The sequence below is a fragment of the Vanacampus margaritifer genome, chromosome 9 (assembly GCF_051991255.1).
Source record: "Vanacampus margaritifer isolate UIUO_Vmar chromosome 9, RoL_Vmar_1.0, whole genome shotgun sequence".
In the NCBI taxonomy this organism is placed as follows: Eukaryota; Metazoa; Chordata; class Actinopteri; order Syngnathiformes; family Syngnathidae; genus Vanacampus; species Vanacampus margaritifer.
The window spans coordinates 26,123,626-26,367,418 of NC_135440.1; the positions used below are offsets into that span (position 1 = coordinate 26,123,626).

General features: G+C 42.8%; 6 protein-coding genes across 19 annotated transcripts; 5 read left to right on the forward strand and 1 right to left on the reverse strand.

Annotated features, from left to right (window-relative positions):
* Positions 1–11,814: 11,814 nt before the first annotated feature.
* On the forward strand, positions 11,815–75,095 carry pou2f2b (POU class 2 homeobox 2b). 3 transcript variants are annotated; one of them, XM_077576563.1, is made up of 16 exons: positions 11,815–12,795; positions 59,111–59,176; positions 60,637–60,671; positions 62,114–62,170; positions 63,209–63,328; positions 64,277–64,600; positions 65,529–65,637; positions 65,713–65,804; positions 66,754–66,888; positions 66,961–67,102; positions 67,178–67,326; positions 68,523–68,720; positions 68,881–69,122; positions 69,733–69,801; positions 70,326–70,399; positions 71,998–75,095. In XM_077576563.1, exons 1-16 carry the CDS (start codon positions 12,696–12,698, stop codon positions 72,318–72,320), a joined length of 2,235 nt encoding a protein of 744 aa, XP_077432689.1. In that variant the 5' UTR covers positions 11,815–12,695; the 3' UTR covers positions 72,321–75,095. The 3 variants fall into 3 exon arrangements, with proteins under 3 accessions (XP_077432689.1, XP_077432691.1, XP_077432690.1); XM_077576564.1 differs by lacking the exon at positions 11,815–12,795 and adding an exon at positions 53,644–53,743; XM_077576565.1 differs by lacking the exon at positions 70,326–70,399 and having other exon boundaries at positions 71,998–72,176.
* A 19,946-nt stretch (positions 75,096–95,041) lies between these two features.
* erfl3 (Ets2 repressor factor like 3) lies at positions 95,042–149,700 on the forward strand. Its single transcript, XM_077574552.1, has 5 exons — positions 95,042–95,602; positions 134,206–134,440; positions 144,705–144,820; positions 144,957–146,098; positions 146,776–149,700. Exons 1-5 carry the CDS (start codon positions 95,581–95,583, stop codon positions 147,421–147,423), a joined length of 2,163 nt encoding a protein of 720 aa, XP_077430678.1. The 5' UTR covers positions 95,042–95,580; the 3' UTR covers positions 147,424–149,700.
* Positions 149,701–154,589: 4,889 nt separating this feature from the next.
* On the forward strand, positions 154,590–193,566 carry cicb (capicua transcriptional repressor b). 7 transcript variants are annotated; one of them, XM_077574545.1, is made up of 21 exons: positions 154,590–154,633; positions 163,008–166,804; positions 180,695–180,844; positions 181,166–181,328; positions 182,154–182,265; positions 182,785–182,967; positions 183,395–183,527; positions 183,608–183,792; positions 184,074–184,212; positions 184,832–184,929; positions 185,082–185,952; positions 186,578–186,717; positions 186,817–186,980; positions 187,706–187,923; positions 188,662–189,099; positions 189,761–190,056; positions 190,389–190,546; positions 190,634–190,794; positions 191,386–191,520; positions 191,671–191,805; positions 192,173–193,566. In XM_077574545.1, exons 2-21 carry the CDS (start codon positions 163,093–163,095, stop codon positions 192,430–192,432), a joined length of 7,851 nt encoding a protein of 2,616 aa, XP_077430671.1. In that variant the 5' UTR covers positions 154,590–154,633; positions 163,008–163,092; the 3' UTR covers positions 192,433–193,566. The 7 variants fall into 7 exon arrangements, with proteins under 7 accessions (XP_077430671.1, XP_077430673.1, XP_077430672.1 ...); XM_077574547.1 differs by lacking the exon at positions 154,590–154,633 and adding an exon at positions 154,842–155,261 and having other exon boundaries at positions 190,643–190,794; XM_077574546.1 differs by lacking the exon at positions 154,590–154,633 and adding an exon at positions 154,842–155,261 and having other exon boundaries at positions 189,764–190,056.
* Positions 193,567–193,578: 12 nt separating this feature from the next.
* znf526 (zinc finger protein 526) lies at positions 193,579–201,385 on the reverse strand. Of its 2 annotated transcripts, none has more exons than XM_077574550.1 (8): positions 201,245–201,385; positions 199,681–200,016; positions 198,931–199,085; positions 198,760–198,855; positions 197,159–197,889; positions 196,912–197,074; positions 194,922–196,334; positions 193,579–194,130 (listed from the first exon to the last, which is right to left on the reverse strand). In XM_077574550.1, the coding sequence occupies exons 2-8, from the start codon at positions 199,958–199,960 to the stop codon at positions 193,984–193,986; spliced, it is 2,985 nt and encodes a 994-aa protein (XP_077430676.1). In that variant the 5' UTR covers positions 199,961–200,016; positions 201,245–201,385; the 3' UTR covers positions 193,579–193,983. The 2 variants fall into 2 exon arrangements, with proteins under 2 accessions (XP_077430676.1, XP_077430675.1); XM_077574549.1 differs by having other exon boundaries at positions 198,760–198,861.
* On the forward strand, positions 201,386–214,207 carry gsk3ab (glycogen synthase kinase 3 alpha b). 2 transcript variants are annotated; one of them, XM_077574553.1, is made up of 12 exons: positions 201,386–201,533; positions 202,046–202,184; positions 202,290–202,475; positions 205,701–205,888; positions 206,021–206,104; positions 206,740–206,850; positions 208,454–208,584; positions 209,848–210,052; positions 210,146–210,241; positions 211,354–211,540; positions 211,623–211,700; positions 212,569–214,207. In XM_077574553.1, exons 3-12 carry the CDS (start codon positions 202,301–202,303, stop codon positions 212,634–212,636), a joined length of 1,323 nt encoding a protein of 440 aa, XP_077430679.1. In that variant the 5' UTR covers positions 201,386–201,533; positions 202,046–202,184; positions 202,290–202,300; the 3' UTR covers positions 212,637–214,207. The 2 variants fall into 2 exon arrangements, with proteins under 2 accessions (XP_077430679.1, XP_077430680.1); XM_077574554.1 differs by lacking the exons at positions 201,386–201,533; positions 202,046–202,184 and having other exon boundaries at positions 202,191–202,475.
* A 7,122-nt stretch (positions 214,208–221,329) lies between these two features.
* On the forward strand, positions 221,330–243,318 carry znf574 (zinc finger protein 574). Of its 4 annotated transcripts, none has more exons than XM_077575744.1 (10): positions 221,330–221,412; positions 223,580–223,741; positions 228,632–229,754; positions 231,751–231,965; positions 232,045–232,224; positions 233,654–233,745; positions 235,654–235,748; positions 237,670–237,818; positions 238,879–239,166; positions 241,122–243,318. In XM_077575744.1, the coding sequence occupies exons 2-10, from the start codon at positions 223,586–223,588 to the stop codon at positions 241,722–241,724; spliced, it is 2,901 nt and encodes a 966-aa protein (XP_077431870.1). In that variant the 5' UTR covers positions 221,330–221,412; positions 223,580–223,585; the 3' UTR covers positions 241,725–243,318. The 4 variants fall into 4 exon arrangements, with proteins under 4 accessions (XP_077431870.1, XP_077431872.1, XP_077431871.1 ...); XM_077575746.1 differs by lacking the exon at positions 221,330–221,412 and adding an exon at positions 221,536–221,558; XM_077575745.1 differs by lacking the exon at positions 221,330–221,412 and adding an exon at positions 221,609–221,672.
* The last annotated feature ends 475 nt before the right edge of the window (positions 243,319–243,793 follow it).

Sequence of the window (243,793 nt, forward strand, 5' to 3'; positions counted from 1 at the left end):
TCCTGCAATGAGTCGCTTGATGGCTGAAGTCGGCTTTATGAAGGATGGACAGATATTGGAAATGTCAGAGATGGAATGCGCTGTTTTGTCTCTGCCTTGTTATTTCGCATGCTGTGTGTGTGTGTGTGTGCGTGTGCGTGTGCGTATGTGTGTGTGTGTGTTATTTCTGCCTTATGACTGTGTTAGGTATTGGAGACCCGCTGGACTGCAAGTCTTCCATGCCCACTGGTGTTTCTCTGAAGGTTGTGGGCCTAATTGGATGTATCCTCCTGTGTGTGTGTGTGTGTGTGTGTGTGTGTGTGTGTGTGTGTGTTTTCATGCATGCATGAGCATTGTTGCCGTGCGAGCTAAACTATTGTAACATATATACAGTACAGAATACTATACGGCGTATTAGGTCAAATAAGCGTCGGCCCTTTAATACGGTAATTGCCAACGGCTGTTCCAAGAGTCGTCAGGTGTGTTGTGGGAAATAATCCAATTTCCAATCCAATCCAATCATCTTTGCCCATTGAAATGAATAGAAAAGACATTAGCTCAAGCTTCCCCCCCCCCCCAAAAAAAAAAGACAAAAAGGAAAAAGAGCTCTCTCTAATTGTGCGTTATAAAAATATCAATAACATCATTCAATAAAATGTAAATAAATGAACCATTTGTGCGTCATGATTTAATGCTGCAACCCGATTCTTTGTGCTTCTCTGCTTCTGGTGTGCCTGCCTTGACCACCAGGAGGCAGTATAATACAGTCGTGCAAGAATAAATGAACTGATGTGACTCAGTAAGATGCAATGATAGTCGTCATTTGTCACGGAGGATAAAGAATGTATGCCTGTGAGAATAATACAATACAACAATATAATAAATACCACCGTTTGTGTTCGACTAGTGATGCTAACGGTTAGCATGTCAATGGCATATTTGTTGGCGTTAATATAGCAGTCCATTTTAACGTTTTTCTTTTTTATTTCCTTTTCTATTTTTTTATTTTATTTAGTTTTTTTTTTTTTTAATTTTCTTACAATATTTTGTGAGATTTTTTTGTTTTTTTTTAGGGGGTGAATGGGGTGCCAACGCCTTCTTGTTGGTCATACATACTATTCAAGATTATTTTGGGGTGAAAAAAAAAATTATTAAAAAGAATTAAAAGAATGAAAACATTTTTTAAAAAGTGTTTTTAATAATTAAATTAATTTTACAGCATATGAGAAGCACACAATTCTAAAATGTATTTATTTGGGCTTTCTTTATCGGAAATTTTCCCCTATGTGATGAACATGCACGCTAAAAATAACCCAACTATGGGTCAAAAATGGACCCATCCCCTACTTGGGTCAATTTGACCCAACTTTGAGTCAAAAAATGTGTCTTTTAGTGTAAAACAACTCAGAAATATTGGTCAGATCCTTTACTTGGGTCATTTTGTATCAAACAACCCAGAAAGTTGGATCGGTCCATTTTTGCTCCGTAATTGGGTTACTTTTGAGCCAACTGTTTTTCGAGCGCGTGCACCACCATCAACCATCTTATATACTATACAATTCTTCTATTCAATGCCATTGGATTGCACTGACGTCCCTAATAATCCGTCCAGCAAGTACAACACATTCCGTTCAAATGTTTCTATATATGTAACGATGTGCCACAAGTGCGTGCGTGCGTGCGTGCGTATGCGTCGGCGAGACCTTTCTTTACGCGGCAAGCCGCGCATTTTCATCCCGTGCGCTTATTTTCCTCCCGCGCTGACCAAATTGCGCTAACCTTTTCCCCGCGTCATTTGCCGGCCGCCGTTGTGAGGCCGTTGTGCAGCCGAGCGGCCCGTGCGCCACAAATGGACCGTGCGTGGAGTGTCCGTGCGCCGCCATTACAATATATACTCTTCTGTGAACAGCCACTTAAGATGAGTGCTTTTAAATGGCCCCGGAGATGAGAAGAAGAAGGAGGGAGGACAAACAACAAACTCGTTGGCCTTGCATTGCCTCCTCCTCCTTCATTTTCAAACAGTTGCCGAGACGCACGAGCTGATCTTAGCTCCCGCCCGTGTGGGCTGACATCTTTAGCATCACGGTGATACTGAATACGGTTGACCCCACCCGGGCTATTCGTGGGGGTTAGGGTCTAAACAATTGTTCAAAAAAAGAGACTTCAAGTTGTATCATGCCACTCCCAGTTGAACTTTACTAGCAATAAACGAACTCAACTAAATATAAACCAAAAGGAAATGACACGTTATGTATTTAAATCAACGCAACTTTGCCTTCCACTAGCTAACACACAATGCAAACTAGCATAGACAAGCTAACAAATAGCAATACGGTGTCATAACTCTTCAAGAAACAAATATTTGAACATAAACACTGCATGCATCAACATATCTAGAAAGACAAAGGCGTATTTTCTTTATCCTCTGCAAAGAATGTTGACTGAGTCACTTACAGTTGTTGTGAAAGTCTTCTTCGCACGTGTCTTGGTGACTGCTTCATAGTGTGTTCTGGTGCTCATGTCACATTTGTGTCTGCTTTTGCTGGGCTGGAACGGATTAATTGCGTAGCCTCTCATTTAAACTGGAAAAGAGGATTTGAGATACGAGTCTTTTGAGTGACGTGAGCAATTTTTGCCATGTGTGTTCTCCGCTTGAATGGATTTGAAAGAACTGTACTCACAAACACATCCCTGTTAACTCACACACATACACAACATCCATACATTGTCCTTGTGATCATCCACTTTGGTCCAAACGTAACCACGACCCCCCCTCACATCCTCTCAGCTTCATTCATTCGTCAATTAAAAAACGTTGAGGAGCGTCTCCCTCAATTAAAGGTTCACTTGTTGGTCAGCTGCAGTCGCGATTCGAGCGTCGGCAGCCGCCGTGTGATCAATTTCTCTGTCAAAGATAAATTCGAAATAAATCTTTCTCCTCGGACTCCCAGCGTGTGTCGCACTCTGATAATTTCCACAATATCCTCTGCAACCCCCCTGAGGGCAAATGTTTATTTTTTTTTATTTCCTCAACTCCCACCGCCCCCTTTTCCTTTTCTCCACATCTCTGTCTCTTATTCCTCTCTCCATCCTGTTTGTTTCCATCCTTGTAAAATGCTGCTTGCTTTGCTGAAATACTGCAGTGCTTTATCAGCCCACTTTTTTTTTTTTTTTTTTTTTTTTAGCCCTTCTCCTGGACAAGCACCCCCCCCACCCCCCACCCCCCACTCCTCTTTTTTATTTTATTTTAGTTGTTGTGTAGAACGCTTGCGTGTTGGAGGGGGGTAAAGGGTGAGGCACGGAGGGAGGGGTCGCTAGCAGACGTGGGTGCGACATGTAACGGTGGCGCAGGAGAGGAAATCAATACGTGAAAGGATGAGGAGCACTGGGGTGGATTACCGTCTGGAGGGAGATAGAGGGGGGCGTGGGGGGTGGGGGTAGATGAGGCCCGGGGTGGGGGGGGTTGCCATGCATGAGTGTGTGTGTATGTGGAGGGCAAGCGCATTGTCCAGTCCTGCCCCCCCCCCCCAACAACACACACTGACTTGAATCTTGACCCCCCCCCCCCCTCTCCCTCCTTTCAGCTTCCACACACACATAAACACACATTAACAGGCACAAATGGAGTGAATCCGTGGCCGCTTATGGCCGCCGTGTGCTGATAACCTGCACTACCCGTACGGGCGAATAATGGCCTGATATTACCAGTGTAAATTAAAGAGCCCCGCTGAGACTGTGTGTATGCGTGTGCGTGTGTGTTTATGTGCATCTGCCACGGAGCCAGATAATAAATATCTATCATAAATATCATTATTATTGGGACACCCCCCGCAGCCCATCCCCCCCACAATAAGGCAGCCACTGTGAAAGATGGCATGGGGGACTTAGGTGGATATTGGCAATATATCAGCATTGATTATTGAGAGCGGTGACAGAAGAGAGGCAAAGTTAATAAAAAACTAATAAAATCAAATCAAAGAAAAGCAGACGAGGAGTACAGAAAGAAGACGGGCTTTAGCAGGATCAAATGCTTGTAAAGGGGCGAGAGGGCGCATGTATGATGTATCAGCATTATTTGTTAGGGACGCGCGCGCGTCCCCCGGCAAGCGGCTCAATTGTGATCTTGACAAACAGACTCACATTAAGGATTTCCTTTCGCATACAGATGACGACGTTCGAGCTACGCGACGTATCAATACTCGCGACGGATATCCATACAGGTATCGGCCCACGCCGTTTTTCGGGCAGGAACTGTCAGAAAGACTGGGGGGGGGGGGGGGGCGACGAAAGTTTAGTTCCGTCTTGTTCGTTTCCTGTGCGTCTTATAAGGTAGCACGCCATTTCTGTGTGCGCGACTGACAATAAGTAAGTATTCTTACTTAACTTACGTAACTTCCTGTGTTTAATTGCCTCCTTTACCTTTGCCACGCTCTTAATTGCCTCGTTAACGTCAGTGCTAAAAATAGAATGGTGCGTTATGACCCCCCCCCCCCACCTAGATGCTAATTATAGCTCTTATACACGCTACATTATATTTGTGATGCAGCTTTTTTGTTTCCCTTTGGGTTTTATGTATACTAATTCCTATACAGAGCAGCCTTCCAAATTAAAAGCATGGATTTCAAAACAAGATATAATTACACTTGAAGAATTTTTAACATGATAGATATTACTAAATTACTTGAATTTAATTATTTGCACTTCAAAGAAGTTGCACAACCACACATTTTGATTGGGACTTTTTTTTTCTGGCCACTGGATTATTTGTTTAATCTTATTCATAGAGATTTTTTTAAAATAATTAATTTAGTTATCTGCTCTACGCAAAACGACTTTTATGAATACATTGAAAAATATATTAGCCATTAATTTCATTAAATTTTAGGGAAATTTGCTATGGTTGGAACATATATGTAATTTTTAGAAAATATCTGTCATTGATTTTGGGAAATTTTATGTATCATAAGTACTAATGGTATCGGCACTTGGTATTGGTATTGGTGAGTACTGAAGATTTGAGTATCGGTGTCGGTCTAAAAAAAAGTGTTATTGAACATCCCTATTAAATATTCTTCAAAATGAAAAAAAAAACAATCACAAAGTTTAGCCTTTAAACTGCTAGATTAAGGCTAATGCTAATATATGCAATAATTAGCGTCTATGTGGCTCTGTTAAAAATATTGGTTCACAACCATATTTTTCTTTTTTTTGCTAGGTCAACACTTTAGTTGTTATACTTTGCGGTTGATCTCTGACGCCGTCCTAGCAAGAAGGGAGTTTGCAAACTTGGGCGCAGGACTGGAGAGAAAAACACTCCCAGGTTAGCTCAGGCTAGCTAGCTGGTACGACGGAACATGGATGGATTTAAAACTTTACCAGAAGCGAAAAATCACACTGAACTCTGTTATTGGTCAGTGTAGAGCGAGAGATCCTGGAGGTGAAAGTAAGTTATTTTAAACTAAAAAGGGAAATCTTTACATAGGTTGATGCGGATGTGTTAGCGCGTTGGTGTATACATATGCTGATGTTTTCAAGGAAGTGAATACATGGCTTGCTAAAGTGCTTTGGACAACATATGGTGTAGATAAGATTAACATCAAATTGGATTTGTCTTTTTTTTTTGGGGACTATATGAGAAGTATTTTTGGGCAAAAGTACCATTGAGACTCGCTGGTAAAACGGTAAAAAAAAAAATATTGTTGAATAATGTGTATTACTTAGTAAAAAGCATTTTCCACGAAAATGGTGGATGAATAGTTGAGTCAGAGCGAATAGGCCACGAATAGGCAAGCGCTCAACTCAAGTTGTTAAAAGGTCATGCATCATATACGTATCATCTTGACAAATGTATACATCATGTATACATCATGTCACGACGTGTCTTCATGTGAATATTGCATCGCGCCATGTTGTTGTACTTTGTCGGCTGTGGGCAGGATACGCAGCAGTCGAGGGGTGGGGGGGGGGGGGGTTGCGTGGTCAGGGGGAACGTTGGGGGTGTTGTCCATTGTAATGGGGCCCCTCGTTAGGCCGCCGAGGCAGCCTGCGACGCCACCGCCGCCCCCCCCCCCCCCCCCCGCTATCGATTGACAAGCGGCGGCGTTATTGATGAGTACGAATTTAATTCAGTCGCCTCGTTTGTCACCGCGACACGACCGTTTAACGGCGGTGACGTGACGTGAGCGAGCCGGGGTGAGCACGCCACTGACCCGTCATGATGATGATGATGATGATGATGATGATGATTTTCGAGTTCGAACAGCTTTCTCGCGCAGTCAATGCACGCAGGGCCGGAGAGCACCCCGCCATGTGACTTTAATGCAAGGACCTGTTTATGACTAATGTATGGCCCGAGGACACTTCAGCGTCCTTCTGATTGGATAAATATTTCATGCCACTCTCTGACCTGCAGCACATGCGGCGCAAACGCCATGCGAGGCGCTCAGCAAATTGCCCTCCATGAATACATTTGTGTTTTTTTTTTTTTCTGGTCGTATAACATACAAAAAGCGATGAATAACAAGCCATTGTTTACCAGAAGAGCTCGAGAACAAACCCAACTGTACATGTGGAGAAAGAAGTAACTTTTATATTAACTTCCAGAGTCTGACTGGAAAACAGGAACATATACAGTAAACTGAAGTTGCTAATCAGATATAGGAAAAATGTTCTCAATTTCAAGAAAGAACAAAAAAACAACATATACATACCATGTCAGCCAAGGAAATATAATAATAATAGTATAATAATAGTTTAGGTAACCATAGAACCGAGTAACCAATCCTCCATCATTGACAATCAAAAAAGTACAGAAAAATAAACGTCTTTTTAAATCCAAAAAGAAAAACAAACCATTACCAAATAGTACATAAACCACTAAAAGAAACTCCCTAATAATCTGATACTTTCATCATCATCATGAGTCTATCATCATTAGTACGAGTAGCGTTTAGATATAGCTACAATATTATAATAGAAACAATCATTATTGCATTACTCTATTAGTATATTTGAACAATAATAATAATCATTTCATGGTAGTCATTATCATTACAAATGACATACAATAAAAATGTAATTTAAATATCCTTACATTATCATTATATAGATATGTAAAAAAAAAAAATGTTGAGCAAAAATATGTATATTATTTTTACATTGCATCTAATTTTCCAATAACAAAATATTGGTCTATCATATTAATACAGTATTTTTATACTGTATATTTGTAATTTTTTAAAGTTTTTAAAAAGACTGTAGTGTAAAATATAATTTTTTTGGGGGGGAGTTATGTTTATCAATGAGCAATGTGAATGTCCAGCATTTGCTCATATCATGGCAACATTTAGCCAGAAATGTCCACCCTGTTGTTGTCCACCCTGTCGTCAAACTCACAGATACACTCTTTGCAGGTACATTGTGTGCTTGAAATGATTTTATTTATTTTTTTATGCGGGAGCTTGACAGATAGGAATTTCTAACAACATTTACTTTAATAGTAAAAACGTCTCAACCGCACCTTATGGTGATCTTGACTCAAATGAATCCTTCATGCAGAGTTGAACATTTTCACTGAACAACAAACACAATCCTTTCTGTTGACTGAAATCGTTCATTTTGTGTGAAGTGCTCAAGCGTATAAAAGATGAGTCAGTGCTTTGGAACCATCATGCCCGTGATTACGCATCGTGTATGCTTCCATCTCATTTTACAGTCATCATCCATAATCGCCGAATGCCATCATTACATCCATTACTGTACACTATATGAAAGATCTGCTGGTATAATTGCAGCATTTGGAGTCGTGCTTGCATGGTGTTAAGATGGATACTTGGGGATGGGGGGGGGGGGGGCGTAGTTTGGTCCCCCATGACAGCGGCCCAGCAGGTGTTATTGGTCTGTTTCTCTGTCCTCGGGCCCTTTGGGTCTTCCGTGTTCCCCGGGGAGCAGAAACCTCTGTTGGGGCAAGAAAAGCTGCGGGGGCCCTATTGGCAGCTAGAACCAATCGGACCAATTTTGCTGGACAACATCAAAGCGGTTCCTCAAATAGTGGTCCCAACTATAATAGATGCTTCATTGGGCGGGTTCTCAAATACACACGGGTCCATGCGGTCGTATTTTAACAACCACGTAAAACATTTCAAGCGGGAGAATTTCTTCTTTATTATTATTATTTTTTTTTTTTAACGTCCTCAGCTTCCAGACTACTCATATCCAATGGATACACTGACATGGAAAAATAAATAAATACATAAGCCAGGTTTACATGGAAAGTCAAGGAGGGGAAGCTCATTTTTGTTCAAGATTCTTTTAGAATACTACTAATAATACAGTACCCCCCCCCCCCCCCAAAAAAAAGAAAAACACCTCCACTGTATATTTTACTATCCTGAACAGGATATAGAAAATGGAAGAATGCTTTATATGGCAAGAATAAAGCCTTTTTATTCAAACCTGAAGGGGGTCCTCACAATGACCCACTAGACCACCATCCATCCACCTGTGCCCCCCCCCCCTCCATTTATTTACATTCACAATAAGTCAAATGTATCAAAATGTTCTTCCTCAAAAGCGGCGAAGGTGTGGGTGGATGCTGTAAAGGTGTACCCCCCCCCCCCACATCTGGCGCACCCTCCATCCCTCCCTCCGTTGCTGCCTCACACACACACGCACAAGCGCACTACATTCTCCAAGAAATAATTGCTTTTGTCTGGAAGGAGTGCACGAGGGAGGGTAGGAGGGAAAGGGGGCGCGCGCACTCCCCCTGTGGAGGAAAAAGGGGGTCTTTGAAGGACAACCAGTCACTTCTGCCTCCCTCTTCCTCCCCCCCCCTCCCCCCTCCTCCTCCTCGCCCTCATTGGATGTCATCTGTCATACATGACGCTTGGGGAGAGCCGCCATCAAGCCTGCTTGTCCACTGCGGGACATTTTTCTTCATTAAGGCCGCTTTAGCTCGCAGCACATCCGCAGCGGCCCTGATGATGAAATCCGGCCAGCGCTCCCGCCCTTTCTCCTTTTTATACCGTCCTCAGCGATAATTCTGTGAAAAGCGTCCGATAATCGCCCCGCGGCGTTGAAGGTAGAAATGGGAGGCCTGTAGGAAGGACAGGACAGGACCGGACTGGACGGGGGGGACTTGCAGGCGGGCGGGCGGGCGGCAGCACACGCTGGCTCATTCCTATTGATTCGCCCCATATTGACTGCCATGTTTAAAGTATAGATTTTTCTATTTAAAAATCTATATGGACAATAATCTGGCGTGTAAGCACCTGGCGTTGACTGATGCCGGCCAGTAATTGACGGCGTGTAAGGTGGCTGGCGAGGAAAATGGGAAGGGAAGATGATTTGGGTGGTGACCTCCACCAAGGAAGAGCTCTTCTAAATGTTTTTTTCGGCCTTTTTTAAAAACAAAAAAGGGGGGGTGCGGTGCGATGCCCGGGAGGGTACGTGCGACCTATGTGAACATACATGCAACATACGGACTAGAACAAAGTGTAATTGCACATCCGCTACAGTAGGTGGCACTCTCCAGAGGTGGGCACGTCAGTAAATTTTGAGCGTCCGTCATTCGGCAACCGTCAACAGTCGGGACACCCTTCCGTCATCGTCAATATTTCAAGCTGAACCGTCAATCCGTCATTTGTGAATTGCTCGGCAAAATTAGCATCCGTCAATGTTGCGTCAACCTGTCACCAAAATGGGACATCTGTTTTAATTTATTGATAGATTGACGATTACATTGATGGACGAGAACCAATTTCCGTCAATGTCAAAATCGTACATTTTTTTCGAAGTTTCCCGTTAATCGTCAACAAAATGGGCATCCATCATTGATGGATTGACGGCCCTTACGTCAATTTTGATGGAATGCCCACCTCTGGCACACAGTTAGGTTTCCATCCACCCATTTTTATTCGAATTTTCAAGAAATGCGAAAACTGAATGGGAATGCTAGAAATAAAGAAAAAATGCCCAAAATTCGCAAAAAACGTTTTTACGCTTACGCGGTTTTAAAGCGTATTGAAAAAAGGAAAATGTGAATTTTGGCTATGGAAACAGTTTTGCGAGAGCACAAGACCGATACACGTCGCGCGTTTTGACAGGATATGGCGGAGGATAAAATAAGGTATGTTTGGGTGTACGACGAAACAGAAATCTTTTTGGAATCAAAAAAGCGAATATAAATGCTATTTTAGATGGAAAACGGCAAAGAAACGGTTTATAAAGAATTAAAAAAGCAAACTCATACGACGTCGTCGCATGGTCTTCTTCTTTTAAATGACTGGTGGATCACATCTCTTAATGATGTATACCGCCACCTACAGCGGCGGAGTCCCCTCTCAATATTCGTAAAAGAACAACAGATGGAAATGGGCATAAGTCGCATGTCTGTTTCGCTTAAAAAATTCGAAACAGTTGGATGGAAACATGACTATTTTTTCAAAGTTTCAATTGTCAACAAAATGGGCGTTCGTCATTGATGGATTGACGGACTTTCCGTCAATATTGAAGGGATGCCCACCTCTGGCGCTCTCATTGTCAGAGAGTACACAAGGAGTGCTCGTTTTCGTTATTAAAAACGGTGAGAATGAAAAAAAAGATGAAGTCTGCAAGTGTGTTTTTAATCAGTGATGGCAGCGAGGAAAAAAAATGTGATTGCAGTGAGTTGAATGAGTAATGAGCATTGAACAGGGAAAAAAATACGTCATAGAAAAACTATTTGGCTAAGGCAATACCTATAAAATGCCACTAGGTGACAGTGTCGCTCTGCAAACACCGATTTAGCGTCTTAAGTAGTTTTGCTTTAAAAACAAACGTAAATAGACTGCTTTTTATAATAACGATTTGTTGCATTTAGCTTTCTTCTGCAGTCATTTTTATGTGAAGGGCAAAAACACTACACATACAAATAAATATTGTACAGCGGTGACATGTATATACAATTTAGCTTTTAAAAAAACTAATCTAAAATCCAGTTGTGTAAAGCTACATTAAATCATTTAAAATGTTTATTTGTTAAAATGTATGTTAACGTTCATAAAAAAACATTTGCCATGATTTGAGCATTTTTTTTTTAATTCAACCCAAAAACATTATATATACATAATTCTGGTGTTTAAATATGTATTGTACATATAAAAAAAATTATGCGTTAATTATCTAACACTTTCTCTTTTAATGATTCAAATGTTTGTATATGTTTTAACAATGACATAATAATGCATTTGAATTTAAAATGCATATATTGGCAGTCACAATTCAGTTCCAATCTTTATGATCACATGATGCATTTTCGCAGTAATTTCGCAAACAGATAATGTGTGTAACCTCACGCAGGGTTAGCAAACCTACGGCTTGCGGTCCATTTACCTTGCCATCACCTAAATGCTCCAAACACATAATAGCCTAATAATAATTATAACAGATGTGAACGGCGCATCCTCTGACACAACGTGTCCAAGCCTCTCTGGAGGCTTATTAACAGCGGCAGCGATGAGATAAGTTAATTGTGTTGCATGCTGGGGTTTTAGCCGTTAAGCATCACCATGGATTCCCTTATCGGGGCCGCCCCCCACCCTTCCAAATGCACTGATCACGGCTGGCATCATTATAGCCTGTATTATTAAGAGTGGTATAGTTGGGGCGGGAGGGGTGCAAAAATCGATACAGGATACCTTTTGCAGCGCTAGTGAAAACGAGGGAGATGGAGGGGAGGGGGGTGGTGGATGGTGGGTGAGTGGAGGGGGGTGAGGAGGGGGGGTTGGTGGGTGGTGATGTGTGAGTAGTAGCGGCTCCTGAGCTGCCTCAATGTTGCAGGCAGCCTGGTGTGGCAGATCGCTACAATCGTGCAAGGGAGGCGGGTCGAGTGAGCTGGCTGCTGCAGACCGGGGGGGGGGGGCTTCCCAAAAAAGAAAAAAGAAAAAAACAAAACAAAACAAATAAGACTAAAAAGAGACATACACACAGGCGGATGGACGAAGTGTAAGTTGTTTTTCCCTCGGGCCGATCTCCCCGTTGTTTGCCGTTTGTTTATCTATCGATTGATTGCGTTTTAATTACAGGGAAAGAGGGGCGGAGATTCGGGACCGAGCGCGCGGCTGTGTGCGTACGTGCGCGCTCTCGTGTGTGTGCGCGCGCCTTTTAATTAACCGGTGCGTTTCTCTACGTTGATATTGTTTTAAATAAGCTAGCTAAAACCGAATGTATTTCGAAGCAAATGTACGCCAAATAAATAGCTCCAAACCAAATATAACCACACAATAAGACTTTTTTTTTTAAGTGTAATTATTATCATCCTCTCGAATGCTGTTTTCGTGCCGTCTTTTGTCTTTATTGAAGCTAATAACCAAAGCTAATCCCCTTAGCACGCTAGCGACTGTTTTGACGCCTTTTTGTTATATTAGCGTCAAGGTGTTCACCTCCAGGGGCCTCCATGTTGGCTTATTTAGTCCAAAAAAAGAGAGCACTCCTCGTCGTCGTCTTCTTGATCCAACTTTTCCTCTCGTCTATCCGTCTGTGTCGCGTCGTAACAGGTTCTATGCACATTCACGCCGGGTTAAGTCAATAAAAGTGCCGAGGGGGAGCTTCATGTGTACGCACCAAGCGGCGAGCCGTCCACGCCGAACCGCCTCCCGAAGAAGCCGGACCGAGAGCGCTCCGGCTCCTCCTTACTCAAGCCCGAACCCAAAGAAAGAAGCCGAAGCCGGAGGAAGATCATGTTTGTCCCCTTGCCGGTGCCGTTCGTCTTTCAGAGAGCTGCCCCTGACCTCAGCGCCTGGCGTCTCAAGTCTCCCCTGGCTCTGCGCTCCAACTCCGGTAAGACGTCTTGACTTCTTCCCCCCCTCTACCCTCCCCGCGGTTGTGATACCTCCGCCCCGCCTCGGTGCTTCGGTCGCTTCCTTCCTTCCTTCCTTTCTGATCCTTCTTTCCTTACCCGGGCGTCGCTTCCATTCGCCTATCCCGGAGAAGCGTGTCCGTCCTTTCCCTCTCCCCCACTGCCTCAGCCTCCGTGTCTCTCCCCGACTAGACTCTCGGCAGGCAGGGAATATTCATGCCAACTTATCGATCCTCGCGGAGATCGATTCCTCGGGCCGCTGGAAGCAAGCGAGGGGGAGATAGTAGAATGGGAGCTCGGAGGAGCAAGGGAGAGGAGCCTCTTCCTCCTCACCTCTTTTTATATGTTTAATGTAGCTTTTCACAGGTGATTTTGTTCAGTTGTGTGCAAGCTGTGGTGGACTTTTTGGCTTGATGGGTAATCACATCCTCGTTCTCGGTACTCGCGGTGCTCCTCGGATGCTACGCCAGGGATGAGAGCCCTGGAGCGGCTGCAGTCAGGCAGCAGGTGGTGCTGGTAGTAGGCTGGAGCGCCATAAAAGCCTCGCATGGGGGGGAGAAGTTACCGAAGATGTCCCTCTGTGTCCCCCTGAACTGGATGCTTTAATGCAATTCTTTTTACATTTTTAAAAATCTGTTTTTACTAGTATATATTATGATAATTTTTGCCTATAGGTCAGCGGCAGTCTCTAAATTATCCATAGGCATGATTAAGATTGGTCATTTTGTAGGGATGCACGATAATGCTATTTTCAACCGATACCGATAAACCAGTAATTTAGAAAGTGCAGATGTTGATAACCGATAAGTAAGCCGATAATTATTTGCAAAATTAACTTGCACCATGAAGCTGAATTTTATTGATATCTCTGCTTCAAAGACAACCAGTAACTAATTTTGAGATTGCCATGTTTAAAAAATAAAACAAAAAACTGCGATGGTAACATTTTGGGGAGACACAGTAAAGAAAGCCCACACTGGCGACTACCCTGTCGCCATGATACATCTTCTGTGAACACGAGGTCGCGCGCATTATGACATCACAAATATGCGACACAAGCATAGCAGAGGGGAAGGGTTGAGGAGTTGGGCACAACTTGAGCCACAAAAACAACAGGTGGACCAATGTGGCATGTCTATTATAATCGGCGGATTTTTTTTTAAATATCTGGTTTATCTGTATGTTGTCAAATTGTTTGATAATTGCCGAAAATTATCGTCAGATTATCTGTTTTATCTGTTTGACGTCAAATTGGTCGAAAAATGCCGATAATTATCGGTCACTGATATTATCGTGCATCCCTAGTCATTTGTCTATATGTGCCCTGTAATTGGCTGGCTACTAGTCCAGGATGTGCCCCCCCCAGAATGAGGATGTTAATTTTTCGTTTTTGTTTTAAAAATTGCATGGCAGCCTGTATCCAGTGGCCGTGTATGGCCCACACACCGTAGGTTGCGCACCCTTTACAACAGCGGTAGCATTACAGGAGTCCTCCCTCAGTTTACGGCGGTCCCCACATAAAACATTTCGAGTTTACGAAGGGTGTTAGAATATGTCGTCATGTGGCACTCCAAGGCATGCTTGGTGACTGCTGTTCTCGCTGCTTTCCAGCTGATGGTTTTATATTCATGGCCTTGATGGGTTTTTCTTCAAAATACACTTTTTACTGTAATTAAAGGTGACGAACAACGCAGATGTGTAACAATACGTGGTCACATGGCAGAAGGTATGCTCAGTTATACACATACTTGCTGTTTTTTGCATGTTTGTGTCCCAGAAGAGTATTTCAGACAAATGTTTTTTGTAGTCATGACAATTTGAGGTTATGAACAGTTTGCACAGCAGCGTAATATTTTGTGACGTGGCACAAGATCAATTATCGTGATGTAACAAGAAAACCTCAGTAACCGCTGTACTTGCTGTTTTTCATGTGTTGTTTTATAATGATTGTTTTAAGGGTTATTTTCATACAGAAATGATGGTGTAATTGACATTTCGAGGTTAGCTCACTAAGGACTAGTTAGCGCGGTGGCGTAAGCATATGTCATCAAGTGTCACAAGAAAGCCCGCTCATTTACCACCAAATTCAGTTATATACATTTGTGGCATTGAAGTGCTTCTTATGTGAATAATTATTGCAATTCAGGCTTTTCTACTGCGTTAACATGCTCCCTGACCCCCGTGTACAGGTGCAACATACACTTTTACAGTATCAGTGATGGTGAATAAATGCTAGCCAGAGAGGCTGGGCTCTTAAAGAGCCAGGCACCCCGTGTCCCCCGCCCCACGGCGTGACGGCTCACCTCTCATTTCCAAATCACTTCAAGCATATTTGATTCGGAGCGCACCGGGCATCGCCGCCGTTCCTGCACACACTCAGTCAGCAGTGCACGGCGTGTGACAGTGATGAGATAGGTGGGGGTGGGATGATGGTGGGGGCCATATCTCTAAGAGGAGAGGACTAGGGGGGGATGGAGCCAGAATGAGGCGAAAGGAGCAAGAACCAGGGAAGGAGGAGGAGTTTTGGCGCTGAAAAATTGCGAATGTCAGAAGGAGATAAAAAAAAAAAATGCAGGCAGAGCGAGAGAGAGAGGAGCGGGTGAAAGTAAGAGCAGATGACAAGGTGAAAAACGAGGCGGGGATGGAAAACCCAGTTTGAGCTGGAGAGGTGAGAGGAAAGCGCCGGATGAGCCATTACGTTGCCCCGGCCCGCATTGGGCCCCGTATTGGAATAAGCAGGAAAAGTGACGGCATGTAGATGACGGGATAACAGTGATTCACTATGCTATGCTAACGTACAACACGTGGCTAGACTTTGTAACTTCAAATTGGCAGAAAAACAGAGTTCAAGTGTCTGTTTCTCATTGGGACGAGAAACGTTGTCGTACTAACAACAAACCTTCCCATTCTAACGCGAAAGTTTTCTCGTTCTAACGAGTTCTCTTGTTTGAACGAGAAACTTTCTCGTTAGGATGCGAAAAGCCTTAAAGTGCGAGCGCTAGCTCATTCAGCAGACTACAAGACCAGACGTTTTAAAAGTCTCACCAAGGCTGCTTGATTATGAAGAAAATATTAACTCATTTGCTCCCAAATACGTATAAATACTTTATATTTTAAACCGTACCATGGTCCCAAAGACGTATTTATACGTTTTTATATGTGTTTAAAAAATATGCTAGCGCATACAGGCTTTGATGCAGCCTCTGAACTGAATAAAACGCTTGAAGCAATAGTAGTTATTACAAAAAAAATGTCCAGCAAGTGGCAGCAGAGTATTAGAGATCAACCAGGGCCATGTTGTAAAAAGCTGTTTTCCCCACATTTTTAAACAGATTTGTGAACAATGATGAAACAAAGCTGTACTCTAATGCTAATTGCTACAAAACAGAAACAGATAAAAATATACTTTTTTTTCCCGCTTTTCTGAAAGAAGAGACTCTAATCTTTCTTTATTTTTTATGTCAATACATCACAATATTTTGTGGGCCTTGCAAAATCAGTCAAAATCCAGTAACAGCCGGGTGCGAAGGGGGTTGCTTCAGTGAAAATGGCTGTGGCTGAATGAGTTAATCGCGATTAATTTGGTTATAAGTGAAATCACGATTAAGACAATCATTTTTGTTTTTTGGTACAAAATAGGAAAATGTTTAAACATACATTTCTTTGAAACACTATAATTACGCAAGTTCCTTTTGGACCAAACAAGATTTATTAAATTAGTCATTTTAAAATGATAAAGATGCAAATATATAAATTTAAACAATTCGATATTTAATTTTTTTATTTTTGTTTAGGATTATGCTGATTTTGTAATTGTGGAGTGTAATCTTTAAAATTCTAATTTAATTCTGATTAATTGCACAGCCCTATGTCTCACAGACACAAATGGTGACGACTTGCAAGTAAAGCAGCAATGTCCTTATAATAAAGTCCCAGGTGAGAATATAACCAAATTAGGTCCTTCACTGTCATTTTCACCCAGAAATGCAAACTGAAATGTAGTTTTCGTGTCTCCCATTCTAGCATGCAATTTTCATCCGAACGAGAAACGTTCTCATCTTATTAATGAGTTTCTTGCTAGCGCGCAAACTTTTTCTTGTCCTAATGAGAAAAATGTCAATTATTTTCCACCATGTCAATTTTAGGGGCTCCGTACCAAACATGGCAATAGCTATTGTTATTCTAATTATTTTTTCTGACGCCATTTTTAGAGGAAACTGGCATGTCATAAGTGGCCCTTTGTCCTGTCTCTAGCTGGGGCTCTTGACTCAAGCGTCCACTTTACTGATTTCTTTTACTGGTAGTGGCTCCTTGACTCATTTGACTCTGAGCTCTGCCGGTTCAGAGGTCACACCAGAGAGCGCTTGACTCGGCCCCACCAGATTCTTCTCCTCCCCCGCAACGCGCCACTTGTGTTTTGGCCCTCTTTCATTTCAGAACGGGCCTTTAGCCTGGCGGGGGTCTCATGAAAGAGACGGACCGTCGTATGACATCAAAACACGCATGTTGGGCTCTTTTCCACCCGGGCAGCTTGAACTGATCCAGCCCTTTTGTTGAGTGCTTTGCGGAGCCATCAGCATTAACCGACATATGAAAATTTAATGGGACACGCTGGAGAAACAGCGGGTTTCCCCACACGGTGCCGGAATCGAGATGATGGGACGTCACAGACTTGAGATCAGTTCATTTCAGCTACGCACCTTCTGTCACACACCATTAAGCACCATTTTGTGCCGTCCACTTTTCAATGGCATTGTACTGTACATACATGCTAACATTTATGGGTCATTCAGGGCTTGCTACTGAAAACAGGCTGTAGAATCCCCTTTTTTCATCCTCAATATGATCAAACTTTGATACCATTCCTCGGCCAAATTAAACAGCTTAGGCTAAAAACATTCACAATATCGAGTCATGACTCCGACTGGAGTTTGCTTGTGGGAATTCAGCAAAATACAAGCCTTGGAATTCATGTAAAAAGGCTGACCTTCGGGAGACTTTTTCTTGTCTGTTGGTGAGACTGTTGGGGCTGCTTTTTTAAAATATTTTTTTTAACCTTCCAGAAGGCACTACGTAATGATTTGGAGCAGCTACGTTAGATGATGATTTACACAAAAAAACTTCAATATAGTCACTGATCTGTCTTGGATACGCGTTTCTGATATTATCTCCCCAATTTTGTGTCAGCCTGATTTATGAGAATTTCGTGTTTTATGGTAAGTCGTCAAACTTTACTGCCGTGCTCCGTACACATGCAATAATAAATAAAAATTAAATTCATGTCCATCGTTGCTGTCCAAATTTTATAGCTTGAAGTTGTACAATACGCCACAATACACAAAATAATATGCCATTTTATTTATTTATTTTTTAATTATTTTTCTCCCCCCTTGAAACCTGCTGCCCCTCCCTTCTTGAGGAGGAGACAACACAGACTTCTGTTTGGACCTCTTAATTTCTCATTTTTGTTTTCTAAAATGAATTATTATCCTTAGCATCGATCACTCGTCCATGATGACGCGGAAGAAGAGATGTTGCCATTTTTCTAGCCTTGACATCTACATGGCGCCCACCACGTTCTCATTTTTTGAAAAATTGACATTGAAAAATAATGTGGTTTTCGTGACGCTTGGATTATTCAGCTCAACAATGACTATATTTGGTTCAAATTTAGTATGATTTTGACAAAATCTTGAAAACTTTGATAGACCACTGGCCAAATTCTCCTAAAATGTCCACTTTGAACCAACGTGGCACACTTCCTGGGTCTTTCCAATCAGGTTTTTGTGAGTTGAAAGTTTTTCAATCCAATTTTGTTCAAATGGGGGAAATTTTGTGTGTTGTGTATCTGTATAAGCCCTTAAAGTAACGACTTATATTTGGGTTGAGGAGAACCCGTTTTAAAAAGTCCCAAAAACATTTCACCCACAGATGCTCATAGTCCACTCCAGCCCTGAAAGGACTTTGAAAAAAAAAAAAAAAAAGCTTCCCTTCCCCAGTTTTCGACATAGGATCAATTCCATTTCCATGTACACACACATCCATCCTCGGTGGTGCGTCGCATGCACTCGTGCCCACTCTGTGTGTATTTGTGTACGCGCGATGGCCTACGTGGCGAGCGGAGGAGCGTGCGGCGCAGGCACGGATCGGCCCGTTGGAAGGGGGGAGCGTGCGAGTCGCAGTGTTAACATGATTGCAAATGACAAAATGTCAACCTGGGTTTGTTAGCGACATAATGGGGAATCAATAGACGCGAGAAAGATGTCAATACTACATGCTTTATTGCATTAAGCTACCTTTCTCCTTCTCCATAGACCCCCCCCCCCCCCCCACACACACACCCCCGCCTCCTCTCGCCCTGGCTCACTCCCCGTCTCGCTCTCTGTCACAATACCATTCTCTCCCTGCTCGAATTAGATTGCCGAATATGACTACGGGAGCAGACTGATGGCGGAATGCTCCTGTGGCTAATGAGCTTTTGGTTCTGCTCTTTGCGTACATTACGAAGGTATATAGATGCACTCCCCCCGCACTGCTTGAGGCCTGACTTGCTGATGTAGACTTGCATCCATCTTCCATTTTAAGCAAGATATACCGTATAATGCAGTTTTGTCACAAGTTATGAGTTGAAACATTTTTTTTTTAGATTCGTCGAGAGATTCATCGACTAATCTAATTCATTTCAATTTTGCATTTAATAGTATTACAAAAGTATTTTTTTCTCTAATTACTGTGCGTAAGCCAGTGATTGGTGTTTATTTCATACTTTTTTTTTTTTTAAATCACTATATGAATACGAAGTACGAAACAAACCGCAATCACTGGTTAATCAGTGGTAAAATACACTTAAATGCAAAATTAAAATTAATCTGATTAGTCGATTAATCGATTGAATAATTGCGAGATTAATCGATTCTAAAAATATTTGATAGTGACAGCACTACTGGCATCTAGACTCCGCCCATTGCTTAAATTGGGTGTGCTGGCCATTTGCTTCTGTGCACATCGTACCACTGAACATGCTTTTGGAATCCCTTTTAAAAGGAACCCCAACTGTCTTGACAAGTTTGCTCTATATTATTTATTTGGTTGTTACTAACATAATAATTAGGAGATTCACTTTTCAAAAAATCATTTTCCAGTTTAATACGTTTTGTAGAAACTTTATTTGGCCGCACGCCGCCATTGTTATTTACGTCTTGACGCATTCAGCGCGAAGTGACGTAGAATGGAGCAATGTGAAATGCCTATAAAGAAAGCCTCCGTCGCGTTCCAAAAGGGACGATCAATACTCTTGAATGTGTCTGGTGAATGACGAGAGCACGGCGTGGGGGAGGGTGACTCTCCCGATCGCATGTTGTTTCCTTAGGAACGCTACGAGGCTTAATTTGCTTTCTTTATCGTCGTTTCACGTTGCTCGGCAGAAAGCCTGCCGCCATTCACTGCGCACGGAATGCTTTGCGACGTAAATAACAATCTACGTCCAAAGAAAGTTTCTGCAAAATATATTAAACTGTGTTCATGATTTTTGAACAATGAATCTCATAGTTATGTTAGGAACAACCAACTAAATAATATTGAGCAAACTTGTCATGACAGTCGGCGTTCCTTTTAATGCTGTCAGTATTTACCTCTTTAACGGACGTGCACAGGTGCCCAATGGCTAGCCAAAATGTCTGGGAGGTAATGTTTGCGCCGCCAGGTGTGGCTAATGTAGTATTAATGCTAAAGAGGTCCCACAGCTCATTAGCAGCAGCAGCAGCCGTTATTGAGTTTCTCCAGACCACACGCGCGCACGCATCAACCACTAGCATATTAATAACCATTACCAAGCAGTGACCTTTAGCGCAAATACTTCACTGGCAAAGAGAGACGCGCGGCATCTGAATTGTGCAAACTCGCAGCGTTTCCCCTCCCGTGGTTGCATTAGTACGCGCGCAAGCAATAATTTTGGTTAGCCGCGTCCAGTGAAATACAGCTCAGCATTAGTCCTAATCACAGGCCGGGTGAGCAGGCCACTTAATCAGACCTATCACCTGGAGAGCACACGCACAGGACCGTAAATGGTGTGTGTGCGTAGTTGCAGGCAGTTAATCAACACATCAGCAGGAATCAACACATTCAAAGCGCCGGGCTCCATTCCGGGTATTGATTTATAGCTTTTCTTTCCGTCGTCGTCTCTCGCCTTCACTCGCATCCAGATGACGTATACGGACGGAGAACTGGAGCGTACTTGACCTCTACGGGGGGGGGGGGGGGGGCATCCTGTTATATTGTGTGTATGCGTGGGTGTGTGTGGACGCCTGGTCGGCGGTGACCCGGCCTGATCAGGACCTTGAGTGGACTTCGCCACACGCTAGCAATCACAGGCTGGAAAAACAGGTTGTGAGCACCTGCTGGTTATTGACCACTCGCTTAGTTGATTTTGCCGCTTATTGCCGACACCGCAGGAACGCTTTGTTTGACGGTTAGCATGATTGCAATACAGCACATTTTTACGCTACTTTGATGAGCGAAAGCCAAGGACCTGGGGCAGAATATATATATTTTTAATATATATATACTGTACCTTCCTTGTAGCATTTCAGTCCGTCTCACTTTTCAAGATTTTCCCAACATTTACGATTGACATGACAAAATGCAAGCTTTTTCTAATAAATCATCATCATACCTTTTTTGATGAACAATAAAACGAGTGCCGATGGGGTTGAAACTCCAGCTCAAATTTTTTAAAATATATTTATTGAGCAACTTTTAGGGTTTGTAGAATATTGGAATTAAAAAAAAAATCTTAGTCAACAGATATCTTGGTTTTAAAAATCTAACAAAAAGTTCAGGCATCTCCCTGGGGCAGTAGCATGTCTTCAATAGTTCAATAAAAACGTAAGTAAATAGCTCCCTATTGTTTTCTACAGTGGCTAAATAAAGTTTTCCAAAATTTCAAAATATCTCAAGTGATACATTTTACTTATCTTAGTTTTAATTTCAAACAAAAACGGAAAGTGCAGAGAGTTCCCAGGGTCAACAGCACCTCTGAAAATTTCAATAGTTCCCTGAAGTTAACACTTTTTTAAAAATGGATCTATTTTTGGCCAAATGATTCTTCAAAATGGCCGATGTCAATATTCGTCAAAATGCTGAATATCTGTGCTGATAATCAGCCCATCCCTAGGACAGAAACGAGAAAAAAATGTACAATATTAAAATGTCAAAGAACATGAATAAAAAGACATGAAACTTACTATGCTGAATATGTAAATGAGCCAACCAGCAAACTAAAATCTAAGTCAACTCTTGCAGCATCCTGTCATGTGTGTGTCCACCAAATTTTGTCGATGAATGGTGTCACGTTTTGGAACAATGTTCACCAGGATACGTCATACGTTTACCAATTTTGGTGAAGTAGTCGGGTTCAAGTCTGATGTAGTCAAAGCTTTAGTAAGTTCCACATTCTCCCTTTCGGAGGAACTTCATTCGTTTCTTCATAACAAAAGCTGAAGGTCCGAACGGTCGGTTTGCCGACAGTGCGCTCATAAACGTGCCAACAATCAGTTTTACAGGCCTCATGTCTTCTTTTTTTTTTTGGGGGGGGGGGGGGGGGGGGGGTTGTTGATTGCTGCAGGCTGTCACCTCTGGCACCTCGCTCATGTGCAAGTACATTTAGCTAATAAAAAAGACCAATAAAACCCAGAGGTTTGATTGGGTGTCTCCCCTTAGCCCGGCAGAGCGGACGGCTAAATCAAGGGTCCTTCTACGCGCCCCCCCCGCACCCGCCCCATTTCATTTAGCTGATAAGATTTATGGTAATGAAGGCGTCCTATTAACCTCTGGGTTTCCACCGCTGTCCTTCACGGTGAGGGTGGATGAGAGTCGCGCTCGCTGATGGTAGCGAAGGCAGCGAACACGTCCTCCCTTGAGACGCGCGACGCACAAATAACCGGCAAAAGCAGCTCAGGCCTTTTGAGAGGGTTGAATGCATGTTTAATCTCCCTCCACTCGTCATTCTTCTGTTTCTTTATTCCCTCGATCCTTCCTGCTCTCCGTCCTCCTTTTCGGCAGGAGGCCTCTGTTGTGAAATTAATCTGCTGTACTCGACCACCTTCTCGCCCGCTAATTCTCTTGTTCAGGCTCTCGCGTCCGGGTGTGCTTTTGTTGGCTGTTGCTGCCCACGACTTAAGCGGGGTGCACACCGGAACGTTTTGAAGATCTTAACGGCATATGATAACAAAATGTGTTTGCATTTTTCTCGTAGTGATGTACTTGGAAATGATTACATCAGGGATGTGATTTTTCCGCTAATTCGCGGAATTCCGCTTTTTTTTATCTCCCCCCCCCCCAAAAAAAAATTTCCGATTTTTTATTTTTATTTTTTTAGTAGTTCATTGTGTATGCACATGACTCCGACAGATAACATCTTCTGCTATAACAAAGACATTTGTGGTATGCTCTAATATGAGTTACTTTTCATTTGGTCATGATACAATTATTTGTTCATCAAATTTGAACTCTTCAACATTATTTATGTGTTAACTTAGTAATCACATTAGTTAGATATGATGATATTCTCAGTGATAGTTTTTAAAAGCAAAGGCAGTCCAATGTTTTTGAATGTGACTGATTTTGAGTTGACTAAAACTGCCATTTTATATGGGATAGTTCAATATACATTGAAAATTTATGCTGTTGTTTTGTCTATTTCTTTGTCATGTGAGTGCATTGAAAGTACTTAAAAACACAGAAAACCCTGGACCTAGCTGGGTGCCAGCGGCCCCCAGACCCCCGGCTAAATTTTCAGATAATTTCACTTTGGTCAAATCACATGCCTGTTACATGCAAAATCGTTTTTATACTGTTTCGTACTCAAAATCAGAAGACATGATTTGACAAAGTACATGGGTTGGTTGACATGTGAGATGCAGCAGTGGCACCCAAATTGTCGGGAAATCAAAAGAAGCTATGCTAGCTATTAGTTTATCTTTATCGTTTATTTACATGACAATTGATTGTTTTGTGAATTTTGTGGAAATGTTAATGTTGTTTTAGTTTAAACGCTAGACAAAAATGGAAGTTTCCATTCTTGGTATTCACAAGTACGTCCCACTAAACAATACTGGCGGGATGCAGTTGTTGGTCGGTTGTGTGAAATATATCTAAGGTCAAATTTGTTCCTTGGCAATTACATAAACGCCTGGTGATACAGTAAAGAATAAGCGTCGGGCAGTGACGTCTGATACTATCTATGAATGTGGAAAATTGTTGCTTTGACAGACAATGCGACGCAGACAAAAGGTGGAATAATTCTATGTATTACTGACAGTATGAAAGTAGTTATAGAAGATTTTGTCCATTGGTACCAACTGCTTGTTGGCAATAGTCAGGTTTCCATCCAAATGTTTCAAACTTTTTAAGTGAATTTACTGAAAATGTGCGAATACGGACATGCGACTTATGTCCGTTTCCATCTGTTCTTTTGCGAATATTGAGAGGGGACTCCGCCGCTGTAGGTGGCGGTATACACCATATAGATGTGATCCACCAGTAATTTAAAAGAAGAAGAAGAAGACCAGGAAGTGACCGCGCCGTGTGATGACGTCGTATGAGTTTGCTTTTGTAATTCTTGATAAACCGTACCGATTTTTTTTTGGGGTTGCTGTTTTCCATCTAAAATAGCATTAATATTCACTTCTTTAATTAATTCCAAAAATATTTCAGTTTCACCGTCCCCCCAAACATATCTTACTTTATTGCTTTGGGACTTCAAACGTACATTCCTGCCGACATCCATCAAATTACTTAATAACCGACATTAACTAAGTGGTGCAATATATATATATATATATATATAGGAGTGTGTGTGTATTATTTATTTTTTATATATTTATTTATTTTATTTATTATTTATTTATTTTAATTATCTCTCTATTCTGTTGTTTTTCTTACTGTAAACTACTGCTGCACTTCTTATTTAATTTTGATTTGATCTCTTTCTATTCTGTGGTTTTTTCCTTACTGTAAACTGCAGCTGGACGGAGTCCAGGAAAAAGTTCCCCACGGGGAAAATAAAAGTATATCGTATCGTATCGTACGTGGGACGTAATGTCCCGTCCAAACGTGCGACCTGTATCCGGTCTTGTCAGCGTTTATTTGCAAAACTTGTTTCCATAACCAAAATTTGCATTTTCCTTTTTTCGGTACGCTTTAAAATCTACTCCCTCTAAGCGTATAAACTTTTTCGAATTTCTAGCATTTCCATTTATTTTTTGCATTTCTTGAAAATTTGAATAAAAATGTGTGGATGGAAACCAAAATACTGTCGATTGATGTTTCCAATTGACAAAACGATTACAGTGTTTTTTTTTGTTTTTTTTTTAACAAATCTGTCTTAGCAGGGCTTGTTTTGACAATTACAATGTTTTTTTGTTTTTGTTTTGTTTTAACAAATCTGTCTCAGCAGCTTTGGCAAACCTTGATTGTCGGCATGTGAAACCTGAAACAAGAAATGTTTGCAGGGGATTCTGTGTTTACGGCAGTCCAGAAATAAGCAGATTTGAGGTTGCGTGGTAAGAATATGTGGAAACTCAAAACAAGAAACATACTCAGTTACTGCCATATTTGGTTTTTTATTTGTTTTGTATTTATGGCCTAGAAGTGTTTTCCATGAAAATATTTCTCGCACTAATGACTTTACTACTTCGTAAGTGGCGATTGGGCTACGCTATAGCTGTCGTAGAAATGGAATTTGACTGCATTGTTGCGTAGTAATGTTTTTTCTTTTCTCCGCGGTGCTTTGCTTGTGTTGTTCACTGTTTCACCCACCTCCACCTAAACCATATTGACACTCTATAGGGTTAGATGTATGTATGAAAAAAACAGGGAGGGGGTGTGGGCGTACATCTCTCCTGCTTCTGTACAAGGGCTGCACCCCTCTGTCCCTTTGTGTGCTTGCAAAGAGGGGACAAGAGAAGGAGGCGCAGTCGGTGGGGGTCCGTCGAAGAAATGACTAAGTGACCTCTCTCTCTCTCCTCCCATGTTCTGTCCATTTCGCCGTGGCCCCTCCCCTGCCTCCTCCTCTTCCTCCCGCTTTCATCCTATTTCGTTCCCCCTTTTTTTCAGCCTGGTTAAGTCGCCATGGCTGTTGGCCTCACATGTCCTGTCCTCTCCCTTCCCTCCTCCGCAGCCTCTCGCGTCCTCCACAGTGGCCGTCTGCTTGCCAAAGTGTCTGTAAGACGCATTAAGGCCCATAAAAGCCTAGTTTGTGGTGGCACCAGTCAGAGGTAGTGTACAAAAGTGACTTTAAATGAGCCGGTGATTACCCCGGAACATGAGAGAGAGACGAGCAAGTGGCCAGGAGAGTGTGAGACAAGGCCACAGCAGCTTCTTGTGGCGGTCTCTTAAAAGAAAATGGATGAGAAAACTAATATTTGTTTGTCTCTCACTCCCTAAGAGCTAAAAAGCCTACCTGAGTGCAGGCGTGGTGACACAAAGTTGCAAACCCAAATTTCCTCTCGCGCACACCCACCTTCCCCTTGCTGTCACCCCTGCGCCTAATTGGCCACATGCTGCCTTGAGTGACAAGTGTAATCATCAGTCAAATTATAAAGGGGGGAGAAAAAGGGGGAACAGCAGAAGGTAGTGTTGGGGGGGGGGGGGGGTAAAAGGAAGTGCTTTGATCAAACATAAAGATGGAGGGGTGGGAGTCCAAACAGACGGAGCTACATGGAAACCTGCTGTCCACACACCTGCTGCTTCACAGAGCAGCAACATTAGCAGCACGTCACTGACCGGCCGCATTCACTGCTAATGGCACAAAGTGTATTGATTGCCTTTCTCATGTAAATGGCATTGAACTTGGCCTTGGAGCTTTTTCACTGTGGCTCCACAATGCCAACGAGCACAACCATGGGAACAAAATCTAATATGAAGCGTCTCCTCATTTTACCAATTTGCTGGAGTTCTTTGGGACTGCGAAATTAGACAATCTTTAAATGGCACAGGTTAACGGACCTTTTGATACGTCATTTGTGGGGTGCGAGTAGCAACTCACCGTATGTTACTGTGATATTTGACAACAATGACGCTAATATCCCAATACAGCGATTAAGCAACAATCGGCGAGGGAGGAAAGTCATCTACGATGCTTCACGATAGTTCTGTAACATGACATCAAAGTACAGCACATCGTACACACGCCAAACAGGTTTTTAGGTCGAACAATTACAATCTTTTTTTCTTTTCTTTTTTCAAAATTTTATTTACCGGTAGTTATGTATTTATTTTTGGTCACGCTTACACATATTCACAATGAGAAATTCGTTCATGGGTATGTCACTTGTCATAGACCAACAATACTGACATTCATATTGACATTAGCCACCAAATGACTGAATCGAATCAAATGGGTCACTCGATGCACTTTTGCTGAAAAACTCAGCGTATCATCACACGGAAAGGTTTAACTTTATTCGTTTAAAACAACCTAACTTCCTAGATCCTGCACTGCACCGTGGCCATTGGCAGAACAAAGGATGTTTTTTTCCTCTTTGGTCCCATTTTAAATCCATCTAAGATGTTACTAGCCTCATCCTAACTAGCGCTAATGTCGTTTGGCTCTCTGGTCCGTCATTCAAGTTTGCAAATTCCCTTTTGTTTGTTGCTAGCATGGCGCGAGTTGTTAGCCGGACAAATACGGCTTTAGCTGAGAGATGTTAGCTGTAGCCAACAGCAAAGAAAATATACATCAAAGTGTTTTCTAACCAAGTGACCACCACCACAGGCTGCATTCTTTGTGAGAAACAGAAGTAAGGTAGCGGCCAGTAGCGTAGCAGGAACATCATGAGAACCACAGCATAACAAATCATCCAAACACAGCCCGTTTCTAAAATGTCCTCACTGCCTTTTGTTCGCCTCCCGTTTCTATCTTTCTGTGACACCTGCTCGTTTTCATCTCCTGCTGCAACACGCCTCTCCGTTTCACCAACTTCAAATGATTTCCTCCTTTTGTGACTTTTAGAAAATCAACTTTAATGTGTCCCACCTATCAGTATTGTAGCATGAAATTAGTCCACTAATCTAGACAATATAGAGACATTGATTTTACATTGTAGATTTGGACATACTGTCGCGAGAGCGTTTACCTATTTAACAAACTAACAAAACTAGATAGCCTACAGGTGGTCCTTTTGTTTACGGCAGTACTGACATACCAGGAATCGAGGTTTCCTCTTTACGCACTGTTTTTCAGTGGATTGTTTTATATTCATGTCCTACAGGCATTTTCTATACAAAAAGTTGCTGTAACGATGACTTTATTACTGCAGCAGTGTAGGTTACTGAATGCACAAGTTTGGCTTATGGAAAAAAACAGCCGCCTGGATTTTGGATAAGCAAAAAAATTAATAGTTAATTGAGAAATTACGTATGATTTCCATTATGCTACTTTGCGTCTCTTCTTCTTTTTTTTTTTTTACAAAGAATAGAACTAACAGAAACTTTGGTTTGATAAACAGTTTGTGCTTTTTCCCGCGTTATCGTTGGTAAAACATCAGCCAAAATAGCTACATACCTAAAATAGCTTCTCTGCAATAAACCACGCCTAGGCTCGCCGTTACATTTCTATGTGGACACACTTTGTTAGCGAGAGCAGACGGTATAGCTTTGCCGGCGCTAACGAGGTTTACAGTAATTAGGAGTGCTGATGAAGCGCTTTGATTCCCGGGCTGTGGCGGCGCGCTCATTAGCGGCCAGCTAGCCGCAGCCCCAGTCACATCCTATTAGGCGGCTCAGTGTACACTCTGAATCAGGAGCGGGAGATTAAGCTGAGATGTAAACGCGCACACACGCACACACACGCACACACACACACACACACACACTAGTAAATTGGGTAAGGTCTACAATGCTCGCACTACGATAATAAAGTTTATAGATGAAAACTCCTCCTTCAACTACAGCTTTGAAAAATATACTAATTAGTGTGTTACATGGAGCGTGAAGTTTCTTCTCAGAAAAGTCGTGATTTAAAAGTCACTTTTAAGAACAGTAAAACATAAGAAGACTACGATACGTAGTATTTTCTATATTTTGTGCTTGCAATTTCTTGTTTGTGTACAAAATGCATTTAGAGTTTGGTTGAAAAGTTTGTTTTATTCAGTTTAAGTGTGTAGCTTAGATTAAAAGGTATTTTGAAAAAGCTTAATATTTTTGTTTACTCTTTGGTTACTTTGTTTTCTACTTGTTTTGTGACATGAAAGCCGGTTGTTGTGCAACGTCTCCAGTCTCGCTCTCTCTCTCTCGCCACCTTTTGTGTGATGGAGTGATTATTGAGGACGCGGCTCCCGTGTTTAACGCCGCTTGATGAAGTCCGCCTTTGTCCGTCTGCGCTAACCTGTCGCAACCGGGACAGCGCTTATAGCAAAATCAATACGCACAAGTCGAAGAGCCAGCCAGCCAGCCAGCGAGAGGCCGGGACGAGAAGAGTGTGTGTGTGAGTGTTGTGTGGTGTGTGTGCAGGTAGATAAAGCAGGAAGAAGAGGAAGTAGGTGCGGGAGTGACCCGGAAGGGAATTTGAACACTTGACCCCCCCTGCTGCTGCTTGAGTGTTACGGCTTTGGTGTAAATCGGCACATTTATATGTATGCTCGCTCTGGCCGAGGGGAACTCGGATTGCTTGTGTTTCTGAGTGTTCATGCCATGTGTGTGTGATTAAGCCAGTGATGCCGAACAAGTGTTTCGCTACTTTTTTTGTACCCAATTGTACAAATTAATGATATATTTTCTAGAAATAATCTAGTTTTATCTAGTGATTGGCAGAATAATTAAATACTCTTCCACTAGATGTAAAATAATCTGTCGATCCACTTGGTGTAAAATTTTAATCTGGTATGTTGTGAGATTTTTTTACCCAACATTAAAGTCCCTATAAATTGGGAACCTCGGGCTTGACCAATAAAAAATAAAAAATAAAAAAAATCTCTCACGTATTTAGCAGATTTTTTCTCCATATTAACTCATTACAACATAGGACAAAGATAATGACATTCAAACATACACCCAAAAATAAAAATCTGTAAAACAGAAAAAAAATCTGCCAATTTTTACAAATTTTTCTCTGTTAAGTTAAGAAAATACTCAAGGTCAATGTCATGTCAAACCGTCCTTTATTTCATACCTTGTAAGCTTTAAGGGACCAAGAAAAAAAAAAAGCAATTTTATTCATTATATATATTTTTCAAATTGAGCGGTCGATTAATCGGTTATTGGAATTTTATTCTACCAAATATCGGAATTGGCATCTGCTTCCCAAAAAATCCATATCGGTCAGCCCGTAGCTCCAACTTCACACTACAGAGAAGTGTGTTGTTCACAAAACGATGACGAGAAATTAAAACGATGCTTTAAAACTGAACAATCAAGCCGTTGTCTTTGCTCTCCGTTTCTACTGAATGCACTGACACCATCCGCTACTCAGCTATCAACTATCAATCGCAGTACCTCAACTACGACCTGGAAAAAATGGATACCACGTTAACTGCATGTTTGAACCACGAAAAGGCTTTTCCATGCTGGGACAATGAGGCGCTCTAAAGCCAACACCCAACCACTCCCTCTAGTTTTTATTTTATTTTTTTTGCTTTTTCTCCTCTCTGTGACGTGTACACTCTCAAGGCACTAAAAAAGTCACCCGAGTTAATTTTTGGATAGTAAGATGCATTTTCGGGGTGTTAGCATGGCTAGTTAGCTAATTGCACATCGGAATTGTGACGGATAACCTATGCCAAATAAACTGGCTCAAGTTGTTGGTGGGGGAATGTCTGGGACAAAATATCAGGAAAACTGAAATGTTGGAAAACGCTTTATCGTCACAGTTGAATACTGTATGACGTATTTCTCACTCTTATCACATTTCAGCCATTATCTTCCAATGTGCAATGTATTTAGAAGAGAAATCTCACACAGGGTCTTTAAAAACGTGTCTTGGTGAGTGCGAAGATGACCGGCGGGAGAAAGAGTGACACGGGAAGGACGGGGAAGGAGTAGAGTAGTCGAAGTAGGGGGGTTGTGTGAGAGAAGCACAGCTGGGAAATGAGAAATGAACCCCCCCCCGCAATCCATCCTTCTATCCATCCTTGCACCTTACCCACACACACACACACACACACACACACACACATAGGATCCCCATCTCTTTATCCTCCCCTCAGGAAAAAAGGGGTGGCGGTGGGATAGGAAGAGTCGAAGAAGGGGACAGATAGTCGCATTAAAATTCATGCTTCCAACCCCCCTCCCTCCCTGACTTTTTATTTTTTTATTTTTCCCTGCTGAAAATCAATAGTGTTTACTATGAATGAGTGCAAGAGTGGACAACAGTGGTGCCAGGGGGACAGAGAGACAGACGGAAGAAGAGGAGGCAGAGGAGGAGGAGGAGGAGGAGGAGGATGGCTGACTTTATTGCAACGGGCAGAAGCACCAGAGGCCAAGGTTAAAGACCAGCTGGGGCAGTGAGACAGAACAAGAGACGCACTAAGTAAATTCAGCTGTCTTGTAAAACAGACATAGTGCCCCTGTAAATGCATATCACGCCGGCGGGCTATCATAATAACGGAATATCAATCACAGTCCAAGCCGGCTTGTAATTACCCGCGCCGTTAATAGCCCAACTTTTCCGCATGCTTGAGAGACTTTTTTGAAATAACGGCAACGGGCAAACAGCGCTCGCACACAAACGCACAACAGAGCGGCTTCGTGAGGCAACAATGGAACTGACTACTGCTTGCGCTTACTGCTTGCTCACTAGTTCCAATTTTAACTGATGTCATTCAGATCGGGAGATCAGATTTTGATCTTCCATTTCTCCCCCCCAAAATTAAAAAAAAAATTGGTATTGTCTGTATTTGTAAAATTTTGTGTGGGAAATGTAACATTTAGTTCTTAAATTGTTTTCCTTCAAATTTGACAACTTAAAAAATGCATGCATGAATTCATTATTTGCATAAAATTAGAATTAGAATTTTACATGGATTTTTTTTCACATAATATATTTTGTAACTGGCTTCAGCAGGGTATAAATAGTCATTTATGATCATTTATTACAAATTCATAATTTGTCAACAATTTTATTGTAGAAAAAAAACAAGTGAATCACTTTTAAAAAGTAAATAAATACACTTAAATGACACAGGTTTGAACCTGCCTTGGATTCAATTGATGAAGAGCTTTTCTTTGCAAAAGTCAAATGTATATTTTAATACACCATTTTATTTTTAGTTTGCAATCACTTTGCTTAATTATTTTTGAAGAATCATCCACTGCCAACATTTCGCGTTCACGGTTGAAATTTTTTGCATTGGTATTATTCCATCGGCGAAATGCATGCCCAGTCCTGAATTTCATTTCAATGGGGAAAGTTTTGAGCCTGGTGAGTTTTGAACATGGTCACGGACGGAATTAAACTCATAAGTCAAGGTACCGCTGGACAGGAATTTAAACCTCGGAAGACTAGATCATAATCATAAACTTCCGGATTGATATCTGAAAAACTTGTCAAAAGTTGCGGACATAAAAAAAAAAACTTGGGGTGTTTGTATGTGTGTTTTGTTTTCCTCACATAAGTGTCAGCAAGTCTTTTTTTTGGGGGGGGGGGGGGTCTCCCTACTTGTCTTTCGTTTGCCGTCACACTCTCATTGAGCGTAATGTAATGTACGTAGCGCCTATACGCGGCCCTTGTCCTTGCGCATGGCGAGTCTTGCGCGGCCGGGGGTGAGGAGGGGAGAGGGAGTGCGGCCGATGCGGTATATATTCAGGCATCTCATGCATTATGGAGAGTGCAGGTGAGCGAGAGCGAGCGGCCGCTACGTGCCGAGAGTTCAGGGCCAATCTGGGCCGCAGCCCTTTTGTTATTAGCATAGCATCTCCATTTCAAATCGGCCTGTCAAAAGCCCGACAGCATGTTTTATTCAGCGACCGATATTGATCACGTTATGCATACATACAAATCCATAGTGCATACCCCGAGCCGGACCTTTGATATGCTAATGAGGCCGCTCGCTTGCATAACCACAGCCGAGCTGGTTTATGAAGTGTCTGGATGCAAAAATATTTCCACATGTACTAAAGTGTTTTTAGAAATGAATTTCATCTTTCGGCTTAACATTCACAGGCTGTCAAGTGTTATGTAGAAGCGACCAGCGGCGCTATGAACTCCAATGGTGACATTTTAACTGGGACTGTGCACTTCATCCAAATGTAATCATGATAATCGAAATACTCGCAAAATGGCCACTTTATAAAGTCCAGAAAAAAAAAGGTGTTAATTTGCGACTTTAAGTGGCAAATTTGCGAGAGAAAAACTCAGAAACTTACAAGAAATACACGTAACATAGCTATAGTCTAACGTGAGGTATCGTTGGTAGTTAATGTGACACTATTTATAAATTGAAAAGGCAGGATGGTGACTAGGTCATTCTTCATTTAAACTTTACTCGTCATACACGGCAGCTAGAGCGACAACACTTCCTGATCCCCTATTAGCTGACTAAACACTAACCAATCAGAAGCTAGCATACTTTAGGTAAATGCAAGTGAATGACAGAGAGCAGCAGATTTGACATATCAACTTAACTACTTGTACAAAAAAATGACAAAATGTATGAATGTGTAAATAATAATTCTGGAAATGTAAATGTACAAGTGAATATTTATTTGAACAAATGAACTTAATTGCTTGATCCTCAGGTTGCGTACGCGTTGCTGGCAATACCCAACGCTTCAACGTGCGAATGCTTAACATGTGGTTAAAGCCATTACTATCTCCTCATTTGAAAACCCGACCAAAAAGTATTGGCACAAATATCCAAGTAGTGAGCTACGTGTATTTTTTTCGTAAGTTTCTGAGTTTTTTTTCTCACAAATCTGCCACTTTATAAAGTCACAAATTTGCGAGTTTAAAAATATAATAATAATAAATAAATAAAATAAATAAATATATATATATATATATATATATATATATATATATATATATATATATATATTTATACGTGGCCCTAATACGCCATCGTAGCCATGACTCAGCAGGGTGTGCTAGCTTATTTAGTTAGCTTAATGAAAGCGTAACGATTTGTCAACCAAGCCCTTGGTGGTTGGCTAACCACTGGTTGAGAAAATAGATATGCAGCAGAAGCCGTGTTAAATATGTTAAACTCGCCAGGTTATAATTGTGGCATCCGAAATCGTGATCATGATTGAAATTCGATTAATTGTGCAGCCCTACATTTCCATCCCAAAAATGCTACGACAGTTGAGGTTCTACCGAACAAAATTTTAGACACACGGTTGATATTTGTTCAGATGCTTTGATGTCGTCGTCTTCTAATCGTTGTCGAGGGCGAGCCGCGGCTGCCGATTCTCCCCAAATCTCCTCTCCGAGCGACTTGTCCATAGACGACTTCCGTCCGCCTACGCCCATTAAGAGCCGACGCGTCACTTTAAGAGCTTTTCTTTGTCCGTCAACATGTTTCCCCTGTCAATATTGCTCTCTGTCCTAACTCAGTCGAGGCCAACGCCGCTTATCATTTGTTGTTGTTGTTAACCGTAGCCGCTATGCTAAATCTTCAGCAGTCCTTGAGAGGTCACAGTATATATGTGGGGGGAGGACGGCAATGTATAGCCATGATGAAGCGTGCTTTTTCACCCCGTGTTTCCCCAATGGGACACGAGGAAGGTAAACAACTTGTCCTTCCTATTTAGGTTTCGATCAGCCCTTCATTAACCGTCTTAAAGCTTAAAAAAAAAAATTGCCGCTCCCATTCAACTGTCTTGTCCCGCCATCTCCCTCTGGAGCTGTTCCCTTAGCGACCGTTTCCACGGTGCACAAGGGTCCAGTGATGTCACGCATGCATAACTCCACACCTGTAATTCATGGCTCCCCCTCCTGTGTCCAAAAATACCCAAAGCCCATTTTGAAAATTGATTCCCCAAAACCTCTTTCGCTTCGCCGCAAGAAATTTGGTAGGCGTGTCAATCATGAGTAGAACCACAAAAAAGTCTCAAGAAGCCATTCCTGAAAAGACACTGGATGTCGTCTACTTTGCTTGAAAGCGGCCATTTTAGGGTAATTTTGGCCATTTCCTGGCAGGGAGTCTTAAAAAAGCAAACATGCCTGAGTGATTTTGTCAGATTGCTGCCAAACTCACTATTGAACTATAACAGAGAGGACAAAAGGTGATACTCAACTTGTAGTCAGAGCATCGGAGCAAATTTAGTATGAAATGGAAAATCTTAATGCTGTAGCTTAGCTCCACAATGTCAACGCTTGACCAAAAGTCAATAATGTTGGAAATTTTGTTGGGTTTACTTGACAACTTCAAATTTGGTAGACGTATTAATCATGATTAGATCCACAAAAAAGTCACAAAAAGCCATGCCTGAAAAGACACCGGAGGCATTTTTGTAGAACGTGACCGCTTCCCAATTTTTTGTCCTTTTGCTGCAAACTTTACAATTTGATACACTGTAGACCAGACAAAGATTGTTATGAAGAATTTTAATCATTACATTTGGCTGGACCATTCGCTCAAAGTTTGATGACTTGTCGAAAACAAAAATCTTCATTACAATGCGGTATATCTGGTTTTATTTATTTTTTTTAAATATATATTTTTTTATAGATTTTCTTGAAAACTTCTTGGGTGGTGGCCCATCTAAATATTAACATGGTGTGGGAAACGCATCTTTTGTGAGTGGACTCAGAAAGAAGTTGAAACCGTCTTTCAAAAGAGGAATTTGTCTGAAAGATTTTGTCTAATTGCTTTCCAAATTTCAACCAAGGTGTGCACAAGATGACTTGAGAGACGAGCTATAGGCAGTGTGAGGTATTTGAGTTTTTGTTTGTGCCTGTGGGCGGAGCTTGTCACTGATGCTTCCTGACCCGCCGAAAAATACAAAACTTGTAATAACTCCGTTTTACAAGGTCATAGCGTCACCCAAAGTCTACTGGAATTTTCTGAAAATTTAACTTTTGATGTCATTTTTAGAGGTAGATGTCTCTAGAGTGGAGGAAGTCTCCCATTTTGGTTGGAAGCCCCTTTTTTCGGGTCATGTCGGCCATTTCCAGATGTTCTTCAAAGACCAAGTAGTCCTACAGATTGAGTCCGATCACTGTCAAGTTTGCACCACGTATTGGACGTTAGAGCAAAGAAAATTGTAAGGATTTGTAGTTTGCGTTATTGCGTGTGGGCTCCTGACGCGCTGATTTCCTCCAAACCCTCATCAAAGTTCATTTTGTTTTGGATTTTTTTTCCTCATCATGGAGCTTCTTCTTCTCCTCTCCGTGGCAGTGTAACCTCGCTGTGTCCACAGTGTACATGACGCTCTACATCTGCTCCATGTTTAAAAGGTCATTTGTCAAATCTGACATTTTCTGCCCTTACCAAAGGTTTCCTCAATACCCCCCTCCTTTCCCCATCTCCCCTAAATCAGAATTTATGTTTCTCATCTGTTTGTTTGGCTTTTGTATAAACCCTCCCTGACACTACATCTTGCTTCAGTGCCACAACATATCAGGAGAAATGTAGGTGGCTGAATTCTATCATTGTGTGACGTCCAATACGCGACAATATGACAGATGTGCTCCCCAGTGTGCCTTTGTGTGTGTGTGTGTGTGTGTGTGTGTGTGTGTGTGTGTGTGTTTAGGTTGCCTGGGTAGTGGAGTCGAGGATTTCTAGAAATGTCAGTTGGAACTGGGAGATTCGCCACACGCACGCACGCACGCACACACAATGAAGTCCGACTTTGGTAATAATGCATGTGTTTGTGCAGTTTCTGTTTGTAGGTAGTAGAGAAAAAAAATCTAGATGGTCGATGGATTCTGTATGGATAAAAAAGAAACACATTCACATTTTATTTTTTTTATTTATTTTTCTTATTCTATTTATAGTCCATCCAAATAGAGGAAGCGTGTCTTTGATTTATGAATGCAAGAAATTTCTAACCAGTCTAATCTAATAAATAAATGGCCCTTTCAACTGTATGAGTGACAGTGTAATATATATTATTAAAGCTGGTTGAAAATAGATGTAGCAAAGTATAGTTTTGTGCTTGCAGTCGACATTTCTCACCGCTGTGGTGACGGGTGAGATGGGTTTGGGGGGGGGGGCTTTTGAATGACTGCGCGCTCCTGTAGACAAATCAATGGTAAAGAGTGACGTTATTTCCAATTTATTGCGTCTTGTTGTGCTTTCTTTCCGTTTGTGTTTTCACTTACATTTTATTGCACCTTCTCCAACTTTGCTTTAGCAAAGTCAACCTTTTCCGTTTCTTTGTTTGTGGTAATACGCGTCTTTTATCTCTGTCACCGCTTTCTCCCCATTGGTCTGTCTATCCTCGAACGCCCCCCCTCCTTCCTTTCCCCCGCTATTGATCCAGTCATAGTTTTCTCAGTCTTCACAGCGCAGGGCCGCTCTAATCAATACAGATAATTGTCTGCTCTCTCCCCATGCCAAACATCCAATCCCCGTCTCCCCTCGCCTTCCCGTTTTATCAATGAACCCCAGTCTTTTCCTCCTCCGCCCCGCCCTTGCGGACGGGAATTCCCCCTCCCCTAATGACGGGAGATAACCTGCTTTCTTTACCGATTTTCTCCCCCCCTCCACACGACCTCCCTTCCCTCCCTCGTTCATCGATTACCGTGAGAGTCTGGGACCGGCCCGACCGCCCTACTGATGTAAACACGCTCGCTGCTCGTGTCGCGGTTTAGTCGCGGTTTGGCCACTGCCAATTCCCCCGCCCACACCCGCTGCCGCCGCCCACATCTCAGCCATCGCCATCCACTTAAGACAAATAAACGCCTCCCTTAAATAGTGATGATCCCGTGAAAAGGGTGTTGACCGCTGAACGTGTTGCTCGTGAATATTCTCATTCATCCCTGCTCGTTTCACTCTCAGGGCATTCGATCGATTGCGAGATGACTGTTGTGGTTGTCTTGGAATATATTTGGCCTCTCATCTGAGCAGGCTTCATCCGTTCATGCGGCAAGGTTTGGTTAGGACTACACCCACAAACTCTCAACTGCTAGTCAGACGTGATAACCGCGACGTTATTGTCACATTATCAAATGTTTTAACCTCTAAACTTGAGTTTGAGTAGACAAAGGCAACTTTTGGCTCTACTGGAGGAAATCACAAATTTCAAAAGAGTACATCATGTTAAAGGGATACTTGACTCATTGAGCCATTTTCAGCAGAAAAAAAAGTTAGTATTTTGTCCAGAATGGATTTGATGACGACATTATTTTTTTGTATCCAATTAATACCTTTAAAAACTAATTTTTCCACTTTCTGTCGACTGAAGATGACGTCACCTGCGCTGAGGAAGTAGGTAACGACTGATCATGGCTCACCTGTTTTCTGGGTTTGGTCAGCAAACTGAGCCATGATTGGTCGTTACCTACATCGTCAGCGCAGGTGAGGTCATCTTCAGTCGACAGAAAGTGGAAAAATTAGTTTTTAAAGGTATTAATTCTACATGAGAAATAATGAAGTCCATCCAGCCATTCATTTTCTGAGCCGTGATTGGTCGTTACCTACTTGGTCAGCGCAGGTGAGGTCATCTTCAGTCGACAGCAAGTAGAAAAATTTGTTTTTAAAGGTATTAATTCTACATGAGAAATAATGAAGTCCATCCAGCCATTCATTTTCTGAGCCACGATTGGTCGTTACCTACTTGGTCAGCGCAGGTGAGGTCATCTTCAGTCGACAGCAAGTGGAAAAATTTGTTTTTAAAGGTATTAATTGCGCATAAAAAATAATGAAGTTATCACTTTTTTAACTTTTCACTGCTGGAAATAGCTCGATAAGTCAAATATCCCTTTAATCATGTTGGTTTGGAACATGATTAAAGGTTTTTCTTTTATTTTTAGACATATGGAGAATGTAGTATCCCTTTAATGTTATTCCAACAAAGTTAAGAGTGTTCGCCCCCATTCTATTACAAATGAATAATTGCTCCAAATATCTGTTATCAGCCTCTTTGATTACTAAATTATTGATATCTTATTATCTACCTAAAAAAACAACAACATATTTATTGGTCTATCAGTATTTAAAACAAAAAAATTCAAAGCTGCAGTTAAGTCGAAGTAAATGAAAGAGTTTCAAGTGGAGACTCAAGAAAACACTACTGTACACCCGATTACACTGTGAAGCCATATTGTGTCTGTACATGTGTAATCCTGTGTGTTTAATAATGCAACCAGCCCACAAGGGCCTGCAGGTATTGTGTGTGTGTGTGTGTGTGTGTGTGTGTGTGTGTGTTGGTATCTGATGTATGCTCTATCACTGAAGCCAATCTGGAGCTGCAAGTTAAACCGCGCAAGCAATATCAATATCAATATATATATATTTATATATATATATATAAGAAAAAGAGCCTATACTCGCGTGTGTGTATATGTCCTGTGTTTACACAAATATCTCATATCCATTCACATCTGCTGCAAGTGATGGGCTTCTGTGTTTGGTCTTTTCCGCAAGGGGAGAAAGTGAGATGGAAACAGCCAAGCACTTATCAGCCACGATGTCGCTCACAATGGAATGATTTGCTCTCGTATGAGAAAACGGGAGGGAGGGCAACTGCCAATCATTTGTGTTTGAACTCAAAAGGGTTTTTTTTTTTTTTTTTTTTGGGTCATGCTAGCCTCTTTCACACCGAGACCTTGCAAAATTGGCAATTGGTAATAGAAGACCTAGCGTTATCCACTCGTGCCTTTTTTTACAGTTACGGATTGGTACGTCTCGCCCAAGGTGGAAAATTGCCCATGGTCGACTTTGTCCCTCACGTTTCTTATTGGCGCCGTTTGCACAGAACACCAACGTGGCGAAAAAATAAGTGCAAAGTGTGTCATTTGTAGCCTCTTCCATCCACGCAGGATAATCGGCAAAATTGCCGTAACGAAACATACAGCATTTATGTCTTTGCCTTTTTCACCACAACCGTTTTCACGCAGACGGCGTATCTTGCAATCCATCTTGTAAAGAAGCCAGATAACAAACAAAACCTTTACAATCCCCCCCATTTTTCACCTGTTGGTGCCATTTACTGATACACAGAACAGTGAAAGATGAAAAGTGGAGTAAGTTGACCTGGCGATTTTCCGCCTTATAAGGTGATATCAGAGCCATAACTGGGGGCAGATACTATAAATGTGTATCTGTGTTAAAGGCGCAGGTGGATAGATGCTGGATCTTCTGTTACGGCTCTGCCAGGGCTGGGCGATTATGGCGTAAAATTCATATCATAATAAAAATGTAATCGCTTCACGGTAAAGGTATGCATCATGATAAAAACTTGTCAGAATTGTGGAAGTTATATTGTAGAATACAACAAAAAAACGTATAGTAGTATAGTTTAATAGTGTAAACAAACACACATTTCGTTGCCTAACTTAAATCATTTAACTTTAAAACATTTCACGCTAGCTTAGCAGTTAGCATGGCTTCTCTGTTTTCTCCTGTTATCCTTTCTTGCTCAATGTTTTGCACGCAACTGCCACTCGTCTTCATTCAATAACGATACTTGTACATCTCATTTGTCGCCATGTGGGTGAGGACTCGTGACAGAGGAGCAGTGGTAAGATGCTATTTAGCCACCAGAGCTAGCCCGCCACGTACATTAGAATCAAGTGTGTGTGACCTTGTAGTGACTGGAGCAAGTTAGCTTAGTTCCCAAACAACGGGGAAAGCAGTGAGGATGGGGGACTATTTATTCCACATGGATGTTTTATTTTGTAATTATTTTTTATTTTTTTTAACTGGGCAGACTTGCCTGAGTCAGTTTGCACACTGAATGAGATACAATTTCATCAACATGCGTTATTGGGACTGGTCAGTAGAGTCCATATCTATACAATAGACCATACTTATATTGTCTACCGCTTTTACCATACTGTATACACCGCATGCCACGATGTGGAAGAAATTGTGGCTTTCACAGGGCAATATAAAAGGTGCTTCTGGTCTGTTGATGACAGTGTGTTGTTATCTGGAGACTTTTTCAAACAGAAATCCTGCAAAATTGCAGTAACGGATGATATTGAATTGATCCGTCTTTTATCCAGCAAAGCCGAGAATACGTAAAGAGACCACAGATAACAAACATTATCCCCTTTTAACACAGCTAAAGCCAACATTTCTCTGCTGTTTACCTTCTCTGGACACTTTATACCAAAACGCAAAAGAGAAGAAAAGTGTGGTGAAGTCCACCCAGCCATATTCCACCTTCTGAGGTAGTAAATTGGCCTTTTAAGGGCATTAATAAGATCCAGATTTTTTTATTCCTACCTTTTGACTTTTATACAGGATATTGCAATACAACAGTGCAAACTGTGCCATGGCATATTCATATTTGGACAAGAATTTAAGAATTCAGGCTGTATTTAAACTCTGATTGGTCAAAGGAATGAGCCCATTGCTAATACAGATCAAGTTCCGTTAGCCACCGCAAATTGGAGGCCTTTGGCAGATTAGATTGACATGGCAACACTGAGGCTAAAATCTGATTGGGCAAAAAGTCTAAGCAGTGCAGTCAAGACAATTTTTACAGAATATATAGAAATGACGGTTGTGAATAAATTACTTCAATGTGGTTGAATACAATTTAGGCCATAAATGTCGATCAGCGCTTCTGAGCAGAGAATGCCTGACTGCTCACCGCTGACCATTTCGCACCCGCCTCCGTTACTCCGTCACTACTTCTGAGGCAGAAAATTGCCATTCGGAAAAAATTGCCAGTCGACTTGGAAGTAAGGTGGAAAATACCGACTTGTCCGTGCCGTCGTGTGTTTGTCGGCGATAGCGTGTTATCTGTGTGATTGCCTGCATCGCACGTACATGTTTGTTTAAGGAACGAAGGTTTACACACGGACTTGAAGGGGCCGGCAGCAGGATGGACAGTGGGGGGGGTGATGGGTGGGGGTGGCTGGGGTGTAATGTCGTTCTAGTCCACTGGGAGGTTTGGGAGGGGTCAGAAGGGAGACAGCAGGGATCCTCTTCCCTCCCCCTCCATCCCTCTTGGGAGTTGAACCGTCAACCCCCTAACCTTCCTCTAGCCCTCTGGTCATGGACTTGAACCCTGTCACCCCCCCCTTCTCTTTCCTCCTGATGGACAATCTGTTCTCCTCCCTGGCTGCAGCACTGTGCATGCTATTAACGGATAAACAGCCCCAGTTTGTGCGCGTGTGTGCGTCCACGCATGAGTCAAGTGTTTGGTCAGTTGGCTTTGGCGTGGGGTCGTGGCCCCGCCCCCCCTGTTTATGAAACGCTCATCAAACGGCAACCGAAGCTCTTCAAATTGCTGAGTTTCCAGATTTTTTTCATTTATTGTTTTAGGGGTTGGCGCATTTAGGATAAGCCGCCATCTATCCGCAAGTAGGAATAAAATGAATGGAAACCGTTTCAGCTAAAAATCGTAATATATTTCGTATATCTGCCAGCAAAGTCAACTAAATGCTTGGTGACTTTGGTGATATATGTACAGCTACATGTAACCAAACACATAAAAAAAACACACACACACACACCCAATATGAAGCTATGAAAAGGACAGACAGTTAAATATGGATTGAATATGGTAAATTCGATTTATTTTATTTTTTTGTCCATAATTAGATGGCAAAATACTGTAAGTATTACACGGTAGCCTGTAGAGAAATATGAAAGTTATTTATTTCAACTCTTTTTCTTTTGTACGCATTGTTTACGTCTGTGTTGCCCACTGTTGACACTTTTGGAGTTATTTGTGTATTTTGGTTGTTTTGTATTTTGCGATTTTAGTTTAAGCTGTCGGTGGTGCACTTCTTGAAATACATTGTACAATAAAACTAGACTGCCAAAACATCCTTTTTTTTTTTCTATAGTACTTGTCCTCATTGATCTGCTCTGGATCTTGTCCCAGCTGACATTGGATGATGAGAAGTAGAGAACATTCCACACGAGTGAGCAGGTCACGTACAGATAAACACGCATTCACACCTATGGATGATTTTGTCATCAATGCACCTAAAACCTAACGTGGCCGTTTTTGGAATGTGGGAGGAAATTGCCACACAGGAGGGCTTGAACCTGGAACCTCTCGACTGCGAGACCCCACTGTGCTTCTCGCGATTGGGCACTTTGGATCTGAGGTGTTAATCCATCTGGAAATCTGTTTTTGGGCCAACGTACGTCGTCCAGAGTACAGATTGTCCGCCATTTTGATTTGAAGGCACCATTTTTTTCCCCAAGAATTCCCTTCTTGGGAATACTAGAACGGCCACCAACGTTAAAGCGATTTTCCTCGTCACATGTGACATTAAATTGCTGCGATTGTGTTTTCATTGCGTGGCGCGTGCGCACATTTGTAACCTTGAGTGTGAGACGGGAGTTTATTCACCCTCCAGGTTCAACTGGGAGGCGCTTAAAAGGCATCTTTTTCCCTCTTTATTCCTCTCGTCGCTTGTTTGTGTGTTGTGGCTTATCAGATCCCAGCTCCTCACTCGGAGCGAGAATCCAGACAGCCTCCTCTCTCACTTCTTCTCTCTTTCTTTCTCCTAACCTTTGAGAATAAGAGCAATGAATTAGAATTTCTGAGCGAGCTCGCGAGTGAGAGGAGGAACGGGAGGGGAGGAGTGCGCGCGTGTGCGCGGAAGGGGGTGGGCTTGGCTTTTGTTGCGAGGCTTGCCGTCGCTGAGAAAGGGCCCGTTCAGCGCGTCTGCCGGCCTCCCCCCTCCGAGGGGCCCCGATCGATACAAACTCGGAGCAATAAAGCTTTCCCCCTGTCATCTCTGCAGAATACAAAGCAGAATAGAGGGGGAGAGAGAAGGAGGGAGAGAAAGAGAGAGAGAGAGAGAGAGAGAGGTGAAAAGCTGTTCCGCTAGCCAGACCAATTTCCTAACCCTCCTCCTCCTCCTCTTCCTCCACCACAATCACCAGCAGACCTCCATCACCCCCTTTCTCACCTCTTTCTTGCACCTCTCCCCCCCTCCCAAAAATAAAAATAAAATCCTGCACTGTATAGCTGCATGACTTCTATTTTTCCATAATAAATGCAGCATGAATAAAGTATACATTCCCTGGTGCCCCAACTATGTGAGAAGGAAAAGTAGCGCGTGAGAGGGAGGAGGAAAGTATGAAAAGGAGGTCCAGTGGGGGTGGGAGTGCACCAGGAGCAAGATGGATGTGACGTTACAGGTGCGGGAATATTGACGAGGACGAGGTGAGCGGGTCAAAGCCAAATCCCAGGAATTGAGAGCCAATTACTGTAGTTGTAATCTGGATTCACAGCCGCCGCCGCCGCCGCCGCCGCCGCCGCCGCCGCCGCCGCCTTTTGTGTGCGGCCCGGCCGTGTGTGCGTGCACGCGTGTCGCTCGACATGCTGCGTTGATTGCGCCGGCCGTGAATTTGCGAGTTCCATTCTTCAGCGCTTGAATGGCAGCACGGGAGTCCGCCTGCCAATCAACTATTGTGCTCTTGTCAATTTCATAATATTGCTGAGCGCCCACTCCAGCCATGTCTTCATATATATCTATATGTATGTGTGTGTTCCTATATATTTCCCCGACTTTCTATCTCTCACCGCAGCCCCCCCGCCGTCCTAGTCTTTCATTGGCTCCTTTATAAGAAGTCGGCAAATCCTTTATTATTTTGCTTGTAGCTTAGGCGCCGCATTCAACAGACATAAGGCATCGTTTTTCAGGCATCAATTACACCTGCACCGTCTCATGAGAGTAAATAAGCTCAGTTTAGAGACCCATTTTGATGAGAGATGTTCAATAAACCGATACCAGTACATTTATCCATGAGTACTCACGAATATGGAGTACCGATACCGTGAGTACTTTTGAAATACTGTATAACATTTCATTTAAATACAATATGTCAAACTGCTGCATTATAGTGCTAACTGCTGATGAGGACTTAGTCAATGTCAGATATTTTTGCCTTAATTATTGGGGGCTGGTACCGGCAGCCTCCATGAGTACCCAATATCCTAAAAAAAAGGCTGGTATTGTTGAGATAATGAGTCCTGGTATCGGTATTCACCCATCCTTAGTTTTGATCGATAGGTTGTGCTGGGTTCTCTAATATATAGGACCAGTTAACCAATGTTAAAATACAGTATTCACCTTTTCACACTGCACTGGGACCTTGACTTATAAATGCAGCAACTTTTCAGAGTTTCAGATCCACCGTGGCGATGTGGCGGCAGCGAAAACGACATCTGCTCAGTGTCCCGCGCCACTCACAATTTGAGATGCAACGAAAGGGAAGCTCAGCCACACCACGAGTTAACCCATCAGCAGGGCTGATCGATTACGTAATCGAAAATCGGGATCGCGATATATTTCAGCCCGATTACGGTGATCAGCTGCGAACATATTCCCTCGATCACACGTGGTGAAAATGTTATGATAGCCAATCAGAGTAGACATTTTCCTACTCTGCTTTCGTTTGCGAGTTGAAGTAAAACTGTAAGAAATAGTCAAAAGTAAACGATGACCGAATGTGCAGCTGAACACGTTTGGAAATAGATGTCAGCCATGATTCGGGGCATTGTCCTCTAAAGATGAGGCTATTTTGACAAATGATGTGACTCCTCACTGTTGGTATCTCCAAAGCGAGCGAAGTGGAAAATGGTCAAGGCAACAAACCTGTTGAATAACTTGAACAAGTACAATCACACGAGCATGAAATATGTTTTACTCTTTAACAAGTGGTGACCTTTAACTTTCTTTTTAAGAAATCTTGCTTATCTATAAGGCTCTCTAAAAAATAATAATTTGCAACTTTTTTTAACACTAGATGCTTAGTGGATCATATTTTCCGTTAATATTGTGTTATTTAATCCAACATTATTCACAGTACAGGTTTCTCATGAGTTGCAACATGCCCGAATCAATAACTGTTTAACGCATGTCCAGGCCATGAATTATATTCCTATATATATTCCTGTACTAAGTATGGTGCTAATTGAGCATGAATTCATTTTTCGTGACGTCTTTGTCTTCTTACGCTCCCCACCAAGGTGTGTCAGAAAAGTTCCAGGATTGTTGTCACAAAGGTAACTTATTTCCAACCCAAAGTACAAACCACAACTTTTCTTCTTCACTGTGGGCCCATTTAGAAGATGTAGATGACACCAAGATGGCCGTGACTCCCGAGAGGAGTTGGTGAAGGTGTGGCGCCCGTCTTGGAATATTTCTGACACAGTCCACAGTTCATTTCACGCCGTTTGTAATGTCGTCTGTGGGTTACCATATTTTGTTTGCCGATTGCCTCCGTGAAGTTCCCGTATAAATCCTTGTTATGTAGTTCCTTTGCGTCCTTCCCACTCTCGTCTCACCTCTCCTCCCTCCATTTGTCTCCCGCGTCCCCTTTTTTTTCCCGGGCCGAGTCGTCCCGTCTCACTTTCAACATTGTCCCCTCTTGCTTTTTCATCATCGTAGGCTCATTTTGTCAACTCGGTGTCTCCCTCTCATCCCTCACCCTTCCTCCCTGCCTCCCCTCGCTCCCACCCAGCCTCCACCCTGCCGGCTCCCCGGGGAGGTCAGTAATAATGGTAGTGATGGAGTGAGAGAGGGAGGTGCGATTATTGTCTTGTCGGGAGTCAGAGGAATCGATCGGCCCAGAAATATGAGGCGCGAGAAAGAGCCGCTGTGTCAGATACAATAACCACCCACTCCCGGGGGCTTACACACACACACACACACACACACACACACACACACACGCACACACAATGAGAACACGTTTATTTGTGGAGACGTTGCAGACAGACATTCGTTTGATTCTTCTTTCTTTCTTTTTTTTCTTTTTTTTATTAACGAGACGCACTCTGATCCCTCTTCTTCTTCTGTGGTACGGGCAGCCAATCATCTGCATGCTTAGATTGGCGATCTTCGGTCGGGATGTGCTCCGATCATTCCTCATGCACAGATAAAGGGCAAGGCGTGGAAAATGGCTCGCGCACCTTTCACTGGCTGTAAACACACACGCGCACACAGCAGAAGCGTGCACGCTCACACTGAGACCTTTCACTGCTGTTGCCTGGCAACGTGGCCGAATGTCCAATCGGAGGCGAGAAGAGTGGCCGCTGATGTCACAGCTGCTGCTGACCAACACGACCGAGAGACCAAGACGGAGCCAGGAGAAGGAAAGTTTGAATGAGAGGAAGAAAAGGGCAAGGTCACGCACAAAAAAAAAAAAAAAAAAAAGTACGGCGATGATGATGATGTCGGCAGGCAAGGTGAAAGATGAGGCGCTTGGCCCAAAAAACACAGCAACTCCCAGAAGCCCAATTTTCAGACTTTTTACATCTTCCTATCGGGAGCCATTTTAGGTCATGTCCACACATACGTGGTCTGTTTGGAATCATTCGCTCATTGTCTGCTGGTTGTAAAGGAATTTTTGTATTTAGTGAAACGTCCACTAAAAGTCCTGATCTAGTGATTAGAGAGAAGGAAACGAGTCAATCATTCCTTCTTTTTTTTTTTACAGCGGACTTTGTAGTTTACGCATCAATCAAAAAAAAAAAAAGTGTCAAACGCTACGATCATATTTTTGCTTTGAGAAGGGAGGACTTGAAACAATCATGACAGATTGAGCATTTTGATTAAACATGAGTTCAAACTATAATAATAATAATTGCTTTAAATAAGAGAGGAAAAAAAATGATTCCAAATGGTTTGAACTACAAAAAGACGAGCTCAGATTTTTTTTCACATTTAATTCCTCTCGAAAACCTTCGATAATTTAGTAATACTCTCAATTACAGTAACTATTTGTGCAAAAAAAAAAATCTTCAAAGCCATAAATACGACATCATCACAATGACCAACGCTGAGCGTGCCTCGAAATGCCACACACAAGGACCTTTTGACACGAGCCCTTTCTGTGTTATTTACAATTATTAATCTTGCTTGAGAGTTTCTCTTATGTCATCGTTTTTCCAATTTCATCATTGTGGTTTCTACGCACTAATTTCAAACAATCCATAATTAGTAAGTATGCCGTTAACGGAGGATACCTTCCTTCCTGTGTTGCGTGACCTTCTCTTGCGCCGTTCGAAACCTTCAAATGTATGTCGGGGCCGTTTTAAGCATCTGTATTATTAATCATACTGTTAATAGTTCCCTTTTATAACCAATGTTTTACTTTTTCATCGTCAGTTTTTCTCTTTAACCGATTAACAGGAAATTGTGTGAATGTGTCTGTCATGGGGCGGGGTGGGGGGGGGGGGGTTATAAATTTCAAGGAGTCGTGCCTAAAATTGAACAGGAAGTTGCTAGCGTTGCAAAATGTCCATCAAATTTTACGACGGTGTTTCCATTTCCATGGGAAGTTTATTATTATTATATAATATTTTAGCAAATATTGCAAATTCCATAGGATTTAGCTGCGAACTGATTGGAAAGGTAGCACAAGCATAAATATGAACATTTTGGTTTGTCGTGACCAATGATGGTCCAGGGTGCCATCGGTCTTTGAGGTTTGAAGCAGCCATGTTGGGCCTATTTTGGCCAAACTCTAGCAAACGTTTCCAATTGAGCCCCCCATTCGGAAGCAGGCGTCAAAAGTGGAGTACGGTGGCAAAGTGTGATCGCCATTTTGAAGACGTCCGAAAGCTAATGGCTGAGAGTGTAAGTGGACCGCAAGGCCGCTTGTCTCTCGCCTTTTTCCTCCCCAGAAACAATTTCAGCCTCAACCTTGGCGCATCCCGTCGTGGGAAGACGGCGCAGGGTCGGTATGGCCCGTCTCCCCAGAACAGAAGAGGTGCGTCCGGCGCGCATAGGCCAGATGTTTACGTTTCCCGTCCGACAAGCCCAACTCCTTTCCTAACCCCGCCGCAAAAACACCGGGACCGCATTTTTAATCTCTCACCTTGCAGTCCTGCGACTCGGACCATGTAGAGGACTTGGCGGGTCCATCAGCGGGTCGCCGTAAGAGCGGGAACGTGATGGATTAGATGAATTAGAGGCGGTGTGTGTGCGTGTGTGCGCAAGTGGGGAAGGCGAGAGGGCCGCCGGACCGCTTTCAAGAGCTCGCAACAGGCCCCGACAATGAGCCGTTCCGCACACATCTTCCCTCACCTTCCTTTTCTTCCTCTGTCCATCGTCACCTTGGCTTCCATCACTCGTTCACCTCCCCTCCTTCTCTTACTATTCTGTCGCTCTTTGTAACCCCCCACTCCTTTACGCCGCTCCTCCCTGTGACAGTGTCGTGATTGATGGCGCTCTCGAGGCCTCCGCCTCCCCCATCCTCCTCCCTGGGGTCGCACTATCGTATTGTGCGACCCACCGTGTGTGTGTGTGTGTGTGTGTGTGTGTGTGCGCGCAATGTCATATCAACACAACTTTCAGTGATCACTAGATCACATCTTAATAGTGTTGGGGGAAGAAAACAATTAGGGTGATCCAAATGGAGGTTGGCTGTTTATCGCGTTATTCTTGATGTGAATGCTGGAATCCTACATTCAAAATGTGCAGCACATTCAATTAACGTTTTAACTATTGGCAATGTTCAGAGTTCCCACATTACAACAATTCCACATTTTCCCCACAATAAAATTGCTACATTTAGATCTATTTTACATGACTCGATCCTTCAACATTCCTTCTCTGCTTCAGACCATTCCACTCATAAAATATTTTCCTCATTCTAAAAAAAAAACAGAAATCCACATTTTCACAGCAAAATTCCTACATTTAAGATGTATTTTACATAATTCCTTCAAAATGGTGTCATTAAATCCATATCATTCTGTGTCATTTAATATTGCACATCATTCCACACAAATTCCTCATCATTTGATTTCAAATTCAGCATTTTGGCATTCACACCACGCAATTTCTTGAGAAATACCGAAGCAGGTCTGGTCTTTTCATATTTTTATTATCCCAATATTTTTTTCCATATATCCCTACTTCCACATTTCTCAACAGATTAAAACCATCCTGACATCCAACATAAATAAAGAAAATCCCCACATTGATGTAGACTTTTAACCGTTTCACAAGCAATTTAAACTGTTCACCTCATTCAGGACATTTTAGGAACTGTTTGTTACTATTCCAGATTTCTGCAATGAATGTCGAGCATCCTCCCTGGTAAAATCCATAAAAATGAATTTACATTCAACAACATTTTTTTTATCTTTCCATATATGTATTTCAACTGATTCAAACCAGCGTCCAATTGTTGACTTTAATTGGGCAAAACAAGCAAAAATTACTCCAAATAAATACAGGCTATCTTCTAAGAGCCCCAAAAATGTATGAAAACCTAATCATGTTTATAATACGTTAAACATCGAGATTTTCCCCCTCACAATCCCACAACTCCTTTTCCTTAAGAAACAGACAATCACCTCATATTAAATGTTTATCCAAGCAACTCAAATCAATGAAAAAAAACACATTTTCCATATAAAATGGTCCCAATTTATACATTTGATTGATTTATCACTTGTCAAACCATTTGAACTGGTTCAGCATAAATCAAATAAGTATTATTATTTTTTATCTCTCTCCTATAATTAACCCCCCCCCCCACCATTTTTCATTTTATCTTCAAGTCTCACATTGTACATTGCCTACATCATTTCTAATTCATTCTCCAGCATTTCAGTTCCTCTTCAAATCTCCAGCATTCACGCACGACATCGACACAAATGGCCTTTTCTCGTGATCGTACATCCTGAACATTTTTCCAATGTTTCCATCGTGCTTGCTGAGCTGTAGCTTATTGTCTTCCTGCTCCCAGAGCCCCGTTTGACCATGCGTCAATTGAGACCAGTGTCATCTAAGTGGCTTGGCCGTGGTGTTGCTAGGTCTGGTCTCCATGGTAACCAAGGCTGAGACCTCCCCCGGGGGGGCAGGAAGCCCCTCCGTGGCCGTGAACTGTACACACAAGGCAGAGCAGACGTCGATTTGCTAGTACTTTTGTTTTTTTTGTTTTTTACTGGAGCGATACCTGTGCCAATATGCGCGCGCACACACACACACACAATTTGCTTGTTATGAGGATAGATTGGACTCTGGACAAAGGTCACGGCCAAAGCCAGGGCTGCCCAGACAACCTCTGACCCCAAGATGCTCCCCCACACCCGTCTGTCAGTGTCCTCACGCACACACACACACACACACACATGCACAGGTCACGTACAATCACACGACCGCATCTGCTGCCCGATAGGTGGAGGCGTTAGCATGGAAATCACAGTTGACATTAATCTTTAGCATGTTGACAAAAGTGATGGAAATCGATGAGGACGAAATGTTATGGTGTCATTTTGGTAATTGGCTCTGTTGCTAACCAAAGCAGCAGCACTTATTGAGGAGCGTCTGAATGTTGATGATGATTGTGCCGGCAGACTGGTCACCATCGGCCTCGTTTTGTTGCATTTTTTTTTTTAACCTTACTTACATTGTTATTTATATTACAGGTACGTTTAATATGATGCTACATTTGATGAGTTGAATTCCCGTTTGTTTAAATGTCCGCCCCCTTTTGTTGCATCATGTGTCAGTAGAAACATTTTCTCAATATATTGATGCTAAATTAAACAATACAGCATTCTAAAAGTGGCGTAAATAAACTATACATGAGAAAATGCGGTATCTTACAAGAAAATGTAGTAAACTGCGGCAATTGTGAATCCATCCATGATTTCTGCGCTTCTACTGGGACTTGTGGGAATCTTGTTGCTGTGTAGTGACCATAAGAGGTCATTGGCCACTGCCTTCAATTCATCATCGATTTGCGACTCAACAGTACCACCTTGTGGCCACTTCAACTTACTGTCACAGTGTAATGTCCGTCCATCCATTTTCTATAGCGCATTTCCCCCATTTAGGTTGCGGGTAAACTGGAACCAATCACAGCTGACCTTGGCTGCTGTCCAGTCAGTTGCAGGACAATTGATGGACAATTTACACTCTTCAATGAACTTAACAAGAATGCTTCTAGTATAAGGAAGGACCGATAAAATCATCCAAATGTGAAACTATGACGCCAAATCTTATCACCGCTAGTGTATTTAGCATAAGTGACAAAAGAGGTCCTCGCTTTTGGACTATCCCGACGTGCAAGATTAGGACATGCGCCCAATGAATCATGTAAGAATACCTGGTCGGTCACGCAGGATAAGAATTTACCACCATACTTTAATTTTCATGTGAGTGTTTGGTATGTAAAGCCTAAAAGTGTAGTTAAGAGTGCATAAAAGACAGGAAAGATCCCAAGTTTGGCATCATTTCACTCTCAAAGTGGGAAGTCAAATAAAAATAATAAAAAGTTATTTACAGTAATGTTTCATGTGCCCCAATAGTCTTAACCATGGCATTTTGATGATTATTGCGTTGGTTTGTGGAATTCGATTTAAGCGGCAAAATCCACCTATTTCTATTCATTTAAAGGGGCAGCCATTTTGCCACTTGCTGCCGACTGAAAATGACGTACGTCACAGTTGCTCAGGACTCATTTATGTTGTATGTTTATAAGGTTTATACAGTTTTAATGCTCGGAGTGCATTATTAGTGCGTTAGCAAGATTATATATATATATATTTTTTTTTGATAATTTGGGTGGTATGACTTCTTTTTCTCATTTTTTATATTTCTTGCATATACACTTATACATTTCCCTGCGTTCATTGAATGAAAATAGAATGGTATTTTTTAGTCATTAATGAGGTCTATTTTTTCCTCTTGAATGCATTATAGGCAACATAGCAATTTTACTTAAACAGAAAGCTATATATATATATATATATATATACTTGAATTAATTTAATGTTTTCTCATCATGAATATGTAATCATTATTTTTCAATATTGCCTTAAATACTTGCATTGTGACAAAATTACATTTTCAACTGTTGCCTATTTTCCAACTTCAGTGTCACGTGTAACAGTCAACAATTGCACTTTTAATATCCTGCACTTTGACACTTTTAACTCATTACAAAGGAATCGTATATTAGATTGAGTAGTTTGTGTTTTATTTTGATCTTAAATTCTATTTTGCAGGGTGATTGTTCTGCCTTTTGTCAGAAATGAGCAAATGCTCTTTCTTGAAATGTATCTGTCATTCATTGGCTTACTTGAAATTTCATGTATGAAAAAATACAAGTGGTATTGGTCACTTTATATCGATATCGGTGAGTACTTGAACTGGTTTTGGTCTGAAAAAAGTATCGGACATACCTAAAAAAACTATAGTCTAATTCCTGTCTCAGAATTTCACATATTGTAGTTGGCTTTCATCTTCTATTAATATTTCTGCTTGGAAGAAAAAAAAAAAAATCCTCCCCCAGCCTAGATCTGTTTTTAGCAGCAGTGGGTGTCGTGGATTTGCTCCCACCTGCAAACGCATGCTCATGAAATTTCCGCCACATGGTCTGGTTTATTGTACATCGGGTTGCACCTGTGGGACGGTCACTCGTGCATCCAAGCCATCCAGTGCACGCATACCAGTACAGTACGTTGTGACTCTTTCCTTCCAGTGTGTTCGCACTGGTGAGTGGCACTTTCCAGCTGCGCCGTCACTTTCCACTCCAGTCAGTCATCCACTTGACGTCTTTTGTCCCGCCCACCCTGTCGCACTCTCATCTTTTCTTTTCTTTCTTTCTTTCTTTCACTGCAATCCCGCCATCTTCCTTCCTCACCTTCGGGCCCACTTACCACTCTTTTGACCCTCACTTCCTGTCGCGGTGCAGGATGTGGTAGTGAAGGAGGCGTGGCTTAGTGAGTGAAAAAAAGAGAGAGAGTGACTGTCCTGTGTGTGTGTAACAGTGAGTTATTCTTTGCACATACACACACACGCATTGTCACACTGACTTTATGACTGAAGCAGCTCAATTGCATAAAGCAAGGACTTGTTCTTCGCCACTATGTGGTTGCCAGGTGAGTTTGCACTACTCCATTTGGCAACCAATTACCCGCGTGCACGAGCAGCAGGGCAATGTGTGTGCGTGCGCGTCTAATTAGCGAGCTAGGGGTTGCCTGTGGGCGGGGGAGTTAAGGTGGACAGGAAAGGTCAGCGATTATGTTGCCGGCGACGCCACCTTTTACTTTTTCAACTCGTGTCTTCATGATCAGTGAAGAGTGTTCAAGTTTGTCAATAATTTGGCTGATTGGCATCAGCGCCTCGTATCGCGCTTGGATTTTGTCAAATCGTTCTTGTGTCATCATGTGTAACGTTCAAGTTTGTTGATTGATGGTCGGTCGGAGGTCAAGAGAGCTCGTTAGTCCACTCGGCCAATTACTTCTCAAATGTCTCCTCCCTCCCTCAGTGATGTTTCTGAGATGTCTTTTCATGTTATTAATAATTCTCCATATGAGCTGGATAAATTGACGTGATGCGATGATGCCACAAATAGGGGTCACAAACTAGAAGTTTACCAGACTTAAAATGATCCAGATGACAAAATTGCTCCATTTTAAATGCAGACCAATTAAAAGCTGTTAGTTGTATTTGTTGTACAGGTGCATCTGTTTTTTTTTTATGCATGTTTTTTCATTATACAGGGATGTGATTTTTCCGCTAATTCGCGGAATTCCGCTTTTTTTATCTCCCCCCCCCCCCCAAAAAAATTCAGATTTTTTATTTTTATTTTATTTTATTTTTTATTTTTTTAAGTAGTTCATTGTGTATGCACATGACTCCGACAGATAACATCTTCTGCGATAACAAAGACATTTGTGGTATGCTCTAATATGAGTTACTTTTCATTTGGTCATGATACAATTATTTGTTCACGAAATTTGAACTCTTCAACATTATTTATGTGTTAACTTAGTAATCACATTAGTTAGATATGATGATATTCTCAGTGATAGTTTTTAAAAGCAAAGGCAGTCCAATGTTTTTGAATGTGACTGATTTTGAGTTGACTAAAACTGCCATTTTATATGGGATAGTTCAATATACATTGAAAATTTATGCTGTTGTTTTGTCTATTTCTTTGCCATGTGAGTGCATTGAAAGTACTTAAAAACACGGAAAACCCATGAGCTCTAACCCTAACCCTAACCCTAACCCTGGACCTAGCTGGGTGCCAGCGGCCCCCAGACCCCCGGCTAAATTTTCAGATAATTTCACTTTGGTCAAAACACATCCCTGATTATAACATTGCTGTTGTTTCTTCTGCTATTTGGTTGGGGAGGAATCACATGGTTCTACTGCTTTAATAGTTAACAAATGTAAAACATTTGATGGGGAAAAAGAGACGGTGCAATGAAGTTGATTAGATTTGGGCAATGTTCCTTCGAGCCACTTCATTGTCATTCTTGTTTGTCCTCAAAAGGTCCATACAATCTTGACGAAAGTAAAATGCAACAAATGTTATGTCATAGTTGGTTCCATTAAATACAATAAATAAATAAATGCAATTCCAAATTTGGATAGCAGTCCTTATTTGAATGCTCTTGTGGTGGCCCATGGGCCGTAGTTTGCCCACCACCGGGAAATTGTCATGATTTAAGTCTTAATTCAGCAACTTTAAGTGACATTTTCAATACTGTTTACAAGATGCTTCGTTTTTTATCAATTCCGTGGAATGCACAAAATCTGTTTGGGTCCTAAAATAGAATTAACGTGAAAGCCACAAATTGCACTAAAAAAGACAAGAAAAAAAACACAGGCCAACTAAAATCATAGTCAAACAATCATTGGCAGAAGTAAAAATAAGTTCGGCAGGTATTTCTTTCTTTTCTTCTTTTTTCTTTTTCTTTTTTTGTAATTGCATTGTGAGCTGCATTGAAATGCTCTGGCAGGTTGTCAGAAGTCCACCACTGAAATTGTAAATAAAATATGTAATTGAGTAGCTTCACCCTCCTGTTTTATTGCAGGTCAAAAATGTCCCACTTGAAAATCCAGAAGAACAATAAGATGAAACTTCTTCTGCTGGCTTTTTTTTCTTTTCCTTGAAAAAAAAAAAAAAACCTGAAATGTGCATTGTTTTATTTGTGATGATTACACATTGAGCAGGTAACATTGAACCTTGAAGATTGCTGGGGGAAAAAACTAACACAACAATTGGCTTTAACAAGCTAAGCTACCAAGCTAAAGAAATATTACCAAATTGATCTTAAAGTTGCGTTACAATGTGGAGTTTTGAGATGCTCGTAACTCAAAAGCTGTCTTTTGAGTTACGAGCGCTGTACGATGGCAGCGAACTCAACTCCAACTTGCTTGATGGCAAATATTTAACAATTGATTTAAATAGAAGCTTCAATTTCCATTAATTTCATAGTGGAAGAGGATTTGAAATTGGAGCGATTTGAGTCTCAGGCATGGCCACGGAACAAATTCAACTCGTATCTCAAGGGCAACACTGTGCAACGTTTTTTATTGTAAGAAAAATTCTGTTCTCATAAACTCCTTATATCATATATTTTTTTTACTGCCCACCAATTATGCTACAAAGAAAAACGGCACAAAATGAAACTAAAATTAAATAAATTCATAGTAATGCGTACACTGATAGAGGAGCGTTGCTAAAATAATATAATTTGTTATATGTACTTTTCATTGTTAGTAGTTCTCATATTAACATATTTTACAGAAATAATGAAATTTCTCCTGAATGTGGTCATAAGTTTCTTGAAGAACTTTGGCCAGAGGAAATTATTTGCAACTTTTAGTGTCTGCATTGCACCATATAAACATGACGCTGGATTATACAGCACAAAATGTTGCGCACAGCTGCTGAGATGCATGAGATAATAACGCATTCCGCGTTTGGTCACCGCCGGCCAAATAAGCACTCATTTACTCACGTTTTCTTGAAAATGACATAAATAAATAAAAAAAAAAAAGGATGTGTTTGTGCGAGTGGAATGTTTGAACATGTTAATGTTTCCAGTAAGTAACACACACTACTAAACTTATCATGGGGAAGTAAAGTGAGGAAGTGAGAGAACACCAAAGCATCTTGATGTACTGGTCCCGGCGCGCCGTTCAGCCGCTACGCTAACCGCCAACGTCGCGCACACTGTAAAAAAGAAAAAGGAAAAAAAAAGTAATATTTACCTGAAAAAACCTAGTAACTTTTTTCACTCAGGACTTCTAAGTAAAATTGACAAGGAGGCTTTTGAGTACATTTTACTAGTGAAAACTTCCTTAAGTGTGACCTTCAGCTTGGGAGACAGCGACTCTACCACCTGAGCCATGCCACGGCTTGCTGTATAGCGAATATACTTTTTTTTCCCTCCCATATCAGTGTTTAATGAAACATAAAAAGTTGAAGTGATTAAAAAAAAGCCACATTTATTTGCATTATTTTTATAATCTGATTTATGACGCAGTGATTTACATTCACACTCCATTTGTTTGCAGAATTTTGTGAGGTCGTAGTGAGCTCTTAGGACACTGCGAGTCGGTTAACAAATCGAATTCAAGTACATCAACTCTTTCATATTGATTTTATCATTTCATGTCTTTTTTAAGTACCGCACGTGAGAAGAGGACTTTGAAAAATCATCGCGTTAAATCGCAATCACAGCATTGGAGGAGGAAAAAAACAAAACAATTCAAATTTGTCTCGCCAACATTTACTGTACGCGCTTTGTCACGGCGCAGTACTTAGCAATGCGATTATTTTGACTGATGATTGCCAATCATGTCAAACCTCGATGAGATCATTTATTCGAGAGCAGAGACTCCCTCGCCTACGGGTGTTACTGAGTCACATGACTGAATCCTGTCCACCGATTGGCCGAATAAGGAATTTCAGGCACTTGCTATTCCTTTGCTATGTTTTCTTTTTGAGACACTATTAATTAGTGACGACAGTAATAGTGCAACATTACCTAGGGTAATTACAATTAGTTAATTAAGAATACGTTGAGCTTGCTTATTTTTCCACATGAATTTTTAAAAATTCTTTCTTTTGATAATGAAATTATTATTTTTTTAGGTGCATGTTAAATATTGCGATAATATCAATATCGCAATATTCACCAACTAGATCACATGTTTTCCCGATATCGTGCCGCCCTATTTTGTATATCAAAAGTAGTAAAGGTATCGGTACTCGGTATCGGTGAATCCTCAGCTAATACTTGTATTGGTATCATTCTGAAAAAAGTGGCATCGAAAATCCCTACTATTAATACTTGTTCATGTAAAATTGAACATGGTCCAAGCAACGTTGACGTTAATATTGTTGTCCATTCATATTGCCCACCCATGCCATCAAGCTTAAGCATAAAACAAGGGGAATTACGTGTTGTTTTGAAAGCCATCACATAGCTTAATGCTAACACCAAATAGCAGCTATGTTGCAGTGCTACAACCTTGAGAGAAATGGATTGAACACAAACTGTGCAGCAAACGTAGACAGACAATGTACCCATATTCAGTCATGTTCTTTATCCTCTGCAAAGAACAGTACAACATGTGCCGGTCAGCTGAGAGATCTCAATGAGATTTGTACCTTGAGATACGAGTATAATTTGTTCCGGGGCTACACTCGTATCTCAAAGCACACACGCATTTCTAATCATCTTTCAAATTGGAATCAATGAAAATGCAATTCATTCACTCTATCCTTTTGTTTTTATTTTTTGTTTTTTTTTGTTATCGTTTCATTGATTGTTCTTGTCCGTCTATGTATTTGTTTTAAAGCTTAAACAAGCAAATGCCTTGACGTCAAAAATCAACATCTGCCGTTAAAAAGTATGTGATGGGTTTGTGGGGGTTAGTGAGTTTATTATGCAGGTGGCATGATATAATTAGTTGGTCGTTGGGCTGATTTGCATGTTTTCACAAAGGGGAAGTGGCTGTGTGTGTGCGTGCGCGCGCTCGCGTGTGCTGAAGGCTCTCAAATAACTGCAAGGCGAGTTCATCTCGCGGTTAGTTGGCGAGGAAAAAATGAGTTGAAAAAGCTTTAAATAGTACAGAAATGTGAAGAGTTTCAACCAGCAAGCCACGAGGACTGGCGACCAATCTCACACACACACACACACGCGTGACCTTTCGAGCGTCCAAACAAGTTTCTCTCACGCAAACTTGTGGAGTTAAATTTAACCTGAGCTCAACCTACTCTTTTTATTTGGAAAGTATGAATGAATGAAAGCAAGTGGGCCCTGCCGCACTCCATGTGAAAGATTCACCCACGCTCGGCGTACAGTGGGGGGGGGGGGGGGTGCGCTGCGCTGCGGTGTGACGGCACTCCCACCCTGCACCTCAAGTCGCCGCTCTTTCCTGTTGTCATCAACAAACGCTGCCCGGCCCACATTTGACGACGTCTTGTTTGTGTGTTGCAGATACCAGGATGCCAAGGCCGGCTGAGCTCGACAAACTTGGCGCCGACTCACCGCTGGACAGCACAGGTGACAACACACACACACACACACACACACACACACACACACATACATATTTAAACATACATGACGGCTGGCCAAAGACAGCTTGAGGTTCGTAAGACAATTTAGCACACAAATGTGTTTTACTAGCTACAAACTAGTGAAGTGCTTAGACCAGGACAACTTTTTTTTTTTTTTTAATTATTCGGAGCTAGGCATGGGCCGATCACCAGTTTGACGGTTCAGCGTGGTTTGAAAAAGTCAAGGTTTCACTAAACGCTAAAACTGTCTGTCGCTGCTAAATATGGGCAAGGGGACTCATAAGCACAGCTCAATATGATTGGTTGCTTGCACAGTCGAGTAAACGAGCCGCCTCCTTTGCAGTTAATTATTTCTAATGAACCTTTTAGTCATTTTTTTTCTCCTTCAAGGCAAAAGAGACACTGCAACTGCAAACATGAATGCTTTTTGTGCAAAAGTGCCACCGGGTACTAGTTTGACCCAAGGACAACATGAGTATCCCACGGGCCTTTGATGGGACACTGTGACTTACTAAGAAAAATTAAAACAGAAGAAGGTTAACATTTATTTTGTTTGAAAATCTATTTAATCGTTCAGTGGGGGGAAAACTGTATTTAACTAGCCAAATTTTTAAAAACAGGTCATTTTAGAGCTGTCATTTTAACTCTTTGACTGCCAGACGTTTTCAGAAAAGGGATGCCGTGGGTGCCAGCCGATTTAAGCATTTTTGACTGATCTTTCAAGGTCCACAGAAAATTATGTGTTTGGACTATGGAAACACACATACTACCAAATGAAAGATTGGACTCTCAGCTTTCATCAGAAAAAAAAGTTTGTTTCTACCTTATTCCGTTCTTCAGTAATCAACAATAGAAAATGGTTAGTTTCACCTCTGTTTTGAAAAAAAAAACGTCTTTTACCGTCTTTGGCACTCCTCCATAGGATTTAACTAAACGTTATTTAACGTTTTTGGCAGTGAAAGAGTTAACACTTTGATACCACAGTGTTTTTGTTCAGTTATCATACTGCCATTATTTATTTATTTAGTTTTTATTTTTGTTTTAGGGGCACAATTAGAACATTTATGGGCACACACTGTAAATTGACTTGTGTACATGTTTACATTTATATTTACTTGATGTGGGCTAAAGTATGGAGCAGGTGTTATTTAAAATATTCAAGAATATAAAAAAAAAATGAGCAAATGGACTGGTTGCATATTGTCGAGTAGATGAAAAATTAATTTGTTTTTTAATTTTAATTTGTTGCCCATTTTTGTTTTGGATGAGCGCAATTTGTTTTCGTTCTTTACAATTTTGTCTGTCTACTTACTCGTCAGTTCATCATCATGTGCAAAATGCACTTTACCGCTTTTGTTGTCTTTTCCTTTTCATCCCAGCGCTTTTGAGACGACTGTACTGTGTGTCGTGCTCATTCGCCGCTTTCTTGTTTTTCCCATGCAGATTCCGAGCGCAATGGATCCGAATCCAATCATCAGGTACGTCCAACTCATCTCCCGCCGCCCCATCCCCGGTTTCTGTCGTGCTTGTGAGAACCAGGGTGGCTATTAAGTGAGCCTACACCGCTGACTTTTAGGCATGGGGAGGGTACACCCTGGAATGGTCGCCAATCACAACTGTTAGACAACCCATATTCATCACGTAACATCAGAAGTTGCCGTGAACATTTCAGATTTACTGTCTTTCTACTGTATTGCATTCACGGCGATCTGTGCACTGACCTCACTAAAAAGTCAGGCATTTCATTGGCACATATTAACTCATTCTCTGGCAGCCATTTTCACTGAAGCAACCCCCTTCGCTCCCGGCTGCTTTACTGGATTTTGACTGATTTTGCAAGGCCCACAGAATATTGTGTTCCATTGCTATAAAAACATGGAACCTACCAAAAGAAAGATAAGAGTCTTTTCTTTTATTGGAAAAAAAAAAACAAAATTTCTATCTGTTTATGTTTTGCAGCAATTAACATTAGAATCTAGCTAAATTTCATCATTATTCACAAATCATTCACAAATGTTTAAAACAGTGGGGGGAATTTAGCTTTTTTTGCAACATGGCCCTGGCTGAGCTCTTATACTCTGCTGCCACCTGCTGTCCGTTTTTTTGTAATAACTACCATTGCTTTAAGCGACCTCTTCATGTCAGAAGCTGCATCAAAGCCTTCTGTATGCTCTAGCATAAAAAACACACACACACACATCTTCGGGAGCATGGTCATTTTTAAAATAAAACATATTTATACGTTTTTGGGAGCAAATGAGTTAATAATGCTTCAAAGGACAAATATTTACTTGACATTTACATTCCAACAATGCAGAATGTCATTTTTTTTGTTTTTTATAAAGGCATCGATCCCTAAACTTTATTTAGTGACCTTATCATGTGAATCATTTTGAAAGACTGGCAACAAACAAAATCAAAGGATTACAAATATCACCGCTGTTACTACATAAGCTTGGATGAGCCGGACGTATTCTGACAATTGTTACGACGGTACAGATGCTGATCTGATGAGTAAAGTTCTCATGAGCGCACACTTGTGCTCTGCACATCATTGGACTTAATCATGGACATTCCATTTTATTTTTGTATCCCGCTGTTGTTGGTTATTCATATGTTCCCTGCGATCTACTGGCGACCAATCCAGGGCGTACCAACGTCAGCTGCAATCAGCTGCAGCACGGCACGTGCGCTAGAGAACGGATGGGCAATCGCGGCGATGCAATATGGATTTGAATCCCCGCTGGAGTAAATGTGATGTCCCAAAATAATGTTCGTGAAATCCGAACATCGCCCGCAAAACCTTTGAGTCAAAACAAAAATGATTGTCACATTTCCTGGTACGTGTTTGCTCTCCTTGGAAATGAAAAATCACTTCTTCAATCAATCCTTCAATTCTGTCCTTTTTCTCTTCATCAAGGCTCAGTCAATGAAGGTCAATCCCTTTTCCCTTTCACCGAGCCTGAGCAGCAGCAAGGTAAGTGGCTTTTGTGAGTCTGCATGTGTGTGTGTGCGTCTTCATGTTTGCTCGTCTTTTGTGTCTTAACGTGGTGCAGAAAATTGCTTGACAGCAAGCGGGAGCGCTCTGACTTGCTCCTTTTGTGTTCCTGCCCTAAGTAAACAAGCAGGCCCCCTATTTGGCAGCACGTAATCCTCCCCTCGCATTTCCCAGAACGCCAAAATAAAAGAATGGGATCATTTGCATATGCCGTGGAAGAAATGCAAACGAGTGGGCGGGGACTTTTGCAGTTGGGACATGCTCCATCCCGAAAGGAACTTCATCGCTTTGTGCAAGTAAAAAGAAAACACAAAATCTTGCCAGGAATGTTAATTGTACACATATACTCATCTATTTATTCTGCAAAAACTATTAAAATAGGTCTGCAAATTTTCAAAATCACCCCCCCCCCCCCCCCAAAAAAAAAAAACTGAAACTGGCACTAAGCATATCCGACACAAAATGGAGGTTCCCAACATTTTTTAATCAAAAAAATATTAACAGTATAAATCTTTAAAAAAACTGTAACACTGTAACATTGTTGCATTTTATACTTGAGATTGTCTTTTCTGCGTAATCATCAAATCTACCTGTAGTATGGCTGCGTGTATTATACCGCCCCCTAGTGGCCAAACTGCATATATTCAGCCAAAATCCAACTGAATTATGAAGCGCAGACGGTTTGTTAAATTCTATTAAATGATGTTACTAGTGTATGTTTCTGTAAAGTAAAATACTGAAGCGTGCAATTCTTCTTATTAAAAAAGCATGTTATAAAAGTTTTTCTTTTTCTTTTTTTAGTTGGCTAGAAGTGATTGCTTGCGTTTCATTTCAACGGGAGATGATAGCGTTTTGCATTCATACATTCTGCAACTATTTGATAATATAAGCAATAATAAAAAATAAAAAACATATTGTCGCAAAATTGCCTTAAAAAGACCTTAAGTGTCCACATTTGACTTCTTTAACCTGCTGACCTCCTCCTCATGTTCCTGTTTGTGTTTTATATCCTTTCAGAATAAGATGGAAGAGTGCGGCGAAATGTCCCCGGCACTTCCTCCCTCTCACGGGCCCACCCCCTCCCAGACGGCACTGCAACACACACAACTCATGCTGACCGGCTCCCAGCTGGCAGGGGTGAGACCTCGCACGCACACACACGCTGGCAGGCTGTGTTCAGAATCATGCATTAAACTGGTCTCTCACTAAGCGGCGAATGCTTGCCAATGGCCTTTTTTCCAGTTTTTTCTAAATTAGCACAACAAAAAGTGATACAATTTGCAACCTTTTACAAACCCAGACGAAAACCCCACATTCATAAGGAAGCATTTGCAAGATACCAGCTTGACATACCAATTTCTATGTAGTAAATTAAAACAAAAATAATTAACTTTAATGTAGATGAGTGTGTTTTGCAAAGTTAATACAAACCAAAATGTTTGCGTTGTGATGCCTGGGGCTGCAGCGAGCAAATATTTTTAGAATGGAGTATTCTGCAGGTAATCCGAGTAAACGCTTAAAATCTTATTTTGCATAATGTGAGGCACAGGCATTTTTGTCCACTTGGGGTCGCCATCCTCAATTTCTACTGTCGTATCTGTGACGTTGAGTGTGTGTGGCTTTAAAAGACGTGGCCTGGCTTGGTGAGTGATGTGGGCGTCAGCAAATTCATTGGCTGTTAAGGGACTAACCCATTAGCCAGTCTTCGTTTCGGCTGACTTGTTTTGACCATCGGCAACTAGTGGATGAATGGACTTATTGCGGGTTCGTTTGCGTTATTCGATTAATTGTTTCAGGACAATTTTTTAATTGTTTTGCTGACTTTTTTTTTGGGGGGGGGGTTTGCATGTCATCTTTGTTTCATGTGGTAATGTGTTATTAAAAGGAAAAAAAAATTGGATTTTTTTTTTTATTTTTGTGACAATTTGAAAAAAAGTGTTTAAAAAAAAATCAGCCTATGAATCGGTCGGGCTCTCAGAAAGTGATTTCAAAAACAGCCATATTCTGACGCCCTCTCCCTTGCACTCTTTGCTTTGCCTCGCAACTTCTTAACACTTGCCTCTCCCGCTACGGCGCCGCTTCCAGCTGACGGCTCTGTTGCCGGCACAGCAGCAGATCCTGTTGCAGCAGGCCCAGGCTCAGCTGCTGGCCGCCGCCGTGCAGCAGTCCAGCGCCGCGCACGCCGCTCACGCCGCCCAAGCTCAGGCAGCGGCCGCGGCCGCGGCAGCCAATCAGCAGGCCCACAAGCAGCAGCAGGCGCAGCAGCAGCAGCAGCAGCAGCAGCAGGCGGGACAAACAGGCCAGCAGGGTCAGGGACAGAGCACACAGGAACACACTGCCCAAAGCGTCCCTGCCCCACCTCCTCCGCCCCAGCTTGCCCTCTCTCAGCCAATCCAGCTCACCGCCCAGGTACTGGCAGCCAATCGGAGCCGTCGAGGGCCGACCGAGCGAGCCTTTGCGACAGTGCTTCTCAAACTGATGTCACTTGGGAAGTCCAAATTACTTGCAATACTTAGTTTGTCATATCTTTAGTTTTTCCTTAAAAGGGCACGAAGCTAACACCTGCGTGCTCATTTTTTCCATGCAACTTGTTTTTTTGTGCTTTTTCTGAAATGCCCTAAGAAGGTAGTTATTGGTGTCAAGGAAGAAACGTGAAGATTTCTTTGTGTGCAAGTGAGGATCTCGGTCTAGCTCGAGTTGCTAGTGGAAGCAAAGTGACAAGTAAAAAGGTCGAGCTAACAAGAAATTGGGCTTCGCTATATACTGGCAGTTGCTATTTACGCGTTGCTTAGGCAACATGCATACTGTACAGCCTTTTGTGTGTGTGTGTTTTATTTCCCAAAATTAATAAGCAATTTATCTTTAAAAAATCTTTCATATTAAGATATGATAATAAAGTTAAGTTTCAATTACTCAATTTTCTTACAATTTTTCATGTAAAAGGCGTATTAGATATCAATTTGCGTTTTTTTTTTAAGAATTTTGTAGTATTTTTCTTTCTTCCCTGCAATTAATTTTAACTGGAAGAAATTATATGCACATTTTTGTGATTTTTTTTTTTAGCAGCAGAAGAACTGTCGGTACAGTACTCGACTATTAACCAGGGCGTTGGCGCCATCTTGTGGCATCTTTGGGCTTTACAGAAAGAGCACACAAATAGTGAGATCTGAATGTAATTGGCCACTTCTATTTAACAAGAAAAGAAAACAAGTTTGAGAACCCCTGCTTCACAATTCCCCTTTTCACCTGGCATGACCCCCCAGCACCCCCCACCCCCCTTCTGCCGCCACCTTATCGTGTCACATGGTCACAATTGTTGTGTTCTGGTCTTCATCAGGACATCCAGCACTTGCTGCACCTGCAGCAGCAACTGGTGTTGATGCCCAGCCACTCGCTGCCGTCGCCTGCGCAGTTCCTCCTCCCGCAAGCGCAGCAGGGCCAGCAAGGTACGAGTGAAACATTTTTTTTTTGTGCCAAAAAGGATTCCATCAACATTGACTTGACGTCATGATTGATTGCAGGACTCCTATCGACACCAAATCTTATTTCGCTACCTCAACCAAACCAAGGGAGCCTGCTTTCTGCTCAGAGTCGAATGGGTGTGCAAGCACAGGTAGGAGGAAGAATTCATGAATTACAATACAGAGGAGGAGAAGAGATGAGGAACCAAATTTGGTTACGTCCTATGACAGTGCGCAGGGCAATGTGATTAGTGTTGGGAAATACAAATTGAGGCCAAATGGAGTGCGCTACTTGGTTGCCACCAGCAGAGGCGCTCTTGGAAGAACACCGTAAAGCCAGCTGGGTCCCACTGTACAAACATCCTGCAACAAAAAAAAAAAGAGAGCCAAAAACAGGAGTTCAGAACATTCAGAAGTTCCCCCCCATCCCATTAAAATAATAGAAGTCAATTAAGAGACTACTTATAATAATGTAATCAAATAACATTCCCTATATGTAGTACAGGTTATTGCATTAACAATAATTACAAATAATTATTTCTTATGTTAATTTGTGAAATGAATAATAAATGCTCAGTCTTACATATAATGCTGTTTTTTTTTAAATTCTGAAAATATGCTGTATTGCATTACAATATAACATTATTGTTATTAAAGTAATTTAATTAACGCACAGAATGAGTATTTAAATGTTTGTCATTTATTTCGGGTTGCTAAAAGAAGTCATTCAAATATGAAATGCAAATATTTCCGTTTTTTAAAAAAAAGCCAGAAAAAAGATTTATTCTTCTCTTTTCCATTCTCATTTCTTCATGTCAACATTTGATGTCTTTTTTTATTTCATGAAATCAATTTAACAAATAAATGTGTTAATACGGTACAATATATTTAGTTAATAAATAAAAAATACATTAAGCCATTAATGAAGAACAAATGGTTTATTTATGACACTATATAAATAAATGCTTGAAATGAAATTGGCGACCTGATGGAGTGTTTTGTTTCCGCACTCGCGCAACAGAAAACGATTCAAGATTCATTTCTACATGACACGAATATTTGCAAACGCGTTCTTTGTTTGCCGGCGATGTCCCGTTTCAGCGAGACAAGAGCCTGGAGGTGAGCGGAGGCCTGACCTCGGCGCCCTCCCACCCCGAAGAGCCCAGCGACCTGGAGGAGCTGGAGCAGTTTGCCCGCACGTTCAAACAGAGACGCATCAAACTGGGCTTCACGCAGGTAAGCGACGCCCCATCGTCGGCGTCCCGTCCCTCGCTTTTGTGTGTCAACGTGTGGCGTCCGTGCCCGCAGGGAGACGTCGGCCTGGCCATGGGGAAGCTGTACGGCAACGACTTCAGCCAGACCACCATCTCCCGCTTTGAGGCCCTCAACCTGAGCTTTAAGAACATGTGCAAGCTCAAGCCGCTGCTGGAGAAGTGGCTCAACGACGCAGGTTGGTCCTCGTCCTTCCTGATGATGATGATGATGATGATGAGGATGAGGAGTGACGGACCGCCTTCCCTTGCAGAGACCATGTCCATGGACAGCACCCTTCCCAGCCCCAGCTCGCTGTCGTCGCCCTCGCTGGGCTTCGACGGCATGCCCGGCCGCCGCAGGAAGAAGAGAACCAGCATCGAGACCAACGTGCGCGTCGCCCTCGAGCACGCGTTCTTGACGGTAAGGACGACTTTTGCAAAGGCGCTTGAATTTCAATTTCAGTTCCGCATTCATAATGATGCAGACTGATTACGCAAAGGGAAAGCAAATCACAGATGCATACTATGATTATGCAAAGAAAAAACGTTATTGTGTTTATTCTCAATTAGACTGTGTTGATTAAATTGTAAAGGACAATTTCACACATTAAAAGTAATCCAAAGTATTTTAAAAATGTTGTATTTAAATATTTGAATTAAAACATCAAAACTTTCTAAACATTGCTGATACATTTTTTTTTATTTTTTCTCCGTGATCATTTACATTGTTGACGTACTATTAAGAAACAAACATACATTAACGCTATTGCTGATCCAAAATGTGTATAAAATATATTTTCCTTTTATTTATTTTTTTGCGCAGGAGTAAATGCTGACATGAGTATTCAGATTTCAGTGTTCAGAGTTCATATTTTTGAATAAAAATGTTTTGGATCATTGTTGATTAAATGCTAATTCAAAACAAAATTCTCCTTTTGACCGTTTTAGAATTGTTTTTATTTTTATTAATTTTGGTCCCCGCGACCCTTGTTGAGGACAAGCGGTAAAGAAAATGGTTGGGTGGATTAATATTGCTTAAATGCTGAGAAAAAAAAGCATTGATTGTTAAATAATAAAATTAAAATAGTAGATTTTTAACAATTGTATTTATTAAAATTGTTCACCTTAGTTAATCTGAAATATTTAAATGTTTAATGTATTTTTAGGATTTTTTTTATATTTAAAGAAAAAAGTTCTTAATGCTGAAAAAGGCTTGACAAAAATGTTCATGTGAAATATTTAAAAGATTTTATTTTTATAGATTTTCTTGCTAATTCTGTAAAATGAATCATACATCATTTCATTCTATATATTTTTCAATATTTTGTTTTTGAATGCATGTTTGTAATTAAAATGAAATTAAAATATTTTACTTTTTTATTTTCTTAAAAAAAAAAAAAAAAATATCATGTACATTATTATTATTATTTTAAATATCCCGAATATCAAAACTTTGACTGTCCTGGGCAACCAATCAGAATGATGTCATCTTTCTGAGCCTTTTCAGTTTGCATGACTCGGCACGCCATTTGTGAAGGAAGCTCGCAATTTCTTCCTACGTGATGTAAACGCGGTGATGGTGTTGTTTTTTGCGAGTGAGCTGAGCTGCCGTTTCAGAACCAGAAGCCTACCTCAGAGGAGATCCTGCTGATCGCCGAGCAGCTCAACATGGAGAAGGAGGTGATCCGGGTGTGGTTCTGCAACCGCCGGCAGAAGGAGAAGCGCATCAACCCCAGCAGCTCCACCCCTCCCCTCCCCAGCCAACCCGCCGGCGCCCCGTCTGCGCACAAGCCCCCCTGCTTCAGCCCCCACATGGTGCGTCGCACCGCCACTTTGACCTTTGACCTGCTAAATAAATTCAGTGTTCCTCCTGCAATATTGCTGCTCACCTAATGTGGACTATAAAACCTTTTTTTTTTTTTTTTTTTTGCATAAAATGTGTTTTCATCTCTGGCTTTCTCGTCCCCAATATCAGATGAGCAACCAGCTGTCCCAGGCCGTGACCAGTCTCAGTAGCACAACGGCGACCACCATGTCTCCCATCTGCCCTCTGACCTCCAGCCTGGCCTCCAGCCTCACCTCCAGCCTCACCTCCAGCTCGGCCCACTCCCCGGTCACGCCTCCTCCGGCTCCCCCCGCCGCTCCCGCCGCCGCTCCTCCTCGCAGCGCGGCCAGCCCGGCCACCCCCGGCCACAGTGCGCTCAATCTCAACCCCAGGTAAGATGCTCGTCAACAACCGCCACAATGCAAGGCAGGCGTACGCATTCACTCGCAGCCATTTTCACTGAAGCAACCCCCTTCGCTCTCCCGGCTGTTTTACTGGATTTTGGCTGATTTCGCAAGGCCCACAGAATATTGTGTTCGATTGCTCTAAAAACATTGAACCTACCAAAAGAAAGATTAGAATCTCCTCTTTCATCAGGAAAAATAATAATATTTGTATCTGTTTCTGTTTTGCAGCAATTAGCATTAGAATATAGCTAAGTTTTATCGTTATTCACAAACCTGATGAAAACACTGTCATAAAGAGCTTGTTTTCAACATGGCCCTGGTTGATCTCTTATACTCTGCTGCCACCTGCTGGCCGTTTTTGTAATATCTACCATTGCTTTAAGCGACCTCTTCATGTCAGAAGCGGCATCAAAGCCTTCTGTATGCTCTTGCATTTAAAAAATGATGATGGTTTGAATGAGTTTTTAGCACATTTTCAGTATTTGCATTACGGCTCGGAGTAAATCGGAGCAAAGTCAACTTGTGAGTCGAGGCGCCACTGTACAGTTTGAGCAATGCAATTTTAACTTTTTTTTGTGTGTGTGTGCGTTCGCAGCTTGTGGCGTGTGGGCAAAAAGAACGGCGAGCTGTCGAGCTACATCAGCGACTTCGCGGCAAACTTGAGGTGACGACGACACGCACGTCACACACTTGCAACGCAAACCTCAAAGCAAGTGTCGCTGTTCTCGTGAGAATGTTGCCACTTTTTCGATGAATTCACCGTAAAAGTAGCTTCTTTTTTGTTTTGTTTTTGTTTCTGACGCTCCGCACTGTGGCTGCAGTGTGTTGTGGTTGTTGAACTTGTTCCTTCGCAAATTCTCAGGAGAACTCGCTGAACCGCAAAGTTTTGTTACCAAAAAAAGCCCTTTTGCTTTCATTTTGACACACGAGCAAAACGTCTTTTTGCACCTGTTTGATTGCACGTGCAGTGGAATCGTCCCAAGTCACTTGGAAATAATAAATGATGGTGTTGGCTTTAACAATGCGCCATGGATGCAGAGCGCACACAAAAAAGAAAAAGCCAAACATGAATTTCGAGGTTCCACTGTAAATCCTGCTTTCCGTTTTGTAAGCTGCTTCTTAATCTTCTGTTCTCTTCTGTCTGTCTGTCTGTCTGTCTGCTTTCCGTGTGTGCGTGCGACACAACAGGAACACTGTGATGGGGGTTAACACGGGGATGAACCAAGCCCTCCTCGCTAACAATCCCCTGGCCACTATTCAAGGTGTGTGTTTGCGAGGCCACAACTCGAGTTCATTCCCAACGTCGGCAGTTTTGCTCCGTTTTACTGACGAGTGTCAAAGGCCACAAAAACGACATGCTAAAAAAATGCACTTTTAAAATAATTGACATTTGTATAGTAAGACTACAACTTTTTGCTCAGTGTATTTATCTTTAGTCTCAAAATAACTTCAAATCGACAACTTTCCTCAAATAACTTTTTTTTTTTGCAACTTTTTGCCACAAAATTCGATTTAATTTAATTTGTGGCCTTAACATTCCTTTGTAGAATTAACCATCAAACCACACCATCAAAATCCATTACGTGTGTGTGTGTGCGTGTGTGTGTGCTCATCTTGCTCATGTGATTCCTTTCCTCCCTGCATCCTTCATCATAAAGGAGCAAAATATGTGACCACTGCTATAACGGAACTTTTGTGCAGCGCAGCAACCAAACACATGAATTCTTTGCTAATTGACAAGTTGGCAAAACATTTCGTAGCGTCAATTTTACTCTAAAATAAACAACATTCGGTCCCAGTCTAAACTTACACTTGGAAAAAAGTAAAATATTAATAAGAAAAAAGAAGAAGAGAGAAATGGTTGCAAACCCTTCAGATTGGGAGACAGCTCGATATATCGCTGGTGTTAGGTGGAATCCTCGAACCTCCAACACCATTTGCAATATGTTGACAAACAGCAGGCGTGGCATAGCTCAAGTGCCGCCGCTCATGCCGGAGGTTGTGAGATCGTACCTTAACCCTTGAGTGACTTTTTAAAATTGAACTCTCTTCCAAGTGTAAAGTTTTCTCTGTTCAAACTGGGACTGAATAAAGAGTCTTCTTTTTTTTAAAGAGTAAAATGTCCTCTACAAAATTTACTGTGTAAATGTTTTTCTCCAGAAAGAGCGTGTGAGAGTTTCTCTGATGGGAACTCCTGCAAGCCTCTGGCCAATAGTTTTCAAACAAGATTCGGGTTCAAATTTCCCGCACTCTATCCGCCAGGATGTGAAGAAGGGTAAATGCAGTTTCATTTTTGGGCCACAGGTGGCAGTAGCGATTCAAAATTCAATTTTCTACTTTCAGTAGCTGTAAAAAACACATCCAACGGCAGAACAAAGGATGTTTTTTTTTTTCTTTCATCCCATTTTTTAATCCATTGACTTTGCTACTAGCCTCATTTGAGCTAGCGCTAAGCAAGTTTGACTCTCTGGTCCTGCATCCAAGTTTGCTAACTGGCTCTCGTGTGTTGCTAGCAACAAATATTCTCAGAATTGCTTCCAGAAGAAGCACATACGTATTGTAGCTACGCACAATACGCACGCACCCAGGGAGCTAGCTAGCTAGCACAGGGGGCTAAGGTCAAACTGTGGCAGGCTAGCTAGCTCCCTGGCAGGTAAACAAGCACCCGAGGAGCTAGCTAGGAAACTAACTAGCTAGCACCTGGCTAAGTGCAAACTGTGGCAGGGTTTTGACTTTCTGGACCTGGTTTTGCCACCTCTGGCTACGATGCGTTCTGACTCGAATGGGATCATTTTGATTCACCGTTTGTTTTGATTCAAGTCATGACCCATGTGACACCTTTGCTGTATATTTCCCTCAGCCCTGGCAGCCAGTGGTGGCCAGCTCCCTCTTTCCAGTCTTGAGTGCGGCGGCGGGAAGATGATGCTGGGGGTGTCGGGCGGCCAGGGCGGCGGCCTGGCGTCCTCCCTCTTCCTCAATCACCCGGCCCTCCTCCACATGGGCCCGGCGGGCCCGGGCACGGCCGGCCTGCTGAGCGCGGCGGTGGCCAAGGCCTCGCGCCCGTCTCCCTTCGCCCCCTCGGCCAGCAGCATCAGCCCCACCCTCTGCTCGCCCTCCCCCTGCTCCAGCCCCGCCTCCTCCTGCTCGTCCAGCGAAATGGCACACAGCCCCAAGATGGAGTGACGGCGCCGTCCGGCCAATCAGAGAGGAGGAAGGAAGGAAGGAGGCGGGCATCTCTGGCCTTTCACACCAAAGCTAGCTCTTCCTCTCTCTCATGCGCTCTTCTTCTTCTCCCGCCGCCTCTCCGTCCTTCCCTCCCGCGCTTTCCGATGCCAAAAAAACACAGAATGGAAGAGGAGGGAAGGAGGTGGGGGAGGCGAGGAGGGAAGAAGGGAGCGGGAAGGGGAAGACCGAAACCAAAAATCTTTTTTTTTTGTTTTGTTTCGTCTGCATCAGCGTGGCACCTCAAGACTCGCGACGCAAGAGAAGACGAGCGACGAGGCTGCCATCCAGCGACTAAACCAAAAATGACAAAAAGGAGGACAACGAAAGGAGGATTTTTCAAATGTATTTCTTTTGCGGGTCTGACGAGGAAGCGGAGGAGGAGGAGACATTTAAAACCAAAAATATACCTAAGGAGGACGCGGAGGAGGAACACACAATGACAAAAAAAAAAAAAAAAAAAGACAACCATACCAAAATCTCAAATACCAAAAAATACGGAGAGAAAAGCTTTATTCCAAGGACATGTAAATAAATCGTCAAGCTATCCAGGACCAGGACTCCACTGCAACACGCATCCTTCATCGGCCATTTCACAAAGATGCTACCGTTAGCTTAGCATGTAGCTCATCTTCATCATCACCAACATCATCCTCATCTCACATAAGACCAAGCAAGGCGCCTCTTGGATTGGATTGGAAGCTGCGATCGGTCGCCGCTGCCCTTTCGTCAATCAACTTTGCGCGCATTTGTCCGCATCGTCGTCCGTCCATGCCATCCGTCCACATCCGACTGCCATTAAACGCTCAAAATGGAAACCAAAGCATTTTTTTCCCCCCCAAGGCCTCGAGGTTTTCTTCAGGAGCCTCGTCCGAGACACTCGACGACACCCTGATGGGGCGGCGGCGGGGCGGGGGTTTAAAGCAGGACTCGATAAACCAACCCCTCCCCTCCCCCGCCCGACACAAACCGTCTCTTGGGTCATCAGCTCGTGCAACTTCGTGGAAAGTTTGCCCGTTGAATACCAAACGGGATAAGTCAAGTTTGACAAACGATCTCTGGGGTCAGGTGGTCGAACCTCCCACCAAAATGGGTCCCTTATGCTCACCAGGCGAAGGGTGGGACCCACGGCCGTGACGTCACACCTTTTCTAAAAGGATACCAAAAATCAACCCAAACCAAAAAGAGACAAACAAACCCAAGGACTGAACAGAGCAAACCAAAAATCAGCAACCGAAACGTGTCTGGAGGGAGGAGGGGAGGACTTTGGGGCGCGTGTAGCACAGGTGGCGCGCCCAAAAGCCCACCGGGTGGGCCCGTCCGGCCTCCCTCCCCAGCCCAGCGGATGGAAGCAAACGCAAACGACCTCACTGAACTCAATTTCTTCTTTTCTGTCGGGTTGCTGTGATGACGTTTTCTTGTACTGTAAACTTTTCGTGCTTATTATCATCAGTCATTTGCAACAATCCGCTCGCTTACTACACAAAGATCCTTATTTTATTTGACTTTTTTTTTTTGTAGTTGTGCTAGACATTTTTATCAGGTGGTTAAAAAAAAAAAAAAACTGTGAAAATTCATCTTCCAGATTTTTCCAAAAACCAAACAAACCAAATAGACACGAGGTGGCGTTGTGGCAGAAATGGAGCAGTTTTGTGTGTTTGCGCTGTTCGTGGGCACCAAATGGAAGACCGGGAATGTCGCCACGGTGACTTTGCAGGCTCGCTGGCGCCCCCCACAGTCGCAGGCAGGCGTTTACCCAAAGACGACTCGGCTTCGACGAGGAGGTCGGCGCCTCAAAGGTCAAGAAGCCTTTTGTCCACGTGGACTCTTTAGACGGAATGTATCTGTTAGTGCTTCTATAGATTTTTGTAGTTTAAAAAAAAAAAAAGAAGATCTATGTTCTACTACTGCTTACTTATTGCCAATGTATTGAAGAAAAAAAAAAGACTGAGAAAAAAAAGATCCTAAAAACATTGACTTGATTTTAGACCAAAAATTTAAACTATCTCTCTTTTTTTTATTTTTTAAATTTAGACTTTTGATTGTACTATTTATTCAGGGTAGGGTTGATTTGTTCCCTTGCTATTTATTTGTTAATTTATTTTCTTTGAATATTCTGGGATGGATGTGAGGATGTTGTTACACCGCCAACTTTTTTCTACAAACCAAATAATCCCACAAACGCGGGTGGTCCCCGGTTTACGAGCTTGCCAACAAGTTTGCTGGCCGGCGTAAGAATACGAGAATTTGCGCCGCTGGGCTTACTGTTTTTTTCTTTTCTATTGATGGCCTACTTGTGTTTTCATATCAATATTCACTGTAATTATGACTACTGCGTAAGATAGTGATTGACGACGGCGTGTATGATTTTCCGTCGATCGTAAACCGAGGACCCCCGTAACAAGATTTATTTTCGATTTTTTTTTTTTTGTACAGTAAAATGTTTGTAAGCAGAGCAAAAAGTTGACGTGTTAAACATTTTTCTCCCCTAGGGAGCAACTCTGAAAGCTTTACGGCTACGTGACCAAAAAGAAGCAAAACACAAGCAAGGATGCTTTTCAAATGTTCTTTCATTTCTCAATTTCGTCCTTTAAACTTTCCCCTTTTTGTTTTCTTGACCTTTTATTGCGTTCCTTCATCCACTGTTGGATGTAAAAGAGAGATAGTTCATCATATACCTCATATTCTATGATGATAAACCAAATAGATGAATGCTTTAAACAAAAAAAATGTGGTGTTGGGGTGGGGGGTGGTCAAGGTGCGATGGGGGGTGGAGGGGGGGGTGGTCTGTCCCCGTGACGAGAATGTTGTGCTGATGAAAGTTTGGGGCTCTGATATGAGATTATGGGCCTCTTTCACACTGAGATTATGCAAAATTCATCAATATCGGGCCTTATTTGAAGGTATCGGGTACTTGTGGAGGCTGCCGATACCAGCCACAAAAAAATGTTGTCAACAGAAGTCCTGGTTGGCACTATACTGTCGAGACACATTGGTAAATCATCGTCTGTGTCAGAAAGACGCCAAGGTCTTTGGACACTTTTTTTCTTTTAATAAGTACTAGCGGTATCAGTGAGTACTCGTACTGGTATCGGTCTAAAAAAAAGGCGAAATCAAACATCCGTAATGTGGCAATTCAGTTAGTTTTAGACCAGGTTTGTTACTACGCATTTGGATTTAGTTGTTCATAAATGCTTTAATTTATTTATTTTTAATTTATTTTGGTATTTTTTTAATATATAGAGTATTTGTCAAGTGCAAGATACTAAAAATGTATAATTTAAATTTTGTCATAAATTATTGTGATAAAGTTAAGATACATTTTATGGCCTTCCTTTCAAACACCGAAAGCCTCATGTATGAAATTAACAAATATGAAAATGAAGCACATTTTCAGTAGAATTATTTTTTTTATATAGATACAGTATGTAAGATTTTTTTATATTTTTTTTTTTTACCGTTTTTGTTTTTATTTTCTTGACGACCGTTGCGATATTTTGTTTCTGTACAATGTTGGTGTGAAAGGGGCTTGACTGACCCACGCTCTCGTCAGCACGGCAAGCCCGGCCGGATGCCCCCTCCCTTGCAAAACCCAAACCCCCTTCGCACCTTTGCTGTCCGCGTTGAGCTTTGAAGGCCGCCCTCTCCTCCTACCCGGGATGCTTCCCTCCTGTCAAACCCCGGTGCGGCTGTGATCTGCTTTCCAATCGGACCCGTTCATGACTTGAAAAGATTCTGGAGGCTTCCGTAGCGACTGCACGAAATCAGGAAGCGGAGAAGGGCGGCCGGCCGGCCGGACGGACGGCAGTCGCTAGGTGACACTTCCTCCGGACTGGAGACTCTTTGCGTCGGGGTGGAGGCGGTCGAAGGTGGACCTCGGGCCTCCGGGGCGGGGATGCCCCCCTTAGTGAATGATACCAAAGTCTATGCCCCGCCTCAGGGAATGCGGCACTCCCGCTTCCTGACGTCCACCTGACGCCGATTCACCTCTGCCGGATTTCCGCAGCTTCTTTCCTGAATACTTTTTTTTCATTTTTATTTTAAAGACCATAGACTATTCCGTTAGCAAAGCACAAAAATAAATAAATAATGATGTAACTTTAAATGTTGCTGATTATTTTTACGAATACAGGCTAGCTTTAAAGACCATCACTACGACTCCATATGCTAAGCTAGTGGCTTCTTTAAATGTTGACTCCGCATTTAAAAGGCTAATGTAGGTTCTTAACGTGATTAAAAGTTTTTATGGAAAAGAAAAAGAAACCGCTTGGAGAAGGTGAGATTAGCTAACTAGCATGCTGCTACCTTTCCCTCCAACTTGCGTCATGGTCTTCTCTTTCTTAGCGACTTCTCGCAATGCAGCTTTTGTCCAAAGTTTTTTGTCCACAGCCACGCGTCCCTAAAACGAGTCAAACCAAAGAGCTCTGACTTTTCTTGATTTTGCTCCCAAAAAGTGTCACCTAGCAACTCGCCGCTCTTTTACAACCTCAGCTATCCAAAGGGGGGTGGGGTGGGCGGGGGTAACGATTCTAATGAAGATAATGATGATGAAATGTATATTTTTGAGTATTTGTCATTGGGGGAAAATAATCTGCATTATGATGATCTTGACGATGATTATGAAGTTTCTTGGTATCTTTGTAGCTGTTCTGATCCTTTTTGAGTTCTTGTCCTTTCTCAGCCAAAGTACCCAATAACCCCTCCAGTCTACCCCCCATTGTTATCTCCCAAATGTTTGTGCGAGTGAGGGGTTTCCCAGGGAGTGGTCTTTTGCCAACTTCCTTGTTCTTGTAGCTTTAATTGCCCCTGTCGATTAATGTGCGTTACTGTTTGGATGGATGCTGATGACGTCACCCTAAGACCCCGCCCCCACACTTCCTACTGTGTCTTCCATCATGTGAGCCCAACCCCAACAACTCCCCAAGCCCTTGTAAGTAACAACTTTTAGTGTGTTTATCTTGAGAACAAAAACCAAAAAAAAAGTAACTCTGCTTGTTCATTGTACAGTGTTGTTCATTTTAAGTCATTTTTGTAACTGAACGTGTTTCATTCATCCAAATAAAAACAGGAGACAAAAACTGTACATACAGATAACCCTTGCCGCGCTGTTGCTTGCCGACTCTTGCCTGCTTTAAGACAGCACCAAAAGTTGGAGGGACACAATCGCACCACCAGAGGGCGCCACAAGACTGTATTGACAGAAAGGCAACCCTAAACCATGGGGACTAGCACCATATAGTGTATTTTTAGGCTAGCAATACCTAGAAAAGGCCACAAAGTGACAGTATTGCTAGGAAAAAAAAACTTTCTTTCTTTTTCTTTAAAAAAATAATAATATATATATATATATATTCTAAAATGTAAGTTAAAACATTGCCTGTACAGGTTGTCAAGGTTTTCACAGTTTGAGCCTGGACTTGAATTGATTTACTTTCAATGATTTCCTATATATGAGAAAACATGTTGGTTACTTTACTACGAGTACCTTTAACCCGCTTAAATCCGCTGTGGATCAAGCAAATGAAGGAATGCAGGTAGCTCAAGTGTCTCCAAAGGACATGTTTCATTCTGTGGTGACACCCGTTCAAGGTTAAAGACTTAAGAAGGATCATGTCATCGCCCATCACGAGCACCTGTGGGAAAACTCTTTCCGTTTGAGCGTTTAGCTGCATGTCCTTGATGGATCCAGGCACTTTAAAGATCGTGTACTAGTCAGTTTCAGCGCACCAGTACAATAACAGGAACTAGTGTCCACAATTAAACTTCATAACAAGCTAACTTGCTTGCTTTGTTGTGCTAACTAACAATGATGCCATAAACATCAGTAATGTACGTTTTCAAGTTGTTCTAACTGAAATTACTTCACCCCAACAAAAAACAAGTCGTGTTTTAACGGTGAAGTAGGACAACATTTGTATACTAGTAGGACAACTACTAGTGATGTAAAACTGTACTAGTTGACAACTGCTTGCCACTAGCGCTACCTGTGACACGAAAATCTACTAGTTGGCATCCAGCGCTGCACTACTAGCCCTAGTAGAACGTGGATGTCAACTTGCCATTTTGCAAAACTTTAAAAGCCCAAGAGAGAAAAAAAAAAGGGGGCGGGGCGTTCGAGTTTAATTAAAGCGTAATAAAGTGGGTGCAGAAAAGGCACGGGCAGGCCGCACCGAGCCGAACAGTTGCTCCTTGTGTGCTCGCCGCATTCTTGTAACGTTACACCGCTCAGCTGTTCTCCAGCAACCAGCTCCACCTTCGCTGCCGTGACAGGAACTCTCACTTCGCCGCACGCGCTCTCACACAAGCCTGCACTGTACCCGCATCCACATGAAATAGAATCAATAACAAACTTGATTTCGGCATTGTGATTGTGCGTAGGCAGAACTCGGGAGTGTCAGGTGAGTTCAAGTGTCAAGGAAGCGCTAAATGATCTATTTTGGACTGTAACTAAATAAACCATTATGTAGCTTATGGTGGATTCAGGTACTTTCGAAATACACCACAATGCCTTGCCAAAGTATTAGCCCCTCCATGAAAGTGGAGCATGCGAAATGATTCACCCCCTTTTCTCTCAGTGCAGCCATCTGTCTCCAAAAGCTCCCTGATGATTTCTGAATGATCCAATGTTGACCTAAATGACTGATGATGATAAATAGAGTTCACCGGTGTGAAATCTGGTCTCACTATAAATGCACCTGCTCTGTGATGGTCTCAACAGTCTGTTAGAAAGTCAAGTCGGGTCTCAATTTCTAACAGTTGTAGCAAAATTAAGTTAAAAATATCATATGTCAAAATCCGTTGCCTTTTTCTTATCTAGCTATGTATCTATCTATGTAGCTAGCTAGCTAGCAAGCTAGCTAGCATCCATCCATCCATCCAACCAGCCAGCCATCGTCAAAAACAACAACAAACTGATATCTGCTGCTATATTGGTACGGTTGTATGTATTCCAAACCGAAAGCAAAACAGATAAATAAAAAGTGAAGCCGTATGCAGCCCGTTGAGGTCAACACAGATGGAAACGGAAACGCGAGTAGCAGATTGTCAAATAAAACCGCAACGTTGTGGCGGCACAAAAGGTTTGCCAGCAGGTTGCAAGCGTGCACAGATGTTGCTTTTCTGCGTAGGCCGCAGGAAGTGGCAACCAACAAAGTGTGTATAGTATCAGCGCACATATGCACACCCCTTACAAAAAAACGGTACCTGCTTGCAGTGTGTCTCCGGTACTTCATGTTTAGCAGAGGTGCCAAAACAAGCGTGTTCACACGCGTTTTGCCATTTGCTACAAATGACGTCGCCGCTCAACACAGAATTAGTGGCTCATCGGTTTAGCCAGTTAACCGCGATCCAGTCTACACTTTCATTCGCTGACTCCAAGTTACACGCATTCAGTCACAAATAGGTACAGATACTACAGTGCTGTCGAACACCTGCACCTTACATGCATATATTTAGATATAATTTCATCTTTTTTATTTATTTGATCTTTTTTCATCCCTCCCCAACTCATCCCTCACTTATTAAATATCTTTCCACCTCTTCGTCCACCTCTTCCTCCTCCTCTTTCCCTCCACGCGTGTCACAGTAGGTGGATGATTAGGTAGGATGATGCTGGTGTGTGTGTGTGTGTGTGTGTGTGTGTGTGTGTTCTAGTATGACAGCACGCAACACAGCCACCTCCACGTTGAGTCACGCGCCAACCCGCGGTCGTCATGTGATCCTATCACCACGGCGACTCGGGTAGATCTGGCTTCGGGTTCTCCGAAAATCAAAACATACTAAAATGGTTTGACTTTGAGAATATTGTTTTTGACTTAGAACAGTGCAACGTCAAAAGGGGTTTGTGGACATTATTGTTATTACTAGATTATCGGTGGTTGAGTGTGGTCGTCTCCCATCCGTGAGGTTGTGGGTTCGATCTTCACCCCTGGTTGTGAATGTGAGGCATTGTAAAGTGCTTTGGGAACCATATGGTGTGGTTAAAGCGCTATATAAAAAGCAGTCCATTATAGGGTCAGAATTCAGAATCCTGCCTAGCAACAAGTGGCTCCATGTAATAATTTTACCAGAGAAAAAAATGTTGATTTAACAAATATTCTTAAATACCAACCCCAAGCTTTTTATTGCCACTCTCAGTTGAAGTTTACTGTCTAACGATTACACATTGTGTATTTAATACAACCACTTCCTCCCTTACCTGAATGATGACCAGAGGTGCCAAACCCAGGTCCAGAAAATACAAATCCTGCCACAGTTTGGCTTTAGCCTTAGGTGCTCCTTAGCTAGCTCCCTAGCTATCTCTCATGGTGCTTGCAAACCTGCTAGGGAGCAAGCTAGCTAGCCAGCTAGCTAGCACCATTGGTGCTCGTTTACTTGCTAGGGAACTAGCTTTTTTTTTTTTTTTTGGGGGGGGGGGGGGGAGAGCTCAGTATTGATCATTTGACATGTCATCATCATTGTTCTCCCTTTTTTTTATATATATATATATTTTTTTTTTGGTATGTGTGTGTGTGTGTGTGCTAGGGAACTAGCTATAGCGAGCTAGCACTAGGTGCTGAAGCCAAACTGGCAGGGTTTTAACTTTCTGGACCTGGATTTGCCACTTCTGATGCTAACATACAATGGGAAACTCCATTGGACCACAGGCTAACAATTAGCATCTACAATATGAGGCAATATTTTGTAATAACTGTATGTTTTCATGAAGTATAATATTATTTGTATCATTTTGTATATCAAGGCGCGACTGTATTTGAACGTCCCCGGTGGTCACACACATTCGCCACAAGGCTTTTGCAGCTTGACTCAAATCCACAAACACGTCTTGTATGCGCCACTTTGTGAGGAAGGCAACGGGGGTCAAAGGGTGAGTCAGCGGCAAACACACAAACACAACTTTGAAACACACACACACACACACACATGTACTTGTGTTCATGGGGAGGGAAACCAGATCTGTCTAGTGGCACTTCATCACTGTCTCTCATTGGCACCAATATAACACACACACACACACACACTGGCAGCCATCCTGGTTCAAGCGACAGCTGGCACACTGACGTCTGCTACCACTGACACAGTGAGGCCTTCTTCCCATCAATTTGCACCTTGACTTGGCTCCTTCAAGTAAATCCAGCCATGTTCTACAGCACTTGTCCTCATTAGGGTTACGGGCGAGTCGATCCCGGGCTGGCTATAAGCGAAAGGCGCAGTACACCCTGGTATTAGTCGCCATTGTGACGCTCCTTCTGGCGTGCCCGCCTTGGCCACCAGGAGGTAGTATAACACAATCAAGCAGACACCAACGAAGAAGAAGAATACGTTTTCTATTACTCTGAGTGACTCAGTAAAATATATATTTTTTTTTTTTTTTGTACAGGATAAATAATATATATGGCTGTGAGTATTGTTATCTTATCTGTCTACATGTGTTGGTCGTCCACTTGTGTTCATTTTAAAAAGGTTCTAAAACGGCGATTATTGATAATAACCGTTAGCATGTCAATGGCTTTTGTATTGTTTGTTAGCATTGAGCTAAGCGGACTTTTCTAGGGCAACATTATTTGGTTGTTTGATGGGTAATTCTCCTTATTTTATCTCTAGTTTGACCGTAAACTTCATCTGGGAGTGGCGTTTTTTTTCCAGTACCAGGAAGACGGGCCTGGTTAACTTGGTCATCTTCTGATGAAGTCAAACGGGAGCTATCCTGCTAACTACAGATGATATTCAACACATATGTGAGGCTTGCAATTATGTAGTAAGAATGTACAGAAACGAATCGATGATTTGCGGTCACGTCTTTATTTCTCAAACATTTTGTGACGAGCTGGCCTATCGGACAGCACGATGCCTCAGGGTGGCACCCGCTCTGCAGACGAGCTCCTCCACGCCGCCGGGGCGACGGCGTACGCGCTGGAACAAAGCCAGGGATGATGGTGATTATGACACACAGCTATGCCACCACCCACGGTGCCCGTGCCCGCGTCCGTGCCCGCGTCCGTGCCCGCGTGCGAGGGCAGCGTACATCAGACGCGGCGGTGTAACACATGCTCTGTGTCCGCCCGGCCCGGGCCTCCGCTACGCTGGCATGTGAAGCGTGACACATAGCGCAGACGCCTACAGGCCAGCTGTCGATGATGATGATGATGATGATGATGGGGAGGAAGAGGTTAAATGCAAAGGACAAAGTTGACTATCGTGTTATTCAAGTATAAACTTGACCAGGAAAGTCTATTTTTGCATGAAAAATTATTAGGATTAGAGGATTGGGCTCGGTTGGTCAATTAGGGGGTTGTGGTTGTGTGTTAATATTTGGAATTCCATTCAGAGAGTTAGCGTTTGGCTTTAGTTAGCATTATTGAGCATGTTAAGGGGGATTGCTTAGGGATTTAGAAATAGAAGATTCAGGAACTTGGTTTAAGAGTTAGGTTTAGGATTAGGAGTCACAGTTAGGTGGTTGGGGTAGGCATAATTAGAAGTTAAAACTAGGGAAGGTTTATGTTAAGGTTAGGAGTTCAGGTTGGCGTTTAGTTAGGAGTTAGGGTGTTCTGGGATTATAGTTAGGTAGTTAGGTTTAAGTTAAGTCATGGTTGGTTGTTAGGGTTAGGGTTAGAGACATGATTAGGAGTTATGGTTAAAGTGTTTGGGTGTTAGGGTTTTGTTGTCCACGTTCAAGTTAAAAAATCTTGGGTTAGGGAAGGGAGGGTTCGAAATTTGAAGATTCGCGCTAGGTGAGCTCAACTATGGTCGGTTTAGGGTTAAGGTGTTCGGGCAGTTGCACCATGAACTGCACCAGACCACTCGGGTCAAGCGCGGCCGCACACTTGCAGTTCAACGAGTGCACATCTGCTGCGTCCCCGTCACGCATGCGACTTCATGTTTGACGCTGGTGTTATGTGGCAGCAAGGACATGTGTCGCACACGCCGCGGCGGCTGTTCGACATTCTCGTGCGCGCTGTCGCAGCTTGAAGATGGCTCGGGTGGAACTCAGCCATTTATTGGCGAGGAGGCTGTTACTTGATAGGACAAGGATATTTTCCGACATACAGTGGGGTATATATGGGAGTCTAAGCTAGGATTGGCTGTGACACACTGACACACATGGGCAAGAAATTACATACCATGCTGCAATAAAAGGGAAGGAATATGACATGAAGCACAGTTGTTTCCTTTTATTAATATCACCTCCTATAACTTGTGTAGCACTTATGCCTGTTACCAAGGAATTAAGATTATAGAGTGAATCCTCGTTTATTGCCGAGGACACTTTTCAGACGCACCCTCAATAGGTGAAAGACTGCAATGTAGAGAGAAAAGGAAGACATTTTTGTGTTTACAATTTTAAAATATTATGCAAATTAGAAAATTGGAACGAAAACTAAAGGAGAAAATCTTAAATTGCGTGAAAGACGGGTAAAAAAATAAATAAAATAAAAGTGACAAAAATGGTAAAAGAGAATTTTAAAATTGTGATAAAAATGAAGTAAAATATTCCAAAGTGAGCAAATGGTTTAAAAAAAAAAATCTGAATGCAAATGTGAAGGAAAGTATGAAACTGTACTTACTAATTTTGGCAAATATCACTGTTAGAATGGTAAAACAAAAGAAGACACAACATCTGAAATTGAACTATTACACACAAAAAAAAAGTTAAATTTTGGAAATGTCACAAAAGTGCACATTTTGTATCAAATAAAAAATAAAATTTGAACTTTTACACAAATGCATAGGTTGATTTGAAAACAAATTAAAACTGAGAGAAAAAATAAATAAATGGAAAAAAATGAATACAGACTATAAGATGTAGATATGAAAATGTGTTTATAATGCATTAAAATAAATGCATTGTTTTGGTAAAACAAAAGAAGACACAACATCTGAAATTGAACTATTACACACACAAAAAAAAAAGTTAAATTTTGGAAATGTCACAAAAGTGCACATTTTGTATCAAATAAAAAATCAAATTTGAACTTTTACACAAATGTATAGGTTGATTTGAAAACAAATTAAAACTGAGAGAAAAAATAAATAAATGGAAAAAATGAAAACAGACTATAAGATGCAGATATGAAAATGTGTTTAAAATGCATTAAAATACCAAAAATAACTTCTTAATGTAAATGTCACACAAATGGGACCGCAATCTAACCTACCCTAACTCTCAGTGATTTGCGGTAAAAGTATCTGTAAATTGAAAATAAATGCGTCTTCTAAATATGACGGGTTATATATCCCGTATAGTATATCCCGCCATTCCATGACGAGGGGCGCTAGCCGCTAGCCTGCAAGCTAACCGTGACTCATCCGTGGCGTCATCTCCTCGCTTGGCATCATTTCGGTGTGGGTTCCGCGACACTTCGGGGAAAGTCAACAAGTTTATCAACACGGCAGCACATGTGGTTCAACCTGCGGCTTAGACGTAGTTTTGAGCACGTAGTTCCTGCTAGTTATCTACCCACAATGCTTTGCGTTCCATGTTCCAACATATTTAAGTAGCCTGAATAACAGGAAATACATAACACTTGAGAATTGAAATAAAGATAACAAGCTGTTCTGTAAATTGTGGCATCCAGGGAAGATTCTTTTTTTTTTGGGGGCGTAAGCCTTGCTAGCTAGCTAACCGCACGCTTGTCTGGTAGAACTCGACACAGTAATATGAACTACGTCACTTACAATTGCATTGGATCCAAACAAAAGCACTCAAGTTCTTATTTAGTGGGCCAGAGTTATGCCTGAAAAAAAATAGGAAAACTGAAAGGATGAGAAACAGTTTAACGCGACAGTAAATCGACACAACTGAGCGCTACTGTACTTCGTTCTCAGTCTTTGCTCGTCTTTATTTTTCTTCGAAAAATTTACAACGTAGTTAGGACCAAGTCTCTGAATTCACCTGCAGAGTTGAGGGTTTGGAGTTTGGATATTCGCAAATTAGAGTGTAAGGTTCCGGTCTTAGAACTTTTGGGGTTATGGTATAATGTAAACGCGTTCCCGATCTTGCGTTATGCGAGTCATAAACTCCATAGTGTTACGTATGACAAATCTGGTACCAAGTTTCGCTAAGTGGTGCATTAGCGTAGCCAGAAATGGACGATCCCCTTTCCCTATTTCTGTTGAGTTCCTGGTATGATAGGCGGGATGTATTGGAATGAGGGCTCGGAGACGAGTGGAAGAGGAAGCTATGCTCTGTGCCAGCAGGCGAGGAAGACTTTGTTCCTGGGCGCGATGCGGCAGATAGTGTCAACACTCACGCTGAGCTCAATATAGCAACTGTCACCCGGCCAGGCATTCCGCTCCCCCGCCCCCTTTCCATGCCGACACTTCCTCGTTCACCTTCCCCGACACATTTCCCCCCCCACCGAGCCTTTTCCGCCATGGCCCCGTCCATCAATGTCACGTCCCCCGGGGGTTTTAAGAACTGATCCCCTCCCTGTTTCCCTCATCACACCCCCCCCCCCCCCCCTCGTCAGCGGGCCAAGACGTTTAATATAACGTGTCCACCCGCTCTCACATTACCCGCCACTTACTTTAGCCGCCGTTCAAAGCAGCTTTTTTTTTTTTTTTGTGTGTGCCCGCGTTCTTGAATGGCTCCCTCATCGCCATGGTGATTCGGCAGAAAGAGAGTGTGGTTTGTCTGTCTGGAAATAGTAAGTCACGATGGGTTTTCTTTGAGTGGCCCTGAATCCCACAAAGGCAACCGCTGTTAATTTGCACTTGCCGTCTGCGAAGGAAGCCGTAAGGTTTACCGCACTCTACGCAACCAAAGTCTGCCCTCGATGAGGCCGACATTGTCCTTCAACGTTAACCCCTCTGCCACATCTGCTCTCATGTTCAGGAGGTAGAGTTAGAGTTAAGGTTTGGATATGAGTGATTTGGAGTTTTAAGTCCGACAGGGACGACACCAAATATTTGTGCGGATTGACAGCTGGTGGCTGGATATCACGCCGTAGCCAGAAACAAGATTTTTTTGAAATCACGTGATGCGATACGACATTTTTGATTGGCTGGCCGTTCCATCTGTGACGTTGCGACGCCGCTCTCCTGCGCGTTGTTCAGAAATGTGGATTTACAGCCAAACGACGGTCATCCACTCACGAGAAGCACCCCGAACACTCTGCGGTATTTCAGTCCCGTTCACCCACGACGCTCAGTGACTTCGTTTACATGCAGGCGATAATCCTTTTCTAAGGCCATGTAAACACGCGCAATAACCCGAATATGCTCTCATTCGGGTTTCGGGTTTACCCCGTCCATAACCCGAATTCTTTCTCATATAAACGCATTCGATTGAACGGCGCATTGTTTGTTATGATGCTCTCTATTTTCTTCTTCGTGTCTTTTCGCTTGAATACATTTATTTCTCCGTGGCATTTTCATGTTGTTTTGTGTCTACGGCGAAAACGCTACGGTTTGTGCTTATATACAAGTATATAAGTCCGGGCGTGTAACCCACCAAAAATCCTCAAGCCGGTGTAAACAAACATGACGCTCGCAGCAAATAACGACACATCTGGAGCGAGGAGGAAACCGACTACTTTTATTTAAAATGTCTTTCATTAAACGCTTCGTCTGTCCTTCCTTCCTTTCCTCAGTCTCTCCTTTGGTGTCTTGAGGTCTCCCTGATTTGTTGAAATTTAGATCTCTGAGGTTGGTGGCCTGGTGGGTGGTGTCTGGTCGGTGCTGGATTTCACTTTCCTTTCTTTTCTTTAGTCCTTCCTCGGGTCTCCTGACGGCCTCACGACTCTGGCTGGAAGTGTTCGGTTTAGGGGAACGGTATGGGATTTATTAATTTTTTTTATAGGTTTTAGGTGAACTAATGAATGCACGCACACACGCACATACACATATTCACCCACATACAAAAAAAAATAAAAATACCAAAAAATATATATATATATAAAAAAAAAATTAAAAAAAAGAGAGCAATGATGATGACATGTCAAATCGGTAAAATTACCGAATGAACAATACTGAGCCTCCAAAGAAAAAAAAAAAATTTACGTAAAATGACGTTATTTACGTTGTCCGCGCATGGCGGTCCGAACGGGATATTCCAATCGAGCACAAATGTAAACGAGAGTAACACGGTCCGCCCCGCATGTAAACGTGTTACCTCGATTGTTTCACAAACCGGAATTCTGACCTTAACCCGAATATTGTCTGCATGTAAACGTAGTCATGCTTTAAGGTTTTCGGGTGCTAGGGAGCTTGGGTTAGGTTTTTAGGGTCCTAAGGTTTGGGTTATAGAGTTATGGAGTTTGGGAGTTATAGTAAGATAAGATAAGGTGCACTGATTGTCACCTAAGTGGGGCGAAATTCGTTCTCCGCATTTGACCCATCCCATGAGTGAGCGGTGAGCAGCAGCAGCAGCAGCAGCAGCCGCGCTCGGGAATCATATGGTGATCTAACCTCCCAATTCCAACCCTTAATGCTGAGTGTCAAGCAGAGCGGTCTTTGGTATGACCCGGCCGGGAATTGAACCCACGACCTCCCAGTCTCAGGGCGGACACTGTACCACTAGGCCACTGAGCCGGTAAGCTAGTAAGGCTTAGGGATTTTAGTTTGATCGTTTTTTTGTGTCTGCGCGCTCTTGAGTAGCTCCCTCACCGCCGAGGCGATCAAAACTGAACGAGAGCGTGCTTTTTGAAGGGGCCAAAATACAATCGCCGCTGATTTGCTCTTGTCTCATCGTTTCCCCACCGACGCCCGCCCTCCAACCAGGTGGGCCGCCTCCTGCCGCCAACCTCGCTCGTCCTCCAGTGTCGCCCCCCCTTAGCTGCCAACCCCTTCCACCTCCACCACCGCCACACGGCTCTCTCTGTGGTAATCCCATTACTCATGTGTGAATACCAGCTGGGGAAGAGCGGGAGACGGTTCAGGGAAAGAGGGAGGGCAGCAGGGAGAGCGCGGACAGAGGATGACTATGCGGGGGCCTCCAGGTCTCGGCGAGATGGTTGGAAATTCTAATGGGTAGGAAGAAGAACAGCGATGAGCATTACCTCCGCCAAGGAGATCTATTCATTTATTCGGTAGCAGTATTAAGCATATAACTAAAGCTGATTTCGGCGTGTTTCTCAGTCCCACTATTTTGTTGTCGTTTTTTTGCGAAGAGGTTGCTACTTTATTTTTGTCCTCCCTCCTGTTTATTTTGGGTGTAATTCCACTGTCTACGTGTACATTTGCAAGAATAGCCGAAAGAACTTCAGCTCAGCCTTAGTTTTTGCTGAAATTATTAAATGTCAACGCCTCTTCAATCCTTCCTTTTACGCCTACAGAAAGCAGCGGCTGTCAGTTAAATGTGTTTGTATTATTTTAAAAGTTTATTTTTTATTAAGTGCTGTAATGTTATAAAAACCTGCCTAGAAGGTATTCAAATAGGATCTTTCTATATTGCGCACTTATTGGAACGAAACCCCTGCGATTTTATTGTCTTGTGTTGTATAAATATATCAATGTTGGAAACACAAGCTAATTGTACCTTCAGTGATCTAGTGGAAGAGCATTTCATTGTTCTGCCTGTCACTATATGTCACTAGCATAGATACGTCAACCAAAATATATATATATATATATTTTTTTTTTAGTGAATAAATAATCATTTTTGGACCAATGAAGTTGCTTGGAATCACTTCTCCTGTTTTATTAGCTGCCATATATTTGTTCATCCTTGGAGGTTTGTGCCATTCTTGTTGAAATCTCTTCATCTATTGAATCTGGGGAGGCGTGTGAAAGAGAAAGGAAGGGGAGGGCGAGGATGACACGAGGCCTTGTCTGTCTCCTGGCGGTTGGACGCGAGCGAGCTTGAAAATAAACAAGTTCTCCGATGACAAAGCCGCCATTGACTCTCCTCTGCTCCTTCTTCTGCGCAGCTTAACCCCCCTCGCCCCTCCCCCCTCCTCCCCCCTCCTCCCCCCCGGTCGTGGTTTCGCCAGGGTTGAGGCGGAAGGGTGAGAGCGAGGGGGGGAGGCATTAACCGCCACCCCGCCACACTTGTTGTCCCCTCAGCTGCTACCCACTCTCTCTCTCTCTCTCTCTCTCTCTCTCCCTCCCTCAATGCTTTCTTTCCTGTCCCAAACAGCTTTTCTTGGCCAGTACGATACTCACAAAAAGTTAGGGATATTCATCTTTTAGGCAACATTTCAGGAAGAACCTAAAATGCACTTTAACTGGATTAATGACAATTCCATTCATTTCAAAGGGGAAAGTGTCTCAAAGCACAACAGTAGTTTAAACGACGCTGATTAATCTTGTGTCCATTTGGAGTGGAAACGGTTGCAGGAAGAACAAGTCGGCATCAGTGCACTTTGCACCTCTGCTGTTTCCTGCCTGGCTTTTTGCTCACACACACACATTGTGACGGCGCATGTGTGTGTGTGTGTGTGTTGCCCGTGGTGCGACTGTGTAATGGACTCCGCCACACCCAGCGTCCACGCTAATTGCACCAACCCTGAGCCATCTGTGTCGTAAAGATGGTTCCTGACCTTCCGCACGGTTCTTCCTTGGGCTAGGATGTCCTCAGGTTGGGAGGATGCAGGATCTGAGCCGGAACGACGTTTGTGTCTGTCACAGGGTGCCGCCGGGACAGGGTTGTGACGTTTTGCGTAATGTGGAAGTGAGTCAAAATTCCACGAGTCTCATGAAATGAGGTGATGACATGTAAAAAAATGAATAAATAAAAAAGCTGATTTTGAACTATTATGCAAAAAATAAAAAATTTAAAAGGAAGACATTTTTGTGTTTACAATTTTAAAATATTATGCAAATTAGAAAATTCGGGGAAAAAAAGTGGAATGAAAACTAAAGGAGAAAATTTTAAATTGTGTGAAAGAGTGGTAAAAAAATAAAATAAAAGTGACAAAAATGGTAAAATGAAATTTTAAAATTGTGATAAAAATGAAGTAAAATATTCCAAAGTGGGCAAATGGTTTAAAAAAAAAAATCTGCATGCAAATGTGAAGGAAAGTATGAAACTGTACTTACTAATTTTGGCAAATATCAGTGTTAGAATGGCAAAACAAAAGAACATCAGAAATTGAACTATTACACAAAACAAAAAAAGCTAAATTTTGGAAATGTCACAAAAGTGCACATTTTGTATCAAATAGATAAATAAAAAATAAAATTTGAACTTTTACACAAATGTATAGGTTGATTTTAAAACTAATTAAAGCTGAGAGAAAAATTAATAAAATGGAAAAAAATGAAAACAGACTATAAGATGCAGATATGAAAATGTGTTTAAAATGCATTAAAATACCAAAAGGAACTTCTTAATGTAAATGTCACACAAATGGGAAATTCTGCTTTAAAAAGGCTTTTAAAAAAATGTTAAAATTTGGAAAGTATCTTTCAGGAAGTGACAAAACCTTGGAACCATTATGTGAGAGAGGAAAAAAAACTTTAAAAAAATAATAATATGAAAGCGAATTGTGTAAAGTGTCTGTTACGTGACACAGACGATAACCTCATCCCATTTACACATTGAATTTCTTTTTTTTTTTGGGGGGGGGGGGGGTTAACATGAGCGGGACCATTAAATCGCTCCGGCTCCGACTTGCCGAGCGAAGTGGATGACGCGCTTGGCAGGCAGATTGTATCACAAGGAGCGCCCTTGTCCCGCCCGTGTCATCCCGTCCCGTTCTTTTCATCCGGCCGCTGTCCGTCCCTAATCGGGATGACAGGCAGACGCTGGCCGCAGAAAGACGCAGCCAATGAAAGGGAGCCTAAAATACTTTGTCAGATACTCTCAAATTTACACTTGAGGCGGGTTGGATCATCCCCGAATATCTCGGTTTTCGGCTATTTGATATTTGATAGAATTGCAATTAACCACATAACTTCCGCTAGCTTCTTTGCAATGGGAAGCACCATAGACACACAGTTGATGGCATATATTCAACACAGGCATATATTCTTTATCCTCAGCAAAGAACAACTCAAATCACTGTTGTACTGTGCACATCAGAATAAGCAGCACAAGGTGCATTGAATTGAATGAGAAACTGTGACAAGAACTCTACTGTTATTTTTAATTCTATTTCATGACATCATTAAAACATTAAAACACTTTTTGTTTGATTAATATATTTTTCTAAAATATATTTTTACCCACATACTTTCAACACTTTGGAACTCATGAAATTATGCTTTTTAAAAACATTGTAGAGGATTTTAACAAAAAAATAATAAAAGAAATAAAACAAGATTGCAAACACTGCCTAAAAAAAAAAAAATCAATAAATAAATTAATGATGTCACCAGGTAATTTTTGACTTGACTTTCATCACATCAGCCAACATCTAATTATCTTCATCCGGCAACCCGTATCGGCTGTGCGAGCGCGTTGAAAGAAAATTTGAGCAAGCAAAGGAAGACGCGGGGGAGGAGGAAAAGGCAACTTGTTTAGCAGCGTTCAGAATGTTCTGTGCTGTAGATTTACCTGGAAATGTCATCGACTTACACACAAACACACACACATGCACACACACACACTCACTCACTGACTTAATAGTTCCATCAATGTGATATAACTTCGCCCTCCTTCTCAATTCTGCAGCATATCCTCTTGTTCTTTCTTTAATTTCCTCTGCTGGGAATGAAGTCTGCTGAACTATAGAGTGCACGATGTAGACAAAAGTGTTGGGACACGAGGCTGCCAACCAGTGGCAGCCATGTGCATTTTGTATTCGGCCTTTCAGTGAGCAGTCTCCCTGGATGAATCCACCTTTTAATACTTTTATGGAAACGATCAATGTTATATATATAAAAAAAAATAATAATACAAATAGCACCATCCATTGTGGGTTCCGGGTTTGCCGTCCCGCAATTTCATGGATTTTTTCCCACTGCCGACCACTAGATGGTGGCATACTATTTTTTTTACTCTAAATTTGAAAGAAGAATGAAAGCAAGAAGTATTTCAGCTCAGCAACTAATCTGAATATAAGACTGCATAGCCATAGCCCATACACGGCCGTGCAAGCCGTTGAAGCGACAAGGCGGCCATCTTGCTCCTCCCATCTCGCGAGCACAATACTGTATAAACTACACGGTATACGTGCAGATTAGACATATATAACTCGTAGGCAGTTAGTATAGAGGCGGGGGTGGGGGTTGTGGCGGGGTGGTAAAAAAAATAAAAATTGGCGGCACGTTGGACGACTGGTTAGCACGTCCGCCTCCCAGTGCAGAGGACGTGAGATCGAGCTGGGATAGGCTCCAGCAACCCTAGTGAGGACAAGCGGTTAAGAAAATGGATGGATGGATGGATAAAATAAAATAAAAACAAAACAAGTGCACGGAAAGCTATGTGCTACTTTGAAGACCCCCTTTTTCTTTTCTCGCTCAGTTCCTTAGACCCCGATATTAGATTTGGCAGCGGTATCTTTTGTTGAATTACAGTTATAATTCTTTAATAAAAAAATATACAAATTTCCTCCTGTAAACATCATTAAGCATATCATTTATACATGTATTTAAGGCAAGGTTGTAAAATGTCTGAAGTCCTCTTGTTAATGTGACATAACAAATTTAAAACATCATAAATCATGCTGTTTCTTCTAAATACTGTCTCAAATGCTGTCCAATTTCGATACTGTAAATGTATACGATCGTATGCCGAGAAACGTTTCTCAGGAGGAGCAATATGGCGGCCTCAAGGCTTCGAAAGTCTTGGCATATCGGCTATCCAGGCTTATATTCAGATCAGTGACCTCAGCCTTTTTTAATTGCTGATGAAGTTGAAGTTACTCCGCCAGCAAAGCTGATTCTAAAGGCCCTTGGCAGATTACATTGACATGGCAACACATAAAGCTAAAATCTTATTGGGCAAAACACTATAAAAAAGTTTAAAATATATAAAGTATAAAACATGACAAAACACATAGATGATAAAATGAAAATCACAAAATAAAAGCAAGATGGTGAAAAGGAGACATAATATTTATGATTTGTGAAAAAGCAGTTTTCAGGTCAGGTTTAAAAAACGGACCCGAGCTCTTATGGTCGTGGCTCTGTGCCCTTGTAACAGAGAAGCTAATCCTTCCTTTGTTTGCCTTTGTAGTGTTCATGTAGTAGGTACACCTCACAGGATAACAACATATATGCCCTTTTGTTTTTTTTTTAAATTTTGGCTCCTGTTTCTTATCAGGCGGCACAGAGCCCGTTTCCTGCCGCCCGTCAGAGAATAGCCAGAAAGCGGGGAAGAAGAAATCCTGTTTGTAAATCACACCGCAGGGACGCTGGCTGTTGCTAAGGGGACTTTTTGATCCTACTACCACCGTCTCATGCTGCCAACAGCGACCGCGGGGCAACTGCTGCACTTCACCGAGCCTCCATCCGAAGAGGCCTGGATGCACTTCAGTTCTCGTGCACGACGCCCGCCCACCCGCCGGCGTTTAACACTGGAACGCATCAGCATAATATGCAATATAATTCTGCTTTTTTTTTCTGCAGTGACTGGGCCCGAGCGCTCAACGAAGCGTTTGTCTGACATAACCGGATGCCTCTCTGCCCCCCGAAACACTTGATAAGCGCATTAACAGGCTTTTTGCTATAAGTTAAAGGTCATATACTGTACAGAGGATATAGCATATTCTGTTTCAAATGCAAGATTTTTACGACAGAAACACATGAGAATGCGGCTGTGTTCAGAATAAACCAATTACATTCAAACTCATGTTAAATAAACACCCGCCGACATTTAAAGTGCCTCTGATTAAGACCAAATAAAGTTTGGATGTTCTCATAGGTTTTTTTGTATTCATTTTACACAAAAACAATCAAGATTTTCACCTTTTAAACCCGAGTAAACAAATACTGTACTAGTTTTATATTAACCTTTTAAAATGTGTTAAATATAATTTACAATTTAGCATTTTGATTATTTCAATTTAATAGAATTATTCAGTTTAACCAGCTGAATTTATTTTATAGCATGTATTTCATATTTACAGTACACTTAAGTTTAACAATTCAATTATTTTTTTAATATAATTTTTTTTTTGCTGAATTGAATTAGTCTGATTTAGTGAATCAATTAATTTTATGAATCCTATTCCATATATTATTATTTATAAACTGGGCAAACATTTTTTTCAGATTATTAAAAATCGAATACTTTATCATTTTAATTGTTCAGTTAAATTCACGGAATCAATACATTTGACTAAATGTGTTTAATATTTTGCTTTTTTTCCTTATCACCCCCCCCCACACACACACACATTTTTCTTTGAAATCAGCCTTGAAATCAATCAATATCAATCCGTCAAAACACTTTATTTGCATATTTTTTAGTTACATACATATACCCTAAAGCGACAGCTGCATTGCTCATAACTAATATTTCAATCAATGTAACCGTCCTGGCACGTTGAAGTCCTCTTGTGCTGCCACAAACCTGAGGCATGATTGACGTCAATGCGAGCTCTTACGTCTGATATGACGTAATCACGTCGGTGCGCTTGGCCATGTGTCCATGGCAACGGCGTGCGCGTACTTAACAAGAGAGAGAGAGAGAGAGAGAGAGAGAGAGTGAGTGAGAGTGAGTGGGGTGGGGGGAGTGATTGGCCACGTTACGTACCCCTCCGCCAGGTTACGTACCCCTCCGCCCTCCGCCTCTCCTCCCTCCCCGACTCCCAGTCAGTGTGGGCGGGCTTCGCGCGGAAGCGAGGGAGGCGAAACACGACACCCAGAGGACAGAGCGAGGCGAGAGGGTAGAAGAAGAAGAAGAAGAAGAAGAAGAAGAAGGGAGGGGCGGGACGAAGGAGTAGGAAGACGAAGAAGAGTGCCGCGAGTGGCGTGAGCGCCGGAGAAGCGGGCGGGCAAGTGAGGGGAAAAAAAGTCAGACAAGAGCGACGTCCTCGCGGAGAAGTCACGTCAAAGCTCGGAGACATGTCGAACGGCGACGAAGATGCGGCCGATGTGGAGTAAGCACTCGCCGGAGAGTTCGCCAAACAAGTTCCTGGAAGAGTGAAAGCGCTTTTCAGCTCGCTTCGACCGCCTTTTTTTTTTTTTTTGACTGGCTTGTTGTCGAGAGAACAACTTTGAAAAGCACCGCCGAGAATTACCGGACCCCAGTCGCTTAGCTCGCCGGAGAGCGAGCCCCCCTTCGGGCGGGCTCGGAGACACGCTAAAGTTCTCTGCCACCAAGCGGGGCGAGGAGGTGCCTGAGAGAGTCGCACTTCAGTCGGCGGAGTTTCGCCAACTTTTACGGGACAAAATGAAGACCCCCGGAGACAACGGTATGTGTACTTTTTCCACTCTTATCGTTTGTTCGTCAAGTTGACCTCCCCTCCTTGTTATATTGGGACCCATTCAAATATAAAATAGTTGTTTTAATACACAAACATTCCAATAATAAGCTAATACTGATCTTATTTCTGATATTTTCCCTTTTCTCTTCTACGTTTTAAAAAAAAAAGTTTCATTTTCATCATGAAATATGCAGCATGACAACAAACCTGTTGATTTCAACCACGCAACAGTTTGCTTCTTGTCAAGAACGCTACTACACATTTAGTACAGTATTTTTTATTTTACTATTTTGGCAAGGAAGTGGATAGTGTTGTTGTCTCCTGCTGGTGATTGAATCACTCCAGGTATAGAGCCGGATATTAACCTAGTCAAGCAATGTGACTTTCTGATAGTCAGCTGAGCTTTACAGTTAGCTGCATGTGTGTGTTGGCTGGTCTAATTCCTGAAATACTTGCGTAAGTTTCTTCTTGCCAAAACAAATCCTAACCCCTTCAGAAAGTAAAAGAGGAAGTGTGAACATTTGTGCCAGCAGGCAAGTTTATTATGTGTGAGTTCCACTAATAAACTTGGCCCCATCCCACTAAATTGACTCTGCGTCTATGAAAGTCTTTACAAGTAGTGGAGTAGTACAACAGTACAGTTGGCAAGGCATACATATTTGACACATTTCTCTCTGGAGTAGTAGGACCACTTTCTGCTCCCTTCCCCCCACCACCATGTCCCCTCCTGACTCCCACTGCACCCATGGTTAGCCCTCCCGCCCGGACCCTCCACATTCCTACACACTCTCACACACCCCCTGCAGCAAGACGAGGCTACCAGGACATCCCCATCGTGAACTTGTAGAGCTTTTATTACAAGGAATTCTATGTTAGTGTGGCCTTCTGGGAAGCTACTATATATTGATTGTGTTTACGGGTCTGATGTATGCCGTGTGCGTGCGCGACTGTGTGTGTTTGTGCGTGTCATCCGTCCTGTGAATGTCAAAAGTGTCCTTTTCCTCTTTAGTTTCTGTCTGTGTTATTAAGGCAAGGAGGTGTTTTAGTTCCACTGTGTACTTGTGATGCTGCAAAAACTAATAATGTCATCATCATCATTCATTTGAAGTTGCGTTTCAGTGTCGAATAAAAAAAAACCGTTCAAAGTCACTCAATTTGGGATTGAGTACAATTTTACAAGTGTAGCTCTAAAGTTGCAATAATCAGAGTTTGCCTTCTTACCAAGTCCCACAAACCTTGAAGAATTTGCTCTGGATCTTCTGTTTCTTCAGCAATGTGACAAGATTTCTGAAAAAGGACAGAAAATGGATAAATGGAACCATTTGAAGATTCAAGAAAGATGGCGGGCCACTTATCACGTTGCTATTTTCTTTAGCTTTTTTTTTGTAGGGATGGGCGAGTATCGGGCCGATACCGGCCCCATTTCAAGGTTTGGGTACTTGTGACGGATGCCAGTACCAACCACCAACGCCTAAAGCAAAAAAAAAAATCAGACATTAAATAAGTCTTCCTTGTGCAACGCTGCAGCTGTTTGACACATCGATGAATCATGACGTGCGTCATAAGAGAGAAAAGTCTTTGTGCAGAATTTTTTTGTTATTGTGTTCGTTGAAATTTTATGTTCTAGCGGTATCATAACTTGGGATTTGTGAGTACTCAAGAGTGAATCCTCATACTGTTATCGATCTGAAGAAAAATGGTATTGAACATCACTACTTTTTGTCACAAAAATTGTTTGAACACGAGAAATCTACAACTTAATTCATATTTTAATTCTATTTTCAGTACCCCCCCCCAAAAAAAAAACCCCATCACAAAGCCTTATATATATTTAATAATATAATAGTATTTTACAGTTGCAAGTGTTTAATTCTGGAAACAGGGATGTGATTTTTCTGCTAATTCGCGGAATTCCGCTTTTTTTATCTCCCCCCAAAAAAAAATTTTCGATTTTTATTTATTTATTTTTTAGTAGTTCATTGTGTATGCACATGACTCCGACAGATAACATCTTCTGCTATAACAAAGACATTTGTGGTATGCTCTAATATGAGTTACTTTTCATTTGGTCATGATACAATTATTTGTTCATGAAATTTGAACTCTTCAACATTATTTATGTGTTAACTTAGTAATCACATTAGTTAGATATGATGATATTCTCAGTGATAGTTTTTAAAAGCAAAGGCAGTCCAATGTTTTTGAATGTGACTGATTTTGAGTTGACTAAAACTGCCATTTTATATGGGATAGTTCAATATACATTGAAAATTTATGCTGTTGTTTTGTCTATTTCTTTGTCATGTGAGTGCATTGAAAGTACTTAAAAACACGGAAAACCCATGAGCTCCGGGGGGCTTCGCCCCCCTTGTCCCCCCACCAGGGCGCTGCCCTGGACCTAGCTGGACCCAGCGGCCCCCAGACCCCCGGCTAAATTTTCAGATAATTTCACTTTGGTCAAATCACATCCCTGTGGAAAGCATGATTTATTCCCCATGACTCCTAAGCAAATGATTTCCACTGTTGTATCTAATCTCATGTCATCACATGCCAATGTTTCGTATCTTTAGGTCGCTTAATTGATTAATCCCATGTGGATGCGTCTGGGAAACATTGCCTAACAACAAATCTGACCTTTTGTAGCCTTTATTGAACTATTTAATCTGGCCCTGCCCTGATCTCACTGATCTCCTGCTGTTCTCCGCATTTGCAATCAGAACGCAAGTTTTAACCTTTCACCCCCCTGCCTTCAGTGCCTTCTCTCCAACGAGCGAGCTCCTCGCAAATGATTATTTCGCTTGGCGCGCAAACGGTCGCTTTATTTTCGGAGTTGCCCTCTGGACGCTTACTTCAATGATGAAAACTTGAACGATGGCTTTCTTGTCATTTGAGCAATCTTTTGATGCAGTTTGAGTGACGAGGCGATCCACAAGTTGTCATCAATCTGCAATTCCGAGTTGCCAATTCCAACTGAATGACTTGTTCTGCTTTTTGGACGGCATACAAACTGCATATCATTAACTCCACAAGCGGAAGTAAACAATGTATAAATCATACACATATTAAACCTTACATAGCATTTAGTTGGCCTTGGCTGACACTTCTGCCTTTGACGGGACAGGACTTGGGATAAAATTCTAATGGCCCCTGGTAGGAAAGAGTTTCCCCGCCCCTGCTCTGCGTCGAGGCGCACATGTAATTAAAACTAGCCTACTGTATTCGTCAGACTTGATCCCGACTACACACTCCATCCCCATTTTCCTCCTCCTTCATTCATCCCTCCTTCTGATGGGATAAGGACTGGTGCGCGTCTTTGTGCGATGGAATTGCATAGTCGCTGGACCCCTGGCTCTGGAGTGGCCTATTGTGTGTGTGTGTGGGGAACGCGGGACAATGGTGGGAGTGGAGGGGGGGGGGGCAGGCCCCCGAGGCTGATTGTGCAAGGACTCGTGGGGGCCAGGGACCCTCTCATTGTTCTGGTAATGGTGCCGAGTGGCGCGTAGTGTGCCGCCCGCGTGGTGAGGAGTGGGCATCCCCGACTCTTTCCCATCATTCAACAGCTAACCATCACCTTTCAATCTTTGGTGCGACACAAAACATAAGCCCGCCTCGGGGTGTGGCATTAAGGGAAGGCTTGTTGACCGCAGTGATGATGTGTACAATCTTGCTCACATTGCTGACCGCAGCAAAAAAAAAAAAAACACACACACAAAACAAAACTAAACACTACCACCTATTATCCAGATACAGTTTTATTGCCTGATTTACGGGCCGGGAAGCCCTGCTGCGATCGGGCTCGGCCAACACGGCTAAAATAGATGGCGCCTTTTAAGAAAACCGCTTATCTTCTGTTTGATCGGCATCAACACGCAAAAAGGCCCGAGGGGTGACATCTTGTGTTTTTATCTCATTCTATTGTACACAAAAAGCATGTGTTTTATGGAATTGTAATACAAACGCCTGGAGCACTAGTTTCAATAACGGGTTTTTTTTTTTTTTATAGAAGTTTTGTTATGGTAGTACTGTAGGTGACACTACTAGCCTCAGTACAACTTGTGTTTTTTAAAACTAAGATATAATCGTCACCACTCTTGGGTAAAAGAAAGAAAAAATGATTCCTGGGTCAAACTGTTGCCATCATAAGAGCGACAAGTGACATGAACTCAACTGCCTTAGTGTGAACTAACCTTAAGAGGAAACTTAATATTGTTAATGATTATTTTTAACAAACAGTTAATCAGTCGATTATTTTGTTTAAAACACACTTTAATTTTCATCCCTTTATTAAAAATAGGCCATTATTTCAAATTGACAGTCCAGAAAATGTACAAACGTAATTTAATTAGGATTCAGTTGCTGGTTAGGTCCGTAACATTTTGAGAAATAAGCAAAATTTTAGTGTTTTTCCAAAAAGTTAAAACAAATGTTATATTTTGATTCAAAACAAAGACAATCCGGTCTGTTTATGGAGGACTACGGAAATCTGAAATTATTTACAGTTGATAACCTGAAATTCTGATGTTTTGGACAATTTTACATTTAAAAAGGGGGCACATTGAATTATAGATTCATTTGGTCATTGAATAGTTGTTGATAAATCGATTAATCATTGCACCTTTACAATATTTACAATGGACACCCGGCTGTTCACGGGGTCATGGACTGGGCCAGGCTGCGCTTAGCGAAAAACCGTGTATAAAAACAGCAGGGGTCGCCATTTTTGCTATTGCAGCAAGTCGGTGTATGTGCAAGGGTCCATTGCCTGGTGTTGCGGGTGTGAGTCACTGCCACAATTTTTTTCACGATTGTCCAGTTCAGTCTCGTTCGGTCGGCTGTGCCGCTTTGATGTGCGGCAGGCCTTTACGCACAGGACAAGCGAGCCTGGCATGCAATTGGGAAGAGCAAAAGGGGCTGAATTTCAAGATTTTTTTTTTTCATAAAATGTTTTCATTGGGCGAAAACGCTCTTAAAAATATAGACCAATCCCAAAACAAGTGTGAAACAAAATCCACGTGTTGTAGTAAGTTGACAAATGACTTCTGGAAGAGAGGAGGGGGGGGGGTTATTGGGGATAGCTGTGAAAATGTCTGTATTTAGCCAGGAATGTGACCAAAGGGAACAATGTGCTCGGCCAGTCGACACTAATGGACCTCCCTGCTATTAGTCGCCCTTGACCATCAGGACCACTGTGGGTGAGTGTGGGGGGGGGGTTGGACCCAATGACCAACAAGGTGGCGTTACCCTTGACGGAAACCACATTAACCTCCCATCTGCCTATTGAAGTCTTATGGATTATCTTCTCATGCTGGACCAAATGGCTGCAAAGTGAAGATGTCCATTGAAAAGTTTGCTGTGCAGCAGAGCTGAACGTGTCCTCGGGCCGAGTCTGTGAACACATTGATTACAAACATAGTGCCAGCCCATATTGACTGTATTAGTTACTGGCTGCTAAGCGGCTGTCTGGGCACGTCTGTGCGGGGACGGTGCTGTTGACTGATAACTTTTGGCGAACACGTACATGTGAGTAATAGCACACACAAACAAACTCACACTCACACACACACACTCAGTGCCGTTTTTTTTTATTTTTTATTGGAATTCTTGGACCTCCCACATTCCTGCTTAGAAGGTTAATAGTTGCCGGCTGTGTTGCATTACGCATGAGGGGAAACACAACAGTCGGTATCTCCGCGAGCCGCTCAAGAACCCACTCACAGTTGAATCGCAGGAGGCATGCGCTTGCACATAGATGTATTCCTGTTGCCTCTTGGAAACAATAGGAATACAGCGTGCTGTGTTCTCGGAAATAGTGGACGGACGCCGTGCAGGCGCAAGCCCAATTATTACGTCGTTGGGTTTAGTAGTTGAATACAAATCGACCCATCCACTTTTTCATCCGGCGGAGAAAAAAAAAGTTCTCTATTGTTCACACACGTACATATGAATCCCATTGCTCACCAAAACAGCAGCATCTACAGAAACACATACGCAGTCTCTTAAGATGACAAGAAATTTGAATCTACCATAAGCTCCCATCACAGTATTCAAGTTGATCTGACACTATGTGGAGACAACATAAATTTCTGTCCGTTTCAGTAGACTGTGTGGCAACCAGTTTCTCTGGTGACTACGAGCTCCAGTCTCGCGCTACTTCCGTGTACAGTCGTAAAGATCATATTGTGTTCTGTGGAGATGCCATTTTTTTCCTGGTCATTTGTTCTACTAGACTCTTGTGTCATCACTCCACAATGTCAAGTGCGTCTTGTCACTCTGATGAATAGGATTGTGAGTCTTAACCGCAAGTTTACTGTTGCTTTGAGACGTCTTTGTCCGCAGTAACAACTTTCCACCAATAGAGGGTTTCAAGACTGAAAAGGTCATGAGTAGTTTACATACAGTAGAATCGTGCGGAAAATTTTGCATCTAAGTATTTTTGTGGTTGATTTATTTGACCCGGTTGACTTTTTTTCCCCAGCCCTAGTGGAGATGAGGTGTTTTCTGGTGCTTAATGTTCAAGACCAATAAACTTCCATGTAGTCGCTCCACAATGTTGTGTGTGTCCGGTCCAGTCTGCGATGAGTGGAATTGTGAGTGTTACTGTGACTTCCCATCACGGTCTTATAGCTGATTTTACGTTATGTATTGTTGGTGATTATGCTTACAGTAGACTTGTGGTCGCTCCACAATGTTGTGTGCTTCCATATTCATGCTAGGACTTTCGCGACTGATTTATTCTGTCCTAGGATTTTGAGTCTTGTTCTTCTTTTGTATTTACTTGTAATAGTCTAATAGTTGGACTTGATGAACTTGTACAAGTCTCTCCATTAGTTAAGTAAATAAACAAAAAAAAAATGTACGCAGAAAGTTATGAATCAGTTTATGACATTTCTTCTGAGCATGCAGTAAGATCAACCTGCAGCTGCCTGTGTTAGTGCGTGCATGCAGGTAATGTAAGACGGGGGGTTTTACGTGGCGGCATTGTCGCGGGGCTGACTCGGTGCGAGGTGCACAGCGGCGTGTTTTTGTAAAAGTATATGGAGTGTGTACAAAAAAGGAGGTGATGCTTTTCTGGCTGGGCAGCTGCGACATGCATGAGGGAGTGCGTGTAAAAGGTATTACTTGTGAACAAAGTGTGTGCGTGCGCGGGTGTGTATCACAGGTGACCACGGTGCTACTGAAACTGATCTGAGCATTTTCACACACACAAACACACAGATCAGGTAACCGTATTCCTGCCATCCATCCAGATGAGAACTTTTATTGTGTACGGAAACAAGACAATCACCTGGCCTGGAGACTTGCCGCTTCTTCACAATCAACATTGCCAAGATGGCTGCATCACTTCGTGTTTGTGACACCATCCCTAATGACATCACAGCCCCCGGGTTCTCATAATCCACCGACAGTAGCTTGGGCCACTGCGGCGCTGTTGTAATGTATACTCCTAATCTTCTTGGATTAGCCCCAATAATGCCGGTCATGCTGAGGGTATCGTTATACGGTAAGGGCTCAGCGAGCAGTGAACCCGAGCACGTGCATTCCAGGCAGCAACTGAGCAGTGGAACAGTCTGGTATCCTTGAGAACATAAAATGTGGCGAAAGAGAAACGGGTTGCCGGGAATTCAAATCGAAGTGCCCCTAAGATTGTACCGTTTGTAAACTAGGCAAAAAATTAGAGGAATATTAAACAAAAATTTGGAGATATAACAGAGATTTTTTTTTTTGTCACTTTGGCTTGGCTTTTTCTTTGGTTTTATCTGTTGTTGTTTTTTTAAACAGCACTACTTAACAACATCCCGGATACAAGCGGCCGAAATGAGTTTCCTCCGCAGGGTAGCCGGGCTCTCCCTTAGAGATAGGGTGAGAAGCTCGGTCATCCGGGAGGGACTCAGCGTCGAGCCGCTACTCCTCCACGTTGAGAGGAGCCAGTTGAGGTGGCTCGGGCACCTGGTTCGGATGCCTCCTGGACGCCTCCCTGGGGAGGTGTTCCGGGCATGTCCTACCGGCGGGAGGCCCCCCAGGGACGACTCAGGACACGCTGGAGAGACTATGTCTCTCGGCTGTCCTGGGAACGCCTTGGGGTCCCGTCGAAGGAGCTGGCTGAAGTGGCTGGGGAGAGGGAAGTCTGGGCTTCCCTGCTAAAGCTGCTGACCCCGAATAAGCGGAAGAAGACGATGGACGGACGGACGGACTACTTAACAACAGGATAAAAAGTGCAATGATGACAAAAGAGCTGACTTATTTACTACAAGCACAGCCAAAACATTTCTGGAAAACAGTCCCGTTGAGTTGCAGCCATTCACTCCACAAGTGTTGTTGTTTTTTTTTTCTTCTTGCTGACCCGTGACAACATGTAGCAGATGATTATCATAATCTGGAGCGCTTGTCAGTTGCATGTAGAGTAATGCATGCACTGCAGTTAGAGCCTCCCTGGATATACAGTGTGTGTGTGTGTGTGTGTGTGTGTGTGTGTGTGTGAGTGTGCGTGCGTGCGCGCGCATGTGACAACGATCATACTGCTGACCTACTGTCCGCAGGCTGCGAAGGCGGCGAGTGGCGCTCCTAACCCCTCTCTAACCCCTCAAGTCCACTCCTAAAGAAAGGCAGCGGTGTTTGAATAGTTCCCCTGGCTATTTTTATCTGGGAATCTGCCTCTGTGCTGGCCCAGGGAAGAAAGGGGGAAGGGGAGTTTGTGTGTGAGTGTCTAGGACAAATATCGAATCTAATTTTGGCTGATGGGAAGTCACTAAAAGAAACTTCACGCCGCTCGCATAGTGGCAACATTTTGTGCGTACACGTGTGCTTGGCGGTCGGGGTAATGAAATGCCGTCTGGCGCCAAGTTAAACTTTCTCTCTTGACCCCCCCCCCCCTCCTTATATCCCCCTCACCCACTCACTTTTCCTTGTCCTCCCTCCCCATCCCATCGCCCCATGTAGGGAATGCGAGCTCACGTTTGGACTGTTGTCAGCCTTTCCTCATTAACCTGCGTGTTCAAACTTGTCCCCCCTCAGTTTGAACTTTGAGCCAACAGCTCACAGCTCAACGTGTGCTGTGCGTTCTCGAAGGCGCGGCTTTCGGTGTCAAAGGTAAAACGTGACTGGTTGTTGATGAAAAGATTAAAAAGTGTGAACGTGCGGCCTTTGGAAATCAAAGCCAGCGTTCTCTATGCGTGAGCTCAACAACAGCTGGGCTGTTTTTGAAGTTTCAGGTGCAGATGCTGTCATGCCAAAAAAATGACGCCTGTCCCGTGTGGTAGTAAAACTGTATTTATATCCACATTTCCACCAAGCTAGGGGTCCAGTTGAGTCATTTTGTTGTGGTATGATTTGGAACGATAAACCCTGATCTGGCTTGGTGAACCTGATCTGAGTTTCCACTGTGGGCAGCATAGGCGTGACAGCCACAACTGCGTCATTAGGTCTAACAGAAACCAGATTTTTGATACACATACTGTACTTTATATAAACTAGGGATAAACTTACTAATTGATTGTTGATTAATCTCAACAAGTGTGTCAACCATGAGAAGCTGAGACCATGCGATAACAATTTTGGGTAGCACTAATCTACTATTTAATAATGACATGGAAATAGAACTTTAGAAGATTTACTTTCTTTCTGGCAAATTGCTGCTGGTAGATTTATTGGCATGTCCCGTTCAGATCAAAAAGAACTCGCTGAAATGGGGAATTACTGTATCCAAAGTGCACTTTTAGGCCACCATTGAACTTCGTGCATTCAGATAATCTGATGTCTGATGACGCCACTTGTGTAGCACTGAGTCTAGCGTGTTAAACTACTCACTGGCGACAGTCTGATTCTGGACGTTCCACCGACAGCGCCGAATACGTTTTGGCGCTTGCCGTTGAATGTCTGATATGGACCGCCCCACCCCACACTCCACCTCGTCCTACCCGCCACCCCTCGCGACTAATTCCAAATACATTTCAGCGCCGGTCAATTGTCAGACGCAGATGTGGGCCGTTGACCAATATTTTCCCAGCCCGATTCTCTGTCCTGGGCCACCAGGCTAAGCAAGTTTTTTAGGAAAACCCGGTCAACAGCAATTGTTGCTGCCCCAAATCTCGCCACTACAAGCGGCAACATAATCGAATGACAACAAATCAATTACCAAATTAATCAAAAACTATTTTAATAATCAAGTAATCGTTATAAGCCGTTGTTTAACTCTTTGCCTGCCAGACGTTTTCAGAAAAGGGATGCCGTGGGTGCCAGCCGATTTAAGCATTTTGACTGATCTTTTGACTGATCTTTCAAGGTCCACAGAAAATTATGTGTTTGGACTATGGAAACACACATACGACCAAATGAAAGATTGGACTCTCATCTTTCATCAGAAAAAAAGTTTGTTTCTACCTTATTCCGTTTTTGAGTAATCAACAATAGAAAATAGTTAGTTTCACCTCTGTTTTGAAACAAACGTCTTTTAACGTCTTTGGCACTCCTCCATAGGATTTTACTAAACGTTATTTAACGTTTTTGGCAGTCAAAGAGTTAACTTAAAGTTATCCACATCCTCTGATTTGAGAACCTCAACAAAATTATTCTCTGATTACAGGGAGTCCTCCAGTTACGGACGTCCATCGAGCAGGTCGACTCGCCATCAGGCGCGTCACATTTCCGTGTTTAAGTTGGAATTAGCTCTGCTCTCCCGTCCGTCAGCAATGAATGTCTGTGCGTAAAAACACGAAATATTGTTATCATATTATATATATATATATATATATATATATATTGGAATCCACATTTTCTCGAGATTTACCTGCCGTCTCATGTTAAACGATCTCAAATGATGGCTACCATCTGACTGTCCGCGGCAGAAGGAGCCATGAGATGTTGTTTTGGAAGTAACTCTGGTGTTTGCGCACACGCACACAACCCACGCACGCGCCTCTGTAGGGGAGTGAAACCTTTTTAAGCATCGATTGACCTTCCCGTCCCACCATCCTCTGATGCCTCTCGCTATCACTTCTGGTGTCACCAATCCGTGCCGGAATACCCCAGTGACGGCTCGTCTTCCATTAACCTCCTCCTTTTTCCAGCGCTCGCCCTCGCGCCGGCTTCATGTTGTTGTGTCCTTCTTTTTCCTTGTCTTGTCTTGTCCAGCTCACTCGACTCACTGATACAACGCTTGATGTCTGTTAATATGACAGTTTGTTGGCCTGTCAGTCAATATTTAAACCAAAACCACTTTTTTTTTCTTGACGTTTTTCTCAAATGTAAAACTTTAAGAGCAATAACAATATTTCACTGATGGTTGGGTTTCCTTTACAGTTTTTTGCAACGTCCCGTCACGAGATTTCATAATTCTCGTAAAAATCTAAAATGAAAGGAAATGATCTCGCCAGGCGTTTGCTTGCTGTCTAAATTAGAGGTTATATTGTCGTATATTACCTAGGAGGGTGGAAAACTGCCGGGTGGACATCGTCCTCCATATTCCTTGCCCATGGTGTTTATACAGAACTGAGATGTGGGGAAAACAGTGAAAAAAAAATCCAGCTTTTACAGGCAGTGTGAAAGAGGATAAAGTTTGGATGGTCCCAAACCTCAAACGTAAAGCCCGAGGCCGCTCAGATTAGGGACCTCCAGCCGGTATTTAAATCGTTTTACCCGCCAGCCATCCTCCTCTTAAAAATGCTGTGTTTGTTTTTGTTCTTTTGCTTTCCAGGTGTGTGTTAGCATATTTGTGTGCGCGGCTGCGCTAGCCTAAAAGAAACTGAATAATGCATCTGATCATTGGAAAGGTATTTATAGGAAAGCAGAGCGATGAAAGTTTAATGACCGTGCCGGCCATCAGTGCCGAGCATCATGTAGCCAAGACGTACGGCGCACACACATGAACGCACACCCACAAACTGGCTGGTCTTGTAAAACCTCTCTGGGAGTTTGTACATAACAACTTAGTCACTTTGTTCGTTCTGTCGCGGGGTGCGCTTGTGGAAGGGGATTAAAGTGCCTAAATGGCAACACGCGTGCTGATTGCTTCAAGAAACCGCACACGGAAATGTTGATTTCAATACAACAGCCTCCTTCGTGAACATTGAACTGTTTCCTTAAGCCAATAATAGATTGAGTTCATGTGATCCAGGGGCAAACTTGCCATTATAAAAAACTTCATTCGGCATGTAGAATTCCCAATTTCTCATTTGTATTCAAAAGAAGTTATTAAAAAAAACAAAAAAACAACCTTGAACTTGACTTTTAATTCTCTCTTTGATGGACGCATGGGGCAGGGTGGGGCCAATGGGGCCCGGGGATCCTGGGAATGAATCCACCCACTACAGAAGATATGAAGGGCCGTCCGTCAATGCCGTTAAATGGCAGCTGTAGATTGAAAAGCGAGTTTTCATTCTCCGTCTATTAGGATTGTCGACTTCGGATTCTGACGTATTCGGTTAATGTGAAGGGTATGAGATTTCGAACAGTTTTCAGGTGAATTATTGAGCACAAACTCGCGTGCACACACACACACACACACACACACACACATACTCACAAAATATATATAAAAAAGAGAGAGAGCAACAGGGATGTGATTTTTCCGCTAATTCGCGGAATTCCGCTTTTTTTATCTCCCCCCCAAAAAAAAAATTCTGATTTTTTTTTTTTTTTACTAGTTCATTGTGTATGCACATGACTCCGACAGATAACATCTTCTGCTATAACAAAGACATTTGTGGTATGCTCTAATATGAGTTACTTTTCATTTGGTCATGATACAATTATTTGTTCATGAAATTTGAACTCTTCAACATTATTTATGTGTTAACTTAGTAATCACATTAGTTAGATATGATGATATTCTCAGTGATAGTTTTTAAAAGCAAAGGCAGTCCAATGTTTTTGAATGTGACTGATTTTGAGTTGACTAAAACTGCCATTTTATATGGGATATAAATACAATATACATTGAAAATTTATGCTGTTGTTTTGTCTATTTCTTTGTCATGTGAGTGCATTGAAAGTACTTAAAAACACGGAAAACCCATGAGCTCCGGGGGGCTATGCCTCCCTTGTCCCCCCACCAGGGCACTGCCCTGGACCTAGCTGGGTGCCAGCGGCCCCCAGACCCCCGGCTAAATTTTCAGATAATTTCACTTTGGTCAAATCACATCCCTGGAGCAATGATGATATGTTGAATCAGTAAGATTACCATACAATGCTGATCTCGCTCTCTTTCTCTCGCGCTCTCTAAAAAAAAAAGGGATTGTCGACTTCATATTGTGGGCAGCCAGGGCACACAAATTTTGTGGTACTAACACTTAGATGCTCACTGAACTGACGTCTCGGAAGTTTTGGTTGAATTGTAGGAATTGCGTGGAATTTCCACTTGATAGCTTTCACTACGTATGACCTAATGACCATGAGCAAGATAAAGGCTTGGTAATAGTGCTCTGAAGGCATTGGGTTAAACAGCAATGCTGGGTTGTGTGTGTGTGTGTGTGTGTGTGTGTGTGTGTGTGTGCGCGCGCGTGTGTGTGTGTGTGTGTGTGTGTGTGTGTGTGTTTTTTGCCCTGGTGCCTTCGTACAGTAGCCCTGCCCTCCGTCACAATAGTTTTATCCATGTCCATTTTTAGCATCAGATGTGGCCTCATGAATTGCGTAACTACCCGGCAGTTGCATACGGGAGCAGACACACACACACACACACACATACACGCACACACACACACGCAATAAGGCTAAGTGGACGTACACACAAAGTGATTTAGATGGGAGTTCATCATTTAACTCTTTGACTGCCAGACGTTTTCAGAAAAGGGATGCCGTGGGTGCCAGCCGATTTTAAGCATTTTGACTGATCTTTCAAGGTCCATAGAAAATTATGTGTTTGGACTGTGGAAACACACATACTGCCAAAACAAGATTGGACTCTCATCTTCCATCAGAAAAAAAAAGTTTGTTTCTACCTTATTCCGTTTTTGAGTAATCAACAATAGAAAATGGTTAGTTTCACCTGTTTTGAAAAAAAAACCCCGTCTTTTAACGTCTTTGGCACTCCTCCATAGGATTTTACGAAACGTTATTTAACGTTTTTGGCAGTCAAAGAGTTAATGAAGAGAACAGAGCATTTTATGCCCTAACTAACCATTCACACATTGTGATAGAAGCACTTTGCTACGAATCTGTTTTAGTTTTAATCAGCCTAAAAGTCCCAACTCAACAGAGGTTTTTTTTTTCCTGAAATTGTTCCCTCATTGATATTTTCCAAAATTATTCAGCCCTACTCAGAAGGAAGATAACTTCTGGGTCAACTTGAAGTTGTTGATACTGACCAACAACGTAGAACAAATCTTTTCCAGGCATTGCGAAACGCGCTTAAATGGAGATAATCGGGCGGAACGGTGCAGCGTGTGGACGAGGCGATGAATAGAGCATGATCGAGCATCTTCACTAAGAAACTGTTGATGTGTTTACGACCACTTGATTAGTAAAATCCATCTGGGGTCGCGACGAGTGCCGCTAATTAATAAAAAGGAGCAATCGCGACGAGAGCGCGGCAGCGCTGTAATTGACAAAACACCCAATTTCAAGGAAAAGCTTTCATGGTTTGACTTTTCAGTGGGAGTGATGAACGCAGTTCATATCAATAATGACGCGTTTGTGTATGCGTTACCGTGGAAACGAGTCCTAAGTGCAGCGCTTTCAGAGATGGACTAAACGAGAAGAATGAAAGCGAAAGAGCCGTAGTGTTCATTTTAGTGAGTCACGTCGGGGTCTTCTCGCAGGCTTTTATTGATTTATCAGTGGATCCCCTGCCGCAACGCTCGCTTGCGCACGTGTAGGTGTTGTTTTCGTCTGGCCCAATGATTCGCCAGGTTCTTAGGACCCATTTTGCCTCAGGTTAGTTGGCTGAGGAGGAGGAGGAGGCGTGAAGAGGTGTGTGTGTGTAGGATCTGTGCATTTCAGAATATTAGGAACACTGTAAGTTTGATTAGAGCGCAATGTTATAAAACTCAAGCAGGCATTGCTGTTCCTATTGGGCTTTTTTTGGATTATTTTATCTCTTCAGTGTTCATTAAAGTGGTAGTTGTGAGCACTTGCGCCTTCCCATTCTGAGGTTAAGGATTTGAATGTCGGCTCCGGCCCACCTGTGTGGAGTTTGCGTGATCTCCCCATCCCTGCCCGGGTTTTTACCGTTCCTAAAATATGGATGCTTGTTAAGTACTTGAAAGACTGACAATTGTGATTAGCCTCGAATGTTAATTGTCATGAGACGATGCCCTGTTATTGGCTGGCGACCAGTCCGGGCTGTACTCTTCCTCTTGTCCAAAGTCCTTGTGACTTCAGGTTATAGTTCACAGGGATGTGATTTTTTTCCGCTAATTCGCGGAATTCCGCTTTTTTTATCCCCCCCCCCCCCAAAAAAAAAATCCGAATTTTTTTTTTATTTTTATTTTTTTAGTAGTTCATTGTGTATGCACATGACTCCGACAGATAACATCTTCTGCTATAACAAAGACATTTGTGGTATGCTCTAATATGAGTTACTTTTCATTTGGTCATGATACAATTATTTGTTCATGAAATTTGAACTCTTCAACATTATTTATGTGTTAACTTAGTAATCACATTAGTTAGATAGCGTTAGATATATATTCTCAGCAAAGGCAGTCCAATGTTTTTGAATGTGACTGATTTTGAGTTGACTAAAACTGCCATTTTATATGGGATAGTTCAATATACATTGAAAATTTATGCTGTTGTTTTGTCTATTTCTTTGTCATGTGAGTGCATTGAAAGTACTTAAAAACACGGAAAACCCATGAGCTCCTCCCCCCACCAGGGCACTGCCCTGGACCTAGCTGGGTGCCCCCAGACCCCCGGCTAAATTTTCAGATAATTTCACTTTGGTCAAATCACATCCCTGAGTTCATGAAAACGAATGAATTAACTACAATTGAAAACTAACTTTTGCTAATTAAATAAAGTGAAAATAAAATGCTAAAAACAAACAAACTAGCTGAAACCACAGTGATCGGCTCGACCGTTGTGGTCGGTGCGCCCCTGCGAACTGTTCCTTGTGGGATGCCCTGTCGCTCTATAAAATCCCACCCAATATCCCATGTGTAAAAGACAAACTTAGATCAATGCTGGATGTTCTGCTATTTGTCTCGAATGCCGCCTTTTTGCAGTAAACCTCTTTATTAACAAAGAAAAGGTCTCATATTACTTTTGTTCCTTTAATTTAAGCCATTAGAAGAAGCATACCGCCTGTTCATGGCCTTTCAAAGCTTCACACTTCCGGACAACTAGTTACATTGTTGAAGATTATTTATGCATTTTAAGGTGGTTTAGCGTAACCGCATTATGACGGATTGGATGCCATTCATTTCCCACGGCTTGAAAGCCACTGGCACACACACGGCCTAACCTGTTTGGCGTGCGCGCCGGCGCTAACGCACGGCGCTTGTTTGAAGATTACAATCGGTCTCACTTGAGCCCGCGTCATAATTTGATGAGCTCCGTTCAGACGAGCCGGTTAATCCAATAAAATCTGACGCTGGAGCAATGTGTGTGTGTCACACAACCCCTTTTACACACCGCTTTAAGTGCACAGATATTCCCATGTATGCATACACATCAAACACACATAAGCGAGGTACTGCCACATGTTGGTCGTTATTCCATGCGGAGGTAATTGCTCTCTCTGTGTGTGTGCGTGTGTGTGTGTGTGTGTTCGTGTGTGTACGCTGAACTCTTACATAACCGCATGCAGCCACTGACAGAGGGTAGAAAGTTCATTTCTCGCTATCTCCTCTCCCTCGTTCTCTCTCTCTCTCTCTCTCTCTTTGCCAGTCCATCTTTTATCTTCGTCTTCCTTCCTTTCGTTCTCTTCCTGCTTCACCTCCTATCAGCTCACACCTGCTGCTTTGTTGTTGTTTTTTTTTAAACTTAGAATACATAATATAATCATTTTGCAGTGTTCCCTGACTGTATTATGGTTCATCGTTGGCATCCGTGCTTTATTGCAAATTTTCTTTTTCAATTTGTTCTTTGCGTTTATTTTAATTGTAGTCGTCCCTCACTATATTGCGGTTCACTTTTTGCGACTTTTTTTTTTTGATTAGTTTTCCGTTCAGTGCCACGAAACCCAACCCAATCTTTTTTTTTTTTTTTTAACTTTTACTTTTTTATTTCATCATTCTCTAATGCGTATTCCGTCCATTTATTGAATGTTGCAGGAAAAGAGACAGAAGCTGCTTTTCCTCGCAGCTCTCGCAAATGTGTTTAAATGAGTTGTAATAAGTTTAGGTTTGTTCCAATAAGTTTGAATACCTTTAAAGCGTGTGGGAGGGGTAAAGTATAACTATAAAATAAAACAAAATTGTGAATTTTCACTATTGCAGGTGTGTCTTGAAAAACAATGTTACAAAGTTTTTTAAAGCGTTTTAATAATAAGAGTCAAGTCAAGTTTATTTATATAGCCCTTATATAGTTAAAGGGCTTCACATGCCTTCAGTTGACAAATATCAACGACATCCCCTGATCGAACCACAGGAGGCCAAGGAAAAACTTTAAAAAAAAAACACACACATCATAATGTGTGTTGATTTTCACCTTTTCTAACTTTTCTATGATATCCCAATTTGTTGAGATGCACGTGTGGTGTGTACTATACTTTCTTTACTCATTACGCTTTACATTACTCTGACAAGTGGCCATTTTCGTGCCGATTAAAGCAACCCTCAGAAAGGGTTAAGGCGGGCCAGAATCAAACCAGGTGTTGCATCCGGGTCAGGCCAAGATGATGTCGTCTGCTTGTGTGTGTCTGCACTAAAAGATGCTCTATGCTACACTGTAGTTGTGTGTGTGTGTGTGTGTGTTCAGTTAGACGTATTGTTCTGCGGAGGCCATTAGCGTCTATTGTTCAACTTGTCTCGCAGGTCGGTAAGAGCGTCCTGGCAAGGTACGGTACAGCAAGGGACAGGCAGGCCTGTCTTTTCCCGCCGATGCCCCCTTCCCTCCATTTGCTGTGTTTTTGCTCTACGGTTACATCATCATCAGCCGTTCTCTCGCTTTCTTTCTCTCTCTCTCGCTCTCTCTCGCTCTAGCTCACTCTGTCGGGTTCTTGCATAACATGCAGCTTTATTTTCCTCCATTCGACGATTCTAATCTTCCCCCATGAGTCAGAGCAGAGCTGACCTGCGCCTGCTTATTGAAATGAGGGTGCGACAATTGGTTCATAACGATCCTAAGGGTAATTAATAATTAAAGGCGGTGTCGTGTTTATTGTTTAACCTGGTCTTGTAATAAGACAGTTCAAAAGGTCTGGACATGTCTTGTAGTTGGTTTTCTTTCAATGTATCAATTTAACACATTATTGGTCATTTTAGAGTGTCATGATACAGGGATGTGATTTTTCCGCTAATTCGCGGAATTCCGCTTTTTTTATCTCCCCCCCCCCCAAAAAAAAATTCTGATTTATTTTTTATTTTTATTATTATTTTTATTTTTTATTTTTTTAGTAGTTCATTGTGTATGCACATGACTCCGACAGATAACATCTTCTGCGATAACAAAGACATTTGTGGTATGCTCTAATATGAGTTACTTTTCATTTGGTCATGATACAATTATTTGTTCATGAAATTTGAACTCTTCAACATTATTTATGTGTTAACTTAGTAATCACATTAGTTAGATATGATGATATTCTCAGTGATAGTTTTTAAAAGCAAAGGCAGTCCAATGTTTTTGAATGTGACTGATTTTGAGTTGACTAAAACTGCCATTTTATATGGGATAGTTCAATATACATTGAAAATTTATGCTGTTTTGTCTATTTCTTTGTCATGTGAGTGCATTGAAAGTACTTAAAAACACGGAAAACCCATGAGCTCCGGGGGGCTATGCCCCCCTTGTCCCCCCACCAGGGCACTGCCCTGGACCTAGCTGGGTGCCAGCGGCCCCCAGACCCCCGGCTAAATTTTCAGATAATTTCACTTTGGTCAAATCACATCCCTGTGTTTATAACAATATTAGCATGTATTGTAGTTGGTTTTCTTACAATGCATTGATTATTGTTTGCGTTACGACTGCTATAAAGACATGGACGTGTATCACAGTTAATTGTTATATCATAATATTAGATATTTTTTACCGTCATATATGCATTGTAGTTGTTTTCTTGAGACGCACAGTATCATCACATTAGCGATACATATTGTATTGTGATACTACTGTTACAAAAATATCTATTATATGATTTTATTACATTTAATTGATTTGTAATTGCATTATAGTTGGCTTTTTTTCCCGGCGTATCGATTAACACATTATCGTTAGATACCGGGCAGATGATAGTATAATGAGTTGTTTGTTTGTAGCAAACTATAATAGACATGGTGTCCTGTCACAAAGCAAGTGTTGGATCAATTTGGAGACCAATCCTTGCATGTGTTCTTGAATCATGTTTTCCGAGCTTTAGTAAAAGAAAGCACATATTTCACATCACAAAAATATCAAAAGCACAGCAGAAAACCCAATGTCAATTAGATTAGGTTGTGTGTGTGTGACTTCTGCCATGTAGGGGAAGACCGTTTAATTCTTCCGCTTGTCACTTGCATACATAAATGAACAAGGATAAATTGTCGCAAATAAATAATCATTTTCCGACCAATTAAATGTAATTAGGTAATTGCTTGCTGCTGGCACACGTAATGATTAGTCACGGCACACTTTGAGTGAGTGTATGCTGCAACACAGCGGTTGGGAATTGTTGGTCTTGCATGCTGTTTCGCATTTTACATAAGAAAAACACACAATCGAGCAAAAATACATAAATAATGATTATCTTGTCTCAATTTACTTACAAATTGACTTAGTGTGAAATTTTGGCCTGTTTACATGAACCGCAAAGACGTGAAAATCCGTCATGATTGCCCATCCCCCTGTTGTCTACGGTCACCTGAAATGTGATTGCCGTGTGTGCCGGGAACACAACTATCATTAGATGGCAAACTTCTGGAATGAATCAATAGCCAGGTAGTGCATGCCACGCTTACTTTTGTGTCTGCCGTAACCATGTCTGTTCCAAACGCACCTGCTTGGTTTTCCAGTGATCGCGTTCACAAGATCCGGTGTGTGTGCTACAAAACACTGATGCGTTCATTCATGCCTCTGATTTTCTCTCAAAGGATGGTTTCTAACACACACACACACACTGAAGCACCAGAGAGTGTTCTGGCTGGCACGCTGGACGGCTGGCAGCGATGTCTGCGCGAGGTGAGCGTTGCGTAAGGCTGATCAACACTACTTAAGCGCGTCCCCTAAAGCTGATTAACAAGCCGGCCAGGCAGCAAGGCCCCCACATGGGGTGGCGCGGGGTGGGGGGTGGGGGGGGGCACTGGCACAAGAAAAGGAACGTGGTGACAGGCGGTGACACAGAGTGTTTACGACAGGATCAACACAGGCACATAAACACGGCGCGCTCTGCCCTTTGTGGCGCACACTGTGCCCGCCGTGGCGCACTGCGCACTTGCAAGCCCGCGTGTACTTGTATATGCATCGACTTGAGTATCGCCTGCGAGAGGGAAGTGTGCTGGAGATACTAGTCAAGATAGTCGAGAATATAGTGTTACGCCACTATGTTGCATTTTTTTTGGTTTTTATTTGTCTTTTTACAGTATAATGGTGCCTTGAGACATGATTTTTACCACGCTCAAAAGACTCGTATCTCAAATTATCTTTTCCCATTGGAATGAATGCAAATGCTAATAATCCGTTCCAACCTCCCTTGCAAAAAACAACAACAACAAAACAAAAACAAAAAAACATGTTTTGCACAGTTCAGAGAATAAACTTATTGTACTTCTAGTTTATTTACTATCCAAGGCTTAAATATAATTTTCACAGAAAGTTGTATCTGTTAAAAAGACATTTGTATTTGTTTTTAAAAATGCACTAAATTACTCACTGCAAAGAAGACACCAGTTTTAATATTGTATTTGAGTGATAGTACAAGAAGAAACTGTTTTCTCATTGAAAAACTTCAGTTTATGTCTTGATTAGTGTTATCGTAGATTATCGTGGATTTATTACCTGACCAATATATCTATAATCGTAGTAGGGCTGGGCAATAAATGGAATTCATTCGATACATCGTCATTTAAAAAAAATCTAATCATTGAAAATTTGCTAAATCGTGAAATCAAATTTTGTTTTCTGGATTTATTAAAATATGCTTTTATTTTCTGTTACATTCAAATGTTTTTGTGATTGAAAAAAAGTGATGAGTTGCAATTTTGCTCAAGTGGCAGAGAATGCTGGATGGCGGGTTTACAAGACATACACGTTTACAATAACTGCCAACTACTTAATTGTGGCATTTAAGCACATACTATGAATGTAAAATGTATGTAGTGTTTGTTTTCTGGGTTTGGTCATGTGACATTCGAAATGTGAGCTTTGATGTCAATTTTGGTATTTATTGAGCGTGTGCGGCATACTCTAAATGAAGATTACATTTGCATTACCGTCTGCTCCATGTGTGTTGCACAACACTCATGTCGATTTAAACGAACGTCATTACCAATTGATTTATTGTTTCATCACACAAGCCAACATACTGAAAAGTTTCTCTCTTTTTGCCGCTGACCTTTTCCTACTTCTCTCCTTTCAACGCCCGCCTTGCAGCACATCCTCGCATAAAACACGCACACGCACACACACCTTTTCTAACAGATGTGGCCAGAGCTTTCTTCCCTCCTCTAAAATTAGCTGCAATCAAAGAATGGCAGGAAAGTGCACAAGGGAAGGGAGCACAAACAGAGCTGATGGACAGCGGCACTAGAAATGGAGGAAGGAACAGGTTGATGGGACTCGTTGAAATAGCCTGCATGTATTTTTGGCGCTGTTGACACATGCTGCTGACGCACAGGAAGCGCACAGGGCACAGACGCGAGTTGGCATTTATTGCGTATTGTTTGTCAGGCCGTGTGAAAAACGTCTTTAATTTGAAATTGGGCGTCTTAGTCCGTGTGCCGTGACGCCCCTTTTGGCATCATCACAATATTTCATGTTTAATGATAAGCGATAAGATAGAACTCAAAATGATTTAGAATAGTGTTGGGCATTCAGCGAAATGTCCAAGAGGACACATAATGCATGTTTTTTTTTTCACAACGTAGATGAGCAAAGATTTTTTTTGGTATGTACTGACTAATAATATTTGGACAAATTAAGTGAAATTGGACAATTTGTTTTTCAGGGGCGATACAGATTAGTTGTAGTCAAGGACTCCTATATATATATATATATATATATATATATATATATATATATATATATATATATATATATATATATATATATATATATATATATATAATCTCATATAATTTATGATAGCATTTTGTCTTCCTCGCGTCCCCTGGTTACTTTCGCACCCCCGCACATATGTGGCTCTTATTGGAGCATGTGGTCACGTGACCAAGTGACTGAGCACACGCCGAAATAGAGAAGGGCAAGCGCACGTTCCAATTTTTTTTTTTACTTGTTGGTTCCACTTTGTCATGGCATACTAAAAAGCCAGCCATGTTGCCTGTTTTTTTTTTTTGTTTTTTTTCCCTCTCGCTGTGGTCGTGACATAAAGCTACAGAGAGAAAATCATTTTTCTAATTGTGCTTCCATTAGCACCTTTAATGCTGCATGGCCGCTAACGCCTCCTCTTCCCCCCAAGCAGTGGGAAGGTGTTAAGGACAACAGTGCTCGTTGGCAAGCTGTCTGAGTATCCCCTGTTCTCTCAGCACCCAAGGGCCTGTTTGGAGTGCAAAGCCTTCAAGCCCCTATTTTAACTTGGCTACATCTTGACTCCCTTGATGATGGACGTCAGCATCGCCACAACAAAGTGTCACTTCCACCTCGTTTGCCTCGTTGTGTGGAGTAGTTGTTTGGCCATGCGCGTGTTTTTTTTTTTTTTTTGTTTTTTTTTTTGAAAGCACCCGGGGCAAGTGTTTGCGTAGCAGAATACCTTGCGAGTGTGAGCGCCGTCGCCGGGAACAGCGCAGTGTGGGGAGAAAAACACCGTTCCCCAGGGCCAACCAACTATTTTGCTCGCAACAGTGCAACGCTCATAACAAGAAGCACACACAAAACCCAAGCGTGTAGGAGTGTGTGCGTGTATATGGGTGTGTGCAGTCCTCATGTATGTACTCCTCTACACATGTATACTTCTGTGAAGACTTCTGGGAAGTCTTCTACTTAATGCTGCACTTCTTATTTCATTTTAATTTTAGCTCTTTCTATTCTGTTGTTTTTTTTCCTTTACTGTAAACTGCAGCTGGACGGAGTCCAGGAAGAAGTTCCCCACGGGGAAAATAAAAGTATATCGTATCGTATCGTATCGTATCGTATCGTATCGTATCGTATCGTATCGTGTAATGCGTCCTACAGCTTTAAGGGATGTCGTCAGGGATGATGTGGTCGCAGGAAACCAATATTCAATAATATATCATATCAATATCATAACAGTAGAACCCCATTATTATATACCTAAAATGGAGATTGAACTCCCTTCCTGGGTGGAGTTTGCATGTTCTCCCCGTGCTTGCGTGGGTTTTCTCCGGGTACTCCGGTTTCCTCCCACATTCCAAAAACATGCATGGCAGGTTGATTGGACACTCCAAATTGTCCATAGGTGTGATTGTGAGTATGATTGTTCGTCTCTGTGTGCCCTGCAATTGACTGGCAACCAGTTCAGGGTGTACCCCGCCTACTGCCTGAAGCCAGCTGGGATAGGCTCCAGCAACCCCCGCGACCCTTGTGAGGACAAGCGGTAAAGAAAATGGATGGATGGATGGATGGATGGAGATTGAACTCACACTTGTATTGTAGAAAAAAAAAGTATAGTTAAACGACATACTTACTGACATTCATTTAATAGATAAAAAGGTGGCCATTTGGTGCACTTTTGTTCTGGTCCTAGAACAGCTCCTGGGGGTTGCCCGCAACACGCATGGGCCACCTGATACCAAGACACAATTATATTTCATTCGATCTCACGCACAACAGTACTTCATGGCGACGTCCAAGAAAGAAAACAATTTCACAGCTTAATGGAAACGCGCGCGTTCAATCCATTAGCGAGTGAAGTTTTTCCTGCCAATTAGCACAAATGCCGCACCACTTAATGTACGCCACTTGGTGTGAAAATTACACGCACTGTGAATACATTAGATTTATAGAGGCTATGCATGTGGATCACAGCTGGAGGTTAGTTGGCTAATGCTGAGCTCAACCAAACTGTACACTTAACGCAATACAACACAAAACAATCAGCTCTGCAAAGATGATTAAAAAAAACGGTATTATGCATCCCACGCCGTCTTTATCAATAAAGACATTTTGAATACCACTTGTAAACACTAAATCCTCAGATGGTTTGCCGTGTCATGCATTTGAGTCCATCTCTTTGTGCTGAGTGAAGATGTAAACTGCTAGCGCTAGCCCCATTGCTACCTGCCATGTGCTTGTCATTTGCGACCATGTGTGTTAGTTGTTGATTTCATGGTTCAATGATGACAACAGAAGTACAATGAACTGCCTGTAGATGTGTTATTCATTCACCTACTCGCAAAATTTTCTCTCGAACCTAGCAATTAGGTACTGAAGATAGTTTTGGCGCTCTTTCATCCATGTTAGCGGAAGAGTAAAAAAAAGTAAATAAGCGGGGTGTTCCGAGGGCTATGTTCCAAAAATCAGTGAGTATGTGAGTCTGTGAATACCGATTAACGAATATATTGGGGTCCATTGTATTCCAAATAAGGTAAATGAGAAATTTGACCATGAAAGCCACCCAACTTCCTAAAAGTGACTCATGGAGAATGGGGAGTGAGAGACACTTGTTGCATCAGGGAGTGTTTTTTTTTGGTGTGACAGCACAAACAAATATGAGTGACAGTGACCTGAGACAGACTGAAAAGAACGAGAACAAGAAAAACGAGTCAGCGGCTAGCAACGCTTACAAACAAATCCTTTCAAATATCCCCGCACGTTAATTTGTACGTGTGCGTGCGTCAGCGCTGACTCAGTGCACAAAATCCGTTTTTGAAATTTCGATCTTGACGCAAACTCGCCCTCGTTTGCCCGCTCTGCTTCGCACTCGATTGGCACAGTCTGGTCTCCTAGCAACCAGACACTTAAGGCCTAAAAATAAACCCCTCCCTTGCCAAAGAAAATGCATTGAACAACAATAACAAAATAAACGATAACGACCATTAGTTCTGGCGGGTGCTTGAAGAGAGCAGGATTTCACAAAGCAAGGCGAGCCAGCCAGGAGCCGACGGGAACGGCAACAGGTAGTTGTTAGGAGACAGAGTTCTGTGCTCTGCTACATACGCGCGTGTGTGTGTGTGTGTGCGCGTGTGTGTGTGTGTGTGTGTGTGTGTGTGTGTGTGTGTGAGAGTGTGTGTGTGTGTGTATTCACCCTCCTCGATGCCAGCGCTGCTCAAGGCAAACAAGTCTGAAGCAAACGAGCAACAGGCTGGCAACAAGGCCGCTGTTTAGCAGTACAAATGGAGACACGGCGTTACTGTCGAAAGACTCTCGAAGGTCTCTCTCTCTCTCTCTCTCTCTCTCTCTCTTCTCTTTCAGCACCTTGTATTTTTCTTCCCCCCCCCCTAACCTGATGTTACGAAATGCGCATTATGATTAAACAAAACAACTGAGTCACGGACGCACACTGCTGTCTGGTGCCTGAAGACGACACTGCACGATGGCGGGTGAGAGGCTGCTAGCATTTAGAATCTTGCAGGACATTATTTAATTTACAAACGAAAGGGAGCAATATTGCAAAGGCTAAATTTTATGGCCCAACTGATATGGATTTTTTGAGGCGGATGCGATTCAAATGTTTGGCTGAATTAAATCATGATAACCGATTATTACAAAAAAAAATTAAAAGTGAAAATAACTGTTCGGGGGGGGGGGGGGTGAATTTGAGGCAGAATATTTGACTGTTTTACAATACTCTGTCCTTAAGTATTTGTTGAACCTAACAACAAATCAGCCCTTTTTTTCCTGGTGGATTGAGTTTTGTAGTGTGTTCATGTATTTTGAAAAAAAAAAGTATATATATATAAAAAAAAAAAAGTTTTTAAAAGCACTAATATTGGCCAAAAAATTGGGATGTTTGAATGTCATTATCTCAAGGTGTTTCAACAGGCACACATTATAGTGGTGCTTTGCAATACAAGTCTAATTTGTTCCACGACTACACTCACTCAAAACACTCATATCTCAAATCATCTTCCCTTTTTATTGAATGGAAATTCCATTAATCTGATTCCTTACAAAAATCTGCAAAAAAAATTGTATTTTAATGAGGACAAAACACTCCATATTTTACTTTCCAAACACATACAGTTTGACATTATTAAATAGAAACACAAATAGTTAAACTGTCACGGGGTGTTTTGTTGAGCGCGAGTCATGTCAAGAGAAGAAAGTAAAGTACTGTATAATGTATAATACAAATTGAAGATGAGGAATCAACCATCATGGTGAGGTGCGACTTCCTTGAAAGCCATCAACTTCTGTGGTATGGACTTTGTGTTTGCATTTTGCCTTCGGACTGATTTGATCGAATGTGACAACGCTCATCGGCAGGCGGGAAACCGATTTGTCGCTGCGATGCAAAAACAGTGGCTCACTTCCCGTCCATCTGAAGTGGCACATTCCAGGAAACTTACTGCCTTCCCGAAAGTGACACCCCCTGTTTTAGACTGCACGTTAACCTTTCTCACCTAACTCAAGCCTCGTCAAATTTACATCTGTGTGCCAAAGTCACCTCTGACTCCACCGTCACAGTGACGGAAGGAAATTGTGCACATTTTTAGAAATAATCTTTTCCATCATCGTTATATCAGTACAGGCAATTTTGCTGTTTGGAAAATAAAGATTTGTGTCCCACGATTGGCTGTAAGAAATAAATGCAGTGACTAATCAACATTGGTTTGTGTGATCATATTAACTCATTCACTGCCAGTGACGGCTAGAGACGTCAAAAATTCATTTGAACTATTTCTATTAATTTTCCACTTTTTCAACTTTTGTTAATAAGAGTATGAAAACATAAAAAATAAATCATACAACATTAACATAATTTTTTTTATTGTACATTTAGAACAGATATAAAATTTGTGATTAATCGTGACTTAATTATTGAAGTCATGTGATCAATTACAATTGAAAATTTTAATCGCCTGACGCGATTTAAAAAAAAGATCATTAAAAATTAGGGAGCGTCAGGCGATAAATTTTTGTTAATTGTAATTAAACGCATGACTTCACTAGTTAACTCATGACTAATTACATTTTTTATATCTGTTCTAAATGTACAGTAAAAAAATTCTAGGTTTTCACACTCTTGTTAACAAAAGTGGAAAAAAATGTTAAACTAATAGAAATAGTTCAAAGGAATTTTTGACGTCTATAACCGTCAATGGCAGTGAATGAGTTTAAGAGACGTCACAAATAAAATGTATGGCCATTCCCCCCCCATTGTGGGCAGAATACTGGAATAATATTTTCTTGCTCAACATAAACACAATTTTAATAGCCGCTGCTCTTCATTTTTTCTCAACGCCTCGTGTGATGAGTCCAAATGGATCAAAGCCTCAAATGATGGCGGTGCGGGGTGCTCAGCGGCGTCCTTACGTGCTCCTCCGCACTGAAATGAGCACTCAGTCGAATGTGAACACAGCGGCGGCGGCGAGTGTAGGCAGCGTGTTGTTGAACCAGAGGTGAAGTGTCAACTGGAAGCTCTCAAGCTGCTGGCTGGAGAAGTGCATTAACACCCGCCCGCCAGCCCGCTACAGCGACTGAAGGGGGGGAGAATGCAGGCGCCGGGGGCTTGTAACGTGCTCCTGTTAGGCCTTAACAGCGTTTGCCTAAAAGTTACTTGGAAGGAAATGAGAAGCCTGTCTTGGAGGACGCTCTCATCAAATTGCTTAATTTATTTGACGTGTTTTTTTTTGAAGACCTTCCTATATTTGATCTCACCAAATTTGACATGTGTGTCGTGGACAAAAAGGGGCTTGATAGAACCTCCTGTAACGTTTGAAAATTCATCCCCTAAAGAAGTTAAAATGTAGTGGGCTTGTCCATCATGAGTAGACGCATAAAAATGTCCCATGCCCTAAAAGACACAGCGAGTCTGCCATTTTGGTTCGACATCCATTTTGAGGTCAGTTTGACCATTTCCACCTGTTCACAGACAAACTTATCGAGATTGTATGTGATTGCAACTTAACTCTTTGACTGCCAAAAACGTTAAATAACGTTTTGTAAAATCCTATGGAGGAGTGCCAAAGACGTTAAAATACGTTTTTTTTCAAAACAGAGGTGAAACTAACCATTTTCTATTGTTGATTACTGAAAAACGGAATAAGGTAGAAACAAACTTTTTTTTCTGATGAAAGATGAGAGTCCAATCTTTCATTTGGTAGTATGTGTGTTTCCATAGTCCAAACACATAATTTTCTGTGGACCTTGAAAGATCAGTCAAAAATGCTTAAATCGGCTGGCACCCATGGCATCCCTTTTCTGAAAACGTCTGGCAGTCAAAGAGTTAAAGGGGATAGTTGACTCATTGAGCCATTTTCAGCAGTAACAAGTTCATATTTTGTCCAGAATGAATTTGATGACTTCATTATTTTTCATGTACAATTAATACCATTAAAATACATTTTTCCACTTGCTGTCAACTAAAGATGACATCACCTGTGCTGTGAAGTAGGTAGCAACCAATCATGGCTCAGTTTGCTGACCAAACACAGAAAACAGGTGAGCCCTGATTGGTTGTTACATAGGTGATGTCATCATCAATCGACAGCAAGTGGAAAAAATTGTTTTAAAGGTATCAATTGTACATGAAAAATAATGAAGTTATCAAATTCACAAAATATTAAGTTTTTACTACTGAAAAATGCCTCAATGAGTCAAGTATCCCTTTAATTGAATCCACACATTGTTGATGACTTCATGGTATCCCACTGGGCATCCGGCGTTAAACTTTTTTTTTTCATGAAACTATGATGTACTATGAAAGTTGTTCAACAAAACAATTGGATTCCAATAAGGCAATATCAATTGAATTGTCTTTGAAATGAACACTGAATATAAGAAGAAAAGACGAGTTGCATCTAATGTTACATGTTAGAAAAAATGGACTGAAAAGTGCCCCTGGTACCCAAAGAGCAAGAAAAAGTTCTCCTGCCAGTGACACAATATTGTTCTGTTCTTCTTAACACACTCCAGGGAGCGCATTGGCACACAAACACACACTCCCACCAGGCTTGTTTATGAGTGTGATTATGCACCTAAAAAAAGTAGTAGTCCGACGCACCTGAGTGCCGCTTCAGGTGCAACGCCGCAGGGCCTTGGCATGTGTTTGCTCGCATGTTTTTTTTTTCTCCTTCTGTCCACTAGTGCTCTTTTTAGCTGTGTAGTTCCCGTGTGAAAACTGGTGTATGTGTCTTTTCTTAGAGCTCCCGAGGGATGAAATGCCTGCTGTGCATTTGTGTGTGTGTGTGCATGTTGCTAGTTGTGTGTTTAGTCTTCCCAGGAGGTCCCCGAGCACTGCGTTGTCACCCATTATGCTCTCAACAGTGAGATCATGCATCAAAACAGGTGTTTAAATATTCAGAATTTTTTTTTTTTTACTTCACCCATTGGTTCTGTCACCCATTAAGTACAAACATTTTATGTACTTTGTATATATAAAGAGGTGTGCGTACATACCGATTTTTTAAACATCTCTTGATAGAGGTTTAACATTTCAGACACATGAGGAGGAAAAGTTAGTCATGTGTTCTTATTGTTGAGTGTGTGCCGTACTCGAGGTGCCCAACATTGATTGATGATTTCGGAGCAGATCATGAAGGATAAAGGACTCTTAACACACCCCACACCAAATGCTAGTCATGCAGGATCATCTTTTAGAATCATCCGATAATTAGGCCTTTGCTGACTTTGATCACGAGAGATACAAAATGCGCAGATTAGGCCTGATTATCGTTATGTGTGTACTAGGGCTCGACTGACTTTGACTTGGACCCTTTTTAAGGTTGAGTTTGATTCTGATATTTGGCAGAATAAAATTCCCATAACTTGTTAATTGGCCAATTAATTAATAAAAACATAACTTCTTTCTGGGTCCCTTAACTCGTTGACTGCCAGACGTTTTCAGAAAAGGGATGCCGTGGGTGCCAGTCGATTTAAGCATTTTGACTGATCTTTCAAGGTCCACAGAAAATTATGTGTTTGGACTGTGGAAACACACATACTACCAAATGAAAGATTGGACGCTCATCTTTCATCAGAAAAAAAAGTTTGTTTCAACCTTATTCCGTTTTTGAGTAATCAACAATAGAAAATGGTTAGTTTCACCTCTGTTTTGAAACAAACGTCTTTTAACGTCTTTGGCACTCCTCCATAGGATTTTACTAAACGTTATTTAACGTTTTTGGCAGTCAAAGAGTTAATGCTTGCAACATTAAAGTTATGAGTTCTACAAGTAGAAAATGTTACTGTTTTACAACACTTTGTCCGATTTGCCTCACTTGACAACAGAGAGAAAAATCGGCATAACTCTGCCAATTTTGTTGTTGTTGCTGATTTTATGCTGTAATGTGTTTGCATTAAAAAAAAATCTGCAAGAATTGGCCCCAAAAAATCGTCTGATTTTCAAAGCGCTAATATCAGTTGATTAAATCAGCAGGCCGATTAATTGGTTGCACCCTTTGTGTACTCCACATTGTCAGCTTCAACTGCTTTCTGAGTAGATTGCGGAGGAAAAATCACTTTAATCACCTTAATACACGCCCTACACCACAGGATCATCGCCCAGGATAATCTGTCAGCGACATCCGAGAATCCAGCTTTCCCCGACTTTGATCACAAGGGAGGGAAAATGACTATATTTGGCCCAATTGTCAGTATGTGTGCACCCAGCTTGAGTTTTCTGCTTTCACAGTGGACTTGGCACACTTTTAAACAAGCGTCTCAACTAATGGCTACTTGAACCGTCGTTTCGAGTCGGACACAAGGGATGTATGTTCGGGAAGAGACGGTCCTTTTTCGGCTTCTTTTTCCTCTGCCCTTTAATTCCCGTTGGCTGGAAGTGTCACTGTCCAGCGAGCGACCACATCTTACATCCTGCCAACCTAAATCTTCCGTCCTTCTCCTCCCTTCTGTCCATCCTTACTGTGTTTTCTCGTTTGCTCATCTTCCTTTCAACAATAACGCCACTGTGTGTTTGCGCACACGGCTATTTTTGGCCCTTCCAAGGCCACAAAGACGTCTCTTCTTTCTGGGCCGCTCTTCCTTCTGCGGCTAAGCGGTAAAAGCCTATAGACGACCTCTAGGAATGGCTGAGCAGCCTTCTCAACATTCATGTTTGTACTGCGTGATGTGTGTTTTAACCATGCCCACTCTCCTGTTTCTGAATTATTTAAAAAAAGACATCCCATACTGTATATTATTCCAAGACGACTAGCTTACCAGACTTTCAAAGAAGCCTATAGAAACTAGCATTGCGCTAAGTCGAGTGAAGAAAACAATTATTTTGATCGATTTGTGTGTGTAAATGTACAGAAAAAATGCGCCTTAACTCATTTGCTCACAAAAACGTATAAATATGTTCTATTTTTAATGTTTTAAGTGTCCCAAAGACGTAAATATACGTTTTTTATTTTATTTTTTTTATGCTAGCTAACTGCAGAAAATGGTTGAAGAAATGGTAGTTATTACACAAACGGCCAGCTGGTGGCAGCAGAGCAAAAAAGATCAACCAGGGTCATGTTGAAAAAAGCTCATTTACCCACAGTTCTAAACAGATTTGTGAATAATGATGAAACTTAGCTATATTTATAATGCTAATTTCTGCGAAACGGAAAGTATACTTTTTTTAACTGATGAAAGAAGAGACTCTAATCTTTCTTTTGGTAGGTTCCATGTTTTTATAGCAATAGAACACAATATTCTGTGGGCCTTGCAAAACCAGTCAAAATCAAGTAAAACCGCTGGGAGCGAAGGGGGTTGCTTCAGTGAAAATGGCTGGGAGTGAATGAGTTAAAGTGTGATGACAGTCCTGAGTTCAAACAGACTTCATTAAAACCAGTTAGAGTTTCCTGGTTTCCTTGAACACTGAGTTGGTAAACTTACGAATTTGATGCACGATTAGGAAAAATAACCCTCTAAAGTGGGGATGAAGAGTTTTTTTGGGGCTTTTATGCCAGGTTTTCTGAAATAATTGCTTATGTTTTTTTTTCAATCAACCATTGGATCATAATGACTGGAAATTATGAAGCTTTTTTTTTTTTTTTAACTGGTGCAAACGTATTTTACACAATTTGGGGGAAAATAAATTTCAGAAACCATTTCCGTTAGTCTATTAGCACAACTGCGTCAGTGGTTACATCAAAACTACTCAGGCAATTGCAATTCATCCCAAAATAAGCGTAAATGTAGCGCGTTTACTGCACTTGGTGAGAAGAGTCCGGCCACTTTGGGATTCACGCAAACGGGCTCTGATTACCTCAACATGTCAAGTGCAGCCTGCCTTCGCTTATTGCGTCTGTCGAATCTTTTCATTGTGCCGTCATCACTTCCCTCTTGTGCTTCCTCCCCTGGCCGAGCTGGAGTCTTGGGGCGCTTTTTCTGCTCGTCCGAGAATGTATTGACTTGTTTGAATGAAAATGAACGCTATGGGCTACTACTGTCTGTCTGGCGCCTTTGAATGCTTTTTACAGCCTCCCTGAACCCACAGTGACCTTACGCTTCTTCATCTTTTGTAGCTAACCAGCCGTTGTGCAACACTGCCGTTAGTTCGTCACAGACCTGTCAGTTGATTTGCCCCTGAGATTCCCACGTCCTTTCTCACTCGGACTGTCTGCTCCCTTTTTCCCGACAGCATTTTGGCCCAGATACACTTGGTACTGCACTTGTGAATCTGCAGGTTTTTTTCTCTTTCTTTGAATTTACCTGCCAGGTGGCTTTATGTATATAGCACCATTCTGTCACAAGGCTGTTCAAAGTGCTTAGAAAACACTAGGCAAGTAGCAACCAGTGATTTTTTTTCTGCTTCCTTTACCCACAATCAAATGGCTTATTAAAACTACTAGGTCTCTAAAAAAGTATTGTGTTTTCGCTTCACTGTTGGAACTGACAAAGAGCTCAAAAGGCACTTATTGCCTTCGCCAAGGATTTTGCGATTTAGTGAACCAGCAATCCAACAACATTTTTGTTATTGAAGAATATCCGGAAATGGCCAAATTATTAAAAAAAAATGGCCTTTTCAAACCAAAATGGTAGACTTCCTGGTGTCTTTTAAAGTATGAGTTCCTTTGTGGGTTTACTCATGATAGACGTGCCTACTAAATTTCATGTTCCTACGTGAAACTGGCAGTTCTCTGACGGTGTAGTGGTTCACTTGCCTTATTTTGGTAGCAGCGTGCTTTCATTTACCATTCAGTATATATTCCCACTATATACCTTTTTTTTCCTGAGATTAACTGGTGACCAGTGCCTCTCACCCAAAGTCAGCCAGGATCGGCTCCAGCTCACCTGCGACCCGGAATAGGATAAGCTGTATAGAAACTTGATGGAGGAATGGAAGTGGAACTGGCTTCAGGGCTGAATTTTTTAGAAGATTCTGGGGGACTTTTGGCCAAGCACTGACCTTGTAGAGTTGAGTTATTGTCAAGTTTTGTGTTTTATGGAGAGTTAAGTTTCGCTGCTATGCTCTGCCACGATCCACCCACACATCTTAAAAACTAAAAAATTTTGTTTCAAGTTTGGTAGCATTCCGCTGAGATCTGTGGAAGTAGTTAGTTTTTAAAGGACACCTGGAAATGGCTGAAATGACTATATAATGGCTATTTCAAACGGAAATGGCAGAATTGCTGTCTTTTGGGACATGGCTTTTTGACACTTTTTATTTGTTTACTCATAGTAGACATGTTGAGTGAAACGAGCTTCAGGGGCTGAATTTTCAGAATAATTCTGGGGCATCACTGAGTCAATGTATTCGCCACTGAACATACTTGCATTCAAATCAGTAAGACTCCAGCATCAACACATGTGGGACAAGCAAAAAGCGAGAGGATGACGTTGGTCCGCAACGCGACCTAATCTTCGCACACTTTGTCGATAAAGCTAAGACAGTTACAATCAGTTTTTTTTTTTTTGCACTTGTACAAGTCAAGGATGTCACTTAAGACATTGCCTGTACAGATGGGAAAGGTTTTATAATGAGGACGAATTGTGTCGGTGAAAAAACAGCAAGCGAGCTGAACCAAATGAGCGCAAGTAATGTGAGCCATTGAGCGTTTAGTGAGCTCTTTGACTTTGGAGTGGACCACACAGCGGTCACCATGGAGAAGGATCATGTTTGAACTTGCTCTTTTTATGTCCCAATTGTCGCTAGGTCACCTTTAACTTATCCCTCACAATTCATCAGTTTGTTTTACAATACAAATCTGTGTATATGGGGGAAGAGCAGAGGAAGCTGACGCTAGAGATAGTGACCTAACCCCCACTATTTTCTCTTTGACCTCTACGCTCCCTCTTTCAGGCTCCTTTCCTCCCGCATGAGTCCCGTGGGGAGATACCAGATAGCCATTACGGCATACACACACACAATCTGCATCAATAATGTAGAAGCTTGTGTAGAACCCTGACGAAAGGGGTGCGTCTAATCTCTGCCTTGGGACACTAGAGAGAGTGCAACAGCATCACGAGGGGCAGGTGGTAGAAAGTGATGCAAAAAGGGGGTGAGTGGCAACGAGGGGTTGGGGGGCGACCAGTGAAAGGGAAGACGAAATGGGCCGAGCGGTACGACAGTCGGAGAATAGAGAACAGAAAAGTAGCGGGACAGGCCACGGGGGGAGGGATATTAGGCAAAACGAGTGGGAAGAGAGCGGGACAATGGCCGGAGTGGGAGAGGAACGAGGGGGAGGATGGAGGGAAGAAAGGAGGTGAGTGAGGGGGATTAAGGGAGCGATGAGATCATTGCTCGTCTGCTAGTCTGTTGTCATCCAGGTCAGATTGCTTCACCCCCTCACGACCCACCCGAGTCGTCCTCCTCTCCCCTGGAGAGTGATAGCGTGAGTCCCTCTTCCACACTTTTGGGTTTGGGGGAGTAAGAAAAGACAAAATAGGAAAAAGCAGTAGATGAGGAGATACTTTGGAAAATGTAACTTCACCCTGGAATCTGGCACCCCAGTTGTAGCTCCTGTTTTCTGCAATTGGAGAAAAATCATCAGTTAACAACTTCTGTCACATACCTTTTGAGGAAGATGCAACTTTCACACACACCCTATAACAAAATGTCTACTTGTTTGTGATCGAATGTTGCAGTCATAAAAACCTTTAGTACTCGGACAGCAGAAACCTCCGAGTCAGCATTTATGAGCGTTGCTTGTTTATCCCTCTCAGCCTGATTGGAAATTGGACCGGCGAGCTCTTGACTTGAGTGTCTGGCAACATCAGGTGAGAGACAGTATTGCCATCTTAGCTTTTAGACAGTCTGATTGTCGGAAGAGAAGGAGAATGTACACTAGCGGCAGGAATATAATGCCTGTTAGTGTATTGTGGTTTACAATGGGACGGGACCCTCAAAATGGAAGACACAAGAACCACTCAACCTTTTGGCAAGTGACGGTTAGCGGGATGGTAGCTAGTGGCTAACTTGTGGCAGTATATACTGTATTTTCACTCATTGCTCCTTGTAAAAACAGCACACAAGTTTGCGTCTGAAATGTATGACCCCAGATGATTGAAATCACAAATGCTGTTCGATAACTCTAGCCCCGAGTATTATAAAGTCAACCGGAATGGAAAATTAAAAGAATATTAGACGAACCTGACTGCTGCTCGTGAATCTTGAAACTCTCTTTCTTCTCTTGCCGTTATTCTTCTCTTATGACTATCAAGAGTTTAGTTGGGAGGTGTGCAAACTGTCCATGTTAAGGCCAAGATACACCAATTCGACGTCGGGAGTTGGACAGCGTTGTGCCGTCTGATCAGTGTATAAATTACGGTCGCAACGTTCAACACGTTGAATTGGCGTCCGGCGTCGGGGCATTTGATCACTGTGATTGTCTGTTGGCTAGCGAATCAGCGCGCAGGGCAGGAAGAGGAAGTGCCAAACGCGGATAAACGGTACTAATGGAAAGCCTGGACCATTTTTTTGGCCTTTTGGCCCAGTTGCCTTAAGGAATAATGTCTACCGCCGCCGGTTGTATGGAAGGAAATTACTTCTCGCGCATGCGCTGAAAGGTATGTAATGTGGGGGTTGGTGCGGTGTGTATTTACGCCATTTTTCTACGCGACATGCCGACGTCTGGGCCGACGCCACAAGGGGTAGGCGTCTGTTACATTTGGCCCATGTCGGATTGGTGCATCTCGGCCTTTATTAGCATTAATGTGTTGAGGTATGTCTGAGTGTGCCAAAGTCTAATACTAATCTACACTAACGTAGTATTACATGAATAATTACAGCAACTTTTTAGATGAAAAGCTGTCTTGTATCAAAAACAAACAAGTACAGCCATAATGGGGCTTTCCTTGTGCCGTGTGACCTTGCATTCTTATACAAACGAGCTCATTGCAGCCAATTCGTAACCTCCGATCGTCACGTGTCAAGAGCGTCGTGAACCAAGGCCCCCCGCTGTATTTGTTTTCCATCGCTCGTGTGTTACCGCATCACGACCTACAAGCTCGGCTGTTGACCACATCGTTTTCCTCCCACAAGCCGCGCATTCTCCGGCGCTATTAAAATCCCGTCTGGAATTTTTTAGCTGGAAAATGTGTAGGCATCATCGTGCACATTGCTCGAGTGTTATTCGGATGGTCCGAATCGTGCCATAGAATCCTGAGTAGGTGGTAACAGCGAGTGAGTCACGGTCCGCGCTTCACAACCACACACCCCCTGTGCAGCCTGTTGTCAATAACATAAGCAAAGAGAGCTTGAAAGTGCACGCTTCTGTTAGCATTACATAAGAGCCCAAAAAGAAAAATGAGTGCAGATTCATAACAGTCTGGCAGATGTGCCACCAACATGATTTTGTTACGCAAGCCACCAAATGGTTCTGGGCAGGTTAGCGCTGTCCAGATTATCGGAGTGATCTATCTCGCCTCAGGCTGTCATCCAGTAAATCCATTGACATCCATAATCTGACGATTCGGACCTGTTTGTCTCACAGTTTCCACCCTCATTTCCTGTGTCGCTCAAACTTGTATGTGGTAAGGCAAACAGCTGTGCCATACGTACTGCGTTTCCACACCCCACAGTCTCACTGTGTGCGTCTTGTTTCTACTGAGCAGCAGGTGCATTGAGATGAGAGATGAGTGGTTTGTTTTTCCTCTGGTCTTAGGAAAGAGTGAGTGCGCTGGCAGGAAAAAGGTGGAGGAGGCCAAGTGTCCCGCAATGGCCACTAACACAACTTTGAGCACAGTAGTTTCACTGTGTTTCCTGTGAGGAGCCACTGTGGTGAGGCGGTGGCTTCGTGTTAACACAGGAATGTGGTTTGTACAAAGACCCAAGCCGGTCTTTCTGACATGACTGCAGGTGAAGCCATCGTGCTGCAATTGTTATCTGTGTATCCACAAAAAGATATTTGGCCGGGAACAGTTTAGAACTAATTATTTCATTCGACATGTTGCATGTATAAAAATCACACAGTTAAGAAAAATGGAATGACGTTAACCGGTCAAGTCTCAAGGAAATGTTATGAATCGGAAACCGCAATTCACACCAAAAGCCAAGGTACCAACTTGGTGAGGAACACGCCACAATGTTAATTAGTGATGTCACGGTTGACTCGGTGTAGAGAATATACTTGACTGTACCAACAGAAACAAAGAGGTCACACTAAATGGATCCTCTAATCTTTGTATTTATATATTAAAATGAATAACATTTAATTTTACCTTGCTATAATCAGCAACGTGAAGTCATTGCTGATTTTGTGTGTGGCGGAGTTGTTTGTATTCTGCCGCATGGATTTCAGTTTCATGGAAATTTTGGGCTGTTGTTTTCATACAATTCCTTTTGTCTAAACTAACATGAAAATCAAGCAGCCAACTGTGGTAAAAAAACAAAACGAAGATGCAACAGTTTTTGTCACCCAGTCAGTGTGCTTGATTAGATCAAACTTTGCTGGACTAAACTGAGCAAAACCATTCTTTTGGAAACGTGGTTGGGATGGCCCAAACTCGAAGCCAAAGAGAAATTTCTTGAGCTCAACTAGACGGTGTAGGGAAGCAGAGGGAAAGGTTAGTGAGCAGATATTCATGGTGGACGTGAAATATGAATGAGGCCACTCCACTGCAAGCTTGACTAAGCTGCACTCTTATGTGTGATCTATACTTGGCTGGCTAGACACTCATAATCCTCTTTCCTCTTGTAGTCTCCACTCACCTGAAACAGCTACAAACTGCTGACTCTTATCAGGTCCAACTTCAAACAATTCTGGACCCCTTGACCCCAATGTGTTCCTGACTTGTTCAAAATCTGCACATTATTTTGTTACTCACAGACCGTCGACTTTTACCCGTGACAGGTTTTGCCTTTCCTGACTGGGCCTACAAGCCGGAGTCGAGCCCGGGATCCAGGCAGATCCAACTGTGGCACTTCATTCTAGAGCTGCTGAGGAAAGAAGAGTACCATGACGTCATCGCCTGGCAGGGCGACTACGGCGAGTTTGTCATCAAAGACCCGGACGAGGTGGCCCGGCTCTGGGGGGCCAGGAAGTGTAAACCCCAAATGAACTACGACAAACTAAGCAGGGCACTGAGGTAAAATGGCAAATATTTGTTATTACAACTAGTATTATAATGATTGTGAATTATTTTGTAATAAGCAAACTCCACAAGAAGTGTATAGTTAATGAACTGTGGAGTCGGGCATGGCCTGGCCTGGCTGTTGTAGGCCGAGTAGCCGATATTGTCAAATCTCAAGCCGTAAGAGAATTTACGACAGTCTTGAATGACTTTTCCATCTCACTTGACTGGACTAAGTTGACTGGAAGCATTTCATTGGGACCCCACACGGGCACAGCCTTTTACACTTTGGCACTCTTTCAGCCAGACATTCCATTAGTCATGTCTGTTTAAATCCAAATAGCAATGACCCAACCCTGGCCTCGTGCCCTCACACACACTATTGACCTGTACCAGTTCAGCGTCCCTTGTGCCAAGTAAAACACTCAACTGTTTGCCCAGTCACACCTCAATGCCTTTTGCTTGTACTTTTAATTTCCAACAGTAGACCCTAAACCAAGACTGTTGGTGTTTTGCACCAGGATTTAGCCAAGTCTTGTAGCTTCAAAATCACCTTTTGAATTAGTTTCCAGCTCTTTTTTTTTTCTTCTTATATATATGTGTGAGGCAGCACGGTGGCTGACTGGTTAGCACGTCCGCCTCCCAGTGCAGAGGACGTGAGATCGAGTCCGGGCTTTGGCCTTCCTGGGTGGAGTTTGCATGTTCTCCTCGTGCTTGCGTGGGTTTTCACCGGGTACTCCGGTTTCCTCCCACATTCCAAAAACATGCATGGCAGGTTAATTGAACACTCCAAATTGTCCCTAGGTGTGAATGTGAGTGTGGTTGTTCGTCTTTGTGTACCCTGCGATTGGCTGGCAACCAGTTCAGGGTGTACCCCGCCTACTGCCCGAAGCCAGCTGGGATAGGCTCCAGCGACCCTTGTGAGGAAAAGCGGCCAAGAAAATGGATGGATGGATGGATATATGTGTGATGGCTCTATGCTGTCCACCAATAGTCTAGTGATAAGATATCAAACCACTCTTTACTATTGATGCTTAGTGATTGACAAGACAGTGAGGTACTTTTTTTAGTACTGTTTTGGCTGAAGTTCCAAGAAATGCTGAGTCAACTCAATATACATTTGATGATACACAGCACAAATTGACCAACAAAAATAATGCGCACCCTAAATTATCCTGATGTATGCTTTCGTTTGGGATTACGTACCAAAGTCGCCAATTTGCTGCAGCATCTTTTTTTTTTTTTAAATAAAATTGTTCTTTTTTAACTTTTTAAAGTAAAGTAAACACGAGACTGTGGTTCTCCTCCATTGTTATTTGGGGAGAGTCTTGTTCCTTTTAATTCTGACGAGATTACCCCCAGTTTCCTTTATCATCTAATAACTCCCTCTGGGGTTCATTAGTGTCGATTGATTACTGGGGTGATAGTAAATGTCTTTAAATACTGAAGTACCCCTTTTTAATGACTGTGTGTTTGTTTTCAACTCTCTGGTTTGTTTTTCCATTGACACCATTCCTGGGAATCGTAACATCTCGGTTACCTCAAGTCAACTTGTCCATATCCAAACTTAGGCTAAAGCCCTTTAACGAAAGCTACATGTGTTCGAACAGGAATAGAGGTTCAAGGATTAAGCTTGTTTTAAATAGAAGTCTTTTTTTTTTTCCGCGTGCTTATTTACTTTTGAGATTAAGATCCATGCAAAGTCAAGTGTCTGCATTTAGAATTCCTCCATTAGACAGACAAAGAAAGTGAGCTGGGACACTTGCGGTCATGCCGATTTATTTATGGCAAGTGCATCCTCTCTAGCTGTGACAGATTTGAAGCTTAAGCAGGAGCAAGCGCTTAAATATAGCGAGTCTTAGCATCCGTCTCTTTGCGTCCTCTTCCACTCTTATTTGGTCCGGGTGTGTATGAATGGGGCAAAGTCACCTTTAAGCAACAAGGGTGGACGATCAAACGCCACGTGGCCACCTGACGTGACACCGGATCTGTCCTCAGAGCCGCGCTGCGGAGATGCACATCAGTAGTGATGTGGGCGGAGGATTAGCGGCACTAAAGATTAATGAAGTCATAAAAGGCGTCGCGCGCACGTGTGCTTGTTAACATGGCGGCGCGCTGTCGGAGGCCAGGCCAGCTTGTGTCCTTCATATGGAGGAAATCTGGAGTTTGCTAATCGCATGTGGCAATTAGCATCCACACACTTTGAAGTGTTCCTTTTCATCAGCCCCGTTATTAGCGGCACCTTTGTTATTATTCCATGCCTGCCTGCTGAACACATGGCCACGTTTCTTTTCACCTTCTTTTGTTTTAAACTGGGATTGATTGATTGTGCCGTGTGGGCCGGCGGATCAAGTGGTCGGCACGTTTGCCTCACAGTTGGGCTTCGTCGTAAATTCGACCCTCAAGGGTCGAGGTTGCATGTGCTTAAGTGTTTATTTGACTTTTGTCTTTCGCACACATTCTAAAGTTCATTGAAGTTTGGTGTGAACGTGAGCGAACGTGCGATTGACTGGAAACCAGTCAAGGGTGTTCTCCAATCTCCACCTGTAGGCCAGTCAGATGGTGTTTGTCTCCAGGGTCACTCGTGACCCTAATGACATGCGCTATAGAAAGACGATGAGTGAATGTCGCGTCGTGACTTTCCATCAAGAGGACACGGGCTCAGTGCGTCATCTTGATCTCCCGCTCACACGACCGCTGTGACATTTCCGCTCCCGTTGAGAGGATTACAATCACACTGTGTGATTGTTGGAATGCATGCAAGGTTAGACTGTTATTTCATAGTCTTGAATTTCAATTAAGGACGCGCATAATCATACAGTATGATTAGGAATGATGTCAGTTGTGTAGATCAGATGACCAGTGGGGTTCAGTTGTACTGGCGCTGCCGTAAGTCCATTTTTTACGCAACTTGTCTATCACCAACTCTAGTAAAATTTAAATAATTTTGCTAAAAACCCAAATTGACCTAATGAGTTCAAAGCGAGTGTTAGGAACAAATCTAAATCTAAACCTATGATGTGGATTTTCCATACATCAAATTGCTGCGATATACACAATACAGGATACACCATCAACCAGGATCAGGTTTGTCTGTGTCCTTAGAAAGCCTACATGGTGATTTTGTTTGTTTACAACTGTTATTTTGTACTAGTTTTTTTTAATGTAAGACAATTGCTTGGAGTGGAAAAATACCAAAGCTGAAATCTAAAACTCAAGATTTGTCCGGTAATGTTTTTTTTTTTTCTCAGAGTTGCTGTTGAAACATCAGTATTTAAAAAGGTATCTTTTAGGAACGTGTATCAGAATTGGTATTGATCACTCATTATTGATTGATATCCCGCCCTGAATAGGGATCCTCGATTTACAATAGTGTTCCGTAAAGCGGCGTAACCCAAATTTTGCCTTTTCTGCTAAATTACAATTCACAATATCATGTGGATAGAACAGAATTTAAGAAGGACTGCATTTATTTATACGCGCCTCGATTTCACGATTTGGCTAATTCCTAAATCGTCGTTTTAAAAACAAACCAACAAATTCATTGAATTCATTTGATTTATTGACCCCCCCCTTCAAAGGAACGTCAGCTCTCCCGTCTAACGGTCAGCAATTGCGCATGGGTTCCTTACACGGCGGTCAGAGGTCAGATAGGGCTGCCGCTCACAGCTGGAAAAGATTAACAAGCCAACACGTGTGCACATTCACATGCACAAGCGCGCCATTGTACCAGGACCCTCCAGCTTACGTGCATGTTTGGTGTGTTAGCTTCATTTCCAAATGGAATTGAGCAGCAGTGGACCACCACTACTGGCAAATGGCTGCCTTAGAGAAGATATATATCATATCATATATAATAAAAAAATACATAAAATAATTAATTAATTAATTAATTAACTTGTATCAGGTTCCACAGGAATATATGCACTGTCGATATGTTTTTTTTTTCTTTACAAATAATAAGAAAATTGCTTCCTCTTGGAAAATTGTCCCATTAATGAAAATGTGAATGTAAACACTAAACACAAGCCCTAATAAATTTAAATGTTCAAAACAACCTAAATAAAAGCTATTGTCCTCTTGTAAAAAAAAAAAATACAAACTATAGCAACCCAATCTTTTACATTGGCAATAATCATTCTGCTTTTGTGACTGAACTCTTCCTGCTTGCAGCCATGTTGGTATTGTAAGCAATCGGGACACAGTACATGGAAACCGCCCCAAAAATGTTAAAAAAAATATATTTAACAGTAAAATAACCCTTCAGACACGACGATGGCTTGCCCCCCCAAACACACACACACCGAGTTGTGTTTGAATTTTGACAAGGCACATTTTTCTGGAAAACTGTTTGCTGAATTGTAGCACTTGCGTACGCTGCAAAGGACGCACACGTCCACACGTCAACCCAGTGACCACATCCACACAACAGGCTGCAGGAAACGCACTCGCTGTTACTCATCCAGCCAGCTTGCAGGTCAAAAGGCCTCTGTGGCAGGAAAGTTCACGTCTGCACCGCATTGCCTTGTGTTCAACGTGCGCGCGTGAGCTTCCTATTGTGCGTCCCTGGCGTGCGTTTGTGTACGCACGTTGTGCGAGTGTTTATTGACTGCATTTTAATTTATAAACTCTTTTTATCTGTCTCTGTGACCTTTACTTCGGTTTTCTTCTTTTAACATTTTTTATTATTGTAGCACTTTGAGATCCTTGGTAAATGTAAAGTGCGTTACAAATAGAATTTATTATTATTACTATTATTATTAGTATTGCCCTGACTGATTGAGGCTTTTTTATGCTGCACTCTTAGACACACGCCAGAGTAGATATTAGCATTTGCAGGCCATGTGATGACCATAATCGGACCCTCACCAAGACCACCCACGCCACACCCTCCTCCTACCTACACACAGACAGAACATGTGACACCTTGACACCCCGCACAAAGCCCACATCATCACACATTTCAGTTCTTTAGCGAGTTGGTAAACACTCATCATTGATGACTCACAGGCTAAAAGCTCACGTGTTTATTTTGCGCACACACACACACACACACACACACACACACCTGAGTTGTGTGCGCGCGTGGTGACAAAAGAAGCCGAAAATAAACGGGGCTCATAGGGAGTATTGTAATCCCGACTTCCTGTCACAGTCAGCGCCTATTTACAGCGCAACAATGGGCAAAGGCACAGCCTGTGCATGCACTCGCCACTGGGTCGCTTCCACAATGCTTTTTTGTGTGTTTGTTTGTGGGGCGACACTGTGGTGAGCTCATGCGTGTGTCCGTGCGTTGGGGGGAAAAGTGTTGCTCTAAAGGAGAACCTTCTGGAATACGGTAGAGGTGGCAGTTAAGGCTACGTCTGCATGTATGCAAAAAAATAAATACAGAGCAATCACTCCTAAATACAAATCTAACCAGTTTTAGGGCTGGGTATCAATTCTAATTTCTCAATCGATTCGATTTCGATTCACAAGAGTTCCGTTCGATCAGATTTTTTTTTTATATTCAATTCGAATCACTTCACTTCAATCTGATATTGATTAATTAACTCTTTGACTGCCAAAAACGTTAAATAACGTTTAGTAAAATCCTATGGAGGAGTGCCAAAGACGTTAAAAGACGTTTGTTTCAAAACAGAGGTGAAACTAACCATTTTCTATTGTTGATTACTGAAAAACGGAATAAGGTAGACACAAACTTTTTTTTTCCTGATGAAAGATGAGAGTCCAATCTTTCATTTGGTAGTATGTGTGTTTCCATAGTCCAAACACATAAATTTCTGTGGACCTTGAAAGATCAGTCAAAAGATCAGTCAAAATGCTTAAATCGGCTGGCACCCACGGCATCCCTTTTCTGAAAACGTTTGGCAGTCAAAGAGTTAACATCAAGTCTTCTTAAATATCAATGACATGATAAAAGCTCCACAAATATTAAATTCCAAATAAAATTTTGTGGAGGAAGTGACCGGTTAAATGATTTGGTGTTATAATCACTGAAGTGTTACACAAACATTGGCATCAGCGAGGATGAGATGAAAATATTTTCACAATTGTAATTCAATAATTGTAAATATAAATTAAAAAGATTCTGTATTGTTAAGATGCATGATTTTATGGATCTATATCAGGCTTGAAAGGAAAATCGATTCGATATCGATGACTGGTATCCCCCCCCCCAAAATTTTTTAACCCAGCCCTAATTTTAGGAAATTAACACTTGGGAGTCAATGAGTTATTAGGGAATCTCGCATTCGAATACATTGGAGTCACTTAATTTTACTAACAGTTTTGTTAAGTATAAAAATGAATTTAATTAACAATTAATGAATAAATACCCATCCTTTTCAGAAAAGTTGGCCCCACTCCCGGTTGACTTTGGGTCAGATGCCGGGTACATATTTACATCTATGGACAATTCAGAATCTTCAGTGACTCTATCTTGCATGTTTTTGGAACGTGGGAGGAAGTACCTAAAAAAAATTCAAATAGTGTACAAACAAAATGGTTGTGAATTAACGATCACGTCATACAAAGGAGACAATCCCACTCAAGAAATGAACGCACACAGTTTACTTGTGTACCTTGGCCAAAGTTGCACAAACAGTCTGTTCATATGGACCTGACACACATGCCCTGCGATCGTTCCTGTATCAATGCTCTTGATGCAAATGTTTTGGACCTCAACCGCTGCGTGTGATCAGTCTTAATCCACGACCTGCAACTTGATGGAACACTTCCCCGCTGTTTTCCCCGAAGGCTCGACTCGCATTGATTGTTCAATCTGCACGTTTGGTTAAACAGGGATTGTGATCAAGACGCATTTCTTGGATGATTTGTTTCAGGAAGGGGAGGGGGAAGGGGAGGGAAGGGGAGGGGAGGCTGCTGTCGGGGCACCTGTGGATCCATCACGATGGATTTGGGCGCGTAAGAGAGCGGCGGGCAGCTAAACGCAGACACTCCAAGAATCTCTTTCTTCTCTTTTGAAGCGAGTTCAAATGCTCTTCAAAGAGCGTCTGCCTGCATGATGGCGGGCGCAGGAGGAGGAGGAAGAAGGGTGGGGGGGGGCACAGGAAGAGAGTGTTAGACCATGCGCTCTCCACACAGCCTCGGGCGCCACAGCTTCAATTTTGTCGTCGTTCTACTCAGACTCAACCAAGTTTGCCTTTTGGATTGTCTTCCTCCGCTTTATGGGCAACTCATCATTCGCACCCGCTACGATATTGTTGTTAACTTTTTTTTTGAATTACCATAAGCTTTCATGCACCAACATCATTGAACATGTTCAGTCACTAATTTATGCGCTAAAGAAAATGCTCGTTTCTTACGCTATCATTGATTACGATGGTAGGACACGTGACTGGCGCCAGCTGTCCACATCAAAGTCTACAATCACGCTGACCCCCCCCCCCGACCACACAAAAATCCTTTGATACTCCGCAAAACCCAAACCGCTGTGGTTTCATCGTCTTTCCGAACTCTCTTTCAAAAATCTTAGAGCCATTAGTGAAGCAATAAATGGTTACTTAATTCTGTCTGTTAGCGAGAGCCACTAACTACATCGTGATAACTTACATTGATGTTTCTGCATTTGGCAATTTATTATTATATTATATTATTAGTATGGGATTTTTTTTAATGGGCTTTAGGTGAACTGATGAATACACACACGCTCGCACGCACACACACACACACACACACACACACGCACATACACATTCTCACCCACATACAAAAAAAATAATATATATATATATATATATATATATATGTGTGTGTGTATATGTATATATATATGTATATATATTTAAAAAAAAAAACATTTATTAATTTTTTTTTTATTGATTTGTTTGTTTGTTTGTTTTTTAAAAAAGGAGAGCAATGATGATGTCAAATCGAATGAACAATACTGAGCTTTCCTGGGAAAAAAAAAGAAAAGAAAAAAAAAGTGAAGCAATAAATGAAACAATAAGACAACTGGGATGTGTAATAGGCGGAAATTAATCTGTACGCACTGACAAACTTCCATATCGAAGCATTACACCGATCTATTTTTAACAAAAGAGGTTTCCTCAAATTACTGATTTAATGATTTTCACTAATTATTGTCAACAATATATCCAAACTTTAAATCTTGAGATGACATCATGCTTCACGACTCCTGCCAAGGAAGAGCAGAGGCGCAGTTTTACGACACTTCTCAGATATTTCATCAAGTGTTCGAGAGTTAACAGATGGGTTCTGGAACTAATTTCAACTCTTTCGATTGGTCGATAATGCATAAAAATAACCGATGGCATGGGGACAGACCAGTAGTATCAATTTATGTATTAAAATGACCATATTTGGACATACATCGTTTCCTCCCAACAACAACGATATGTTCTGGGTTAGGATTTGGCTTTTGCATCATAAAAAGTTACAAACTTCCAGTCGTTAAAAGTCAGTTTCACTTAAGAGAGCTGAAATCCGACGGCAACAGGCAGTTAGGGCTGCTGAAAAAAATCATTGGCGACCCTCCTACCCACTTTTGAGGACTTACATGCTGCAAGAACCAAGACGAGGGAAGGCAAAATCCTACCGGACCCTTCACACATGTGTCATTACCTCTTTCAGTTACTTCCATCAGGTCGACAATATCAAACTAGCACACAGAATCTTACTTCTTGCCATCAATTCCCTAAACAGTGGGCTCCAAATTCCATCTGTCCCTTGAACTTGCATGTTCTGTATATGCAAAAGCCAAATATAAAGAGGCAATAAAGTTGCCCTGCTCCAGACGCACAAACGTCATCCAGTGTAATGACCGACAATGGGCTTCAATTAGCTCACCTGCGTCGCCTGCAGGCACCGCGTCCGCTCGCACGCTGGACTTAACTGCTGCCAGCTGAGGGACACATGTTGATCTGGAAAAGCACACTCGACACATGTTGCGCACCAACGCGTGCTGATGTGTGGCGCGCGGCGCCGCATGGAGGTCCTAAGTGGTACTTTTGGTCGTAGCCGTCTCCCGCTTCCTCTTTGACTCGGCTCGAGAGGTTACGTAAAAGCGGATGCGTATCCCAGGAAGAAAGCAAGAGTGCTGTTACGTAAAGAGATGTAGCTGTACAAAGGTTAATAAAAATGCAGCCTTGTACTGTTGGCAGTAGCCACGGGAGAGGAAAAGCTCGTGGAGCGAGGGCAACAGAGAATAGGTTATGTAAACAAATAAAGATGGGCCAAATTATTAGTGGCTTTGCTTCGGCGTTACATAAAGAGATGATTCCATGCCTCAACATGAAAAGCGGGATGTTTGCTGCTGGTGTGAGACGTCGCACAATCTCACCTTGCAACATGGAAAACACACGCCACACGTCAGACGTGCTCAGTCCATCCTCTGCTTCTCATCTACCTGTTGTCTTTTCATCCTGTCGTCAAAGCTGCCGCTCTCTTTTGTGGCTCGGCCTGTCACGCAACACTCCGTAATATGCGACTTTAGCAGAGCAAATACAGTCTGCAGGCTTATTAAAGCGTGCGTTTGATTGTGTGGTGTGCAACTGTCAGTAGCGACAGTCACTTGAAAGACAAAGGTTTCCTTTCAACAATAACGTCACCAGTAGGCAGACATGAAATGGAATCTGCATTATCACTGTACAGCGAAAGGAAATGTAAACAAAAGTCACAGCTAGCATGCGCGACAAAAACATGGTTTCCTTTCATGTTTTTTTATTTTGAATAGAAACATGGAAAATGTGCTTTATGTACCTTTTAAGACACCAGGAAACAGTTTAATTCTTTGCACGTCCATACTCACAATTTAAAATAGTTGGATCTCAAATCATCTTTCCCCATTGAAAGTGATGGAAATACCATTAATCCAGTCCTCCCAATATGAAAAAAAAGAAGAAAAAAAGACAAATATATTATAAAACTTAGTAATGACAATTGAATAGAATTTTTTGTTTGTTTCAAATCAATGGACATTGTGCTGCTCCTTCTGTTGTGTGCGCCTTGCCCACCTGGAGACAGTACAATTAAGACATACAAGGAGAAATAGAAAATTAAAGAAAATTGGGCTCACTCTAGATTGGTGTCTAAAAAAAAAAACAGCATGAAGAGCAATGATCCAAACTCAGAACCAAAAAAAACGCGGCCAAATTGCTGAACACCAGCATAGTGTGCCTCTTTTTCAAAGAAATATGAAAGGAAACAATATTGCTTAATCATCCATGAAGAATATATGGTGATTGTACGATTGTGTTATAACTTCACTGCGACTAATCTTGCCGTTGGTCATCAGATACTACTACAACAAGCGAATCCTCCACAAGACCAAAGGCAAGCGCTTCACCTACAAATTCAATTTCAACAAGCTGGTGTTGGTCAACTACCCGTTCATCGACATGAGCTCCACCGGTAAGACTGCAGAGCCGAGCGCCGTGTGCATGCTTGTTTATGTGCCTCTTAATCCCACAATATGATGGCGTGATTATTTGGGATTAGACGCCAAAGCTTTGTTGTTTCTCAGTATCCTCGTCTCTCTCGTCTCCAGGAAACGGCGTCCCTCAGAGCGCCCCGCCCGTCCCGTCTGGCGCCGGGACCCACTTCCGGTTCCCCCCCTCAACGCCCTCAGAAGTGCTTTCCCCGAATGAGGACCTGCGCAGCCCCGGAGGCCTGTACGGCTCGGTGGCCCGCCGGGTGGCCCGCGGCTCCGTGAGCGACTGCAGCGACGGCACCTCCGTCAATTCGGAGATAGAGGACGGCAGTACTGGTGGCGGTGAGGACAGGGTGGAGAGGAGCGTGGGTGGCGGAGGAGGGCCTGGCGGTGGAGGTGGAGGCTACCGGAGCATCATCCACCCCCGCTTGTCTCACGAGTCTCTCTTCCGTCTCTACGGAGGAGCCGGTAACCCGGGCGCTCACCCGGGCTCACGTGGCCCCCCCGGGCACCGCATCCACCCGGAGCCTTTGTCCCCCTTCCCCGTGTCCCCCCTGCCCGGGCCGGGAGGAGCGGGCCTGCTGGCCCCGCCTCTGTCCCCGGCTCTCAGCATGACTCCCGCGTCCCACCTCCCTTACACGCCCTCGCCCACTCTCTCGCCCATGCTGGGCTCCCACTTTTCCTTCAATCCAGAGGACATGAAGCGCTACCTGCAGGCCCACACCCAGTCGGTGTACAACTACGGGCTCAGCCCTCGGGCTTTCCTGCAGTACCCCAACATCGTCATCCCGCAGCCTCACCGGCCCGCCGCCGACAAGGTGGGGCCCGGCGGCGACCGAGGAGCGGCCGAGCGAGCCGAGAGAGAACGGGGAGGCGAGCGGCACCATCAGGCCCCGCTGTCCCACTCCGCCCACCACCACCACCACCACCACCACCCGCACTCGGCCCACCCTCACCCGCATTCCCACCCGATGCACCACACGCTGCACCTGGGCGAGGAGCCCCCGCACATGTCGCCCTTCAAGTTCAAGCTGCAGCCGCCGCCGCTGGGCCGCAAGCAGAGGGACGGGCAGCCGCAGAGCAAAGCCCGGCAGAGCTCGCTGTCCTCCGGCTCGGGTTCCGGCTCCATGTCGTCCACGTCCGGCCTGGGCTCTTCACTGTCCTTCGGCAGTGACCTGAGCTCGGCCAGCGGCTCGGGCCTCATCTCTGCCTCGTCCTCTACGCAGTCTCTTAACAGTGCAGGCCTTCCCAAAATAAAGGTATGAGGCCGTCGATTTGTTTTTGTTTTTTATTGTTTAACGCCGTAAAAATAAAAAAGGAAGGGAATGAGTCTTGCTGTAAATGGTTCATAAAAAGGCTCAGGCTAAACATTCCTCCTTCCAAATCTTGAGTAGCCGTATACTGTATGTGTGATGCGTTTAACTCATTCAAACAAAAAAACTTATAAATATGTTTTTTAATCCTTTGTCCTTCACTCACAAAAACATATTTATATGTTTTTAAATGCTAGAGCAAACAGAAAGCTTTGATACAGCTTCTGACACGAAGAGGTCGCTTAAAGCAATGATAGTTATTACAAAAAAACGGCCAGTAGGTGGCAGCAGAGTATAAGAGATCCGTCAGAGAAGAGTCTTTTCAACTGGTTTGTGATTAATGATGAAACTTAGCTAAATTCTAATGCTAATTGCTGCAAAACGGAAGCAGATAGAAATATACTTTTTTTCCTGATGAAAGAAGAGACTCTAATCTTTCTTTTGTTAGGTTCCATGTTTTTATAGCAATAGAACACAATATTCTGTGGGCCTTGCAAAATCAGTCAAAATCCAGTAAAACAGCTGTGAGCGAAGGGGTTTGCTTCAGTGAAAATGGCTGCGAGTGAATGAGTTAAGAACCTGGCATGTTTAGCTTCCTGTTTGTGCCCCGTCATGTGATTCAGGTGGAGCCCATCTCGGACATCGAGTCAGAGGAAGAGGTGGAAGTGACCGACATTAGTGACGAAGACCCCGACGAGCGAGATGAAGACTTTGAGCTTTTTGCGCACCGCCTCTCCGGAGCCGCAAACCACCGCCACCGCCACCACCTCGTCTCCAACGGCTCGGCCGCCCACTCGTCCCTCCATGACGAGGACCTGGATGAGGAAGTGTTCAAAGCCCCCGCCCCTCCTCCGCCCGGCCTTATGCCCTTCTTGGCCTCACAGCACGGCTACTCCAACTTGCAGCGCGGGCCTCTTGCCCTTAAGACGGAACCCGGCGAGGCAACGGACGCCAGCCCGCCCCCGCATCCGCCGCCCCAGACCAAGTGCATCCCCCTCAAGCTGCGCTTCAAGAGGCGCTGGAGCGAAGACCAGCGCATGGAGGCCTCGCAGGAGGAGTCCGACGACAAGAAAGTCCGGCCTCAGGAGCAGAGGGACGCTCAGCGCAACGGCCGAATGGAGACGGAGGAGGACGGGCCCGGCGAAGGGGACAGCCCACCTCAGTCGCTTTACCAGAGCGCCATCGGCCCGCCATTGCCCGCGCATGGGCGGGCCAGCGCTGAGCTACATCGTGCCGCGGCGCAGCTGTCCCTGGAGAACAAAGACTGCTGATTGGATCGGAGGCCGTATGTGTGTAAATGGATCCTCTTTAAGTCCCAAAGGTTCTCCGCCCGGCCCACTTCAACCGTCACCTCAAACACCGCCTTACTCGACACGCCCCCTCTCAGACCGACAACTTCTCCATCAGGATTCTTCTGGGACGTGTCATTTTGGGAAGAGGGACTTGGTTTCAGCCAGGGCGGCAACATTGCCTGTAAAGTCTCATTTCCATCCAACGGTTTGGTTCGGTTGGGTTCGATACGTCAAACTAACCCTGATAGGCGCGATGGTGATACCGACATGAATAACAAACCGTAAAACCCTTTTACATTTGCTACGCCAACAGTTGACTGCTGTAAAGTTGGTTCTGTTAGCTTCTTGGAATAGTAGCCTAGTTGTTCACAGTAGAGAGGTTCTGGGTTTCAATCCTCCCAAAATGCTTCTAGGTTCACTGAAGACTGAAGAAAAATGTGAACGCAGTCTTGGTGAACGTTGCCTCTCACCCAAAATCAGTCGGGTGTAAGTGCTGTTGAAAATGGCCGACTCGGTGCTAAAGCAGAAAAACGCGTACCGTACCGAGACCAACTGAACAATACCGCTGGCTGGAAATGGTTAACGAGTGGACTGCAACCCGAGAGACTCGTGGAGGGTTACCTCTCCCAAGGCCAGTCAAGCTCCAAAGTGCAGCTCCTGCCTCTTGTCACATTTTCCTCAGGGGTTTTTCCTTCGCTGAACCCCAAACCGGCGCTGGCGACCACATTGTAAATAGGCGACGATGACAAGTGCCTAGCCTCTCTCTCACATACGCACCACTTGGCAGGAGGGGCAAAGGGGGCTCTTTCGGAGATTGGAGGGTGTCGGGTGCTGACGTGCGCCTCCACTCAGGGAAGCCGGTTGCCGTTTGGAAAGTAAAAAACGAACATACGTGCTCTCAGCGCTCGTTTGTGTCCCACCCGCCTGACCTTCTGTTTTCTGCTGACTGTACACTCTCTTAGAAAATCTTAAACCCCCCAGCTTCTCCTGGCCTAACATTGACAACCAAGAACTTTTGCTCGACTCCCTTCACCAGCCTGAGCTCTTCTAACAATCAACAACACAAACCAATCAACAAAAAACCAGCAACAACACACACATACTTTGACATGCTCTCACAGTTTTACACTTTCCAAAATATATTTCACCCAAAAATGGAAAAATGTCACATTTAGATCATCGCTGCACATCCACATGGCATCAACCTCGCGAGAGTGTTTGAATGAGAGGGACTGAGAGTGTGTGAGACAGTAGTATGTGTGTGTGTGTGTGAGAGAGAGAGAGAGAGGAATAGAGAGAGTGAATGAAAGAGAGGGACATAGATTGTGTATGAGAGAGACAGAGTGGAAGAAAGAATGAGAGAGTGCATGAGAGAGGAAGAGAGAATGAGAGAGAGTGGTTGAGAGAGACAGAGTGCGTGAGAGAGAGTGTATGAGAGGGCGAGTCTATTGTGTTTGGGTTACTAGTTTTTTTTCTATTGTCACTCATTGTACATGTTATCCCTTTCATGGCCACTTTTTCCACGTATGTGTGAGAATAAACTAATTTGGTGTTGGATTAGGATTGTTAGCGAAGGCCTTAATCACACTCGCTTTCCAATCACAGCGTCACCTGTCCTGTCCTGTCCTGTCCTGTCCCGTCCCCATGAGAAGTAAATAATCCGGTGTTGGATTAGGATGATGAGGCAAACAATTCATTTGAATTACAGTTAATCACAAAGCACACCTGCGGTGGGGGCTCCACTTTTCACTTCTCTCCACTTCCTGTGTGCGTGTGAGAGATGCAGCTCAGGGCGAAAGCGAGCTGTTGAGGAGGTTAATGATTACTGGAAGGAAACGTCTGACGTAAGTCCTCAAATGCCCTCTCTCCTCATTCTATGTACGCACACACACACACACACACACGCACACACACTGTTGGTGCTTATTGGTGTGGCAGGATCAGACAGATCCATAAAACCTCCAGGCAGTTTTGTCATTCATTTCCCCTCACTCTTTTGTCTGGATGAGAGCATGTCACTCACGCATACAGCAGACACACACACACACACACACACACACAAACACACACACACACCGGTGCGCGTGTACTTGTAACTAACCGCTGCCTTACTGCTGACTTTTCCTAACCCAAAGCATCTTTCCCTGGCTTAAAACAAAAACAAAACAAAAAGAAGAAGGAAAAAAAAAAACTCAGCACAAAGTTTCTCAATCACAGGATAAATTTATTTTTCTGATGTTAATATTGTTCTTAAAAACCCCTCAACTTGGCATTATTATTACTATTGTTATTATTATTATTCCATAGCTTTTTCTGTCATGTACATCTGATCCCCGCCAAGCCTCTTTTACCGTTTTGAGATTTAACTTGTGAATTGCAACTCGAATGAGTTCAATCTTACCCATTTTATCTCGTTTGTCCCACCCCCGACCCTGTAAAGTCATTTTTATCTTGTAGTTTTTACCTTGGGGGAGGTTGCATCATTTTTGGGGAGGAGCCGATTGCGTGTACTATTGTTTGTGTAAATGTTACGAGCTTGTTACGTAACGCTCCTGACACGGAGATGAGATGAGCTGCGATGAGTTAATCCCGTGACGTAACATCATCATCCCCACCTTTTTTTCCCCTCCTCGTGGGTTGGTTGTTTTTCTTCCCTTCCCTCCAAAAAAGTTGTAATTAAACTGTAATCAGGGCTAATTAAAAGCAGTTAAAAGCCAAAACAAAAGCTCCCGTGTGCGTTTGTTTGTGTCTCACTCGTATGCAAATGCATAGTAGAGTGCTATTTAATAACCAGGATGTCTGAGAGTTTTAATGATCTGCTTGTTTGTCAACAAGGAGATTCACTTTTGAGTCTCACACTTTTATATTTGATAAACTTTACCGTTCAGTGAAATCTCAATTATCTACTTGATTTGGGCATGTACATATGAGAATACCCAAACATTTATTCAATTAATGCATTTTTAAAAATGCACTTGTCATTCATTAATGCACTTGTCATTAATTGGCTGAGCTGTCTTTAATAACAATTTTTTTTTATATTTAATTACATTATATTATGCTACATAATTTTATTTATTCATTTATAAATGCATGCAATTTTAATTCATATTTAAAAAAAATATTTTATTAAATTTGATAATGTAATTAAATAAAATATTTAATTATAAAATGCACTTGTCATTCATTAATGCACTTGTCATTAATTGGCTGAGCTGTCTTTAATAACAATTTTTTTTATATTTAATTACATTATATTATGCTACATAATTTTATTTATTCATTTATAAATGCATGCAATTTTAATTCATATTTAAAACAAATATATTTTATTAAATTTGATCATGTAATTAAATAAAATATTTAATTATAAAATGCACTTGTCATTCATTAATGCACTTGCCATTAATTGGCTGAGCTGTCTTTAATAACAATTTTTTTATATTTAATTACATTATATTATGCTACATAATTTTATTTATTAATATATAAATTCATGCAATTTTAATTCATATTTAAAACAAATATATTTTATTAAATTTGATAATGTAATTAAATAAAATATTTAATTATAATAAAGTAAATAAAAAGTATTTTAATTTGTATACTACATTTTCCCCCTCATGGCCAATCTGTCCATTGAAAAAAAACAATTGAGCAAAAATTTTGACTTTTCCAATTAAAATATTTTTTTATATATACTGTATATGTATAATGAAGTTTTTTTGCAGAGCAATACTGGCACCTAGTGTCGTGTCATACGCATAGTTGGAATTATAAAAACTTATTTACATTATTATTTGATATTCTCCAAGGTGACAACACACACACACACACACACACACACACACGTGTGGCATATTTTCCCCAAATATAAAAAAAGGAGGGGCCTTTCGTGTTTGATTGACAACCAAGAGAGGCTGACAGGTCACGGGGTCACTGGGTGAAGGTCTAAGTTCACAAGTAGGTTGGGGGCTTGCTAACAAGAAGGGACAGTTGGTGGGGGTCTGACATATGTTTTGAAGACATGTCAAGAAGTTAGACAAAGAGGGGCAACAAGATAGGGGGAAGATATTTTTTAAACAGGACTCAGTTTTAACATAAAATAAATAAATAATTGTGTGTACACTAAAAATTATCATTCAAATCTCAAGACTGATGTGCTACTATCGCCCAGTGATCAATATTCACGGCACACAACCAACCAAAGATGTCACAAAGAGGGCATATGTAGAGAAATAATAATGATAATCTTGTCTCACTTTACTCGCAAATGTATGTACTCAGTGTGAAATCTGGCCATGTGATCATTTGAATACACCTGAAAGCCACCTCCAATCTATTTATTCCTTAAAATGTATGTATTTATTTACTGGTAAGCTTAATTGTTTTATTATTCAATATATTTAATGATTTATTGTAAATGATGAAATAAAAAATATCTTCTTTTTTTTTTTTTCCACATCATCGCTGTCCTGTGAAAAACACTTACGTCCATTTTTGTGTTTTATTTTTATTTATTTTTTTTACATTTATGGGATGTAACTGAATGCAGGACCCCCCCCACCAACCCACCCACACACACAAAAACAAAACAAAGAAACATGAACATAAGCGTTTTTTTAGGACAGTTGCGAACATTTTTTTTAACAAAGTAAATGTCAGGGTAATTTATTACAAATATTAAATAAGCAAATATTGGCAAAACAACACACAAAAAAACATCCATCCATCCATCATTTCCGCTTAGCCACATAAAATTGCCCACCATTACAATTTAGAAACTGTTAATTTCTTTGTAAGTGAGCAAACTTATAAATTCAGCTGGGGATCAAATCATTTTCCTCCATTGTAAATGGATTTTAGATGTCAAACTTCAGCACTTTTAGAACCAAGGACTCGCACTATGTGTAGTTTCGCTAGATGGCCAGTAGATGTCGCCCTATATCAACATTTACACGCAGCCGGTCTTACCTTGGAATTATAAACTAGCACGTGCACCAGAAACAGGAGAAGTCACTAAAGTTTCGGGTCTGCTAATATGGGGGCTCTATTTGGGAGATTCCCGAATCCGGACGGGTCTTTGCTGTCTATGGGGGTTTCTATTTGTGTCGTTGGTAAGGCCCAATATCATCCATCATCTCATGGACCCTAGAAGCCACCAGCAAGATGGTAGGAGGCACGAAGTTCAAGTTGGGGATTTCTGGCGTTGCAGTAAGTACAGCATTTTTTTCGTTATTTATTTATATGGGTCAATGTCATCTGTCTCTGACCCCCCACCCCCCTTCAGCTTGGGGTCCTAGGCAGTTGCCTGCCATGTTGCAGAGTATCTGGTCTCAAGTTAAGTTACTGTTACAACAACAACAAAAAATCAAGTCATTACTTGTGGGTTAGTTATAAGTCAAGTTATACACTCAGGTACAACATTTGCACATTATTAGCCACTTTGCACTCAGTATTTGTACTAGCATTAGTTGTAAAGTACTAATACTAACACATTCACAATCATTTTAATGGTTCCAACCCAGTTTCTGCGTTGTTTCTTACTTTGTCTTCCAAAATTAAACGTATAGCCATCACGAATCTTAATGTTTAATCCGCTTTCGGTTAGCTAAACTGTGGCGTTAGCGTAGCTTAACTGTCTTTGTAGAACGGAGAAATGTCAAAGTTGGCACTTACCAGTAGTTGCAACTTGCAAACTTTGCCTTTTGCCATTCTTTTTCACAATTTCATAAAAAAATAGTAGTTCAAGTCATCATTCATACGTTTTTAGTTTAGCAAGTCCCAAAGTTGAGTCTTCAATACATTTGAGCCGAGAAAGCCACAATATGTCCCCCACCTCTGATATTTAGTAACAAAACACACGCATGTAAATACAGTGCAGTACAAATACTTTGCTACTATGCTTTTGTATCTGTACTTGAGCATATATTTTTCTGACATTTATTTCCTACACTTTTTACTCCTTACGTTGTCCAAATAAGCTTGTTAGTTTTTCTTACCTCTGCATTAGACAAAAGATAGACAAAGGTAAATTTAACCGCAATTGTGATCTTAATTCATTGACTGATCGACAGTTAAAAAAAAACATTTGCACTTTTTAACTTTCACTTATAAGGAGTTGAATCAATACAGTCTTTTTGTGTGTGTGGCAATTTGCATAAACTTTTGATTAGCTACCTTATCACTAAACCAAACCAAAAACCAAACTATGTTTTGCCACTTTGGCGATCGACAGGGGGCGCCATCGTCTGTCCCAGACCGGCTACGTACCCTTACTACACGTAAAAGGCGATTATGTAATCATGTGTGCTTTTAAGCCACTCGTCTTTCGGTGTGTCGTGTTCTTGTCTTTCCTTTGTGAATAATAAAAAAAAGTCATCCATAAAGAGGCGATGTGTCCAAATATATCAATCATCTTCCTACAATTTACAAACAAGAGGTTAACTGAGCAGCACGGTGGCTGACTGGTTAGCACGTCCGCCTCCCAGTGCAGAGGATGTGAGATCGAGTCCGGGCTTCGGCCTTCCTGGGTGGAGTTTGCATGTTCTCCCCGTGCTTACGTGGGTTTTCACCGGGTACTCCGGTTTCCTCCCACATTCCAAAAACATGCATGGCAGGTTAATTGAACACTCCAAATTGTCCCTAGGTGTGAATGTGAGTGTGGTTGTTCGTCTCTGTGTGCCCTGCGATTGGCTGGCAACCAGTTCAGGGTGTACCCCGCCTACTGCCCGAAGCCAGCTGGGATAGGCTCCAGCACCCCCGCGACCCTAGTGAGGAAAAGCGGCCAAGAAAATGGATGGATGGATGGATGGAGGTTAACTGAGTTTACGCTAGACCACGCCCCCTCTGACCAGCTGGTGGCAACACTCTCGGTGACGTCACTCTCGCATGCGACCATTGGTCAACAGAACGTCGTGATGTTGGCCAATCGCCTATCGCTGCGGTGACGTCGCCGGGCACCGTCCCCGTTCACTTTGAGCTAAGTGGGCGGGGCCAGCGGCAGAACTGAGAGTCTGTGCCGCGTGATGATTGGCTGGAGCGGCGGTGAAAGCGGGGCTCTGTTGCTGAGAGAGAGTAAAAAGAGAGGGAAGGGTAGGAAGTCACGTCCTAAAACAACATAGCCGCGTTTAGCTCCAACTTATAGTATATTCAACAGGGAACAGTTTCAACACTATTTAGAATATTAGTAAGTATTCCAATATTTCATTTATTGCATTATCACCATGTCCTCGTATGCCGCTGTCAATTATGGTAAACATATTGGTTCTCACAAAGGGGAGGGAGCGTTTGTGCCTTCTTATTGGCTCTAGTCTGCGTAGTCCCGCCTCTCAGCCCTCCCTCGTGCTGTTCCTAAGGTTCCCAGAGCTCTCATTGGCTACTGTAAAGTTTGGGACAGGACGCCGGGTTGCCTGAGCATCGCCGCCGCTATTGGCCGGGTCCCCCCGTCCGTCAAGTGGACCTTGACAGCTCGCCGGGCCCCCTCGTCTTGGGACACCGCCGCCTATTGGCTACTGTACCTGTCAGCGACCTCTGATTGGCCGCTCTGCCCAGCTGTTAGTGGTTCATTCACCATTTTGTGACTGTAGTGGAAAAGAGACGAGCGATACTTTTGCGTATCCTCGCTGGAGTTTCAGTGCGGGGAGCTTGGTGATGTTTGACGGGAGGGAAAAGTAACTCGTCCCCGGGACTTCAGAGTCCTCCGAGCCGACAGCCGGGGGGACGTTAGCGAGTGCCGTGCGGGCTGCCTCATCCGCAAAGTAAGACCATAAATCTTTTTTTTCCTTCCCTGCTGAAGAGGAAAAAGCTCCGCTCGGGTGAGTTCAAACTAAGTTGGCGGAGGGGAGGCTGCGAAGCTCAACCGATTTTAATGGCTTCCTTTACGGGGGATAAGCTGCCACACAACCGGGTTGTTGTTCTGGTTCTGCCCGCAGAAACGAACCGCTCGGCGGGCAGGATGAGAGGCGGCGGCGGCGATGGGCTGTCGTACCCACTCACACACATGCACGCACGCACACGCGCTAAACAGCAAGCTTTAAAACTTTCTCAAAATGTCACACCTCGAATAAACATGACAACTGGCACAAAATATAACACTACTACGCCTTTATTACAAGGCTGTGGTGGATTTTTGCTACTTTTTTCGCCACCTTTTCCGTGTTGGCGTCGTGTCGAAAAACACACGTCGACCTCTTTTCGCGGCACTGCAGTCCGAAATCAAAACCGCTACGACGGGACATTTTCTACACTTCTTTCTTTACATATATTTTTAGTTGATCAACGGCGAACGGGAGCTGTAACGTGCGAATTAAAAGCTAAATCGGTCGGTTTTAGCGTGGCAGTCGTCGTCGTCGTTGTTGTTGTGTAGTAGTAGTAAGTCGTGCGTACTATAAAGGCTTTACAACCGAGCAGCTTTCCTTTAGCTAGCTGACATTTTTTTTGTCAAAGTGCAAATGATTTAATAACAGAAGAGCGCGTGACTTTCTTGTGTTTTAAGAGGTAGGAATCCGGCCTGTCCTGTTGCCATCCCCCAAAAACAACGTCACTTGACTTGTTTTTGTTTTTTTTAAAAGGTGTTGTTTACGAGCTGGCCTTTGAGTCATAGACATGATAGTAAGTACTCGAGTTATGTATGGGCTTTTCCTGCTTCCTGCACTGCATCACCATCACAGCTAACATTGTAGTGGTAGAGTCATTTCAATTATGCAGCATTTTAAGCTTTTTTTTTTTAGATTCATGCAGGGACCTTAATGTCCACAATGACAAGTTGGGCCATCTTCGAGAGAAACCTTCGGCCCGTGGGCCTTATACGGATCCAAGAGCATTTAAATTCGGTCTGTCATGCCCCGAAATGCTTATAATGCATCAAAACGAACATTGGCCATGTCATATTTCGTCACGCCAGTGTATCTGCGCATCTTGCTCCTTGCTTGCGTGACCCACTTAAAAGCAAAAGCTATCCCCCACATCCACTATGAGTGAAATTCTAAAAAGCTGCGAGACGCTACACACGGGCCCTGCACCCCCTTTTTCAAGACGAATCATCTCCAAGCGCCACGACAATGGCTAACATTAAACTATAATAGCATAATAAGCCCAAGTGTTCATCAAAAACAAGGTGGGCTTTATTCCTAAAAAGCACATTTCATTTAGCCACTGTAACGTTATGCACAGTGTGAACATTTAGTTCTGTGATTATTTCACGCACAAACTAGAATGAGCCCATAGACCAAACTTTTAGAGAATCACTGGTTCAAAATAATAATAACTTTGACGCCATAATAGATGACGTATGTGAAAAGCTTTATTGTGGCTTACTGTCTTCCAAAATTTTATTGATCAAGGCACTTATTTTGTGCATATACTCACAGTATGAAATCTGGGCTTGTTGAGTTGAACAAAAAGTTTTTATTCAGTTGCATGAACGGCAACAGGTGGATAAACAAGTGAAGTGTACTTTGGTGGAAGGACGTTTGATTGTTCCGACTGTCACTTAATGACTAAAGACATGTTGTCTGTGGAAAATAAATAACCATTTGTTTTCCATTTAATTTACAATTTCATGCGGCTTATTAATCTAGGATACATTGGGGCTCATTTTGGGCGAATTCCCAAGTATCCGGGAATTTGCCCAAAATGGCTGCTTCAAACCAAAATGGCTGACTTCTTGTTCCTTTCCAGGCATGGGGACGCTGAGATGTATTTCTGTGTCTAGACATGTCCGCCCACGTCCTCAAAATTTAGCCTTGCCTTGTTGTCCAGACTCCATTCCATGATACCTGCTTCGGAATGGGGGGGGGCTCCTTTGGGCAAATTCACATTTTCCCAAAATGTCTGCTTCGACCCAAAACGGCTGACTTCTTGTTCAATTCCAGGCATTGGTTCGTTGTTACTTTTGTGTGCGATCTGTTACGCAATTTCGTGTCGATCAAGTAAAATTGGTGACTGGAAGCAATTTTTTTCAAACTTTCCACGAGGTTCTACTGAGCGACATTTGGGGGGGTTGGGGTCGTGTTCGGGACTTCTAAAATATATATTCATGAGGCGATCATTTTCTATCAGGGGACATTTCAGTCATCTGAGGGCCATACTAAATATACTGATAATAACGTGTTGTTGCGTATTGAGTGTTAGGTTAATTTAAGAAGAAACAAACTTGTCGGGGGAGATTTAAAAAGAAGTACAAGGAGCAAAGTAAGGTAAAATGGCTGCTGGGAAGCAGAAGACGAATGTCACCTTTGAGTAGTCGAATCAGCAAAAGTATAGCTTGAGAGTCCTAAATCCTATTGATAATCTGCTGATCCGACACGTTAAATTGTTTATTGGTGTATGTTACATGCATTTAAAAAAAAATTTCCCGGTTCTTTTTGAGTTTTATTTTGTTTTTACAATTGTATGGCAGGATGGATTAAATGTGCAAATGGCCCAGGCGCCATATTTGGCGACCTGTGAACTTTTAGATGAAAATTGTGTTAGGGCGTCAAAGCGGGGGAGTTATAAATATTGCACACACACGGCCGACCTCCTGTTGTTGTGTTGATAAAAACAATTCGGCTAAAATCTACATTTACACCTTTATATTTATAAATTATGATTTTTGTGTGTGTGTGTGTGTGTGTGGATTAAACCGAAAATGCCCTTTTTAATCTGTTGCAGTAAACGTGAGTGTGTGTGTGTGTGTGTGTGTGTGTGAGAAAGAGAGAGACAATTTTAACAATGTGTGCATGACTGCACTGTCAATTCCGCAAAGAGAGAGGCAGAGAGAGCGAAAGCGTTTCTAATGTGTGTGTGTGTGTGTGTAAAGTTTGACGTGATGATTGGACGCCGGGGTTACATTGTTTGTCCGGTCGAACGCTATGGAGGCGACGCGCCTGCCGTTTGTCTGTCTGCTTCATCACCGTCACGTTGCCATTCTGGATCTTAACGCCTTGATCACACCTCGCTTAGATTACTTACAAACGGGCGGATACGCTTTGGGCAAAAATGACTTTTATTAAATACACCAAAAGGAAGTGATAAAAAATGTGTGCGTTTTTTTTTTTTTAAATACATGATGTCGCAATCATTTGGCCCTTGAATTAATCATAAGTCGTACTGACACCTGTTTACTCTAACAGTCTATTGGTAATTGATCTGTAAGTCATTATACTGAGCAGCCTGTGTCACTACAAGTTCCGTTACTTGCTCTGTAACCATCAAGACACTTTGTCTTTTGGGCATCGCTGGTACCCTCCTATGGCAGCATCACGAAAAAATGCTAGAAAAAAGGCAAAACATGCCCGTGGAGTAAAAATCCTTTCCATGCTCACTGAACTGACGTTTGAGGGTTCCACCCGCATACAGTTAAGCATATATTTAAATGTAAAAACAAGCCTTTTATGCATTAATTATACGTATATTTCTTCCTCGAGTGGGTTTGGCAACCTCACTATTTACGCCGGGAATTTCACATCTCTCGCTCGAGTGAACAAGAATGATGCTCTCTGGGTTTTTTTTTTTTTTAGAGCACAGATGAAAAAAAGAAGACGTCGTGCTTCTAAGTCGACGGACTGCTATGGCAAAGCTACCCCTCAAATACTTTCCAGAGAAAATAGCTCTCTATTTCCACTGAGGGTCAAGATGCCAGGATGGCCCCAAACGCGTCTGTGTTGCAACAGAACGAGAACACACACACGCGCGCGCACACACACACACACACACACACACGGCACCATGACCGAACACATTTTTGCGAGTGAAGATCAACCAGCGATTCCGCGGAGCGGTCGGTCAGCCCAGAGCTGCCGACTCCTTCCCGCTTTACTCTTTTTGACACATTTTTGAACGTTAGCTTGTAAAGAGGCAGCCAAATAGGAAACGCGGCGCACTTGCATAATATTATATTTGCTTCAAGTCATATCGGCGTCTTCAATTGAATACAGAAGGATAACGGGAGTGTTCTCACCTTGAGCATACAGTGAATAGCTCAGATGTCAATAAATAAGATCCAGCTCACAAGGTTTTAAAAATAAATTGAGAGAGATTTACAAAAGTGATTTAAAAAAAAAAAAAAAGCCTAATAAGCAGCATGAGTGTAAACATGAGAAAAAAATGAAGAAATGAAGATGGAGCGACTTGTTGTTGATGGAGGACAGTGGCTTTGTCAGTTTTGGCTCGCAACTGCGGCAGCAAAAAAAAAAAATAAAAAAAAATGGATGGTCACCTTTCAGCATTCAAATCGACAGGAGAATGGCTTCACAGCTCGAACCCAGACCTAAATCCAAATGTATGTGTGAATGGCTATTGGGGGAGCAAACGTTTGAAGTATTACAAGGGGAAACGTATCATTTCATAAAATATAATGAAGTGGTGCAATTTTTTACACGACCATGCTTGTGATGTGAATTAACTCACATCAAATTAATTTTTCCCCTTTGAAATGAATTGAAATACCGTTACTGCGTTCTAGCCCCGTAAAAAGAAACACAATTTATCGTTACGTGTTTTTAATAAAAAAATAACTAAATAAATAACAGTGTATTTAGCACCCCCCGCGACACTAGTGAGGAATAAGCGGTTCAGAAAATGGATGTATAGAAACATATGAAAACGTAATCAATATGAATTTTCAAGCGTTTTTGGGAAACAAGACAGCGAACGAAAAACCAGATTACCACAACACGGATGACTTACAATCTATACAATTTTTAGCAAGCATATCGCTATTTCTTTTATTGATACCGTTACAGCTAATGATTTAGCTAATTATGCTATTAAAATAATGATTTAAAGACACAAACTGGTTCTATATCATGTCATCACTGTTCGTACTGTTGTATTTGTTTTGAATGCATGCGTTTATGGGGCGTGGCTTAGTGAGTGACGTCAAGAACTGTAGTTGGGTTGGCCGGATATTTTGCGCGTGAGCACGAGTTGTGTCCTATAACAGTTCCTTGTGAGTGTTAGCATTTTGTGTTTGTGTGTTTGACCATTTGTCGCACACAGTAAAGGGCCGACTGTGGCTCTCCTTGCCCACATGCGAGGGCATTACAGTACCTCAATTGCTCGATTTTTTTGGGGGGGGTTTGTTTACTTGCCTCGTATCAGGAACTTAAAATAGCTCAAATTTTGTCTCGCAGCACAAAGCAACAGCAACTTCATTCTCGTAATTGCTGAACGTTCGTCATTCGTCAGCGCCCGCCGTCATCCTACGTCGGTCGTTCTTTTGAAGTTCCTCGTCATTTGCCAGTAAAACGGGCGTCCGTCAGTATGGACAGAGTGCCCATCTCTGATAACTTTACTCTCGTCACGTTATTACTTTTCTTGTAACATCACTATGTATTTTCTTGTAATATACAAACGTAACCATCGTCGCGTCACGCTGACTTTTTTTTCTCGCAACTAACTTTATTATTGTCTCACTACGAATTTTTGTGTAACATGACATTTTTTTCTTCATAGTAGACTTATTTTTGTAAGTGCAAAACCTTTTTTTTTTGTAACAATACAACTTATTCTCATCACTCTACAACTTTATGACAATATTCTCTTCACTGTTGTATGTTTATTTTCTCACTGTTGCGTTATGGAAATAAATTAGCAAAGGATACAATTGTGATTACAATAGCTGAAAAAAATGAGCAAATTGCAATCTTTGTGATTAATAGGGTCAAAGAGACAAGTGATTTTGGTAGTCTTTTAGGATAAACAGGATTATTTCTCGCTGTGTGTTGCGTTTTACGTCGTCTTTGACAACAAGGTCACCTTATGCAAATGTGCGTATGCACTCAGTGTATAGTTTGTCGCATGTTGTAATTATAAGGAGGTGTGCATTCCTACATGTTTGTACACGATTACACTGAAGGACAGAACATGCCGGCGTGTTTGCGCAGTCTGTATTTGACGTTTAACATCCGGTGCCAGACTTTTTTTTTTTTGTTGTCTTTTTTACTTTCATTTTTGCCAGCATTATTCCAGTTTGGCTTCCTCCCTGCCGAAATGCTTGTGCCGGAAGACGAGTGGGGAATGCTGGTGAAAAGTGTGTGAGTGAGCGAGAGAGAGGCTGTGGAAATTCCCAGTGACTGCTCCAGAAGGCTCTTAACAAACATGCTACACGCCACCACCTCTACCTCCCCCCTCACACACTCGTGTTGTTGGGTGACCTCACCCAGGGCCGCCGCCGCCTGATGGAAGGCAAAATAAACGTTTTGTTGTTTTGCGACGTGGAGTTTCAAGACACAGCGTGGAGCGTAGCGTGAGAAGGAGCCGCCGCTCCGTCGCATGTGAAAGTGGCTTGAGGGAGATCTGGCGACCTATCGTATGAGACTTCACACTTGTGTTTGTGAGTCTGCTTCACGTTTATTGCTACTCTGTACCCAAATTGCCGTTTTCTCTTTAACAACGCTGCAATATTGCAGGCATTTTTTTTCTTCTTACCAAGCTCATTTTTGTAATACATTGATGCTATCTATTTTGCTTGACTTCTGAATTAAAAACTAGTTTTGATGTGTGTATGTAATAATTGAGGGAAACCAGAATTCCAATGTGGGCCCGGCAAAAAGGATTTTGACACCCCTAGTAAAAGCAGTCTTTGGGATACTTAAAATAAAAGCAGCAGAGCGACCTTGGATGTCCTCTTTCTTTCTTTTTCTCCCAAACGGGTGCATATGGCACCGGGAAGCTTTTATGAGTCAAGTTTATAAATCCTCAACACAAGGCGACACACTGCAACGCAGTAAATGTCAAATGTTCAACCATGCCAATTATTACATTTTGGATTGAAGTTAGAGCGGCATGGTGCATGTGGTTCGTCTCAAAGTCAGAGGTTCTGAGTTCAAATCTTGACTATGCCGAGTTTGCGTAGGTTATCTAAACATGTACAGTGTGGGTGTGAATGTAAGTGTATGTTTGTTCTAGGGACAGACCGATTATCGGAGGTGCTGATATTTAACATTTTGACGAATATCGGCATTGGCCTTTTTGAAGAATCATATGGCCGATAATATATCAATTAAAAAATGTGTCAACTTCAGGAAACAATTTATTTAAAAATTCAGTTAATGTTAAAAGAGATGCTGATGACCCTGGGAACTCTCTGCACCTTTTGTATTTATTTTAAATTATTACTAAGATGCGGGTAAGTAAAATTTTAATACTTAAAGATACTTAGAAATTTGGGAAAACTTCAATTACTGTACGAAACAATAGGGAACTCGCTTGTTTAAGTTTTTATTTGACTTTTGAAGACATGCTACTGCCCTTCCTTGGGAGATCCCTGAAATTTTTGTTAGAATTTTAAAACAAAGATGTCTATGGACAAGATTTTTAACTCCAATAATTTCGGAATCGTAAAAGTTGCTCAATAATCATATGCTTAAAAATTCACCAAATCTAAGAGATGGAGTTTGTATTTTATTTTATTTTTACCCTGTTTGACTGGCGACCAATCCAGGGTATACTTCTCCTCTCACGTCACGGTTTGCTGGGAAAATCTCCACTTTTCCCGCTACCCTGAACGGGAAATGCAGTAGAAAATGGATGTATGCATTATGATAGTAACTGACCGTGTCTCTCTTTCCTTCTAGCTCTGCAATACAGAGAAGAAGCCAAGACAGAAGTGCCTTAAAGGAGAGTGAGAGAGAAATCTGACAAATCTGTATCGAAACATAAATGAGCCCATTAAAGAAACAACGGGGGCGATCCCCTTCGTCATCCCGAGGCCGAGGGGCGCGAAGGAGAGCAGGCGCTAAGCCTCCTCAAGAGAAAGACCCCAAAAGAATAAAGCGGGAGTCACCCGGCAAAACCCCACAGAGCACACCCAGCACTTTCTCCAAGCAGAGCCCACCCTCGGAGGGCGACCTTCACAAGGAGGTGACCGCAGACAATGATACCCCCAGGAGGGGAGAGTCGACCGGGCCAAGGAAAGCGGTCGAGTCAGCCGATAAGGACGCGGCAAAGACAGCAAAAGATGTGACGGCGTGCCAAAGCGCGTCCGCAGACTCTGTAGCATCCCCCATCTCTCCTGCCGTGCCACAGAGCATGGCCACGCCGCCCCTGGCTGCCAACCACAACCCCGGCCCGGCTTCGGTGTCTAGCAGAAAAACAGCCACGTTCAAGGCTCGCATTCCCAAGAAGAAATACACTTATGAGCACTTTGCCAACAACGCCACTCCTCCCACCACCCTTCCTACCTCCAGCCCTGCACCCACAGGCAACACTTCCTGCAATAGCAAAATCGGTGACAGTGTGAATCTGACTCTCAATAATCTGAAGAACTGCAACAATGTTAGTCATATAATTGACAAAAAAACAGATGCTAGTATAAACGCTACAAACAATAACACTAGCATGGCCAATAACAGTGTAAATAGAAGTAATGCGTGCTCAGGTAATCAGTCGCTAGTTCAACAAGTGACCAGTAAAGCTACAGAAGACAGTGGGGCTCTCAGGACGGTAGCCCCCCTAGAAAAAGAGTCCCAGGTGGGGGACAACGAACCAGAGGGGGCCCCCAACTCAGTGCGCTCTTCCTCCACCGACACAGCCAGTGAGCACTCTGCCGATCTGGACGTGACGGAAGCAAACGGACCAAGCCGACGAAAGACTCCTGCCCCCTTTTTGAACTCTCTGTCTAAGGGGGTCAGCGATACTGGCGGGCTTGCTGAAGCACTCGCTAAAGGTCTGAAAAACCAGAGAGTCTTGGCTCGCCAGATAAGGAGCTCCATGGAGAGCGGTGTCGGCACTTCAGGGCAGGGGGGTTTCAAGGAGAGGGACTCATGCCCCCTGTCCCCGGTGTTCAGACCTGGTGTGGTAAGGGAGGTATGTGGGGGTACTGTTGAAGTCCAACTCCAAGGAAAGGACACGATTGTTAAATATCCTTTTGATGGCGGAACCATGATGACGGCATCAGGATCCGGGAGCATTGTGGAATTAGTTTTGGATGCGCCCCCACCCGGCATGTCGCCTGTAGCGGTTAGTACCAAAGTGTGTGTGCCCTTTGGTGGAGAGGAAGGGGGTTTTTTGCTGTACAGAGAGGGGGTTGTCTCTCAGGTGGACCCTCACCCCGGTGTCTCGTTCCCCTACCAGGTGGTTCTGAGTGAAGAAGGAAAGACCCTGGGTGGCGGCCCTGTCCGTCAGGAGGGAGATAAAAGGAAAGCCCAGACCGTGTGGGTTTCCCGACAGAGTCTGAGACTGCTCACCCCTCCCTGGGATGTCCCGCACTTGGAGGGTGGGGGGGTGCGGGAGAGAGAGCGGGACAGGGAAAGAGAAGAAAGAGAGTGGAGGGAGGAGATGGAGGTGGAGAGAGAGGTTTGCCAGTTGAGTAGTGGAATGGGTGTACTGGGAGGGGGAGCAAGGCTGAGCCATGGCTTGTCTCATCAAGGGGTTGCCACGGGGCATCCCTATGGAAACGTGCATCCGCCTACACATCCCTCCACCGTTACTCCCAGTAGGGGGGTTACCACAGTCTACTCGGACAGAGAGAGACCCAAACAAGTCAACATCCCAGATGAAGATGTTGAGGTATCCCGTCTTAACATGTCCGCTGCGCCCAAGACAAACTCGACCACGTCACAGCACAGAAATATAATTTCCAAGTCCAGTAGCTACCACCCGCCCTCACCCCACCTCTCTGTAGTGAGGGGTTTGGGCCCCCCTAATTTCTCCACCATATCAAACCCCCAGCCTCCTCCTTCACCTGCCTTACTCGGTTCCGAAATGAACAACACTGCACCGAATCTACCTCCAACCAAGATCACTCCCAGTCAGACCCTGACACCCTTGTCCGCAGGGGGGACTTCCTCTACCTCTTCTCGCTCCAGGACGCCCCTCTCGTTGGCTCAGAAATACAAGAAGGGCGACGTCGTGTGCACTCAGAATGGTATTCGTAAAAAGTTCAACGGCAAGCAGTGGAGGAGGCTGTGCTCCAGGGAAGGCTGCATGAAGGAGTCTCAGCGTCGCGGCTATTGCTCCAGACACCTGTCGATGAGGACCAAGGAGATAGAAGCTGCCGGAGGAGCGGAGAGGGCCGGAGGGGGCAGCAGCTCAGGGACCGTCACGCCGTCTGACCTGCGGGGCAGAGCGAGCAGCGAGTTTGAATGGGATGACACGTCAAGGGAGAGCAGCGAGACGAGCAGCAGGGGAGACTCCAGACCCCGCTTGCTCCTCCCCTCCGTCCTCCCCCACGACCTGTCAGCACGCTTCGACTTTGACGAGTGTGAGGCGGCCACCATGCTGGTGTCGCTGGGAAGCTCCCGCTCCGGCACCCCGTCCTTTTCGCCCGTTTCCAACCAGTCGCCCTTCTCCCCTGCCCCCTCTCCCTCGCCCTCACCGCTGTTTGGCTTCAGGCCGGCAAACTTCTCCCCGATTACCGCCTCCCCGGTCCTTCAGCACCGGCGGCACAGGCAGCCAAGCGGCACGGGGGGAGGAGGGGGAGGGGGCAGCAAGCCAACGACCCCAGCAGGGGGAGGAGAACGGGAGAGGCACACTTCAGGCATCCAGCCGTCGTTCCACAGCAACCTGACGTTTATGGTCCCAATGAGCCCCAGTAAACGAAAGCCAGACGCACACCCTCCGCCACCCCTCCCCCTGCCCCTGCACCACCACAATTACACGCCCAAGACAGAGCTGGAGCAGGGTGATCTCAACAACTCTTTCAGAGTTCTGTCCCCGCAGACACCGGCATCACATTCCCACACACCCACCTTTTCCAGGCCGAGAGGAACCACCACCCCCTCTTCCAGCAGGCCCCCGTCCTCCACAGCCGCCTCCCCTCCTCCTCTGCTCGTGTCCCCGGCGCCTCCGTCACCTCTGACCCCTGATGGAGGGCCCCGTCGCGTGGTCCCTGTGTCCCAGCAGAACTTGCGGGACTCCCCTGTCATTGTGAGGAATCCTGATGTTCCGCTGACAAAATTCATCGAGTGCCCCTTAGGAAAAAGAGGTGAAAAAGAAGGCGGTGTCGAACCTCCTTTACCTAAAGACAACGGCATAACCACCTTTGCTCCCCAACCGATATCCGGCCTCCAGGTTCCCGTACCCATCAACGCTGCGGCAGCCCCAGTTCCCAATGGTACCGTCCTTTTGCGAAGTCCAACCCAAACTTTGCTGCTAGTGTCCTCTTCGCCGTCCTCTCTGCCCACGTCGAACATCCCTACCGCCGCCCCCCTGCAGGCCCTCTCAGTCACCGTCAGCACAACGGTCGCTGGCCCCGTTCCATGCGGCGCGAACAGCTCCGGGGAACGAGGGGAGACCCGGGGCTTTGAGGGCGAGGTGCAGCAGCCGGTCCCCTGCCACCCTTCCCCCACCGCACTGCTGCCTCTCATCTTGCCGGTAGAGAGTCTTCACCCCGCACCGCGAAAGGACATCATCATGGGACGGCCCGGCACAGGTTAGAACGCTTGCATTATCTTGGGTCACATGGGGTGAGGGACAAAAGGGGTGTGGGGTGGTGTGTAACCACGAAATAGCAATGTGCACATTGTTTGCAATGGATTATGTGCAGAATATACAGAAATAGAAAAACATGGAAAATGGATGTTATAAAAAAAGGTCAAAGGGGAGGATGGTGACTTTAAAGGTCTATCGTTAGTTGCAAATGTTCCCCAGCTATTAGAATTATTACAACTCAATAATTACAAAGAAGCGTCATTATGAACAATTAGCCTATTGTGTTTTGCCACGAGACAAATGAATGTGATGAAAAAATATTTGTTTTTAAGGAACTAATGTTGATGCGCCATCTTCTAAGAGTGTTAGGGAATGTTAGGAAAGTGTGTTTTACAGCTTTACTATTTTTTTTTTTTTAATTCAGTGGCATAAATCGTGTTTACCAAAATGGTCAGAAGCTGAGTACAAAAGGAAAAAACAAACAAAAAAAACCCCAACAACATCAAAAGGCAAACTGCTGCATTTGGGTTCATGTGGGAATTTCACTCGGTATTACTGTAATTTATTTAAATTATTATATTTATATTTATATATTCATTAATTGAATAACATTACCACTTCCCCAGTAAAATTTTGTGTCCTTGTAACATTATATCGTTACCCTGTTTTTCTTGAAAAAATAGGATTTATTTCTCATAATATTGCATCTGTAATCATCATTACAGTACAACTTTTCTCTTGTAGCATTTCTACATTACTTTTGCAATATTTTTATTAATATTATATTAAAATGTTTTTCTTGTAATATAACTTCTTATAATATTAAAACTTCTCGTCGCTTTGTAACTTTTCTGCAATTTTTTCCTGCCCAATTTGGCCCTAACACTCCACCAAAGCTTTTAATGTGTTAAAGTTGACAGATATGTTTGTTGCAATAATTCAGTCGTTAAGAAATGTACGTTTCTAAAATGCCGAGTAATAATAAATACACTACAATCTCCATCCATTCAAATACATCATTTGGATAAACATAAAATTACTCTTAGACCTTAGTAGTCACATTCATAATAATAATAATAAATAATAATAATAAATAATAATAATAAATAATAATAATAATAAATACACTACTATCTCCATCCATTCAAATACATCATTTGGATAAACATAAAATTACTCTTAGACCTTAGTCGTCACATTCATTTCACTCATCTCACATCAGATGGCCACAGTATAGAAGCACAAAGGTTCAAGAATGTCCAGTTAGCCGACATGCTGTCGTCCCATATGCTCGTCCTTCTTGTGTGTCATACCGAAGTCGCTGGTCATGTGACCCGTGCAGGCGCCTGCGATTCGTCGCTCAGCCCTAATATCGCACAGCTGATGTTCCAAAATTGAGCACGCTCACTAAAACAGCATTCATTTATGACTGAGTGTTCTTATTTCCACCGTGTTAAACCAGGGGTGTCAAACCCATTTTCATCGCAGTAATCATAGAAATGTATTAGAACCTCATCATGTTATTACGTAATAGACAAGCACCCCTGCTTTTCATTGTTATTATTTATATTTTTAATGACAAATAGAACTTGTAATCAAAAGTCAAAGGCATTATGGAAAACCAAATCTAAACACTATTGAATTTCAATTTATGTTAAAAATATAGCTTGTATTAGCTGTAAAAAATAAAAATAAAAAAAAAGAAGAAAAAATGCGATTTTAGTCGAGATTTTCATCCAAAGTGAAAAGTACAAATCCATTTAGTAGGAACCATGAAGTCGACACTCATGATTTGCTTTAGTAGGTCACCAAAAATGATGCGGCCGACCAGATCAGGCTGCCAGGCTTTGAGTTTGACATGTGCCTTAAAGCATCAATAGTGATTTAGTCAAATAGTCTTGTATGGATGTCTCTTTATCGTTTGCAACTCAGAGGGAGGAAAGAGAATAGACGTTAGGTGTGTTTGCGGGGATTAGACGTGTTCCCGGGATTGGCTTTGACGACGTTATGTATTTGAAGTCATTCTAGACGGATGCGGACGTAGAACAATGGTAATGATCAGGTAAAAAAAAAAAAATAGTTAGAAATCACTGTTAAAGACTCTGGAATGCAAAACAAAAGCGAGCGCTGGAGTAGAAATTAACATTTCATGACAAAAGCCGGAGCGGCTACGCAAGGTACCGTATGTAGGCCAGTTAAAGAGCAGCTTGTTTGTGTTGATTTGCTGTTTTGATGGCGCTGACACAGACAAAACGGGCTTTAGAATAGTGGGAGAAATAAAAGAGAATGCTCAGGAGAAGGTGACAGCTCAGGGGAATAAAAACGACGCGTGTCAATATTTTTGCTTGAGCGTGGCCCGGCAGGTTTATTTAGTGCGCAGGTCCTCTGACATCTGCGACGTGCATGTTTGTTTTATTAGTGACTCATACCAAGACGTGGTGAAACAATGTGTGGGCAGGTACAGTACGTACCGTGGCGGCTTGACGTCTAAATATGTGTTTATTATGTGCCTGTTCTCTCTCTATTGACTGAACTATTTTGAGTGGAAATTTTTTTGACCCCCCTACATTGACATGCTCCCGAAGAGTAATGTCGATCCCTGTAGCAACACACACCTTAAGCGTTGGGGCGCATTATTTTACCTTTCAAATGCAGTAACTGAATGACCTCAAATAGTAGCAGTGGGTGTTTGATACTCATTTGCAGAGAGAAGCAGAGGTCTATTAGGGGCAAGTTGTTTACTAGCAGGGAGGCTTTTAATTATGCTAAAAAAAAATGTTTAATCACAATATCAAATAATACTGCTTATTAAAAAAAAATTGAAAAAATACAAATATTTAGTTAATTACTTATGTTTTTAAATACAAACACTTAAAAGAAACCCCGACTGTCATGACAAGTTTGCTTTTTTGCTATATTATTTAATTGGTTGCTCCTAACATAACTATTAGATTCATTTTTCAAAAATCATTTAGTTTAATACATTTTGTAGAAACTTTATTTGGACGTACGCCGCCATTGTGTCGTTCCTTTTAATACACAAACAATATTTTGTCATTGTTTTTCACAAAACAAATTGGGGAGTTCTCTTATGGGAGACAGTTGTGCTTTGAGATACAACAACTCGTTTGAGATACAAACCGTCGTTTGGCTGACCTTTTTGTCTTGATATCAGCAAAATTGAAAATAAGAGCGCAGCTAGATGGCAAAAGCAAACTTCGCAAAATCCGGACACAATCGATTCCTTACAGTGAAAAGACAATATCGGTTGGCGTTAGGATTTACGAAAACTACAGCGAATGAAGTTGTGACGTGTCATCACACATTTTGATATCAATCGTTCTGCCTCCGAGCTAGCGTGTTTTCTCCTAATTAGAGTGCGTTCGTTTTTGTAGAAAATCAAGAGAGCGGAGAAAGGAGCCTTTTATTAAAGGTGTGGTGTTTATTTTTCCCAGGTGTACAATGCAGTGTGTATGAAGGGGTTCACCAATTCCGGTCCTCGAGGTCCGGAGACCTGCAGGTTTTAGATGCTTCCGCCTACCAACACACCTGGTACTAAAGATCAGGATCGTTATCAGGCATGCTGATGAGCTGATTATATGAATCAGGTGTGCTAGTGGGCGGAAGCCCGAAACATCTAAAAGCTGCAGGATCTCGAGGACCGGAATTGGCGAACCCTGGTGTATGACATCTATTGAACAGGTGGTCATTATTTGAGAACGTACAGCATACAGAGTCTTGCTTTCTACTACTTTCAGGTGTGACTTTTATTTAAAAAAAAAAAATTCTAGTAAATTTGATGCGCATATCTAGATGGCATCCGGCTGTACAATTCACTTCAAGCGGGCCCTTCCGGCGTGGACGCTCGTTTGGCCGTGTAGAGGCGCGCGAATGTGACAGAGAAGTGGACAGGGAGGGGAACGCTGTCATTTGGAGTGCATGCTCCCGCCTCACAGCCCCTTTTATGCGGCTGAAAGGACGCCCAATGGATGAATAGCGTCCCTTTGTGCCAGATCATGCATGCTTGCCCGTGTGCATGTGCGTTTATTTTGACGGGCTTTCAGCGGGCATCACGTACGTGGGTGTCTTTTTTTTTGGATTTCATTTTTTTCGGTATAGACTTACAAACTCGGCGTGAAGCTTTTGCGTACGTATGGAAAGCTGAGGGAAAGAAGCAGTACCGGTGAGAGTGTGTGCTGTGTCGGTGTGCATCAAATACCCTAAAGTGCGCCAAGCAACTAACAATAACTAGCAGTGATCCTCAGTTAGAGCTTAACAGCATAATAGTATCCATTTATAATTTAGTCCCAAAGATTTTCTTGTCACTATCAAATCATATAACATGTTCAACATTTTTTTTTTTAATATTCCCAAAATGTTTGTGATTTTTTTAATACTGAACTGAAATTAAGTGCTTTTTAAACAAGCCTACCATAAGTGCCTGAAAATAGAAACGTAATTATTAACATTTTCTTGATTTATTATTATTCTACAATAATAAGAATATTCGATTTTTTTTCTTGACATGTGCTGTCATTTTTAATGTTAAGAAGTAAATTGAATATTTGTGTATTGTATATTAAAGTATGTGGAAAATGTCATGAAATTTAATATTTTATTTTGATAACAAATATAGGATGTATACTAACAATTACTATATATTAATATTAAAAAGTCCTGCATTAAATATTTATATTTGCTTCTTTACTATTTATTTATTTGTTCTATTTAAGCACTATGGAAAGCCTTATAATTAGCATTTTCATATTCACCCATAGTATGTCCCAGCTAAACAATCCAAACCCAAATGAACAACTAAAAAAACTTTAACTTTGGATGTGGAGTTGTGTCACATGGGAGGAGTTATAATTTACGCCTGAAAAATACGGACTGAAAATAACGTGCTTTTCAACAAAAAGTGCCTAAAAGTAAAAAAAAAAATTCTGTAAATATTAGAGAAATTACAAAAAGCCAACATATTTTGGATATAAATATATATATATAAAATTTGAAACAAAACCGTAACTCTGTTTTTCAATGTGTGTTCATTTCAAAACACTGAAACTTGATTCCTTGGATTATAACCCCCCCCCCCCCCCCCCCACCCCCGTTATGGCTTGCTTGCCTCGCACACAAAACACTCGCTGCACTCGCAAAGCTTCTCCCAACAAACAATTTTTCAAGTCGTGTCATGCTGGAGTAGTTACAATGCACGTGATTTGTCAGTGGTTAACTACTCTTACATCAAAGGTTAAATTACCGGCATTTGTCCAAATAATCTTATACCAGCTCTGGGTCCTAATAGAATCGCTTCTGGGTCTGGACTCTACAATATGATCCAACTTATTCTTCTTTGTTTTATGCGTGTCAAATAAGCCGTCGCACCGTTACACAATTTACGCAGCATCTGTCATACGTGTATACGCTGGCCCATAAAAGACTACACTAATGAGTCAGTAAATGTCTTCTCCCAACTTGCCATAAAATAACACACAGAAGCAGGCAGAAATACAATTAGCGACAAGGTGAGGGATGAGACCCCTTTTTTATGCTCTGTGTGTGTGTGACTAACCGGGCGTCAATCACGGAGTGCCGGCCACGATGTGCGCGTGAGCGCCAAAACGTCTGTTGCCATGGTAACAAAGCAAACATTTTAGCGGGAGCTAATGAAACACTGACAAAACATGGAGGCAGTAAATACAATTATGCGCATTTGTGGGTAATCTGATGCGCGTGTGCCTAACAACATGTGAGGGCGGATTGTCGGGGGGAAGCAACCCATGGCCCGTGACATGATTTTTTTTCTTAAATATGATCTGACCCTGGGAGAACTTCATAGAAATTGAAATGGCCCCTTATGGGAGAAAGGTTCCCCAGTGGTGTAAATGATTTTTTTTTTTCTCCCACAGTCATTAATGTTCACTGAATTTTTAATATGACGTTTTTATTATTAATACACGTCTTAATCGTGTAGCAAGTGAGGAGAGTGTGTTTGCCAAACTTAAGCGGGTGTCTGAAAGATTATACAAAGTGATCATCATGTGGTGTGAGGTGTGAGTATTCTTTGTGTGTTTTTTTCTCAGAGTTTGACAGCTAAAGTGAGGTACACACCTACCGACAATTGGGCATTATTGCCCCCCCCCCCCCCCCACACACACACACCTTCCAATTAAAGTCAGTAGCTGGGTAATTATCAAATCATCTGAAATATTGTCCACAGCGATTATTCTCGATGGAGTGTTTGAAGAGCAATTTTTCCTCCTGATCTCAATAATAGCTCAATTAGGTTACACACGCAACGACAACTCAGCCCATTTTGATTGTCAGATGTCTTTAAAAGATTATCCGGCGTGATTATCCTTTGGTGTGCCAAGAGTGATTTTTTTTCCTCCCTGATTTGCTTGCGATAGGTTTCTTCTACTGTTACTACTGCAGCTGCTACTTTCTGCTCTATAGCACCACGCTGCCCCCTCCAGGTCAGTCGTGTTACGACAGACATCTGGTTTCAAGAAGGAGATTGTGGTAATAGTATGTGTGTGTGTGTGTTGTGCTGTGTTGGTCATCTTGAGTAAGCCCCCCCCCAACCCCCCCACACACACACATTTTGCATATAATAGAGCTTTATATGATGTCCAAAATAAAAAAACAAAACAAGCATTTTCTGCTTAATGACAGTTTGTGCTGTATAATTTCCGCTCACCATTAATAACTTTTATTATTAACTAAACCCATAATAATACTGTTTGGAGGGACATTTCTTACTGCGTTTAAATGTCGCCTTTTTTCCTCGGGGATAATGTTCAAAATGGCCTCTTCACAACTAAATACACTGCCGTTCTTCTAAAATTGCAACATACATTTTTCCGTGTCACTCACACACATACGACATGTCACACACGCACTTTTCTCAAATATCGTTGGAAAAATAAAGCTTCACGTTTTGGTTTTTAACCCTTAACTCCATCGCATTGCAGTGGCGTCGCCTCCCTCCTTCCTCTCCTGCTCGCCTCATCCTGGTCTACCCGGATACCGATACCCGGGAATAACATCCCAGATCTCTCTCTCCCTCTCTCCCTCCCGCCCGTGGCCCATGCTTTTTACGTAACGCTTTAAAGCCCTTGCATATCCTCACCGGCCATGGCAACAAGCACATCTGGATATCTTTGGATATCGCCTCCTGCCCCTCCAAAAAGGACTTTTCCTGCAAAAGAAAGTCATTTGGAAGATTAATCCTTAACTGTTAGGAATACTCAAGGGGAAGACTTTGCAAAGTTTTCAAAAATCATTTTCACATCCCCAAAATTGTAAATTCGTCATCCCTTTATCCTTGAATCTTTTTTTTTGTTGCTCCGCACTGTATAGTCTCGTCCAATGTTTCTGGTGCACACATCCCATTGGCCATGTATCTGCAGGCAAGTAGTGCCCCCAAATGGCAAAACTAAAGCATTGCATGTGAGAGCACAGATGATTTTTCTTTAGGGGGTGTCTGGGGCAGCAACCCCCTCCCGCCAATCAGTGTGTATGATATCTCTCATTTGTTCACTACAGGACACTATTTCATTAGGAAGCCTTCATTAATTTCTCCTGACAGGAGGTTAAATATTCTCCTTTGGGGGCGTACATGGATCCCACAAATCGTGCCGTGTGGTCCCCGAGTCAGGTGACGGACAAGTGAGGTCCAATTCAAGTGATAGCAGGCGAAAGCCCTGGCGACAAGACCGCAGGTGACGCGGCGGATCACTGTTGCCACGGTAACTGCGAAGGACTGCCGCATGTGAGTTATAATTGGACCGAGTGAACGGCGGGCGCCGGGGAGGGCGGAAGACGAATTGAGGCAAGAGCGAGATTGGACGGGAGGGTGACGGAAGGTGGGCCCTCGACGCCAGCGTGGCCAGCGGAGGTAACGGGTGGGAGTAAAAGTTTCTCGGTCACGTGGAAGAAACACACGTTGGGTTTGTGATGTCTGTTAGAGGAGGAGACGAGCAATGGGAGAACACCTACACACGTTGCGAGCACAGTCACAGCGAGGGTTAGTAAGGTTTAAATGAAAGAGGGTGAAGGTTCTAGTTTTTCACACTAGTGCCTCTAGTGGTATGTAGAAGAATCACAAAGTACAGTTCAGTCGTTTTTAACTTTTAAGTTCAATTTAATTTTGAAGAACTGTGCGTTAAAATGTATTTAGGTATTCTGACGGTATGATAACCATGAGTAAAAATATTACTGTATAATGGTATTAAAATTATAGCTCTAAAATGACTTTATTTTTATATTTGGGTAAATAAAAATTGCATTTGTTTCCATTGAACACAATTACAATTGTTTATATTAAAATAAAATGTAAGATATTGAGGTGGCACGGTGAACGAATGGTTAGGACGTCCGCCTCCCAGTTCAGAGGTCGTGGGTTTGATTTGGGGCTTCGACCTTCCTGTGTGGAGTTTGCATGCTCTCCCCGTGGATTTTCTCCGGGTACTCCGGTTTCCTCTCATTTTCCCAAAGCATGCATGGTAGGTTAATTGAACACTCTGAAATTGTCCCAAGCTGTGATTGTGAGTGTGAATGGTTGTTCGTCTATGTATGCCCTGCGATTGGCTGGCAATCAGTTTAGGGTGTACCCTGTCTACTGCCCGAAGACAGCTGGGGCAGGCTCCAGTGATGCCCACGACCCTCGTGAGGACAAGCGGTTCAGATAATGGATGGATGTAAAATCTGAGCCATTATTAGAACAGACCTGTGGGCTACTCATGTTGTCCTTGGGGCTAGCTAATACCTGCTGGTGCATTATTATTATTATTATTTAGGCCAATGTACATTAATCTAGCGAGCAAAAGGGCATCCATGTTTGCAGTGTCTCTTTCCTTTTACTCCCTCCCTCCTCCATGCCTAACTAGTCTCTGCTCGCCAAGAAGGAGGGTGAAAAAAAGTTAAATTTGAGTAAAGCAACTTCAAAGAGGCGGCTCATTTACCGGTACGCAACTCTGCAAGCAGTCAATCATATTGTGCCCTGCTTAGAAGGCCCATCAAAAACTACAAATTGGAGTAAAACAGTACAACTAAGAGTCTAACATCACTTTTAAACAACAATCACCTTTTCAGCTCTGCTAACTAGTGTTGTCACTCAAATATTTTCAGAATCGATTAGATTAATCGATTAGATTAATCGACTAATAGGATTAATTTAACTTTGCATTAAAGTGTATTAAAAAAATCCCCCTGATTACTGTTTATTAACCATTGATTAGTGTTTACTTTGTATTTATTCATATAGTGATTTTTATTTTATTGTTGGTCATTGTTTTCCAAACATAAAAACAGATGTTTGCAAATGTCTTGTTTTGATTAAACACAGAAGATAATCAGTCTTCTTTCATGAAGGACTACAAAAATCAGTGAACAATTCCTGCTTACATGCTGAAATCAGAGGATTTGGACAATTTTAAATAAAAAAAAATGGCTCCAACCGATTACTCAATTATTAGAATAGTTAACATTAATTTGATAATGGATTGCTTGTCGATTAATCGATTAACTTTGACAGCTCTCCTGCTAACACAATAGCAACAAATAGTGACGTTAGCCGCGGAGTTAGCCGTATGCTTGAAATGCTACCTAGACAAAAAAGCATCAGCGTCAACATTGACAAAAACATTCCACAAATGAAGCTTGTTTTACCGTCTCACTTTGACAGAGTGAGTTGGACGAGTCGTCTTCACTTCATGTCAAGTCGCGTCACGCTATCACGTCATTTGATTTGATCACGAAAAACAAGCCACACTAAGTAGTCTAGAAATGCAAAATGCTGGCCACATTAGCTTGTTGGACTGCTGTTGTCTGCTCCTGTTTGTACACTTCATGCGTCATCATTGTGTTACATCATTGTGCACTTTACAAGCTTGTTTTAAAAAGAGATACAGTATAAAAAATAATAATATTCTAATATGTCTCACACAACAGGATAATCACTTAGGATAGTTAATCTTTTAGATTCGACATCTGATGTGTGTATCAAGCTTTAACTGATTTGCACAAAACAGTTGGGACCAAGGAAGAATCTGCACATCCATTTTGTCAACAACATTGGGAGATGGTGAAACATCATACTTCATATCTTAGTTATTAATGCATAAATCTTAATGACAATTTGCAGGTGTACCGTTTGGTACTGAGGGGGTTAAGCGTTTTTTTTTTTACGAGCGAGGGCAGCCTGCCAGAGTCTCTCCGAGCATCGCTGGTCAAATCTCAAGCGCTTGATGGGCTGACCGTAATGGAGACCCCTCCCAGTATTGTATTTGTCTGGATGTGCTAGCTCAGCATGACTCATGCATCTTGCTTGAGAAACTGGCCGATCGTTCGCAATGTCCAGGTTGTGTTCTCGACACACTTTTTAGTATTGTTCCTTTTGTCTGCGGCCTACCCTTCCTCTGTTTGAGAGAACTTGTGTTTTCACAAGTTATTTTCTCTCCTCCTCCCCCGTCCATGCCTCCCCTGGTGAAAATTACTCTTTGTCTATTTTTATCCACCACTCATGGACCGTTTCCTTCTCTTTCAAGCGGCCTCCTCTTTCCCCTCTCCCACCCTTTGTGCAAGCGTGTTGCATCAGAACGCTTCACACTGTTTTGGAAATGTCCATTTGTGTACAATGATTTCCAAAGTATTCCTCTTGGAAATTGACATCACTCGTCTGTTATTGACTCAGTCTGTTTCTGAGATTGGTGATCTATACAAATAATCTTAAAAATAAAATATACTCCAAAGGCCTCATTAACATAAATCATATTGCAAAATGTTACAGTAGAGAACTCACGAGCGCCATCCATGAGGAACGCAAATTGTAGCGTTTGTAAAATGGGGCGGGATCTTGTAAAAGTAGCTCCAAGTGGATTGGTTGGCCGACATCCCAGTGTCGGTGTTCAATTGGTCGCCTTCCACGTCTGTCTACTCTTACTACGACAGCTTGCACCAATGGTGCGAGCCGGTGGGGGTGTAAACGAAAGAACTACTGAACTTCAATCAGTATTACTGTAATAAAATTAGATTTAATATGTTGTATTAACCAAACTGTGTTGTTTTTGCAAACATTTTTTTTTTTAGATTAGGTAATCGATAATGTGCCAATGACTCTGGAACCGGATGATATTTGCATATGACTGGCATTCCAGCGCACGCTCTGACCAATCAGAATGGGCGGCGGGGACATGACAGGGGGCCGCCCCGGCCAATAGCCGACCCGAATTGGCAGGGGTGGGCGGGACAAAGGCTGGGCGAGGTTGACAGAAGCAAGAAGGGGAGGGGGCAATGCAAGCAAGCCAGCAAGCAAAGCAAAGCAGCCTAGTTTACAACAAGAGGAAGAGGAGGGAAGGGAAAAAAAAGAGAATAGAACGAGGGGCCGTGACAAAAATATGCGAGTTACCTCGGCCGCGGGTGCACTTTTGTGGACCGTAACACCCCCCACTTCCCGAGGTGGACGACGTGTGCCTGTAGTGCCGTCCGCGAGAAGCGGCTAGCTAAACCTGCTTGTGGACGGCGGCGCTCTTCACTACGCGCTACTCGATTTCCGCGACCGAAACGCTTTAAATCCGAGGAGGAGGAAGAAGAAGAAGAAGAGAGGAACGGGCGGTTCGTGTCTGTTTTTTTGGGGGGGTTGTGTGTCCTCTCACCGGAGTAGTCGCCTCGGTTGTGTCTTGTATCGGAGGCGGTGGTGCTGGCTACATTGGTCAGGTCGTGATGGATGAATGCGCCAGTCAGCGACATCTGCCCGCACCTAGCAAACAGGTAGACAGACACACGACGAGACCGTAATGGGCGCGCTGTAATTCCGTGGAATCGAGCGTCCCTTTCCGTCGCCTCGATGGGCTGCAACGCGCCCAGCGGATAGTAGTTAGCAAAGACGGACAGTCGAATTGGGGCAGTGCCTGGTTCCAATACGTCTTTGTAATTGAGACATGAGAACACCCGCGTCGTTTTGGCGTCTTGTCTGTGCGGCGTGTGCGCGACCAGGGGCGTGCCCGAGAACTCGCTCCCAAATTGGGCGCCGCGGCGGTTCGGGCTCTGGTGCTCGCCTGGGGCATGTATGCGTAACCAAAAATAAATAAATAATATAAAGAAGCGTCAAACCTCATTGGAGGCCCAGGTTGTGTCTAAATTCCTGGATTTAATCAACCTTCAGCAGCTTGGCTGTGTCCGAGGGGCTCCAGTTTTGCGCAGGGATGGTCTCGACACGGCTCGGGGAGACTGCGTAGTCGCCGGGCCGATGTTGTAATCCATGCCGTGGATGCGTCCGAGGCCCCGTTAACCAATTCAGTGCCGCGCTGCAGCACTAATGTAAACAAACAACCACGGGAGGGCATCAGGGGTAATTGGACCAAAGCCAACGAGGGAACCCAGTCTTTGGACCGCAATCAACTTTGTTTTTGTCACATTGGAAAGATTTTTTTCTGCGTTTTCTCCAACTTGGAATCCAAACAATATCTTCTACGTTTTTTCTCAACCTAACTGTGAAGGATGACACGGACACAAACAGAATTCTCCCATCAATAGCAGATTGGATCAACTCACTATCTCTTATAGAAGAGAGGGCAGTGTATAAAAAGGGCACATGACCACATGTTTTTTTGTTTTTATTTGGGAGAACCATCACCGATTTTAACTCCGCCATGTTCTCATCAGAGAATCGTCAGTACCTTCGCCAAGGATTAAGCATGTTTGGTTAGTCCCTGTTCAATTCATCCTTTTGTTTTTCTATTCATTTAATTCAGTGTAATAGAGTGCCAGCTGTATCAATCTAGAATTTCCCCACATTTTTCTTACTAATGAGAAATTTGGGACATTCCCACAACACCAAACTGGTGCAGTTTGTCAAAAGAAGATCTTTTTTTTTCATCCATGTTTTGTCTTAATAACCAGCAAAAATCATTTTTGAATTGGCGATGTTGGGTATTTATCTTAAGTTCATGTCCTGGGGAAGGAACCAAATTTGGGAAATCATGCTTTATGGCCGTAAGTGTTTATATTTGTGGCTTCATTACTCCTAAAAACAGATCACTTTGCACCATTAGACTTTTCGCTCTTATTCCAAAAAAGAAACTAAAACGGTGGTAATCAAATGTAGGAAGGCCTGCTGCCTTCAAATCAGATTTCAGGGGACAGCTTGTACTTTCTCATATCAAGACTCAAATTCCAAATGTGGTTCCTCCCCAACACCCTTAAGATGGTTAACAGTGGTGCCTTGACTTATGAGTTATTTTTTTCCCCTCCTGTGACGGTACTCATAACTCAAAAGCATCTTTTGCCAGTTCGTTTGTCAGTTCCGGTACCAAAAATATACCAACAAATATTTTTGTAATGTTTTCTCTTAGTAATTAAATTTGTGTTCTACATTATTAGAAACATACAGTAATAAAATTGATTTCAAATTGCAGCAATTAATTAGCAATTAATAATCAAATTAATCAAAACCTATTTTGAAAATGTATTACTTTTTTGGAGACCTGTTTTTTTTTTTTTGTGAAGTCCACAACTAGTCTAGTGCTCGTATATCAATATTTTTTCCTCATTACTCAAGGCTAAAACAACGTAGAGACGGCTAGTATTTAAAAAAACTTGCTGGTTGTGTTGCTTGTAAGTCGAGGTACCACTGTATGCTGCACATAAACCAGTGACCTTGAATTCATTATGGCATATTTCAATTGCATTTTTTTTTCAATTCCTGTTTTTTTGTAATGCATGTTTCAAATAAAAAGTTCAACCAATCGAATTATTACAAATAAACACGGCTCCAAAAAGCAAAATGGTGTGCCTGATACAGTCGACGAATGACCCAATATAACTGCCCCCGGATCCATTTGAGGTCCACTGACCCTCAGTTTGCACAAACCATGTCTTCTCTTCACAGTTTGGACCAATGTCGAGCCCCGTTCCGTTCCAGTTTTCCCCTGGCATTCTTTAGTGCCCTTCCTGGCACCCACCCAATCAGATGCCGCCTCTCAGCCGGGGGAGGGCCAGCACCCTGTCAATCACCCACACGCAGCCACTCCAAAGACGGGTATGACCACATCAGGACATTTAGTTTCTTTTTCTTTTTTTTTACTATAAGTCACAGGTTTTTTTTATAGATTGGCTGGTCCTGTGACTTTTATTTATTAAAGTTAGAGCTCGGACTTGCGCACAAAATCCACGTTCCCTAATGTGTTGATGGCAGCGAGCAAGTTTCGGTTGGATTTGAAATTTTCGCTTCTAACTACAGTAAAAGTTTTAATTTTAATTTTAATATGGCTTAGCTTTAGAAATGAGATTTTTAAATCCAACTAAATAAATGTTAAATGCTTACTTTCCCTGAATGTGTCACCTATGTCATTTTCCTCAGACTGTCAGGCAGGGCCCCCGCCAGAGCCCGCCGAGGCCCTTCAGACTGTGGAGAGGGGTCCCCCGATTCGGCATGCTGCTGCACCCGAGGAGTTGGAGAAGGAGAAAGTGGACCCGGAAAGGGAGAGGCCCGATAGCGAGACTGAGAGCGACGTGGATGACCCGTACGTCATCTTTGCGCATATCGCTTACGCATTAAGCATGAAGTTTTACTAACGTACGCTCATGCTGCGTAAGCTGGCGTCTTCTACACTGGGTTATCTTTGTTGCTACACTATGTAGCCTCCGGGCATTTTACTCTAGGCATGACAAGCGATCTACAACTCAGTGTGATGTTACACTAATGTAAAAGTTGGGTTATTGCTAATCTCATTGTAGTTCATACTCTTCATTTTTAGCATGGTGAATGTTTAGTGTGGAACCAGTTGCTCCTCTTATTTGTGTCCAGTAACTGTGAGCCTAATTGGCTATCGCCAACTCGTTGTAAGACCTTAGTGTTGACATAAATGTTCGCCATCGTAAATATTTAACATTTCCGATTGTTGGGCCCAACTATATTCGGAGCAGATCAGACCACAGGATAATCTTTTAGAGACAGCTGACAACTGGTCCATTCCTGACTTTGATTGCAAAGGTGGAAAATGCTTTAATCCGTTTGTGTACCCCTTTAGCCTAGGCTGTTCTTGCGATGGTGGGCTGTGTACCCACGCACGTAGGAGAGTGAGTGCAATTTTTGCACTAATTTGGGCATCGGAAGCACTCGCTGCCAGAACAAAGCAAGAGGAACAAAAGCGGTCTTCCTTCATTGTGCGGTATTATCACATGAAACGCGGCGGCCTGATTGGAGATGAGTGGAGTGGAACATGTTTAATATGAAACACACCCTTATTCTTTAAAGATATTACCGCTAAATGGTTTTTAATAAAAGTCCAGCGCATTTCTCTACTTTACTGTCTATTTCAAATAACTGAGGTTTCTGTCTGCTGTAGCTTCCTGCCTGGCGTTGTGCCTGAGCAGCCTCTCTCTACGTCTCCTGTTAAGCGTCGTACCCAGTCCCTCAGTGCGCTGCCCAAAGACGGGGACAAAAGCAGCCCTGGAAAGGTAGACTTTTCTCTCTTCTCAGTACACTTGACACCCAAAAGGAGGTCAGGTCAAGTTTATTTGAATCAAAAAAGAGTCACGTTAACCTTTCTGTTATTATGCCGGTCAAGTTAGTCCTTTTCATGTATTTGCAATGGAACCGTCGGGAATGGGGGTTAATAAAGGAGATATAAAGCACTTTTATTGGGATTTTCTCCTTGGATGATTGAACATGTACCGGCTCAAATTCACCCAGAAAAAAACATTTATTTATGTTCCTGCAAAACAAAACGTTTGCTGCTATGCCACAATAAGTTCCATTTGCAGTAATCAAGGGATTTCCCCCGTTGCCATCACTGGCACCCTTCTATCATGTAGTGGAATCATAAAAGAACAAAAAATAAAGAAAGAAGAAGAAAAAAAAAGTATTTTTAGAGTTATAAGTAAAGTTATATGACTTAACCTTCAACTTTCGAGGTTCCAATGTAGAGTATTGAAGTCTTCCGTGGTGTTCTCATCATTGCTGTCTGTCATTTTTAGCGGGAGAAGGATCACATCCGGCGCCCGATGAACGCCTTTATGATCTTCAGCAAGCGCCATCGAGCTTTGGTGCATCAGCGCCACCCCAACCAGGACAACAGGACTGTCAGCAAGATCCTGGGCGAGTGGTGGTATGCCCTCGGACCTAAAGAGAAACAGAAATACCACGACTTGGCCTTCCAGGTACGCTGATGCAACTTAGTACGGCTTTAAAAAAAAAAAAAAAAAAAAAGTTAGGATTTAGGAGACATTCAATTTAGCGATAGTATTAACGGACTGAAAGGCTAAAGCTGTGTGTTTTGTTTTGTTTTTAATCCGCAAGGTGCAATTTTTTGTTTAGTTTGATGGTAAACTTAACTAGGAGCCGGAATGAACAAATCACTAATTGACAAAGTACTGCTAATTGTGATGTGAACTTGGGTTGACTACCACCATACAACGCTTGTATCTGTAGTGTGCACATGCAAGTCAAAGAGAAAAAAAAGGGCAGAATGACCGCTCGTATTCACTCTTATCTCAAGGCACCACTGTATTTGTACACAAGATATTAAAAACTACATTTTTCTTCATATGTCTTAAGTATTTATTCCCAAAATGGTTCTTTCCCCAGGTAAAAGAGGCCCACTTTAAGGCTCACCCAGACTGGAAGTGGTGCAACAAAGACAGGAAGAAGTCCAGCTCCGAAGGTCGCGGTGTCCCCGGCGGCAAAGATATCCGTGAGAGGAGCATGTCCGAGTCCACGGGTTGGTCTCGCAAGGCCCTCAAAAGGCACGACTCCTGGAGCTTTTCCCTAACATCCACCTTTTGTCTTTCCGCCTGGCAGAGCCACATTCTGTGGAGCTGAAGGGGGTGGTGGGCCCGGGTCTGGCGGGCATGCCCGAGAGGAGTCAGATGGCTGAGGGTCATATGAGCCAGCTGACGCGTCCCAGAGCCTTCTCGCAAAGTGCCGTGCACACCATGGAGAGGGGCGACAGGGGAAATACACAAGCCCTGGCGGAACTGGCACAGGTAGACATCAAATTAAACACAAGTTCTCATTTTCAGCCCTTTGTCAGAGTTGGTCTTAGAAAATGCAGTTCAAGTGTGTTGAGTGAGTACAAGCTGGGGTTCTTACAATTATTAAGTACAGGGGAAATGTTTTTTCAAGAACCATCACCGTGTGCACCCCGACAATGTATGCCATAGGAAAGAAAAAAATGTATTTTCTTAAAAAAGAAGAAGAAGAAGAAAAAGCACCACATGTGTCCTTGCCCTTTTAAACCTAACCCTCTTTTTGGTTGAATGTAAAGATGTGCGGGGATGGTGGCGGCCAATTTTCCAGCCACGCTCCACCCCTGTCGCAGTCCCAGCGGGGTGCCAGCGAGGACATGACAAGCGATGAGGAGCGCATGGTCATCTGTGAGGAGGAGGGAGACGATGACGTCATCGGTAAGAAACCTCAACCACACTTTTGCTTTTTAAGGCCATCGCACGGTGCTTCTTGGAGCTAATGTCGAGTAAGACCCAAAAATATTCACGTTATGATATTATCATGTAAATTCGAATATGGTCTTAAAATAAAAATCTGGGGATATTTGGGCCCATCAACTATTTCACATTTTGAAAGATCCCAACATTGCTTAAAGAAAAACTTTTTTTTTTCCTTCTGGGATTTTCTTTAGTTCTCCTCACACTAAATAAGTTTTTTTTTTTTCCAGAGTGTTCTTTTGCGGCTTGAAGCACAAACCTCCGGTCAAATGTTTTCAGCATGTTGTTTTGTATAAACAGTCACCATGTCTTTGTCAGTGTTGAGTGTGAATGACTCGCTGATTGCATTCAACCCGGCTCATCTCTTCTGATATGGGAAACAATGTGAATATGATTCTTAGAGTTAAGTTGCGTACTAGTTTTTTTCTCTCGCTCATTTGGCACTGTCTGCTTTTGTAAATATGCCCCCTCTCTTTTCAGAGCCATTGATCACTAAAATGGATGATTTGCCTAGTTCTACTTTGTAGAAGTGTTCTGGTATTGAATGTCAAGTGTAGCTGTAGTGCATTTTGTTCTCCAGAGGACCCTTATCCCAGCAGCTCCATTGACCTCAAGTGCAAGGAGCGGGTGACTGACAGCGACAGTGAGAGAGGTTCCGGTGACGAGAGCGCTCAGAAGGTAAGCCGTCGTTTCTTAATATCGTGAATCCTCGCTTCATAAATGCCCCACTTCATCAGAAATTTGCAGTCATGACATCGTCGTAAAAGTCATTCCACTTGACATCACGCAGATGACAGATGCGATCAATCTCGGTCTGCTTTGCTTCCCAGCGAGTCTTCGCTCCTGTCATCTGCTCCACGGCGGCCTCCTCTTCCTCGCTTCACGGCAGGAGCGTGTCCCTGTCTTCCTATCCGGCCGGCAAGCGTTACGAGGAGGGGAGGTCAGGGGGGTTCAGCGACCCCCGGAAGAGAGAAGGGGACGTTAAGGACGCTTTTGGAGGTGAGGCGGGAATGGTGCACGCCTCCCCTCTCCACCTCTCGCTCTCCTCAGGCCAATCGGTGATCTCTGCATCGCCCTCGCACCTCGGCATCGGCGCCGTGCGAGTGGCTTCCACTGTGTTGACCAACGTGATGCGCCCGGTCATCAGCACGCCACTCCCCATCGTCAGCAAACCCAGAGACGGCGGAGCCTCGTCCAGCCCGCACCCGCCTGAGAGGAAGCCGCTGACGCTCCAGCAGCCGCAGCTCCTGATTGGCTCGGCCCCGGGAAGCGGCGCGGCGGCCATGCCGAGCGGCTACTCTTCCTCCCCGTCACCCGGCCCCGTAGGTGCCGGGTTGGTGACTAATTTAGTGCTTGGGGGCTCTCTGTCGGGACAGCCCGCCGTGCAGCTCATCGCCCCGTCTCCACAGCCTCAGCCCCCATCCAACAGCCACTCCAACGGACCCCTGCCTCTACCCCTGCTCCAGCCCCAGTTCATCCCCACCCCCTCTCTAGCGCCCCCTGGGGGTAAGGCCATCACGCAGGTCCAGTACATACTACCCACCCTCCCCGCCAATCCCAAGAGCCCGCCCCGGCAGCTCTGTCAGCCGACCAGTATCTTCAACCTACCCGCAGCTCCGCCCACACACGCGCCCTTAGCCAATGGGAAGCAGCAGGGTCATAGTTCGCTTGTGTGTTATTCGTCCAGCCCAGGAACAAGAGGTGAGCGCTAATAATCATGCATCAGTGTGCTTTGATTTTTCTTTGGCGCGTTCTGACGATTGGGCCAAATTTGAGCATTTTCCTTCCCTCTCATCATAGTCTGCAAAGGACTGATTGTCTTTCTTTGACAGATTATCCTCCAAAATTATAATTTGGTGTGATTTATTTATTTTATTTTTTTTTTGGAGATTATTTTTTCTTCACCAATTTGTTTGGCAGACATGGATTGTGATAATTGAGCCGAAGTTGAGCATATTCCTTTAATTGCAATCAAACTTGAGAAAGGCCTGAGTGGTGGATCTCTCTTAAAAACTGAGTAATTATTTTATGGTGTGGGCTCCGACAATCATACATGCAAACCTGTTCAATATTAATGATTGCACATCTTTGAGTGGTCAATCCTGAGTCGGGGTCAAGCCACGGACCTTGTAATTTTGACAGATTGATTAGCCGTTTAGGAAACAGCCTTGTTTGTAATTTCTGGCAGTCTGGATGACGCATGTGTGGGGTTTCCTACATTTTAAAAATCGGCACATGTACCCCACTTTTTATGAAAGATGATATGCGCATACGGTCAGTTATTTATTGCAGCTATTCAATAAATATTTGTTCGTCCTCTGCTCAGTGCAAACACAGTCCCCGGTGCTCCAGGGTAAAATGGTCGTCCCCATGGCAACGGTACGCACCGCGCCGGCACCTGCCCAGCAGTTTCCTATTGTGACCCCGCCTCTACCTATCCAGAATGGCGCTCAGGCAGGAAGCAAGGTTCGCAGCCTCGCACGATCATTAAAAAAATAAAATTTCTCACAATGCGTAGCACTGGTTTAATTTTCTTGATTTCAATTTTGTCCTCTAAATCTCCAGATCATCCAGATCGCACCCATGCCTGTGGTCCAGTCTCAGCTGTCTCAAGGAGGTGCGATCCACCCCGCCAGCCCCTTCCCCGTGACCATGGCCACGGCTGCCATCGTTGCTCCGGGGCCCGCCGCCCCCTCGCAGGCTGTTCTGCTGCCGCCTCCAACCACCAGGTATGAACGTGACATATATAAAAATATCAAATGGATGCCATTTGGAGACATTTCCAAATTTTGTTTTGTCTACTGAATGCTGGGAAAGCAATAAAAAACACAGCATTTTTGCCCATGTGATCAGACTTTAGGCTCTCTCTGTTGAAGGGATGAATATCAAAATGAGTCACATGCACAGTGTGTGCACATTTACAATTAACAATAGCAATCAATCAAAATCAAGACCTGTTCTCAACACTGGGCAGGCAATTTGTTCAACCAAGCACAATAAAATGGCCGTCAAATTGGTTCACTTTTTTTTTTTTCTTGTCAATGTTATGAATTAGCCAGATAAGGGATTTCTTTGTTAGGTGCTTTGTTAACTTTGGTTTACTTTCCAAATGATAGTGCAGAGCAGGAAGCAGGATTGTTTTTGGAAGCTCTGCATGTGTGTGTGTGGGGAGGGGTGGCTGGAAAAAGGAGAAGTACAGCAGGGGTGCTGCTGTGGCGGAGCAGCTCTATTCTGGATGCGTTAGTCATGCTGCTGGTGGCCCCTGCGCTGCCTCGGCCGTCCACCCCCACACGATACCTCTCAGCTTTGCACCCACGCGCACAACGCTACGCATCCTCTGCACAACTTCTCCTTTTGTTCTCTGACCATGCTTCCTTCCTGTATCTGTCACATTGTTAATCCCAGTCACCCCTTCAACATTTTCCACTAAAACAGTCCTCTCAACTCTCTGCAGGATCACCTACGTGCAATCCACTCCGGGGGGGCCGTCCTCGCTGCCGTTGATGTCCACGGCAGCAACCTACTCGTCCTCGTCTTCATCCTCATCGTCTTGCTCCTCCCAGCATGCGCAGCCTCTACCCGGCTCCGCGTACGTGCCGCCTTCCTTGGCCACCCTGGGCTTCACGACCATCCCGCCGCCTGGTCAGACGCTGGTTCAGCCGCTGATCGCTGGTCAGTGCAGCAGAAAGTTACATCATTTCATTTGTAGTACTTTTTGCAGCTTCACTGCGTCACTGATTTTTTGGGCGGACTGTATTTATATCATGCATTAATTGCTATAGGATTTCGTTGTGATTATAGATTATTAGAATACAGAGCAATAAGTGTGAGCCAGGAGAAAAAACTTTCGAAAGAAACCCCCAATATTTTGAAATATTGGGGAGAAAAATCCACGAATATGCAAATCCATGGATGCTTAACATCAAGTATGCAGGGGACAATAAGTAAATGTCAATCAGTAAATGCAATTGTATCCTACTTAAGTCAAATGTAGCTGAACTATGCTGTATTGATTTATTTATTTATTTTTACAACTATTAGCAGCAGCCTGCCCACTAGTGTCAATTACCGTATATCCATCATTTTTAAATTGAGTCTGTTTTAGTCCAGTTTCAATCACGCTTGTTAATTTTTATCATAGTTAGTCAACCTCATCCCGTTTTATTTAGTCCATTCTTAGTTGACTAAAAAATCTGGTATTTTAGTCCGAGAAACCCAAATTTTATGAGGGTTTTTGTCTAGTCTAGTTTGTGTGAAAAATGTGTGTTGACAAAATTATTTTTGTTTAGTTTTCATTTACGAAATTAACACGACTGCCCATGTAGCAAGCACACTTTGACAATCATTTAATTCAAGTTGTGTTGGTTTAGTTGTTTAACTCTTTGAACACTCGTGTCTGCCCGCATCCAGGTCAACCGCCTCTCCTGGCCACCGCGCCGTCTCCACAGCCGCCCAGTTCGGCCCCCGTCTGCGGTTCAGGCGGTCAGATCGTCACCGCCATCTACCCTCCTTCGCAGAGTGTCACCATGGCGACCGGGATGGTCTCCATAGCGGCCGTACCACCTAGCGCGGCCGTCTACTCCATCTCCAGCCCCTCCAGCGTTCCCAGCCACATCATGGCCAAACACACGGCGCTCCCCGCCGCCGCCATTACGGTCCCGCAACCGCATCCAGAGCGCCACTTGCCTGCTGACAGAGCTGGCAACAGGCAGGCTGAGAAGCTGACGGAGGTGCCCGTGCAGTTGGAACGCCAGCCTCAGAGCGCCATAAGTAGCAGCTCAGCAGCGCCACCTGGTGGACCCACTGTTCCTGCAAGACCCTGCAGTCCTCTTCAAATTCAAACATCGGGTATGCATGTTCACATCATGACGCTCGTGCTAGAAGTAGTTGAACACTGTATTTACCTTCAAGTACAGATATTGGTGGAAAAAAATACAAGTAAATAGTAGAGGTACTGATTCAACTCTTTTACTGAGGTAAACATACAGATTGTGATTGTTTGATTGTCAATTACAGAATCTGTTTTGATAACAGCAAAATAAAAATAAAAAATTAAGGATTAGCTAGCATTGTTGCACGCTTTAGAAAAAATTTCCCGATCTTGTTGCGTGCTGACTTTAAAAAAAACATGGGAGAATTCGCTCATCCGTTTTTTTCGCTGTCAGTGTCTAGGCATTTACAAAACATTTACAAAAATCGCAATTTTTACGTTGTATAATAATAAATTTAGATCATTATTTGATGTTGAATATTTTATTAAATGTTATTATTTATTTATAATATATTTTATATTATTAAAATGTATTCTGTGTACTTTGTCACATTTTACGTTTTATTCAGAATCAGTTTTAAAATAATATATTTTTCAAGATTTTCGTTTTACATTTGATTAAATTATATGTTGAAATACAATTGTATATTTTGCCTGATTTTCTCTAAATATTTTTCTCTGTATTTTGTTTTATTTATTTCATCATCCATTTTATTATCATTTATAAATTCTCTCCAGCAGCCAGCACAGCCGGCACAATCAAACTCAGCCAGCTTCCATCCAGGCCCCCGCAGAAAGTGAAGGCAACCCTGGCCAGCATCCCGGTGGGCAACTACGAGGGAGGGGGTCGCGGCAAGGAGCGGGAGAAGGAGCGCGAGAAGGAGAGGGAAAGAGAGGCCGCCGCCACCGCCGCCTCGTCCAACAGCCACTTCTCCTTTGAGCCGGAACCGGCGGGACCGACGTCCGCGTCTCCTGCTTCGCATTCGGCCGAGGAGCCTCCCTCGTGTGACAACACAGCGGAAACCGCCAGAGAGGTCATTTGCGTAATGCTCGGCTTGTGTAGAAAGGAGACGTACAGTGAGACGTATGGCAAATACTTTGGTGTTAGTGAACAGTTGTTCAAAAAAGAGGCTTCAAGCTCTTTAATGCCACACCCAGTTAAATGTTTACTGACAAACTAAACATAAAACAATGCAAATTGCACTTATTGCACATATTTTAAAAGCTAGCCTTTAGTCCGTTAGCTTAATGTTAATGCTAGTACATTATGGGAAATGCTACATCCAGATTGATAGAGGGATAAATAGAAAGAGTCGTAAAATGAGTCTTGAGCGTTGTAACTCTTGCATGGTTGTGTTTGGTTTAGGCTGGATGGAAGGAATCGCTCCCTTCCTCTCCTCTACCTCCCCCGTCTGCCACCGAGCCCACCCTGCCTCCGCCGCACACCGACAAAGAAGGGCCGGCGCCAAAGAAGATCAAAGCCCGCCCCCCGCCACTCAAGAAGACCTTTGACTCCGTGGACAAGTGAGTGTTGGTTAACACGACACCGTATCGTGGTAGTAGGACAGCGCACTATATACCGCGTGTGTGTTTTTTTTTTTGTGCGTGCTGGTCGGGAAGGGTGCTGTCGGAGGTCTACTTCGAGGAGCGCTTCGCCGAGCTGCCCGAGTTTCGGCCCGAGGAGGTGCTGCCGTCGCCCACGCTGCAGAGCCTCGCCACGTCGCCCCGCGCCATCCTGGGCAGCTATCGGCGCAAGAGGAAGAACTCGACAGGTACCCGTTTTAGCGTTATTATTTTTCTATTGATTATTATTGGTGCCTTGAGATGTAAGTTAAATTTGTTCCAGTGCCGTGATTGTAATTCAGAATGCCATTAATCCATTCCATCCACCCCCTACAAAAAGCATGTTTTTTAATAATAATAACATAGCACTCTATAATCGTTTTTACTTTATAAAAACAACCACATAATAACAAAAATGAACATCATTATAATGTGTATAATTCAACATTTTGTACATCTGTATTTAATGCTGCAATGCAATTCATTGTACTGCTACTTCCGTTGTGCCCGTTTTGGCCACAAGGTGGCAGTACAATACTGTAAAGCAGACACCAGCAAAGAAGAATAGCACTTTTATCACTTCTGTAAGTTACTCAGTAAGATGCTTAGTTATTTTTTGTTGAGGATAAAGAATATGATATGCCTGTGAGTATTATTATTTAATTTAATTTAATTTAATATTGTGTTTAAATATTGCTTCTAAAATTGCAGCTAACCGTTAGCATGTCAATGGTGGTTCATGTTGTTTGTCTGGTAATAGAGAACCCAGTAGTCACGTTGCTCCTTGTTTTGCGCTTCAGACTTGGACTCCGCCACTGACGATCAAGTGTCTCCAAAAAGGAAGAGTCGGCGACGTTCCAGCTGCAGCTCGGAGCCCAACACGCCTAAAAGTGCCGCCAAGTGTGAAGGAGACATCTTCACCTTTGACCGGCCAGGTAAAACACACACACACACATCAGGCTACAAACAGTACAGTAACCCCATGCCTAGAAATTCACATTTCATTATGTGGAACCTGTTATGAGGAACGTACAATTTAAAATCAAATCAAATCAAAATCTTTTTTTTGTCCTTGCGGTCCGTAGGCACCGACAACGAGGACATCCTGACTGACCTGGAGTTCGACAAAGTGCCGTACTCGTCCCTGCGACGGACGCTGGACCAGAGGAGGGCGCTGGTCATGCAGCTCTTCCAAGAGCAGCAGGGCTTCTTTCCATCAGGTTGACGAAACATAACCTTACAACAACACGCTGCCGGCGTGGCAGTGTGGTCTCCGAAATAGATTGCCATATTTGAGCGCTTGAAATATGATGATGATGACAATAATAATAATAATAATAATGATTTCATACTCGATTAAAAAGAGACAGGAAGTGGGTTGGTAAACTGTGCAATATAGAACAACATGACTCGGTGCTTTAAATGATCTGAGTGCGCAGTAAAAAGAGAGTATGTGCTACTCTTTTGGTTAGCAACAGTTTCAGCAGAAGCTAACTTTCTTTTGATTATAAAAGCCAAGTAAATGCCTTTTTTTTTTCGGAATGAGTGCGCTCAGCGACCGATGTTGACATTGTACTCCGCTTGCAGCCCAGGCCACGGCCGCCTTCCAGACCAGGTACTCGGACATATTCCCCACCAAAGTGTGTCTGCAGCTGAAGATCAGGGAGGTCCGGCAGAAGATCATGCAGACGGCCACCCCGGCCGACGCCGCCTGTCTCGCCGTCCACGCTGACTCGTTGCCCGGACCCTCTGGCGCCCAGTCGGGGGACGGGCCCGGGAGAGAGGACGAGGACGCGGAACCTGGGGCCGAGGAGGATCCCGGCGACTCGCAGGACTCTTCCAGATGAGGACTTTTTGCCACAATGTGGACTTGTATTCCCGTCTCTGGAAACCTAGTGAGATGTCTGTTTAGAACAAGAGTACCAAAAAAAAAAAAAAGTTGGACAAACCACGCCTTCTGTATTGAGATTCCGGATAGTTGGACTCCCCGGAACCGGAAAGACCAAAATGTGTTCATTGGCGTTAAAAAGAGAATACGACATTTTATTTTGATTTGAATAATGTAAAGAGGGAAAGTCATCCAATGTTTTTTTTCCCCTGAATGTGGAATCACTTCCACTAAGTTTCTGCTGACATTCTGGGGGGCTGGGACCCTCAAGTTGTTTTCCATCCCTGAACCGGGAACCACCGGCGCCCTTGGTTGATTTTGCCAGCCGACTGGTTGACCACTTCCGGAGAGCTCTTTTAAAAAACCAACAACTGCAGAGTTGATACAAAATGGACTCCTGGCTGTGCCATCATTCCCGCTGTACCTTGCGTCGTCTGAGGGAAGCAAGCATTCCCGTGCCTCTGATTGGTTACGCATGAAGAAAGGAAGTTGGTCCTTGGTGGCCATTTTTGGTTCGATTTTTTTAATAAGTGTTTTTAATTTTAACATCATTGTGATATTGGCTCCACATGTGACTTTTTATTATTCCTTAAAATTTGTCCTTGCCCTTCAGTTGGAATTTTGGGGGGCATATACTGTACTCTTCCTCAGTGCTTTGTCTTCCCTTTAACAAACAAGTTGTTTTTTTAAAAAAAGTTTTTAGACCCACCTCAACAATCTACTTCCTCTTTCCCTCTTCCTACTTTTGTCACATTATGCCTTTCCTCCCTCTAAACGGTCACAATCAAAATAGAAGTGTTGGGACAGAACACTTGATCTTCGTGCAAAACTTGTTGGGTAAATACTGTAAGACGACATACCATGGACTTTATATCGCGGAACAAAAACTGGACTTTTAACAAGCAAAGACATATGGGAAGAAAAAACTGAAATTATATGGCTTTTAATGTTTTTGTGTTCATGTTTGGCTGTTCCAGTATCCAAGAGACAAATTTATATGAATAATTTAAGTTTGTATCTGTAACTTTCAGTATGCCAATAAAGTTAGGTGGTCAGTTCAATTAAAACAAGTGAAATTGGTGAATGAATTCTACAGGAAGCAAACTTGAGTTTACTAATTTATTACCATCCCGTTTTGTTGAGACCGCCGGCTGTCACAAATTCATAACAATCATAGTAAAAATCATTTAAAAAAAAGAAAGAAGAAAGGTACAATTTGATCATACTGACATTCAAAACATTTTGAGTACTTTTTCCTCACTGCAGTTCAATTTCCATTTAAAAAAAAAACACCAGTGTATATATATATATATACACTACTGTTTTAAGGTTTGGGGGGTCATTGAGAAACTTTTTTTTTTTTTTTTTTAAAGGAAAGCACTTCAATTAATTCAAAAAGAAAATGCTTACTTCCCCCCCCCCCCCCAAATTCTTTTGGACGACTCCCAACATCTGACCACGAGGCACGTATACTTTGTTTTCATATTTTAATGTGAGCATTTCTTGTCGCTCAGAGCATCTGTAGTCCGTCCAGGCCGTTCTCCAGCGCCGTGTGAAAGATCTCCAGGGCCTGCTCCAGCGGCAACGCCCCGCCCTCGCTGCTTTCGATGATGGCGATGGTCTCCCCAAACTCGTTACACATGATGGTGTTGGTGCCCTGTGACGGTGGCGGGACAGAGAAGTCATGTGGTATGCTTTGGATAATGGCTGTCGATCGGGGGTGGCCACGTATTTGCACACTCGATTCGTTCCTCAGGCCCGCCGAGCATTTACCTTCTCAAGCACAATTTTTTTTTTTTTTAACTCAATTTTAAATGACTATTTTGAAATTACTGTATCAATGGCTATAAGATGCATCCATATTTCTATTAAACATTTTTACCACCTATGTTAAAACTTCTATTAACTTAAAAAAATATTTATTGTACATTTAGAACAGATATAAAGTTTGCGATTTTTCGTGAGTTAACCAAGTCATGCGATTAATTACGATTAAAACATTTTAATTGCCTGACACCCCCACTATTTATTCATTTTGTTTAAATTATTTAAAATAAAATGCTAAAGGGAATATTGTCTTCAATACAATTAAAATGTAAAAATATCATGAAAATAAAAAAAAATACATTTTAACTTTTAAAATGTTAAACTTCTGGTTCATTTGTTTATTGCAAATTTGTTTATTAAAATAGTAAAGTAAAATGAATTTTATGTTCTCATTAAACTACTGGTAGATATAATGCCATTCAAATTAGGTAATGAATTAAATACTGTACACGTTTTTAATGCATTTTAATCATTCAACCCTTTTATTAAATTGGTTTATTTTAATGTATTTATATAAAATAGCTTTAGTAAAAAGAACAACCCAAAAAAGTTGTCAGGGGACACGGCCTGCGACTAACAAAAATCGACCTTTTTCAAATGAATCCGGTAGCGGATACCAACCTGCTGAATGTCCGAAGACTGGATCTGGATGAGGTGGGGCTGCCCCTTGGGGAGTTCCACGGCGGAAACCTCCACGGCCGAGCCAGCTTTGTGTTCCTGGTCCTGCTTCTGCTGACGACTGTGCGTCTTCTTGTGGTTCCTGAGGTTGGAGAAGTTCTTGAAGGCCTTTCCGCATTGCGGGCAGACGTGCGGCCGCTCCCCCGTGTGCGTGCGGCGGTGCTCCACCAGGTGCATGCTCTGGACGAACCCCTTGCTGCACACCTCGCAGCGGAAGGGCCGCACGCCCGTGTGTGTGCGCAAGTGCTCGCGCAGGTGCGTCCTCTGCCGGAAGCATTTGCCGCATATTTGGCACGGGAACGGACGCTCGCCCGTGTGCACCCGCTGGTGCAGCATCACGCCCGAGCTGGACACGAACAGCTTGCCGCAAATGGGGCACTGGTGGGATTTGGGGCGCTTCCCGGGGGCGCCGCGCGGCCGTCCGGGCCCGGGGTGGCTTAGCTTGTGGAGCCGCAGATTGGCGTGGGAGTTGAGCGTCTTACCGCAGACGTCGCAATCCAAGCCGCCTTGCTCCGGAGCCTGGGAATCGTCTGCGGTGGAGGTGGACGGCTGTGATTGGTCAGTGGGGGCACCTCGGGGTTGTGGGGGCATGACGGGGTGTTGCTCCATACAGTGGGCGCCGAGTTGCCTCCTGGTGAGGAAGCCGGCCTCGCAGTTGGGACACGGGAAGGGCGCGGGGGACCCCGGGTGGTGCGTGAAGCGATGCGCCGCCAGCTTGGTGGGCCAGCGGAAGGCGGCGGGGCAGTCGGGGCACGTCAGGCCGGCGCCCGCCACGTGCAGCAGGCTGTGCTGGCGAAGGTTGGACGACTGCGAGAAGGTGCGCTGGCACACGTCGCAGCGGTACGGCCGCACGCCCGTGTGGATCAGGTTGTGGCGGCTGAGGTTGGCGAGGGACGAGAAGGTCTTGCCGCAGTCGGCGCACTGGAAGGGCCGCTCGCCCGTGTGCGTGCGGATGTGGTCGCGCACGTGGATCTGCTTCTTGAAGGTCTTGCCGCAGACGCCGCACAGGAAGCTGCGCTTGGGCCCGTGCGCCGCACGCCGGTGCCGGAGGAGCTGCGGCTGCGAGGAGAACGTCTTCGGACAGGAGCGACAAGCCAACGCGCTTTTGTCCGACGCTGCGGCGCTTTCGGCCGAGCCTGATGCGACCTCCTCGGCGGCTTTGGTGCCGGGACGCTCTTCGTCTACCTTTCCTTCAACCGCACTCTTGTGCACGCTGGTCGGATCCGCGGGGTCCTGGTCAATTAATTCCATCTCCTCCTCGGTGAGGGGGGCCATCATCTGAGAGGTCTTCTTGTCCCTGGCTCGCTGCAGGATGGCCAGCGTGGAGCGAGAGGTGCGTCGGGGCGCAGCGTTCACCTGGAGAGGGCGAGAAACCCAAAAGTGAGTTTGCATTTATTTCTAATTCATGCTCACGGTAAACTCTGAATTGAACAAAGTCAATGATAAAGCTACACGAAAATATACAAGTACAATATTTGTCCTACATAACATTCCAAATTTGTTAAAAAAATAAAAACATTGTCGAAGAGGGGAGTATAAACTCAGTGTAAATGCAACTAAGCCATGTCTGTCATCTGGTGGTGACATTACTCAAGCCTCGTATATTTGCAGTTCAGAATCCGTTGATTTGCATATTTGACGACCCCCCACCCCCCCAATATTTTTGATATTGCATTTTCATTTTGTCATTCATTTTCTCCATTGCCCTCCATTCTTGTGGAAGATATATAGTTGATGTTTAATGTTCATAAGTGTTTTTTGAAGATTTTTTTTGGGGGGGGTAAAAACTATTAAAAAAATATTTCAAAAAGACAACATTTAAAAACTGGGGGGCACCAGTTGCTCATTCCATTTGTAGTTAGTTGTGCAAAGCTCCGACTGTAATTAGTTTGTGACTATCCAGTTGTCTAGTAAGCATGAGGGTTTGGACTACCGTGATGGCGGCGGCGGCGGCAGTGGTGCTGGTGGGGGGAGCGGGTGCGGCCGAGGCGTTGAAACTCATATGTGTGCGTCGGTGGTAAAGGTACTTTGTCATGTTGGTAAAGGTTCTGTTGCAGAACTGGCACTTGTGAAACGGGTTGGCTGTGTGTGACTTCCTGCACGAGAAACACGCAAGGCAAAGGATGAGGACCGGCCGGAGCAACGAGGGACGCCGTCGCGCCGCCATGGCGGGACTTTACCTGTGCACGAGGAGGGTCATCTCGGTGGTGAAGCCTTGGCCGCAGTCCACGCACAAGTACCTGTTCACGCCCAGGTGTGTGCGCAGGTGGTCCTGCATGGAGCTCTCTTTCTTGAAGACCCGACCGCACTCGCTGCATTCGTGCGTGCCTTGCTCGTGGACGCGCTGGTGCGATTTGAGGCGGTTGGCCGAGACGAAGGTGCGGCCGCACAGCGGGCACTGCTGGGGCTCGGCCGGCGCCGGCTTCTTCTCCGCCGTTACGAATTGGTTGGCCTGCCTTATGGAGTTGTCCGCCGTTTCCGAAGCTTCCTCAAAGCCGCTCATGAGCCCCGCCTCCGAACTCTCTTTTTCCTGACCCAGGAAGTGCACCCCCTGGTGTTGGAGGAAGTCCTCCGGCGTCTGGAAGAGAAGGGAGCATTCCGAGCACTCGTACGGTTGGCTGACCACCATCTCGCTCGCCGCCCGCCCGCTACCGGCATGGACTCCGGGGGCCAACGCCAGCTCCACTTGGCGGGCGGCTCCGTTCACCGAGGCGCCTCGTTTCCGCTGCACCGCCGCCTTTCCGGGCCGAGCCAGCGCAACCGAGCCGTCGGCCAGAGCTTGAGCCGTCAGAATCTTGAGGTGCATGGTGGCCGAGCCCGGGGCGGGCGTGACCGGGGGCAGCAGGGTGGGCTGGGAGGCCGGTTTGGAGATGGCTTGGCCGTTCTTTTTTTGATGCTGCTGCGCCAACACCTGGAACAGACACAAAGAAAAGCTGTTAAAAATAGGGATGGAACGATATCCAAATATCAACACAATACGATAATTAGCACGATATTGTGGGGGGGTTGGCGATATAAAAAAGGCCACAATATTGTAAAAAAAAATAAAAATAAAAAAAAGAGCTCATACTAAAAGAAAAGAAGAAGCAGCGCAATATTGTGCTTTTGTACATAACAATGCATATAAACAACCTACAATGTCTAATAAATCTTAATATTGAGGCCACACACACATCGAGTTCCTCCACAGATTGACTCGGTTCATAAACATATTACGTTCCCCTTCGTCTGATCATTAGCGTGAATTTGAAACGTAGAGGGCCAAAACATGCCTTGTGAAAATTAAAATTAAAAAATGGCCACTAGAGTGTGCTAGAACTGCACAAATGAAAATCAACCTGACTTTTTAACAGATTTTCATATCGTGACATGACAACAACGATATTGTGGCAGTTTTAAAATCACAATTTCACGATATAGCCGTTATCGTTACATCCCTACATTCACCTAACAGTGGGGTCATTTACATAATAAGCACTCCTCGGCGTTTTCCTCCCTACGACAAGATCAGCCACGCTTGGTGAAGATCCAGAGCCACTTTGAAGCAAGCCCGGACAACACCGTCTGCAACACTAACATGCAGAAACATCCTCATCCGACACAGGTGCGACGCTCGCCATCATGTCAAAGGCAAAAGGTAAGCAAACCTACACGGAGTCTTGTCGGACGCACATGTTAGCGGTAGCTTCTGATAAGCGGCAAAAACTTGACTGCTCAGTGAAGTTGTCGGGGGGGGGGGGATTGTAAAACAACAACCAAGAGATGATGAAAACTTTAATACCTGTGCCAAAATTTCCCCAGCCTGCTGCTCACTTAGCACAAAGTTCTGCATGTTGTTGACAGGAGCCAGGGTGCCGTCCGCTTGGATCATGTACTCCTGTGGCTGACAATCACACGCTCACTGGGTTAGCTTGGTTTTTGAAACGGACTTCTTGTCCCGTCTTGGTCTTACCGTTATCTCGGCGTGGGTGCTTGTAGTGCTGCTGTTGTGACTTTTGCGGTGTTCGAACCATGTGCCGGGCGAGTCAAACAGAGCCAGGCAGTCCAGACATTGGTACTGGACTGCCTGGGAACCAGAATCTTCGGGCACCGCAGCCTCGCACAACTCTGAGGAAGGATCGCACACAAACACACAAATGTTAATGACTCCAAATTTGAAAATTCGACTTACTTTTAGAACATTTCCATGTAAAATTGCGACATTTTAATACAATGTTTTTCCCCCATTAAACAAAACACTATCAGTCAATCATTCCCTAATCACTATATTATATAGAGATTTGTAGTAGGATTGGACAGATTATGTAAAAAAAATAAAAAATAAAAATAAAATAATTACATATTAAAATAACATGATATCTACTGTTTACCGCGTTGGCCTCTTAGGTGCAGTGTAGTGTCATAATTTTTTTATTTTTTTTTTAAGTAGAAGAAAGTCACAATTAGACTTTATTAATATAGCTTCTTTTTCACATATAAGGAATATTACTATTTGTATTTTACCTGTCTGTATGTGTTACTACAACATTTTGAAAGAATATCACTCCCAGAACTTAATGCTAACTTTAGCCCTTTAATTGGATTTCCCATTCATTGTTAGCATAGCAGTGGACTTTTTTTTGTGAACTACAATAAAACAAATGAGGCAGTGGGGAATGAGTGAATGATTTGACAAAAGACGCCACGTGACAAAACGTCCCACCTTGTCGCTCGGCCTCCACCCCGGCCATCCGCATGTGCATCTCCTGGTGCAGCAGCAGCTCCTCGGAGTCCACGAGGACCGCGCCGCACTCCAGGCACTGATACTGCTCGCAGCGGACCTCCTGGCCCGCCTCGCCTTCATCGCCCGTGTGAATCTCCTGGTGGATCAGCACTTCTTCCAGGGTGCTGAAAAGCTGCAAGCACTCGCTGCACATGAACTGGTGGTCCACGCTGACATCCTCGGGCTGCTGCACCTCAAAGTAGACGCTCTCCGCTTCCATGATGTCGGTAGGTCTTCTTATATGAAATGGATCGGGGCGAGGTAAAAAAATGGAACCTATGTGTGAAGAAGAAAGGGGCCATGTGAAAACAATTGGGAAAAACAAATTAGTGTTAAGATGTATGAAAAAAAGATGGGTCTCGAGAGTTCCTGCCCACACTTAATGTGTAAAAATAAACAACCTAAATCTTAAAAAATAAATAAATCAGATAACTGATTAATCGGCTGATTCCCACATTTGAGGCCCCTTCTCAAGCTTTCTTCTTTTTCCTGTGTTTTTCCCTTGCCCTATTGTGGTTAAGATCAAGATGTGTTCATATTTGTCAACTGTAGCTGTATGAAGCTTTTTGAGACTATTTTGGGATTAAGGGCTATATAAATGAATACATTTGACTTGACTAGATAAAAAGCCACAGCAGCCATTTTAGGGATGTACGACCCGGGTGACAATATTATTAACCTGTGGTATATTCTCAAATAAAATGATACAGAGTCAAAACACACACGCGCGCTAATGGCTATACAGGCTGAAACAAAAGCAGGTGTACTTATGAAGTTATTTTTTATGTACACTACAGCTTTGTTTGCAGGAATCTTTTCCGCTTTCTTTCACGCTTCCCTCAAAACTACTTTTCTGCCTCTTCTTCTGTCATTCCTAGTTTATTTTTATTCGTGCATCTTTCCTCTATTTATTGCTTACACCTGTTTTCCTGCATTCCTTCCACCTCAAATTATTCAACTGAATTTATTAAAAAGGTACGTACTTTTGGCCCACCCTGTTTAAACTGTTCTTGACCTACTATGGATTTTTAGTTTAAGTTAATCTAATTCACAAATGGTAAAAACAATTTATACATTTTTCGTCATATGGAGAGCACACATGGTTTAAGTGTTTATCATTTGTCGCAAATGTAATTAATTTACAGTATTAGACCAATAAAAAGGCACAATAAGACAACGTGACTTAGCAATTAGCACACAAGACGGCCCTTGCTGTTAGCTTCCTCCCATCCACTAGCTACAATGTTTATCTTAAAACACAACAAGGTTTATTAAGGTCCCCTCGTGTATTATGTGTGATGGCGCGTGGAGGGCGGTTGGAGGCGCTCCCTCGGCAAACGAGGACCAGTTTTTTTTTTTTTTTTTTCGTTTTCGCCTGCACCGCTATTTCCTGACGGCGGTTGCCCGGTTCGCCGGGCGGTCCGTCAGGCGGCGCTAGCCACTTTTCGCCGGAGCTCTCCGTGCGAAAAGCGTCAGGGGCCCTTCTTTTTTTCACCCCCTTTACCTCAGTTACTGTCGTCGGACGGCGCCGTCCGTAGACATCACAGCACGTCACCCACACGTCCTGTCCCGCACCCTCCGCCGAGGCTCCTCCGACGCCGTCTTGGGCACGAGAAGCACAGAATGTGATGGTTGTTCGCCGAGAATTATGTTTTACGGCATATGGAGGGACGTTAACCTGCCGTTTGCCTCCATTTTTGTGAACGAAAGCCCCGCCCAATATGTGGAAGTGCTCAAAGCCTTGAACAACAATTGGACGGTGTGGTTGTCAATCACACGGCGCGCTATGCGTGGTGGGTATTGTAGTTTTAACCCACCGATTTTTATATATATCGAGTAATTTGTTGAATTCTTAGAATACTTTGGCTAATTAACTTTTTTTTTTAGGAGTCATTTTAGTTAGTCGTTAGTTATAGTGCTACATTAACCCGAAGTTGCCCAAAAAAATTTAAGCCCCGCCCAAATATCCCGTAGCGATTGGACAGTTTCCTTTTCAATCACACTACGCGCTTTGTGTGGTGACTGACTTTTGTTAAGTAATGTTAAAAAAAAAAAAAGTATTTTATTTTATTTCGCATAATTCAACATGTACTTTGCTAACTTTATGTTTGCTAGGGGTTCTTGTTTATTATTGGATTGCATTGTCAACATTGTTAGCGTGTGCTAACTAGCATATCATTTATAGCTTTTGTAGCTTTATTTATTTATTTTATTTTATTGTTGCTATAGCTATGATATAATACGATTAAAAAACTGAGTCATCATTTCGCATTCCATCACATTTGCCACCACCCCTGGAGTACAGGTACCTTGAAACTCGCTTTCCCATTAATCCTTGCGAGTGTGACGTCATCGTGCGTCAACTCCCCAGTTCCCCACCATCATCGTTCTACAGTACAGAGGAAGAAAGGGGGAGACGGGGCAGAAAGCTGTATAAGAACGCTGTAAGTGCCGTTCTTTTTTCCATGGGATTTTTTTTCTCCTTCGTTCGATTGACTTGTGTGACTTGGCTGGCTGTCAGTAACGTTCGCCGTTAACCCTGGCTCTAGTTCACACAAATATGAGCGGCAGCGGGCGGCCCAGGACCAGCTCATTCGCCGAGCCTCCCGGAGTTCCCGGAGCCGCTGCAGCAGGCGTCGGATCAGCAGTTGCCGGCGGAAGCTCGACAGGAAAGTCGGGGGCTTCGCAAACCAGCGGAGGCAGCTCGACGAGTTTTGGGAACCTCAAACTACCCCGTAAGTGTTCTTTTTTTGAATGACCACTCACCGCGTCGGACACTTTGTCACAAAAGACGTCCCTCCTGTTGTTTATTTCAGATGGCGTTGTCGACATTTTGTTTAAATAAGGTCGATCACAGCGGCGGAGCTAATCTCAGCTAGCAGGCTCTTGGCTAACTTGGACTAGCTAGCCAGCTATCATTAGCCGTGTTTTTCTGCCAGTATTAAACCTCTTCAATGAGAAACTTTTAACGTCAACCCAACACCGATACCGACTGTTGTTTCTTTTATCAAATAAACTGTTTTATCATGTTATTATTGGCATTTTCAATCTTGTCGATTCCTCTTAACGTCACTCAGGTTAAGAGTTAGCATTAGCGTCCGTGCTAGCCATTTGTGGATGCTAGCGTTCCTTTATCGTTATGGAGCTGAAACTTTTTTTTCCCAATCGTTTTTTGGTCATATTTGTGTCACACATTTCGACCAATTGATTGAGATATATCGGTTAGTAGCATTAGAAGGGAGCCCAATTCCAAGTGGAAATGACCTATATTGCAATGTTAAGTTACTACTCTGTACAGCGACCCAGTTTAAATAGCCTAAAATCCATTATTAAATGTTTATGAAACACACCCACCAAAATCCCCAAAGAAATCCACTAACAGTGGACGCCTCCCCTCACCTAATGTTTATGGTTATTATCTGGAACAAATACAAGTAGGATTATTGCACCGGGACAAGATTTCATATATATGTGTATGGATTTTTCCTTTTTATTTTGTGCCATAAAGAAAAGGCCTTTTTGGGGAACGCTTTTGTGTGAAGAAATCTGGGCCAAAAACACATTCAAATTAGACTAAAACTATAACTTGATTATGTTCGGACATCTCTCCCAATCCTTTCTCCGTTTGGCTGACATTTTTTGTTTAAAAATGTTAAAAACATCCACCAGTGAGCTTGAACTGACCAAAATTCCAAAGTCTTCTCGAAGTTGACGCATCAAAATTACTGTAAAGTTTTAGACAGCGTCGCTTGTGGGCAGTCAAATAGGTCATGTTATGTACTTGATTAATCGATTGTTTGTTGTATAATTTATTTATTAGAGGGGATTTAAAGACATTCAAAGTGCTCATTTGTTTAAAAAAAAATCTATAACAAAATTCCACCATGGTGGCCGCTGTCAATCGTGTGTACACATCACTGATCTTTACATTTCAATGATCTCAGCTTGACATTGATGATGTCTGTCCGATCTGCACATTTAGACTGCCCTCACATTGGTAGATGTGTGATGCCTATAATTTTTTTATCCACATTTGTATTCTATTGTTATTTTGAGTGTGTATTTTTACCCACCATTTACGCCACCACGACGCATATCCCTATTATGCCATTTGAAGCATGTAGTGTAAATCCAGCCTTTATTGTGTTTTCTTCTTCTTAACGTAATTATTGTGTTGAAAGCAAAAATCGACTCCTCTTTAGTTGTATTCATTATTAAAGCAGGGGGTATAACACAGCTGCTCCATATTTAAAGATCTTTCTCTTTGACTTCACTTGGAACAAAAGTACTGCAGCGGAACTTTTAAAGGTGGACTGCAATCGGCTACAGTGTAATCACACAAAATTACAAATGAAAAAAAAAACTGCATCTCTAATAGAGTTGCAACTGTTAAAATGTTAGTAGGTAGAGATCTGATGTGAGACAAGGAGAGATATTGAAAAAATTATGCAGTAATCAACACAATCACGTCTGCATTTGTTTTCCGTGATGTTGACGCTGCGTTGTTTTTTGCTGGATTTGTCTGTCTCGGGTGCAGAATGATGCGCCGTCTTACTCCATTTTGAGGCACGGCGGTGATCCGGAGGGGTGCTGTTGAGATGTGCAAAGTGAACAAGCCCTGGGAAAATCGTCGCACTTGTGGGTGTGCTACTGTCCACAGCGTTTTAATCACAGCGCTCGCTCTGACAAAAGCGCTTTGGGGACGAGCCTCTGTCTCGCTCCCACTCGCTCTCCTTCCCCAATGTCACTGCTTGTGGTGTTGATTCATCAAATCGCTCTCGACCCAAACTGCCACACCATTAACGGAACCCCCCCACCACCCCACCCGCCTCATGCCCCTTTTACCATCTGTCAGTTACTGTTTGGTCTCAAAGTGTCATTTATTTATTTATTTATTTTTTAGTCAAACATCAGCCCGGTGATGGCACTGTTTAACTACTTTCAAGAAGCACATCGTGTACTTGCTGAAAGAATACATCACCTACTGAGTCCTCGCACATAATCTGATCCTGGATTACACCGAGTCAACCAGTGGACCACACGTAGCGCGCATGGCGCTCAGTGGAACGGGAACACGTTGACGTGGATTGAACCGTTTCTGAGCTGGAACTGTGATGGACTTCTGACATTTTACAATACAGTAAACCCTCGTTTATCTTAGGGGTTATGTTCCAACACTTTCTGGAAAAATCAGCCATGGTTTGTTTTTTTGGCTGATTTGTTTTTGTTTTTGAATTTTTCCCACATGGACTCCTTACAACAGTGGTGTCCAAACTCGGTCCTCGAGGGCCGGTAGTCCTGCAGGTTTTTGAGGTTTCCCTGCTCCAACGCACCTGTTCCAATCAACAAGGTCGTTATCATGCTTATGCAGAGCTTGCTGATGAGCTTCAGCTGTGTTGGAGGAGAGAAATATCCAAAACCTGCGGGACTACCGGCCCCCGAGGACCGAGTTTGGACACCACTGCCTTACAACATACAAACAAACAAAGATAAGACATTCCCGCTCAAGACCCCCCAAGTCATGTAAAACTGTCAAATGTTCTGCCAGTAATTTATATCTTAATTGTTGGAAGCATTAAGTGACCAATAAGGTACTTTATTCACATAAATATATTTTTTTTAGATAATTAGCCGATTAAACGCTTATCGGAATTTTATTTTGCCAAAAATCTGAATCTGCAATCGTCCCCCCCCTCCCAAAAAATAAAATAAAATAAAAAATAAATATAATATAATATGAAAAAATTATAAATAAATATAATAATAATAATAATACAAATGCATGGCAATTGAAGAGCGTATCGGTGAAAATCGTCTACTTTAAGACTGCTTTGTATTGGATCCATGTAAGTGTATGCCAACAAGGCATTTGTGTAAATGTACACAATTGCAATACTGGGATTTGAGCACTGAGCACATTGATTGATTGATTTTCTTCTCAATGTGTTATTATTTTACAGGCGACAGTGGCAAATTGACCACCGTAGTGGCCACGCCGGGCCAAGGCCCCGACCGCCCGCAGGAAGTGTCTTACACGGACATCAAGGTCATAGGAAATGGCTCCTTCGGCGTGGTCTACCAGGCGCGCCTCATCGACAGCCAGGAGATGGTGGCCATCAAGAAAGTGCTCCAAGACAAACGGTTTAAGGTGAGGACAAAAATTTGACAGGGAAGCCATTTAATGCATGTGTGACTCTTAGAAAAAAGGTTCACTCCGAAAAGAGCGGTTGATTGAGATTCTGCCCTGTGACCGCTTTGTCCTCGTTTGTTTGGTTTATAGAATAGAGAGCTGCAAATTATGCGCAAGTTGGACCACTGCAACATTGTGAGGCTACGTTACTTCTTCTACTCCAGTGGTGAAAAGGTGCGTATTTGCTATCGGTGGAACATTTTTTCCTGAGGCAATGTTTGATGTAACATTTTGAAATAGCTGTCATATCTGTTAATTGCGCTCAATAAAGCAGTCAAATTCAGTCTGTCTTTAGCTTTATGTCAAAGGTGTAATTTGGTGAGTGGACGCACATCTTCCTCATGCCGTTTTATATTTTCAATTCCTTGTTAAATTGTTCTTAACATTTGGAAAACAGTGGACCCCTGCTTTTCGTCAAGACACAAATAATAGCAATAGCATCAATATTCTAAATTTGTCATCTGCTTTTAATTCATAATTGGCTAATTTAGATGGCATGACATCATGCATGATTTTCAACTGGACGGCGTCATGTTGTCCAGTAGCATTAGGCCCGCCGCACACCAAAGGACGCGACTGAAAATGACTGAACTGGACAGACACGAAAAAAACGTATTTGCTGATTCAGACCTGCACAAAAGGCGATTGACCCTTTTTGTGTCCCCCCCTTTTGGAAAATCAAATGTCATTCACTTATGTATAAGCACTAAAGGCAAATAGCGAATGTTTTTGGGTTTGAGTCTGTAGTGCGATCTCGTCTGTGTCAGCTATATACGACAACCATGTTTCCCTGTTTGTGTCCCGTGCAGAAAGATGAAGTCTACCTGAACCTGGTGCTTGACTTTGTCCCCGAGACGGTGTACAGGGTGGCTCGGCACTTCAACAAGGCCAAGACCACCATCCCCATCATATATGTTAAGGTAAATGTCACCTTTTCATGGCCTGGCTGCTACTACTTGTCACTTCCCACAGAGATCCTGCAAAAAAAAAAAAAAAAAAATCGAGTGGAATGTCACAAATGTCAGTTTGGAGTAGGCAGAAAGTGAAGTTTGTTTGCTAGAGGCAAATGAAGCAGCGGATGTTTTCCCGTTTGTCTCTTTAAGGATTACAGAAGCAACGCAGGAGGGAAAGCCACTTGGCTTGCCTGTCTGCAAGGTTGTTGCTTTTTAAAGGGTGATTTTGTGCGTTTATTGTGTGTGTCGCAGCGGAGAGAACATTCCGACTGTCTCATGGCCCACTTGACTCCTTTCAGCCTGAGGTTCCCTCAAGGCGTGAAGACACACGTCCTACTCACTCTTGTGCTGCTTTTCTGTCACAGCACGTCTTCAGATCGTCACTTGCTTTCGCTCCTCCTCGTTTCAGCAACAACACTCATGTTTAGTCATCTTGCCTGCAATCGCGTTGTGATGCATCTAATGAGCCATTTGTCATGCTAAGATGCCACAAACAAGTATCTTCACATTTTGGACATTTTCACCTTTACATTTTTGCCTAATAAGCTGTCCCGCATTATGCTATGATTTGTTTCCCATGTTTTTACATTTGAGCCCCCCATGTTTTTATTAGTGCTGGGTTTAAAAAAAAAAAAAAAAAATCCAATAATCGATATCAAATCAATTTTCCTTTTCGGGCCCAATATTGATTCATAAAACCATGTATCGTTTATTTAAATATCTCATTTCCCCCCCATACATTTTTAAGAAAATATCATTTTAAAGGCCGTTTCTTTGTATCTTGCTCTTTTTTTTTTTTTTTTTTTACTGTTCACATGAATTTAAAAGTATTTTCTTACATTTATGAAACACCTGACTTATTGCACTTATATTTACAATTATTAAACTAAAATTATGAAAATATTTTTATCTCATCCTTGCTGATGTTAATGTTTGTGTAACACTTAACTGATTATAACACATGTTGCTTTAATTAATAAACTAAATCATTTGACCAGTTACTTTCGCCGCAAAATTTACTTTGGAACTTAATATTTGTGGAGTTTTTATCATGGCCATGACATTTAAAAATAACTGTTGTTCCATAACTAATCGATATCGGATTGAACTGAAGTGAATCTCATCGAATCCGGAAAAAGTCGAATTGAACTAAACTTTTGGGAATCGAAATCGAATCGATTGAGTCAACTAGAATCAATACCCAAGCCTAGTTTTTATTGTGCTGCGGTCTGCATCCGACACCACCCAGCATTACTTAGTCTGTCTGACTCTTGTGACATGGAAGAAATGCCCACGCATGTTATTACTGTCTTTGGGGAGAAAAGGGAGTGATTAACGTCTGACAATTCGGTCTAAAAGTTGTTGCGCAACTATAGGAGATTGTGAGTCACCATTAACCCCACCACATTGGGAAGTCAGTCACAGCCTTGGTTGACTCAAGCTTAGTGTAGGTTATGCGCAAGTCCAAACTGCAGGTACAAGTTTACCAAAACTACGAGCCGTTGAATGAAAATCAGCACAGTGGACTTTTTTTTTTTATTGCACTTAAGCATTGTGTCCTTCTCACCAGGTGTACATGTACCAGCTGTTCCGAAGCCTGGCTTATATCCATTCCCAGGGAGTGTGTCATCGAGACATCAAGCCCCAAAACCTCCTGGTGGACCCCGAGACAGCCATCCTCAAGCTGTGTGACTTTGGCAGGTTCGGAGCACACGTTACACTCGTTTGGCTTCAACATTCTTTCCATTCTTGTGTGCGTCAGCTGTCTTGACTGCGGCGCGTGCATCTCATGTTTTGCTCGCCCACTTTTTTTTCCATCCTTTGTTAAAAAAAAAATTGTTAAAGCGTTGACTAATTAATCAATCACCCAAAAAATTATCACATTAATCATGTATTAACACAGATTAATTGTTTAATAATTAATAATTAATTTTGACCGCCGATAATCCTTTAGCTTGACAGCAGATGTTTACATTCAAGGTAGCACAGGTTGTGTTTGAGTAATAAACATAACTACATGCAATAAATTAAAGCATTTCATAAGTATTTGCGTATGACATTCAGAATATTTGTTGTATGTCAAGCTATTGTCATTGGTCATCTTTTTTCCCCATTTTAAATTATGCAAGTAATTAACTGATTAGAAAAAGGGCAGGATAAGCATGTGCAGTGGATATTTTTTTTTGAAAATGTCCTCACAACATTAAATGTCGAAAAAAATGAGAATGAGGGGAAAAAAAGTGTTTCCATTGAGTTCTGGTGAATAATTCTGACAATTTATTTCATCCAGTTTCTCCATAATGAAAAATATCAGCAAAGCAGCAGAAGCAAGCAGTCTCCGCCCATAAATAATGGTCGTTAGAACTTGTGCTGAAAGTTGTCACACACACAAAAAAAAATCTTAAATCTCTACAGAATTTTTCATGGGGGGCAAATTTTTGCGCGGCCATTGTTTTTATATACAAGCCTATTTACATAAGTGCCAATGTTCAGCACATTAAACGGACCCTTTAAGTGGAATTTCGTTTTTATTGGTGAAGTTAAGTTGTAATGCTCTAAATTAAAATGCCATTCATTCGTTCTGCCCCCCCCCTCCCAAAAAAAAACTGCACTGTATTGTATAAAAACATAAATGTCACAAAATTAAATGTAAAGATTGAAAATAGCCTGGTTTCCTAAAGTTTAATTACTGTACATTGCGACAAGCGGAGTCACAACAACTCTAATTGTTGTATCCGTGCCTTAAAGCCGCGTGTCCTTGTGAATGACGGCGGGAACTTGCCTGCTTAGTCTGCATGTGGGAGCCTCGGCAGACGTTTTGGGCCTACGGGAGTTCTTTGCTCATTTCCGAATTGTATAATTTCACACTTTCAGCCTTCAACTTGTTTTACAGTTACTGTAATTTGGGGGGGGGGTTAAATCAACCTCCCCTAAAGGCGTGTTTGTCCACTGTCGTCCCCGCAGCGCCAAACAGTTGGTCCGAGGCGAGCCCAACGTGTCGTATATCTGTTCGCGGTATTACCGCGCCCCGGAGCTCATCTTCGGCGCCACCGACTACACGTCCAACATCGACATCTGGTCGGCCGGCTGCGTGCTGGCCGAGCTTCTTCTGGGCCAGCCCATCTTCCCGGGCGACAGCGGCGTAGACCAGCTAGTAGAGATCATCAAGGTACCGGCGGCGACCAGTTGAGAGCAAATTGACTACAGTATCGGAAAGTCTGCCTTTTTCAAAGATGATGATGTTTTACTATTCCCGTGTCAGGTTCTTGGAACTCCGACCAGGGAGCAGATCCGAGAGATGAACCCAAACTATACAGAGTTCAAATTCCCACAGATTAAAGCTCACCCGTGGACAAAGGTAATTAGTGCTGAATGACTCACAGGAGTCAAATCAATATCATCGCTGAAGCTCACACTCACTCACACGGCATGCTCTGCAAAGCGCAGAACTTAAAAGGCTTAAAAGGGTGAGCGCTTGTCAATTGGACCATCTACACACTTCTTGTGTAGTATGTACTCTATAATGTAGGGTTTATGATATGGCAAAACATTTTTAAAAATAAAATCACAATCACGATTTTAGACTAATCTTCACATTTCTGACCATTGTCCTAAAATTGTATTTAGTACTGAAGAAATATTCACGGCTGGGCAGCTCATAACGTGCGTCTACTGCTTTGAACAGTCTTTTAAAGCCTCAATCCTCAACATATTAAAGTATTTAACGATCTAATATTGTCATATCGCCCACCCCTAGTAAACAGTAGATGTACTTGACTGCAGAGTGGCAAGCATTTATTTGAAGAAAAAAAATGAAAATAGTATTATTCATGCTGTATTGCAATTTATCAAGAACGTGTAATCATTTTAAATCCATAACTTTCCATACGATTCATATCAGGCTATTTTAATAGTCTAATCTCATCGGAATGCTGCCTTTTTTGTTTGCAACAGCTCAAAAGTTAACTCTTGAAAAATTGAATATCCTGATTTTTAAATCTTTGCCAATTAGGTTTTTTTTTTAACGTTAAAAAAAAATAGAAGCCTAAAATATTTCTCAATTGTGTATGTCGTTTTAACTATTATTTTCTAAATCATTCTTGTAAAATGTGAAATTTTCATGTTTAATTTTACTCTGAGAACCCACAAGTGCTTCGAAAACCTTGCAAATCAGGGGGGGGGAAATCACATCTTTAATTTTTTTTTAAACAAAATACATAGATGCTGAATTTTGGAATCTTCAGTTTTTCATTGTAAAGTTATTTTTATTTTTATTTAAATAAAAAAATATATATATATTTTTTTTTAAAAGTCCTGCCATTTGTAAGCTCAACAAAAGTCAAACTCAGGTGCTCCTGATGTTTTTTCTAATTCTGCCCAACAGCAGTAAAAATGTCCAAACGTCCTTGGTGGCGGCCAAGAGAATTCGACTCGGATGTGTGACTTCCCGTTGCGTTCCTTTCCATTCAGGTGTTCAAGCCCCGCACGCCGCCGGAGGCCATCGCCCTCTGCTCTCGACTGCTGGAATACACGCCGGTCACCCGTCTGTCTCCGCTGGAGGCCTGCGCGCACGCCTTCTTCGATGAGCTGCGCCAGCCCAACACTCGCCTGCCCAGTGGGCGGGAACTGCCGCTGCTCTTCAACTTCAGTCCTGTCGGTCGGTTTCCGCGCGCGCACGCGTGACGGCGAGTGAAACCCGATGGGGTGTTTTACATGCGCCTTCTTCCGTGTCTCCTCAGAGCTGTCCATCCAACCCCAGTTGAATTCAACACTCATTCCTCCTCACGCTCGTGCACAGACAACGCCTGCCTCACATGGTATGTGGTAAAACACGCACACACCCAACGCGTAACGTTAGCAACCTTTTTGCTAAGGGGCCCTTTTTCTTTTTCCTCCTAATAATATAGACAAATCTCAATTTCAAATGTGAATTATTTAAAAGGCCTGAATTAAATGTTCTCGGTTGTAATCTGATAATTAAAATAAAAAAATAAAAATACTCTCACCGGAAATGTCTCAAATAATTATTTGTACGTATTGAAAACATTTTAAATCAGGTGATTTTTAATTTTTTTATGTGGACCGTGGAATTTTTTCTCTCTCATATTTTACTGCTATTAAAATTATTTAAATTTAAAAAATAATCTAAAAATAAAAACTGTTGATCTGTTTAATATATTTACTTAAATTGATAATTAATTGAGCCATTTTCAGCAGAAAAATGTTATTTTTTTCCAGAATGGATTTGATAACTACATTATTTTTTGTATACAGTTAATACCTTTAAAAACTAAATTTTCCACTCAATAGCCTATTAAATAGCCTTTATGTGTTGTTTTTCTCTGTCTTGTATGTACCAAAAAAAAAAATTCATAGTTTTTTTTTTAAAGCTTTGTTTATTTTTATTTTACAAATTTTTATATTTACTATAAATGCCAATAAATATTATTTTCAGTTTTTCTAAATTTCTTTTACACAAAATTTAAATCTTTTAAAAGCCTGATTGTTTTTCTCGATTTAAAAAATGCCAGAATTTCTTGTCTCTTTGCCTTTTTTTAAATTTTAAAATGTCCCAAAAATATTTTCCATGAATCCACTGATTTTTTTAAAAAATGTTTTAGGTACTTAAAAAAACAAAAGCAACTTGTCTGTATTTGACTGTGTAATGTCCTTATGGCTCTGCAGATGGCAGTGCGTCAGACAGTACCGCCCAGCCCGGCTCTGTGCCCGGCTCCATCAACAACAGCACCTGAACAGCAAACAGCACCCTGCCATGCTTCTGTTCTTTTTCTCTTCCCGCTCTCCTCTTCTTCCTCTCAACACTTAGAAAGACTATACACACACAAACACACATGCACACACTCGTCATGAAACCATCCCTCCCCCCCCCAATAGGCTTCATATATATATATAAGCTGACTTTATAAGTCCAGGTTCTGTGGGATGTTTGGGGTTGTACATGCATTGTCTGTGTTATGGTCTTTTTATCCCCTTTTTTTAAATTCTATTTTATTTAGCTCATTTTATGTGGAGTGGCCATTTGGCTTTTGGAGAATGACAATCATGCCCCCCATCCCAAAAAAATGGTACAAAACCCTCTCTTCTCCTCCAGAGTTTTTCTTTGTACCCCAAAACAACCAAGTCCATCTTATTTTATTTTGTATTTACTTCAGCTGTTTGTGTCGCTTTTAGAAGAGAGGTGATTCCGAAAGTTTTTGTCAAAGGACGCACACTGCAGCAGCCTTTGTTTTTCCTCCTTGCCTTTACTTTGCTGGGAGTTAGTGGCCTCGGTAAAAGTGTATCGATCATGAAACGTGGAAAGTGTTTGAGGACGCTAAACGAATGGGTCCAACCTCCTCCCCCCCTCATCGTCGTCATCATTTTGACCGAGATCTACTTCCTCCCGAGCGTGCCCTCAACTTCCTGTCTTGGACCTTGAACTTTCTTTCATCTCCTCGCCCGTGGTTCTCCCTCCTCCACAACACAGCTAATCTGTAAATATCAGCTACCTTTTATTTGATCTTTTTATTTGTTATTCTATTGTTCTTGTAATATTGTTTGTTTTTTTTTCTCCAGTAGATGGCGCGTTCAAGCGACCAGACCGTTTTATCTGATGTCGCAGTCTGTAAATACGGTATTACTTTTCTTTTTTTTTTCTCCGTCCCTGCTTCTGGAGGGCAACGACAACAAAAAACAACAAAAAAAAGTCTCACATTTTATTCTCTCTCCTTCCATTTCTCTTGTCATGACTCCCCCCCCCCCCCCCCACGCCCTACCCGTAGCTGTCTGGACTGTTTTATTTATTGTATTGTGTGTTTGTTTTTGGGGGATGTTATTTTTGTATATTATTTCCAAAATGATGTCGTAGTGGGGCAGAAAACTTTATCACATCCAAGATACTGTACCGCTGTACCGTCTGGTGGAACGCTTGTTTCCATTGAGTTTCAATGTGAACAGAATGTTACAAGGATTTGTTGCTCGCGTGTGCTTGTGTGAGTTTTGAGAATTGTGTGTGTGTGTAGTAAAAGAGGGTGAAAACAGAATCTTCCATTGACCGTCTCCCGTGTCCGACCGTCTCCTGTTCTACTCCACTGTTGTACGACATTTGTTGTTTTAATGTTACCTTTCTTTTATTTTTTGTTCCGAAACCACCCCGCAACGCTCTTATTACAGCGCCCGTCGTTTGTGGAGAGAGCATCGAGACGGTGGGCCAGAGGGGATGATGATGATGAAGGAGGGATGGGGGGAGAGAGACTGTTTTTTGTTTGTTGCTATAAATAATTGAACTCATTAATAAAGTGATGAAACGGTTGGCGTCTCCGCACGTCCGTGTTTTGATTGCATGTTGATAATCGAGGTGACGATGATGTCACAGCGGTAATCGAGGCCCCGATCGTGTCACCGTGTTCTCACAATCGCCGTGGGAACGCCCGTGACATGATTGGTGCATGTGTTAATCACTTCGCGCTGTTGGGGACAAAAGGGAATGGCAACAAAAATATGTCAAGGCAATTTGTTCCAGGATCAACTTTACTGACAATTGGAAGTAACATTTGAACATTCTTGACTGTTGACAGGCATAAATAGACGATTGACTTGGCGTAACCCGCCTCGCCTCCAATTTTGCTGGGAGAGGCTCCAGCACAGCTGCTGCCAACACTAATCCTCAAACTCTTATTGGATGTGAATAGATGGGATTAAGTCGATTCGATTCAAGGTACATTTTAACATCCCTTCTTTTTTTTTGTCTCACAACTGATGAGACGTTAACCACTGTATAAAGAAACTCAGATTTCTCACCCTTTCAAACCATTAAAACGGCTCAACCTTTGGAAATTCACAACCACCACAAAAAAACTCACCTTTCCAAAGTTATCCATTCTACAATGAAACTAAAGTACAGTAAAACTTTACATAACGGAGAACAAACTGGAAGGTGTTTGTAGAGCAATCCTGTGACCTTTTATAAGTTTTGTAAGGTTTACATTAGAATGAAATCTGACTGCACCATCAAACAAAAAGTGGATATACAGTTCACACTATAGGTCGCTGGCATGGATAGATGATAGATATTTGTCATCAATAAAATACAGGACCAATAAAGTAAAATTGGAAAATTTCTCCCTCACAGCACACTAATGCGCTGCAACACACTTGTTGGCAATTATTAGTGTGTATATAATATACATTTTTCCCAACTAATTTCAGTGTCATTGAAACCATTTTAATAGGTTCTTAATACTATATTCAAATTTATTGATGTGAATTTTGGGTTTGTTAGCCTTGCACTTTTGTCCGCATTGGGAAAAAAACATTCTGTGTTTAATGAATCCGTTGAATGAGTTTCACTTCTTCAATATCACAAATGAAAATATACTTTTCCAGAATATTCTAATTAATTTGGATGCACCTCTATATCCTATAATCATTTATTTAATTTCCTCGTGTTGTTCAGCGTCCGTGAAAACCTTGAAAGGTATTATATTTTAAACTGGTATCCTGTGGTTGCATCACCCCAACTGGTATATTTTTGGGGTTGCACCCCTCCTCTCCCCACCCACAAAAAAAAGCCTAAGAAAACGCATAATGCACTAAAATGGCGTTAGATGCTCACAAACTGAAGGTAACTCAAAATGGTGCCACTTTTGGAGTTTGTGTGGCACATCATATTTAGCTGGTTATGAACTTTCCTGTCAATCAAAATGGAGTATTATTCAAATTTTACATCCTTTGTGCAAGTGCAGCTAAAGAAATGGATCACAGAAAGTGAGGCTTCAGCATACATCTAAAGTCCATGGATATTTAACTAGGACCGAAGTCTCACTGCACACACACTGTCTCAAGGCAATCATTTTTCATTCACACAAGTCTCTTCTAAAAAGGAATAGTAGCTTTTAATGAAGTCTCGGGGTTTGCAGGATCGTTCTCCATCCTTTGTAGAATATTTATAGGCATTGGCAGCATGTTTGATTTTTTTTTTTTTTTTTTTTTAAAGCTACTTTTCAGCTCTTGCCGTACTTTGTCCTTTTAAGCCCTGGCGGCTTCTTTGGCTCTGTTCTTAAACTTCCATTTAAATCATGCAGGTGAAGAGATGAATAGGCTGGGCATGAATGTGCTTGGAGTTTGTTTGAAAAGATGCAACTGTGGCTACTGTCTCGCAGTGAGTCATATCAGCTCATGACTCAAGTGAACAACCAGGAAGGCCAAGGAGAGCTGAAATCATACAATCCACTACCTGAGGCAAACTCCTAAGCAACGTGTAAAGACAAACTTAATCCAAGAGAGATTGTGCCTAAGGGGAGGTGTTGATGGAATCCTCCTGGAGGTTGAAACTCAAAAATGACTGCACTCGAGGCAGGAAGACTGATGGAATACTCTTGGTGACGGCACTTGAGGCGAATGAGGGGGCTGAGACGCCTGACTGATAGCCTTTGAGACTGGATGGATTCACCGGAAGGCAGGCGGATTGAGAGGCCCCCAAAACAGGAAACACTGATGGGATCCTCTGAGACACTGCATTTGTGCGGGGGGAACTGACGGAATCCGCATGGGATTTGGACCAATGGAATCCGTTTAGTGATTGCATCCGAGGGTTTGTCGAATAGTGAAAACCCTCCTGGTGGGGCACAAATGGAATCCTGCCCAAGACTGCACCAGGGGGCATGCCAACCTGCAGAATTCCTCCCGGAGACTACCCAAAGAGTATAGAGCACTCAAATACTGCATGAGAGATGCAACCTGCCAAGGGTTTGGAAAACCGATGGAATTCAACAGAGATTTTATCCTAGAATAGCGATCTGATGGTGTCGTTAACGCTTCACCCTTCCGAGCGCAGACTTCCACCAAAAAAACTGTACCCCGAAGTGATGGAATCTCCTAGAGGTGTGCCTGAGGATAGGCAGAATGTTGGTATCCCTCTTCTTTTTTTCTCTCTCTTTTTTTTCTTTTCCTGGAGAGCTCAGTATTGTTCATTCGGTAATTTTACCGATTTGACATGTCATCATCATTGCGCTTTTTTCTTTTTTTTTTTGTACGTGGGTGAAAATGTGTACGTGCGTGCGAGTGTGTGTGTATTCATTAGTTCACCTAAAACCTATTAAAAAATCCCATACCGTTCACCTAAACCGAACACTTCCAGCCAGAGTCGTGAGGCCGTCAGGAGACCCGAGGAAGGAGCAAAGAAAAGAAAGGAAAGTGAAATCCAGCACCGACCAGACACCACCCACCAGGCCCTCTTAAGGACTGCACTTGAGGCTATTGAAATCCTCCCAAGAGATTACACCCAGGTGGAATAGGCAGATTGATATAAACCCTCCTGGGAGGTCGCACCTTCGGTGAAGCGTACTGATTCTTACAGAGACTGGACCTGAGAGGAGTACTCTGTCGAATCCCACCAAGAGTGTGCGCCTGTGAGGTAGTCTAATGAAATCCCACCGCAGGAAACTGCACCTGAGATGGGTAGTGTGATGATGTCCCGACTGGAGAGTCGGCATAGTCATGGAATCCTTCCGAATACCACCTGAGGAGGGCGGTTTTGCCATCTAGCCCGTGACCTACGAACCTGGCAATAGCCAGATTGATATTGTGATTCAATCAAGGGAGTTCTCCACGAGAAAGGCGGGACATTCTGTACAATACTTGGAGCTGATTGGACGATGCGGCATCTCGTACACGTTTGTTTTGACCAAACACGGCCATGGATGAAAATGTCGTTCTCGTCGATGGACGTTGAAGGGAGGAAAAAAAAGCAAGAACATTTTTACCAGCTAAAAATGGACGAAGTGCCTCTCGCTAGGAAACGGCGAGTAATCCTGCGAGAACAGAATGAAAGCAGCGTTGCAGAGTGCACGTGACGAAAGCGGTCTAGTTTTCCTTCCCAAGCGCTTCACCTGAGGAGAAGTGGACTGATTCTCCAAGAGACTGAACCTTGGGGGGGGTGCAGTGTCGTAGTTCTCCTTTCTTAGATCTGCACCTGCGGGTGGCCTGTTGGAACCCTTTTGGGGATTTTTGAGCTTGAGTCACTAGAAAATATCCCTCCAGTTCTTTCCGTCAGTGTGATTGCCAGTCTGTCCAGTCATTGAATGGCGACCAATCCAGACCAGGGTAGGTTGCCTTTCGCCCAACCCTGGAAAGAAGTGGTCAATGTGGATGTATGGATGCGATCGAACATTAATGATTGTATGATGAAAACTTTTAGCCGGTGCCTGCACAAAAAAAAAAGGCAAACTATTTCCTTTGTTAAGGTACACAGTCAAACATTGACTTTAGTGATCAGCAAAAATTCTTGAAAATGTGCTGACTCCACACTTTTTTGTGTCACTTCTTCCAACTTGCTGACGTTATTTTCCTTACCGCCCCCATCAGGATAATATTGACTGTCCCTTGTGACTTTCGCGACACTTTATACATGCACGGTGTTTTTTATTGAATCTCGCTCTCCTGTTTATCAACCGGCCCGACACTTATCAAATTGGGGATGGGAGCAAGCACAGCCAGCTTCCATTGCGCCGCATTAACTATTATTTACAGAGTGGCGAGTCAATGGAAGCGTGCCCTCGGACGCCCCTCGGACGACCGGAGGATGAGCAACTCCTACCAGACTGCTGAACCGGACGCCAAATGGGTATTAAAGAGCTGGCTTGCGGCCAGATGGGCCGCGGCCACGCTCCGCATCCGCCACATAGCGGAATAACCTTGAAGGAAAAACATTAGCGTGATGAAGCTCCAGGAGGGCCCGTCTTCATATGTCTTACTTCCTCTTTTCTACCTGTTGTGCTCCTTTCTCAACATAATGGAGTGCGTGAGTTCAATGGCCAGAAAGCTCCCGACGAACTTTGGAGGTCTTGTAATGATGTTTGGGTCCCTGCTGATGAATAATTAAGCTGATGATCAACTGCAGGGACCAAGTTCATTAATTATGGCTAAAATAGTAGACTTAAAACTACTCTTCTTTTGACGCCACTGGAGATTTAACAGGATGATTTTTGGTTTTGGTTTTGATGACAACTGCAGGGCACATTCACACTCACTTTTACAGTCTTCACTGAACCTAACATGCGTATTTTTTGGAATGAGTGAGAAAGTCAAACTTTTACACATCAAGTCATGAATGAACCGAAGAGTATTTACTTGAGGTCGCGGGATCGCGAGTCGGCCCCTCATGGTGGGTCAACTTTCCAGCGGAATCAACAATGTTGTGACTCGAATGTTCTCTTGTTATTGATGAATGTCACCCCCAGCTTCCTCAAACGTTACTTGTGTAACGATTTGCTGATGTTACTGCCCGGACCGGACTACATGGCAACATCACGTGTTTTCTGAGGTCGGACATTCTTGCGTCTTCTGTACTTTCGGCTTTTATTGGTTGCTATGTGCATTTATCTTTTGTGAATTTGAGGTGAAGCATCTCTGGTTATTTTCAAACCAAGTTAGCTAATTTCTTGGCTGCGCTAGCTACTAGCGTTAGCATGTTACAACAAAAACAACATTGTTGATTCGTCACTTATTTTCGTACGCTTTTAACAATTTCAACTTTTGTGCTGCTGGGAAAGGAAAATAAGAGACTTTAAGGAGGGTATTTGGAGAGATCTCAAAATTGAACACCTTGACCACCAGATCTATTTTTAGCCATAGTTAGCCACGGCTAGCGACTCAAATATCACAATCGCATTATGGTGAAAACAATTTTACCATCTTACAATGATACTTACCTTAATCAAAATGGTCAGAAGAACACACTTTGGTAAACTTTGTCAGTTGGAAATCCTTTTTATTTATCTTTGCAATTCCATGGACCCGTGAACGGCACACAATGTGGGGCACATGACGTCATGTGAATGCTCTCTATACATCTCCACACGTGAGCTGAGATTCGAACCCAGATTATTGACTGTGAGTTTGTAAAGGGAGAATATATGCTCCAACTTTTGCATTGGATCTCATTAGGTTGCACACTTGTGGCTGAGAGGCTAATTCATGAACGGGTCACGAGAACAAACATTTGATTTAGCATGTGCATTTAGGAAAACACAAGAGTCAGCAGAGTGTGCGCCAGCAAGCACATAAATGTTCCTTCTCCAAAAGAATGAATAAGGTCCGCGCACAACACCAGACTTCATTAAAACCTACTGTGCTTTTACAGGAGTCTTGTCGGAATTTCAAATTACAGCCTCGCGTTAGTCTGTGTGTGCGTGTGAGAGAGAAATCGGTAGTGCTTAAATATCCATGCACTCTGGATTTGTGAATGTGAGCTGAGCTTAGTTGTTAAAAACTCCCCATAGAAATGTTAAAGACCAGTGAAGGTCAGAAATATTGTAAAAGCTCTTCTGATTTGCAGCCCCATTAGAATTCTCTTTAAAAAAAAAAAACAACCCAAAACTTAAAGGTCTACTTTGTATTCAGCAGCATTTATTTTTCTTGTTGGAGAAAGTAAAGAGCGCAACTTTCAATGTTGCAGAACACTGAGAACAGACCGCTTTCAATGTCACCCAGGATGACTCAACCAATACAAGGACAAAACGGAGAAATAGAAGGTCAATGTACAAATGTGTTTTCATGTAGAGGGGGTTGGTCTCAATAACTGTATAGATACTAATGTCATCAGCAGAATTATTATTATTTTTTAAATTCAGCCTTAAGTTTCACTAAGTAACATAAAATTTGGTAGTCATGTCTTAAGAAGAATAGAACCACACCGGAACCTTTTTTTTTCCTTTCTTTTTTCAGCCGAACTGAGCAACATTAAATTTGATAGGTCCATGAGGGGGGAAAAAACTAATTTAGCATTTTACTTAAAAATCACAAGAAATGAATGTCAATATTCTATTCTTATAATTTCTAGTTCCAGATTGTAAAACACCCACAAAGTGGGCCGATACTGGTTGCCGTCACGAGCATCAAGACCTTGAAATAAGGACTGGTATCTATCGTTACTACCGGTAGTTGAATCCCTGGCTAATGTCTGATTTACTGACTGAATCGCTGATGCAGGAAAATTCGATTTGGTGCTGGATCAGCGCTAGTCCTGCCTAGTGCCTGCCCACTGACTTGGATGAGACCGTATAATTATTTCATGATGCACAAGGGATCAGAGAGCCAAAATGAAATAGGTAAGTAAATATCAAAATTATTAAATGTATTTTAAAATAGTATCTTTAAATACACAATTGCCTAATTATTGAAATAACGAAATAATTAGAATATATTGAAAGTTACATAAATACAATTCATTTGAAATCAATATTTCATGACACATTTAGTGAATTATGTATTTATTTATATAATTTTAGTCGTCCATAAAGTGCATGACTTGAATGAGTACTACTTTCACCAGGCTGTGTATTTTATTTTAATTCTAATGTATTCATTTTTCAGAATTATTCCAATGTCAGTGTCGTCGAACGCCATTGGCCGACTGGATGGCTCCACCCGGGCAAATCAGCGTTACGCTTCTTCCAAAGCAGCCCTGACTCAACTTGTTGTCCTATTTCCCCTTCTAGCCTCGACGTGATACCGTAACGGCAAGCCGCGGTGAGTTACTCGACATTTAATCACTTGTATTTGATACTTTGTGCTACGTTTCCTACTGTGTGTGTTAATTGACGGCAATTTCACCGGGGAGGGGACGACGATACTAAGCTTTTAGACGATCGGCGCCATTATACCACCGAAGAAGGGTATCCCGCCCTCCGTCTTAAGTATTCTCTTCTTCTTCTCCTTCGCTTGATTCTTCTTCTCCGTTTTCTTCTTCTCCTTCGCCTTGATAGTAGAACGTCGACAGGGAAGCAAAAGTGAGCTTAGGTGGTTAAGGGAAATGACCGTTATTGTAGCCGGTTGAGATGCTTCAATATGTCTGATGAAGACGAGGCCGTTTCGTTAGCTTTTGAAGCTACCTAGCCGCCACGCCGTTAGCTTTTGCTGCTAAACTGGCGGCCATTTAGCTCAACGGTTCTTGTCAACATAGCGTACGCGGCGGCTATTGCTAAGCTAGCTGTCAAGCTTCTAGCCGTCGTCGAACCTTTTACCACAGTATGAACCAAACGCAGCCCTCTGCTTATACGCGCGTTTTACATTTTGCGTTTTTGTCTTCTAGTAAGGCTCGAAGAGGGAAGTGTCTGGCCTTTGAAATTGTTTGTAGACGGAAAGGCCCTCGCATAAAGAAAGGCAGCTTGGCTTTCATGTTATACTTGGTCGGCTTTTACCTACAAAATATCGAATAGGAACTGATTGACTGAAATGATTTGAATAAGTCGTTCCTAAACAGAGAGGGACACATTTAAATTGATATATTACCTTTTATATGCATATTTTTCTGCATATTTTAAAAGATCGAAGTTCACATATCTGCCTTTATGTGGAGTTTGCATGTTCTCCTATACAATTCTACCCCAGTGAAACAATCAAAACTTTAATTTAACCAGAAAACAATGAGACCAAGATTTCTTTTTGAAGGGTGATTTGACCAAGGCGGACAATGTATACATAAAAGGAAAAACATCCATCCATTATCTGAACTGCTCATCCTCACACAGTATACATAAAGTACAATTACAACCAAAGTGCTGGTGATAAGCTACTATAAACCCAGAATGGAGAGCAGTGAATACTAGTCAAATGTGCAAAATGCAAACACACCAAAATAACACTATATGTCTAGATATAATAATTATAAAAGTGCTACAACACAAGGATACAATTGATGCCAGTTTGAGTCCACTCCTTTATTCCAAAAACATGTTTGTTTAGAGAGACAAAATTGTCCAAAGGTGAGAATGTTCGTGTGAAATGATGGTCTTGAGTGCCATGTGATGGACTGGCAACTATTTGCCACTTGGCCAAAGCAGTGCACTGTCACCCTAATGAGAATAAGTTCTACAGAAAATGGATGGATTGTTTTAATTTTAATGTTAATTAAACACACAAATCATCACGACTCAGTTTTTTTGTGTGTGTGGTTATTAAAGGCAGATAATACAATAGACACTCTCAAATTAGTGTTTGAGCACTATCTATGAACCACAAAGCCCAAATATGAATCCTTTGTTCGTGTTTTACGTCATACAACCCCACCTTGTCAAGCATTTTATTTTGTAGTTTTTAAAAGCAAATAGCAACACAATACTGTAGTCACTTTAGAATCCTTGACTTTATTTTTGCCACTAAGCACAAATATGAAGTCCTTTATCCTTGTTTTTATGAGCTGAAATGAGTGTTTCCCCCCTCAAACCCTTCCCGCGTTCACAAATATACCATTAGGGGACTGTCTTTAGTGGCTAAAGCAGGCTGTTAACAGGCATTTAGGTGAGGCGCTTCGAGGCCTCACAGGTTTAGTAGCGCCATGTTGTTATAATCCACACAAAACACTCGTGGAATCCTGCAAAGAGGAATGCAAATCCCACAAAGCCAAGCCAGGAAGTGCCATTGTAGCCAGCCTATTGTGTTACGTCGATGGAAGCGCTGAGTCCAAGCTAAAGAAGGCTCTTGAACAACATGGGTTCAAGGAAGTGGCCTTGAATGCATCATAGGGTGACATCACACAACTTCCCGGCACTCTGCTCTCCGTTTGCAACGGAAGCACGTTCACAACACACACATTCAAACATGTCTTTGCTTTTATATTGAAAGCTAATTTTATTATGATATATATATATTTTTTGCAGCACATGAATCTTTACTACTGTTTTCTTGTCTACTGCAGGGGGCCATGGAGACTCAGTCCGTGTACATGTGTTTCCCCTGCTACAAGGAGTTCAACACCCTGGAAGAGGTGCTCAAGCACCAGGTGACATGCACGGCCGAGGAGGACCAGGTGGACACGTCCCACGTCACGCCCGTCGTCGTTCCAATGCTCCAGACGCAGGTAATAGCTAAATGCTAGCTGCTTCCACCTCTATTCCATCCTAGTTATGGAAACCATCAATACTATACAAAAAAAGGCATAACAGCATCTGGAGCCGTTTGAAATCAGTATTTATCTACAAACCAATGACATTCTGTTAAACATAAATAAAAACAGACTACAATGACTTCCAAATCATGTCCAACCTAAATTTGTAATTGAATACACTACAAAGACAAGATATTTCATGTTCAAACTGATCAACTTTATTGTTTTTAGCAAATAATCATTCATTTAGAATTTTATAGTTGCAACATGTTTAAAAAAATAAATAAAAAAAATAAGTTGAGGAATGCTCATCAAACATTTCTGTTTGGAACGTCCCACAGGTGAGCAGACTAATTGGGAACAGGTGTGTGAGTGCCATGATTGCGTATAAAAGGAGCGTCTGTGAATTAATAATAATAATAATATATTTTTTTCTTTATAGATAATTTAAACATGAAGGCTACCACTTGGACAAATATCCTTTTCCACAAAACATTCATGTAAAAACCATTCTTAACTCATTCAAACCCCAAAAAATGTGTAAATATGTTTTTTTTTAATACTTTGTCCTTCACTCCCAAAAACATATTTATACATATTTTTGTTTTTTATATATATTTTTTATGCAAGAGCATACCGAAGGCTTTGATGCCGCTTCTGACGGGAAGAGGCCATTTAAAGCAATGGTAGTTATTACAAAAAAAACGGCCAGCAGGTGGCAGCAGAGTATAAGAGATCAGCCAGGGCCATTTTTTATAAAAATATTTTTTTTTTACTTTCAAACTTCAAAACAACATAGGGAGATTGCCAGAAGGAACATTGTGTATGATAGCCAGGACCGCGTTGCTCGTACAAGCTCTTTTCCTCAGTGTTTCCAACAGGTTTGTGAATAATGATGAAACGGTAACTGATACAAATATACTTTTTTTTTCTGAAGAAAAAAGAGACTCTAATCTTTCATTTGGTAGGTTCCATGTTTTTTTTTTTATAGCAATAGAACAGAATATTCTGTGGGCCTTGCAAAATCAGTCAAAATCCAGTAAAACAGCCAGGAGCGAAGGGGGTTGCTTTAGTGAAAGTGGCTGGGAGTGAATGAGTTAATAAATTAAAATTTACCATACAGGTCCCTTGTGCTCTTTTTCTCATGTAGGTGACTCATACAGGTGAGTCAAGGTGACCTTGAGAAAATATTTGTGACTTATGAGCACATACAGGGATGTGATTTTTCCGCTAATTCGCGGAATTCCGTTTTTTTTATCTCCAAAAATAAAAATTTAAAATTTCCGATTTCGTCTCTACAGCATTCCATTTTAGTGTTTCCGTAACTGAAATGAAACGGATCTTGCGATTGGCTGAAGTGAAACGGATCTTGCGATTGGCTGAAGTGAAACGGATCTTGCGATTGGCTGAAGTCTCCGCGTTGACCAATAAACGTGCTTGTTATAAAGGCATAGGAGTATGCCATTGTTCATTTCTCACACGTTTTTGCCGGGTGTTTAAAGAAAGATGTCCGTGAACGAACGCAAAGATGCTCCGCGAGTTAAGGAAATTGACAAGATCGTAAAAAACAAGTTTCGATGGGACTGGTTAGAGAAGGATATATCTACAAATGTTGGAAAGAAGACTGTGACAAATTTGTTCAGTGACTTTATTCGGAAGATCGATCGTGTCGGGAAAGCGCTTTGCATTTGGTGCCATGATACCGTTGACTATGGTGGGAGAGGTTTCAAAGCTCTTGAAAGTCACGCAAAGAGCAAAAAACACGTGAAAGAACTCCAGTCAAGAACAACAAATGATTCCATCGCTGGAAGTTTCGGTACCCAAACGAAAACTCCAAAACTTTACGGCCTCCATCCCTTATTGACATCACAATCGGAAGCGGTAATAGAGAGACGTGATCCACCCCAACAACCTGTACCAGTTGCTGATAGAGTCGTGAATTTTGAGGTAGGTGGTAAACTTTTCAAATTAATTTGACAGTTTTCCCCTTTTTTTCGAAAATATTATAACGTAATAATGATCATGTTTGCACTTTTCAGGTTTCAATATTTTGATATGCGGCCCCCAGACCCCCGGCTAAATTTTCAGATAATTTCACTTTGGTCAAATCACATCCCTGCACATATCTCGGGTCAAAAGTTTCCACCATGTCACATGAAAGAACCGTTTTTGCTATGTCCGAAACGGGCCCCATGTCATTGGCATGATTGACTTCTTGTTGTTGCAAAATCACACTTGACTCTTCTCGCACATTGCAAACATGTCCATGGAAGGTTGCCAAGAGTTTTGGAGGTGTTTCAGGTCCGCTCAGGTTCGTCATAAAAAGTGCTGCAAAAATGTTGCAGAAAAAGCAAGAGGAACATGGACGTGATTTTCTCAGTCGCTCCGCTGATCAATAATGAAAAAAATCCCTTAATTGTAGCATTTACGTGCAGCTGAGCACTAAACGCGGCACTTGTTTGCCACAATTTGTGATCCACGCGACAACCATCTCTTTTTGTGCTCAAAATTGATTAGCTCAGCGGGACTGAACACACTTCTCACTGAGAGCACGGATTGTATTGCTGTCGATGTGGAATTTTACAGGAAAGCCAATTATAGACCTCTATGAAGTCATCGTATGTTAGAGTCCAACGTGATTTGTTTAATAGGATTTTTTAGTAGTAAATAATTGAAATTATGTGTTACATCATAATAAAAGCGCACAGCAACGGCAGTGTAAAATGTTATATTTTAACACTCATCCCTGTCTCACAAGTATAAAAACAGCCATGTAATGCAGAGCAATCCTGTCATTTTGTGCTCTTTTATAAAAACATGGAACCAACCAAAAGAAAGATTAGTCTCTTCTTTCATCAGGGAAAAAAAGTATATTTCTATCTGTTTCTGTTTCGCATCAATTAGCATTAGAATATAGCTAAGTTTCATCATTATTCACAAATCTGTTTAAAACAGTGGGGAAAACAGCTTTTTTTGCAACATGGCCCTGGTTTATCTCTTATACTCTGCTGCCACCTGCTGGACGTTTTTTTAATTTTATTTAAACTACCATTGCTTCAACCGTTCTCTTAAGTTCAGAGGCTGCATCAAAGCCTTCTGTATATTTACACGTTTTTGGGAGCAAATGAGTTAATAAACAGTAATTGGGGAAAATGCTTTTGTAATACACTTTAATGACAAATTAAAATGAATCTGATTAATCAAAAAATTCGATAGTGACAGCACTAATTGTAACTGCTTCTACGGTAGCATGTATGCAATCATGAGCCCATGATACATATAGCCTGCTTGCCTAAATAACACAATAGCACAAATTGATGTCACAAATATGCAAACTAGCACTTTCCACAAATGCTACAAAGTCATTAAACTCACCTTTGGGCTTTTAAACATGATATTAAACGTTAGGGAAAACAGACCAAGTATAACAGCAAATGGCAGACTCGACGATGTCACACTATAAGCCCAGTTTCACTTGATGTCCCTTTTAAAACAATGTGACATCGAGCTGGTTAAAACCCCTGTCACGTGATATAAAATATAAATGATAACGTATTGGCCTGAATCTGAAATTGCAGTCGCAAAGACAAACCAATCCATCAGAAAAAGTTCACAAGTCTTAAGTGCAGTTTTCCTCACTCTGACCTTGCAAGTGCTCTCAAGTCTGGAAAAAGGTTTCATATCGGCGAGATGGCAATCGATGCGGCGGGGCTTCGGAGCAGGCGGCCACGGCCGGTAATGAGGTCGCCGAGCAGACTGACGCCCGAGATCCTCCCTTCACACGCGCGCTATCTGCCCGGGCCGTCAGTAATGAACTCTCCGGCCCTGGATCGTGCTTCCTCGTCCTCCATTTTGTCCCGTTTGGTATTCGGCAGGCGTCTTGTGTTAATTGACGTCTGGAAGGTGTATAAAGTGGCGGGAGCTCGTCGTCTCGTCGTGTGATCGTTTGCCAAACGCGCTCGTTCTGCGAGAGGAAGCCGTTAAGACCCTTAAGCGTTGACATAATGATGCAGCCCCGCTCCATTAGCCATCATTTGCTTTGTTTATTAAGTGATGTTGCCGCATAACAACAGCTGTTAATGTTTTCATTGGATCAAGAGCATTTACGTTGATGATCGTTGCATGTAAACATTTAAATCCAACTGCAATTGTAGCTACCTTTGTAATATATTAATTCATTCACTCGCAGCCATTTTCACCGAAGCAACCCCCTTCACTCCCGGCTGTTTTACTGGATTTTGACTGATTTTGCAAGGCCCACAGAATTTTGTGTTCTATTGCCATAAAAAACATGGAAGCTAGCAAAAGAAAGATTAGAGTCTCTTTCATCAGGAAAGAAAAGGATCTTTCTACCTGTTTCCATTTTGCAGCAATTAGCATTAGAATATACCTAAGTTTTATCATTATTTACAAAACTGTTGAAAACACTGTCAAAAAGAGCTTGTTGCAACATAACCCTGGTTGATCTCCTATACTCTGCTGCAACCTGCTGGCCGTTTTAAAATGGTTTTAGATTTACCTCATATCGGCCGTCATATTATTATTATTTTTTTTTTTAAATGGCGGGTACCAATATATTTGTCAAAATGCCCAATAACGATGGTCTATCCCTAATGATATATGATAATAATAGTTTTTTGTCTGAATAGGGTATAAATGTTTGTTTCATTTTGTGGAAGGAGAAGCTCAACAACCCACTTAAATGTTTTTAAGATAATTATATGGTCTCTGGAACTGCAATAAACAGCGGTTTACTGTACTTTGATAAGCATTGCAGGAAGGAAATTCCAAACTGATTTTCATTTCCCCTGTAACAGTGACAATAAAATTCTTTCTTCCCCCCTCATCCATGTTTGCTTGCAGCAATCGCTAACACAGGACTTGGTCCCGCAAATCCAAGTGCAACTGGAGCAGCTGTCCGCGCAGGCTGTCGAAGACGCAGTGCAGGAGAATGACATCGTCGTCCGAGAGGCCGAGCTGAGCGACGACCAGTTCTTGGACCAGCCCCGCATCCTCTACCAGTGCGGGGACTGCGAGGAGCTCTTCAAGAGCCTGGACCAATGGCAGCATCACCGCAAAGAAGGCGCCTGTCTGAAGGCCGTCGTCGTGGGCGGCTCGGACGCCGAGCTCGAGTCCAGTTTCCACTCGGAGGAGCCGCAGCCCGTCGCCGAGGGCGACGCGAGCGAGCACGCGTCCGACCAAGCGGATGCTTTGGGAGCCGAGCAGAAACCGCCGCAAGTCAGCGAGGCGTCTGCAGGCGAAAGTTCGGAACAGGCGGTTCCCGAGGTGATCACGTTGTCATCGGCGCTGGACGAGTCGTCGCCCAGGAGGCGAGGGGCGGTCAAGAAGCCGAAGCCCGATCCCGTGCTGCTGTGCGTGGACTGCGGCTCCTGTTTTGGCCTGGTCTCGGAACTGGTGGCCCACCGCAAGACGCACGGCTTCGAGGAGGCGCTGCATCACTGCACCGTGTGCGGCGAGAGCTTCCTCAACACCACCCTCTTCCTCTACCACCGCAAGCAACATCGGCAGAAAGGCGAGGGCAGCACCGCAGCGGCGAGCGGCTTGTCGGACAAAACCTACCAGCAGAGCAGCGCGGGGGACGGGCAGGATCCGGACGACGCGCCCGCCACCTCTTCGGCGCAGCCCGCCGAGCTCTTCCTGTGCCTCCAGTGCGGCGCCAGCTTCAACAAAGCGTCCGTGCTGATCTCGCATCGCAAGGGGATGCACGACCTGCACACGCCGCTCCACTCGTGCTCCTACTGCAACGAGACCTTCATGAACACCACCCAGTACTTGTACCATCGCAGGCAGCACCGCGTTCTGGAGTGCGGGCCCATCGACGAGGCGGAGACCGGCGACGAGATGGCGGCGCCCGTGGAGGAGGCGCCGAGCGCAAAGCGTCCGCTCTCCTTGCTCACCGCCGCCAGTGAGACGGATCCGCCAGCACCCAAGAGGAGCAGGGCCATTTTCAGGATCATCAGCAAAGGTAAAGTGCTCTCCAGACTACTGTTAATTTTGTTACCGAAAAGCTAAATAAATAAATAAAAATTCGTCAACACACATTTTTCACCGGGCGAAAACGAGACTAGACTAAAATCCCCATTAATAAACAATAATTGGGACTAAATCAGGACGCATTTTTATCAACTAATTAACACTTCTCGATACACAACAATTTTTAACTTTGGCCCAACAGTTGCATTTAGGCTCTTCAGAAATCCATATATAGAGATTTTTCTATAGTAACTGTAGATCACTCAACATAAAAATAGTTTTCAAAGACTACTTTGCACAACGTTCCGCAAAGTCACCGTGAATATTCGACAGGTATAACATTTACCTTTTTCACACCTCACACCACAGAATAATCAAGACAGGATCATCGTTTAGAGACCTCTCGGAATGACTTCACTTAAGTCCCTGGCTCGGCCGGCCTTGGTGATGAGCGTGCATCAGGATTCGCCATGGCAAATATTGAACAGTTTAACATTGACAATTTCCAGCCTGAATGCTTTCCAAGGAAATCAGGAAGGAAAAATGACTCTTTGCTACGTTGACACTGCAGGCAAATGCGACCTGTATCTGACTTTTTTTGACAGTGTGAACGGTACAATTCCTTATCCAATCTGGGTTGCTTTCATATGTGGTCCTAGATCGGATATGTGTCCCAATTTTTTTGCAATGCGACCGTGGTATGAATGGATATATCCGACCTCGACGTCATCAAAAGTCCAATATGCGCTCCGCATCGGCAGGGGCATTACTCGGGCGACGTACGTTAATCGGCAAAGTTTTTTCGAGGTACAGAATCGGCAAAGTTTTTTCGGGGAACAGTTTCCTGATATTTTACATTACGTTACATGAATTTTTATTATATGAGCCATATGTAGCCTATATCTAAATTATATGTTTATGATGCTGTATGGCAAAAATGTGTTTGTTAGCAGCGCTTCTGGTTTACCACCAAGTGGCATGCTTGGTCTAAAAGCAGAGCAAGGAGCCACTTTACTTTCACAGTCACACCGGGAAACTTTACAAATAGGCATATAAGAAAATTATTAAAGTATTGAAATCACATCTCTAAAATGTGCTTAATTGAAATATTTGGGGAAAATAAAAACAGCTTTTTTTCATTTAACACATTCTATTTTGATTTTAAACAAAATACGGGAACATTTAAGAAAAAACATATATATCATGTTGATTTTAAATAAGTAAATAAACGTTGATAGTCGAGAGCGGGATCGAAAGCTCTCCGTGTGATGCTTGAGCTTGAGCAGGTTCGCCTCATTTTCACAAAATATTATTTCTACCTCCTCCTGCATCACTCATCTGTAGATATGAGATGGTAAAAAATGTATTTAAAAATTCACTTCCGCAAACGCAGCGTAACTTGTGAGTGACGTCGTATCTCCTTCTGCGCACGCGGACACACAAAGGTTCAAACAGCAGACAGACTGAGGTCGCAATTAATTTGTAATGTGAACGCTTACTCCCAGAAATCGGAATTGAGCATTAAGACCTGCAGTGTGAACGTAGCCTTACACACCTTCACGACCACAGGATAATCGTTAAGAGACGTCAGTCAATCGGGCCTTTGTCATTTTACCCAAGTCTGCACAAGTGGAATGATTAATATTGAACGGGTTTAACAGACGATTGTTGGCCTCAACTGTTTTCCTTGCAGATCGTAGAGAAAAAAAAATCACCCTTGACACACTCAACACAACAAGATAATCACTCCTGATCATCTTTCACAGATATTTGATAATCGGGCCTTTGTTGACCTTGATCGAAATAAGGTAAAAAAATGTGGTCCGATTATCAGGATGCTTTTACTCTACTTTACAATGACCATCCCTGATTGTTCTCTGAACAGATCTTGAGTGGGGGGAAATCATTCTCAGGTTATTTTTTTATAGACGTCCGATAATCACTTAGGGGAAAATGGCCGAATTTGTTCCATTATTTCTCTGTTTTAGCAAACAAGGATTCAAGCACTAAAGAGGATCCGGAGGGCGGCGCGTCCGTGACCGTGGACACGGCAAACCTCCCGCCGCCTGCCAAGCTGCTGCAGGACTGGTCCCGCACCGCTCTGCCCCACGTGTGCCCCTACTGCGGCAAAACCTTCACCAGGCGCGTCTTCCTGCGCACGCATGTCTACAGCCACACCGGAGAAAAGCTCTTCACCTGCAAGGTGGCCATCTTTAATCGCTGCAGTTCTGCTCTAGCATACGAGTGGCGTGACGTCGTACCTTGTCGTTGCCGTCACGCAGGTTTGCTCCAAGTCCTTCACCAACTCGCAGAGCCTGCTGCGGCACACCATGAGTCACAGCGGAAACAGGCCCTTCTGCTGCGACGTGTGCGGCAAAGACTTCACGCAGGCCGCCACCCTGAAGAGGCACCAGCTCATTCACACCTCGGACCAGCCCCGCCGCAAGCGCGGGCGCAAACCGGTACACCGCGATGCCATTTGCTGCTTTAACACAATGCAAATCTGTCTGTTTTTAACCAAGCACAAGATACGGCTTTTTTTTTTTTCTAGTGCAGTGGTACCTTGACTTTTTGCTTCATGTTGTGTGGCCAAATTTTGGAGCAAGCTTCAACCTGACCACCGCTTGAGTAAAGTGGAAAAAAAAACTGTACTGTGGATGTACTTTCAGCGGTTTACTGAACGCGATGTACGTAGCAGATGTTAACACGAAAATAACCACATGGGAACCACAGCTCGAGTCGCTCATTAATCACTCACTTGGACACGCCCTTCAAAAGCACACACCAACAATTCAACTTACAAATGTACTGTAGTATGAATATGAAAGACTTTTAGCTTCATTACACTTTATAGAACCAGCGTATTTACGTTCTATTTTTTTATGTTTATATTCTACGGTACATTTTTCTTTTTCTTTATTATATTCATGTAACAAAACAATTATTATTGAGGGAGGGGTTGGAATGGATTAATGGCACTTCAGTAAGGGAGGAAGTAATCGAGTCAGTTACAGAACGAATGAAACTGGTGAGAAGGTTCACCTAAGCCGTATTTGCCTCTTTTACAAACGGCAAACCTGAATTTGTTGTTTACCTTTTTTTTTTTTTTTTTTAGCAAAACGCAAACATTCGGCTCTAACCAAACGCAAGCCGCTTTGTAGGATGTACCTCGAGTGTTTTGTTTAATAGTTTCCTCATCTTGACTCTCTCCTCTCCATTATTACAACGCAATTTATTTTGTTGACAGCATCTGGCATCCTTTTATTAAAACAAAGCAAAGTAATTGTGAAGAATATGCAGACAATTGCAAGTTCGGTGGGGACGGAAAAAGCTTCCTCGAGCTCAACGGCGGCTAATTCCATTTCCAAAGCGGCAATGTGAGAAAATGGAACCGTTGCAAAAGTAATCATTTGCAGCTGTAGTATGAATAACCTGGAAATGACATGGAGTTGAACCCGAACCCGCCTCAGATGTTTATGAAACGGGTATTATTATTATTATTGCTTAATTGTTGTTTATTTGGATTTGCTCAATCATTGAACAATACAAAATAAATGTTTAACTGATGAATTGATGGATTAAGCAATAGAATAATCCATTGTAGAAGTATTGTAAAGTGACAGTCCTGCATACTTTCCATTTTATTTTGACTTAATAAAGACTGTGCGAGACGGCGGCTTTTGCGGCCCAGGTTTGCTTTTTGCTCTTTTGTGAGCCGTGTTATGCATCGTTTCTCTTTGTCACTGAGAGAGTCTATAGGTACTCGTCGCACTTGAATGGCGAAATGACTATTGCGTTGAAGGCTGAATAAAGAGGACTGCACAAGGGATTTCAAGACCTTGCTTACTAATCTTTTTTCTTTTTTTTTTCTCACGGTGTCCTTCGCTACAGACGTGTCCTGCAGACAATGACGGCGATGGCCTCTTCTCGTGCCCTCTGTGTCCTTCACACTTTAACACCGAAGAACAGCTCAACCATCACAAGTAAGGCATTTTGTTTTATTTATTTCTTATTCTAAGGATATTTAATTTGTATGATTGGTAGGTGAAGCGTGTCTCGCGGCACTATTTTTTTCCTCAGACAAAGCATTCAGCCTTGGCAAGCCAGCTTAAATGCATGTGATTAACACGGGATGAGATTGAGATAAACGCCCTTCGCTTCTCTTTGCCGCCTTGCTGGACCTTTAAGCTTCCCGAACACGCCGTGCTCAAATATCTTCCGCGTCCTTGAGTCTCAGCCGCGTATGATTGACAGACAGGCCAAGCAAATTAAGAGGACACGGGACAGGACAGAGGAAGTTTGTACACCGTGTCCGTCTGTGTGTTTACTTCTGGTGACTCTAAGGTGAAATGGCTGACGGAGTTAGCTTTTATATTATTTGAACGTTGTAACAGTCTTAATTCCCCCCGATTAGATCAATTGTCCTTAAAACATATCCAAGGCTGGATTTAGACTTCATGTCAAGAGTGCAAATGCGATGGTGCTTGCATTTAACTCCTTCACTCCCAGCCATTTTCAGTGAAGCAAGCTCCTTCGCTCCCGGCTGTTTTACTGTATTTTGACTGATTTTGCAAAGCCCACAGAACATTGTGTTCTATTGCTATAAAAACATGGAACCTACTAAAAGAAAGATTAAAGTCTCTTCTTTCATTAGGAAAGAAAAGTAAATTTGTATCTGTTTCCGTTCTGCAGCAATTATCATTAGAATATAGCCAAGTTACATCAATATTCACATTCCTCCATTTAAACACTGGCAAAAAGAGCTTTTTGCAACATGGCCCTGGCTGATCTCTTATACTCTGCCGCCACCTGCTGGCCGTTTTTGTAATAACTACCATTGCTTTAAGCCACCTCTTCATGTCAGAAGCTGCATCAAAGCCTTCTGTATGCTCTTGCATTAAAATCCCACCAAAAATATATACATACATTTTTGGGAGTATCAAAAAACATATTTACACGTTTTTGGGTTTGAGTTCATGTATATACATAATACATGCACATTAAATTAGCAGCTAAACGACTGGTCAATGTGTTCGTTTTTATAAACCACGGGTGCGTTTAGGTCGACGCATGTCTATCATGCATTTCGTATCACATGCATATCTAATCTATCCACGTACAGTACAGTATCATCAAGGCTTTATTTTTACCTGAGGAAGTCAAATTACATGCGGTTACACGTAGATGTAAATGGCTTAACCTTAACTAGAATCCTGCATAGGTAGAATCCTGGTCGGTTATTTTCTGCTGTAAATAGTAAATCCTAGTTTTGGCGGATGGTGTATGCTAAAGAAAGTGGCGGCATTGCAACAAAAGTATTTGCCAAATGAACGTAGAAGAAGAAATGGAAGAAGTCGTCATGGCAACTAATGTGTGACTTATGTCGTCAGTTTGCTGCCGCCTCTCGTGGCAAAAAATGAGAACTTCTCATCTCGCTCGCTATTTTAGCATGCGGCGTCCGCCACAACAAAGATTGACTATTTACAATACCAAAAGGTGCAAAAAAAACCCACCAGATTCTACCTTTGGCCACAACGTGATGCAGGATTTTAGCTAAGGTAAGGCATTTTTTACGAAAGAGAAAAAAGGTTTATTTACTAGACACGGCTTTGGCCTAAGCCCCAAAATGCCCAACCACGAGTATGTGGGAGTTGACGTTACTCCGTTGTGGAGCTAAGGAGCTGCCAAGAGATCGTTGAAGCACTCGTCTCCTCAAGAAGTGGATAAATACTGCAATTTTCGTTTGCTGCTGTTCTTTGATCTCCTGCCATTCAGATCGTTTAACAGGGAAGCAACTTTCTACGAGGCACTTGTCCTATTTTTAAAAGGAGAACGACAATAAAGCAAGAAGTATCTAATGTCGTTTTTTTTTTGGGGGATTTTATCATCAGACTTCTCCACACCAGCAACCCGTTCCCCTGCCCGGATTGCGGCGAGGCGTTTAGCCGCAGGAAGGACCTGGACCTGCACTCGCTCACCCATCAAGGTCAGAGCCCCCCCGCGCGGCAACCGTTCACCCACGCACTTTGTACTTTCCGCGGGGACAATGCACTCGAGGGGAGAAAGCTTGCGCAAAATCTCTTTTCGCGCCGTTTTCTTCCATTGTCTTCCCTGTCAACGTTTGTTATTTCCGTTCCGCGACTGAAAGATGAGGGATGAGCGCGCAACGAAAAAATCCGTTACGTCGCAGTGGAAGCCAATCAATGATGATGTTCTTATTAGCATAACTCCCAGTGAATTACTATTGACTTGCCGATAAATGCCCGCCCACCCGGCTGGCCTATCTTGTTTATTCCCAAACATTACGTAGCCGTTGTTGCGCCGATGCATGAGTTCAACGGCTTTTTATTGATCTCCGTCGTCTCAAGTGGAATGGAACGGGAAAGGTGAAGGTAAATGAATTGGGTCACCATGCCGACGCTTCATCGTAATCACATGGTGGGGGTGTGTGTGTGTGTGTGTGTGTGTGTGTGTGTGTGTGGGGGGGGGGGGGGGTCTCATTAGTTAAGCTTGAGCCCATACGAGGGAGGGGGTCAGGGGTACGTCGTTCCTCAGCGAGAGATGATTGAAGACATTGATCCGTTGATTAGACCAAGGCCATCGTGTGAGATTGTCCTTAATAAAGGTTTAATTGTTTGGTTCCTGAGAAGAAGGGGGCGCCGGGTGGGCTGGTCGTTCCTACTGGGCTACAAAAGTACAGATGGTTAGCAGATTGCAAGCTGCTGGCGTGACGACCCCTTAACGTGCTGATGAACCATCAGTGGCAGTTTTTTCCTTTTTTTTCCCCTCCACCTTCTTCCCACTTTGCTTTGCCCAAATAGATCCAGGACAGCAGCTGATTTATTGATGAGCTGATCAGTCGAGAGACTGAGGATTACTAAATGTTGGATTTTTTTTTTATCTAAACAGAAATTTCCACTGCACACTCACTTACCGGCCCTTTTTTCTTACCGTTTTTCATTTGATTGTTTATATTGGGCAGCACTGTGGATGCGTGGTTGATTAAAGTAGCAAAATTTGGAACGTTTCTGTGGATTTGACTGTTTGAAGGTCACACACCAAGGTTAGTGTTAGACTACAACCACATTGTGACTTGCATATACTGTCAATTCTGGTTGCATAGCTGCTGTAGGAATAAGACCACGTCCTAAGCAGGAACTCCTGTATTTTTATTCTCTAGCTGTAAAACTGGCAAATTTGTTTGAATGTTCACTAAAATATGCCCCCCATCCCAGTGATTATTATTCCGGTTGGCTTTGTTTTTTGTGTGTGTGTTTTTGTTTTTTTTTTGGGGCTGAGAGTCGGAAACTCCCTTCATTTAGGACCGAATGAAGTGGAAAAGTGTCGATGAGCCAATGCGACCTTTTTCCTCCCCGGAGAATCCAGCGATGCTGTCATCGCTTATTAATGCTCCTAAATTGAAATCTGTACGCTTCCTGAAACTCAAACACGCGCTGATTACTGCGACACTGTTAAGATGGAGTCGAATATCTCTCTCAGTGAAGTGAAGCAAGACTTCACTCCTATCGCTCACATGTGGCCCAGTTAGTGTTTTACAAATCGGCACTAACGAACAGCTCTTGTACTTGCGTTCGCGACCGCCCAGCCATTGACTTTTCTTGAGCACTCGTCCTCATTAGAGTCGCTGAAGAGGCGCACCCTGGACTGGGTCGACTGCCAATTTCAGGGCACATCTGGAAAACAAGCATTCACAATCACTTTCACAACTATGCACTATTTGGAGTCTTTAATCAACCTGAAATGAAATGTGAGAGGAATTCTGAATTCCCGCCGAAAACACACGCAAGCACAGGGAAAATATGCAAACTCCACACAGAAGAATTTGAACCAAGGTCCTCTCGACTGCGAGGCAATGCGCTAACCGCTCCACCGTTCTTCCATTTCAGACAAGGAGCCCGTCGTCTGTCCCCACTGCTCGTCCCAGTTCATCAATGAGTCTGTGCTGGAAATCCACCAGCAGCGCTGCACCGGCGCCGAGGAGGAGAAGAACACCGGACGCGGGCGCGGACAGGGCCGAGGCCGCTCCACTGGGCAGGTGAGCTTTTTTTGTCCTCTGTTTTTAGAATAGAATAAGTTTTACAAGAGAAAACAGAAGTTAGACGTGTGGAAGCCCTTCTCCGATTGGCTGCTGAGTTTTGGCGGAGGGAGGCCAAAATAGAGTCAATAGATAGGAGGCTCCCTCTTCCGTGTTTCAGTTTAGAGGCAAGCGGCAGCATTTTGAACAAAATGGAGACATTTGATGGAGGACCGGCTGACTGCAAAGCAAGGTTATTTTGGTTAACTAAAACGAATGAAATAAATTAAATTTAAAAAACATTTTGGTTAACGAAATAAAATAAAAATGAAAATGTTTAAAAAAAACAAAACAAAAAAAACTACATTTTACATTACATTACCAAACTAAAACTAACTATAACTGTAGCGAAAATGTCCTTAGTTTCCGTCTTTGGTAATTAATTTAATATATGAGCCTTTGAGGTTGATTTTAAATGTTATTGATTAAGTATATTTATTTCGATATTAACTGGAATAAGGACGTTTCAAAGTGTGCCACACAGAAGTGACGTCATCCAGCAGCAGCCAAAAATAAATCACTTTCAGATGGCGTCGCTCTTTGCTGACTGTTTTTTCAGAAGTGCATTGCTTTTCCATTTTACCATGATATTTATTAAATCTTGCACACAAGTAATACACTTTTTTTTTTAATGAAAATTAATACTAAAACTAACTTCAGGTAAACTAAAATTAAGCATTTTTGAACTAATAAAAACTAACAGAGCCACCCTGAATTAAACTAATTAAAACTAATACAATTTAAAAAAACAAAACTCAAAACGAAATAAAAACTACCTATAATGAAAATTTCAAAACTATAATAACCCCGCTGCAAAGTAAAGTGAAGTAATCCAGCCGATGTGCTCAAGTCATGCTTTTGTCATGGAAATGGAAAAAAAAAAGTTATTCTGCTGTATATCATTTTAATAGTATGTTATCGAAAGAGCCAAACTCACTTGTGGAGGCAAGTCTGGTCAAATAGGCAGACGTCGTGTATGACGAGCCAGACTTAAAAGTCGGAACCACTTTCCCATCCCCAGATTGAGTGCGACCTGTGCGGCCACCGCTGCATGACCCAGGAGGGCCTGGACCTCCACCGGCTGTCCCACACCGGCCAGACGCCACTCAAGTGCCCGGTGAGGCCTTGCCGGCGCCGCTTCATCTCCAACAGGGCCCTGGAAGAGCACGTGCTGGCCCACTGCCAGGGCAAGATGGGCAAGTCCAAGAACCGAGTCCGCTTCGAGTGCGGGATCTGCTTCAAGGGCTTCGCCTACAACTCCACCTATCAGGTTCACATGAGGACTCACACTGACGAGAGGCCCTTCGAGGTAAGAATCATCAAAAGTCCGTTTTCCTTAGTCTTTGGGAAGCCCCGTTTTTCATTACCGACATCACAAATTGAAATCTGGCATTCACCGTCACACGCTGCTCCCTGCTGCGGCCATTTCGCTACTTGTGGACCGGAGCCATTTGCACAGTGTGTGCGTGTGCGTGTGTGTGTGTGTGTCCTGCGGGTGTTTCCTCCCTTGCTGTAGTTGTGATTAATGGCCGGGCTGAATTAGGGCCTGTCAGCTCTCCTCTTTGCCTGTTACTATTCTGGGAAGCTCACCCCCATCCCCAATGACGACCCTCCATCTTTGCCGTGTCGGTGACATCAACTCTACCCGCCAAGCCACCCCACGTGCTGCTCTGGAAATTAATTTCATGTTGGCAGCCACGCAGCATCTCTCTGGCCGAGCTCAAAGATGGATGTTTGATTGGAGAAGCGACACGGAGGCCGTCGCGTGGCTGAATGTTAATTGAAGTCAAAGTGGACTTTGGGCTGACTGAGAGCAACTTTGCACTTTGCGGCGGATTTAACCGGCAAATTCAAAGAAGAAGAAATACGGAAGCCACAAAAGTGATGCTGCGGTTTCGTGTAGTCACTCATAAAAATATGACCAATCACAAATGCGGATCAAGCAGCGGATGATGATGATGTGGTGTAATTTAAAGTGTGTTGTTACTCACTTCCCACCTCATTAAAAGCATGATAAAACATGTTTAACTCTTGTTGTTTGCAATGGTGTCTCACTGCCTCGGTTATAAAAGATGTTTTTAGTGGCACAGTAAGCTGTGTGTCGAGTTGTGGGATTGTAACTTTGCAGGTGTTTCTTCTTGGAATTTGCATGATTAGGATTTGTTGGATCAAACAGTGGGAGGATCTCACGGTCTCTCTGTATTTACTTTGTCCTTTGGACTCATTTCCATGAATTGAACTGTACCAGTTTTACAAGAATTATTTTTGATAGCAACAAAAAAACAAAACATTTGATGGAGATTAGACTTGTATAAATTTTACACTTTGGTCAAAAGTCAAAGTAACTGCACTACATCCGTCATTAAATCAATGAGTGACATCTTGTTTGCTATGCTAACCGCTATTGACCAGTGTGAGCTTTCAGTGAGCTTCCTAATTGGCTGTTGTCAAAATCACATGGTTTGTGGCTTGGTCCAAGTCAGTGCTGACCACACATGTAATTTAGGACGTCAACGAATTAGCTACCTGTTAATGGCTAGCCAACCCTACACTGTCGTTTACTGGCACTCACGGCACTCACAATGCTAGGCCCTGCCTTTCAAAGCCATACACACTTGCAAGTCACAGATACTACAGTAGACTGTGAGGATGGTGACTCCCAGTGGATAAAAATAACTGCACCACATGGATGTTATCAGTAAAATACTCGTTTAAAAAAATATTTGCTAGCTGAAGCTCTAATTAGTATGGGTGTAAAGGTAACTGCAATATTGTGATATCACGATATTAAAATTGTAACAATATCGTCGTTGTCATGTCATGATATTAATTTAAAAACAGCACATCAGTTAAAAATATTTGTTTAGTTCTAGCACCCTCTGGTGGTTATTTTCTTAGTGCAGTATAATTTTAATTAGGAATGTTTTGGCCACTGCAGCAATTATCTCATATAAATCAGTCATACAAGCAATATAATTTTTTTCTTAAAAAAAATTTTTTTTGCAATATTGAGAGGTTTTACACAATATCGTGAGTTTTTTTTATTTTATATATATCTCTCAAACCTCCCCATATTTATTGTATCGTGATGTTTGGATATCGTTACATGGCAACTAATTAGTGGTTTGTCTACTGTATATGTGCCGTGCAACTGACTGGTGACCAGTCCTGGCTGTACCCTGCTATATCTAAAATAGGAATAGTTAAATATGAATGGTTTTGTTTGCTTTCTTGACATTTTCCTCCTCTGTCCTCCTCCACCAGTGCACCACCTGCGGCAAATGCTTCCGCCAGCTGCCCCACCTGCAGGACCACGAGCGCATCCACAGCGGCGTGCGGCCCTTTTGCTGCTGGATCTGCGGCAAGAGTTTCAGCGTGGCGGCCCGCCTCACCGAGCACGCCCGCACCCACAGCGGCGAGAAGCCCTACCCGTGCCCCAACTGCCCCGCCTCCTTCCGCTCCCGCTCCAACCTGGACAAGCACATCCGGCAGCACGGCGACCAGGCCGCCCAGGCCGCCGAGGAAGTGGCCAGCGCCAACGAGGCGGCGCAGGTCCAGAAAGTCCTGGAGGGCGCCAAAGTGCTGTCGTCGCTGGCCGAGACCACCCAGGTGGAGTTGGAGGAAGGCGGCATGCAGACCATCTACGTGCTGCAGGCCGGCGAGGGCGGCGGCGAGGCGGTCATGATCCCCGCCGAGGAGCTGAGCGGCATCGACGGAACCTCGCAGGTGGTCATCCTGCCCTCGTCCATGCTGGGAGCGCAGGGCATCACCATTCCCACCATCACCATGGACGGCAGCGAGATCACCATGATGGACGCGCAGTCCCCGCAGCACTCCATCGAGTTCATCGTGGAGGAGACCATATGAGGATTACACAAGTTCCCGGGTCAAGGTTCACTGTTTTTTTTTCCCCCTTACAAATACATTCCAAAGAAAAAGTTATGGATATTTAACTTGTGGGTGAAAATTCAGAATCAACCTGAAATGCTTTATAACCGTTACAACCGTGTTATCGATTTGACCTTCTGCCAACTTTTCAATACACGTCCAACTGTTCAATGTTTCAGCACTTGCACAACTTGCCGTTCTCTAACAAGGGCGCTGAATGGCAAACAGTAGTTTTATCCACAAATAAAAAAACAGCCAAATGTTCCCTGCTTCATTTGGAATTGGGATTTAGAGAGTCCTCATCATGCTGCGCACATTTTGACGGACGAACAATTGATCAACAAAGCGAGATGTTTGCATGGAGTTGGTGTCGTCAGCAGCTCGCAACAGATTTGGAGACACTGGAAAAGTCACGCAAAGGCATAGGAAGTCGATTTCCGTGGAAATGTTCATTTAGCAAAAATCTGTTAGGAATTTTGCAGTTCAGCTCCTTTTTTAGAAAACAGCAAATTGTTCAAGCTGTGAAACTTTGACTAACAGTTCATGCGCATTCAAAGTTTTAAGAAGGTCAAATGAACGAAAACGCATTTTCGGATCAGGCTTAAATTTCACCCCGATTTTCAGTACAGTACTTGCAAGTAGTGTCTCATCAGATTTTTTTAAGATAGTTAGATTTGCAGCTTTACTCACTATGCCTTAAAATACATTTCCTCCTTAAAAGACCCTTTAAGTGTCCACCATCAATTTTTCCTAAAATTTGCCCGCTAAATGTGTGGCTTAGACCTTTATTTAGTCTATAAAACAGAATGTGGACTGTTGTCATCCAACATCAATATGCACTCAATGTTTCAGTTGTGAGGCACCCTTGAAAAAAAATCTGAAATATCTCCTATTTAACTGCATGCTTTGAATGCAAAATAGGGTGCCACTTGGTGGACAAATTAAAAAAAAAAAAAAAAAAACACAATCTGCCTGTCCACTTTTAAAACAAATGGGATGATGGTTTTTTCTGTGTGTGTTTGTCGCTTTTTCATTTTGTGCTCATTTACTGAGCAGATGACTATTAAAAATGTATATCATGCTGGCACTGCTAACGGATACGCATACAACACAGCTTGAAAATGGGTGGGGGGTGGTGGTGGTGGTGGGGGGGGGTCGTAAAGGCACACAATGTCCCTTGGCGAGCTTTTCGGGTTAAATGAAATGACGTTGTACAGGCTTGTTTGTTAAGGGAAGACCCGCACATAAAAATGTCTCCTATAAACCTCGTCAGCTGCAGATCATCCAGTGGAGAAGCCTTTGGCGGCCCCCGCTGTCACGCGCCTCTTCTGGCTAACAAGTGTGGGAGTGAAATAGCACCCTGCTCAGCAGCAGTGGAAGTCAGAGTGCATTTTCCATCATCCCCCCCCCCCCCCACCCAACCCCCGCTTTACTGTCCACACCAGCTAGACGAGGTGCGTGCGAAGTACAATTGTGTGTCTACTGTATACATCAGCATTCATTTGGCCCACTTTGTTATTGACTGTTTTTGTCCTCAAATTAAATAAATTGTATTATTAGAAAAAAAATAACAGCATGACATACTAGTGATGATTTTGTGCCATGTAACAAACACGTCGTCCAGGTTTGATGGAATGAATCCAGCGTCCGTCGGCATTGAAAATTAAAAATAATGATCCTATTTGCGAGCATGAGTTTGTGGATGTCGCCTACCCTTGCGCTTGCTGACATGAGGGCGTTTGAACACGCACACACATGCGACCGCGCAAACGGAGCCACTCTGTCTTGGTTTGTTTCCGTGTCATGGAAAGCAGAAATGCTGATGATAGTGAGGGGAAGTGAAATGGGGAAACGGTGGCAATGTTTGTGCCTCCTCAGGTGCAAAAGGCATCCAGTGATTGCATTTTGTCCGCCTTTTATTGCTTTCTTCTGATGTTCGGCATGCGACCGACCGGTTAATAACCAAATCTTTTCGGGGGAGAACAGAGGCGCCATTGTGTGTTCAGCAAGGGCTGGCAAAAGTACACATTGCGAAAGTAAATACATTT

Bases quoted from the DNA above. Each gene is read 5' to 3' on its own strand.
- pou2f2b (XM_077576563.1), top strand. From the start codon at position 12,696: ATGTTTGTCCCCTTGCCGGTGCCGTTCGTCTTTCAGAGAGCTGCCCCT. The intron at 12,796-59,110 runs GTAAGACGTCTT...TGTGTGTTGCAG, and splicing joins GGCTCTGCGCTCCAACTCCG to ATACCAGGATGCCAAGGCCG. The intron at 70,400-71,997 runs GTGTGTGTTTGC...TATTTCCCTCAG, and splicing joins TCCCCTGGCCACTATTCAAG to CCCTGGCAGCCAGTGGTGGC.
- erfl3 (XM_077574552.1), top strand. From the start codon at position 95,581: ATGAAGACCCCCGGAGACAACG. The intron at 134,441-144,704 runs GTAAAATGGCAA...GTTGGTCATCAG, and splicing joins AAACTAAGCAGGGCACTGAG to ATACTACTACAACAAGCGAA. The intron at 144,821-144,956 runs GTAAGACTGCAG...TCTCGTCTCCAG, and splicing joins CATCGACATGAGCTCCACCG to GAAACGGCGTCCCTCAGAGC.
- cicb (XM_077574545.1), top strand. From the start codon at position 163,093: ATGAGCCCATTAAAGAAACAACGGGGGCGATCCCCTTCGTCATCCCGA. The intron at 183,793-184,073 runs GTAGACATCAAA...TTGAATGTAAAG, and splicing joins CCCTGGCGGAACTGGCACAG to ATGTGCGGGGATGGTGGCGG. The intron at 190,795-191,385 runs GTACCCGTTTTA...TTTGCGCTTCAG, and splicing joins CAAGAGGAAGAACTCGACAG to ACTTGGACTCCGCCACTGAC.
- znf526 (XM_077574549.1), bottom strand. From the start codon at position 199,960: ATGGAAGCGGAGAGCGTCTACTTTGAGGTGCAGCAGCCCGAGGATGTC. The intron at 199,086-199,680 runs GTGGGACGTTTT...ATCCTTCCTCAG, and splicing joins GGTGGAGGCCGAGCGACAAG to AGTTGTGCGAGGCTGCGGTG. The intron at 196,335-196,911 runs GTAGTCCAAACC...CGCCCTCTCCAG, and splicing joins CCGCCGCCGCCGCCATCACG to GTGAACGCTGCGCCCCGACG.
- gsk3ab (XM_077574553.1), top strand. From the start codon at position 202,301: ATGAGCGGCAGCGGGCGGCCCAGGACCAGCTCATTCGCCGAGCCTCCC. The intron at 205,889-206,020 runs GTGAGGACAAAA...TTTGGTTTATAG, and splicing joins TCCAAGACAAACGGTTTAAG to AATAGAGAGCTGCAAATTAT. The intron at 206,105-206,739 runs GTGCGTATTTGC...TGTCCCGTGCAG, and splicing joins TCTACTCCAGTGGTGAAAAG to AAAGATGAAGTCTACCTGAA.
- znf574 (XM_077575743.1), top strand. The intron at 223,742-228,631 runs GTAATAGCTAAA...GTTTGCTTGCAG, and splicing joins TTCCAATGCTCCAGACGCAG to CAATCGCTAACACAGGACTT. The intron at 229,755-231,750 runs GTAAAGTGCTCT...TCTCTGTTTTAG, and splicing joins TTTCAGGATCATCAGCAAAG to CAAACAAGGATTCAAGCACT.